Source organism: Cloeon dipterum, chromosome 1 (assembly GCF_949628265.1).
Source record: "Cloeon dipterum chromosome 1, ieCloDipt1.1, whole genome shotgun sequence".
Classification (NCBI taxonomy): Eukaryota; Metazoa; Arthropoda; class Insecta; order Ephemeroptera; family Baetidae; genus Cloeon; species Cloeon dipterum.
The window spans coordinates 15,856,880-16,125,854 of NC_088786.1; the positions used below are offsets into that span (position 1 = coordinate 15,856,880).

General features: G+C 41.2%; 40 protein-coding genes and 2 long non-coding RNA genes across 55 annotated transcripts; 20 read left to right on the forward strand and 22 right to left on the reverse strand.

Annotated features, from left to right (window-relative positions):
* Positions 1-8,356: 8,356 nt before the first annotated feature.
* LOC135934574 (uncharacterized) lies at positions 8,357-10,257 on the reverse strand. Its single transcript, XM_065476443.1, has one exon. The coding sequence runs from the start codon at positions 10,113-10,115 to the stop codon at positions 9,273-9,275; it is 843 nt and encodes a 280-aa protein (XP_065332515.1). The 5' UTR covers positions 10,116-10,257; the 3' UTR covers positions 8,357-9,272.
* Positions 10,258-10,714: 457 nt separating this feature from the next.
* Positions 10,715-12,343, reverse strand: TfIIA-S (Transcription-factor-IIA-S). The gene is made up of 3 exons (XM_065476444.1): positions 12,139-12,343; positions 11,973-12,077; positions 10,715-11,273 (listed from the first exon to the last, which is right to left on the reverse strand). Exons 1-3 carry the CDS (start codon positions 12,208-12,210, stop codon positions 11,133-11,135), a joined length of 318 nt encoding a protein of 105 aa, XP_065332516.1. The 5' UTR covers positions 12,211-12,343; the 3' UTR covers positions 10,715-11,132.
* Positions 12,344-12,608: 265 nt separating this feature from the next.
* Positions 12,609-16,120, reverse strand: Raf (Raf oncogene). The gene is made up of 3 exons (XM_065476441.1): positions 15,596-16,120; positions 14,774-15,111; positions 12,609-14,394 (listed from the first exon to the last, which is right to left on the reverse strand). The coding sequence occupies exons 1-3, from the start codon at positions 16,118-16,120 to the stop codon at positions 13,134-13,136; spliced, it is 2,124 nt and encodes a 707-aa protein (XP_065332513.1). The 3' UTR covers positions 12,609-13,133.
* A 56-nt stretch (positions 16,121-16,176) lies between these two features.
* On the reverse strand, positions 16,177-19,933 carry LOC135934573 (ATP-dependent DNA helicase Q1-like). Its single transcript, XM_065476442.1, has 6 exons — positions 19,709-19,933; positions 19,369-19,454; positions 18,725-19,304; positions 18,159-18,632; positions 16,515-17,164; positions 16,177-16,456 (listed from the first exon to the last, which is right to left on the reverse strand). The coding sequence occupies exons 3-6, from the start codon at positions 19,274-19,276 to the stop codon at positions 16,177-16,179; spliced, it is 1,956 nt and encodes a 651-aa protein (XP_065332514.1). The 5' UTR covers positions 19,277-19,304; positions 19,369-19,454; positions 19,709-19,933.
* A 1,184-nt stretch (positions 19,934-21,117) lies between these two features.
* LOC135943297 (uncharacterized) lies at positions 21,118-23,375 on the forward strand. Its single transcript, XM_065490158.1, has 5 exons — positions 21,118-21,315; positions 21,427-21,705; positions 21,828-22,008; positions 22,068-22,169; positions 22,335-23,375. The coding sequence occupies exons 1-5, from the start codon at positions 21,118-21,120 to the stop codon at positions 22,625-22,627; spliced, it is 1,053 nt and encodes a 350-aa protein (XP_065346230.1). The 3' UTR covers positions 22,628-23,375.
* Positions 23,376-26,376: 3,001 nt separating this feature from the next.
* NELF-B (negative elongation factor B) lies at positions 26,377-30,198 on the reverse strand. Its single transcript, XM_065497136.1, has 11 exons — positions 29,936-30,198; positions 29,767-29,865; positions 29,520-29,708; positions 29,253-29,435; positions 29,022-29,195; positions 28,722-28,967; positions 28,592-28,666; positions 28,390-28,540; positions 27,613-27,794; positions 26,884-27,081; positions 26,377-26,824 (listed from the first exon to the last, which is right to left on the reverse strand). The coding sequence occupies exons 1-11, from the start codon at positions 30,044-30,046 to the stop codon at positions 26,675-26,677; spliced, it is 1,758 nt and encodes a 585-aa protein (XP_065353208.1). The 5' UTR covers positions 30,047-30,198; the 3' UTR covers positions 26,377-26,674.
* A 1,075-nt stretch (positions 30,199-31,273) lies between these two features.
* Positions 31,274-49,163, forward strand: LOC135938408 (uncharacterized). Of its 2 annotated transcripts, none has more exons than XM_065482028.1 (5): positions 31,274-31,431; positions 40,979-41,117; positions 47,381-47,470; positions 47,673-47,877; positions 48,103-49,163. In XM_065482028.1, the coding sequence occupies exons 2-5, from the start codon at positions 41,010-41,012 to the stop codon at positions 48,942-48,944; spliced, it is 1,245 nt and encodes a 414-aa protein (XP_065338100.1). In that variant the 5' UTR covers positions 31,274-31,431; positions 40,979-41,009; the 3' UTR covers positions 48,945-49,163. The 2 variants fall into 2 exon arrangements, with proteins under 2 accessions (XP_065338100.1, XP_065338107.1); XM_065482035.1 differs by having other exon boundaries at positions 47,384-47,470.
* A 138-nt stretch (positions 49,164-49,301) lies between these two features.
* Positions 49,302-50,852, forward strand: LOC135938397 (uncharacterized). The gene is made up of 2 exons (XM_065482020.1): positions 49,302-49,421; positions 49,470-50,852. The coding sequence occupies exon 2, from the start codon at positions 49,470-49,472 to the stop codon at positions 50,850-50,852; it is 1,383 nt and encodes a 460-aa protein (XP_065338092.1). The 5' UTR covers positions 49,302-49,421.
* Positions 50,832-54,517, reverse strand: gwl (serine/threonine-protein kinase greatwall). The gene is made up of 14 exons (XM_065482008.1): positions 54,245-54,517; positions 54,127-54,182; positions 53,941-54,041; positions 53,642-53,855; positions 53,470-53,579; positions 53,326-53,417; positions 53,173-53,269; positions 52,877-53,025; positions 52,662-52,821; positions 52,005-52,118; positions 51,763-51,950; positions 51,438-51,708; positions 51,171-51,383; positions 50,832-51,104 (listed from the first exon to the last, which is right to left on the reverse strand). The coding sequence occupies exons 1-14, from the start codon at positions 54,341-54,343 to the stop codon at positions 51,043-51,045; spliced, it is 1,926 nt and encodes a 641-aa protein (XP_065338080.1). The 5' UTR covers positions 54,344-54,517; the 3' UTR covers positions 50,832-51,042.
* Positions 54,518-55,221: 704 nt separating this feature from the next.
* On the reverse strand, positions 55,222-60,089 carry LOC135934169 (long-chain fatty acid transport protein 4-like). The gene is made up of 11 exons (XM_065475719.1): positions 59,838-60,089; positions 58,048-58,198; positions 57,748-57,985; positions 57,237-57,471; positions 56,974-57,175; positions 56,719-56,911; positions 56,509-56,655; positions 56,315-56,455; positions 56,105-56,262; positions 55,892-56,045; positions 55,222-55,823 (listed from the first exon to the last, which is right to left on the reverse strand). Exons 1-11 carry the CDS (start codon positions 60,008-60,010, stop codon positions 55,663-55,665), a joined length of 1,953 nt encoding a protein of 650 aa, XP_065331791.1. The 5' UTR covers positions 60,011-60,089; the 3' UTR covers positions 55,222-55,662.
* A 171-nt stretch (positions 60,090-60,260) lies between these two features.
* On the forward strand, positions 60,261-61,694 carry EMC4 (ER membrane protein complex subunit 4). The gene is made up of 4 exons (XM_065475723.1): positions 60,261-60,457; positions 61,003-61,159; positions 61,229-61,346; positions 61,411-61,694. The coding sequence occupies exons 1-4, from the start codon at positions 60,381-60,383 to the stop codon at positions 61,605-61,607; spliced, it is 549 nt and encodes a 182-aa protein (XP_065331795.1). The 5' UTR covers positions 60,261-60,380; the 3' UTR covers positions 61,608-61,694.
* A 75-nt stretch (positions 61,695-61,769) lies between these two features.
* LOC135934174 (uncharacterized) lies at positions 61,770-62,979 on the reverse strand. The gene is made up of 4 exons (XR_010574079.1): positions 62,841-62,979; positions 62,151-62,204; positions 61,994-62,089; positions 61,770-61,940 (listed from the first exon to the last, which is right to left on the reverse strand). It is a non-coding gene; the product is annotated as an uncharacterized LOC135934174 (long non-coding RNA).
* Positions 62,980-63,050: 71 nt separating this feature from the next.
* On the forward strand, positions 63,051-63,680 carry LOC135934173 (uncharacterized). The gene is made up of 2 exons (XM_065475724.1): positions 63,051-63,218; positions 63,278-63,680. The coding sequence occupies exons 1-2, from the start codon at positions 63,088-63,090 to the stop codon at positions 63,612-63,614; spliced, it is 468 nt and encodes a 155-aa protein (XP_065331796.1). The 5' UTR covers positions 63,051-63,087; the 3' UTR covers positions 63,615-63,680.
* A 786-nt stretch (positions 63,681-64,466) lies between these two features.
* On the forward strand, positions 64,467-66,767 carry p47. Its single transcript, XM_065475722.1, has 7 exons — positions 64,467-64,721; positions 64,853-65,013; positions 65,208-65,366; positions 65,426-65,538; positions 65,601-65,742; positions 65,800-66,141; positions 66,356-66,767. Exons 1-7 carry the CDS (start codon positions 64,620-64,622, stop codon positions 66,486-66,488), a joined length of 1,152 nt encoding a protein of 383 aa, XP_065331794.1. The 5' UTR covers positions 64,467-64,619; the 3' UTR covers positions 66,489-66,767.
* A 167-nt stretch (positions 66,768-66,934) lies between these two features.
* On the reverse strand, positions 66,935-69,931 carry LOC135934170 (uncharacterized). Its single transcript, XM_065475720.1, has 5 exons — positions 69,793-69,931; positions 69,117-69,588; positions 68,644-69,059; positions 68,344-68,587; positions 66,935-68,072 (listed from the first exon to the last, which is right to left on the reverse strand). Exons 2-5 carry the CDS (start codon positions 69,522-69,524, stop codon positions 67,842-67,844), a joined length of 1,299 nt encoding a protein of 432 aa, XP_065331792.1. The 5' UTR covers positions 69,525-69,588; positions 69,793-69,931; the 3' UTR covers positions 66,935-67,841.
* Positions 69,932-70,154: 223 nt separating this feature from the next.
* nito (RNA-binding protein spenito) lies at positions 70,155-74,950 on the reverse strand. Its single transcript, XM_065475718.1, has 3 exons — positions 74,821-74,950; positions 73,507-74,505; positions 70,155-72,760 (listed from the first exon to the last, which is right to left on the reverse strand). The coding sequence occupies exons 2-3, from the start codon at positions 74,501-74,503 to the stop codon at positions 71,508-71,510; spliced, it is 2,250 nt and encodes a 749-aa protein (XP_065331790.1). The 5' UTR covers positions 74,504-74,505; positions 74,821-74,950; the 3' UTR covers positions 70,155-71,507.
* A 199-nt stretch (positions 74,951-75,149) lies between these two features.
* Positions 75,150-81,268, reverse strand: LOC135948448 (uncharacterized). Of its 3 annotated transcripts, none has more exons than XM_065497742.1 (21): positions 81,163-81,268; positions 80,963-81,085; positions 80,454-80,527; positions 80,326-80,389; positions 80,137-80,261; positions 79,719-79,883; positions 79,481-79,668; positions 79,339-79,420; positions 79,219-79,274; positions 78,997-79,171; positions 78,860-78,938; positions 78,745-78,776; positions 77,510-77,689; positions 77,381-77,450; positions 77,027-77,318; positions 76,777-76,967; positions 76,469-76,715; positions 76,177-76,410; positions 75,954-76,121; positions 75,341-75,898; positions 75,150-75,277 (listed from the first exon to the last, which is right to left on the reverse strand). In XM_065497742.1, exons 3-21 carry the CDS (start codon positions 80,504-80,506, stop codon positions 75,222-75,224), a joined length of 3,015 nt encoding a protein of 1,004 aa, XP_065353814.1. In that variant the 5' UTR covers positions 80,507-80,527; positions 80,963-81,085; positions 81,163-81,268; the 3' UTR covers positions 75,150-75,221. The 3 variants fall into 3 exon arrangements, with proteins under 3 accessions (XP_065353814.1, XP_065353811.1, XP_065353812.1); XM_065497739.1 differs by having other exon boundaries at positions 79,333-79,420; XM_065497740.1 differs by having other exon boundaries at positions 79,333-79,420; positions 81,167-81,183.
* A 117-nt stretch (positions 81,269-81,385) lies between these two features.
* LOC135948449 (zinc finger protein 433-like) lies at positions 81,386-86,361 on the forward strand. Its single transcript, XM_065497743.1, has 8 exons — positions 81,386-81,408; positions 81,898-82,020; positions 82,087-82,415; positions 82,477-82,685; positions 82,739-82,888; positions 83,015-83,218; positions 83,277-84,650; positions 85,585-86,361. The coding sequence occupies exons 2-8, from the start codon at positions 81,974-81,976 to the stop codon at positions 86,020-86,022; spliced, it is 2,751 nt and encodes a 916-aa protein (XP_065353815.1). The 5' UTR covers positions 81,386-81,408; positions 81,898-81,973; the 3' UTR covers positions 86,023-86,361.
* On the reverse strand, positions 86,260-90,656 carry Med (Smad/Smad4 homolog Medea). The gene is made up of 12 exons (XM_065497744.1): positions 90,256-90,656; positions 90,031-90,177; positions 89,646-89,925; positions 89,203-89,592; positions 88,910-89,085; positions 87,830-88,073; positions 87,661-87,776; positions 87,463-87,599; positions 87,231-87,399; positions 87,037-87,178; positions 86,843-86,979; positions 86,260-86,779 (listed from the first exon to the last, which is right to left on the reverse strand). Exons 2-12 carry the CDS (start codon positions 90,169-90,171, stop codon positions 86,699-86,701), a joined length of 2,013 nt encoding a protein of 670 aa, XP_065353816.1. The 5' UTR covers positions 90,172-90,177; positions 90,256-90,656; the 3' UTR covers positions 86,260-86,698.
* A 74-nt stretch (positions 90,657-90,730) lies between these two features.
* On the forward strand, positions 90,731-102,786 carry l(3)72Ab (U5 small nuclear ribonucleoprotein l(3)72Ab). Its single transcript, XM_065497738.1, has 26 exons — positions 90,731-90,847; positions 90,924-91,024; positions 91,086-91,421; positions 91,482-91,674; positions 91,727-91,881; positions 91,932-92,190; positions 92,244-92,403; positions 92,455-92,624; positions 92,681-92,874; positions 92,936-93,091; positions 93,148-93,318; positions 93,373-93,543; positions 93,601-93,781; positions 93,836-94,194; positions 97,767-98,260; positions 98,316-98,563; positions 98,621-98,909; positions 98,992-99,236; positions 99,292-99,668; positions 99,721-99,879; positions 99,971-100,183; positions 100,242-100,478; positions 100,585-100,779; positions 100,836-101,723; positions 102,074-102,343; positions 102,455-102,786. The coding sequence occupies exons 2-26, from the start codon at positions 90,980-90,982 to the stop codon at positions 102,698-102,700; spliced, it is 6,411 nt and encodes a 2,136-aa protein (XP_065353810.1). The 5' UTR covers positions 90,731-90,847; positions 90,924-90,979; the 3' UTR covers positions 102,701-102,786.
* Positions 102,787-106,698: 3,912 nt separating this feature from the next.
* On the forward strand, positions 106,699-119,194 carry Gbs-70E (Glycogen binding subunit 70E). Of its 3 annotated transcripts, none has more exons than XM_065478384.1 (4): positions 106,699-106,995; positions 113,175-113,601; positions 116,420-117,073; positions 117,631-119,194. In XM_065478384.1, the coding sequence occupies exons 2-4, from the start codon at positions 113,233-113,235 to the stop codon at positions 117,670-117,672; spliced, it is 1,065 nt and encodes a 354-aa protein (XP_065334456.1). In that variant the 5' UTR covers positions 106,699-106,995; positions 113,175-113,232; the 3' UTR covers positions 117,673-119,194. The 3 variants fall into 3 exon arrangements, with proteins under 3 accessions (XP_065334456.1, XP_065334471.1, XP_065334463.1); XM_065478399.1 differs by having other exon boundaries at positions 106,701-106,995; positions 116,420-117,154; XM_065478391.1 differs by lacking the exon at positions 106,699-106,995 and adding an exon at positions 111,444-111,547.
* An 804-nt stretch (positions 119,195-119,998) lies between these two features.
* Positions 119,999-125,828, forward strand: SecS (Sec synthetase). Its single transcript, XM_065497589.1, has 10 exons — positions 119,999-120,154; positions 120,923-121,112; positions 121,168-121,441; positions 121,576-121,734; positions 121,795-122,059; positions 122,781-122,902; positions 122,956-123,141; positions 123,195-123,335; positions 123,398-123,523; positions 124,137-125,828. The coding sequence occupies exons 2-10, from the start codon at positions 120,999-121,001 to the stop codon at positions 124,307-124,309; spliced, it is 1,560 nt and encodes a 519-aa protein (XP_065353661.1). The 5' UTR covers positions 119,999-120,154; positions 120,923-120,998; the 3' UTR covers positions 124,310-125,828.
* Positions 125,829-125,913: 85 nt separating this feature from the next.
* On the reverse strand, positions 125,914-155,728 carry rols (rolling pebbles). Of its 3 annotated transcripts, none has more exons than XM_065497586.1 (24): positions 155,560-155,728; positions 134,408-134,510; positions 133,769-133,859; positions 133,379-133,483; positions 132,672-132,785; positions 132,045-132,268; positions 131,851-131,977; positions 131,617-131,792; positions 131,263-131,452; positions 131,007-131,203; positions 130,714-130,871; positions 130,507-130,641; positions 129,952-130,447; positions 129,768-129,889; positions 129,396-129,630; positions 128,744-128,975; positions 128,446-128,687; positions 128,217-128,387; positions 127,991-128,159; positions 127,414-127,595; positions 127,270-127,359; positions 127,136-127,215; positions 126,884-127,079; positions 125,914-126,614 (listed from the first exon to the last, which is right to left on the reverse strand). In XM_065497586.1, exons 2-24 carry the CDS (start codon positions 134,492-134,494, stop codon positions 126,381-126,383), a joined length of 4,053 nt encoding a protein of 1,350 aa, XP_065353658.1. In that variant the 5' UTR covers positions 134,495-134,510; positions 155,560-155,728; the 3' UTR covers positions 125,914-126,380. The 3 variants fall into 3 exon arrangements, with proteins under 3 accessions (XP_065353658.1, XP_065353657.1, XP_065353659.1); XM_065497585.1 differs by lacking the exon at positions 155,560-155,728 and adding an exon at positions 140,579-140,662; XM_065497587.1 differs by lacking the exons at positions 132,672-132,785; positions 155,560-155,728 and adding an exon at positions 140,579-140,662.
* On the forward strand, positions 146,110-148,540 carry LOC135948389 (uncharacterized). Its single transcript, XM_065497621.1, has 2 exons — positions 146,110-146,542; positions 148,382-148,540. Exons 1-2 carry the CDS (start codon positions 146,263-146,265, stop codon positions 148,492-148,494), a joined length of 393 nt encoding a protein of 130 aa, XP_065353693.1. The 5' UTR covers positions 146,110-146,262; the 3' UTR covers positions 148,495-148,540.
* A 136-nt stretch (positions 155,729-155,864) lies between the features above and the next one.
* LOC135948360 (uncharacterized) lies at positions 155,865-164,455 on the forward strand. Its single transcript, XM_065497588.1, has 9 exons — positions 155,865-156,034; positions 159,946-160,249; positions 160,405-160,596; positions 160,665-160,861; positions 160,910-161,106; positions 161,166-161,315; positions 161,373-161,638; positions 161,691-161,961; positions 162,033-164,455. The coding sequence occupies exons 2-9, from the start codon at positions 160,035-160,037 to the stop codon at positions 164,115-164,117; spliced, it is 3,573 nt and encodes a 1,190-aa protein (XP_065353660.1). The 5' UTR covers positions 155,865-156,034; positions 159,946-160,034; the 3' UTR covers positions 164,118-164,455.
* Positions 164,438-168,173, reverse strand: LOC135948362 (uncharacterized). Its single transcript, XM_065497591.1, has 3 exons — positions 168,016-168,173; positions 166,013-166,267; positions 164,438-165,432 (listed from the first exon to the last, which is right to left on the reverse strand). Exons 2-3 carry the CDS (start codon positions 166,237-166,239, stop codon positions 165,267-165,269), a joined length of 393 nt encoding a protein of 130 aa, XP_065353663.1. The 5' UTR covers positions 166,240-166,267; positions 168,016-168,173; the 3' UTR covers positions 164,438-165,266.
* A 2,855-nt stretch (positions 168,174-171,028) lies between these two features.
* LOC135948479 (quinone oxidoreductase-like protein 1) lies at positions 171,029-173,639 on the forward strand. 2 transcript variants are annotated; one of them, XM_065497780.1, is made up of 9 exons: positions 171,029-171,168; positions 171,758-171,865; positions 171,928-172,138; positions 172,193-172,372; positions 172,434-172,571; positions 172,638-172,729; positions 172,787-172,879; positions 173,250-173,401; positions 173,458-173,639. In XM_065497780.1, the coding sequence occupies exons 2-9, from the start codon at positions 171,800-171,802 to the stop codon at positions 173,561-173,563; spliced, it is 1,038 nt and encodes a 345-aa protein (XP_065353852.1). In that variant the 5' UTR covers positions 171,029-171,168; positions 171,758-171,799; the 3' UTR covers positions 173,564-173,639. The 2 variants fall into 2 exon arrangements, with proteins under 2 accessions (XP_065353852.1, XP_065353853.1); XM_065497781.1 differs by lacking the exon at positions 171,029-171,168 and adding an exon at positions 171,245-171,263.
* On the reverse strand, positions 173,625-186,983 carry LOC135948476 (transcription factor Sox-19a-like). 4 transcript variants are annotated; one of them, XM_065497775.1, is made up of 9 exons: positions 186,825-186,983; positions 185,916-186,357; positions 185,762-185,859; positions 183,943-184,142; positions 180,671-180,892; positions 177,337-177,561; positions 177,111-177,239; positions 176,990-177,004; positions 173,625-173,852 (listed from the first exon to the last, which is right to left on the reverse strand). In XM_065497775.1, exons 1-9 carry the CDS (start codon positions 186,868-186,870, stop codon positions 173,709-173,711), a joined length of 1,521 nt encoding a protein of 506 aa, XP_065353847.1. In that variant the 5' UTR covers positions 186,871-186,983; the 3' UTR covers positions 173,625-173,708. The 4 variants fall into 4 exon arrangements, with proteins under 4 accessions (XP_065353847.1, XP_065353848.1, XP_065353849.1 ...); XM_065497776.1 differs by lacking the exon at positions 176,990-177,004; XM_065497777.1 differs by lacking the exons at positions 173,625-173,852; positions 176,990-177,004 and adding an exon at positions 173,928-176,989.
* Positions 186,984-187,236: 253 nt separating this feature from the next.
* On the forward strand, positions 187,237-193,109 carry LOC135948475 (Golgi-associated PDZ and coiled-coil motif-containing protein-like). Of its 2 annotated transcripts, XM_065497774.1 has the most exons (9): positions 187,237-187,481; positions 188,001-188,128; positions 191,283-191,650; positions 191,711-191,969; positions 192,025-192,150; positions 192,206-192,333; positions 192,389-192,456; positions 192,511-192,547; positions 192,605-193,109. In XM_065497774.1, exons 1-9 carry the CDS (start codon positions 187,394-187,396, stop codon positions 192,933-192,935), a joined length of 1,533 nt encoding a protein of 510 aa, XP_065353846.1. In that variant the 5' UTR covers positions 187,237-187,393; the 3' UTR covers positions 192,936-193,109. The 2 variants fall into 2 exon arrangements, with proteins under 2 accessions (XP_065353846.1, XP_065353845.1); XM_065497773.1 differs by having other exon boundaries at positions 192,389-192,547.
* On the reverse strand, positions 188,239-191,161 carry LOC135948477 (uncharacterized). The gene is made up of 8 exons (XM_065497779.1): positions 190,667-191,161; positions 190,275-190,475; positions 190,047-190,217; positions 189,337-189,516; positions 189,112-189,283; positions 188,862-189,063; positions 188,406-188,806; positions 188,239-188,351 (listed from the first exon to the last, which is right to left on the reverse strand). Exons 1-8 carry the CDS (start codon positions 190,778-190,780, stop codon positions 188,296-188,298), a joined length of 1,497 nt encoding a protein of 498 aa, XP_065353851.1. The 5' UTR covers positions 190,781-191,161; the 3' UTR covers positions 188,239-188,295.
* A 138-nt stretch (positions 193,110-193,247) lies between the features above and the next one.
* Positions 193,248-197,835, reverse strand: GC (gamma-glutamyl carboxylase). 2 transcript variants are annotated; one of them, XM_065497772.1, is made up of 14 exons: positions 197,730-197,835; positions 196,918-197,089; positions 196,725-196,862; positions 195,922-196,113; positions 195,711-195,866; positions 195,439-195,604; positions 195,198-195,380; positions 194,861-195,024; positions 194,697-194,813; positions 194,509-194,642; positions 194,326-194,457; positions 193,937-194,270; positions 193,549-193,792; positions 193,248-193,495 (listed from the first exon to the last, which is right to left on the reverse strand). In XM_065497772.1, the coding sequence occupies exons 3-14, from the start codon at positions 196,771-196,773 to the stop codon at positions 193,327-193,329; spliced, it is 2,040 nt and encodes a 679-aa protein (XP_065353844.1). In that variant the 5' UTR covers positions 196,774-196,862; positions 196,918-197,089; positions 197,730-197,835; the 3' UTR covers positions 193,248-193,326. The 2 variants fall into 2 exon arrangements, with proteins under 2 accessions (XP_065353844.1, XP_065353843.1); XM_065497771.1 differs by having other exon boundaries at positions 197,451-197,734.
* Positions 197,836-197,854: 19 nt separating this feature from the next.
* Bet3 (blocked early in transport 3) lies at positions 197,855-199,083 on the forward strand. Its single transcript, XM_065497782.1, has 4 exons — positions 197,855-198,031; positions 198,368-198,562; positions 198,626-198,808; positions 198,861-199,083. Exons 1-4 carry the CDS (start codon positions 197,993-197,995, stop codon positions 198,978-198,980), a joined length of 537 nt encoding a protein of 178 aa, XP_065353854.1. The 5' UTR covers positions 197,855-197,992; the 3' UTR covers positions 198,981-199,083.
* On the reverse strand, positions 199,072-203,969 carry PGAP1 (GPI inositol-deacylase). Its single transcript, XM_065497769.1, has 15 exons — positions 203,744-203,969; positions 203,529-203,682; positions 203,239-203,462; positions 202,928-203,182; positions 202,616-202,789; positions 202,298-202,557; positions 202,093-202,237; positions 201,683-201,948; positions 201,509-201,628; positions 201,239-201,457; positions 200,956-201,141; positions 200,727-200,889; positions 200,472-200,671; positions 200,312-200,413; positions 199,072-199,947 (listed from the first exon to the last, which is right to left on the reverse strand). Exons 1-15 carry the CDS (start codon positions 203,879-203,881, stop codon positions 199,698-199,700), a joined length of 2,856 nt encoding a protein of 951 aa, XP_065353841.1. The 5' UTR covers positions 203,882-203,969; the 3' UTR covers positions 199,072-199,697.
* Positions 203,970-204,244: 275 nt separating this feature from the next.
* Positions 204,245-206,644, forward strand: LOC135947539 (protein saal1). Its single transcript, XM_065496494.1, has 7 exons — positions 204,245-204,535; positions 204,794-204,849; positions 204,921-205,103; positions 205,165-205,441; positions 205,501-205,599; positions 205,656-205,814; positions 205,868-206,644. Exons 1-7 carry the CDS (start codon positions 204,355-204,357, stop codon positions 206,308-206,310), a joined length of 1,398 nt encoding a protein of 465 aa, XP_065352566.1. The 5' UTR covers positions 204,245-204,354; the 3' UTR covers positions 206,311-206,644.
* A 2,001-nt stretch (positions 206,645-208,645) lies between these two features.
* Positions 208,646-209,609, reverse strand: LOC135947543 (uncharacterized). Its single transcript, XM_065496505.1, has 2 exons — positions 209,449-209,609; positions 208,646-209,258 (listed from the first exon to the last, which is right to left on the reverse strand). The coding sequence occupies exons 1-2, from the start codon at positions 209,455-209,457 to the stop codon at positions 208,821-208,823; spliced, it is 447 nt and encodes a 148-aa protein (XP_065352577.1). The 5' UTR covers positions 209,458-209,609; the 3' UTR covers positions 208,646-208,820.
* A 7,161-nt stretch (positions 209,610-216,770) lies between these two features.
* Positions 216,771-222,834, forward strand: LOC135934210 (uncharacterized). The gene is made up of 3 exons (XM_065475795.1): positions 216,771-216,995; positions 219,612-219,697; positions 220,336-222,834. The coding sequence occupies exons 1-3, from the start codon at positions 216,975-216,977 to the stop codon at positions 221,708-221,710; spliced, it is 1,482 nt and encodes a 493-aa protein (XP_065331867.1). The 5' UTR covers positions 216,771-216,974; the 3' UTR covers positions 221,711-222,834.
* Positions 222,835-229,671: 6,837 nt separating this feature from the next.
* Positions 229,672-239,946, forward strand: LOC135944524 (uncharacterized). The gene is made up of 5 exons (XM_065491541.1): positions 229,672-229,800; positions 233,658-233,902; positions 237,853-238,297; positions 238,585-238,843; positions 239,323-239,946. The coding sequence occupies exons 1-5, from the start codon at positions 229,780-229,782 to the stop codon at positions 239,541-239,543; spliced, it is 1,191 nt and encodes a 396-aa protein (XP_065347613.1). The 5' UTR covers positions 229,672-229,779; the 3' UTR covers positions 239,544-239,946.
* A 1,204-nt stretch (positions 239,947-241,150) lies between these two features.
* LOC135935800 (uncharacterized) lies at positions 241,151-242,688 on the forward strand. The gene is made up of 3 exons (XM_065478362.1): positions 241,151-241,312; positions 241,453-241,613; positions 241,741-242,688. The coding sequence occupies exons 1-3, from the start codon at positions 241,166-241,168 to the stop codon at positions 242,537-242,539; spliced, it is 1,107 nt and encodes a 368-aa protein (XP_065334434.1). The 5' UTR covers positions 241,151-241,165; the 3' UTR covers positions 242,540-242,688.
* Positions 242,689-244,644: 1,956 nt separating this feature from the next.
* LOC135935810 (uncharacterized) lies at positions 244,645-250,261 on the forward strand. Its single transcript, XM_065478373.1, has 4 exons — positions 244,645-244,796; positions 246,174-246,241; positions 249,498-249,614; positions 249,664-250,261. The coding sequence occupies exons 1-4, from the start codon at positions 244,785-244,787 to the stop codon at positions 249,992-249,994; spliced, it is 528 nt and encodes a 175-aa protein (XP_065334445.1). The 5' UTR covers positions 244,645-244,784; the 3' UTR covers positions 249,995-250,261.
* A 1,051-nt stretch (positions 250,262-251,312) lies between these two features.
* LOC135935790 (uncharacterized) lies at positions 251,313-254,239 on the reverse strand. Its single transcript, XM_065478350.1, has 2 exons — positions 253,963-254,239; positions 251,313-253,535 (listed from the first exon to the last, which is right to left on the reverse strand). Exons 1-2 carry the CDS (start codon positions 253,984-253,986, stop codon positions 252,018-252,020), a joined length of 1,542 nt encoding a protein of 513 aa, XP_065334422.1. The 5' UTR covers positions 253,987-254,239; the 3' UTR covers positions 251,313-252,017.
* A 10,864-nt stretch (positions 254,240-265,103) lies between these two features.
* Positions 265,104-266,154, reverse strand: LOC135948198 (uncharacterized). Its single transcript, XM_065497341.1, has 3 exons — positions 266,004-266,154; positions 265,703-265,936; positions 265,104-265,610 (listed from the first exon to the last, which is right to left on the reverse strand). The coding sequence occupies exons 1-3, from the start codon at positions 266,013-266,015 to the stop codon at positions 265,230-265,232; spliced, it is 627 nt and encodes a 208-aa protein (XP_065353413.1). The 5' UTR covers positions 266,016-266,154; the 3' UTR covers positions 265,104-265,229.
* A 1,229-nt stretch (positions 266,155-267,383) lies between these two features.
* On the reverse strand, positions 267,384-268,190 carry LOC135948213 (uncharacterized). Its single transcript, XR_010575786.1, has 2 exons — positions 267,881-268,190; positions 267,384-267,789 (listed from the first exon to the last, which is right to left on the reverse strand). It is a non-coding gene; the product is annotated as an uncharacterized LOC135948213 (long non-coding RNA).
* Positions 268,191-268,975: the final 785 nt, after the last annotated feature.

The following is a 268,975-nucleotide window of genomic DNA, read 5'->3' on the forward strand; positions in this document are numbered from 1 at the left end:
GATTGACATTGGACAAGTTTTTCAAGATTAGGCCAGCAGTTGCGGAAGAAACTTAACATCGGACTATTTTTCACCAGCGGTTATTATAACCAAATTTCGCTGGGCCTCCTTCCCCTTTCAAACACTCTGGATATATTCAATGCTGACTCTGACAGTTTGCTACATACCACAACTCACCCTACCCTCGTAGAAAAATTTAGTTCAGGATTGTTCTAGGAATAATAATAATTTAATAAAAATAATAATTTGTTTATTTGTCTTTTGGCATGTACATAATTTAACACAGTAAATGGACCAAACCACATACATCTAATTGCATATCCAACACACAGTTAATTCAATCTGGTGCATTTTTTCCTAAACATATGAATATTTCCTGAATAACAAATACTCTAACGATGCTGGATAACCAAAAATATAAATTTTAAAAAATCAGTAAAAAAGCCATTATAGGAATTCTTTTGTAAAAGGATAAAAAAAACACACACATACATATATATATATATATATAGCTAGATCTTTTATGGTTCTGCAGGCTGCAGGGCTATTTTGCCCCATACATTTTGCAATATCCAGACAACTAACTTTAATAGGAACCAAATTGTTAAAAAGAAGTGAGACAGGAGTTCAGTATTTCCAGCGGAGACCAGATTCGTGCGACGCGCAGATATGGCGTCCGGTGGAGTAAGGCGCGAAAAAACGGTCACGTAGAAATGCGCGGAAAGAACCAAGTCTTCGTCAAATATTCTGTCATAATTTGCACTACTTTTGTATTAATTGTGTCTTTTGGATCGTAAAAACAAACTCTTGACACTCGTACGGGGATCCAAAGAGAGCTTTTTGTTTCCCACATTCACACGGTCTACGCAGTGCTAACCAATTTCATCACACATCTGGCACCCGCTGAGTATTTCTTAAAAAACTGTTCTTTAAAGTTAAGAGTTCTTTGAATGCACTTAGGCCGAATCTCAAGCAGCACGCTGATGGTCGGCTGTCCGGTCTCGCGGACGCATGAGGAAGTCCAGGTAGGTGGTGTGCAGGCTGTTTTCCTTTTCCGAGCTCGAGTTCTCGGCCTCTTGCAGGGAGATGAGGTCGACGGACGGCAACGCCGGCGCTGCCAGAGCGTCCAGGTTGGCAAGGCTTCTGCTGGTGTGGCAGTCGATTTCCATCGTGGTCGACGGGTCGTTTGGGTCAGCCAGCTCAGTTTCAATCTCAGGGAAGAGGTCCGCGACGCCCGAGTCGTCCAGCTGGGACTTGCTCTTCTTGGGCAGGATGGAACGGACGGCCTCCTCGGTCTCCCACTCGCTCACCGTCTTGCGATGCTTCAGGCTGTTCTGCGTCATACCGCTGTTGGTCGGCCGGATCTCGCGCAGCACGCTAATGGTCGGCTGTCCGGTCTCGCGGGACAGCTTCAATCTCTCGTAGTTCGAGTAGGCCCAGTACTGTTGTATGTCCTCGATCTCCACGATCCGGGTGCTCGTCTTATGCAGCACGGAGTTCACAAGCACCTTCTTGTGCAGGCTTTTGCTGCGGCGGATGGTGCGAGAGTGGGCGATCTTATTCCACAAAATGTTGTAGAGATGGTGCGCCTCGGATAGCATGGCCGCCAACGAAGGGCTGCTTTTCTGGCTCTGCATGCTGGACAGAGGTCGCGGGGAAGGGTTCTATGGAGACCACTGGAACAGGTGAGCAAGGTACACTGCAGAGCTCTGCACGGGTGTAGATGTGCGGGTAGAAACCCGCGGTTAACCTCACCGCGTGGCTAGGGATGGGCGGTACTTTTCATTTGAACTCGGTGGGTGCGGTTTCACTTGCTTAGAAACACCAATGGGGCCTAGGGTAGACCAAGGAAGGTCAAAATCGACCTTCAGGGTCTGTCCCTGACGTGACCCTGAGATCCGAAATATCGAAAATTTCCAATTTCATCAAACTTGGTGTCCTTTAATAGGTTTTCACCACCGTAGAGCTCAAATATACAGCCAAAACTGCCGAATGACAATCCTGAAACCGGTTCTTGAAATAATTGTGGTATTAGACATAATTCCAGATTATGTTAAAAATGGTCAAATTTTGAAATCTTAAATTTATGAAAAGATTCTTCTGTTTTGTACACACGAAATTTATATTGAGTTTTAAAAAAACCGATCGTTTTTTTTACAAAGTTAACAAATTTATTTAGAGCAATAACAAATAAATTACATGTTTAAAATTTTTACTTTAAAAGTAAGGAAACAAATTTTTTTAGTTTTTAAAAGTAGATTATTTGTTATTGCATTTAATAACATTTTTTCATAGCATTAAGCATAAGATCCTTTATTATCAGTACATATTATACTTCATATGTGCAAAATAGAAGTATCTTTTCATAAATTAAAAATTTCAAAATTTTGACCATTTCACACCGTCTGGATTAATGGCTACCACAATTATTTCAAGAACCGGTTTCAGGATTGTCATTCGGCAGTTTTGGCTGTATATTTGAGCTCTACGGTGGTGAAAACCTATTAAAGGCAGGGTTCGCCAATTTTGCAATGCGCAAAAATGCACCACTGTTTTTTTGCGCAAAAAACCCAAAAAACCGGCTGGAAAAACCCACCAGTTTTAGGTTTTTATGCATTTTTCCGAATTTAATCCGAAAATAGTCAATTTTCGCTTGAAAAGAGTCTGAAATTTCAGAAAACTATGCAGAGAGTTAAAATTTTCAGTCTCTTGGTGGAACCAGTGGCTCTAATACTGATTTTGGGGATTTTGAAAAATCCCTTTTTTTGTTCATCCATCATGAGATTTTTGTATTTTCCATAAGAATGCATGTGTTTCGGAAAAATGCGCAAAATTGCAGAAAAACCTGCAAAAAAACAGTTTTTTGCAATGCAGTGGGTTTTTCCGGAAAAATGCGGGTTTTTGCGAACCCTGAAAGGACACCAAGTTTGATGAAATTGGAAATTTTCGATATTTCGGATCTCAGGGTCACGTCAGGGTCACGTCAGGGATGGACCCTGAAGGTTGATTTTGACCTTCCTTGGTCTACCCTAGGCCACATTGGTGTTTCTAAGCAAGTGAAATGCGAAAAAAATCAACTTGAAGAACAAAAGGTGAACTCGCTGAGTCGCTGCTCAAAGTCCACGCGCGGTAAAGCGGCCTCGAGCAGGTTTTCAAACTTCAAATTCGAATTGCAGCAAAAGTATCGCGATTGCACCTATGAAACTTGGTGTGCTTGTGCAGAATTTCACGGGCTACATTTCAGACCTGAACCCCAAAAAATCGTAGGGGGCTATCATCCCTTAATTTTGAATTTTCAAAAAAAGGTCGCAAAAGGTGACCTTGACCTTCGACCTGCGAATTTTTTGTAAATGCAAAAGTTGTTCAGGATCAAAAACTAGGTTGGGCAGTGAAAATTTCAAGGTGATACCTCAATGCAGTCATGAATTGCAGTTTAGAATTCATTAACACATTTCGTTTATCGGGTATTTTTAGATACCGAAAAAATAGGGAACGCCCCCATTCCCGAGTTTCAAATTTGGAATTTCACCATCTATTATTAACAAGTACTTTAAGTAAATATAACTGCCACCTAAAAATTTCTTCGCTGAAAAATCGCGTCCAATTGACCTCCAATCTCGCGAATAAATGCAATAAATGATCGAATTTTTTATTTGACACTGACGAAAAGATAGGAATATAATATTCGACCAGGTTTTGGCATCAAAAATACTTGATATTTTGGCCGACTTTATGATGTGCGTGAAACCGAAATGTTCGGCGTCGAAACAGCCGAAATCGGCTGCCGAAGAGGGAGGCGTAACCGAGGGAATGCAATATGGCAGCGCACCACGCCCCCTATGAGCGGGGAGCAGTGCTGTGTCCGCGCCGCCATATTGTATTCCCCTTGTTACGCTCCCCTTTTCGGCAGCTTGATTTTGGATGTATCGACGCCGAACGCTGAACATTTTGGTTTCACGCCGCAAAGCGCAAAGGACGATTTTCGCGATAGGATTAAGGGTAATTGTCAATTTTTACCGACTTTATTTGCCCATCCTGAAATTTACATATGTTGTTAGGGGTGTTTCATAGTGTGTAACCTGAAATTTTGAGCAAAAAATTCGGGGGCTCTTTTTGGGAAATCGCGATTTTCGAAAATTGAAAACTTCAGATAGTAAATCCGAAATATCAAGGTATCTTCGGTCCAGATTGGAATTTCGATGTGGTTTTTTCACCTCCAGGCGTAACTTTTTGAGTAGAACATGTTTGCCATTGGTAAAAAATTTGTAGGTCAAAGGTCAAGGTCACAAATTCGCATGCCAAATGTTCAATTAAAAATATCGCAAAATACACCCCCTCGGATTTTTTTCATGAAAACGTAAAAAATGTAGCCCTGAATGCGTAAGAGCGAATGGTCAAGAGAAATCGATGGGCACTCTCATAGATCGCGAGATATTTTGAATTTAAGGATTCGTGTTGGGCGTCCGGCACGACTACAACATCATCCGGCGATTTTGTTTTCGTCATTTACGTCGGAATTTGATCTGTAACCCCACATGTTATGCATATGATTACCTAAAAAAATAAACGAGCTTTCCAGTGGTGTGCTTAAAATTTGTTTTGATCTCAAAATTTTCAAGTAATAGCGGCGCGCGAAAAGAAAATATAAAATTTTCAAATATTGACATTTTTGCAAATCTCAAATCTCGGGTTCTAACCATCAGAATTGCAAAAACTACCCACCGTTGGACTCGTCTCGACCTGCCCTGACCAGCTGAAAGGTTTAGGGGTGCTTTTTACCCCCTACCCCTAAGTTTATATACTTCAACCCCTCGAAAAAGGTAAAAAAATGTAGCGTCTTAGGGGTAGGGGGTAAAAAGCACCCCTAAACCTTTCAGCTGGTCAGGGCAGGTCGAGACGAGTCCAACGGTGGGTAGTTTTTGCAATTCTGATGGTTAGAACCCGAGATTTGAGATTTGCAAAAATGTCAATATTTGAAAATTTTATATTTTCTTTTCGCGCGCCGCTATTACTTGAAAATTTTGAGATCAAAACAAATTTTAAGCACACCACTGGAAAGCTCGTTTATTTTTCTAGGTAATCATATGCATAACATGTGGGGTTACAGATCAAATTCCGACGTAAATGACGAAAACAAAATCGCCGGATGATGTTGTAGTCGTGCCGGACGCCCAACACGAATCCTTAAATTCAAAATATCTCGCGATCTATGAGAGTGCCCATCGATTTCTCTTGACCATTCGCTCTTACGCATTCAGGGCTACATTTTTTACGTTTTCATGAAAAAAATCCGAGGGGGCGTATTTTGCGATATTTTTAATTGAACATTTGGCATGCGAATTTGTGACCTTGACCTTTGACCTACAAATTTTTTACCAATGGCAAACATGTTCTACTCAAAAAGTTACGCCTGGAGGTGAAAAAACCACATCGAAATTCCAATCTGGACCGAAGATACCTTGATATTTCGGATTTACTATCTGAAGTTTTCAATTTTCGAAAATCGCGATTTCCCAAAAAGAGCCCCCGAATTTTTTGCTCAAAATTTCAGGTTACACACTATGAAACACCCCTAACAACATATGTAAATTTCAGGATGGGCAAATAAAGTCGGTAATAATTGACAATTACCCTTAATCCTATCGCGAAAATCGTCAAAGGCGAAAAATTTTAAGTATGAATTTCAAGGTGCGGGTTTTATGGAACGAACCTTCCCGCGGGTGCGGGTTGGGTGCGGCTTCAAATTTAGAATTCCGTGGTTTGGTGCGTGTCAAAAAATCCACCCATGCAGGGCTTTAGCACACTGAGGCGCTATAGCAGCGATCCAAGCACGATTAACACACAACCGCTCGTCAGCGTGGCCAGTAACAGAATGCGAGTCCGTGAGTCGTTCGCTGCACTTCGGCAAATAAGGGTGAGTTATGGTATGTAGCAACAGCAACCTGTCATGGTCAGCATTGAAAATATTCAGAGCATTCTAAAGGGGAGAGAGGCTAAAAAATGTTTGTGTGAGAACAACAATTCTCCTACACTGAATATATCCTGGATTTTTTTTTTACAATAGCACTGGACAGAGGGGGAGGGAAAAAAGTGCTCAAAATATTATTTATTGTAAGGTCAATAGTTTTTCTCCTGCTACATTTTACGTTCCTGGATATTTGTTAAAATAGCTCTATAAAGCTTATAGCGATTTCTTTTATCATAATTGTGTGACTCAGTGGGGAAATCTAATGAGAGCACAAACCTATTTTATTTTCCTTCTTGGCCTCACGCGTTGCATCATTCATTCTAGCATGACGTATTAACAGTTTATTTTTTTTTAGTCGGCAAAATTCTGCTCCTTAAAATCTGAGACAGACACGCTGGAAAAATATAATAAACACGTGTTAAATGAACGAAGCTTTTCTGTCAACAAGTTGTGATTCATATAATAACAGAGATTAAATCATCGGAAGGCGTGGTATTTCCCTGTGTCGAAAACATTTCGCCCATTCATCGGAATGAAATTCGATGTCGCGTGTGAGGAAGAATAAAAGAGCGAAAGTGAACTTAACACCTGCGAATAACGAAATCTGAGCGACAATCAAAACGGTTTTCACCTGTTTGCGCGCTAATGCTAGAAAAAGTCATCAATTGTGTTTTATTATATTATTTGGCTCATGTTAGCATAATGTGTGCATTCTACAAGTGCGTCCAGCTGGCAAGCTGGCGTGGCGAGTCAAACAAGAACCCCTACCCCTCCAGCTCAGCACAATAAAGCACACACTGGCTTGCTCAGCGAGGAGGGATGATGGCTACCGACAACGTGCATGACTAATCGCGCAGCTCTAGTGAGCGAGCGAGTTAGCCGGCACTCTACAGCGTTGTAAGATTGTCACGGCTGCGTGAAGTGACTCACACAGGAGGAGGTCAGGGTTGCTTTTCTCCTGCCTCCCTCGCTTGAATTGACGACTACTTGCTTGTGTTTGTTATTGAGTGGGTTGTTGCTGGCCGCTTCCTCCTCTATAATTTTCAAGCGTTGTCCAGATGCAGCCACGTTGTTAGGGTAGAGCGGAGTGTTGTTACACAGAGATTTGTAACAACAACTGCGCTTTCAGCTGGTAAAAATGATGAATTTAGTGCGGTTCGCATCGCCAGGGGTTTAATGGTCTGGGATATGTATTTTCCACAGGGTTTGACAAAGGATGAATAGAAGATACGACAACATAGTATTTAGTATTTTTTCTTTTTTTACAAAAAAATAGTTCATCGGTATTAGTTAAATATGAAAGTTTAGTTCTTTAATTAAGACTACTTTGAGCAAATTATAATTATTCAGAATCTCTTGCGTTTATTTTGAATTGCAGGAATACCAAGAAAATATATATTACGGTTAAGGATATGAGCAATTTGATTTTGAATCTCGTGGTCCTGAACAAACGTCAAAAACTAATTTAACATTTTAATTTAATTTATTTTCAAAGCATTTCTGTTTGAGTTATCAGATTCTGAAAAAGTGTTACAATAATTGTTTAATTAATCAACTTAATTCTCATTTTAAGTCCAGATCATGGTTTTCGACTTTAAAAACATCGCCACAGCAAAAGGATCGATCAGTTATTAAATATATCTTGGGCAAGGTGAAGGCAATTTTAACGACTTGATTTAGTCGATTTAGTGCATTATAGCAGAAGCAGCGATGACAGTTCGATTGCTCATGCAAGAGAAACACTTTTGATAACAATGCTAGTTGCGACTGAGGCTGAAATAAACAACCGATTTTACGCCAATTAAAATCCAAATTGAATGCATAGAAATTATACGGAAGTATTCTTTTAACTTTTTTAAAAATCCACATAATTTGATTATTTGTGCTGGTTGAGTGCTCAAATTTTAGCATTATTCAATAACTGGGAAAAATTAAGGTGGTATTCTAAACACCAACACGGGCTACTTCCAAAAGCGGTTCATATTACATTTTACGCACAAATTTTGTGCGTAAATTAGATATAGGAGGCTTTGTTTTTGTTTTCTTTCTGCGACAGGTTGTTGGACGCACTTTTGCGCCTGATGAAATTTTCAAACATTGTTGAGCTGGAAGAGGAGGAGGAGGTGGCTTTCTAAAGCACACTGCAGCTCTACTTCACTTTGCAAGAGTACCGCTCTCCGTGTGACGTCACAGGTCATCGACTCGTTATGTAGAACAAGAAAGTAAATTTTGATGCAGATTCTGATAGCTTTGTTTGTGGCTTATGGCAAATTAATTTCATATTTGTATTTGCGTCAGGTGATTAAATTAGGACGCTTAGAAATTGTCATTTTCTTCTCGTTATTTTATTTTTCAGGGGTTGTTTATGAGGAAATCAAATGCAGGAGCTTATTTTTATTTTGTTCATTTTATTGATAAAAAAATAATAAATTTATAATAAGATGCACAGAGAGAGTAAATTGCTAACCAACTACAGCGCAGTGGCCCCTAAAACGGAGCCGAAGTTTAAAATCAAGTTGAGAAAAACCGCACACACCGGCAGCGTCATGCTTCGGGCGCAGTGTGTGTATACATTTTCCACTTTTTGTGTTGAGCGAGTGTATGTGTGTGTGTGTGTGTATTGTGTATTCTGCGTCCTCGCTCGCTCGCCCAGTTAGCAGCGTAAGCGCGCGCGAGCTGTGGCAACTGTGCTCTGCACCTGGATCTCTTTTAAATAACAGGGGAGGTTGCACATTGGGGGAAATCAAAGGTAGCAAAGCAGCCAGCAATTGTCGTTGGAAGGAAATAGCAACAGCGCGCGCGCGCTCCGCTTCTCTGATGCAGCGTGCATACCTATGCACGGGATATTTTACTTAACTGCTAATTTTCAGTTATATACAATTCGTCGTAGTTATCAGCGTCCGCCACGAACCCTATAAAGAGCGCGTAACTGACCTAAACTAACCTTAATTACAAAATTGCCTTGCGGTGTGATAAGTACACATTTTGGAAAATGGGAATCGGCGGAGGCGGTAGGCTCATTGAAAACGAAACGAAATGCACTGAGTGAAAACAAGAGAGTTGGAACGAAATCCAATTAGAAAAACAATCAACTGTTGCCGGGAGTAAAGTGTCCAAAGGCTGAAATATCACAAGTGGTTCGTTCGTTAAATAGAAAATCTCCGCTCCTTCCGCCCGTGATTAAATAAGACATAATTGTTCAAATACTGGCAACTAATCGTCGAAAATATCAGTCAGTCCATCGGAGGCGCCGGACAGGCCGCGTGCAGACGGGACACGCAGCGCGCGTAGTAAGTTAAGTCTCTCAGACGGTCATGGCGATGAAGCCGGATCTGTCTCTTAACGAATCACTCAGCTGCTCCTTTGCCTGCGCCGAGCACAGATCGGGCGTGGACACCGTCCGGGTCAGCTTGCCCGTCGACGCCGGCGCGTTGCCGGACGACGCAGCAGCCGCCGCAGCGTCCAGGTTGGCAAGGCTGCCGAAGCTGAAGATGGACACAAGGCTGGTGATGCGGTCGATTTCCATCGTGGTCGACGGGTCGTTTGGGTCGGCCAGCTCAGTTTCGATCTCGGAGAAGAGGTCCGCGACGCCCGAGTCGTCCAGCTGGGACTTGCTCTTCTTGGGCAGGATGGACAGGACGGCCTCCTCAGTCTCCCACTCGCTCACCGTCTTGCGACGCTTCAGGCTGTTCTGCGTCTCACCGCTGTTGGTCGGCCGAATCTCACGCAGCACGCTGATGGTCGGCTGTCCGGTCTCGCGGACGCGTGAGTCCAAGTCCAGGTAGGTGGTGGGCAGGCTGTTTTCCTTGTCAGAGCTTGAGTCCTCGGCCTCTTGCAGGGAGATGAGATCGGCGGACGGCGACGCCGGTTGCAGGAAATCCTCACCGGGCAACAGGTCGTCCTCCTTCAGGTCATCGAGGGACAGCTTCAAGCTCTCGCAGTTCGAGTAGGCCCAGCACTGTTGCGTGTCCTCCACGATCTGGTTGCGCGTCTTGTGCAGCACGGAGGCCACAAGCAGGTTCTTGTGCAGGCTGATGCCGCCGCGGATGGTGCGAGAGCGGGCGATCTTATTCAGCGAAATGTTGTAGAGGCGGTGCGCCTCGGTTAGCATGGCCGCCACCGAAGGGCTGCTCTTCTGGCTCTGCATGCTGGACAGAGGTCGCGGGCAAGGGTTCTATGGACACCACTGGAACGGGTAGGCAAGGTACACTGAGGCGCTATAGCAGCGATCGAAGCACGACTGACACACAACCGCTCTTCAGCGTGGCCAGTAACAGAATGCGAGTCGCGAGTCGTTCGCTGCACTTCGGCTTGCCTGCCTCGCGCTGACGTACGTGCGGACTCATCGTCCAATCAGAATGACTCATCGGCCATGAGGTGCTTTGTTTGATAAACATTCGCTCTTCTTGGGGAAAAACGCGCCGACAGCGCCATCCGTGGAACTGTGTAGAAACAAGAGAAAGATCCAATCTGGTTCAAATCGCAATATCAAAATTCTTTTTAAATTTTATCAGCTCGGAATACGCTTACTATCTTTCTCAAACGGTGTAATTATCTATATAATTCCACTGGTAAAGCTCCAGTCGCTAAAAATTCCCAACGTGTAAAAGCTTTTGAATGTTATACAATTAAGTTGAATTATTATCTCTGTGACTGTCTTACTTTCAAAAATAAAAATATTTTTCCCCGTCATGACCACATCCAAGTGTAGGTATTTAGCCTGTAATCATAACAAAAAATCTGAAATATCAGTTCATATTCAATTTATTGACTCCAATTGACGTTGCGCAGTAAAATCAACACTGTTATAGTTCAAATTTAAATAGATCGCAATAACAAAATTAAGTATGCTTGCTGACTCTTCTTCAATGAAAAGCTAGCGCCATCCTCTTGGAGATTTTTCCTTAAAAAGGATTATTATATTGAAAAAAACACAGAAGGGTGCGCATTACGTTATAAATTTGAAGCTGTTAAAACTGTACTAAGGTGGGGAATTCAGTTTTAACCCAATTGTATTATTCAACATGAAGAATCTCTCAGTATGAAAATATTTTACTGTACAAATTGGTGAGCTAAACCTATTATAAGAAACGAATTAACTCTCAAACCACAGAATATGAGTAGCCTTAAATTTATTGAATATAACTGGTCAGTTCAACAAAGTTCAGTGGTCACTTTTTCCATCGCAAGCAACAATTTTCACTTTGTCCACTTTGGCGACTTCTTGAATTTCACGGAATTCGACATCAGACAGCATGAAGGTCCACACATTGTCACAGAAGCGGTAAGTATTCAGCTTACTTGCCTAGAACAAAAATTTGGCTTAGAATATTAATAGACCCACCACGACCGGACCTTGATATTACGGATATTACATTAAAATTTTGAAATGCCAAGCTTTCTGAGCTATCATTTTTTTCATTCGAGAGCGCTGCCTTCATTTACATCTAATAAAAGAGTGGCACTATTCACACCTAAATTGGGTGAAATAGGTGCGAATCGTTATGACCCTGTTATGGGTAGCTGGTAGAGTAAATAAGGACATTTTAATATTTCATTTAAGGTTAATGATTTTTCTTCATAAAATGATCAGTCATTTTTGTAGTTTTTCTTATCAAATTATTGAATTTAAAAGGGATAAACCAAATAAAACCATTTTACGCATATTCTCAAGTTTTAATAACATGCTTCGTGTTATTAAGAATCTGAGAAAACAACGCATCCGATACAGTATAAATATTATTCCTCCCTATATGTATGGAAAAGTTACAGTTCTCGCCGAGTTACAGTTTTCACCTTTGAATGTTATTAGTATAGGGACAACAGATTTGATGCGTGTAAACGGTTAAGTCGGCGAGAACTGCAGCTTTTCCATACATACTCGTGGAATACAATATAAAATATATTAAAATAGTATGAAGGCACTAATAAGCGATGATAAAATATGACTGTTGCACAAAATCATACGATACACACATGTACATAATCGCTTGAATCGACTTACTTTGAATTGGAGTTTTGACTTGACCCTTGACGCGAGGGCAGTGTTAATGGATTTGTCAAATTGTAGCATCACCTGAGCTGATAACTGGGTAGATAAATGGCCGTACTGAAATGTTAAATTTATCAATTCGTGAATATCATACTAAATCTGAGGTATTATTTCTCACCTCAACAAGCTCATCCAAGCATTCTTGAAGAGTGTGCCCCAAAGTGGTATTTCGGTAGAGTTGGTAAGACATTATGGAAATAATCAGTTAGGACAAAGGGATGCAGGATTTACCACTACTGAAAACTGAAGGAAACAGCAAAACACCTGACTACTAAACTTAGTAAGCTGTAGTGTTTGTGCTTTACTCCGCCATTACTCTACTTCATAGTTCAGACAACTCGTGGGCGTGGCTCTTTCGTTATCGTTACTTTGCGGGAAACAAAAGGTGAACTGAAAATGGAAAAATGTTTTGAGCTATTTTTTTATACACGATTGACATTATGATGCGTTATTTCAATATTATAAATTATACTATAACTATCTAATGTTTTACAAAAATTCATGGAAATGGGTGTAAATAGCTAGTTATCTGGGATATGCAGAAAAAACTAAAGAGTTGGATATTTTGTAATAAAAAGGCAGTACAAGTATTTGTGTAATATCTGTTAATATTTACAGTTTGTAGTCACATAAGAGTAGCCTAATGCTTAAGTAATTAAGTACAACAGCGGCAAAAAAATATAATTAACTTAAGAATAGGACAATAAATAGAAGTTGACTTCTCAACAAGCTGTACTAAGAGTAACTGAAATGCATGGAATTAACAAAATAAAAAACAGGATACGCAGTAACATTTAGAAGGGTGCAGCAATTCTCAGGAATTCAATCTTTTCGTATGAACCCACTCCCACTAGAAGTCTGCAGATGTTACATGTGGTGTGCAGTTGATAAAATCGCTGCAAAATTGTGAGTCCACGTGGAAACTTGGGTTTGATGTATTACGTTACATTTCAAGCCGGAAAGAGAAAGAGAGAAAACAAATGAAACAAATAAAGTATTAGTGCAGTGAGGATTTCTATTCTGCGCCGAGCTTCAAGGCAGAACAGAGAGTAGAGTAACAAGCTTCTTGAGAATTTTTGCACCCCTGACGCACCTGATATGAGGCTAAAAGTTTTAAAAGGGGAAAGCTCCATACGGAGGGAAATTCACAGGCGTTTTAGGTGACGCACACTCATACAGCAACTCGTCAGATTGCAACTGGGCACTGTTCAGTGTGGGCTCCGATACAGAATGCTGAATTTTCGGCAGCGAGTAAAGTATGCTATCTAATGAGGCGAGAATTTGCTTAAACAACGGACGCTGGTCGCGCTGGAATTTGATACAGTTCTTGGCAAGCCTACGCATGCCCTTGGGAGTGTCCGGCCGGAGCTTGCTGAAGTCTGGCTTCAGCTTGCCCTGGCCCACCATGAACAAAATCTGGTCCTTGTTTTTTATGTTGCCGTAGGGCAGCAGCCCGGTCAACACCTCGTACAACACAATGCCGAAGGCGTACACGTCCGACTGGAAGCTGTAGGGCGACTCATCCTGCATGCGAATCACTTCGGGGGCCATCCACAGGATCGAGCCAGCCGGCTGATGGAACTGCTGCGAGCCAGCCCAGTTTGCTTTCACCGTGGCCAGGCCGAAGTCGCCAATCTTCACGGTCAGATCGTCCCGCAGGAAGATGTTGTTGCTCTTGAGGTCGCGGTGGATGATATTCTTAGCGTGCAAGTAGTCCATGCCCTGCGCGATCTGGTGAGCCACCTTGATCAGGTGCAGCAGCTCGAACTTGATCTCCATCACGTGCAAGTGTTTGTAGAGACTCGAGCCTTCGCACCACTGCGTCACAATGCTCAGCTCCGGCTCGCTGACGCAGCCCATGAAGAGCAGAATGTTGACGTGGCGTGTCTTCTTCAGCACAGCCACCTCGTTCTTGAACGCCTGCAGCTGCGCTGGCGTCGGGTTCTTAACGTTCAGGGTCTTGATGGCGACCGGCCCGTGCCAGTGACCTTTGTACACGGTCCCAAACGACCCTGAGCCTATGCGCTGACCCTTCAGCAGCTCCTCGTTGGAGATCTCCCAGTCATCAATAGACTCGCGGGCCGTTCTGATGATGTCCGTCAGCTTTTTGCTGCTCTCATCCGCGCTCCTCGCTCTCGGCCGCGAACGGATCGTCTTTGTGGGCGACACCTGAGTGCTGTGGATGGTTTTTGGGTCACCAATGCTAGGAATGAGAATGGAAGCTCCTGGAGAGTTATGGGACAGATCCCGGCTCTGACTGCCCTGATCCACCAGGTTGAAGTAGACGTTAGGAACTGAGGTGGAGCACTGCTGGGCCAAACTTGGGTGGCTACTGCGGCCCAACAACGGGTCTGGAGATGGAGAGTTAAAGTACCTGGAGCACAGGAAAAATATTTTTGTTAGGAAAAATTGCAAAGAATCAGCTTAGTTGAAAATTAATAACAAATGGTAATATTTTTGTGGCCAGAGTTCTCTACAGATTTTTTGGTATGTTTGCCCTGTGGTTATTTATACCATTTAACGCCTCATTTTCATGACATTTAGTGCATGTGTTGGTGTCTCATATCTTGCAGTCTTTCTTTTGTCTAATTAACTTTATCTTATCTTTTTTTACTGTACAACCTGAGGTTTGATATTTATAAAAGCAAAAGAAATTAGGTAAGAAACAGGAAATATTTAAAACCACAGGAATTTTTTCAACTCAAAAAGAACAAGAAGTCTAAAGGTAAAACTATCAATTTTTAGTTCTTTACCTTTGGCCGTCTCCTGGATTGAGAATGCCAGCTATCTCTGGCCCCTGTGCCAAAAGGTACTGCAGATATTTTGTCTGCTCCCCTATTTGTTGGCACAGTTTGGGCACCTGATCAGCACACCTCTGATGGAACTTGTATCCACAGGTTCTACAGTAGAAGCCTTGGAAGAGAAGTTTCCTGCAGCACTCACAGTATGTCAAGGAGAAGAAAGTTTTCCTGGCGTAATTGTGGGAAATACTGGTTGTTATGGGGTAGTTAGTGTTGATCTCCACAGTTATCTCTTCTCCCTCCAGCGATGAGATGTCTGCATCCCAAGCAATTTGAATCTTTGTATCTCCCTGTAAATATTAAAAATGTATTTTATAACTTAATTTTATAACCAACTGAAGAAAAAGTTAAAAATGGAAATTTTGAATGAAAAAATGGTATTTCACTGCAGAGCCAAAGGTGTTATAAAATTGAATGTTTGTTTTGGATTGAGCGATTTTCTAATTTAAGAAAAAACTATGATAATAGATTTAAACTTTTACATAATACGTAACTTTTATCTTACTAGGTTATGCCACAACAGCAGTTTTAAATTATACCTTAAAAAGCTTTGGTGAATTTTTTCGACCGTCAGCATAGCTGATTGGTTGCAAAATCGTTCTTCAAGTAAAAATTGAGAAAATTATGTTATGTGACAAGATGTGATTTTACTAACTTTCACAGACATAAGTTTATTTCCTTGTTCTATGAAGGTCTTTTTTAATACTTTTTTTATAGAATGTTAGTTTAAGTTTTTATAATTCTGTAACACATTAATATTAGGACTGCATGTACCTTGTAGACAATGCACATGTCTGGGGACAACTTGCGAAGACTCATAGCTTTGGCCAACGCCTCCCTGACACTGAGGCCTGGACGAACTTGCACAGAAGTACGCTGTTGGTTAGGCAGGTGTGCTCGTATCACAGATTTGAACGGAGAGCATGGCACTACAGTAGGGTAGCTGATCTCCTCCTCCTGTGGATTGGGCTGCTGCACCAACGGTTCTATAGCAGTGTCAGCCTGAGAATTGTTCTCCTTTTCTAAACGGATCTTGCGCTCAAGTTCCTCCTCACACGCAAGGAAACCGTGCAACTTTGAGGTCAGTTCATTGTATTCACTCACATACATTGGGGGTTGGAAGTCCGCAAACTTTAAATTCAGCGCTTCAATGTTCTTACGCGTAATGCTAATCAAACTTTGCATGTTCTGCAGCGTTTCCTGCAGCGTCTGCAAGTCCTCACTGTCCATGGAGCGAGTAGGGCTATTTAACGAGGGGTTTGACACCTCGTCATCATTGAAATCTTGACTGCTCGCCATTTTACTTGCAGCAAATTCACTTATGCGGCACAGAAAAGGTTTTTAGAGTTCAAGAATTAAGCCTTCATTTTCTTTCCGTTCATTTCACAAGCAGGAGAAGAAGGTCGCTTGGCTTTGACGGCAACTATAGTCTTGATCTGGTACCCAGCATCCAGTTTTTGCTGGCCAGCACTGTTGATCTTGAGATAGCTAGTTGTAGAGTAAGCAGTGAAGTTAAAGTCCTCTTTGACGAACCCTTCAGAAATAAAATGGGCAACAATATTTTCCATGTATTCTCTGGAGTGTGTTGGTGCAGGAATGTCTTTCAATCGGAGTGCAGGTTTTCCTTTTCCATACCTACAAGGAAATAATTGTTATGAACTTAAAAACAAAAAAATTCAAACTCCAACCTTACCACAAATCAAAAAGCATGTTAGCAGTAAGTTTTGTCTCATTTTCAAGAGCGTTTCTGATCAAACGGTAGACACTGATGCAGTGCTTGGTCACGTCCACCTGCTCTGACGACCTGGGCCGGCGGCAGTGGTCGCACATAGACTTGCAATCGTCTCCCTGTCCCCAGGTGTCGCTGAAGTGTTCGGCAACTAACTCTCGTCGGCACTTGATTGGCTCAGTGCAGTAAGCCAGCATGTGCGACAGCTTCTGCAGCCCTGTCTGCTGGGCGAACACCAAGGTGCTCAGGCGGAAGTAGTCTGCGAAGCGGTAGTACAAGATGCACTTGGCCTTACGGCCGTCTCGTCCAGCGCGTCCGCTCTCTTGATAGTAGTTTTCAATTGATTTTGAGATGCTGTGGTGGATTACAAATCGCACGTCTGGCTTGTCGATGCCTAGCCCGAACGCTGTGGTAGCGACGATCACTTGCAGTTTGCCTTCGAGCCACTTAGTGTGAGCTTTTGAGCGCAGCTCTGGACTCATGCTCGCGTGGTACCATCCTGCTTTGATGTTGCGCTCTCTGAGACCGGTGGCCAATTCCTCAGTGTCCTTGATGGACAGGGCGTAGATAATACCAGACTGACCTTTGAATTCGGCACTCAATAAATTGGCAACCTAGAACATTTTAACAAGAAACAAATTTTTTTAAAAATATAGGTAGAAAACTTTTCAATGAGAAAAATTCAGTGACTGTAACGTTCCTAATTTAAAAATTGTATTAGAGTTCCTTATCACTTTTTAACCTTCAAGAATCTGTATCAATCAAATGAGGCAAATGAATGCATTAAATTCTAAATATTCCTCTTCTTGAAATGGATATAAAAACTGGAAGTGGATCTTGGTTATTTTTCAAAATGAAAAGGTTTAAATTGCGTTCAAATAAATGTTGTAGAAGAAATTTAATTTCTCCTTGTCCTCTATCTCAGATTAGACCTATTTTCATTAATAGAGAATTAATCAAATTTATATTGCAAAATATACTTTTTGTAAATTATAAAAAATGAAACCGTTTCTAAATTTAAAGCTAAGCAATATTTAAAAATAATAACATCTGTGAAGATCTTAAATTCATGAGCGTCAAGCAAAATTTCGATTGCGTTCTTCACAAAAATTGTCACAATTTTTCAGGTTTGGATTGACATATCTTTTGTAAATGTCTTGGTCTGGAATTCTGTGGCTTGTGGAATGAGAAAGCTGAACTTGGAGAGCAGAGATATTCAAAGAATTTAAACAATTTTTGTCACCAGCCCTGTCTAATCAATCATTAGAATGCAGTTAGCAGTTATGAGAGATATAATAAATTTGATCGGGAGCTGCTGCAGTGGACATCACAATTTGACGGTAAGGTTCACTTTGATTATCTTTTCCATCTGGTAGGTTTGTACTTTCAATGCCCGTTTAATTAATATTTTATTTAGTATTAATACTGAACTCATAGCAAAAAAGGTCCAGGAATGCGAATGCTATTAATGCTCAACTGCTAGGTATTTGAACTCAAACGTTAAAAGCGAACAAGAACATTCTGCTTAAGTTATAAGTTAATTCAAACTAAGCTATCAGGTAAAAATCTAATTGAAAATTTAGTGCTGATTCGTGAAGTTTAAATTACCTCGTCAAGCCAGTCCTTCTGCACAGCTGTCTTGGGTCGCACTTCGTAGTAGAGGTTGGGTCGGTTAAAAGGGGCTTTGAGAACCAAACACCCTTGCAAGTTCAAAATTTTTTGCACGTCAGCAATGACTTTGTTGCTGGCAGTTGCCGTGAGACCAATAATGGGCACGTCACTGAATAAGTCTCTCAGCACGCCTAGAAAAGTGTAGTCTGGTCTGAAGTCGTGGCCCCAGTCGGAGCAGCAGTGGACTTCGTCGATGGCGATTCTTGCGATTCCGTTAGCTCTGTGCAGGTTTTGCAGAAATGACATAAAACTCTTATTCTTAGCGAGTTTCTCTGGCGCCACAAAAAGCAGCTTTGGTTTTTCACTGGCGGGTTCTTTGGAAATAAGATTCTTGATTCTCGTATTTTCCTCTCTTTTGGTAGAACCTGTTAGCATTTCAGCACCGACACCAAGTTTGCGCAATTGCATAACCTGCAACAGATAACACAAAAAACTTAAGCAAAACACTAACTCCACAATTCAGCAGCTTTAAAACAAAACAAAAAATGCAAATGATTTCACACCTGGTCTTCCATCAACGAGATGAGAGGACTGATGACCAGAGTAATCCCTTGGGACACAAGGGCAGGCAGTTGATAGCATAAGCTCTTGCCTCCCCCAGTGGGCATAACAAGAATCAAGTCCTGTTTTGACAAAGTGGCGTTTATCGCTGACAGTTGCAGGTGTCTGAATTCGGAAATCTTGAAGACATCCTGCAGCACTTCCCGCACACGGCCAGACCATTCGAAATAAGTTCCCGTCCAATCCTTCTGCGCAAGTGATTTGGACTGGTTCAGCAGAAGCTCTTGGCTGATCTGCTCCTGTCTGCTTGCAAGACTCGACTGCTTCTGTTTGAGGCGCAGAATCTGTTTGGTCACTGTCTTCAGCTCGTCCTCCACCTGAGCTAATTCACGCACTAGGTCCTGCTCACTCTGACTCGCTGACCTGTCGTTTGAGTCGCTGTCCACGTCAACGACGTCATGACCGTTTGGCTTAGCAGTACTGGCTGTTGGAGCAGAACTTCTCGTTGGCTGCTGCTCGACTTCTAAGACATCAGAGTCGCTATCGCTCGACATGTTCTTTTGTCGAAGGGAATGAAAAAACCTGAAAAATCATACGCTGCCGTACTAACTTGCGAAAAATGATATAATCAAAGCGCGTATCATACCTTTTGCACTGGAGATTGTATCAAACATGCTGACAGGTGTAAATGTCTCTTCACCAGCGCGTTATTAAGTAAACCGTGAGGCACACCTAGAAACACAAAATCGCATTTAAAAGAAAAGAAAGAACTTGTTTATTTATATTTCTCTTTAACGAACAGTTGGCATGAGGGGAGGCCTAATTTGCAGATGTCAATAAGTGCATACGTAAAACTGTGAAAACTCGCAGATCACCAACGATAATGTACAAAATGATCGAAACAAAAAATTGATCTCTGTTCCAAGAATTGAAAACAACTGGCGGATAAAATTTATTGATATAAGCAGTGTGCACTTTTGCCTTACCAATGTTCTGTGAACTCGATTTATGGCCGAATTTGGCAAAATAATGCCGGCCTCCTTAGCAAGTGGGCGACAGTCGCCTTTTAATTCACTTCCATATTCAGCTTGCGCAGTGAGCTGTCATTTGTTACTACTCGGCAACAGCGCGCGCAAATGCTCCAAATTTTGATTGTTTTTCAGCTCAACTCCCTTCTTCCCCTTATCCCCCCCAGGCTAACTAGCCTGAAGCCGTAGCCTGAACATAGTGAACAGTCAAGTCACAAGTCACCCCCTGTCATTGTTTACGTACTGTCTCTTTCTCTGTACGTTTGCTTGCAGCGCAGTCTGCATTTTTCATCCTCGTGAACAGATGATTTAAGTACGGTAGATACATACACCAGTTACACCGCTGACCCCGATCACAGCCACTCTTTACACACATTCGTACACTGGCCAGCTTGTGCACTTATGTATCTAGTTGTAAGAAAAGGGTAAGAAGTTTTGCTCTTTCAATCACAATTGCACTGTCTTGTGTCTTGTTTTTTTGTCTTACGCAACATATTATCTGTGTTAATACGCAATTATATAAATTAATGCAGATTTACCAAAAATTTCGAACGATTTGTAATATAAAATTTACGAAATCAAAAAGATAAATATGTATTGTACATATATATGTAATATCTATCATAAGTTCATCATCAATAAAATGTTAGATAACACATACTATCGGATTTAATAATGATACACACGTATGAAAATTTCGTGCATAGATAATTACATCATAATAGGACCAAAAAAACAAAAGCAGTAAAGTCTGTTGCGACAGTAACGAAAAGTGCGTAACGTATGTATATGCGTAATATGCATGTACACATTCATATACATACATACGGTACATACATTCATGTGTTTTATATAGGAAGATGAATGTAAAGAATGTCATATCGCAATTTTGACATTACATAACATACGCACACACATTTCTCCTTTTGTTGGATCTTGTTATAAAATGAATTTATTCACACAAAATAATTTGAGATTGGATATCATAAATATGTATGATAACGGTTCAGGACCGCCGTTTTGTTGTGAGCCAATAATAATTGTCTGCGGATTGAATTACTGTAATTTTGCATTAGTGTTTAGTAGCCTAAAGAAGGCTTGTATTTCAGACGTGTTGTGGCGGAATTTTTTGATATGATATAATTATATTATATGATTAACTTTTCAAACAAATGGCTGATACTCATTTTTTATTAGGCTTTAATACAATCATATTCCTTAATTTTACGTAAGTTTAAATCAAGAAGTTGTTTGATTTTTATGTAATTACAATGAATATACATATTTTTCATCCCCTAATCATGCATCACACCTTATTTTCTTTTTCCCAGAATGAGTGAAGGACAAAGGAAAAGACTTGCATCATAATGTCAGAAAGGAAAGAAGTGAAGATGAGCCACCACCTGGTTGTCGTGCCCACCCTGCGGATACGTGAATCAAAGACCACATTGCTGGATGCACTGGAAAAATTCAGGAACAAGGAAATGAACAGGAAAAGTTTATTCACGCTCATTGAGCGTAGAATGGTCAAAGATGACATCACCAGAATCCTGAAGGCCAATGCAGTTCCATATAAAAATTATGATTGCAAGTATTTTATTGGAAATTTGAATTTTCTATTATATAAAGCACTATTTTATACACATAAAATTCTTTCATGCAAATATTAAATATAGATTCCAAATGTTACAGTAAAAGGCACTCTATGTCAAAAACTGACTCAACTCATTGAAAATGGACCAGTTGCAAAAGAAACCCAAAATTCTAGCTCTGCAACTGCAAGTGCTGCTGGTGATCTTGATGTTACACAACACAAAAAATACCCCTCGAATCTGGCTGTATGTGACAGTACCCTTACCCCTCTTCCAGACAAAGTGCGCCTGCTTGAAAGTGACCTGAAAGATTGGAAGACAGACTGTAAATGTGAAGCAAACAAAGACGCCCTGCTGAGCACAGTAAGATAATATACACAATTTTAAATGAGTTAGTCATTTATCGATTATACATAAATAAACTTTTCCTTTTTTATTAATCTCTTCTGGTTGCTGAAATATATAGAAATGGATTTTGTTATCAGATTGACCAGACCCTCCCTGGTTGGCTCCTAGGATTGCTAGCATGTGCCTGTGACTCGCGTCTACCTGTCCTTGTCATCTTGCTGTTTGATTTTGGAGAAAGGAATTTGCAGAGTGGCTGCAGAAATAGGCTCCTCTTGCAGCTAAGCAACCGCTTCCATGAGTTCAATGCGCAGCACAAAGGCAAAGTGACACTTTCAGGGTTAAAAATAAAATAATTCAATATTTTAAAATATTTGCAGCGTGTTCAATTTCTTCCAAGATCTCACTGTCTGTTGCCACACGCCCAAGGAGGTCACAAAATGAGAACATGGTCAACATTGTCCACATGCCAAGCCAAAGTGGTAATAAACTTTTGATTTTCACAATATATGACTGTTTTATGATAAGTAAAATCATTGCAGTGCATTAGTTTGTCAATCCATAAATTCTAGTACAATTTACAAGCCCATGATCATTGGAAATATATTGCGCCTATTCAAGTCTAATATCATGGTACTAATTCCTAGGTGCTCTAGATGCTATCAACCAGATGTCTGCAGAATTCAGCCAAAACCTGCTCAACTTCTTCAGCAGGGGCAACAAAGTTGGTGATGGAAGAAGGATTGAAGATTTGGTGTCGGAAACTCCAGGAAAGTGTCAAGTCTTACAGGAATGTTGCATTTGCTTTGAGGAAGCTCGTGATGTCGCTTTCAATCCCTGCGGCCACGCTGTCTGCTGCAAAAAGTGTGCTCAAAAGTTGTCCAAGTGCCCCATATGCCTTAAAAAGATTGTGAACAAAATTGAGCTGTATTTCTCTTAAATGATGTCGTCTGAGACGAAGTGTCATATCTGTATTATGATATTGTTATCTAATAGCTAAATAATTATATGATTCTACCAAAGGCTGAAAGGTGATATGATTTAAAAATGAATTTGCTAGATGCTGCTAATCTCGTCACTGTAGCTTGTGTTTCTAAAATTTTAATTTGTCTACCCAAACCGGACTTGCTTAAGTTTCCAAATTTCTGATGTAGCCCTTACTGTAAATTTAAATTAAAAATCTCACGGTTTCTTAATCATAGCATTTCAGATTTTGATATCCTTACCAAATTTGAGATGGGTGTAACTTGATTTTGCATTTCAGCCTGGTAGCGGTAAAATTGCGCAACTTTAAACAACCAAACGCGAATTTCCTTGATGCAAGAAAAGGGCAACAATCAATTCTACACTGAAAATTTGGGTGTTGAGCTATGCGCAATTTTTCCACGACCAGGACGATTTAAAGCTTTTTAGTTGGTATCTTGAAATAATATGTCATCTAGAGTATAACTCATCATTTTTATTCCTTGTCATTAAATGGGATCAATCTATGGCGGTAACCCTAATTTATCTGCGTGAAAATTTGTGCAAAATAATCATAAATCATTCTTCTTGTGTATAACGTTATAATACATTGTCCGATCACGCACGTTTTCTTGAAATAAGAATGTTTGTTTTGCCTTGTTTTCCCGCCTTTGGTTGTGCAAAGTTTACTAACTGCTAGAGATTAAAAATGCATAATAATAAAATACCGCATTCTTATTTTACTGTTCTTGGGATTGAATTCCCTCTGAAAATTTGATATATCATAGGTACGGTAAAGTTTGGTCTCGCATTCACCTTCAGCGCGTGCAACAAAGCAATTTGACTTCTGCTCTATAAAACTCATAAAATGATTATTGTTCATGTAAAACCATGGCTAAAACGCAATCATTGGGGTTTCTTCTGTGGAGGAAAATAGGTCGGTCTATTTATATAGTCCTTTTTCTATACAGAAAAAATAAACGACCAATGACAATACAGGGGGAGTTACAGATGAAGATTGAAAATATGAGTTAGCTAGAGGTTATCCCCAATAATTCAGTTTTGACAAGTTGCCAAATTTTAACCATATCATAGACAATTGAAGTGTGTTAATGGTCTTAGGCTAAAACATGTGATTGCAATTTAATTAGGAACTTTTAAAAAAAATTCTATAGTCCTTATCTAGCAGTCTACTAAAATCATGTAAAAAAACAACGAACTCTTTCATCTATATGTCGCGGCAAAAAGCTTTTAAGTTTTAATTTTTCTGTGTGCCGTACAGCCTAATATTTGGACTATCCAATTTGAATTAGTTATATTTCATGCGTTAAAAATAATTTGTCTCCGTTCTTTGACAGTTAATTTCTAGGATCTAGGTCATATTATTTATAATAAACATTTTGATCTGATTCACTTTGTTTTAACACTGCAATTTCAAAAAAATTCTCAAATTCCTTTAGGATATAACTGTTTGTATCCCATTAACTTATAAAGCGCTTACTTTTGGGCAGCAACAATAAAGCGTTTGCGGCATTTGTGAAATGAAAGCAATTTCAGAAATTTAACTGCCGAAAGCGCAACAGCTTCCATAATTCACCTGTGGGGCATTCAGTATTAATGTCTCATTACAGAACAATAGCTGCGCATAATATATGTGATTTTAAAGGTGAGCAATATTTATATACATATACAAGAATCTTTTTAGGGAATAAAACTTTTTTTGATGTGTAACCATAGGAATGACTGACAGGACAAAAGTGGAGCTCTATAATCCCGGCGAGATTGTTATTCCTGATCGCGTGCATAATCGGGCCGTATTTCTTGGATTGCTTGAAAATGTCAGGAAAGGAGAAATGATCCAGGAAACATTTTCCTTGATCATTCACAGCATTCTTCTAAAAACTGACATTTCTATTATTCTACAGGAAAATGCTATTGCTTTTGAAAGCCGAGAAAGTAAGTTCTACATATTAATTCAAACCTAAAAAACCGAATATTAATATTCAACATGTTTTATCATAACACATATCACACACGTTAATTGATAAAATATATCTAATATAGATGATTTAAAAATTATTTTTCAGTGAAGGCCGCTCTATGCGACAAATTATTAGCACTACTTTTTAAAAAAGAACCAGTTGCAATTGAAACCCCTAGTTCCCCTGAAAGTCCTGCTGGTATTCCTGATGTTCAACTCAAATGCCCTCCAAATCTGTCAATTTGTGACAGTCCACTTGCACCTCTGCCAAACAAAGCGCACCTGCTGATGAGTGACCTGGAAGACTGGAAGACCAACTGCACATGCGAAACAAACAAAGACGCCCTACTGAGCACGGTATGATTATATATACACACCATTTTTGCTCTAATTTAAATTAACTTAATTATATAAGAAATCTGTCGCAGTGTTCATAAACATCAGATATAATAAATATTTTATGGTTGATTATACATACTGTTTTCAGATTGACCAGACTCTCCCTGGTACCTTGCTAGGATTGCTAGTTAACGCTTGCTACTCGCACGTGTCCATCATCCTTGTTATGCTGTTTGATTTTGGGGAGAGGAATTTGAAGAGTGGCTGCAGGAACCTTCTCCTCTTACAGATTATCAAGCGTTTCCACGAGTTCAATGCGCAGCTCAATGGTATATAAAAATCGGAATAGTTTTATCATAATATGGAATTAAAAAAATAATATATTATACTACATGTGATATGTTAATTAAATTTAATGTTTCCTGCAGTTGCCAAGAATCAACCAAATTCTGCATGTGTTGGGATTTCACAACTTGAGACAAACACTGGTGCTGCCCGGCCATGCCAGGATGGTACAAAACAATTAAATTATTTAAAAAAAATCCCAATGAAAATAAATTTGTGTAATACTGCAATGCCATATTTTCTGTTGTGGGAAATAGATCCCAGATAGTGTAACAGATTTGAGAATATTATATTGGAGTGATAAAATTTGTAATTCTCAAAAAGCATGCAGATATTTAATCGTCTTTAATCATCAACTATCGACAAAGCAATTTTTGAATATTTGACCTTTTCTCAGGTCTTTAAATATCAGAAATTCTGATAATTTACTTTTGAAACATAAATTATGCTCTGCATCTGATGATTGAAACCAATTTTTTTCTCCCAAGAAACACCCAATGCTGTCTGCCAGATGTCCTTAACACTGGGCCAAAACTTCCTCAAATTCTTCAGGCGCACGCAGGAGGGTCAAGTTTTCCCAGAGTGTTGCATTTGCTTTGATGGATCCTGTGAAGTTGCCTTCAGTCCCTGTGGCCATGCTACCTGCTGCAAAAAGTGTGCTAACAAGCTGTCCAAGTGCCCCATCTGCGTTCAAGTGATTGCGAACAAGCTTGAGCTCTTCTTTCCTTAAAAACCTAAGTTACTGGAATGAGAGGCAGAAAATTGTTAATTATACAATGTGTTTATAAATTACAATGAATCCTATATTTTTCATGCTGAAACTATGAAAAATTTTAAAAAAGCTCCTTCACAGATGCGTTCTGGACACTTTATTCGTAATATTTTTGTCCCAGCGATTTTCCATCAAATTTCCTAAACGTGTGATATTATTGTGAGAATTCATTCTTAGAAACAAATTTAACGTGATTAGATTTTGATTAAAAATGTTAGTTCCTAATATTCTTTGTATTCTCATCAAATAATTAAACCTGTATTTTTTTATATTTCTATCGAATAAAAACTTTTGTATTGTTAATTTTCTACCTAGTAATATTTTATTTCAAACCTATCTTAATTGCCCTTAGAAAATACACCCATTTCTTGATCCCTTTAGTAAATCAGCTTAGCGTTAAAAAATAATTTTAAATAATGACATTATCACAACAAATATTGATATTTTGCAGGACATGCAAAGAATCCAGAAGGAAATACAAAATTGTAAATTTAAAATCAAAAATTAAAAGATGACCTAATCATAACTTTTACATGAAATAGTTGGAAGTAACATAGTTTTATACAGCAGTGCAAGTAACAACACACTCAAGCCAACGGCGCAGGGGTCGGCACACTCATTAGCGGCGATTCAAAGTCTTCTGGTTTTGCGAAACCATCATCCTGTGAATTGTCGTTTAGCAATGCTTCCAGCTTGTTCTGGAGGTCACCATAGAGTTTATGGACATCAGTGTTTTGCTGAAGAAATAAATGAGTTGAAAAATGTCCATTTGCGAAAGCATAAATTAATTTACTACCTGCATAGTGGGTTGGACAGCTTTCACGAGTGTCTCCAACCTGTTGGTTGGAAGTTTTGCGTGCACGTACCACAACAGTTTCAAGATGTGACGAGAGACGTTATCTCTGGTAATTCCAGCAAAGAAAAATTCATCAAACAGAACTGTGCAGAAATCCTCAGCAGCAAATTCATCAGGATTGTTGATAAGTAGGGAAATCTGCAATAAAAGCGCAGTAAAATTTTTACTCGGAAACAAGCAGCAAAATCAGGCAATTTTCTTCTTGAACCTACGCTCCTGAAATATTTTAAAAATAATTCATAAAACAGAGTATAATTAATATTTTTGTAATCTTCTATTTAATAACAAAAGGTTATAATAAATAACCGCATCAAGAACTAACAATACAATATTGCAAATCATATTTAATTTTAAAATAGCTTGCTTTAAAATTTATGCTCTTGGATAAACTAATTCTTTGATAAAACGATTTATAAATTATGATGGTAATTTATTGCATCAAAAGCAAAAAAATTAAACATAGAAGACCCCACGATTTATAGAGTTCCATAATTATATTGTCTTAGGAGTATACTTAACAAATATAACTCAAACCGAACGCGTTGTGCAATTTTTTATAATAATATCTTACGTTAGATTATTCTTTTTTTAAAATTTATTTAAGCCAGGATTCCAGTAAAGTGAGTTACAAATCATGCGAAACTAAAATTGTTGTGAAAAAGATTTTACCAAGGAATGGAGGAATGGATCTTCAAACGCACGGTCGTTCTCGCAGTTGGCCAGAGTGCCGAGAACCCTCATCAATCCTACGCGGTCTTTTGTCCTGGCACAATGTAGTGTGTAATACATCGCTAGAATGCTGGCCACACTGCTCTCCTGGACATACGCTTGGCAGGCATCGGGTGGTGGTCCTGAAATAGGGTTAGCAATCATTTTCTGACTATCACTCTCCCTCTATTCTAAGTCAATCATCAGCAATTTGTATGTTTCTTCAATGGAAATAAAAAAGTACATGCCTTTCAAGAAAATCAAGTTGAGGCAACTGGATAAGTATTTTTACCAGCAACAAATGCAAGATTTTAAGATAGGATCGAGATCTGCTTGAAAGTTTACCATGGAGAAATGAACAAAAAATAATGGCCACTTAAAAATAAAATCTAACCATTTGTAAAGCATTTACTGATTTCGCTGATGGGTCGTCGAGACCCGAAATTCAGAAGCCTGAATGTCTGAAATTTCACAAGATTAACACGTTTAGAAGACAAAAGTAGAAGCCCGAAAAGTCTTGCACAAGACCGAAACCTTGTGCATTTAACGCAAAAATTGCATATTATAAGACCAAAAATGAACAATTGGAGAATTATTAAATTACGAAATTGTTAACTTCCTTAGAGGGCGTTTTACATTTTTGGACTTATGAACTAACAATAAAATATTATGTGTATCATATTTCGGGGCTCCGGAACTTTCCCGTAAAAGTCACCATCCAGAGATAAAGAAAATTACCTGAGTGCTCAATGATAGTTATGGCCGATTCTCTTTCATCAGGTGGAAGTTTTGAGTTCAGGGAGCGAACCAGGTCATCAACCATTAGCGACATTAGCGCGGGAAGGAATTTCGTAACCACCTGACTGTCCAGTTTTGGTTCTTTGAATTCCTAAAGTTTCAATTTCAGTTAAAACACGGCAAATTCAGAGGCCTTTTTTACCTGTGTGCTGATCATTTGCCACGCACTGAGCCCAAGAGCCAACATTCTCAATAACAAGATTAAGACCGTGTTTTCCTGCAGACGACAATGTCAAGCATAAAATTTTTACACAAAGAGCTACTTCACATACCCGGGGCATGCCATCTACGTTGATGAGGTGCACCAAAATCTTCATTGCCGACGTTGCGAGGAAGTTGACTGCGTAGGGGTCACACAAGATCATGGACAGATCACCAAGGACTTGCTCCTGGCCCTTTTTGATGCTGTCCAAAAACCCCTGCAGTTCTCGAGATCTCTTGATGTCAACATTTTTTTCCCTAATACATGCATCCAAGCACCACGTAAATTTGTGACACGGGTCCACAGAAATGATTTCCTGCAATTTGCTTTTAGTTTAAATAGTTCTCTTTTGCTCACAGGTTATAATTACTTGAACTTCCAAGTCATGTAGAGCCATTAAAAGCTCAGCTCTAAGGGTGCAGTAGTGGACATTTTTTGATCGCAGGAACAGCGTGCGCGAAAACTGCAAGACCAAATCATAGAGTCGGACTGAGTTGCCAACCATGTTGGCCAACTTTTGCACTACTTTCCCCTGGCGCCGAGCCTGAAATCATTGCGAGAGCTTGTAAGGAGGCACAGTTCAAAAAAGCAATATTATTACTTTAGGGGATGAAGAGAAGAACAACGAGTTTAGATTCTCGTGATCAAAGAGAATTTTTTCTTTCTCCAGAATGTACTCGCCGAGGAGTGGCGTGACTGCGTCTCCAAAAAGGGACTGATTGTCTTTCCATATTTGTCGCTTGACCTCTGTGTCTGTGTCGTTGTACAATTCTTGGTCTCTTTCCTGAAATAAGTATAGATCAATTTTTAAAAAGTAACAAATAATAATAATAAGTTGTAGCAAAATTGATAAAGCGTGATAACTTACTAGGACTTTCAAGTATTTTTCATCAATATGAGGAGTGTTGCGAAGTATGCACATGACTACGGGTCTCAGCGTTTTTACTTTGATGACAGGGAAACTCTTCGCAAGAAGTTCCTTCAATTTTTTGTCCCTTTCTTTGCCTTCTTTTTTACCGATCTCATTGATTTGAGAAATTAGCTTTTCTCTGAGCTCCTGAAATAAAAGACGTTTATCAAGTGACTTCTTAAAAATCAAATTGAGATTAACTCGCCTCTAAAACCGAATTGTGAAAATCAAGTCGTTGCACCTCGTGCAGGTCTAACAGGGGAAGCATCGGGCGAAGAGAATTGAGCAAAATTCCATTTTCTTTCTGCAATCAAATTAGATAATTAAATAAATTAGACATCTAAGCCATGTTGTTGAATGATTTTATGCTTGACCTGGAAAGTTTCTATAGCTTTAAGAGGGTCGCTGCAGCTTGTTAGAGATTCCCTTAGAAATGCCGGTCCAGGAATCCCAATTTCTTCCAAACCACCAGTGGAGCTAGACATCTTTGTTGGCGAATTTCTTAGTGTGTTTGTATTTTTGAAAACGTCTTGAAACGTTGAAAAAGGAAACTTTAACTTTAATTAATTATAAGCACGCGACACACGCTTCTGATTTCTAAAACTTGTTTTCTTGTTTACAAGTTCAAAGGATTCTAATGAGGAGTACGGAGAGTAAAGCTTTACTCTCCATAATGAAGGGGCGTAACCAACTCAATGGGGGCAACCAATGCAGATTGGTGGAAGCGTTCGCTCGGTGCTTTGCGCGCGTAAGGAGAGAGGGGAAAAGAGAGAAGCAAAAAATTACTTGCGAAGTTGTGAGGCGATTTTTTTTTGCTAAAGTCGCCAAAATGTTAAATAAAAAATCTCACTATGCAATGGTTTATCCCTGGCACTTACTAAAAATTGAAACATATATATATTGTGGTTCACATCTTTTTTTTAAGAAAACTTTGTTGATTCTTCAAATCTATTTTATGTGCCAAAACATAAAGGTTCAAAATTAGTTGTGTATTAAGTTTTTGAATAAAAATGCTGCTAATGCTTACTTTATTTCAGCGGGGTCCAGATTCGTGCGACGCGCAGATATGGCTCGAAAAAACGGTCACGTGAAAATGCGGAATATGCGCGAAAAGAAGCAAATTTTCGTCAATATTGTGACATTACTTGTACTAATTGTGTCTTTTGGATCGTAAAAACAAACTCTTGACACTCGTACGGCAATCCGAAGAGAGCTTTTTGTTTCCCACATTCAGACACCATCTTGGATCTACGCAGTGGGAACCAATTTTATCGCACATCTGGCCCCCGCTGCTTTATTTTAAAATTTCTTTTGCGCAAAATTACAACGAAGAATGATACCTTACGTGTTGAGATTAAATTTTCACAAGTCCCACCAAAGGTTGTTAAATCTTAACTTTATCACAGAAGAGTTTACACACCATTTCAACTTAACCATCATAGTTTTTAACATAATACAATTAATTTTATAATATAATTTTAATTTCATTGAAGCTTTTTCAAAAATTCACCAAATAATATTCAAGTAGAATTCAACAAATAATTGATGGTATTAAATCTAACGAGTCAGAAATTAAATAAATTCAGCAGAGTCTCGCTTTAAGATTTTACGTGGAAAAATACACACATAAGATGCCATAAGCATCACGTAACGCTGTAGTGCGAGGATGTAACAACAACATCACTGTTGGATTTGCTGAGATGTGCGGGGAGCGTGTGGTAGCGCGGCGTGCAAGATGCAAGTTTAAGTGAGGACGCGGAGGACTTGAAGAGCCAGTGTTCAGGCGGCAGGCGATCAGATCAGTGAAAGCGCACGTCCGTCCGTCCGCCAGCAGCGTGCACGCTACTCCAGCGTCAACCTCCACTGGCAAGTAAGTACAATTTTTCAGCATAATATATCTACTTGAGCTAAAACTATATTATTCACTTGCTTAAATGTTACTTGACTTAAGAACCGGCCTGTTCTCATCATCAGTGTGAATTTCAAGGATGGTATCTCGCGGCAGTTTTATTTAATTGGCCAGGCATATTTGCGTGTAGGCGTAAAAATCGCAACTTTGAGCAAACTTTCAGATTTTTATTGCTTTTATGTACTAATAGAAACGTGCAGGTTCTTTTGTTGAGTTATTGCAATCATAGTTACTTGTTGTATGTATTTGAAAAATTCACTTTTATCAACATTGACGGAGCCGTAATTTTTAAGGCTATAAAATTTTTGATTGTCAAGCAGAACTATCAGTTTTTACTGTTTAGAAGTTGGCCAAAATTGAAAAAAAATCTCAAACTGTTCTTGGAAAGGAAATATTCTCTTTCTTCCTTTCCTGTAAGTTGCTTTGCTTTTGGGAAAAATTATTTCAGCAAAGACCCAAAAAAGACATGAGTTAGTTTATCCTTTAGTGGATATTATTCCTGAATCGAAATCCCTTGGAAACAGTGAGATGATTAGGGAAATTTCCTGGTTAGCTAGATGATTGCAGCCCTTTTTCAGCATCTTTATTTCACATCTATGAGTTTAGGATAGCACGTGGAATTCATTTTACCTTTATAATATATAGAAACATCAATTGACAACCCGTATTCAGTAATTAACACTGTGCTGACTCTAAAAAATATTACAAACTTAATTATCCAAGATCTCCTTCAAATGTGTCACTTGCAACACTCAATAATGAGGACAAAGAAATGTTTTATGCTTTTTAATTAAAAAATGTTAATGACTCAAAAATGAACTCTGAAAGAATTTGACTGTTTCATCTGTAGTAGAAAACCCGCTTTACTTAGGAAAGCCCTAATGAATAGCAAATGTTGAATGATCAAATTTTAATTTGAAAAAAATAATTCTAATGCCACTGACTTCTCAAAATACTGGCTGCTTACAAAATCAAGTCAATAGAATTTTCCATAATCTCTGTTTTGTTGATTGCAAAATAAAACCTTGATGGTGGTGAAAACAAAATGAGGAAATACCCAAAAAATGTTAGGTTTTTCCAGCCGGCGTTTTAAGCAAAAACCAGTGGTGTTTTACAAAACAGTGAAATTTCGATGCATCACAATTATAGCTCGTGTACCTCCCTTGGTTTCATTGACTGCATTGTCGCATTTCACCAGGAATGATATTTTGTGTTTTTGGGATGTCAATTGCAGCATACTTAGTTCTTCCATTTTTCTCTATATCTATGAAGATACTAAAATTCATAATCGGGAAAGAGCAAGGAATGACCAATCAGAGTAAAAATCATCGGATTTGGAAGTCACAGATTTGATTAAAACGTTTTACTAATACTGCGAGATGATGTAGGAAAAATTTTCATTCTGATAAAAAATATTAAAAAATTTGTCAAATTGATGAAATAGGGCGCTCAAAAAGTGTGAACCTATCCCTGTGCGATGCAACCGATAGAATTACAGACTTTTAAATTTATTTTCAATATGTAAAAAACCCAACTTTACTCCCAAATGAATTTATGGAAAATTTTCCTTCTTAACATCTTAAAAATCATTTCGAGCTCGTTTTAAAATGCCCTCCATTTCGTATTTCTTTCTAATGAAATGTCAGTTTTCTAAATGCTGAGACATTATTTGATTAGTCTTAAAAAATACAGGCAAAAATACATTACCGAATTGAGTTCAAATCATCTTAAGGAGAAAAAATTGCATTAGACGATACTAGATTACAACCTTACATTTTGTAAGTGGAAAAGAAAGTAAAAGGCAAAAGAATGCTAAATCAATTTTATCAAAGAACGGCGGATTACGCACGCCGAGCTAGAGAGTGGCAATAAATCACGGATCGCGGCGTTAAATTTCCGCGCTCTGGCGCCGAGAAAATTCGTATATGCGTATCTCATCCAAGCGGCTAATTCTCATATGTTTAGCGTCGTGTAGCAGGGACCTTTCACGGCGGCGTTTGTCTAGATAAAAACACGGCTCCCTTATATTAGATAAGCGCGGCCAACAATGAAATTTCTGCAGGCAGCCGAGTGTTACGAGCAGATATAACATAATGCTGTAACGTTGGCTTTCTTATTTATTTATATTGGATACGAGAATTTCTGCGCATGAACCAGCCAGCTTCCTTTACGGCCGCAAAACAATGGACTGAGCGCAGTCCTGGCCAATTATTAATCGTGAAGTGCACGCGGAGCAAAATTACGCATTGCTAAAATTGTTTTACGTCACTTACGAGCAACCAGAAGTGGAATGCTAATCTTCCAGCAAAAACACAAGGCATTTGCAAGGAGGAATACAAGTGTTATTGCACTTTCTCATCATGGCACCGCGATAATCACGCTTGGCTACGGTCGATTTTAAAATATATGGAGTCTTGTTTTAGTTGGGTTGGTGGAATGAAGATCATCTTAATTTTTGTTTGAAATGTTTTTGAATTTTTATTGCTCTTGCAGCCGGTAACCTCTTTCATGTCAATGCGCGTTCGTGTTTTTGTTCGAGCTTCTTTACCAGACATGGGTTTAAAAAGCTTCGATTTGAAATCAAATTAGGAAAAAACGTTTGAATGAAATTTTAACAAAATAATCTTGGATGCTCTAGAAAAACTAACAGTTTTGTAGAAAAAATATCTCTTTATGCAGAAATGTTTTGACCATATATTAAAACTAAATATTCAAATTTTTATATCTTTTTCAACGTTGGGTGTAAAATTTGCGAGAAACTTGGAACAAAGAGATGGTGATTTGGATCGCAAAGCAATTTTCCACCTTGAAATTATTCATAAGCTGATGTATCAGTTTGAGAAATCTATCAATTCAATAGAGCCTGCGAAGCTAGTTTATAACTAATTGCGTGTTGCGTCCTCTTCTCTCAGAATAGCGTGATATTATTCCACGTTCACTTCCTGGTCAGCGGAACAATTGGAGGCTAGGATTTTGAATTTATAATCAGCAGAGGGTGGGATGGCACACACACACACACCATATTCGATGTAAAGAGTCACACACCTTGAGATGACCAAAATAAATTTGGAAACCTCGCAAAGGTGCTCGAAAAAATAAACGTTTTCCAAACGTAGAAGGGATACGTCGTTAAAGGATGCTGCGAGAATAATGATCCTGGTGTCATCATTTATCCGCCAAGGTCGAGGCACGCGCTGAGGAGAAGGTGCGCCACTCGGACGCCTCGTCTCGCGCAAATTTATCGTTGCACTCCGCGAATTCCTGCGATGACAAGTAAATAAGCCCGTCATAATAATTATTGCGCTTCCAGAAAATGACTTGCAGGGCCCGTCAAAAATAATGTGCGTCTGACAAGTTTATCGAAAGTGTCCATAACCCAATCTTCTTGCGTAAAAGTTTCATTCCCATCTCTCTCTCTCTCTCTTCCTGCTGAAACATTTCAAGAAACTCAATTTGCAACGCACGAGCAGGGAGAACGCCCGCATTAATAATTTCAGACCAGAATGCAACCAGAATGAGGCGTCTCGCTGCAAATCGAAAATCACGCTTTAAATGCCGAGCAACTCCTTTCATCCACGTACGGAGCAAGATAATTATTTCACTGAATCTCCGCTCATACCTGGTAACGCAGATTTAGGACACGCAAATGATCAAGTGACGGGAGACCCTCGCAAAACTCCGAATTCCATTAATGTACAGCAATGTGATACCCCTCAACAGTGGCACTAAAGAGAGTATGACGTGTGCTTAATTGAATGATGTGCTTGCCGACCTTCAGATTTTACACGAAAAAAATTTATGCGGTGCGTGAAAACATATCTGCCGTTTATAGTCGCGTCTGCAATATCTTCATAGTTGGCGAGAAAAACGCATCAACGTCCAAACAAAAAATAATAGTGGGAATTAAGGCTACCTTTTGTACACAAATTTTAAATCGGCCACACAAAATTAAAATAATTGATCATGCCCAAAAGTTTGCGATGAAATTTTTTCAAGACTGCTCTCGCTCGGGATTTTCCATCAAGCCAAACTGTGACTAAGTGAGATTTCCCCTGAGAGTTGAGATGAGAGATGTTTAAATTCTTCGAAGACGAGTTTTTATCATGATGCCGGCAGTAGAGCTCAAGGAAAAGTCCTAATCGTATTATTATATATATTTTTCGACGTCTAGAGAAGATGGGTGGCGTTGCTAGTTGCCTCATCTTCTGACCTTTGCCAAGTCAAATTCATTCCGCATAGCTAGTGCTCCTCCGCCGAGATGCTGAGAGCGAGCAGCTTATTACCTTGCCTCAGGGCCGCAGACTCCTGCTCATTATGCTTCTTTCCAGACTAGTCTTCTTCTTCTTCTTGTGCGCAGCTTTAGTTTTATCATATGAATAATATTGCGTTCTATTGCACTTCAACCTTCCCAAATTGAGTAAAGTCGCCCTTCTATAACCACATAATTTAGAGTAAAAGAAAACTGCATGAATGCTCTCTGATGAGAAAATAGGATTTGGAAATTGGAAATTGGCGCTAATAGTCTTTTTAATTAACTTATTCGGCAGTTTGAAATAATTTAACTGTCACCTCGGAATCGCGATTATGCGACATTTAAAATTACTCTGCTGCATAGTTGGCTCACATTTACCATGTGCAATATAATTAAGCAATTCGAAGCACGAACCATATGGGGATTTTTCGCATGTACTTAATTTTATGGACTTTTTATGCTTCTATTTCACGGTTGGCTGTATATATGCACAGTGTGTAATTGCACGAATAATGATGATGCCGCTTCAGTTGTAGAAACCGCGAGGATGATACCAGCAATTAATCAGAAAGTCAAGGTTGTCTGCAGAGGTTTTTATGCTAATAGACTATTTGAATCCGTGCGTGGTCAGTGAAAACAGCTTCTGAAAGGCTATTTAAAGCTAGAAGCTGTCAGTTTTCCACTTTTAATTACACACCTCTGTTCTGTTCAAGGAGGTGATGAACTCGCTAATCGAAAGAAATTCAAACGCGTATTAATAACAAAACAAAACACACAGTCAGCCACAGCAATGCTATATGGCCGTGAATTTTATGTTTTGTAATGTTCCCTCTGCTGCGCCGCTTGCACAATGCCTAACATTATTTAGTTTTGGAGTTGCTTTAGGATTAAATCATAGGCTGCTGCATTGAACAAACAGTATTTTTGCTCATCATAACATAATAATAATGTTCTCATTTCAAATGGCGTGACTCCCTGTAGTGAAAATTGTTTAAGTTGAATATATGTATAATGAGTTTGAGAAAATAACGAGTTCTGGGAACTAGATGGTATAAAATGGGACGAGTGACGTGAGAGGTTAAATCTTCTACATTTCAATAGTGTATTCAAATAAAGACTCGCAGCGGCGTTAAAAGTGGATAGTGCGCTCATTTTAATCAGTATGGCAATAAAAAACACGCAACGCGTGGGAATAGATTTTTCCTCATAGTGCAATAGATGCCATTCACAACGTTAGCTGCACATTTTCCCTTTAGAGCAACACTCATAAAATGATAGCAAGATTTATCTGCGACTCATCTCTCTCTAACAAGCACAAAAAGTGAAAACAACCGCTTTTTATAGATGTTATTAGGGATCTCTTTGTTGGACATACTGTACAAAAAGATTGCTTCCCTCGCGTGATGTCAACAGAATGCTTTAAAAGATGATACCATAGGAACAAAGGAAATCAGCTTTTTATAGTTTTGAATTTATTGAGATGTAGAATACAATTACACGCAACAAGCAATTTAATTAAAATAAGATAAATATAGCCATTGTAGTATAGCAAAAATGTTCAATTGGAAAATGGAGATTCGGCTTTGCATTCTTTATTAAGTCAGTTTCCCACACGGTGATCTGGCCAGCTGACAAAAATGAGAAAACGGTCTCGTCCAATAACACTGGTTTGGCATAGCTTAATATCAGTGTGTCTAAAAATTGCTGGAGTAATATTGTTCTGTAGCGTGTTTGGAACGTTTGAAACACCAAATCAATCAAATGATTACAATTTAACTCGTCGATTTTCGATCTTATATGATGCATTTGGGCTAGTGCAAAATGGCACCAAAAATTCGGCCTTCTGCAAAGGTGAACCATTTTTGCCGTTCGGCATTTTCCAGATCTTCTAAAATAAAAATACGTTTGGCCTAAAGATTTCGGGTCCCTATGAAAAAGTGTTTCTAACAAATAGTTATTTTACTTTCCATAATCAAACGATCCAGTAAGCTAAAGAAGTTTATTCAATTAGCTCTAAAATCCATGGTGGACTAAAAGAAAATATTCTGACATGCATCGTTATAAAGCTCATGATTGTGCCTAATCCTGTGTGTTTCAAGCCTTGTAATTTATACATTCTTTGCAAGTGCACGAGAATTGTGGCACAAAAACCCAGCCAGATGCATTCACTTTCTACACAAGAGTAATTTATGCAGGGCGAACAATAGGGACTCGTCCATTTGTGCTGCAACGGCCACCATACGATAAATCATATCATCTAGGATCCTGTGCGCTATATTATCTCCGCTTCTCTTCTTTGCAGTGTGGGAGAGAAAATTGAAATCATGCCGCTTGGGCAACCACTTAATTAGAATAATTATATTCAGCACACGATTTAAATGATTTCTCCTGCTCATGATACGCTGGCTGGGCCGCTGATCTATGCACAATATAATGTGCCAAATTAATTAAGCCAGGTTCAACAAGAGTGCCAGCAGCGTAGGGAGTTAATTAGCAGAAAGGCCAGCCTTGGTGAATCAAGCAAGAGTCAAAGCTTTTGTTGCAAAGCACAATGTCATTGTTAATCGATTACCTACGATTTGCACTCTGGCCGCAGAGTACAAAACGCGCCGTCAATCACTGGCGAAATGATAATAGTTGTTGTAAATCAATATTGTTTATGGCCTTGCGTAAAAGAATGCGTGCGTTAGGCAATCGACTTTTGGGAGGACGGCACAATTTTTTTGCTGGGCGGCAACGCGAGTAAGTCGTCTCAAGAAATGCTAATTTGCGTAACAGAGCCATTAATGCACACATACATCATGGGAGCTTGTGACCGAAACAATGCAACTTCGTGTGTCTATTATAGTTTTACAGCGGCTCTAAAAATTTAGCCAGGCACGCAGATTATTGAGACAATAAAACTATTGCCTGAGAGTGAGAGCACATTCCTCTGCCCCACTGACCAGGCCATAAACAAACAGAATTATGTGATTCTAGAGTTGCCTGGACTGTTGGTGCGTTATCCGCGGCCGAAACCTGATTTCCCAACTCCAAACCAGAGATGAGTGTTCGACTTTGGTTAATCCGGCGTCGAATCGACAGCCCGCATGCAGTCTATTATTTGCTGGGATTAACTTGTAATAATGAGGCGTAAGCAACTGCGTACGGATTTTTATCAAAGCAATAAAACTGGCGAAGAAGTTGCCGCACGATGCGCGAAAACTTTCTCTGCGCGTGTGTTCGGCTTCCGCCCTGCACGCCGCGCGCGGATCATCTCGCCGGAGACCTCTAAGGTCAAATCAAACTTGACACCTCTTACAAAATTCGAGCCGCCTCCTCCCGCATGACTTTTGACGTAATTCTCCCTTCGAAAATATAGGTGATCTAGCTATGTAGTTCGTCACGAGAGCCAATAAATTCCAATCACTTCGCGCTGACGCGTGATTTATCGCGTGCACTGCAACAATTTTGGTGTTAGTTCTTTCTGTCGGAATTCATGCAATTCACTGCTCCATCTCGAGAAAGCAATAAATTTCTCATCGCGTGCTAAATGCAGATCGTCAGACTGAAATGTAATACTTTTATTGCTATAAATTTTTTCAAACGAGGAGCCCGTTCGTTGTCAAATTTATAAACTAATTTATTTCAGGAGTTAACGATGAATATATCTAGGACTAATGAACTCATAAAAATTAAAAATGGCTGCTGCCAATTTATAAAAAAATAATGAAAAACTTGGACTAAGAACTTTTTTGATAAATTTTTATTGGGAAAACTTCTCATTATTTTGACTGAATTTTGAAGGATGACAGCTTTAAGACGATATTTAGGCCGTTGCGAACGCATTAGTATCTGTTTACTCTATCCTCATACGTCAACAATACAAAAAAGAATCTTTTTTGGAATGAAATCTCGACAATGTATTTTAATTCAGCGTCAATTAATCCCAAATAGTTTCAGCCTGCCATCTGAAGGACTATATTTCACGAATCAAACTATAACTTAATTAGAATTTTAAAACTCTTACAGAAAAAGAGAAAATATGAATAATATAATCACTGAAGAATGTATTTTGTCTCTAATTTCGCTTTTGTTGGCGTAGTTTGTGTTTAGTGAATTTATATCAATTCGTAGAATTTCAAGGCACGTGAAGTTTTTCACTGCATTTCTAATTTCCTCTCAGGAATGGAAACATCTCCCGTGAAATATATAAAGCAATTTATGTTTTCTTTCCCTTCAGTTTTAACGTGTGTAATAGTTGTTAAAATTCTAGTTCATTTATATTTTTGCACATGACAGGAATAAATTGACGATCTTAGCAGCGAGTAAATACAAAGGTCCGGATTTTATTTAAAAAAAGATAATTCATATAGCAGGAAAGGTCATGCAGACCTACTTATTGTTAACAAAAACTGCAACTATTACAATCGCTGATCAATCCATATTTGCTACAGTGCTTTTTGCACAGGTAGCACGGCAGTTCAGCCAATCATTGAGCACGATTCATGCAAATAGATCCATATAGCAGATCAAATCTCAGAAAAAGTGAAAATTGGTCTAAATTTGACATAACTGTAATGCATTTTAATTTATATGGACTTTATGGCCCATGTGTTACATCATAAGAATTGAACAAAAAATGAGTTTTTATATTATAAAATGATGTTATTTAATAATCCTAGGATTTCCAGCTGCACACCTTCAACAATTTTATTCTGAAGTGAATTCTGACTCACAGTGAATTTTTTTATTCCGGAGAAACTAAGAGGGGTGAAAATCAAGAGGAACATTTGGTGTATCTCTGCAAGTAAAAATCTGATGTGTCATGTAAAACGGGAACTTTCGTTTTGCATGCTACTTTTTATGACTCAAAGCCCGATATTTATAGTCGACAAGTCACATGCATCATGGGAAAATAGCATATGCCGCGAATAAGAATTTTCGCCATATGGAGGGACATAAATTTGAACCGAGCGAACCAAGGACAGCAAAATCCGCATAGCTAAACTGTATCTCTATTTCACAATGTGCGCATGCAAAGCTTCGAGGCCGCTACCCTTTCTTTCTTTCTTTATTCCTCCTCTTGAATACACACATACTGAAAATAATTACTGCCGATGTAATGGCGATCGCTGCTCTTTTTCACGAAGGGTGACGCAACGCTGCGGAGAATGTAACGTAAACACACACACACACACACACACACGCTCTGTGTATATCTTTTCTTCAGCACCGTCGGCGTAATGCAAACCTGATTTTTCGCTTGTGTTGCAGATGTGAACGGAGCAACCTGGGCGAGAGCAGGATGGCACTCGGCAGGCGTATCCACCCAGTGTGCTGCTTGATGACCGTTTTATTTGTCGTGCACGCGGCTGAGGCGCAAAACGATCAGCCAGCGTTGACGACGCCAAAGGTGAAAGCATCCTCAACAAACGTGTTGATTTTTAATTTTACCTAACACAAAACTCGATTTTCCCCCGATTTTTTGCACGCGATGGCCCCGACAATAACTCTTGACAGGTTGATGGACCTGACGCGTCGATTTCTGAAGGGAAAAGTGACACACTCGTATCTTTCACATAAATTAAGCAAAACACGGCTGTTCATCCATCGCGGGTTGCTTCCACAGGCGTTAGTTAATTGAAAAAGGAACGCCGTTACAAACCTGTTGGCTGACATTAAAATTAAAATGTGAACGCCCATTATTTCGGTTGCAAAATGCGCGAATCGTTAATGGAGAGGAAAATCTTTATGATTATTTTGCGTGTCAGCAGAGGGGAACAACAGCCGGCCGGCGCTTTTGCAATAATTGTTATTATCCTCTGCTCAAGTGCTATTGTGAATCATACTAAAGTAATCTATTCTTGTTCAAAACATTTAAACATACATTAACCGTGGCCCCGACAGAGATTTTTTCTTGGCAATTACTGCAAAAAGAGAAAACCTCGTTTTTTGCAATATTGGTAAATAGCTCTATATTTGTTTCCTACTCTTGAAGCTGGCACTGAAATTTACCGTAAAAAGAGTTGATTTTTTTCGGGCAAATTAATTAATGATTCGAATTGATGAAATTTATTTAGGTGAAGAAAATACGCCAGGTTTCATCGAAGCTATCATCCAGATAAGAGTTAAGGTCGCAGGCGCACCAGCCGTAAAAAGCAAAGATTATATTGGAAAGTGTAGTGTTGACAAGGCATCTTACGACTATATAGCTCCTTGAAATGAAATTAGCAGGGAGCCATTGTAACATCATCCTCCGCAACATTTAAAAGCGTGTTTAAAGTAGATGATTCATAGATAAAAATTCTCAGAATTCCGAATGGTATACACAGTTTTATGAGTTTGAATAGACTCATAAAAGTTAGCTGAAAATGATGGCATCGCGCTTTCGCAAATATTTCATTGTTGTGAAAATAATTTGGCACTTTCCACGCAAAATATACAGAGGCTTAAATATCGTGAAACTAATTCGCACTGTCAAAACGCATGAGCAGTGCGAAAAAGGCGACAAATCCCTAGAGACTCTCGGCAGAAATGATCTGTAAATCAACCGAAAATTAAGGCCGCCAGAGTGTCACCAGCACAGACGAGGTATTGCATATAAATAATGCACACGCTGAAATTCGCGTAGGGGATGACAGAGCGTGGTGCTTTCACTCGAGGCCGGTGTCACACGAGCTGCCCGGATAATTAATGGTGTTTTTCGCTGAACAAAAAGGTTTGCATTACATCACGGGGCCATAAGTCATATTATCCGCTCAACTCTTCTCATTTGCGCTGGCGGTTCATGACGAGGCGCGTGCTGCGCGTGTTCCTTGCCGGGAGAATGCATTGTGTTCTTTGCCTTTTTTTAACGGCGGCCGCGTGTTCGCTGCGCGATTCGCCCATAAATTATATCCCTGCCCGGCCGCTCGCCACCGCGGAGGAGCGAGCAACGTCAAATCTGCGAGCTAGGCAGCCGTCTGTGTGCTCATCAAGTTCGTTCTGCTCGGCCGCTTTAAAGTGGCTCGTAAACCAGGCACAAATCACTTTTTGCAGAAAATTAAAGCACGCGTAGAGCAGAAAATATGATTTAGTTAATCGTGCAGACTGTAAATCATGCCGGATGAAAAAGTGCACCTGAGTGTGTGCCTGGCAGCATCGAATTGCTCTGTATGCCTTTTGAAAGGTTTTATTTCTATATCATTGGCTTATTACGCGGCGCCATATTTAGTAAGAGTGCGACCTTTTTATGTTTTCTGACACTTGCATCGCTTATTTATAGCCCCTTTTGTCGAGTGCGTGACAATTTATTTGACATCAACGCAATAGTATTTTTGTTTTCAATTAAAATCTGTCATAAAACATAAAATTTTAAGAAATGCAAGCAGAGAAAATACTAATTGATAATAGTAATGGCTCTACTGTGCGTGGATTGAATAATTGAATTTTTAAAAAATAAACCTAAATCACTCGTTCTCGCACTGCACAGCTCGTTTTTTTGGCGACGGAGGCCTCCTCAGCGGTTCTATGCCTTCAAAACAAAATCCATATCGCAGATAAATCTGAATAAACGGTCATTGAAAACGTTCGAATGCACTCATTTTAGAGCACAAACAAAACAAACTGACAGATTCCTGTGAATTCCTTACAGATTAGAAGCCAATTCGTCGTTATAAACTAGTTTTCATAAAAATATGTTTATCGGTCCAGCCAAAATGCAATTATCGGCTGCACAGGGCTAAATAATATTAAAAAAAATTTGAACTGCATGAAACCTATCACCAATTCAATATTCTCATCTAAATAGTTTTCCTTTAATCTTTTATTATAGATTGTCAGCTCAAATTTGCCCCGAACTTATTTATATCCAGGACTAAAAATTCATTAAAATAATGATGATAAAACAGAGAAAAACAAATCATCATCAACACGCAAAAAGATCATTCAAACAACGCAATAAAATAGTTAAAACGTTGCCACAACCTAAGTCAGTTATGATTTCAGGCAATTTAATGCTTTAGTCAGCCATTAAGGGCTATTCAAATTATATACACACATCGTGAAAATAGTTAGTTTCTTCCTCGCTTTTATACTCTAACGATCCCGTAACCTTTATTGTGAATGTGGAACAAGGTAGATATGTGATTAATTTACACATAAAGGTTACAAATAATGGCAGAGGGTGGGAAAAGTTGTATTGGAGCTGATTTGTAAATAAGCGTGTTCGAAGAAATCTTTTCCATTCTGAAGCTTTTTCAATTTACCGAATGGTCTCATTGTTTCTGGATCCCTTTCCTTGCAAGTGCACGGTGGGTAATTAATTTCTTCCAAGTTGTTTCAATTTCAAAAAAGAATTTCTCTGCGAGAGAAATTAAGAGTTTCAATTAAGTATTGCGATGGTTTTAGAAATCTTTCACAACTTGTCAGAACCTCATTTGCACAACGCTTTAATTGATAGCCATATTCTAGGAAAAGTAATTCTGTATTTGCGCATCTTAAGTTCTTAAAATTGATTTCTAATGCCACGCCATAAAAACCATATAAACATAATTTAAAGCTGTAATGATTTTATAATTTTCCTCATGATCACCGACATTTTCTTTTAACACATACAAGGAATGCTCTTTCGCCGCAGGTGGCTTTCTCATTTCTTCAAATTTCACAAATAATTGCGTCGCAGGCAGTATAAACACATATATATAAACTCACACACACTCAAACAGCGTGTTTCTTGGCGCGCATACACTCGCGGTCGTGATTTGCGATTGTGCACTTGCAAGCAGCGATAAGATCAGGGCGAGATGCCGAATCGTCCGTCGGCAGGTTGCAGCAACACCCATATCGTGCGGCTCTCGCGCTCACCACGCGCCTGCTGTCTAATTGGACCCTCCTCGTTTTCTCTCACCTCGGAGCTGCGGAGATTCCCGAAATCGGACTGCTCTTTGCGAAACCACGGCAATTTGGCAAAATAAACAACGACTCCCACGAGAACGAGGCGAGAAATTTGTCCAGGCGCGATACGATCGATGTCGCACGTCGCGACCTGCTGACCCCTGGCGCCGCCGAACTGCAGGCAAGGCCGCGAACCGCCGCAGCCGCGCGCCCGCAGGTGAGAGTTATTTCCCATTAGCATAACAATCGGCGTTGAAATTGAATACGCGCCAATGTGCATATGGACCGCATTCCTTGAGCGCCGTTTACCCGTGATTAGCGATGTTGCGTGAACGAGGCTGCGCTGCATAATTTTCAGATTTGTCAGCACAGCGCGCGGTATGGCTGCGGTCTGGCGCCTCTCTCATTGTTAAGCACCGCAGGAGAGTTCAACGCCTGAAGTTCCGCCGCAAAGCCTGTTTATTTTGTGCATCTCTGCAGGGGAATGGAATGCAAGGGTCAGCATTTTGAGGCCTTTCCAGATATTGATCAGGGTTTCTTTCCACTCGCAGCTTTTACTTTCAAATTGTGGTGCCGTTTTCATTGCACATATCGCAACGAGTAAAAATGAACTTGTGCCAAAATTTATCGCTTTAGATGGAACGGAAAAGAAATTAAGTTGATCTAATTTTAGCTTTTAGCATACACTGAATCTAACTTAACATTTGAATGAAACTGTAGATAAATAAGGTTGAAAATCATCTGCATGCACTTGCAAGTCAAACAAAAAAGAAGTCGGCGGGTGCCTAAGATAGGATAAACATTATTTAGTGTTATGTAAATATAGTAAATTAAATATATTTTTAATAAAGCCAGCTGATGAATTAATTTGTAGGGAAAGCAAATAAATGGCTTTGCAAAATGAAAAATTGTTGCCTCGTTTTTTTTAATTTTGTATGGTGGAAATATAATATTTTTGCTGCTGTAATATAGGAACAGGTTGACGAGATTTTGTCTAGATGTGTTCCTAGAAACCATTTGGGCATGAAAAATAATTTCAATAGCCTACCTGAAAATTTTCTGATCGTAAATTTTATTTTTGCCTTGTAAAATCTACATAATTTGTTGAGTTACAAATTAAATAAGTCGATCAGTTGTCATTTTTATAAAAACGAAGGGATTTTAAGTTCTGAAGTCACCGTCAACCAAAACTATAGTAGTCGTGAGTTTCTCGAGTTAAACCCAAAACACGCTTCAAGGAACGCAGAAATCCGAGACGAGATGCTCACTTCTCTCAAAGTAAACCACAAGATTAGTCGTTCTCCACAGGTGAAATTTTTTAGAGGAAGCGAACAACAATGCGATTAAGTATTTGGAAACCTCCTTAGCTCGCGCTCATTAATCGGTCTAGCTGGGCTAATTATGCAAAAGCGTGAGGTCTAATGAATGCTAATGTGGTTCGCGTGTGTGCACAGATGTGTGTGCGCAGCACCCACCGCCTGCAACGATTTTCAAACAGTTCCCACAATCGACGGCTTTTCTCGCTCAATCATTCGGCCGGCGTCACGACTTGGAAGGCACGTTAATGCACCCAACTCGGGCTGATATTCCACGTCAGGTCGCTTGACATGCCGTGTCCCGCTTGCGTAACAGCAGGCCGCCTTTTATTGATCTTGCTATAGTATATGCTGCGATGCTTATCGTGCGATTTACAGATTATTCGCCGTTTTTACGGAGTCTCAAAACTTTGCAAGAACGTGATTCAGACCTCCGCATTTGTACAAATTGCATGCTTTTAACGTTATCAACACTCGAGTGCAATTAACTTTAATTATGTTGTTGAGGAAGCGCATTCGGTTCATCCTGCAAATTAGGCTAGGTGAAAACTTTTTTCCGACTAGTATAGAATACGGCTCCATTGCGACTAATTGCTGACGTCAAGGCACTAGTGTTTTTCATTTTAAATTATATACTTTTTCCTTCGACAGATCAAATTGTTGGCCGCACAAAATTTTCAGTCAGCTCACTTTTAATAAACTCATTGAAATGCTTCGTTTTATGGGCCTCGCGTGAATTGCGTGTACATTATATTACTCTTAATTTATGCATAAGGTTATGTCTCAACGCTTTCTGACCCGCGTAATCAATCTTTAAAATTAAAATCATTCGCACATGATCTCTGGTTCAAACAAGGATTAGGACATAATCGAATGCCGATCGAAGACCTTGCAGTAAATAATAATTCAAAATTTAAATGATATACAAGAGAGCTCTGTCCGTGACCCTATCAAAATTTATGCGCCTTTCGATCTAATCGAGAGTGCATTCTTTCGCCCAGCTCTTTTATGGCAGCACTTATTCAACCGTTAATTACTCCACTTAAAGCGTGAAATCAGACTGATGAGAGTACAATTATAATTGAAATAATTTCGCTCGCAAATTTAATAAATAACCCTGGCCGATGAGAGTCAAAGGCTATATATATCAAGTGCAGTTATACAATCCGAGTTGACGCAATGGGAACGGTGCGAAAATACTATTGTTAGCAGCATCTGGAGCGGATAAAAAGCTTAGCGTTTTAATTACGCACAGAAGGAGAGTTCTTTTCCTGACTTGCAACGCAACGCCGCTTGCTGGCAAAGAGGAAAAGGAAGAGAGTGAAATCGCACAGGCGGAATGACAAATTAGTCTTTAATTGAAGGGAAAGAGATGTGTGATTTTGATATGTCTCTCCACTAACACCATAAAAAACTGTTCCACAATTTACAAATTTGTCTCCTCATTTTGTAGAAAAAATTTAACTCTTGTTGTGTTTTGTTTCAGCAGAAGCAAAGTGAGGAGATCCCGGTTACACCATTTTCGTGTAAAGGTCGAGTGCCAGGTTACTATGCAGATCTCGACACTGGTTGCCAGGTACGAACGAAAAATAGGTGACAGGTTTATCGATCGCTCTCTATCTCCATCTCCTGTGCAGCTTTTGTAGCACGCATCAAAGCAATTTTGCAACTGCACCACACGATTTACCCATCACATATAATATCCACTTTGAGAGCGCGGAGATTTTTTTTTCATTTAATCAGACTCAGTAAAAACGACATGTTTTATCACCGCACAGGTTTACCACATGTGCGCCGCTGGGGGTCAAAAATTCAGCTACCGATGCCCGGAGCACACACTCTTCCAGCAACGGATGATGGTGTGTGATCACTGGTTCATGGTGGACTGCAAGAACTCTCACCTTTACTACGCGGCCAACGAAAGGATCGGTGACAAAAACCAGCCATTTATTTCATCAAGCGAATCTATACCCCACGAATTCAGTAAGCTTCTTTATTTTCTATATAACTTAAATAGACGAATATATTTTCTTTGCAATTATTTTTTTTTTTTTGGGAAATTTTGCAGTTGAAACAGGTAATTGTTATTTGTAATAATAATTTTATTTGGAAAATCGAAACAAATACAAAACTTGCCGGCATGCGTGTTTTTTCTACTCTCCATACAATTTAAAAATTTATGATCCAACGATTTAATTTTTCTTGCAGTTGGAGATACGTTCCACCCTGTCAAGCTGGAGTCAAAGGTGCATGGGAAAGCAATCGAATTTAATCCCAGGTTCAACAGTTTCACCACCAGCAAAACGCACGAGCCAGCAAAGGACCTCCTTCCGCCACCGTTTGAAAATTCTGTCCAACTGACCGAGAGGGCTGATTTTGGCTCATCCGAGGATAGCTCAACCTTGCCGAGTACGATTAACAGAGAGTTGACCCCAGTGACGATAGTTCCCACATTCCCAGTGCCTTCAACAAAATTCACTTTTTCCCCTCTGAAACAGCAGACCAGCAGTGCCAGCACGGCCTCTAGCTTCCAGACCAGAACAACCCCTCCTATACCTTTGTCCGCGTTTTTGACTCAAAATTTTACAAAGAGTCCCATTCGGCCCATGGGTCTGTCACAAACCACCCTGTCGGTTATAAAATCATCATTTTTCGGCAACTTCCCCCAACCTGTGAGCCGAACCACCCAAAGTTTCATTCCTTCCACAACTCCGAGTCCAAGAACGACTGTTTTCAATGACGTTCTGAGTCCATCTACCATCAATTCGCTCCTCAGAAGCCCTGAAAAAAAGAGAAAGGAACCCAAACAGTTGAGGGTCATGCTGGACACCAGGAGGATGTTTTTCATTCCAGAAAATGAGGAGAGCGTTCCACCAGAACAGCAACAGCAGGATCTGGAGTTTGTCTTTCCTGATTTACAGTTTTATCCCAAGCCAATGCGTTTCAAGGAACATTTGCAAGAAGAATCTGAGCGCGGCAATTGCCCGCCGCAATGTTTCCCAGCATTTTTCAAGCCAGGCACTTGCGAGCCTTGCGTAATTTTGAGATAAGCAGCGTCACCTTAGTTAGTGAATCTAGGACTGAAACGTGTCATTTAATAAAAATATAATTTGTAACACATTTTGCCATTTGGGAGATTTTAAATTTGATTCAGGTAGAGGTGACGTTGCCAATAGAAAATAGTGCCTTAGTTTGTAGGTAATTCTAACTGTAAGTACAAAAATGTTCATGGATTCCAATAAAAGTGAAGTACTTTTTTTAATTAAAAACCTGTCTTTAATTGTATGGAGCCAACATTAACAAAATTTATTATAATAATATTGAATTAGAGTTAAGTTAATCATTCTCCTCCTTACGCTCGGTCATAAAAAAACAAAGGTAGGAGTTTTTATCACGTGTGTAGTTAGAAAGACAGATAGGACGTTATCAGCAAATTAACAAATACCGAGAGATAAGCACTTATATTCCTTTCGCTTCCATCCAGCGCTGTAGTCGGCGATTAAAATATAACTTGGAATTATTTTAAGGTAAGGGCTTAAAATTTATTTTCAGTATCATGATTTGATTATGTATAGATGGAGAAGTCTGACGGTCCACCTGAGAATGAGCAAGAGATATACAGAAAAATCTCAACCATGGTAATGGAGCACAATGAGTTGTTGGACCAGATGAAATTCAAGCAGGAAATGATATACACGTTAGAAACCGAGCTGTCGGGCATGCAAAGATTGCGTTCCTTAGATATTCTGTCCAATGACGAATACTTATGCGGCAATTGCAAGGAAATTAAGGATCCGGAAAAGCGGCAACTGTGGTCGCTGAACAAAATTTTCAGCAGGGTCCTTTACAGGAAGCCAAAAGACATGGTCTATTTGTCGAGAATTTTCCACTACCTCGAAACTTTGGTTATGAAAGGTGATTTGACACCGATCATGAGGGAGAACGGCGATGAAAAGTGCCAGTACTGCGAGCAGATCTTGCGCGGCGAAGCTTTCAACAAGCTTTTTGAGTTGTGCATCTTGGCCGAACTGAAGGATTGGCAAGAGAGCGCTCCATTTCAGGAGTGCGTGGCCTACGTGATGGACGTGATTGAAGGGACAGAGCAAGCAGCAGCAGCAGCGCCAGTAAGAGCAACAAGAGACAAGGTGGACAACATCGGGGTTGAGCCTCTCGTGGAGAAAAAACGGGTCAGCCTGGTAGGGGACGAGATGACTATTTTGGAGAAGGAAAACTCAGAGAAGAAACTGGAAGTGAAGAAGCTGCAGGAGGAGGTGAACAAGCTCAAGAGTAAGCTGGAAAGAAAGGATTCGGGGAGAGGCAAAAAGCAGGCGGGGACCACGGTTGCGTACGGCCATTTGGCGGCGAGCCCTGACCAGCAGAAGGACGCCAAGGTCACCTACACCGTCAACGAGCACTTAAGACTGACCATGTTCGCAGCCGCGCCGCACGAAGACCCAAACATCGTCATCAGAAAGTGGGAGTACGAATTGAAGAAATGCAGCGTGCCCAGGTGCGACTGGGTGCTCTTTGTCACCAAAAGTTTGAAGGAGACGGCGATGCAATGGTGGGAGTTGCAGGGTTTCAGCGAAGACATTGCCTGGGAGGAGTTTGTAGAGCGTCTCCAGAGAGCCTTTGGCAGAAAGGAGCTGCGGCGCTGGCTGTCTTACGCGGGCAACCTATGTTTCAGCCAGGCCAACGAAGCGGTCGGACCCTACGTCATGCGCAGGTACCAAATCGTGCTGCGAGCCGTCAACCAAAACCAGTCGTTGGCTTTGAAACTTCTTGAGAAGCATATCAACATGAAGATCGGACGGTACCTCAACTTCCATTCTTATGAGGATTTCTTTTTTTCACTGGTTGCTGATCAAGTGATGGAGTTTGATTCTGTTAAGCTAATGTTTTCGCAAGTTTTGACAGAAATCAGAAACGATGGCAGGTACTGGCATGAGTATTTGTAATTACAAAAATACATTTTGCATCCAAAGTTTTATATTAATACTAATTTATCTATCCTAAAGCAAGTTTAAAATCTTGTTGAAATCGGTTTAAATTAAGATTAAAAGTCACCTTATTGTAATCTGCATGATTACATCACAGTATCGGTAAATTTTGTTGGATATTGATTGATTGCTTGCTGGCAGTCACAAATCATGGCACTAATTTGCTTAACTCACAGTTTGAGATAGTCCAGTGCTGCAGTGTGTTCCGAGCTAGTTAAGTTCAAAATAAAAGTTGAATTAGCACAATCTAATAAACTGATTATTTATGAAACCAACCTTCAAAGTAAGCGGTATCAGTGCTGCTGGTGGGCTCGGGCACAAATGGCGCTTCAACATCGAGCAGCCCGTCCCATGGGATGCTCGAAAAGAGTTTCATCTCCTTGACCTCATTGATTCCTGGACGCTTCTCAGGATCGACAGTCAAGAGTTGGTCGATGGCGTTGTGCATCTCTTGCGAAACTGCCTCATCGCCTTCTGGCCATTCAAGATCTGATGAAAGCAGAATTAAAGCAAACTATTCCTATAGCCGAGTTGGTGATTTACTTCTATGGAGGATATTGTTGAAAACAGCCTCAGGAGTTTCATCGGTAAACGGAGGGATTCCTGTGACAAACTCGTACAAACACACGCCCAAAGCCCACCAATCGACGGCTGGGCCATGCTTATGGCGGCACAGTAGCTCAGGTGCTAAATAGTCAGGAGTACCAAGGATCCTCTGATCACTGATCCAGCTTTGATTTTTGGCGCGGCGAACCGTTTTGGGCGTTCTGAACGGGGTGGTGACCGCCTTTAATGGGGTGGTAGTGGAGGCGTCCTACAGAAAACACTGCGATGCACAAAATGCTTAGATTACTTTCACAACTGCTACCTTGCTCATTTTTCGTTCAGGCGGGCTTGCTAATATTGGAGAAGGCTCCGGGAGTTCGAATCGGGTCAGTTTTTTAAAGTTAAAGCTTGTAGGGCTTGTTTCAATTTTGCTGACAGTGCTCCTTCTTCGCGAGGTTCGCCGTTGAGTCGTTTTCGGAGTGCAGCATAGATCTTGCGTTGGTGTGCTTGCTATGTATAAATATTTCAATTAAAAACGCATACGTTTTATTTTCTTTTGCGTACTGTTTTCAGGGCTCATATTTTTTCTCAGCATCTTGTTCCGAGCATGGGAAATATCCAAGCCATTGAATTCTTGGGTCATTCCAGTATGTTGGTTGAATTTCCGCTTGAGGCTAACTGTAAAAAATAGCAATAAAGAAAATGTTTTGAGTTTTTACAAATTCATCAGATATTTTACTAGAAAATTAATGGGAGGTAAAAGTTGCAAAGAGATGTAATATTACACGTTCTTGTACTGTAAATTAAGCTGTTATAGACCCTCAAGCCTAATTAGCAGGATCTTCTTGGCATTGAAACGTTTGTTCAACAGAATTAAATGCAGAGGATTCTGGATCTTTGGCAAGATCAGCTGCATTCATTAGAATGCATAATAAAAAAGCATGTGGCAAATCTTGTGAGACCTTAACACTTGTCATCATATTGTTGTCCTTGTTTGGAAGAATTTGTTATCCTCCATAAATAAGGGAAAATTAATTTTTGAGTTCCTCCAATGAGGGCGATAGTCTAATGGAAAAGGATTTTATGGCCTTGGTACTAATTTTTTAATTGAAGAATGAAGAATTGACTGGATGAACAGAAAAATCTCTTTCCGGATAAATTTCCAGCTCATTGACTAGTAAATGTTTTAGTAAGAAAAATAAAAATGAAATATAAAATTACCTCTGGCAGAATCTCCAGAGATCTCCATCGAACTGGGGGTGAACGCCTGCAGAGTTACGTGAGAGCAGTCGCTGAGGGTAGAGTCACTCTTCCCGCTATTCAAACTGCTCTCGCAAGAATAGTACGAGTTAGATGAAGCGTTGCTGTTCTTGCTTGAATCCTAATGCCCATTGAGAGTTGAGTGAAGTTGTTTCAAGATGATCACTAAAGCTTGCCTGTTTCGGTGGAGAGGTTACTAAAATCATGTCTCTCTCCGGAGTAAGAAAATGTGCCACTCCTGACAGAGAAGACTTGTCGCCCTCAGAATCTCTGGATGTGTTCAGGTCTGGTGAAGTTCTATTCAGATTTTCATTACCAGCATTGACTGAAAACGGGAACCATTTTGTTGATATCCAAAAACAATTTCAAATCAAAATTAATTATTCTGGTTTGTTAAATTTAGAACATTTCCTTTATGATTAAACTATCAAAATTAAAAGGCAATGGCAGCCATATAATTATTTTGTTCTACCACAGCGTTCCAAAGCATCTTCCAAGGTGTAGGGCTTTATACCACCGACATCCTTATCGCTAGAAGGAGAGCCGACTTCAGAGTTAGGTCCAGATCCCTACAGTTTGCACAAAGTTAAGTAAATATTGAAGCATCTAAACCAAATTTTCTTACAAATGATAGGTGAGTCGTGAGAGACTGCAATTGACCAGGTGTTCTTCCGAATTCATTTGCAGGAGTGTTAAGCAGATCAGATAATTGGAGCTCTAAATCAGAGAAGCAACTGAATGAGTTTAACCAATTCTTAAGATTCCGCACCTTTGTGGTCCAGGCTTATCTGGCTCAGTCCAAAGTCAGTGAGTTTGATGTGTCCCTTGTCGGAAAGCAAAATGTTGTCAGGCTTCAAGTCGCGGTGAATGATTCCGTGACTGAATTATAAGTAAATAAAATGGTTAATTAATTACAAAACAAATAGGAAAATAAAAACCACCTGTGGAGATACTGCAGGGCTAAAGCGATCTCAGCGCAGTAGAACACGGCCATGGCTTCGTCAAAATAGCCATAAACACTCAGCAGGGATTTCAAATCTCCGCCAACCATGTATTCCATTACCAAATAAATTGAGCTCTTCGTTTGAAGCGAGTAAAAGAGGCGGACACACATAGGACTTTGAGACAGGGCCAAAGCATTTCGTTCGGTTATCACTGCAAAGTTGGTTTTATTTTTGTAAAGGTTCAACTTAACTACATATTTTTAAGTTATTTGTTAAACAATTATTATTGCTCTCACCTTGACTGACCATATTCTTATGAATCATTTCAGATTTTTTCATCACTTTTATGGCAAAGTACTTGTCAGGGTTAGTTTTCTTGTAGCCAAGGAAAACTTTCCTAAAAATTAAGATTGATACTGCAGATTATTTGCATGTTTTTCAATGAACTAGCAATAAACAAATGGATTAGCAAAATTACAAACCCAAAGGCTCCTCTGCTGATTGGTTTCAAGACGATAAAATCATCAATTTCTGTTGGCTGTAAAATATGGGCAGCGCATTAAAAAATCAAGTAAAAAATCGATTGAACAAGAGTGTCACCTTATTGTTAGAGCAATCTTGCTCGTGAAGAAGTTCTTTATGAAGTTTGATTCCTTTGGGAATACCATTCTCATTTTCTTGATCTTCGTCGTTTTCCATCACACCTGATTACCCTAGATTTCTTTGCAACAACGTTTAGGAAAAACTCAATATTTTTCATTCATGAAATTAAATTTTTGGGGAGTCCTCTTTCCTCTTAACGACAGCGTGCCGGTCGTCGACGAGGAAACAAGACTCAGAATCAGGTGGTGGTGGTGGTGAGGTGGCGGTAACGTTAAACGTAAACACTAATCAGACGGTCGGTCGGCTGCTGAGCGGCTCCCACCATCTGAGTGAGTTAAAACAGCTATGTGTATGTTAATACTCCCTTGACAGATGGCGCTCCATTCATTGATAAGTTTTTTGTTAGTTGCTTCACGCTCACGCTTCATCGCTTGTGGTGTATATGTATATGGTAGGTCATGGAACACTATACATATATACATAATATTACACTCCAAACTCCATCCAAAAGTTATTAATTTGATGCATTAATAAGATTAATACAAGATTAGGTATGTATGTATATATGTATCAAACATTTTGAGGAGAATGGGGACAGGGGAGTTAAACACGAAAAAAATGATGCAGTTGGAGGATATATGTACCTAAAAATATTTATTTTACCTCAACTGATAAAATAGGCTGCTTGATTAGTGAAGTTTATCAGTAAATTTGTGTAAGGAAACGAGAGAGTTAAACAAATTTCTAAACCACAATTATGTATTGCGGATTTTTGCAGCACAAATGTTTACCATCTTAACACATTATATATAGTTGACAGCCTGGCTCAGTATCTGTATGATCTACATATTTTTGGGTTCAAGTGGTCGCCCATGATAAATATCATAAGTATATATTTTGAAAAGTGGGAATAACGCCATGCTTCTACGTATGTTTAGTTAAAAATAACTTAATATATATATATATACACACAATAGTTTCAAAATAAATTTATTCACATAAAATTAAAAAAGGTTACAAACTTAGATAAAACGTATACTAAATAAATTGCATCAACAAAATTAAGAAGTCTCTAATTTTTATTGTGTTCACAAGTTTTATTACTATGGTATAATTATCAAAACCCCCGGGGCTACATTGAAATTCAATAGAGATACATGTGAATGCAGCACATAAATTTAATTATGCTTTTCTATAATTACATTATGTTGTTATATCTTATGTTAAATTATTTTAAACCATCAATAATTGAGGGTTCGCGATGTCAAACGAATTATTGTAAATTTAATTCTCGTATTAACAGACAGAGGGATAAGGTGATTAAGGCAGAGGGGATTTTTTTTTGTCAAAAAATGCTGAACTATTATCAATTTGCTTTGTCTTCTCTGAAAATGCATATTAAAATGCTTTCTATTTTAAAATCTTATTTTTCCACTCAGAATTTCACCGTAGAGTTCCTGAGTGAGCTCTTCAAAGTGAAGGGACCTGGCCCTACGGAAGTAAAGGGTGTCGTTTCCAACTTTTGCAGGGTCAAAGCCTTCATTTTGCAAGTTGAACTTCTTCAGCTTGAAAGTTGCTGAAAATAAAATGACACACGTCATTAGTACAAGCGTCGCTGGATGCTTATCGCTAATTGTGTTTTACACGTCATGTCAATTTTCTGAGCAATGCGCAGGAAAATAGGTTGGGCATAGGAAGGCAGCGACGAAGAAAGCGCCTTAGCCAATTCGTCTAAATTCAAACTTGAATCGGCATCAACAATGGTAGCCATGCCAGCGCGTCCGTCACTTTGAGGGATCTAATGAATGAATTTATTAAATGGTACTAAAATTTTGCTTCATTAAAGTCAATAATTACTTCCACGCCGTACACGCAAATATCTCTCAATCCAACCGCATCAGCAAGAGCATTCTCTACTTCCACGTTTGAAACGTTCTCTCCCTTCCATCGAAATGTGTCGCCAGTTCGGTCCTTAAAATAAAGATAGCCTAACTCGTCCTTCACCAAAATGTCTCCTAAATCAATTAAATTAACGCAGGTACTTGAAAATATTAAACAATTGAATACCTGACATGAAATATTTGTCTCCCTCGGTGAAAACGTCATAAGCAACTTTTTTGTCGGACGCCGATTCATTATTCAGATAGCCATGGAACTGTCGAGAAGCGTCACTATTCATAATTTTTCCGATGATCATGCCAGGTTCACCTGTCTCAAAGTATTAAAAATTTCCAGACAGAGGTTGAGCCTATATAATGTACCCGGTTTGCACCTTATGCAAAAATTATCCTTGTCCCTCGTGAGCTCCCCAGTTTGTTCGTTGGCCCTCACAAGAGCTAAAGGATTAGCAAAGTCTGGTAAAATGATGGGTAAGAATCCAACCGCTCCTATTTTTCCTTCGCTGTTTACTGCGATCAATTGCAAATGTTTTTAACTTCAAGGGTCCATAAAAAGCGAGAAAACTTTCATACCTATATTGCAATTGCCTTCAGTGGCGCCGTAAAATTCCACAACCTTTTGAATGGCGAAACGGTCTAAAAACCGCTTCCAGATACCTTCTTTGAGCCCATTTCCTAGCATTTTTACCACTTTATGGTCCTTGTCAAAGGGCGTTTCAGGGGCAATAAGCAAGTAGCGGCACATCTCTCCGATGTATTGCGCAACCTAAAAGATTATTTTAAAATTCAGATTTAATTGAATGACATGAAAATCCGGCTTTTTAATACCGTGCACTTGTTTTGTGAACAATCTTCCCAGTATTTGGATGCTGAGAATTTCTCTCGAAGGACGCACGAGAGACCACGGGTAAAGGCAGAACCAAACCCGACAACCGTTCCTGCTGAGTGGTACAATGGAAGCGGAATATAAAGTCGATCTTTTGAATCAAGCTTCGCTAAGTTTATAGCCGACAAAGCCACGCAAAGATACCTTTAAAATTCACATTTTCAAATATGAGAAAAATGAGTGAAAATCTTTTGGAAGGTTTTACCTTGACGTTTTCATAATTGCAGCTTTTGGAAGTCCAGTGGTTCCTGAAGTGAAAATGTACAAAAGGGCATTGTCGTAGTTGGGAAATCTGAGGCTCTCAATAGGGTGTCCTTGTTCGGCATTTAAAAGCGGATTCAGAAAATCAAAGCTTTCATAATGCTGGGCTTTTTGATCGGCACCGTTGAAGCTGAACAGCTTGCACGCATTAGGAATGGCATCTTTGATCTCGCTAATCGCTGGAAATATTTCAAAAGTAAAAATTCAGTTAATAGCACTGTATTTTTGATTGACACCCAATAAATGAATCTATTAACTTTTGAACAAGACTGCTATCGGTTAAAATTTGCTTAGTAAATTTATTGGAAAATTTAAATATAGCAAAAATTTCAAGCAATTATACAATATTATTTTATACTTGCTGAAATAGCATTACACTAATGGTCTTCCGGGCCGGATGCACAATTTTAAAATGAGTGTAAATGACGAGTCTACGAAAAGAAAAAAAATCTTACCGTCCACAAGATCATTACTGACGATTACTGCTTTTGAACGGACAATATTGAGCGAGTGCTGCAGGGCCTTTTTCCTTAGCGACGTATTGACCAAAGCCGTGACGACGCCTAGTCGTGATAAGCCCACCCAGATGGCCACATATTCTGGTCTGTTGGTGCTCACAAGGGCAACCACATCTCCTTGCTTAAATCCTCTTTTGTGAAAACAGTTCGTTACTTTCCAACTCAGCTCATCCAGCTACAACAGTAAAATAAAAATTAATCTCTGCGCAGAGGGCAATAAGCAACCAGGTGCTCCACCTGCTTGTACGTCCAGATTTGGTCTTTAAATAGAATAAAGACATCATCAGGTCGGTCATTTGCTAGGTCAGAGAGCATAGATGCGGGTGACATGTTATATTTCTTGAATCTTCTGTTTTCTGCCTTCACTTTGATCATCACTTTGACTAAGCTGAAATGTTATCACGAATGAGTCATGCGATTTTGATTGAAAATGATTTAATTTCTCAAAGATGAAAATAAATATGCCATCCTATTTATTTTAGCACCATTAAATTGTTAATAATTTCGCAATTATCACTAATTTCCGATGACCGCAAGTATTTGTTAACAGCAATTTGATGAAAAACAACAAAAAAGTTCAAACAGAGTAAACAGACTCTATCCTCGTTGCTTTAAAACTTCCTATCCTTCAAAAAAGCTGCCAGGCTTTTTCCAAAACGAAGAAGAAACCAGATAGCTATTATTTTAAATCTAAAATTTTAATTTAATACAGATCAAACATTTTTGCATTTTAATCTCTTATTGACTTATTGTTATTGTGACATTATCTCTGATAAAAATTACAACATATATACTGTGTACATTTCTTGCACCTTTTGATTGCTATTTTTCACGTGACATGATCTGAACGCATAAGTCATAACATCTGACTCCACTACGTATGCATAATATTAAATTACACTTTGATCATAAGTGAATGACGCCGCCAATATTACGTAAAATGATGTTATGTTCTCTTCTCTATCTTGATCGATGCACACTCAACCTATTAACGCGTAGTATAACGCTTAATATCCGCCCGCGATCTCTACCAAATAGAACAAACAAGGGTCACATTTTTAAATAAGTAAATGGTTTATTATTGTATTTTTACGTGCACATTGTACCCTAGATCTGTTTGAGCATGATATCGAAAGTTAAATAATTTTGTTTATCAACACTGTGAGTAGAATCTTGTTTGTAAGATCAATCTAGAAATACGTCCAAAGAAAGTTCAACGATCAGCTCAACTGAATAACGTGCACACATAATAATATATTATGAATCATTTTAAAATAAAAAAAATAATTATTGTGTGGCAGCAATTAAATTAACAGTCAATATAATATCGTTCTCTTTGTCATGGGATTTTCATGCAACAATAAGGTGTTTGTGGTATGTTTGATGTTTAAGCCACTAAGAGTGACGGTCAGTTAAAACCACACACATGAAATTTTGCATGTAGATATATTGTGCCACAAAATACGTAATAAAATTTCCGTTATTTTTTTTTCCTTTCCTGACCACATCGGCAAAAAATAGTTTACACACGGTGGTTAAACATTCGTCACCACCGGTCCCTTACGGATTTAGCGATTTGGTCAGGTTTTAATAAGGGACATAATATAAAGGACATATATTTATAATTGCAAAGTGTTAATAAGAATTACAAGGTGTTAATTACTGCATGAGCCGAAACATTAACATGGTCATTTAATGATTTAATTTAATATTAAGTAGGATGGTGGGAACTACAAAAAATACAGATTTTTAAAATTTAATTCAATGCAAAATGTCCAATTAAAAATAAATGAAAAAATTGGGATTTTATTCTATACTTATTGTAATTTATAAGGATGCCTGGCATAGAACAAAAATCTTGAGTACGTGTGTTACTTTAAAATTCACGTAAATTAAATTTAAAAGAACTAATTTTGACGACTTTTTTATTATAGCATATTTATGAATGTATTGACTTAGTGTGAGAAGAAACAACAATGATAAAAAATTAATTAGATTGATTTCTAGAAATATTTAAAGGAACTCACCCAAGATCTCTTGGCAATGTTTTGATGATGGTCCATACTCTCGGTAGCTTCCAAACAAATAATGAAAAGACCGTCACATAAGCAAATTGCAGTATCAGGGCAAGAGGTTGGAAAATTAAAATCAAAACCGAGGCTACAAAACTCGCAAGCTTTGAGATTTTATCCTCCTTCATCTTTCTGGCGAATACAGCTGAAATGTTAAACGGAGAGCGACTATCGAAGTCTCATCTGCTTAATGGCTAATGGCATAACATTTAAACCCTTTTAATTTTTATACAATTCTGACATTGCTAGCTCCAGATTCTGTGTCGCGCTCTTTGTCTTTCCCCCTCTCCCTCTCCTTTTCGATGAGGATGTTGTTTTCATTTGCCTTTTGTCCACCAGATGCTACTTCGATCAACTTATTTACGAAGGGGGCGAGGCAGTGTATGTATTTTGGTTTTGCGTTGACTCGACGTCCAAATTAAACTATCTAAATTAATTGATCCGCACATTCCTTATAATTTTGTTACTTGCGGGCTAATTAAAGCTACTGTTTGAAATATGAGGGAAACAGCAACCAGCGGCGCATCCAAATCACAGAAAAAGCCCAGATGGGCTTTGGATTTTGGCTCAACAAGGTTTGTCTAAAAGTCACACGGTTTTGATTAATATTATTCATATTATTATTGCCCCATCAAGCTACAAACAGTTTTGATAATTCTAAAAAAAGATATCATGGAGCTTGCCTTAATTTTTCTCTTAATAATCCTATTTATGTGTAAAGTTTACTAAAGCTGTTAATGTTGAGTATAATATAGACGGGTAAAATGTACACTTCAGTTAGTTACCTTTTCACACACAAAATGTGTGCGAGAAACATGGGTGTATCAGGACCTCATACATCTATGGGGAAGTGTACACACCGTGTGTAAAAGTCACAAACTAAGTGGAATAGGAATTTTCGTGTGTGAATTGTACTTAATTTCCTTAGTACTATACATTCACACACAAAATGTGAGCTAGGAAAACAGCGTGTATACCATTCATTCATCTTACCGCACCTAAAATGTTGGTAGTGTAAAAAGGAATGAAATATTTTGCTATCAACTTTTGATGGGAGCGCAGAGTATGATGATTATGCCTCATGGTTCTTAAAGAAAAATTTATATTTTGCATTCTGTAGGTTCAAGAGCGATAATGCGTGCAGTGTCAGTCTTCCTTCGCCACCAGGATATAACCCCTCTGCAGTCCAGGTGCATGCCGAGTCATCCAAGGAAAATGATTCGAGTCACCTAATAATAAAGAAGTCGTGGGATCTGGCTCTGGGACCAATTAAACAGGTATTGTTTGATTGATCTGTACAAGCATTGAGTCAAGAATGACAATTTTACTTATATTTAAATTTGCAGGTTCCCATGAATCTGTTTTTGATGTATATGGCTGGAAACTCGATCTCGATTTTCCCTATTATGATGGTTGGCATGTTGATAATCAGACCTTTCAAATCACTCTTCACAATGCAGCAAGGCAAGTAGTGTTTAATGCGATAAAAATAAATCTCAATTGTGATTTAATTGCGAAAAAATTTCAGCATTTAAGGTGATTGAAGGAAATCAAGTGATTGGTCAAAAGTTTGTTTATCTTATCGGCAACATTCTCAACATTGCTCTGGCTCTCTATAAATGCCACAGTATGGGTCTTCTTCCTACACATTCCTCAGACTGGCTTGCATTTGTGGAACCACAACAGAGAATTGAATACCTTGGAGGAGGCATATCTTTCACATAAAAACCTGTTACAAACAGACTTCTAAATATTTATGTTTGTCATGTGTTTGATGTTCAAATAAACAAAAAAAATTTGCTCACTCCAGCATCCATCCATCTTAAATTAGTATTTCTGCCCTTAAATTCGACCGGAGTAAGGTGAAATTTTAATAAGAGGCTTGCATTACAACTTTGTTAGCAAGTACGTTTTTTAATTATCATAATTATTGCGACGGTTGCATACAAGTGCTTTAAAGTTAACAAAATTTAATGGCATTTTAATATTTAAAATAATTTATCTTCAGTTCGCTTCTTTGTTTCCTAACAAGTGCAATGTGCAATCTTCTTCTGGCATCTGCAGACAAAGTATTAAGTCATAAGAATCATCAATGACAATCTCTTTGTCACCTTGAATTGCTTGCTTATCTATTTATCCTTTTTATGCTGATCTGCCCAACCTTTAACTTTTTCCCACAACTTTGATGGTTCGTCAACTCTTGGAATCTATGGATTCAAACCATCATGTCACTGGTTAAATATTTTTGAGAAATTGAAAAAATAATACCTCGTAGTTTTGACTAATATATACTCCAGCGTAGACTCCTGCCCCGAACGTTAGCTGCAACATAAGTCCATATCATCATTTTGTTTTGGTACCGCTAAGCTTTTAACATAGTACAAGGATGGGATCAGAATAAGATATTTCAATATTTAGAACGTGCTGTGCTGCTGGCAAATTTCCACTAACTGACGTCTTGAACTAATAATGAATGCAAATAAAATAAGCAATAGAAGCCAGAGAAAGCAATGAGGAAAGGGATTCCGCTTACAATTCCACCTACTAATAAATGCACCACGATGAACGTGAATAGAAGTGCATTGTAAAGGAATGTTACGATCGTCATTATTGCACTACTTGGACAATTTAAAAACTATCAATCGGGCGTGCAGCCTTCATCTAAAGCCGCCATGGGGCAAGTGCTATTTTTAGATGGGAGCAGATTTTAAAGTAAAAATAGGAATGCTGAGCTGGGCGCAAATCAGACACGCGCTCTAATGACGACATGCACGACTAATTCTAGTTGTTGCTTTTCAAAATCTTCTAGATCAACTTATTATAGGAGACTCAATTGTCAACACAACTCGGTTACAGTTTGAATTCTTTCAGGGTACAAAAAATGTTGATGCAACATCAGAATAATTGTGATGAATTTTGGTTCGGGCTGAATAATATTTTTTCAAGAAAAGGGCTTACCAGAAATCTAAACATTTTCCAAGGCTCGGATAGAAAAATTAGCAAGATGTTTGCGGCTTGCAGTGATTTGCTATTCCAGCGCGTCAACAATGAATTCAGCTGATCAGCTGCAAAGAAAGGGGGCGGTGCTCAATAACAAACCAAATGAATGGCTTCACATCACTATAAATCTTGCCGTCTGTGTCTGGATCCGTGACTGACTGCAAAGTTTATGTATCCTAAAAGCTGAAACGAGTATTTCTTTAAAATGCATTCAATCTACGAAGACGAAAGGATTTTCAAATTCTACAATCACGTTGGAAAGGTTGTGAAGGTGACTTTAAGTAATAAAAAGTCGACAACAGGAACAGTGTGCTCAATAGATCCTGTATCAGGAAGGTAAAATGTTTTGCACAAATATATACATATTTGCAGAGTATTCATGCTTTCAATTTCAGCATTGTTCTGTTGGAGATTGTTTCCAAGAAGCTACAGATTCTGATGGGACACTCAGTGGTCTCGATTGAAGATTGCTCTGACCTGGACGCTGATGATGTCTCAAGGGTTTTACCTGACCACAATTCTCAGAGAGCTTCAAATAATGTTGGCATCGACTCGGTGAAAAACTGGTTACTGAAGAACAGGATGGTTTGTGAGGAGTCTGGAAATGGGATATTGATTGTTGGTGGAGCAGTGTCAATTTGTGCACCTTACACAGAAGATATGTGCACTGGAGACAATGAACTGGTGGTGGACAGAATTCGTGAACTTCTAAGTAAAATGCCAATAAATTAAGGTGAAAATTTGCATTTCTCTGCAAATTTCGCAATTAATTATTAAAGTTCTTCAACCCCACAAAAATGCTATTTTTCTTTTAGCAAAATGAATACCTTGAATAAACATCTCTATTTAAATAATCTAAAATGAAATCTGGAAGAAGTGATCTTCTGAGATTAAGTAAAAAATAACACCATTATTTTTACTCAATTTTTGTGTAAAATGTGCGGTAAAATATACAATTTTAAGAAAAAGAGGTGAAGTTGCCATGAATTAAATATCGCTGGTGTCATTAACAACATCTTATATACTGAAAACAAAATTAAATTTTAAAACCTTTCGCCTATTTGTAAATTCCGTTTATTCAAATATTTTAATTTATCAAAATACCGTCTCAATCTTAAATCGTAATCAATAGATTTCATTTGAAAATTTTGATATTTTTTATTCATGATTGAATGAGCTATGTATTTTAGCCTTTATTAAAAACAGGAAGGTCAAAAATTTATACTTGCGTGTTACATTATGTGTATATTATTGTGTGAAGATTATATTATTATTTATTTCCATTTTCCCACTCCAAGAGTTAAACACCTAAGGGAATATGTATTCCAACCAATGGGATTACAAAATTAAATAGCAGTCGTCAACTTAGCAAACTTAATAAGCTTCACCATAAAAGAAATAAGTGGGAAATTGATGTATTTTTCTCAGGGTTAATAAATTTGTATACATTGAGAAAATAGTCATGAAAATATTTGGTTTTTTATCTTTTTAGAATAATCATTATAGAAGTTGCAATTTTCTTGTTAGTCTGAAATCTAAAATAAAGCTTCTTTAATTTTTATGTTTGCTAGCCTGCTTGTCGTATGCAGGCAGCAGACAGCAGACACCAGTCAAAGCATCGTGACAGAGCAGAAGCAGAGTTATTTCTGTCGGCTTTTTAGACGATTTGTTATTTAAATTTATCTCCTCAAATCCCGAATTTGTCCTTCAAGAGTAGGACCGCTTTGATCTTGTGCGATGGCAGACCAAGAACGTATGACAGCCGAGTTCATGGAACTCACCAACGTAGGTGCAGACCAAGCGAAATTCTTCCTCGAGTCCAGTGGCTGGAGTGTTCAGGTTCCGTATTATTTAATTTAATTGTATCATAGCCTAATCGAAATTCGTAATAATATGACTATATATGCTTAATATGCGCCTCATTGAACTGTTAAATTGTTCTTGTTTCAACAACTTTCTTCTGCCAACAGTTGGCCATTGCCAGCTATTATGAGAATGGTGGAGGATCTGACATGGGTGACGAACCTGAAATCGTGCAGGAAGTCCCAGCACCTCCACGTCCTCCAGCACAAGTTAAGACTGAGCCTGAAGAAACAACCAAGAAGTCTGAGAAGAAAACTTCATCTTCTGGGTATGATGTCATGCGCTGAAATATATTGATGTTTACATAATACCTCCTCCTCTATCTTGATTCTTTAACATTTTGTGCAATAATCATAATCACACTTCTCAGGCGACAAATGTTTCCTTTATCGCAATGAACCGTTTTCATGTTCATATTTATTTAAATTGAAATGACACAGTGCTACAATTTCTTTAATCCAGGATCCAGACCTTGAGGACCCTAGATAACTCTGATGGCAGCTCTGACGAAGAAGGCCAAGCCTTTTATGCAGGTGGTTCTGAACACAGTGGTCAACAAATCCTGGGCCCATCCAAGAAAAAGGGAGATATTGTGAAGGACATTTTCAAGTCTGTTCGAGAGTAAGTCCACAATATCATAATTTAACCTTTGATGTCTGATTAACTTGTCCCCTTCTCAGACGCGGTGCTGAAGAAGTTGATGTTGATCCGCGCCAGGCATCCTCCAGCAAGAGATCCAAAGCTTTTGGTGGGACAGGTTACAGGCTTGGCCAGGCGCCTAGTGAATCGCAAGGTAAGCTAAAATAACACAGACTAATTGCAACAGAGCCAGTTAATCAAAATTAAATCTTCTAGTCATTCCTTCAACTTCAAATGAAGGTAGAACTGTTCCTCTGCAGATGACAATCAAGATGTGGAAGACTGGATTCAGCATTGATGATGGTCCACTGAAGGATTATGAGCAAAACAAGGCGTTCCTTGATTCCATCAAAAATGGGTAAGCGGTTACTCTCAAAATGTGCTGTCGTGATTCTTACACAAAACTCTCCAACAGAGAAGTTCCTCAAGAACTGTTGAACCAGGCTAGGGGCAGAGAAGTGAACGTGAACCTGGAGGACCACCACATGGAGGAATTCTCAGCGCCAAAGAGAAAGGTCCAGGTGTTTGCCGGCAAAGGACACATTCTTGGCAGTCCCACACCTGTCACTGTTGGAGTCACTCAACCAATGACAGAGAAAGACAAGGAGTCAAACGAAGATTCTGCCAAGACCGCAGTCCCAGTTGACCCCTCACAACCCTCCACCACAGTTCAAGTGCGACTCATGGACGGATCTCGCCTTCTGGCCAACCTGAACCACACTCACACAGTTGGGGACCTACGGAGATTCATCTCAACGTAAGTATTATAATTGCTGCTGTTTATTCTTCCATCAAGAGTCAAAGGAAAAGTTTAAATTTGTAAACGAGTTCTGCAATGAATATCATGTTATGCTGTTATCGATTTATTATCATTCTCATAATCTTGTCACAATTTTGGGAAATGCAGTGCAAGAAAATTAGCATATATCATTGATCATAACATTTATCGTTGTTAATTTATCATGTTACAGTGCGAGACCTCACCTGCAGAATCAGACGTTTTACTTGCGAACCACCTTCCCTAGTGCGGAATTGACAGACGATTCCAAAACCCTGAAGGAAGCAGGTCTTCTGAATGCTGCTGTTCTCCTGCGACTCAATTAAGTTTGCTGCAGATAACATGCTGCACACAACACGAAGCGAAAAATTCAAGAAGAGTTGTTTTGAGCCAAAGTCTTTAATTTCCATTCCGTTTCTCTAAGCGAGAATGACACAGGGGTTTAGGAAGAGTAATGCCAATTGAATAATTTGGCAAACATACAATAATTGTGTATTGGTTTACTCAAAAGTTTCTGCTGCCTCACAAGTGATGGCATTTAATTTGTTGTATATTTATTGCGAACTACATGGTCATTAAAGTATGATTTACACTTGAATACAAAATGCAATATATTTAGGCTTGAGGATATGAGTTAAAACTTTTGACATTGTGTGCACATAGAATTCAGAATGTCAAAATTTGGTCACTGCTATTGATAGATAGTAACCATAGCGGATTTGAACTATATTCCATGAGCCTGATGGTTTTAATGAACAATTAAACCCTCTGCTAAGTTATAAAAGTTTATTATAATTACAACAAATGACTTGGATTTTTTTTAACAATTTTATTGAAGTGCAAGCGCAATCTTCTTTATTTAATTATTTACAAGAATTTCATGCAACGTCTGTGTTATTTAGAATTCTAGAATAATGAATGCTGATTGAATGCAATTAAACAATCTTTACATTGATGATCAATAAAAATAATAACAATCAATATTTTTCAGTCTTTCAACATAACATACAGCAAAAACATGAAACATCTATCGGCACTTATGAAAAAGATTTAACATTTCCATAAATCTATCATTTAACATTTGACATCCAAATGTTGGAAAGAAATACGCAGGAAAACTAATATTGCACACTGAAATCACAAATCCATTGCAGGTAATCACTGTGAGCTATATTTTATGGCCATGAGAGCAGGCATGCCTGCTTGCAAACAATTACTTGATAAGGCTCTTCTCAATATTGCATTATAATTTGCGAAATTCTTTAATCCAGACTTATTGTCTACTGCTTTAAGTTGCGACAACTTCAATAAATTCACTGGATACTAAGTGTTTAACCCTCTTTAAAGCTATTTAGTAAACATATTTGAGTAGCTTAGTAAAAGTGTAGTTCCAAAATTCTAGGAATCACTAGTGCTGTAGTCTACAGATAATGATAAAGGCATCAAGCTGTGGAAGAATCAATTGATGTGGTGCATTAAATTGGTATAGCTCAAATTTCCCTTCCCTCTATTTCAAGTGTCAAAATTCTTCCCTACTTTCGACAGACAGTTTAAGTCCCGTTTTACGTGAGCTGCGGTGGTATTTCTGGTGAGTTATACCGACAAAATGTACAAGCGTTTTCGCGACAAGGAAAATCGGAGTGGATTTGTAATAGGTGGCATTCCTGCAAGATCGCAACCTAGCCCTGGTGCCTGCTCCACAACTTCAAAAGTCTAGAATCCTGTAATTCGTTCTTGAACTTTGAAATGGAGTTGTCATACTTCCGAGGCGGTGTTGCTTGGTTGTCTGCCTCATTGCAGTGCATGTACGTGTGGATGGCGATTATTCCAGGAGAGATTCTCTGTTGCGTCTTCAATCCTTGCACAACTAGACTCGGCCTCTGCAGTACTAACTGCGGTTCCTCCTTAACCTGAACAATTGAGTGAATGTATTTTAGTATGGAAATATTATTTTTTTCCTCATAAGATTGACCTAATAATGATAGAGTTATGTTTTATATATGATTTAAAGAACTACTCATATTCATAATGGTACCACCTGTAAATTAATATTTCCCCATAATTGAACAAAATTATTTTGAATTTAAAATTTAATCAGCTGCACCAGCTGCTGGTAAAAATACTATAATTAAAAAAGTATAGAAATATAGAAGCTTTATGTCAAATATTGATGTTAGATACCTGCTTAAGATCAGCATGGTAGAACCTCCTGAGGGCCTTGAATGGCACTGCAGACTTCTCCTCAGGATACTCAAAGCAAAAGTGCAGGGCCGTCAGCACAAACTGAGCAGTCGAGATGCGAGCGTCAAAATCCCTGACCATCGCAGATAGGGTGTGGTGATACCTAGGAACAGCCAACTGATTCCATTGCAGCTGAATGACACCGACAGGGCGCACGCTCAGAGATCGCAGCAGGCAGTCCCATCTAAAAATATTAAAAAATAAACCTCTGCAAAACCGCAACTAATGATGAGGGCTCACTTCAAAGCTGTGGAGGCGGCTTCTGGCGCAGCGAAAGGAAAGTTCCAAGGAAGGAGGGAGGCTTTGTAACCAAGGCTTTTATCTTTCAGAATGTCAAGGGCTGTTGGGGTGAGCAGACCGTCGTCGTAAATGATGTATTGGCCCACGCCTAGAATCTGGTGAAATGAAACAAATTCCGCCACTTCTGCAGGAGTGATTCTGCGGTTGCTGGGTACGACGCAAACAACAGTTGTGTTGTTGGAGGGCTCCGGGCTAGGGTCCAAGAACAAGACAGGGAGGATGATTGGACTTCGGCGAGGTTGTTGTTCTTCCGAGTAAAGTTCAACAGCGTACGGCGGCGCATCCAAAGTTACCTCAGGACTGCACAGGATGAAGTACGGGTTGACCTTGTCAGGGTCGTCCAGGGCATGGCTCACCTTTAAAATTTTCACATTATAGACCCACTCAAACCTTTCTGATAAATCAAAGTTAACCTTCATGTTGATAACTGAGTGGCTGATACGGCCTTCCGAAGAATATTCGTGCCCTTCGTACCAGAGCCTGCAACCGAGCTTGAGGCTGGCCGCATACCGAGCCACACCTATAACCTTGACGTGCTCCTTCTTGCCGACTACTTCCCAAAAAGCAGAGAAAACAAAAAGATCGTTGCCCAGGCGGTGCCACACTGGAGTGATACTGTCAGGGATGGTCACATTCTCGGTGGAAAATAATGAGGTGTTGAGCAGACAATCCGACGTAACGGACACCTCAGGTGGCTGGCCAAAGAAGTTGAGCACCTCCAGCACGTATCGCAGTCGGTTGTACTCATGCCAGTAAAAAAGTAAAGCAATCGTGCTGATGAAGAGGAAGATGAACAGGATCAGCCGATAGTACTTCCTCATGATGCTCACTTCTACGGTCAGGTCCCCGGCACCATGCCGCTCCCGCTTTTGCGGCTCCAATTTTCTAATAAACAATCTTTGTTAACAAAGCACGCCGTAGTGATTTTAATCTTTAGAGGGCTTCTATTTACACAGCAACTCAAATCTTAACGTATGATGCCAAGGTGATCGATTTCATAGAAACTCAATATAATTTTTGGGCGAATGATACATAATAAACTAAGATGCCCGTGTGGTATGAAATTTGATACATATAAGTGTAACTTACATTACTTCAGTTGAAATTTTGGAAAATGCCTCTGTTGAGACAAACGTAACCGAGAATCAAACAAAAATTAGGCATGAGACCAACCCCTCACGTCCAAGTTGAAGTACCTGCATATCAGAGTTACCAATCGAACAGAGTTCGGCGCATGAAAGGAGCGAGTAGAGCATCCATGTAACTCAATGGAAAACCTAAATAATTCTCTCTCTGGTATTTTACAAAAAAAATATCTTGAAACCTTTCCTTGGGAAAAATAACATATTATATATATCTTGACACATCTCACACGTTGCACAACGCTGGAAATACCTCATACAAGGATAGCCAAGAATTAAGTTACCGCAACTCATAGAATAAAATGCATCTTTTCTGCTTTTCATACTTTGGGTAATATTTATTTCGGAGGTTAAGGATGATGGTGAAATATAAAAAGAATGAATAAAAATCGATGGCAAAAACTTCCCACCACTGAAAAAATTAAAGGTTATGCGAAACCCCGTGTAGTAATTTATGAACAAACCACTAAGTATCTTTGTCGATAGTGCTCAACACTGAACTTGAGAACACTTGAGTGCCATTCTCTTACTAAAAACCTAACTGCACTTTTCCGTAGATTTCCTCTCACTAAAGACCACTGCAATGATGCACTTTAAATCAATTATTTCACAGCAAATTAAAATCAAACTGAGCGAAATTGACACTTTAAATGCATGGCAAACCCACTTTAGAGCACCACAATTTTCTTCGAGAACCAATAATGCTTAGAACCTCGGCCACTCTCACATCACAAAAACCCAAAATTAAGCACACATTCAGTAGTTGCTGCACCACTGAAGCTCTCAAGCACTGAACTTTGCATTAAGAGAACCACCCTTGAACTCAAGCTCACTAACAAGAAAAAGAAGCACTTTTGGGGAACCTATTTAGGGATGCTTGAGAAGGCCATCTCATGCGTCGGAAGTGCAGATGAGGATTTGATACTTTTGAGAAGTGGCATGTTTCACATTTTCTAAACGCACCATCACAGCAAATTCACCAAATGAAACCAAAGAAATCACTGCAAATAAAAATAGAACGAATCATAACTGCCACATTCACTTTAAATTTATTGTGACTGGCACTCTTGTTGATGGTAGATTTTTTTAATGAAAAAATCAACAGGCACTCCACTGACCAGAGACACCGCCGGGCTCACACGAAACTTAAGGTTAGGTGGGTGGCACAATGACACATTTGCAATTATTTCTTAGCACTGGTATTGATAGGCTTTTAATATAGATGATACACTGCTCTAGAAAACACTTAACCATTACGTGTTGGGGCCGATGCTGCTGTTGATTGACGCGACAACTAGATTAAGCACAGATTAGAGTACACCTCACAGTGAAACATCATTTTAGAACAATAAGGTCTGAATATTTGTCAGCAGAATACAACTTTGCTGTTACGTGATAAAAGAAAAAAAAAAATCTAAATTATCTACAAGATACTACTAAAAAGTAAACTAAATTTGTTCAAAATCATAGGAGTTGTAAAACCAATTAGTTAGCAGCTAATTCAAATTACCAACAACCTACGCTCGTTAGCTTTAGGTATCTCGCAGAGCGACTCTTTTAAGTCACCCGAGAACATATCTGCGCAAGCGATTCAAACGAAAGGATATTAAAATAAAATAAATGATGACCGTCAACCTCTGAAAATGGATAGATATCATGCGATTAGTTGGATGCCCCACGTACTACCACAATGACCAGGTGGTCTTCCTTGAGTCCTTCCTCGGAGAGAGCGGGAGCTGTCCGTTTCAGCAGCTCGGCCGAAAACTTGCAAGGGGGGAAAACGTACAGCACACCAGTCGTTTCATTGTCCTTGTTCGTCAGAGAAATCACACCAGCGGCCTCCTTCTGCTTAAGATAGGCCACCAAGTTGCGCATGGGACGTGACTGGACATTCGCGTCCTCCGGAGTGATACTCGAGGTTGAGGCCGGCAGTCCGAGAAACACGGCGTGAGCGCCAGCTGTGGCCATCCGCTTCGACACGTCCTCCAGCTTGGGTGGGTCCAGACGTAGCCGTTGCGTTATGCGCAGTTGGTTTCGGCCCGACTGCTCCTTAATGAGGATGTCCACAATGTCCGTCTCACCATCCGTCAGGTGGAACTTGGCGGGGAACAGCGAGTTCTTGAGCACTAAGCCCCCACTCCAGTTGACCTCGCCCTTGCGCGCCAGCTCGGCCAGCGTCCTGGCAGAGCCGAGCGGGCCACTTCCGTTCCTCGCATCCGGGGAAAGCGACCGGGACGAGCGCCTGTTGCGCGAGGTCGGCCGCGGGGAGCGCTCCTCGCCGGGCTCAGGGGTGTGCGAGCGCCTGCCCTCTTCAGGCGGACCACCCTTGGCCCACTCCTCTTCGAACCCGGGCTGGCCATAGCCGCGGTAACTCCCGCGGCCGCGATAGCCGCGTCCACCACTGCGATCGCCACCGGTTCCGCCCGAGCCGGTGCCTCCTCGGTAGCCGCGGGACGATCCTCCGCTGTAGTTGAATCCGTTTCCTTCGTCCCAGGCGCCCTCGTATCCTGCTTCATAGTTGAACTCCCTGCTCTTGTTGAAGGGGAAGGCCGGAGCGGCGCCCTGCACGTCGGCAAAGTCGATGCGGAGCCGTCTGTCTGGTCCTCCGAGCGGAAAGCCGCGCATCTCTTTTACTGCGGCTTGAGCGGCGTCCATCGAATCATACTGGATGTACGCACAGCTATCGCCCTTTACGTAGTCAATCTTCTTGATGGCGCCGAAACGGTCAAACTCACGCTCTAGCTGCGGCAGGGAGGTCCAGGGACCCAGCCCGCCAACCCAGATCCTTGTTGTCGGGGTTACCTTACCGTACCCAATTTTACATTGGAACTTGCCTATGTACTGTCCTGACAGCTCGACCTTGGAGCGATGAGCCATGTCCAAATTCTGGAACCTGACGAACGCGTAGGCATTGCCTGGAAAAGATGAAGAAGGTTAAGTTGGATAGCTATATACTTGCGGCAGGTTTACTAGTAAATCACGAACACTGATGATAATTACTTGTTACTGAGAAAAAATATTCAACAATTTTGATCTATTTACTACCAGTGAATTTTAAACTGTTATTTTGCTGCCACTTATCCTGATTTCAAATAACCGTAATTTGCTATGTCTCACGTTGTCTAGAAACAGTGAAATTTTCTGAATGCAGATATATTTAAACTGCTGTCTATGAAAAGTGTGAAAAACTTTGCCAAATAGAAATAAAATAGTACTCTTGTCTTAGAAAATTATAAATAAAAAATATTCATAAAATCTAACTGTCAATTTCATAATCTATTATTTTGTTCTGTATTTAACTGGTTCTACATCTCATCAGTAACAACAGTTGTTATAATGCTTAAATGATGTTAACGACGTTCCTTATTTTCAGGACACACATCCTACTTTGAGTCAAAATTTTCTTTTTAGGTTTTAAATGGGAAATCCTAAGATGGAGCGATTATTTACTTTTCCAAGATATAAGGAGATCAAATTAATATATGAAAAGCCTACAAAGAAACAAGCGAGACTAACGACCAAATTGATCCAGCAAATTTTGACATTCAAAATTGTGTTTTATATTATTATAATCAAGTAATCAGTCCAAAAATGTTAAGCATTTCAAAGTGCAATTGGTCTCAGATATTAAAATATCAAAGTTAAAAAAATTAAATTTAACCTGTTCCTGGAGGCGGTCTTTTAATGTCAATATCTTCCACAATTCCGTAGCGACCAAATATGCGGCGAAGTTCTTCATCTGAAATGCTCACTTCCAGGTTGCCTGCGAACAAAGTCCTAGTGGCCAAAGGATCGTCCTCAGGGAGCTGGTGGTGCAGGTAGTTGGGGAACTTGTCCTTTTTGTTCTCATGCTTGTCGTAGCCTTTGCTGTACATTCCAGGACCGCCTCTGTGGGTGCCGCCGTAGTGATGAGCAGGTCCAGGTTGAGGTGCGTGTCTGGGATGTGACATGTAGTCGTGCGACGCAGGGTCACGCCGAAAGTCACTCCTCATAGGTGGAGGCCCGAGGTCATAGTTAGCGCGGCTCCTGTCCATTACAAAGCCAGGCGACCTTTGGCGGTAATATCTGTCGTAATCAGGGGTTAAACTCCTGGGCCGGCGGTATTCCGAGCCTCCGCCTCCACCAGCGCTTCCACTGCCGCCTCCAGTACCACCGCCGCCACCACCACCGCCACTCCTATCGTAAACCGGCTCCACTATCGCAGCTTTGTCGAAAATGATGATGCGGGGCTTAGCGTGTTTGGCGTCGCGGGCGTCTTCGTAGCTCCTGAAGCACACGTAGCCAACTCGTTCGTCAGGGTCGTGCGATATCCGGACACTGATGTCTCCATATTTTTTATACTCGCGGTACAGAGTATCTTTTATGACCTCATCACTGGCTTTGTTGTGCAAGTTACTCACACACAACACTTTGTAATTCGAGTACGTCCGTGAGCGATACTCGTCCCTGTCAGGGTAGCGGCTTCGCGGGGGACTTTCGTGAGGTGTCCTTCCTCTGCGTCTATCGCGATCGGGACTCACACGCTCATCACTGCTGTCGTCGTATCGTCCTATGGACCTTGGTCTCTTGTTGCTAAGAGGCGGCGTGTCGCGGTCAGAACTGCGCTTCATGCTCCGAGAGCTTTTGTAACTTGCTGAAGAGCGCTCGTTTCCCAGCATAGCTGCATATTTAAAAATATATTAAAATGCAAGTATTTGTGTTGTTCTAGATTTACATTACAAATTATACAAATATGTAGTTACCGGAATAACAAAAAAAAACTTGGATTTCAGGATTTAACTTAAACAAACGCGTTCAATCTGCTTATAAGCAACAGTGTGAAGCGGCATTCGTCACTTAAAAGATGAACTTGAGTGCCCATGCCCATACGCATGCCGCAAATTTGAAAGGATTTCTATTGCAATTCAATTTGCACTGAGTGTTCTTTTCACATCTAGTTCGATTTTTAAAAATAATAAATATCAGCAATGTGTACCTGCAGAAATTTTGTCCAAGTATGTCCAGGAAAATACTCCTCAGCCCTTTATCAACAGATACGCGTACACTGTCCGCTCGATTTCCATTCAATATGGCCGACGACCGAGGGGCTAGGCGCTGACAGATACGCCACGCCCAGTCATTGAAGCTCAAATTTATGCGGGAATAGCATGTTTGATAGCAGCTCTCTACTTCCTATAGAATCAATACCATCACTACAATATATAATGTTGTGTCCTTCGTCCTCCATTGACTATTTCAGCAGTCTTAAAACTACATTAGCCTATAGCAATGGATATAATTTATTAAGAATTTAACAGTTTGTAATGTTTTTGTCATGAATTTTTAATCACAATTTCATAGCGTTGAATAATTGAAATATTTGCACGGTTTTTCACATCAGCAATCAATTGAACCAAAAATGTTGTCCAGAAGAGAAATTGGTTTAGGTTGATCTAGAATAATGAGAAATTACATAGAATTTGATTTCCGTAAAATACTTTTAAAATTTCTTATACCTGTTTCAGGAACATTTTTTGTTGCTATCTGGTCAGTGTTATCAAGAGCTGTGTTGAACATTTGCTCATTTTCAACACACCACTCTTCAAGGCACCAATAGTAATCCATTCTAAAGCAGCGCAACAACTGATGGCTGGCAGCTTTTCTTGCAGTTTGTAGCTCAGTTCCAGCAACATTCATCACCTCCTCTTGAACTAACTCAAATAAAACCATCCTCATTAAATGACCAGTCATCTTGATGTCGACAGGGGAAGCATTGTGATTGATGTCACTTAAATTGTCACACGCCTCTGCAACATTGACGAGTTCATCCAGGGACTTAGCAATTTCCTTGCAGAGTTTGAAGGGAGCAGTCCTCAGGAGCTTTCTGACACTTCCCAGACTTGCAGATGAAATGTGTCCTTCATCAGTCAAAGTCCACAAAATCTGGGGCACGATGAAGACGGTGTCATCTTTACCACTCAGTACTACACCTTTGACAATTGCGCCGGGTTGCAGAAGTTGTTTTGCTCTGCACGCAAGACTCAAGTCTTGGGGTTGATCATCATCAAAAATTCCTGAAATATTCCTGAAGTTAGCATTTGCAATAATAGGAGAAAATAGAGGCATTACCAGCTAATCTCAGAGGTATGCCCAAGGTTGGGAATAGGCCAAATTCTGCAGGGAGTTGACGAATTTTAGTGTAAGGCACGCTAAGTTTATGGATGGAGTAATCAAAGAAGAGCAAGTCAGCAGATTTATCCCTTCTGCTGATGATATAGGCTCTGTACCATAGATTGTCTAAGGAAAAAATCTTTAGTATCTCACATTTTAAAAGACAATTTCAAAACAGTACCTTCTCGTTGAGCCAAGCAAATTCTATCTTTGGTGTGCTTAGGAACATAGCAGTACTTTGATACAGAATCCACATATGTTTGCGACAGTTCGACAAGTGAATGCGTGATGGCGTTGTATAAGGGACTTTCTGTGTTGCAGCAGGTGACATATGGTTCATTAACGCTGAGCACAGTAAGACGGATCATCTTTCCATGTGGGACAGACTCAAAATCAGGAATGGTGTCGCCTTCAACTGTAACAATTATTGTCTATTAAGACTCCTATACTATAATATATATTCACAATATTACAAAAATCATTAGCAGAATAATCTAGAGGTGAGGGTGTGTTCCAAGAGCGCTCCAAGTAACTTTTCAGGTGGTCATTCACTTGAACGCCGGTCTTGGCATCTTCCAAAATGACATTGCCAGAAGAAGTTTCGGCAAGGGCAAGTTTGGTACGCTTGTCAACCATATCTTGAAGGAACATGATGGCTTTGGAAGTCAGTGGTTGCTCATCAACATTTTGCAATTTTACCAGCCAGCAAAAAGTAGGTGTCTAGAAATGATTTATCATAATTGCATACGTTTTTCATAAGGGATAATTTGGATCTCATTACTGTGAAGAATTCTTCACCAAGAGGGAAAATTTTGTCAACTGTGGCAACTTCTTTCACACCCTTATCAATAAGATGAACTAATACTTCATTCAGAGAAAGTTTCTTTGTAATGCGGGCCCTATAGAATCTGTTGTCATTCATGCTTCTGGCGAGGACGCACACCCCAACAGGTGGAATCTCGTCACATGGAACTGGACACGCACATTTTTTAAATATTTTTTTCAATGCACGTGGAATTAAGTCTCTTTACCTGCACAACTACCAGTGAAGTTCAATTCCAGTTCAAACTTAGCAGACTGAAGCATATTTTCTGTCCCCTTAACATAGAGCATATTGGAGCAGCAAATTGCAGCTATTGTCACTTCTGCATTTTTGACTGTGGGTGGAGCAGGGAGGACGCTCGTCAAAACCGAGTTGTCAAACGGGCACCACTTTTCGAGTTTCAATTTGCACACCGCTCTCAATTCAAATGTGAGTGTTGCAATTGCTGACTGCGCTCCATCATCAAACTCCATTGATTCAAGACAAATATCACTTCCAACCTATAAGAACACACAAACATGATTAGTATAATTTGTTTCTAACTCGAACATGATTTTCGTGCCTTAATGATTTTGAACCACACTTGGAACTCAGGAATATTGGATGTGAAGACTGATCCTACAAACTTCAAGCTGTAATTAAAAAATAATAAGTATTCAAGAAATTTTTAAAAATAGTCTATTAGAAATACTCTTTGTCATTGCTTGAAAAGTTTGTGTTTGACAATGAATCTCGAGGAAAATTTGGCGTGAAGAGGAAAGCTATTGGTTCACCAAACTCAAAAATAATTTCCTCAATTGTACACTTCAGAGTTTTGTCTTCAGTAATCCTTGAGAGCCATTCACCTGACAGTGCTGGAGACTGGCAAATCCTGAAGATAAAATTAAATACAATCATGCTCATCGTAAGGGAGAAATCTACTTTTGAATAATTTACAAACGAATTTATTAAATTCTGAAACAGATTAAATTGAAAATTAACTCATAGGAGTGTGAACGCTTCTAAGAACCACATGTATATCTCATTATGTATATGTAAGCTAAATCAACAGTTATAGGAAGAGCATACAAAATTCTAAAACTTTAATTTAGGTCATTTTACCGTTTTTCTCTCTTTGTATTTCCAGAAAATCTGAACAATTATGAGATTAATAGGTATTGTTAATCTCAATTAAAAATCTGTATTAAACCGACAGGTATCTTATGATAAATAAAAATCAAATTTTTTGGATATCCATGAAAAAACTTTATATCAATAATTATAACGAATGAACACAACTTCTACTCAAAGTGCACATGCTTGTTGTGGTGCGGTTTAGATGCGCACCGGAGAATTGACACAGGCGTAAATACACCTGATGTTTCTACGGGATCACTGGCACCCTTTATTTCATCATTAAATGATACTGCAGTCTTTTTCTGAGTGTGATGTGATATCTGTTCCGAGGTGTTACGTAAATCAAAATCATTTCTGCAAGCATTTATGTGGGGTGTAATATCTGAGCTTTCAGTTGAGCAACCTTCTTGCGTGCTTGTAGACGGGTCGATTGAAATTAAATTTTTGTAATCTGGCATATTCCTGCTGCTATTTACGTGTAAAGGTCCTTGTCGAAACGATGTTACTACAGTTTCTATTGAATTACTGTTTGACATTCTGGATTCAAAATTTGACCCTTTGGATTTCTCAAAATTGCACTTTTTGATTGGTACCAAGTAACGTCTCACTGGTTTAAAAATCTCAGTGCTTGCACGCGAACAAGATCGGGAAAGGGGAACAAGATTGTTGTTGTGTTTCTTTAAAATTTTCACTGACTGTCTTTGAACCATGCTTTCACAGCCGGCCGAGTGTTGTATTTGAAAACTTGGTTTTGGCATGCACAGATTATCATACATTGAGCATGCAACAGAAACATTAGCACATACTGACCAGGAAGGACAGTGTGGGTCACCAGCTGCATCCTAAGAACAAAATTAAATTCAGTGCAGTTGCCACATTGATTTCAAGCAGTTATTTACGTTTAATTAGTCATAATATTATATACCTTTCTTGCTTCTATATGTGAAGTGGCATTGAAGAGATTCACACCGTTTCTGGCCCACAAGCTCTCCATCGCGTCTTTCCTAGTTTCAGAAATACTTGCACATGTTTTATGTCTCTATAGGAATATTAAATAAAAACCTTTCATTGCAACAGTCAGAGGAATGAGAAGAGTACTTTGAGAAGCAGCTGGAGCTACAAAAGTACTTTCCGCAGTAAGAACAGCACACTGCTGTTACTCGTTTGCAGGCCCAACACATGCCTAGCTCTCCGAATTTGTTGGTGGCTCTGTAGTTATGCTCAGTGACAAGAGGAACTGAACAATACAAATAAATAGTGCAAATGATTTTTAACAGATCTTACATTTAGGTTTGATAACCATAACTTGGGAAGTGATGTGCATTTCCTCTAGGCTGAATCTGCAGGCATATAGAAGATTCAATTTAATATAAAACTAAATTTTAGTCTAATGATTACAGAGACTTATTGGATATAGTTGTAGCTGACTTCTTTGTATTCCTGAAGAGGCCAAACAAGATATCATTAAAGTCGTCATAGTATCCTCCTGAGCAAATATAAATTTTATTGCGACATGAGCAATAATTTGTATAGCTGTAGAACTGACGAAAATATTGTTGAAATCCATCCAGTGGACTATTTCTGTGCAAACCACCAGCACTTTGATTGAAGCCTATAATTCCATTGACAAATGGCCCAGGAATATATTTTTCTGCTCCTCTTGTAGTAACCATCACTCCACTCGCATTGTACTTGTAGAACTGTAAAGGGAACTTTCCCTCCTGCTCGATTTTCCTGAAAGTTTTATTATTGCAAAATATACTAGCCTAATGACGGTGATATACTGTTCAGATTTGTGCTGATGATTGAATGAAATGATATCCTCCAATGCCAGACTCTCCAGGGGGACATCTTCATCTTTTAGGATGGTTAGATCATTTTTCTTGACTCCAGTTTCAGCATCAATGCCTAGATACTGCTTTGTCCTCAGGGCAAACTCTTCTGCCTCCCTGATTATGTTAAAAATGAGATAAAATTCGTTTAACTCAAAAGGAGCAAAAAATAATTTGTGTCAACAAAAAAATGTATAATTATATAGAGTATATTATACTAACAATTCTTTGTTATTTGAGTAAAAAATATACTTCAATCATTATATATTACTAGAAAAAAATCTGGTTCTATGTCTTAAGAGTCGCTCACAGTAGATGTGGTTTATCTATTTAGGATTAGTAGCTTAGTCTTTGGGATTATGTATTATACCTTTTCGAGCGATATTCCATGACAGCCCACGTTTCACAGTCATTACTAGCCTGTTCATCTTGATGTTTATAGGAATGAAGTGGAACTGCGCCAATAAGTTTCTCAGAGATGTTAATCAAGCCTTGCTGAAAATATAAAGTTCATATTATATTGCGTAAAAATGCATACACATTTACTTGAAAAACTGACCTCATTGACATCAGGTGGAACTTTGGCAATGTACACTCTGTGTGTTTCATCATAGTTTTTTAATCTACTTATAAATGAGAATTATGCATAATATATTATTTCATCCATAGTAAAATGTGCAACACAACCTCTCATTTTTCTGCAGTGCGGCCAATGGGGAAATTTTGTCTTTCTCTGCCATTGTGAATCAAGAGTTACTGCCCTAAAAATTTAACGAAAATTAAAATATCACAATAAGTTATGCATGCATTATGATTTTGTATTACATACATATGTATGTATAATGTAACATATTGTACATGTAGCATAGTCAGTCACGACAGTCACTAAGTCAAATTTTCTATTTATCTACAACATTATTATACATACATAATGTAAATACCCCAACAATACATAATTATGTACGATAAATACATAATATATCATACACCTAAATCACCGTCAGTTCATTAGAAACTTTTAAACTGTCTGGCAATAAAATAGGACTACATTCATAGATCATGAATACATACATAATATGTTACCATTTTCATCATGGAAAAACAGTTGATACATATATATGTACGTACATACACATGCATAATATGTACATATTATATACTACATTAATAAAATAAAAACAATTGTATCGACATACTTTTCATGGATTTTATTCCTTTGACAGGAGACAGAAACAATATGCCCAGTCAACCGTGAAATCAAGAATAATCATCAAGCATCAAGAGAATGATATGTATGTACATATCGTGAGTGAGCTGGGCTGCGTAAGAGGAATAAAAGAAAAATTAGAGTTAATCAGAGATATATTTGGGATATTTTCGTGTCAGCATTCCTTACCTACCCCATCTACATTTCTTCTCGATTCCGTTTATATACATACATGTACATACAGTGCGGCTTTAGGCTTACTCGGATTTCCCCCTTCTCCATCCCGCCTCTCGCTTCCATCCCGCCGCAGACCAAAACTCTCCAAGCGCAAGATTGGAGCGACTGGAACTTGTAGTGGCCACTTGGTGAGTTAGCTCAACTCAACACAAAATTAATAGCAGCTGATCTAGCGAGAAACTGGCTAGAGGGAGAGTGGTAAGCAAACCGAAAAAATTAACTGAGAGCAGAGCGCAAAAATCTTTTTTGTTTTTATAAATTTGCGACTTATTTGAGTTCTTTAGATGGTGGCCTCTCATTAATAGGAAAGACGACGTACGTTTCCTGCCTTTTAACCCCTGAAATTTTCGCCACAAACTTGGGAGCTTGTAAAAAGCGTCATGTCTCTATTATTCAAATTTGAACCTGGTCTTCTCTGTAGCCTCCTACTTAAGATTGAGTTTTGTAATTTCCGACATTCAGTTGAATGGCTCCTGGAGCTCAGAAAATGTAAACATAACTGTTAAATTTGTCTGGTTTTAATTTGTGTATGTATGTTGCTCATTTTACATATGCGGAGTATACATATGTACACAATTTCGAGCAAAATAAAGTGACAATGAACAGCACTAACTATAACCATGCACACATGGGTTCGGTTTTTGGAGGAAATATCGTTCAAGGTTGATTTGTCCTTTTAATCTGCAGGAGATCATATGTTTGAGACTCCTAGCTCCAAAATTCCGGCTATCATGAACAATGGCAAAACACCAATTATTCTAAGATGGCAAAATTAAACGAAGAGCTTTTTTGTTCTGTGCAGACATGCAGGTAGTATTTTCAAACAATTCACTATTAATTAAAATAACTGTCATGACATTCTATGTAAATATATAGGTTCCACCTACCAGTAGATCCAAACGATCTGTCGCTGCAACACCTGCTATTTTACTACTTCCCAGAAGATGAATACATGCGTGGTCTCTGGGGAGAAAAATGCGGCATAAATCCCACTCCAGGGAGCAGGATATGTTCCATGCACTTTGCAGACCATGATTTTGAAACCAATCATTCCGAGTTCCTAAATTATGCACCGAAAAAGGTGTTAAAAAAAGATGCTGTACCTTCTGTAAATTTACCGAGCAGCTTGCTTTGTGGAACTGTTGTCATATTAAATCAGCAAATTGCTGGAACTGTCCCTACTGTTTCTGTGGTTTCACACAGAGGTAAATTTAAAAGTTGTGGAGAATAAATGTGTTGATAAACAGATGCTATTATTTTTTGCAGATTGGAGTCTAGATAAAAATTTGGCGGAGGGAAGCACTTTGAAATTGCACGTGAACAATACCCTGATCTCAAACAGCAAGCCAGCTGAAATCTGGGAACTTTGCCGGATGTGTGCTGGAACTTGCGAAACTATGATACCGATTTTCAACGATGATGGGACTGATAAAGATAACATTGCATTGAAGTTGAAACATTCCTTCTCCATAAACGTGATTGATCAATTTATTGTTTGATTTTTTCCATTGATTGTTTTTTAATACAGGCAAGTCCCACTGATACCCTCCCGCTTCGCATCTGCGCTCAGTGCTTGGTAGACCTCAATTTCTGCTATCAGACTGCTCTGAGGTGTGCTGAGGCCGATGCGACTTTTAGGTGTTGGTTGGTAGAAGCTGAATCTGTTGACGCTACTCCGGTAAATGAAATTTTGTAAATATTAATGTAAAATATAGTCATTTTGTAAAGTTGGATAGTTTATAATTCTTGTTAAATATTATAAAATGGTTTAATTTTAAGTAACATAGATTATTTTATTCGCAAGGACGATGGGAACGACTGGCAGCTTCACGATGAGGTTTCAACTGAAATTTCTGAAACAGCCAGGCAAGGTTGGCAGAGACATGATTTAGGTGAATCTTGGAACAGAGTTGAAGAAGTCCAGCAACTACACGAAGTAAACAGCACACATCTCTCGATATCAGAAACGGAATTACTCAAAGAAAAAGGCAATGAGACTGTTTTGGAGGTAAATATATATTTTTTAAGAGTGTCCATGCTGAGATTTAAATTCTAAATTGTCTTAGGAACCTGAGATGCCTCAGACACAACTAGATTGTGAAGAAAAGAACTTGGTGTCAAGCAAAGATGATGTTGTAAAGAAGACAATTGAAGTTGTAGAAAATTTGGAGAATGTTCCTCTACGGGATAGGCTTAGGAATAAGGGTCGGAAGAAATTAGCCTCACACGTCAAAATCATTGACAGTGAAAGTATACAGCCTACGCAGGAAAGATTATCTTCAAACAAGCCTCAAGAGGAATTCCAAAAGCAGGAAGTCGTGAACAACATTCCATGTTCGGAGTGCAAGGAGCAATTTCTCTCAATGAATGCTCTAAAATCTCATAATGAATCGGCTCACAGCAACCTCAAGTCTCCCTTTGTCTGCTTGGATTGTGGCCAAAAGTTCATCTCTAAAGCTACGTTACGTGTTCACATGAAAAATCACACAGGTAAAAAGATCACCGTCTGCGAAATTTGCGGGAAAACGTTTCGCACTTGCGATGCCCTTCGGCAACATAAGTTTGTACACATGACTGACGAAGAGAAGAAAAGTGTTGGCTTTCCTTGCACAATGTGCGACAAGAAGTTTTCCAGACGCACCAAACTTGAGTACCACATGCGCCGACACACAGGAGAACGGCGCTTCATCTGCACGATCTGCTCCAAGTCATTCCACGACTCAGTTCGCCTGAAAGCACACACCGAGAGACACAGCACAGAAAAGAAGTTCAAATGTGACGAGTGCGGATCAGGCTTTGTCTGCAAGAGGTACTTAACGAATCACAAATCACGCTACCACCGAAGAAGGGAAGTGTTTCGCTGCTGTGTGTGCGCGGTAGTGCTTTCCACGGCCGAGGAGGCCATGGTCCATCATCGAAGTCACACTTCGGAGGAAGTTGCTAAGAGTGGTACGACCAATCCATACACCCAGTCCTTTGATCACCACTGCAGACAGTGCTGCGAGTACTTCCCAAGCAAGGAGCTGCTGAGCGCGCACAAGGCTAAAGCGCACGTTAGGGGCCGCTCTGCTAAAGTGCAGTCAACAGTGGACATTGCAGAACTCATCAAACAGGTCGATTGCACGGTCTGTGGCAAAAAGCTTTGGGGCGTGGGAAGTTTGAAACGGCACATGAGTAGTGCACACGCCAGTTCCAGACCTGAGCGAATTTTCCAGTGTGAGTTTTGCGCCAAGATGTTTGCCCAGAAAGCGCAGCTTGTGGTTCACATTAGAACGCACACTGGAGAGCGTCCTCACCGGTGCTCGTTTTGTGGCAAAGGTTTCATCACGGGCCAAAGTTTGATCAAGCACGAAAGGATACACACGGGCGAAACTCCGTTCCACTGTACTCAATGCCCTAAGGCCTTCCGGAGTAAAGAGAATCTCATATTGCATCAAAAGGTACAACTTAACTTCTGCGGCACGTTTTTCCATTATTGTAATACCGTATCTGACTGTAAAAACGCTTTGATTAATCATTCAGTTTGAATAGGGCTATGAAATTTAGAAGGTTTATTTTTTTCTGAGCTTCCAATAGTTGTGGGTATGAGCAAAAACCATGCAATTTGAAGCCATTCGAACTTTACTACTTATAGTCAGTAATTGCCAAAACCGTCTATACTGGGTACGGGTTCGCGGATAAGTTCATATTTTTGTTTCGCGCGTAAGGACATATTTCGCACGATTTCTTGTGAAACTTTGTGAACACTTAGCCCTTAAATTATTATTGATCAGTTTTTCACTCAAAACATTTTTTCCACATGCAAAAGTGGAATTTATTCAATTTTTAGATCTGTTGATTAATTGTCATCGTTTTGGTCTTAAAATATTTGGTCAGTTTTAATTTCCATTCAAGCTATTTGTTATTTAATTTTGTCTTATCATTTCACAAATTGTTTGTTTTGGTGGAATGCAGGCGAGTATTTAAAAAGCCATATTAAAGATATTGTGTGATTAAATAAGGTTACATTTTTTGCAAAAGAAAGAAAATTGTTTTCTCGATTACTATTTTTCAGTTCAGTTGGAACAATATAAACAACTAAAAATTTTGATCATATAGTTTCTACCGTATTTTCATTTTTTTTTTTGCATTTGCCAGTTCTTAAAAATGATGATTATCTTAACATTAGGACAACAATGTGAGATTTGTCAGCGAAATTGCTAAATTTTGGCAGCAAACACATGTTAGTTGGGCTTCCCACCCACCCAAACAAACAATGTGTGAATGATTAGAAAAATTAAATTAAAAAAGCTTGAAAATGGAAACGTAAAGAATATAGACAAATTCTCATTTGACGATTTGACGTGACTATTGACTAATTTATTTACTTTTCAGACGCACTTGGGTTTGAAACCATTTGAATGCCACTACTGCCAAAAGAGTTTTGGCCGCCAAATTCACTTGCAGCTGCACCTGCGCACACACACTGGAGAGCGGCCCTATGCCTGCGATGTCTGCGGAAGGGCTTTTGCTCAGGGTGGAGACATGAGGCGCCACAAACTCACACACACTGGCGAAAGGGCCTACAAATGCAGCGTCTGTAGCTTTTCAAGCAACAAAAGAAAGACTTTGAGGGACCATGAAGCATCAGCACACGGTAAACAGCAGGAGGTGGCGGCCCCGCTAGCTACATTTCCCATGCCGCCAGTAAATAATAATGGATCTTCCACAATGGCCCCATATGATTCTCAGCAACTGACTGCAACTGAACAGCAAAATCCAGTCTTGTTCTTGAACCCCTCTGATTTGCCGAAAAATTGGGGCGATAATTAAATGTTGTAGAGACAACCAAAAATTTTTATTTTTAGGTAAATCTGTCTTCATGTAGACGTTCTGCTTTTATATATTTAGCAAATATGTAGTATTAAGATAGAAAAGCAGTCTTATTCGTTAAAGTGACAATATGAAGCTGAATTGACCATGTTATTGTGCTTAATATTAGCATTAAAGAGATTGTTTTGCCTGAATCATCAAGCAACCTGAGGATTTTATTCAGTGAAACACCTGATGTTCTTTTTTCACATGAGTGTATTCGTATTCAATGGCTTAAACTAAGTTTGTTGCTTACAAGAATAAAAGTTAAAAAATAAATGGGCCACTCACAAAAATCAACGTCTGTGTACTTTTGTTTCGAGACTTGTTCACATGTTTATTGCACATTTTCCATGTGTATCTTTAGCATCACTACCCTAGTCAATGTTTTCTAAACTTCTAGATCAAAGGCTACTGTCAGTGTCTAATTGTCAGTTAAAATTAATACAAAATTGCATAACAAAGTTTTCAGAATTTCACAATGACAAGACCACATGAAAATATGTCCAAAAATCTCTAGCTACTATGAGTTTATACTTCTTGCAAAGAGATGAATAAGACAATGTGTATAATTATCCTTGTGTAAAGGCTTGATGCTGGAGCAGAGCAGCTGAAAATCCGTGTTGTCATGTTATCCTTAATCTATTCCTCTGGCACCGTCAATTGGCATAGTGTGAAGTACCTCATCGAGCAGTTGTAGAGCTCTATGCAAGTGTACCTAGAGTAGCGTAAAATTTCGCACGTCAAAAAAAACGAATGATTGCAAATTTGAACTGCATACTTCAATCCAACAAGGTGTCTCTTTGATCGAGGCTCGAGGGTAGTCTGGGCCCCATCCCTTTACGAAACTGAGCCTCAAAATGCACAATCGTCGCAGATCATCAACCCCTATGCCCACAGCAGCACTCAAACCGGCATCTATTATCATGAAGATTGATTTAGAACCTTAGCAGAGAAATTAGTTTCAGAAGTTACTGAGCCGTGCAGGAGCGATGCCTCCAGCTGCCATGTGGCCTGGGATTTGTCCAGCAACAGCCGCAGCTGTCACAGCAGCCGCTGTCTGCGCATTTGCAGCTTGCTGCTGCATTTCTTGGTGACACTGTCGCAAGTCGAATACCTGTGCAATTTGACATTTTTAACTGCAAATGGGGAAGCGGTGAAATAACCACCTTAATGTAAGCCGTGGGGTAAATTTTATGCACCGCATCTCCTGGTGTTCTGCCAGCTTCTCTGTCTAAATAGTAGCTTTGAACAAACACAGAGTGATCGCTCTGACAACGGAGCCAGACGTCTCCCTCTCCAATCAAGTCCAGCTGGACACCTTTCCCAATGTGCAGCCTGAAGAAAATAGCGGCATATGTTACCAATAAATAACTATCTAGTTTTTGTGAGTGTGTTTACCTGGCTTTTTCGCTTTGTTCTGTTCTGTGGACATTGCTCAAGGCTCCTAGGCAAAATCTATGTCCACCAGAAGGGTCTACATATCCATCTACAGTTACATTTGGACACCCAGATGGCACTTTAAAAGTTTCGCCAACCTAGAGAATCAAGTTCAGTTGTTTCACAATGCAATGATATGAATTGCAGGATAATAATTACCTGTGTGTCAAGCTCAAAGTAGGCAATGGAGCACCAGTACTCTGGGGGTGGCTGCGAAGAGAGCATTCTGACCGCCCCAGGAGAGGCCACAGCAGGTGATGAGCTATCAGGACTCCCTAAAAACAATCATGTGAAGGATTTTAATTTGTAAAACCTCAAATTAAATTACAGTATCCAGGCAAAGGTGAGCGGATTTCTGAAGTCTGCGGTGGCTGCATGCTCTGTGTGTAAGTCAGTGTGTTGTTGCCTGTCCAAGTGGCCTGGCTTCCAGGGAAAGCTGCAGTCTGTGAAGCTCCCTGAATGCCTGGAGTGGCTCGTTGTTGCTGAGCAGATTGTTGTGCAGCTGGCTGTTGAAGGGTGGTGCTAGTGGCTTTCTGGGCAGTCGATGCCATTGACTGGGTCACAGACGCAACCTAGGAATGTTTCATTTGTATTGTGTTATATCCCAAGAATTCATTGAGGTATTTAATGAATGCACACAGAGAGTGAAATAAAATAGTCTATTTCTAGCAGTCGAACAGAGCAGTTCTTTCCTTCCTCCTTCCCGGCCACCCCGCAACGCATACATTTAATTGATTCTTTACTTTTAATTATGCCAAGTCCACCCTACCATTGAGGCATTTTGAATGAATTATTAGAATTTTAAAACTAGATTGAATTGAAGGCTTCTGAACAATTTTGTTAATGAATCACAGGGAGATAGCGTGGAGGGGTTTCACAAGATTTAGTCACTACTATATATATATATTCCTTGTTGTTAAAAGAAATTCGTCATTTTTATTCCTCGAACAGTTTCGACGTCATCACAAACGTCCTATTCATGAGGCACTACTTGAGGCAAGCTCCAAAGACCAAATGTCATGAATAGGACGTTTGTGATGACGTCAAAACTGGCCGAGGAATAAAAAAGACGAATTTCTTTTATTTAATTGTATTGAACATCAAAACAATCTCGATTGATCGCATTTTTCATATATATATATATATATATATATATATATATTATAAATATATTATAATTTAAAACATGGTCAGTAACGAATACAGAATCAATCTTTCTTTAGTTACAGAGTAAAAAAAGGCTATGTAGTGTAAGTAGTGTCAAACTTGTTATTATATTTATTTTTTACGAAATGTGATCTTTAAGGAGTGTAAACAAAGATAGAAGTATTAGAGCTTTTTTATCAACCATAAGTTTGAATTGAGTAAGCCTGATGTATGGGGCTGGAATTTCACAATTTTTCCATACCTGCGTAGGGTGACTTTGTAGAGTTTGCTGAAGTGGCTGAGTAATGTTCGTAACTGGGACTGGCTGTGCTGGCTGCGTCACTACAGGAGCTGTACTCGAAGTGCTGGGGAACCCATTTTGATGCAGAAGCGGCTGCTGTACTGAACTTATTGAGCTACTACTTTGGCTGCCAGAATCTGCAATATTATCGGGGCAAGTTAGACCCCCAACAGCTAGCTACATTTTTGTGATAATAATAATAAATATTAATTTTAAGTATTGACATGCAAGAAGAAACAGGTATATAATATTACACGGTACAATGCCTGCCGGCTGCCGCTGCTGCGGCTCCACGGCGATGGCTGAAGGCGAGGCCACCCCTTCTGTTCCGGAGTAGTACCCACTAGTGGTGTTACTTGGCGGTTGCTGTGGAGACACAACCGATTCAACCGAGGCAGGCCCGACGACAGGGCTCTGCAGCATAGGCGGCTGCCCCCGAGGTGTCGTTGGATGGCTGATTGCCTGCGTTGGTGGCAATATTTGATACTGGGTTTGCGGTGGGTGATGCTGCACAGTCTGCGCCACCAAAGCCTGGTTGACAGATTCAGCATCAACGTCCATTCCACTCGGGCCGCCTGCCGAATATTCATCCTTAAGCAGACGGCTTGGCCCTCCAGAAGATTGTAAAGTAAGGCCCGAAAGGTCTAGAAACATGCATGTTAAATATTTAGTTCAAGAGGGGAGATTGTTTATTTACCTATTCCCGGGGAAACTACCCTTTCATAATGATAGGGGTTTACACAGACTGAGTCGCACTTCAAGTCAAATGCGAATTGGCAAAACTTGACGTGCTTCAGTTCATTTTTGTGCAAATCTGGCCAGCGCCAGATGCGAGCGTAGATGACGTGAGGAAAGCCTTTTCTGCCCGCCACCTGAAGGCGACCATCAAGTGTACGAGGAATAGTCACACACTTGCTTGGATGTGCTCCATTTGTGGTGATGGCTGTGATCAGACTGTCTAGCTCATCTCTTTTTTCCTAAATATAAGCAAAAAATCGCAATTAAACAGATGAAAAATTTAACTTTAAAAATCAAATAATTTTAATTCAAATATTGAATTGATTGATGGCTGAGAAATATACTTTTAGTTTCTTCACGAGACTCTCGATCGCCCTTTTGGAGAACCCCTCCGACTCTCCACCCTGACGATGGCACATCAACGAATGAACGATGCTAAGGCAAGCGTCTGCGGATGTGGGTGCTGAAGGAGCAATGGTGGACATCGCGACCTATGGGGTTGAAACGTCGCACAAACAATTTTTCAATAAACCAGACATTTTCAACTTATAATTATGTATTATATCTACCTTAAATTGTCACAGCAGGAGTAACAGGCAACCACAAAAATAAAAAGCTCTTCTGTTCACAAGCAATTCATCTGAATTTCAAAAGGAACAGTCTTTTAGAGGCACTCGGTTGTGCGTTCACAGTTCATAATTTTTGATTTTACGCCATTCAAAGGGAATTTCCGCCACCATCAATCACATAAACAGTGGATCTTTGAAATTCGGAAGAGCGTCCGCCAATTTCATTCTAGAAGGTAAAGCAAAAGTTATCTTCGGCGGGCTGGGGTTGCCTCCAATCTTCATTCGTCTGACGAAAAGCAGCTACTCAAATATTGTTTTTTTGCACGAATCCTCAAGACACAAACAACCCTCATACACAAAATGGCAAACAATAACAAATGGGCATTTTCGTGCTGAAAAACCGGAGACTCGGATTGCTTGTGCTCACCCTCCTAGCTGGTTTCGAGGAGGTTTTTACTGTTTTCTGCTTTTCAGCAAGAAGCGGGCAAAATTCCACCTGACGTCACGAACACTGTCATCTTGTGGCAGCACCATCGATTAATGGTTGATGTTTGTTTACGCACGCGAGATAAAGCATAATTTCTTTCATCAGGTAATTTTGCATCGATTCTCGTGCTAACCTCATTGAAGACAGATTTAATTACGAAAAGTTTTTCTGATTGCCGCAGAGGATCGAAAGTAAGAAGGAAACGTTCGGAACGTCAGTTACTGAACTGATTTCGCCATGGCGGATGCCGCGGCCCGTCAACAGCAGTATGAATACAAAGCGGTAAAGAAAATTCTCCTGAATTAATATCAATGTATAGGATTACATAACCAAAACTTTTTAGAACTCGAATCTTGTCCTGCAAGCGGACACTCGTTTGATCGAGCGTCGAAGCAGAGATGAAGCCACAGGAGAAGTTGTCTCGCTTGTTGGCAAACTTGATGGTACCCGAATGGGAGACCGGTATCAAAGAAGTAGACCAGAAAGGACAGAGGAAAGAAAGGCGAAGAGGCAAAAACGAGACGAAGCGCAGTATGATTTTACACGGATGAGAGGATCAAACATTCTAGACGACAATGTCGATTATGTTCCTGAAATTTTGTATCGTCCTAAGACCCAGGAAACCAGGCAAACCTATGAAGTTTTGCTCAGCTTCATTCAGGAGGCATTGGGAGATCAAGTGTGTATCTCAATAACTAACTATATATTTGCTTGATTATATTGAAATATTTTTATAAAGCCCCGAGACATCCTGTGCGGTGCAGCAGATGAAGTACTTGTTGTCCTGAAAAATGACAAATACAAAGATAAAGAAAAAAAGAGGGAGACCGAAGCTCTGCTTGGGCCCATTGCAGAGGAGAGATTTGCGCTCCTAACAAATTTAGGAAAGAAGATCAATGACTTCAACACAGACTCCAATGCTGCTAATGCTGGTAAGTATTCAAAGGTCAATTCAAAATAGGAGTTAAAATATCCAATCCTCAGATGAAAACATTGACGAGACATATGGTATTAACTGCCAGTTTGAAGAGAGCTCCGATGAAGATGATGAGGACAAACACGGTGAAGTGTGCGAAGACATTGAGGATATGGATGAAGGAGAGGAGGCTAGACTTGACACTTCAATCCATGCAGAAAATGTAAATTTTAATTTTGTTCTGTTCTTGTTGGCTTATTTTATCTGCACCAGTTGGCAGCAGCTGAACGCGAAAAGATGGAGAAGAAGAAAAAGATAACCCTTCATGCATTGGACATAGATGCCTATTGGCTGCAACGTCGTCTATCAAAGTTCTACGATGACGCCATTAAATCTCAAGAAAAAGCTGCAGAGGTGTTGTCTGTGTTGAAGAGTGCAGCAGATGACCGCGAGGCAGAGACTCAGTTGGTTCTCCTCCTAGGATATGAATGTTTCGACTTCATCAAGCTGTTGAAAAAACACCGACAAATGAGTAAGCTGAAGTCTTGTAAATGAGTGCACTTAAAGCATGAAATAAATTTCCAGTTGTGTATTGCACATTGTTGGCTTCGTCTCAAAGCGAATCTGAAAAGGAAGCATTGAAGTCCAAGATGAAGGAGGACTCAGCACTTGCTAAGATCCTGCTTCAGCTTGAAACTGGAAATGAAGAAGATGGAGACGGGGAAGGCACTGAGGCCAGGTCTAGGTAAATATTTAGAGATTTTCGCTAGACATAGGTTAATTTTGAAATAAGCAGCCACCAAAAAAATGCTGACGAAGGAGTCGGACCGGAGGGTATTGCAGGACAGGTGGCGGGCACTAGGACAGTTCTTGACTTTGCTGATATTACATTCACACAAGGATGCCATTTCATGGCTAACAAGAAATGTCAGCTCCCTGAGGGATCTTTCAGAAAGCAACGCAAAGGTAGAGTAGCGCGTAATTAGCTTCAGTCAGGACATACATTTTAAACCACTCAATAGGCTATGAAGAGGTCCACGTGCCTGCTTTGAAGCCAAAGCCATTCCAGAACAATGAGACTCTGTTCTCAGTTGACAAACTCCCAAAATATGCACAGGCAGCATTTGACGGGTTCAAGACACTAAACAGAATTCAGAGCCGATTGCAAAAGGCTGCCATGGAATCTGACGAAAACTTACTCCTTTGCGCTCCAACTGTGAGTTTTGTTTTGTTTTCTTAGTCAAGCGACTGAAACTGACCTGCCACTCTTATTTCAGGGTGCTGGTAAAACCAACGTTGCAATGCTTTGCATGATGCGAGAGATCGGAAAGTACATCAACCCTGACGGAACTATCAATGCCGACGAGTTCAAAATCATTTACGTTGCCCCCATGAGATCACTTGTGCAGGAAATGGTTGGAAACTTTGGAAAGGTAAGTGAGATCTTATTATTCGCTTTAGAAACATTTTCCCTAATCTATTTACTCAGCGTCTTGCCTCCTACAACATCATCGTTTCTGAGTTGACTGGTGACCATCAGTTGACCAGAGAGCAGATTGGCGCGACTCAAGTCATTGTCTGCACCCCTGAAAAGTGGGACATCATTACCAGGAAAGGCGGAGAAAAGAGTTTTACACAGCTTGTTCGACTGGTTATTATTGTAAGTATGGCTGTGTTGATTTGACATCTTTTTCACCAGCTTTATTTCAATCAGGATGAAATTCACCTGCTTCACGATGAGCGTGGCCCAGTTCTTGAATCTTTGGTCGCAAGAACCATCCGAACCATTGAATCAACGCAAGAGGACGTGCGAATTGTCGGCCTCAGTGCTACTCTGCCTAACTACCAGGACGTGGCTACATTTTTGCGTGTGAAGCCTGAAACCGTATGCGTTGGAAATAGCTAATATTTTAGCTGAATATATCACAATAACTTCTTTCAGGGCCTCTTTTACTTTGATAATAGCTTCAGGCCCGTTCCACTGGAGCAGCAGTACATTGGAATCACTGAGAAGAAAGCACTCAAACGTTTCCAAGCAATGAACGATGTTGTTTACGAAAAGGTCATGGACCAAGCTGGCAAAAATCAAGTGTTGATTTTTGTACATTCCAGAAAGGAGACAGGTACAGATTTATTCTTCCTTTAAACGACATGTTGTGTTAATGAAAAATTAACAGGCAAAACTGCCCGAGCTCTCCGAGATGCCTGTCTTGAAAAGGACACCCTTGGTCTCTTTTTGAGAGAAGGTTCGGCATCAACTGAGGTGTTGAGAAGTGAAGCAGACCAAGTGAAAAATCCAGAATTGAAAGACCTCCTGCCATACGGATTCGCCATCCATCACGCTGGAATGACCAGAGTTGACAGGACCCTTGTTGAAGACTTGTTTGCAGACAGGCATATTCAGGTCTTGGTTTCTACTGCCACCTTAGCTTGGGGTGTCAATTTACCCGCCCACACTGTAATCATCAAAGGCACTCAGGTTTACAACCCCGAGAAGGGACGCTGGACAGAGTTAGGCGCGCTTGATGTTTTGCAGGTAAACTTTGATTTGTAGGAGTAGGTGTCAGATGATTGAAACACGACAAGTTATTCAACTTCTTTTTAACTTTATATATCACAAAATTAAAAAGAGGTCTTGAAATCTGGTTGCTCGTAAGATTTAGCAAGTTATCATTTTTTTCATCAAAGTGACAAAATGAAACAGGGAAGGTATGAGAAATTATTTCAGTTTACAAGCGCTGTAGCGCTTCGCGTCGATTGTAGGGGCAACTACCAACCCCCCAAACACCGAGCGGGGGCGCTCCGGGGCCCCCCCGAGCACCGGAGGGGGCCGACGGCGCCTTCGGCGCCGGAAACGCCGAGAACGCCGGCAGATTGAGAGATTTCAGGTCGGCCACCCTGAGAAAGGTCGCAGGGGAGGTAGAGGGGGTGCGCGCCCCGGCGGGACGCCTCCGGGGAGGGGTTGCGCGCGAAAATCGGTCCGCCGGTCGGTTGGTCGCGCGGCGGAGACCGTGGCGCTCAATTCGAGGGTTTCAGGTCGGGGGACCCTGAGAAAGGTCGGCGGGGGTTGTTGGGGGGTGCGCGCGAAGGCGAGACGCCTCCGGAGAGGGTTCGCGCGCGAAAATCGCTCCGCCGGTCCGTTGGGTGGGCGGCGGAGAGCGTGGCGGTCATTTCGAGAGTTTCAGGTCGGGGGACCCTGAGAAAAGGTCGGCCGGTCGCGGCGGGTTGAAGATCTCGGCGGGCACTTTCGAATGTGGGGTCGTGGTCGTCGCTGCGATGGATACACGATTTACGGCTAAAAAATGATTTTGAATGTGTCTTGTGCGGCGGGCGAATGCGATTCGCACTTTTTCGAACTCTAAATGCGCCAAACGAAGCGAAATGAGTGGTTGCGGCCGGCCAAATCGCGCAGTGAAAGAGCTCAGGGTGGGCGACCTGGGGAAGGTTGGTGGACCGAAGTGCGGCTGGTGGACGCAAAGCTGCGGCCAACTTGGCGGAAAACGCCGAAAACGCCGTTAAATTCGGCCTGCGGGAGGGTCTCAGGTCGGGGGACCCTGGGGAAGGGCGGCCGGTTGCCTCAGGTTAAAGCGGTCGGCGGGCCCTTTCGAATGATGGGTCGCGGTCGATTCTGCGGCGAATACTCGAATTTTGGCAAAAATAAATCCGTGCGGCGGGCGGAATGCATCTGCAGTGCACGCTGCGCCGCCTGCGCGAATGCGATTCGCACTTTTTCGAACTCTAAATGCGCCAAACGAAGCGAAATGAGTGGTTGCGGGCGGCCGAATCGCGCACTGAAGGTGCTCAGGGTGGGCGACCTGGGGAAGGTTGGTGGTTTGAAGTGCGGCTGGTGGACGCAAAGCAGCGGCAAACTTGGCGGAAAACGCCGAAAACGCTGCTAAATTCTGCCTGCGGAAGAATCTCAGGTCGGGGGACCCTGGGGAAGGGCGGCCGGTTGCTTCAGGTTAAAGCGCTCGGCGGGCGCTTTCGAATGAGGGGTCGCGGTCGACCGTGCGGCGAATACTCGAATTTTGGCAAAAATAAATCCGTGCGGCAGTGTGCCGCGCCGCAGAATGTGTGTTTGCGGCGGGCGAAATGCGTCTGCTGAGCACGCTGCGCCGCTTCCGCGAACGCGATTCGCACTTTTTCGCACTCTAAATGCGCCAAAAGAAGCGAAATGAGTGGTTGCGGCCGGCCGAATCGCGCACTGAAGGTGCTCAGGGTGGGCGACCTGGGGAAGGTTGGTGGTTTGAAGTGCGGCTGGTGGACGCAAAGCAGCGGCAAACTTGGCGGAAAACGCCGAAAACGCGGTTAAATTCTGCCTGCGGAAGAATCTCAGGTCGGGGGACCCTGGGGAAGGTCGTTTGACCGCGCCAGGTTGAAGCGCTCGGCGGGCCCTTTCGAATGAGGGGTCGCGGTCGATCCTGCGGCGGAAACTCGAATTTTGGCAAAAATAAATGTGTGCGGCACGTCGCCGCGCCGCAGCACGCTGCCGCCGTGCACACGTTTTGCACACCCAAAACCGAAATTCGCCTCTAAATCGAATTTTGGAAGAGCTACGATGGTAAAAATTTGGATTCAGACCCCCGCGCACCCAGCCGTGGGTTTGCGATTGTCAAATTCGAGATTCAGCGGCGGGCGGCTCCGCGGCGCCGATGCGCGTTTTTTTAGCCTGTTCATTTTCGTGCTGGGCGAATCGCGGACTTTCGATGCGCCGCCGTGATTCGCCTATGGGCCGGATTTCCGCCAAATTCGGTTTGCGGGGACTCTTCGCCGGGCGGAAGAGCGTGGCACAGCAATCGCGGCCGAAAAGAATTTTTTTCGGCCCGAAATCCGAATTCCTATTTCCCATGTTAAGCTTATGGGAGCTAAAAAACCCTTCCGCGCCGCGCGCCAAAGCCTACTCGTCCCTGGGTTTTCATCCGATCAGGTCGAATTCGGTCTTAAAATGTTCGGGGATAAATTCCGCATCGACTCTAGAGCCATTTTTTTGAATTTTTTTCTCAGGTCCGAAGTTATGCCTGCCCAAATGGCGCGGAAGGGAAAATGGGCAAAATTTGCCCGGTTAATAACTTTTTCGCTATGGGGCGGAAAAATCTTTTCCGCACACCGTCGGCCTCCCACAGTCGTCGCCTGCACGAATCTCGAGTTTGGGGGCCCTGGGGCCCATAGCCAAATTGCGGGGGCGCCTCAAATATCGAAAAATGACGTTTTTCAACTTTGGGGGGTCACCGCTGACCCTGGCGAGGTCACCCGGATTTCATACTCTCAGGGCCTTAGTTTTTAGCCCAACCCTGAAGATTGGCTATCTTGGAATTTTCCTCAGGTCATTCGAAAAACGTGGGTTATTCTTATGGGAGCTTCGACTTTTGCCTGTTTTTTACCCTTTCTGGGCTTCCACCTTCCGGGCGGTTCGAGCAGGATGCCAAACCCGCACATGAAAATGAAGCTAATCGCGGCCCCCGTCGAATGAGGGGTCGCGGCGGGCCGTACGTGGTCGCGGGGCTCCGCGGGGGCCCCTCGAAAAAAATAATTATTGTCCAAACCACGTTTTTGCGGCTTCTGAATTTTATATCTCGGCTCCTATGGGACGTGCGGGCAAAAACCGGTGTGGGCCCACCTCGGGGTTAAATTCCGCTTCCGATGGCGCCGGTTTCAATCCCCCATCCCCCTCGCACCCCCCGCCGCCCCCGGGGAACCCTCAAAAAAGGCCTTTTTCGTTTTATTTTTTTTTAAATTCGCCTATGGCAAAAATCTCGGGTTTCACGCTTGTTTCCTGACTTTACGGCCGCCGCGCGTCGACTTTTCGGGTTTCGGCGGCGATCGCGGCCGAATTGCCGATTTTTTTACACAGAAGCATAGGGAAGCGGTTTACAAAGAGGGGGGCCCCCGGGGCCCTACGGGCCCCGGGGGAAAAACCTCCAGCACACCTTCCCCCCTCGCCCCCCCCACCCCGCCCCCCCCGCCCCCGCCCCTTGCGGGCCCAAAACTGTGATGCGATCGGGTATTGTATAGTAGGGAGATTTCTTTGCATACCAAAAATTAATTATTTGGTTGTGATAATTTTTATATCTGTAATAATAATTATAACTTAATTTTTTTAATTTATAGATGCTTGGTCGCGCTGGCAGACCTCAGTATGACACAAAGGGTGAAGGCATTTTGATCACCAACCACAGCGAGCTGCAGTATTATCTATCTCTGCTGAACCAACAGCTTCCAATTGAGTCACAGATGATCTCCAAGCTGCCAGATATGTTGAATGCAGAAATCGTGCTGGGCTCCATCCAGAACGTTCAAGATGCAGTCACTTGGCTTGGCTACACTTACTTATACATCCGAATGCTCCGAAACCCCACTCTGTATGGAGTCAGCTATGACATGCTCAAAGAGGACCCTCTTCTTGAGCAGCGTAGGGCCGACCTCGTCCACACTGCTGCAGTTCTCTTGGACAGATGTGGTCTTGCCAAGTATGACAGGAAAACTGGAGCACTGCAGGTGACTGAGCTGGGCCGCATTGCCAGCCACTTCTACTGCACTCATGATTCCATGTCAACATACAATCAGCTGCTGAAGCCAACCTTGAGTGAGATTGAAATTTTCAGGTATGATTGATATTAATACCATGTATAAGAGATATCTAACTATTTTGAACTTCAGGGTTTTCTCACTCTCAAGCGAATTCAGAAACATCACTGTCCGTGACGAGGAGAAGTTAGAATTGCAAAAACTGATTGAAAGAGTTCCAATTCCTATCAAAGAAGGCATTGAAGAGCCTAGCGCAAAGGTGAACGTACTGCTGCAGGCATACATTTCTCAACTCAAGCTGGAAGGCTTTGCACTCATGTCTGACATGGTGTACATCACACAGTCAGCTTCTCGATTAATGAGGGCGATTTTCGAAATCGGTACACTAAATTTATATTTACAATTTTCACCATTTTACTATGGCATTTTATCCACAGTCATGTTCAGAGGCTGGGCCCAGTTGGCCGACAAGACGCTCTCTCTTTGCAAAATGATTGACCGCAGAATGTGGCAGTCCATGTCTCCATTAAGACAATTCAGAAAAATGCCCGAGGAAATCGTGAAAAAAATCGAGAAGAAGAACTTCCCTTGGGAGCGGCTGTATGATTTGGGACCAAATGAAATTGGAGAACTGATTCGTGTGCCTCGACTTGGAAAGACCATTTATAGATATGTGCACCAGTTCCCTAAACTGGAGTTGTCCACACACATTCAACCCGTTACAAGGTTAAAATCCACATTTAGAAATCATTGTTTTGGCACACATATTTTTAGTTCCTTAAACTTACTTGATCCATTACGTTTACAGATCAACTCTTCGCGTGGAGCTCACCCTAACGCCTGACTTTGAATGGGATGAAAAAATTCATGGCGCCTCGGAAGCTTTTTGGATCTTGGTGGAAGATGTTGACTCTGAGGTTGTTCTCCACAGCGAATATTTCCTGCTGAAGGCCAAGTTTGCCCGTGATGTGCATCACGTCAAGTTCTTTGTGCCGGTGTTTGAGCCCCTGCCTCCTCAATATTTCCTTAGGATTGTGTCAGACCGCTGGATAGGTAAACATCAAAAACTCAATTCTTGTCTAGATTCGATACCATTAATTTTTCTTAGGCTCTGAGACACAGTTGCCAGTGACCTTCAGGCACTTGATCCTCCCTGAGAAGAACCCGCCTCCAACAGAGCTGCTTGACTTACAACCTTTGCCAATCACTGCCCTGCGAAACTCTGAATACGAGTCGCTTTACTCATTCAAGCAATTCAATCCTATCCAGACGCAGGTCTTCAATGCCTTGTACAACAGTGACGACAACGTGTTTATTGGTGCGCCCACTGGCTCTGGCAAGACGACTATTGCCGAGTTTGCTGTTCTGCGGCTCTTCTCGCAAAATCCAGAGGGGCGCTGCGTTTACCTGGTTGCAAAGGAAGCTCTGGCTCAGAATGTGTACTACGACTGGTCCAAGCGATTTGGAAATGTGTGGGGCAAAAAAGTAAGCGTTTGAAAAATATTATGAGACAGTATTGATAATCATTTCTTACTAGGTTGTCCTCCTGACTGGTGAAACAGGCACCGACTTGAAGTTGCTTGCCAAGGGTCAAATTATCGTTACAACCGCTGAAAAGTGGGATGTGCTCTCCAGGAGATGGAAGCAGCGCAAAAATGTGCAGTCTGTTCAGCTTTTCATTGTAGACGAACTGCAGGTGAGGCATTCTAATATAATTCAAGGAGTTGAATTCTATAATTAATCAATGTCTGTTGCGATCAAGAGCCATAACTTAAAATAAATTTCAGCTTCTTGGTGGAGATGATGGGCCAGTTCTGGAAGTAGTTTGCTCTCGCATGCGGTTCATTTCATCACAGCTTGAGAAGCAAATCAGGATTATTGGTTTGGGTTCTTCCATTGGGGACGCAAAGGACATGGCCGGGTGGCTTGGATGCATGGCTAATTCCACCTTCAACTTCCATCCCAGCGTGAGGCCTGTTCCTCTGGAGCTGCACATTCAGGTTTGTTTTACACTTTAGTTTTTATGGAGCTGAATTTAATTTTTAACTGTCACTATAGGGCTTTAACATCACGCACAACCAGACAAGAATCAATTCCATGGCCAAGCCAGTGTACAATAGCATCATGAGACACAGCCGCAACAAGCCTGTCATCGTCTTTGTCCCAACAAGGAAGCAGGCGCGTTTGACAGCCATTGACATTCTCACCTACTCTGCGTCGGAAGGCAGTGCAAGTCAGTTCTTGCGTGCCCATGTTGACGACCTGAAGCCGTTTTTGGACAAATTGTCAGACAAGGTAAACAAACAAATTTAATAACTCCATGCTATCATTGATGAGCGGTTCATGATTAAAATTTCATATATTTTTCTTTGATAACAAATGATTTTTTAAACATTCGCAGACTTTGAAAGAGACTCTATCTCAAGGCGTCGCTTACATCCACAAGGGCCTAAGCTACACAGACACCAAGATCGTTGAGCAGCTGTTTGAATCTGGAGCTGTTCAGGTTGCAGTGCTGACCCGAAGTCTGTGCTGGGCCACTAATATTTTCGCCCATTTGGTCGTCATCATGGACACTCAGTGCTACAATGGCAAAGTAAGCAAAGCAAAATTTTGTATTTACTTACACAATAAATTTTTTACTTTTGGTAGGTTCATGCCTACGAGGACTACCCAATCACAGACGTTCTGCAGATGGTTGGCAGGGCGAATAGACCTAAATATGATGATGACGCCAAGTGCGTGTTGATGTGTCAGACCTCCAAGAAAGATTTCTACAAGAAGTTCCTGAGCGAGCCGCTGCCAGTTGAGAGTCACTTGGACCATCGTTTGCATGACCACTTCAACGCGGAGATTGTCACAAAGACGATTGAAAACAAACAGGACGCTGTCGATTACCTGACCTGGTCCTTCATCTACCGCAGATTGACTCAGAATCCCAATTACTATGGTCTTCAAGGCGTAACCCACCGCCACCTTTCTGACCAGCTCTCTGAGATGATTGAAAACACACTGAACGACCTGCAGCAGTCCAAGTGCATCAGCATTGAGGACGAAGTGGACTGTCAGCCGCTTAACTTGGGAATGATCGCAGCCTACTATTACATCAACTACACCACTATCGAGCTGTTCAGCTTGTCACTCAACAACAAGACCAAAATCCGCGGTCTGATTGAGATAATCTCTGCCGCCAATGAGTACGAGGACGTGCCGGTGCGGCACAGAGAGGACGTCATCCTGAAGGCGTTGGCGTCTAAGCTGCCAAACAAAGTGCCTGCCGCTAAATATAACGACCCGCACACTAAGACCAATCTGCTGCTGCAAGCGCACCTCTCAAGACTGCAGCTGGGCGCAGAGCTTCAGCAGGATACAGAAATGATCCTCAACAAGGCCATCAGACTGATTCAGGCGTGCGTTGACGTACTCAGTTCAAATGGTTGGCTCTCACCTGCCGTGGCAGCCATGGAACTGGCGCAGATGGTGACTCAAGCCATGTGGAGCAAGGACTCGTACTTGAAGCAACTGCCTCATTTCACACCGGTTTGTATTTATTTTTATGCTTTTAAATTTTTTTTAATCGACGTCATGGAAATTTGATTCAAAAATAGAGTGGGTTTCAAACTAAACAGCTGCTAGAGGACGTGACCATCATTATCACTGTTGATCACGCGTTTAGCTAGAAAAGACACCCTTGTTTATAATTTTTGCTGCTGTTTATAAAATAAGACTTTGTCAGCCACATTTTACTCGGAACGCTAAATTGCTAAGTCGCTCCTTTCAGATATAGCAATAGATAGCAAATTTGTTCATCACTTAATTTGGCATGATTTCACCTTCATAGCTAAGCATGCCAATACTTGTTATTAACTTTCTTATTAATTTCTCTCTAGGAAATCATTGAGCGGTGCTTGTCCAAAGAGGTGGAAACCGTTTTCGACATTATGGAGCTGGAAGATGATGCCCGCAGCAAACTGCTTCAGCTTTCTGATGCACAGATGGTGGATGTTGCTCGATTCTGCAACCGCTACCCCAATATCGAGATGAATTACGAAGTGCTGGATAAGGATGACATCCACATCGGAGACTCAGTGAATGTTGTAGTAAATCTCGAGCGTGAAGACGAAGTAACAGGCCCAGTTATAGCACCATTCTTCCCACAGGTAGTTAAACGCTGTCAATTATCGTGTCCCCAGGACCATTATCTTGTCATTGGCTCAGCGATTTGCGATTTGCTGAACTGTGATTTGTAATTTCTCTCCAATGTGTTGCAGAAACGAGAGGAAGGCTGGTGGGTCGTAATTGGTGACCCAAAAACCAACGCCCTGCTGTCCATTAAACGGCTCACCCTTCAGCAAAAGGCCAAGGTTAAGCTTGACTTTGTCGCTCCAAAACCGTGCGGCGACTATGAATACACTCTGTACTTCATGTCTGATGCCTACTTGGGCTGCGATCAAGAGTACAAGTTCAAAATCAGAGTGGAAGAGCCTGAATCAGATTCGGATTCTGGAAGCGACTAGCCGTGAGTCAAGAGCATTTTAGGAGCTGCTTTTGTTTTAGTATAATTTTTGTCATAATAAATCACAATTTATGGTGTAATTTCAAATGCCGTTCTTTCTCTTCAATCATAAAAAATCATCGTGGAGAAACTGAAAAAATGTAATGGCCAAGCAAGGACTTATTGCAGCTCCATAATGACTGCAATAATGGTTTTTAATGCTATAATTATGCTTGGCAGTGCATTGTCAGCTATTCTCAATGTTCATATTCCAAGAGTATGAACACATAATTTCATGATGCGTTTGATCTGATTGCCACGTAAGCAGGCGAATGAACTTATCAGCAATTGTTCTTTGAAAATCCATCGTGTCTCCTTAACTATATTTCAGAGGTTTTATTGCCTCTAGGTTGCTCTCAAGAGCATCGCTTTTTGTTTGCGTAAAGAGCTGTGACAAGAATGTTGACTCCATCTCTCAGGGCAACAGTCAATTTCCTTCCGCGATCTTGACAAGAGAGCCAGAAACGTTAATTTAGGTGATTCTAGGTCGCTTAAAAATAATTGCAAGTTAATTTCTCTACAAAAATTATATATGCTGTGCTCCAACACATCAGTAAAGAACCTAGTCAAAAAATCTGTTGAATATGATGCATTAAGTGCTGTTGATCAAGCTCAATCTGGCTGCTCGTTTTATCTGCTGACGAAACATTAAGCAATTATGCCAAATTTAAAAATACTTGATGATCGAGAATCATCATATTAAAATAAATGAATTAACAATAGGTTAAAAAACACGATGTATAAAGGAAATGTTTGATATTTCATGAAATAATCGCTCTTTGAACTGCCTATCTTAATCACTCTATGTTCACAACTCGTGCATGGAGATTATTTCTAATTAATATATATTTTCATACATACAAGAATTAAGCTGATTGCACTGTTGTTCCCTGATAATAAGTAAAAAAATAAAACGATTGTCGTTTAAAAGGCGTTGAACTGGTAAAGAAAGTGGCGCCTGATGGAGTTTCGTTGCCAGGCGCTCCAATTTATAAGCAACTTTTGCATTTGCACAGGCTCATTAATTTTCGCACGAGACACACGGCGACGATGATTATCAACCTGTGAAAACCTGTAATTCCGCCGGAGCATCGGCTGAGTGAGTGAATGTGCACGTTCATTGGCTCGCTCGCATCACGAGAAAGAGTGTTGTGCGAGGAAAAGAGGGTAAAAGATTACAAGCACTGTATATATATATATACACACACACTCTGCGTTGGACAGGAACCAAGCGAGCGAGACAGGTCGCGCGATTTGGCCATGTGTTTGTTGGCAACATCAGGTTTTAAAACGCCGGCCGGCTCGAGCGGCCTGACCGACGACGGTCAGCCTACGCGAGAGTGCTGGTGCTGCTCATCCTGCAGGCGCTCGTAATCCGAGCCGCTTTTTGCCGTCATAAATCAACAAACAAGCTTCGCACTTTTGATTAGAGTGCATAAATAGATGCTGCAGCAGAGAGCGTCGGCCACTTACGCACACATAGAAGAGGTCTTTGCTGGACCTTTTTGACCCTTTCAATCAAGCCATCAGCCAGCGAAAAGAGAAAATCTTTTCTTCAATTCGGTGCCTATGGATGTAGGCGCTCCGTTATTTTCGCTCTCGGTTTAGCCTTTTTGGCGCTGTCGCACCGTCGCCTGACTGACGCTCGCTTGACTTAGGCTCCGAAAAAATATGGATACTAACAACTGGCTGGCGAAAAAGCCTGTTTGATTGCACCAGCATTCAAGCTGGCTAGAATAACGATATTTTTAATTCTTTATTGCCCGCTGCCGGGCTCCGGAATGGAAATTTTCGCTCGCGAAAAACATCAAATTAAGGCAATGCGCACTTAAAACAGTAGATCAGACGCCGCGCACACTGCTTTTATATTTTGTTCACGCAAGTGGTTGGCAAGCAAACGAACGTCGTGAGTCGGCGGATTTTCCCCTTGTGTGCAGTTTTCGTTATGCAAAATTGTGATTACTGCGCTTGGCCAATGTTCCTAAACAATCGATGCTGATTATTTAAAAACCCATGCCACCAACGCTTCTTCGCTCTTGCGGCAAGTTTTTTCATTGGAAGGGTAAATAGTGGCTCAGCAGAATCACGCCACGAAAATTAATGCCATGATAGCAGGCACTGCGAAGAACTAAAGAACAAGAAATTTATCTTTGCCACATTGCGATTTGGCTTCCTGCTGTGTGGCACTTCACTCGTTTCGCCAGTCTAAAAGCTGCTTGTTAAACGGGTCAAATCTGCATGATAGCATTAAATGACAAACATTAGAGTGGAGAGCGGTTCTTGCCAGCAAAATCAATTTAATCAGATTAACGCTGCACCAAATATATTCAATACTTTAAATAGTATTGCAAGGCAAAAAATAATAATGTAATATAACTGGTTCTACCAGATACGTGTTTTTCATGTGAATGTCACGTGTTCCTCAGTAACTCCAAAACCTTGCTATTTATAAATAAATGTAAAACTCTGATCAACATCAATGTAGCTAAAGGGAACTTAAAACCTGTGAAAAACACAAATTACTTCTATTTTTCAGGTTTTTTTAGCTGCTACCTTTCACGTGTTTAACTAAAATTTAGTTTGTGAATTCATTTCCAATTGGCCTATACTAAATTTTTAATATGGTTATCACCCACATTTTTCTCCTATTTTTCCCTTTTTAGAACAGAAAAACGTAGAATACTAGAATTAAGAAAAAAATATAAGCATTTATATCTCTCTGATATGCTATAAACTGACCGACATGAGGTCTTAGTTAGACCAAATAAAAAAAATCCATTAATAAGGTGAGACGCATTAACTTATTATTTGAAATATTGACTCAAAAATTACTTGTCACTGGACCACTAAATCAATTATGACAGCGAGAGGCTGGTTTCTTGCTGCTAAAAAGTGAAAAACAACAACTAATACATACAGCTTCTTCTAGTTAACACTTAATCTCTAACTATACAGCACTCTTCTGTCTTGCTTTTAGCCAGCTGTCGTTTCATGACTTTGCACAAATTGCACATCAATAGTTTTTTTTAATCAAAATTTAAAAATAAAATCTTTTAATTCCAGCGGAATTTTAAAAAATTGTTTGGAAAGTGACTTTGTAGTAAAATACGTACTTCCTAAAAAAAAAACACCAGTTATTTATATTATTTCGATTATCTTATTTCAATTATTTATTGGTATTTTCGTATAGAACTTCCTGTTTTCCGCTGGTTTATTTTTTCTGCAAAGCATATATATGAAACGCCTGATTTCGAAAATTTAAGAAATTGGATATTAGGTAAAAGTTAAGCCATCCAGTCAGTACCTGTCAATAAAAAAGTGTGATTATACTTATTAAAATGTGGAGGGCTGAATCATCATAATTACCTGTAATATATTGACATTGAGACGACTGAAGAGAGAGAGAGAGAGAGAGAGAGAGAGAGAGAGAGAGAGAGAGAGAGAGAGAGAGAGAGAGAGAGAGAGAGAGATCATTCAACATTTTCGCACCGATTAGAGTGGATGAATTAATTGCTGTAAACAAAAGATAAGTCGGCGCGGACGGCAACAACACTCAATTAAAATAGATCCTCTCATTGAGGAGACTAGGGCTGCGTGCAATCGCGCCACCACCGCACCGCAATCGCAGCAGCCGGCGCGGACAAATAATTATTATATTATAATTAGAAGTGTGTGCAGGAGAGAAAGTGCGGGTCGAGTGTCAGTCAGAAAAGTGGTGTGCCGCAATTATCTGCCATAAACAGGGGTGGCTGCGCTGATCGGTCTCGCGCAAACGGCACCACGATTTACATAATAAAGTCGCCTTACATATTAGCAGGAGATGTAAATCTTGTCACGGCTGGGGGATCACGTGTGGAGCGGCGGGCGGCGATTGGCCGAGCCGGCGTGTGCACGTGAACAACCTCCAAGTGACGGTCTGACCCTTTCCCCTGATCGTGGCGCCACCGACCGCCAGCCACCAGCTAGCAGCCAGCGAATCTGCGGCCGTAGCCCGTTCTCTCTCCGCACTCGCTCACTCGCGCAGCAGTCCTTCTCTAAAATTAAGTCTCGTCGGGTTCGCCGTAGCTACCGTCGATGAGAGGCAACGTCGGCCGACTCGCGACAAGCCCCTCAAACGCCAGCCACAGCCGAATCGGCCTGTCAATCCTTACATTCGCCGTTTTGAATGAACGAAGACGCGTCCCTCAGGAGCCGCCGCGCCGCAAGGTCACAAAAGGAGATATCCATTAGCTGCAGTCTGCTTGATCTTTCTCTTAGGTGAGTCTCCCTGGCCCCTGGCCCGCTCCGGATCGATAATATTCTCCGCGTCTGCCGCACAGAGTGTACACACATATGTATTGCACAGTGACACTGCGGGTGCAATCGAATCGATTCGACCATGTACATACTTTATAAAATAGATCTAATGGGGGTGTAATATTTTTGGCGCGGCTCGCGGAAGTTTTATTTTCTAAGCTGACAGCTGCTCTGATATTGCCAGAGGGCATTCTAACTAGCGTAAATAAAAGTGAGAAATTTTCTTGCGGCCTGAATTGAAAATAGTACGCGCCCTCACTGGATTAAAAGGCGCACGCAGCGGGGGGTGATGCGATTTTTAGCGCAGTTTCGGCGCCCGACAGGAGCCAATTTTTAGTGCTCGCCGTTTTTCCTATTGGCAGCCAACCAAAACTGCGAGGATGTTGCAAGCATTCTTTCCGTTTTGAACTTTTCCGATTGCTTTGCACTGCACGACCGAGACGCAAATAAATGCAAATCCTTCGGGCACCGCACTGTTTGCACCGCGCGCAAGGCCACAAAATTCTATAATCAATTAGTGACGTGCCTGCTGTAAACAGAGGTCAAAATAGTTGTGGAGAAACTTCCTTGCCATTCTTCAATGGGAAACTCAATCTGCTCACAAAGTATCACTGTTGAAGCGACGTATATCATTTTCTCTGGTGGAAAAATCAAAACACAACCGGCGCTGATCACTTTCATTCGAACGGCCTTTGAGTGTATATTGACCCACATACATATTACGGATTCGCACAGTCCATAACAAAAAACTGACTAACTGATTGACGCATCAAGCGCGGGCGATTGAATTTCGCTTGGCTTGATTGATGAATGAACGAACGAACAGTGCCGATCAAAGGTCGTTCGCGCTCCCGGCTCTTTGTTGTTGTTCGCTTATATAACTGGCTTGTTCACGCTGGGGCAGGTGCGTTCGCCTTGCAAACCTTGCATTCAAGTATGACCTCTGGGAGCAATTCTAAAGTCACAGACAAGTCATTCGGCCCGGCGTTAGATCTCGCCTCACGCTTCTCACCTTGGCTCCTTTACGGGATGCTGTGTGCGATAGCGGAAAAGTCCACTCGCTGAGAGCCAAGGTGCGCATTTGCAAATTTCGGCCTACGCTAAACGCTTAGCGCGCGGTGTAATTTTGGAGGCTCACTGGGACCTTGTTCGCCCTTCCCTCTCTCTCTCTCTCTCTCTCTCTCGCCGAGTGTTCAAAGAAAGCAACCTCCGTTGGATTCACGTTTGAGGTTCAAGTTCACCCTCTTGAGCAACACTACTTGTTTTTTGTTTTTTTATTCACTATATTCCGGGAAATTATGTGGTGTTTGTGCATAGCAACCGCACCAAATGTCTCATGTTGCCCTAGGCTTGATTTCATTTTGAAAGAGGAGCTTAAACGTTGCTGGTTAGGCAGTTTTGTGCGGTTTTCCATCTCATTCTCAACGTTCAGCTACTTTGGGTAAAATCACTTTCATTTTTATCCCTTTTTAAATTTTCAATACGTTTATGTTTTTATTTTGCGGCTGTTGTTTGGAGTCGGCCTAACTTCTTTTTTGTTGTCGTGTTTATCATTTTGGCTGTTGCCAATTTTCCGCTAGGGAAGTCAAGTTCGAGATTAACTTTATAGTCTGACGCCACACCTAAAGACTCTTTTCAGTTTGGTTTATATTTCGTTTATCTTCAAGCAGCATCTGAGGAAGGTTTGTATGTGTATGTTTAGCATGGCTTTTTTTGAAGGCCTTGAGCGACTTTTATCACTCTTTATATTGTACGACGTATTTCTTCGCACTTTTGTCAATTAACTCGCGCGCTTCTAAATGCGATGTCCGTGTTGATTTTTTTCTTTTAGTAATTTTGAACTGATCGAATTATTTTACACCACATTTGTATTGTTTTCACGAGACGAAATCTTCTAAAGGATTTTCGATTTATATCATCGTTGTTTTACAATAATCTGTAAAACTTCTCCTAAATTCACATCGAATTATGAAAGAAGGTATTGCAAAACAATTATGTGTGCGACATTTTTTAGATTATGAAATTCCAACTTACTCATATGAACAGCACTCTTTAGCAATCCTCAAACGCAATGTTTGAAATTTATTTTTAAGTGTGTGAGTCAAAATTCTACAATAATTAGAGTAGGGACAAATGTAGATGATAACAATATCCAAGCTAAAATTAGTTTCTTTTTGCAAATATGCTAACATTATTTAAAGAACACAATAACAAGATAAGAAGCTTTATTTCTACTTCTTTTTATAAAGGAATGAAACTTGCGAGACCAACACGAAATATAGTAGTTTTCACGTCTCGTTGCGCTTTTTGCAAATTTCTTTCATTGTTGTAAAGTGGCTTGGATAAACCAGTTTTCACGTTTCTAAACAGTCTGCGAGCGGCTCCTTTCTTTTATCTGATATGGAAATTGTGTTGGAAAAGGCAGCAATAACTGAAATCCGCCGAGGGGCTGCTTTTTACATTCCTCGTCGCAGAGCCAGTTTAACTCGCCTTCGATCAAAACTTGCATCAGCCAATAATGGATTTCAGCCATTTAAACTCGAAAACTTCCTTATAAAGCGCCGTCTCGGGCTAGCAATTTGATTAAAGTATACGTCTCGCGGAGGACGAACTCAATGGACATGTACAACATGCACTTAACGTCAATTACGCGTGCACAGATTCACCGGTCAATTGAATTATCTTTGCGCTTTGTCCAGCCTTAACAAGCTGTCGCAATTTTTCTTGTGTTTTCAAATTCGCGCACGCCTCGTTGAAATGTTGTTTTGACGTTTATTCTCGCTATAAAACGGCACACAAGTGGCCGTAAAAACTTCAAGCCGCGCCAGGAGAGAAAGAAACCCGTCTACCCCAAATAAGAAGTGTGCTATGTCGAGGGTCGACGAGTTTGAATTTTCGCCGATGCATTAATTTCTGATCTCACCGATACAGGAATAAGAAAAATCGCAGAGCCACTTTCTTCATTACGTTTGACCTTTTTATTCCTTTGAGGAGTTGAGTGTCTGCCAACCAACCACTCAGGTGCTTCAGATTAGCAAACACCGCGCTCACATCCAACTCTGGGCGAACGGGAATTTCAAAGCTGGGTGCCACCTGCTTAGGGTTGAATTCCTGTCATCCGCCCGAGGGGAAGGAGTAAACTGCGGTGCGTAAATGAATTCCTCGCTCGCGTCCAAAGAGCTTAAACAGCCTCTTGACTCAGCGTTGTTCTTGGCCGGGCGCGCGATCGGAGTATATCCCCAATGCTTATGCTTGCTATTTTGTATTTAATTTATTTAAAATAGAAGAGGAAATAATTTCGAAAAGGTAATGCAAAACTTGGATTTAAATTACTTTTTATTACAATCAATTCTCGGCTTAGAAGGCATTAAATATAAGGTCACACCACGCCCAGTTCGTTTAATTAATAGCTTATAAAAAAATGAAAGAAGCACAACATTAAACATGATGCTGATTACAACCGGTATATAAGCAGGTTCAGTTATTAATTGAAGGCACTTTCCCAACGAGATAATAAATTCTGCTGCTATCACTATCTTTGTTAGTCAAGCTCAGGAAGAATTTGTTGTATGAACCCGATACCTTTTGTTCAAGGGAATGTATTTCCAAGGGGAATTGCGGGAAGACAAATTTAAGAATTAACTTTTTCAAAAACCAAATTAAAACAATGAAAGCATTTTAGGACACAGGTGTCATCTAGCGCCTTTTTAATCAGAAGTGTTGTGGACTTTCGAGTTGTGGCCTACGTGCGACTTTAAAAACGTCTAGTTCGTTCGGCGCGTTGGCATGTTTTGGCACGCTCCTATACACACGTGAGTGGGTCTCACGTGGAAGTCGTCTTCGCATGCTCTGGTCCACAAACAGTTGCCAATATTTGTTGTTCATATCATAGCGTGCGGGATTTTATTTTGAGAGAATGGCTAACCATGCGTTATTTAAAACCCCTGCGTGGATTTGAATAGGAGGCTGCGAGATTTTCGGTGTGGGCGCCTCAACAGAGAGAGAGAGAGAGAGAGAGAGAGAGAGAGAGAGAGAGAGAGTTTTAAAAGGCCGGTTCGTTAGTCTGTCGAACGTGTCCTTCGGGAAAAAATCGAATCCGGCCCACCTGTGTGTACACGAACACATGAAAATGCATTAACTTATTGGCTTCACCTGCATAATAAATAAGCTAGAAAGAAAATCCGTGCACGCTCTTTCTCTCACAATTCAGATTCACGCCTTGATTTATTTGCATTTAAGCAGCTCTAGCGCAGAATTAAAAGCTAAGTGCAAACCAGTTTGCAAGGGTCGTTGCAAGTAAGCGGCAGCAAAATATGACCTGCTTCTTCTTTATGCTGGAATCGGCGGCGGCGGCGGCAATTATAAACATGTTCGTATGTATACACACGCAGAGCAGTGTACTGTGTGCAAAGTATGTGCTGTGTGTATAGAAAGATCCACGCCTTTCCGATTGTGGAACTGCAAGAAAGAAGAAACGCACTGACTCGAAAAGTGCTGGCCGGCCGCTGCTCAGGTTGCATGCATTATCTCTCGCCGCATTGTCACAAGATTTAAATTTAATTTCCAGAGAGTCGCCGACTTTTCTCAGGCGTGACCGGCACTTGTATGAAAAAGCCTTCTCTCTGCCTCCGCATTTGAATACTGAGAAGAAGAGTTGGCTGCTCTGAAAGGGCTACTTTATTAGATTATTGTGTCCGGCCGGCCGGCCTGCCTGTTTTCTGGCCGAACATGATCGTTAATCTCACTCTTCAGCAGTGAATAAATCGTATTCTTAATCAGCACACGACCGCCACTTGGAATGAGAGAGAGAAAAAAAATTGAGCTCTCTCATTTGCCTTTACTTGGAATGCAACTGCCGCCTTTCCTAAAACGGAGGCAAACTGGCTCGAATCTCGAGTACGTTTATTACAAACATCGTCCGCTCGAGATAGTCGCTGGCTGCTTGGCATTCGCATTTGTTAATAATTGTGAGTGCGTCTGCCGCAATTAGCATTACAAAACCGACCATATACTCTCTCACATCCGCGCGCGCAATTTGCTTCGAATTTGCATTTTTGCCCTAACCGCAGGTGAAACGATAAAACGCCAACGAAGCCCGCCGTCGGCGCTTGCACAATTTGTCACTTGCTTATGTTTGTCACTCGTAACCGAACTGATTCGTGGCCCTGGCACAACGTATTTCAAGCAATTCAAGGCCTGGCCTCTTTTATTGTCTCAATTTGTGATGTATATGAATCCGGCGATGATTATCCACAAGTGGCTTACGCTGCACTTTGCACTCACGCTGCATCTAATATATAGAGCATTACGATTTGTTACTTAACGCTTCCTATTTCAAGTGACATCTTCAATAAGCAACAAGTGAATATATTCCCGAACAATTAGACACATTGTGGGGGTTTCGCTGAGTCATAATTTTTTATTTACACTCTCGTCATAGCGTTTGGCAGATCAATGTCATCGGGATATTTTTCTCTCCCGCAGGCAAATCTTGACATTATCTAAGGTCCTGACCTTGAGCAAGGTGAAAATTTAACCCATTACTCGCAACCGCCGGCCGGTTGTTGCTGAGGGAGAACAAGAGGCGCTTTCGTGCTGAGTAAGTGAGAGCCGGCGCCTGTGTGGCGAAAAACAAGGCGTGTACGCGACGGTGAGCGAAGACCCGTTGGCTCGTGACTAGAAATCTGCATTTCCCCGTGAAATCAAAATGAGAAAACAAATTTACGAGTTGGGTCTCACTAAAAATATTAAGTAAATCCGTGCACCAGATATTTTCTGCCTAACTAAGAGTGAGAACGTGAAAGCGGGCACCAATTCTGGTAAACAACGTTGTGAGACTTTACCCAGGAGGGCGAAGCCGCTATGTTGTTGTTACCAAATTTGTTTTCAATTTAGGAGATAAATTTTAATTGAAAATTATGTTATTTTTATAATTAGGATGAAATTTTAAATAGATTGAACCCGAAAAGATATCAGCACCTTTGACACGGTTAGCAAACCATGTCCTAGCTTAGCGAGAAGTATACTACTTATTACTCACACGGCCTTGTTAAGCGCTAAAACGCGAGACATTATCGAGCATGTTGAGAAAAAGTGATACGGTTCCAAAGTGTTTGACCCGTGAACCCTTGTTGTTGCAGGCAGAAGCTTCCGCGAAGAATCACGCGCTGAACTGGAGAGCGAGAAAGTTTTTGGATAATGCCTGCCGACTACGAAATGATGATCGCCTCTAGTCCGCCAGTATTTAGCCATAGCCCACCAGTCTCGAGCTGCCTCGCCACAAACTACAACTACCTCTACAACGGCCTGGCCTACACCAATGACAACAGGTCGCCGCTGAGGCGGCGCGAGGCGCACCACCAGTTGAACCCCAAGCTCAGGGTCGGAGCAATGGCCGCCGTGGCCGCCACCGCCGAGCCCATGCTGGCCAAGAGTGCCGTTCTGAAGGCGCTGGCGCCTCGTCTCCGGCCCTGCCTCGTGGTAAAACCCGAGGAGGACGCGGCCGACGCCTCTAAACTGAAGAAGAGGGTCGTCTTCGCCGACGACAAAGGACTATCCCTGACACACGTAAGTTTTCAAACCTTTTTCGACCCCCACCCCTCCCCACCCATACCGGCGTTTATTTTTATGAACAAGCCGACGATTGTGCGTGAACTTTTGCATTTTGCCGAGCTCGTCCAATACACAAGCTATGATTATTCGACAAAATTTGTTTACAAACAGCTTCTGCAGATTTCAATTTGGGGCCTTCTAAATTGTTTATATTGATTTATATATGCGCAGTTATCGTTACCAATCAATCTTGAGTGCGACAAAATTCGAAAGAAGCGAATGAGAATTTGAGTTTTTTCCTTTACGCGTGACTCGGAAATTCCATTCAAGCTGCCGCCAAATTATCTCTTAAAGAACTTACAGTTTGCGGTTCTAATTCCCCCAAGCCTAAAGAGATAAAGAAAGTCACGTTTGTGGCTTTTCTCGCGCGTTTTGAGACGCGCATAGAAGTGACAGAACGCGCCTTGTATTGTAATTGTCTGCTAAGTTTGTTTGTTCAATTAGCGTGAGGCGCGTCTCGTGCCAGGAGTGCCACTGCGTTTGATATTGGCCTATCAGTGCTCAAGTCTGACCTACATTAAACGCTTTTTTGTCACATTAATCAGCTTCGAATTGCCACAATTCAGATGCTGGCTCCATAACTCAAACTCACTCGCGTCAGGCACTCCTTAAGATTATTATATTATTCACCCCGACCTACAATTGCTCGTCTTTATCAACATTGGTAACGCTCTGTAGATTTTCAATCAAACTTCACACAACTTGAATCTCTAGCCTGTGGATTCTGGAAATATTAATTATAATCCTCACGCGTCAAATATGAGCAGGGCGTTATCTCGTGTGCGCAATGAATTTTATCGCAATGCAGGTGCGAACGGGAAATTATGGCATTTTTATTCCTTAATAGAAACATCACTTGAACATAAACACGCAAACAAGCCCCGACGGCTTATCTGCAAAGCTGCTATTTCGGTTTGATGAGATAGTGTTTATTATAGCGCTCAGCCTTGTTTTCGCAAGAATCGAATTAGGTCCGTGCCGTTTTAGAATCCTTGCGTCTCTATGCAAAGAATGTCATAAATTTTACTGTTCTCTTGCAATGTGGCATCATCAACATTCCGTCTTCTAAGCACACAAATGTGCGTACATTTTGATAAGCATCAAGTTTAAAACTGCACAAACGCAAAAACACAGCACAAACGTGCACCTTATCGTGGCGAGACAATGCCACTTTAGTTCGCGCTCGCACGTTTTTCCACCTCCTCCGCGACAGCACTCGGATACATATCGCGTGTCGTGATAAGAGCATCGGCACATGGAGTAGAAAATCGCCAGCATGGTTAATGACCTGTGAGTGAGCCACGTCGAGGCAAAACAGTCGGTGAATACGCTCGAATGTGTGCCCGGCATGAATTATGCAACAGGGCTGGAGCAGAGGCCAATTGAAACACGCCATTAAATTTAATTAATTATAATACTGCTATTTACACGCTAATTCCGCTTAATGTCGCCGCTTATCCGCGTGGACGCGTGTGTTCGTCCAAAACGTTCAGCTGAATGCTTAATCTCTCCGGGGGCGTGTGTGTGAGACTTCGTGGGCTCGCTTGCGCACTCACACACTTAATTAATTTGTCGTGAATGGTTCATCGGTCATGAGATGCTCTTTGCACATTTTGACCTTCACCTTTGCCGCCATGTCCAGTGTAAACAAGCCTGAATCAAGCAGCTCCCGGCCTGTCACGTTTCGATCAAGTGATGAGTGGCGAAAAGTGCCGTGACTACAAATTAACAAGCTAATTAGCATGCTTCGGATAAATACGGAACCGAACGTAGTAATTATATCCAATCGATGCTGCTGCGTTGCATCGCATCCTCCTCGGTTGCGCAAAATCCACTCTCTCGGCGGCTAATTTCGTACGCGACGGCAAGGTGACTAAATCCACACGCTTGATTGGTCGAAACCCGGGCCATCCAATATAGGGCCAAGTTGGTCGCAAACACGAATCAAGGACGAAACGTGGCCGAGAATTGCGCACACCAGAAAAATAAATATATGCATAATCTCTTTGAAGTCTTTGATCACGTTGGTTCACAGCGCACAAAGGCGAAACTCAAGGTCCGAGATCAAAACAATTCATGGCGGAATGTTGTGGGGAAATGAAGAATATAGTAAATCTAGTTATTTTCCGTCCGTTTCATTCATAGTCGCAGTCGAGAGTGCATAAATGAACAACACGCAGGCGGCTCTTGGCAGGATCACAATAGTAGCATTATCGCACTCCGGGTGTAATCCTCATTAATATTGAGGCGCGGCGGCAACAGCAGCAGCGGCGCACGGTATGCAACCGGCTGGGCGCGGATGCATAACGGCGCAGCCGTGCCGCCTCAATGCAGGCGATACCGATCGCGCCGCACCATTCAATGAACTAGAGCATAACACTCTCTGCCAGCTTTCCCCTCGTTCACGAATATTTCTTTTTCTTTATCTGGCACGACTCTCGTATAATTGGATTCTCTCGGCATTCTCATTTGCATATGGTTTTGCGCTGAAAGGCATAAAATTAATTTCAGTTCAAAGCTCGATTTGCGGCGTATGTGAGGAACGATGCGGAAATGAGCATTTGTGCAAATTTGCCGACCGACTGCAGCCATAAATCAAGCGGGCCGAGTCGAGCCAAAAATAAAATTTGCTACTTCCACCTCGTTAGAGAGCGACTGCCGAAATTCGCGGAGAGGCTGCCAAGTCGAGTTGTTCCATCCCGAAATACGTTGACACTCGTACTAAAAGTAAACCACACGACTAACCAGCGTATTTTTTACTTGTGTGTTGCAGATTCGAATCATGAGCGAGCCGTCGCACTGCCCACCGCTGTGGACGGTCGACTTTATCGCGCAGGTGACCAAGGGTGCGAGCGCCGTGGTGGCGCCCGACCCGTGGGAAGTGACTTTCCCGCAGCCAGCCTCAGACTACCTCAAGTTCCGGCAGTGCCTGGACCTGAACAACGTCTCCCTGGAGAACGTGATCGTGAAGGAGGCGGAGGAGCTGATCGTTGGTACGGTCAAGGTCAAGAACATCTCGTTTCACAAGCAGGTGTTTGTGCGGGTCACCTTCGACGACTGGAAAACGCACGAGGACGCGCACTGCACGTTCGTGCAGAACAGCCCTACGTCAATGAGCCCGTCGGCAGGCACGGCGCCCGGCTGCATCGTCCTCTACGACACGTTCTCGTTCCAGCTGCGCCTGCAGCCGCGGGCCACGCGCGTTGAATTCTGCGTGTGCTTCGCCAGCGACGGCAAAGAGCACTGGGACAACAACACTAACAAGAACTACGTGCTGCTCAAGTCAATCTCGCCGGTCGACAGAACGGGCAACAACAACAACAATGGCATCCGCGTCATGACAGCGTCGGCCGGTCAGCAGCGCTACAACGACGCCCTACACGCCAAATTGGACTCGTGGTCCGAGTTCGCCAGCTGGAACCACTTGGTAAACGACTCGCCCTACTGGTGACTTACCAAATCCCGCCCGCCCGGCTGCTACTTCAGTTTCGGCTTTGTTGCTACACAAGTGAGTGTGACCCGGCGGCGCCCAAAAGCCACTAAACTTAATTGTCTCTCTTCGCGCCCGTCTGCCTATTTTCTTTCTCTCATTTTTCTCGCTCGCGCGCGGGGGCAGAATGTAATTGCGCGCCGGTCTGTGCTCTCATTATTTTGTTGTCGGTGCACATACTTAGTTGTCTCATTGTTGTGCGCCAGGTTCATTCAAGGCTCGATTGCTGAGCATGAAGTTGGGTCGCGAAATATCTTGTTACGAGAGCATTAGCGGAGTGCTCCCTCGTTTGCAACCTTAGAAGGCGGCGCTTTTCTCGACTTGAACTTGAAAATGAATGAATTCCGTTCAGCGGGCGCTATTTCTGACATGAAAGCATTCCTGACTGCTTGCGCATGCAAAAAAGTAAATTCGCTTTGGCCCCCTGTCAAGTTATTATTTGGAATAGCCCCTGCTTGAGTTTTAATTAATCCAATCGTCATTCTGTGTTGCAGGCCAGTCAAACTGCCATGAAATCACGTGAACTCTGTGCGTGAAGTGCGCAGTCGAGAACCAACAACCTACGACATCGACCAAAACCAACTAAGCACCGACATCACTGTCGTCGTTTGGTACTTTTTCTCTCTTCGTAGCGGTATTGGAGGCAGCTCTGCTCTCATAATGTTCAACTGATGTGATCGATTCGTGCCTTTTCAGTTTAAGTAGATTATTTACGGCGATCGTCTAGAGTGAGATCACACACCAACTTTTGGTTTATTAATGAAATAAAATGATGTTGTGCATAATATGTAAATATTAAAGATGCTTAGTCGAGTGAATCAAACGCCTACAAAGTTCTGCGGCGAACCATTTCGTCTTCACAAATTTTTATTTTCTACGGTACCACGCAAAAGTGACGATAATTAACGCAATGTACAGAATAATTATAGCCGATCACTGCGAAGAATTTAGCTAAACAATAATACGCATTATATACAGGGTTGAGAGCAACTTTTCTTAGTTACATAATCGTGTACGTCACCACTTTTGCAGTGCCAAAGTGTTGAACCTTCTTTCTTGGTTGGTATCATGGAGAGTGTGCCAAACAAACTGTGTATATTTTAACGAACTATTTTAAAAAACAAGTTGTTGTCGAGCGATTCGATTATGTTCCCCTGCCGTGAGAGCAAGTCCTCACGGTTCTTTCTTTAAGACGTAAGTACGTTCACATGAAGGAGCGAGGGAGTGGACGAATATCTATCGATTAAAATAGATGCTGGCTTTTGCTGTCTGGTTATTCTCTGTGAGAAACGTATTCAGACTGATGTGTGACGTGTGTGTAAATACATAATTTTGCTCGGCGCCGTCTATATTGTATATTACATTGAATCAAAGTGAATTTTGTGCCTTATTATCATCGCGCGCACCCGGGTCCTTTTGTGCAGGCAGCACACGCGCGCGTGTACAACTTTTTTGTGTGCACCAATCTCAAAATAGTCAAGAACGGCCACCTTTGTATCATATATAATGTATAAAAATGCATCTCGTGCGTGTAGTGAAACTGCGAGCGTTCGTCCAGAGCAGGCGGCGGTGTTGCAAAATCCATGCGTATGGAATTCGCAGCTTCAGGACTTTGCTCCCTGCGTGTGCAACTCGAGAGCCCAAGTGCGCGCGGTTTAAAAATAGAGTTCTCACCGCAGCCGTAATGTCAGAGAACCCAGATAGAGTGGAACACACACACTCACATTTCTTTAATTCTTGTATTATTTATCCGGTGGAGTTTCAGCGATACTTTAAAATCAGTGTGTGAAAAACGTATCGGGGGATTTGTTTACCGTGATCGTGACGGAAACCGAACAATTGTGTTGCATTCTTATTTTGATGCAATATGTTATGTGGCGAAATCGAAATACACGTTATCTTTTGTTGATATTGATTAAGACTGATGCGAATATGATCATGGTTATATAAAGGCATGAGATAATTTTAAATCGATTTTATATGATGCGCTATTTTAATACAAAAAATGTTGTTGTCAATACTTGAACATAAAATAAAATGCTTGACAAAAAATGAAAATGAAGTTGGATTTTATTTCCATTAATTAAAACAAATGATCAAATCTTTAAATTCATATGAGAGACCCTGATTTATTTTATTTTTTATATAAAAGAATGTTTTTTCCAGAGATGCAGCGGCTTTCATTGAGGCTTAAATAACTTTTTAAATTATGAAAATCCTCAAAATAAACGAAGAAATTATTTGAAATATTAAGCAAAACTAGGAAACCCTCATTTATTGATTTTTATTTATTTGCTCATATCTTTGACCCGTTTAAATTTTTGGGTAAACACGTGTTTTTTATATCGTAATTATTCTTTACATTATAGCTCCAATGAATTCTTAAATATAAAAATTGTTTTATTTTTTACACCCACACTCTATAATAATACGACGCAGTAAATTAAATATCTTGAATGTTAAGAAATTGCTCCTATTCCTCTATTAAATATATCCTTTGTCAAAATAAAAAAACATCTATTGAACATCGCATTTATTCTCCAATTAAAAAAAAAAAACATTTCAAATAAGCGCAGTAAAACACACAAAATAAGAGGCGCAGTAAATATTTAATCTTGTACTAGTAGAGAAAAAAAATCAGTGGAAAAATACCTCTGCACTGCTATCAACAACAAATTCAAAGTGGCTCGTCATCAAGACGGAAAACCAGAAAAACGTCCCTGGAGGTCTATCTAGATATACCCACATTAAATGAGGCTATAAGAAATTACAGGGCGCGCGAGAAAAATCGAAGAAGATACTGCATGGGCCGAGCGTGCGAGCGAGTCGAGCGAGAGCGCGGGCAGCGCGGCTGCTTTTGCTTGCTACTACACTGCTGCCTCTCTCGTGCAAAATCATCATCATCAATCATCGCTGGTGCTCTCAAGGACATGGTGTCGATTGGTTTGCTCTCAGGGGTGGTTCTCCGCTGATTCTTACCCTCGTTTGCGGACTGTGTTTTGATTTCGCTTGTCCGAGGTGCGTATTGACCCCCAGACTCTCCGAGCCCCCCGATTCGGGCCCCTGTCCGTGGGGATGCGCCCTCACGCTCAGGTGCAACGAAACGGCGCGGATCGCCCTCGCTGTAAGGGGTGAAAGTGAATAAGTGACCCCCCTTTTGTAAACACACCATTTGGCCAGCCCGCGTCCCAACTCTTTGGGCTCGTGGTTTGCAGCGGCGGACCCTCGTGGGCCGTGTCTGGGTCCGTGCCGGCCGACTGGCGCCAAATTCGAATCTGTTTTTGCCCATGACGAGCCATGTTTTTCGCTTTGTGTCTCCGATTAAAGCACAAAAAAGAAGTTAGTGTGTGCATTGCGGATACATACGTGTTTGCTGATGAAACATGATCATTAAAATTAGAGCTTTAGTTTCCGTGTATGATATCACAAATTGCGCTTGAGTCCTGTTCCATTCTGGTTGTTCTTATCAAGAATGGAAAAATCGTGTGGGTCAAACAAATTTGTGCGCATTTCATGTTCATCGTATCTTCAAAAATTCAAATTACAGAAAATCAACATTTTATATAATATTTGACGTAAGAATGAAATGTTCGTAGCTGTTTAAACACTATCCCAGCTCGCCAAATTCGTTTTAAATTACGGAAATCATTGTCTGATTGCGCCTCCCGATAGAAAATTATTTCCTGTTGATAAAAAGTCACGATATTCACATGTACGTGTCCAATTGCTTTCCTTTCCACATGCACCAAAAACTGTAAAACCTTATCTTCGTTTTTTGGCTTCCAGAATGCTTTGACTGCGTTCTGGCTACTCCTGTTCTAGTCAAGAAACTGCAAAGTAACACAATTCCGTCGGCGCCACCATGAATAGCTATAGCTTTTCACTGGCAGAAAGACTGATTCCTGCCACTTACCTCCAGCAAGCTGCTTCTGCCAAAAAGTCCAGAGAAAATCTCATCAGGCAGCTAATTGAACAGGTAAAATATATCCTCTTTTCTGTTTCTTAACAAATAAATCATGATCTTTTGCTAGCGAAAATGGCCCGAGGATGGTTGGGACGATGCGACCATCGAGTACTTCCTCTCCGAACTGGCCCAGATGGACAGCAACAACTTCCCCGGACACTGCGGCATTGGCGAGCGGGAAGCACGGATCGCGTCTTCCCTGGTTGCCCGCAGGCATTACAGACTGGCCCACGGAATTGGCCGCTCCGGTGACCTAGGCGAGGTCCAGCCCAAGGCGGCAGGCTCAAGTCTCATGAACAAGCTCACCAACGCCTTGGTTTTGGATGTAATTAGGTTTACAGGTAGACAATTAGATTTTATAAATAATTTTTCCTACTACTTTATGGCTTTTATCAAGCTCATTATTTTTTCCCTATCTTTCAAAGCTCCACGCCCCTTTTTAACAAGTATTTCACCAAGTTTTTTCATTTTCCAGGTGTCAAAACGTCTGCCGGTTGTTTTGTCGTACCAATGGCCACGGGAATGAGCCTCGTGTTGTGTATGTTAGCTTTAAAACAGGAGAGAGAACAAGCCAAATACGTTTTGTGGTCTCGAATCGACCAGAAAGCGTGCTTTAAGTGCATCATCACAGCTGGTAGGCATCTCTTGTGTGCTTCCGCTTCGCAGATCAATCATAGTTTGATTCTCCTTCCAGGGCTGACACCTGTTGTAATTGAACCAACGCTAGTGGGAGACGAACTGAGAACAGATGTAGCAGCTTTAGAAACGCAAATGCAGCAACTCGGACCAGCCAACATTGTCTGCGTGTTGTCCACGACCAGTTGCTTCGCACCGCGGGCGCCCGACTCGCTAGAGCAGGTGGCAGTTCTGTGCTCCCGCAACAACATTCCCCACATTGTGAATAATGCCTACGGGCTCCAGAGTGCCAGATGCATGCATCTCATTCAAGAAGCATCAAGGTTTGCAACTAGATTATTTATTAGTTTCTAACATATATTATTCTTAAACCATAAATTTCTGTAGGGGTTTTGTTTAGCCGAATACTGATAGTTCTCTATATATTCTCCAATAATCTAAATACCTTTTGGTTGTGGCTTATTGAAATATTAAATATACACAAGATAATAGCGAGTCAAATAGTATAACAAATATAAGTTTAAGTTATAACAAGAGAAGCTTACCCCAGGTGCTTGGATTTCAAGGCATTTATTTATTTATTTATTTATTTATTTATTTTTTTTTTTGAAAGAAAATCAAGAAATTTAAAACCCAATTTTCCCTCTTTGAACCTGCTAATTTTCTAAAATTAATTAAATTATTGTATTTTTCAAGCGAGAAATGTACACTTGAAATTCAATTCCAAATTCTTAACACTTACAAAATCATTAATGTAACTGTGTGATTTCTATCATTACAAATTTGGAAATGGCATACTCCGACTTGAGAAAGTATTCCAAGCAACACAAATTTGTTATGCTTACAATTAAAATCTCATAAAATTTCTGACCATTTTGTGTCAAAGCAGTACCAGTTTTTATGTTTCCTCAATGGTTTGTGTTGCCATCCCAAATGAGTGTGTGCAATTTTCATAATTATTTTAAGAAAAATTTGGGTGATAAATTTTGAACCATTTTTTGCTGTTTTCATCAAAAGGTAATTATTTCAACATTGCCCTCACAGGAAAGGTCGAGTGGATGCGTTTGTACAAAGCACAGACAAGAACCTGTTAGTGCCCGTTGGCGGGGCTATAATCGCTGGCTTTGACAAAGGATTTGTCGAAAGGATTTCCAAAATGTATCCAGGTACTCAACAGCTGGCTTTGTGTGAATCAATTCTTTAATGAGAGGTGTGACAGGCCGGGCTTCATCCAGTCCAGCGCTGGACGTTTTTATTACCTTGTTATCCCTGGGAGTAAAAGGATTCAAAGACTTGGTCACACAACGCAAAGAAATGTACACTTTGCTGAAAGAGGAGCTGGGAAAAGTAGCTCAGAAACACGGAGAACGGCTTCTAGAAACCAAGAGCAATCCTATCTCAATTGGTGAGTCTGTGTGTGAATTTGCTATTTTTAAACTAACTTTCTCCACCACTCAGCTATGACTCTGAGTTGTCTTTCGGGCGGTGATCCGAAGAGCATTTCCATGCTGGGCTCCATGCTGTTTTTACGATGCGTGTCTGGTTCTAGAGTGATTACGGGTGTAGATGTGAAAGACGTTTCCGGACACAAATTTGAAGGTATGTTCTACTCTCTACTAAGATATTGCTAGCTCCTTAAACTTCTCAAACTCTATTTGCAGGCTGGGGCTCGCACCACTCTTCTTACCCTGTCCCATACTTGACAGCTGCTGCAGCTATTGGTATGAGGAGACAAGATGTCGAACTATTCGTCCACAGACTTGACAAAGCACTAGGAAAATTGAAAGGTAATTTCTTCAATCTGTTATTGATATTTTTTTTTCAAGTTAAAATATCCAGCGTTTTGATGAAAGCAGCTACAATTATAATGAATGTAGATTGATGTCTTATCTAAATCAAAAATTTAAGAATTATAAATATTGGATATTTTTACATTCCAACACGTTGACAATGCATCCTCTTGAATTAATCAGACCTAAGGAATAGGTATATTATATTTCACTTTTTATGTCTGGTGTAACAAACACTCTTATCGTCAGTGCCGCAGATGATCTAATATTTTTCTGGTCATTTTTTTCAACCTGTTATGTTAAATTTTTTTAATAAAGCTCGCTAGGGATCCATGTGGTCATTCCGTTTTGACATGCAATTTTTGTTTTCAATTTTGTGATGTTCACATGGAGCATCTGTTCAAAGTTTTCACAACTGCATTGTTTTCAAGTTATGTACTTAGAAAACCTTGAAAGCCAGTGAAATATTTTGGAATTTATAGTTCTTGCTGCAAAGCTACAATAAAGTTTTTTTAACTGTCTACTGGAAATATGCCTGGTGTTAAATTGAGTGATTTTTCTTGATTCCGCTTAATTTAAGACACCAACACAAATTGTTTTTAATGCACAGGTCGAACATCTGCATCTACTCCAACGTCAGTGGAAGAGTTGCTGTCCTCTTCCGGCAGACGGGGCGCCACCAGTCGGTCGACAAATTCATCGGTTGTGAATGGCGATGCTGAGGCGAGTGGCTCCAGTGCTGGCACCTCACTTGCCTCCAGCAAAGACAGTTTGAGGAAGTAGATGCGCGAAATCAGGCAAAACACAATCTTAATCTTACTCTCCATAACCATTACATGTTGCCATGCCCTAGTTGCCCTCCACCGAAATCATATCCTTTACACACACGCTCCCATTGTTTTGGCTTTGGTCGTCATTCATTATTGCTTTGGGACGTTTCACGCATTTCTTCCCTCCCCCGCCCATTTGAATTGGAGAATCCACACAACCAAGGGCGCCAGGCATGTTAATGCATTTTTAGGTGGACTTTATACCTAGCCGAGGTCATAATTTTAGATTTGAAATACAGAACAATGGTGACGTTTGAACTTATTCCGGCCTGTGTAGATTAAAAGATGTAAATCGAACGCCGCCGTTCCAGTTTATGCAATGCATAAATACTACATAAGTTGCTTCACTAAACAAATCCAGAGAAAACTCAATTTGAAAAATCAGTACATTCCAAATGGTGAAAACAAAACGAAATCATGTTGCAGTGAATGGTTTTGATCTATTAAAAGAATTTAAAAGGTTATGCAATAAATTTAAGATTTAAGGAGGAACACCCTACATAAGATATTTTCTCTAGGCCGTAAGAGAATTGGAAATAACGAATTTTTACATTAAAATTTGTTTGTACAGGTTGAGTAGGCATAGGAAAGGGACTTGTGCGCCTGACTTGTTTCTTGAATTATTACCATTCTTGGTTTTCCCCTGAAGTAAGTCCCCATTTTGCTCTTGATAAAGAAAGAGGCTTCAACTTGTGTTTTACCCTTTTAGGAAACATCTTGGCAAGTCTCGGTCTTGCATGTTACATAGCTTTAAATATATTTCTATAGATCAGATCCTCACCAGGCAAAATAATGATTTTTAAACCAACGCAAACAGGGGTAATAGTAACTACTTAAAAGTCACACGCCAATAATATTTGTAATTTAATGTGCGCGGTTTTTCATTTGTCATTTTTTTTCGGATATCGTCGAACAAGTACGTTGAAAAACTTTCTTTGAACGATATGGTGCATGCAGACTACGCAGAATCACAACTAGCGCCGATCTCAGTTTGAGGAAAAATTCGAGTACTTAATGGAATAATTATTAAAGTAATTATTGTGAATCTGCGTTTTCAGTAAGACGAAAAATTCTAGTCAGCTGAATGTAGTGCATGACAAAATTGTGGTTTCACAATTTGAAAATGGCTTGATTGATTCACGAATAACAACACTCACACACACTCACATGTTACTACTACTACTTGTAGGTACCGATTTTCAACAAGATATTCTTCAAAACGAGTAGCGCAAGTTGAAAGATAAAAAATGATTAACGATGTGGAACACACCCTAGTTTGTGGCTGTTGATTTTCTTGTTACATTGTTCTTGTTTCAGCCAGTTCCTATTCATGTTTGCTTACTTTCATTTTATTGTAATTTAAACATCACTAGAAATTGATCAGTGAATGCTACTATGGCGACGAATAATAATTTATTGTTAGAGAAGGATGAGAGAATAAATGAACAATTAAACACTCAAAAGCAAATGTGTTCATTCTTTGTCGGCACTACCTTGCTATCTACAAATTACGACTGGATTGCGTGCGACCGGGTCATGGTTGATGAAAATTGCGACTTTTAGTAACATTTCGGTCATCACTTGCTGAATTTTATTGTCAAGTTCACAACATCTTTCACTTTTCATGTTAAAACTGAAAAAGTGGACTGCATTACTCTAGATCACATATATAAAATTCCAAACATTATAAATTAATGTGGCAAAAAGTTATATAAAAAGTGAGTGAAAATGCGTCTATGAAAATCACTCTTTAATAGTGTTTGAGATTTTTGTTTATGGAAGACAATCTGCTCGGACGGATAAACTTATTTAAAACAAAAATCTGCTAAGAGTGGACAAAAACTAAAGACCTCAAACAAAAATGGGAATAGCTAAAAATCAATCATTTCAATTTTATGGCACTTAAAAAAATCGAAAAATGATTTAGATTCAGTTTGGCAACATTTAGTTCGGCTATAAATAGTTAATTTTTTAAGTATATATTTAAGCTGCCAAGTTCGTTTCCTTCGTTCCTGTTTTGACGATCAGTCCAGTGAGTTCTGCATCTGAAACTCGATATCTTCTCTGAGTTTTACGATCACTCTTCGAGCAGTTCGGTTTTGTTGCGGCACCAGGTTCAGGGATTGATTCGCGTCGTCTAGAGCGGCCTTCAAGTCGCCCAAGACTAGCAGACCCCTCGACCGCGCAAAAAAGGCCTCAAAAGAGTCGGGACGAATTCGAAGCGCCATTTCTGCTAATTCTACTGCCTCCTCGCAGTTCTGCACATTTCAGAATAAAATTAGTTCTGGAGACGACTGTAGAAGTAATATTGATCAAGACAGTTAAAGATGAAAATTGTATCAAATAAATTAAAATGGCAAAGATTTGCTCATTATAATAATATTTGGTGGAGATTTTACTGTGTGATTAATATGGCAGATCTACACATTTAAATGATGGTTGACTTTTCATATGCCTGATAACTTTTTTCAGGGAGGGGAGTGTTTTTTCTTTTCTTTCCCTTACTAACTTCAAGTTTTATACTTACATTTAGTTTAAGATTGCATCTCGAGAGGTTAAGCAGAAGCTGTAGATGCATGAGTAAAAACGGCTCACAAGAGTTTTGTGCCGAGGTTGGAGGCAGTTTTTTTATTGCGTAGTAGTACCGACTGGACGCTTCCTGATATCGTCCTCTCTTGTAAAGTAGATTGCCGTCTTCCAGTAGCCGCTGTAGCAACATTAAGCTACAAATAATTATTAACACTTCCTGCCTGTTTGGAGCTAAATTTTCAACACTCACAGCATTTCGGGCTTTCCTTGCGCGGCCTGCCACGTTGCCGAATTTAGACTAGGCCTCTTTTTCAAAAAGCATTGGACAATCTACGAAACGGGCTCATTGAAGTCTTTGACAAGAAGAAACGTTTACAACATTACCGGAACATTGCTGCTTAGAATAGCTTTTTCAAGAGGTCGCAGGCCGTTCACGTCATTTCTATCCACTGCCGCGTTGCTTTCCAAAAGAAGCTGAAAAATCATGAATTAAAATTGATAAAATTATATTTTTTTGCTCTCATATACCTCTAAAATTTCTGGATTACATTGGCTACTTGCAGCGTCAAGTGGTGTTCTGCCGTTTTTATCGCACTGATTTACATCCGCGCCACTGTCGATTAGGAACTTTGCAACTTGAGCTCTTCCCTTGTGACACGCATGACACAAAGCGGAAATGCCTTCTTTGTCAACTCGATGGATGCTTGCACCTGAAAATTGTTGTTTTTGACCTTGAGAGGCATTGCAAAGTGAAATATTTCTGCATGATGTTTAAGCCAAAAAATTGTTGCTCTATATTTGATTCTACGGATGGTATAGCGTGATTTTAAAAATCGTGCAAAAAGATTTAGAACAGAATTTGACAAGTACTTTATTTAGTTTATGGTCTCTTCGCACAGGTTATTGGATTCGTTTTAACAAAAAATTCGATTCCACCTGATTTTTGTTTGAATGTCCTGACAACTTTTGGTCAGAAATTCATTCCACAAAGTTTCCTCGTTTTTTGGACCTTAAAAACAGCTCTACGATTTAAACCAAATAAATTTGGCTGGAGGTCCACTTTTAAGTAGCTGACAAAAATGAAATCAAAGGAAAATAAACTTACAATTCTGCACAAGAAGCTGGACAATGGTCAGATGTCCTTCGGAGGCTGCGTACATGAGCGCCGTCCGGCCGTGGTAGTCCGCTTGGTCCACGGGCACACCCTTTTGCAAAAATATTTCAGCGGTTGGCCAGTGACCTTCCTTAACCGACACGCACAAAGGCATCAGACCCTGAAAATAATTGCACGTTTATAGAGAGCCAGCAATCAGCGCGATCTTTCCACGTACTTTAGCGTTGGGAACCATCACCGATGCTGACTTCTGCAGAAGGGCCTGGCAGGTGGTCACGTGTCCTCCGGAGGCCGCCGCAGTCAGCGCGGTCTCGCCGGTCAGCGAGTTGGGGATGTCGATAGGAACTTTTCTGTCTTCCAACAGGCACAAAACAACTTCCGTTTGACCCTGGGCGAAGCAATCAGGCCGTCAATTAAGGCAAATTAAAACAAACATTCCTTCGCACCTTTGCTGCCGCCGCCACCAGCGCCTGGTGTTTCGCCTGCGTCTTGTCCAGACCAGTCTTCTCGATAATGACGGGCTCGTCCCTGCTCGAGGGAGTTCCGATTTGAAATGTGCTCTCGACCTTTGGCTGCGCCCAAGGAAACTCGAGCAGCTTCCGAACAATCTCCAGGTGACCTCCGCTGGCGGCATGCACTAGAGGGCAGCGACCTGAGTCATCAGCCACTCCGACCAGAGTGTCGGCTCCTAGTTTTTGCGCAATTTTATTAATATTCAGTATGAATTGGTTTGTGTTAAATCACCTTGAGCAGCCAGCAAGGTGGAGACGACGGTCTGGTGTCCGGCGGCGGCTGCCAGGATAAGAGGGGTGGCACCCTTGGCGTCGGTCAGTCGGGGTTGGGCGCCAAACTCGAGCAACGTAGACACGAACTCTGCGTAGCCCAAGTGGGCCGCCGCACAAAGTATAGGAACTCCACGGAGGGCTTCTGTTTGAGCGTTTGCATTCGCACCAGAAAGTAGCAGCAGTCGTGAAACCTGGTCAATTGTCGGATTTAATTTAAGTTTCAGTTTGAAAAGCACACCGTTTTTGCACAGAATTCAAGTTAAAATACTGTGGAGTAGAGTGAGTGAGTGTATATATCGGAATTTCCGGAAATTGAATTTATAAATTTACTGCTTGTAATTTTTGGAATTTTTATCGTGAAAATTATTTATACACACCATATTTGATTAAATATTCTTGAAGCTCAGATATTTAGGATTTTAAATGGTCTCCCTAATTGATTTAGCAGACTTTTTAGTGCGGTCTACTGCTAATTATACACATTATTAAAACGTTTAATACTGTTGGTCCTAAAAGACAGAAAAATAATGGAGTTTGGATGGCTTCAATTGGAAACTAAAAATTTAATTCGTTCTTTTTGATCTCGAACGGTAAGATATAGCGGCACTCACCTTACGATTAGGGCTGAACACATTTCTTGCGCAACAAAGTGCGCTGGTCACTGCTTCCGAGGCGCTGAGAAGCCACTGTGCTTGCATATCTCGGGAGGTGAGACACTTGGGCATGTTGGGCGCGTTTTTGAAGATGTGAGCTTTCAAAATATGATGACTTAATTCGAGGGTGTGTTCGGCGTTCAAAGGTTGCTGCACCCTGCAGAAGCGGAGGGCAATTCCGGCGTGGCCTTTTCTACAAAAAGAAAACAAGAATTGCTGTCAGCCCCTGCAGAGGCTTAAATTATGCAATCGGCGCAATAGGAGCGTCATGCGGAGTTGCATACTTTCATTTCTGCTCTGACGAGAGTTAAAAATAACTTCTCTACTCACTTAACATCACAAATATATTTATTTTCTTCGCTTCCGTTGCCTTTCAAGAGCCAGTCTCTAAATGACGAATGGAAGAACATGTATGTGTCATCCGTTCTTTTTACAAGCATTCCTTCCAACATCTGAAGAGTTGAAGTGAAAAAAATCAATTGAGTACAGATTTACGCCTTTTCATAGCTCTCACCGAAAATTTTTCTGCGAAAGTATCCCAGTTGTCTGGTTCGTTTTGCAGACTAGTGGCCGAATGGTAGATCTCGATGAGGTTCAAAGGGTGCATGGAGGCGAGACAGACAGCCAGCAAGGGCTCGATTTTGCTGTAGGAACTCTCGGAAGTGAAGCGCAGGTTGCACCTCAGCAGGTAGAGCTGGTGTAGCGACGTCGGCAGCACCCTGTAGCCGGCTGCCTTCGCCACCAGGTGGCCTGCGTCCATCAGATCCAGGGTCAGTTTCGCGAAGAGAAACGAGCCCTGCGCCAGGGTGCTCAGGTGCTGCGCGAACTTTGAGTGGACGTGGTCGAACGGAGAGCTCACCGAGCCCGTCATTGAGCCGGTGAACGAGCTGGTCATCGAGCTGGACGGCGAAGAAATGTTGTTTTGGATTTTCGGGCTCGAACGTATGCGGAACTTGATGTACTCTAACATGTCACGTTGGAGGTTTTCGTTTGCGTGCGTGCGGTCCAGACTGAAAAGAAGACACATTTTTTTATTTTAGTTCTGCTGCGTCAATTTATTCTTTTTTACCTTATTCTCTGAAAGGGAAGCTGTGCCGCTAATTTCTGCAGAGGCGTCTGCACAGTGGCGATTATTTTTAGCCACGGAGGAAAACTACTCATGTGCTTCACTAGGAACGCAATGATAGCTGGCGTATATTCCGGCCTGAAACAACAAATTTTCACATCCGGACGTTAAATGCCCATTTCACGACAGATTAATTTCCATTCGTCGCACCTATGATACTCGGCTTCACCCATGGCGTCAATTAATATAATGTAAGGCATGGAGGACGAAATCCTGTCGTGCTGTGCCAAGAACGTGAGCGGCTCCAAAACGCCTCTGGTTAGAGCTCGGTCGGGGTCCGCGATGCACTCATCTATTGAAACCATGCTCTGAAAACAGAAATTAGACGCGTGATTTTTACAATTCGACAAAAGCGAGATCGTGCACTTGCTCCTGCATGCATGCAATTATATGCTAATTATTTATAGAAACATGCAGTGGAAAAATAACATAATTATCATCACCTGCAGGTGACTTTCACTGATCAATTGTTGCCTGTAAGCCTCCATCTGCGGGGCCTGGTACAGCTGGGCTGCCAACGAGTGGACAAACTCCGGCACGAGGCAGGTAATGCTGTTGTCCGCCTGGCAAAAGTGGTAGCCGACCACCATCTGCGCCAGGGTGAACATCTCGTCGCAACGCATGTTATTTAATTGGTCGTCTAAACCGAAAATAATATTTTCTGACCAAAATTCAAAGCTGGAGAAAAACTGAAATTACCTGGATGCATGACTTGGCCTCTTCCAAAACACGATTGTTCGACTAATTGTAACAGAATTGCCGTTTTCCCTGTGCCTTGGTTGCCGATAATTAAAAATCCTTGTCCTTTTTCTGTCATCACGCCGTTTAAAAGCTGCTTATAAAGCCAATGTCTCCCTATGAATGGCGGATCGGGCTCCAGTTGCGGGATCTGAAATTTTTAACAAGGTTCGATTTCCTGTTGGATTTATTTCTCATACTGTATTTTAAATTGCAACTTTTGAACAGACTTTCGTGTGAACCTGCCGAGTGTGTGCGCGGACTCAACAAAGTGAACGAAGTGTGTAATAACAATAATCGAGCGTTTGCATCTACCTCGAAGAAGAGAGGCCTCAGCAAGGGAGCCGACGAGTGCATTAAACTTGACGTGAGCGCTGAAGAACTTTTGACGGACATTTTTTGCGACGCTTTTTCCTTTCTTATCGACCTCCTGATGGAACCGTAATGACGGTCCATTGTGTTCGAGTCGTCAGAAGAAGAAGGGTAAAAACCTAAGGATGTAAAAATTATCACTCTCGGTTGTCTACATTCAATTGATTAAAAACTCGCCTGCATACGAAAGTCTGTGTTGCGAGAGACCTCCAGAATACATCGATTCACTCGAAGATTGATCAAGGTGACAACTGTCGGTCGACTTTTTCATTGTCGAGTAAGGACTGTTTGTCGATTTTGTGTCCTAAATTAGGGCATTAATTAATTAAACATAACAAATAAACAAAGATTTAAAACTTATATTTTCTCACCATTGCTTCGATGGACGCAAGAGACATGCAGTCGTCTTGCTGGTGACGGCTCTTTGACAGATTCGGAAATTTTCGTTGCAAAGAGCCGCCCCAATTATTATTATTTGAGCCCTCTCTGAGCGGGAGGTGCGGATTATAGTCGTGATGTTCGCATTCGAAGTTGCCGGGAGTCGAAGAAGTCATTATTGGAAGGGGTCGTTTCGGGTCCAACAGATCTTCTTTGTCTACGGAGTGACAATATTCTTTTTACCAAATATTAATTTCATTAAAAAATATTGCACTAATTGTATTAAATTCACGCAAACAAAACCAAAATTTCATTCATGAGTGATATAAATATATATTAATATTTCACGCGGAAATCTTTCTGCATAAAATAAATAAACGAAAATGTATAAGGATATAAAAAGTGAGCAAAATTACACGACTATAATTTTGGTTAACCGTCTCAATAATGCATGGTTCCACGACGAAAGAAAATTATAGACGCAAAACGACGCATGCAATTAAATCTTTTAACCGCAACTGCTATTATAAATCATAACCTGAAGCGTGGGCAGATTAAATTTTTGCACTCTTAAAACATGCAACAACACGCGCATTAGCACAAATTCGAATTAGAGTTGCCTATTTGATTAACGTTGAGGCTGCTGTTGGAGCCGCCCGACCAAAAGGAGCGAATTTTTCGAAAGACCGAGGATCCCCAAGACTCGGAGGAATCTTGCTTGGCCGCTGTAGAAGCTATAAAAGCATGACGCTTCAGTAAATACACAAACAGGACAAGATCATACTCTTGTCTAATGTAAAGAATCATGTAAGTAAACAAACGCACGCACGCGGCGTGTAGACAAATTATTATTTATTGCGCCGCTCATGCTTTCACTCGAATAGAAATGAGAGATTATCAGTATATTAAGAAAAATGTACTGCATATTCATCTCTAAGAATTTTCTCTGTGGAATCAGATCGAATGAGGCGTAAATTTTATGCTCGTTCGATCACTGCTTAATTCCTGTTTAGAAAGGGGTTTGTGATATGAATTACGCGCGATACTCACTTTGTCAATTACCGATCAGAACTTGCTGCACGAGTGAAAACGAGAGTGGAGTCAAGCCGAGATAGCGAATGCTGAGATAATTTGAGAATTGGGCGTGTGAGAAAAACGTCAGAGGAGCAAGACGGCTTTCGGCCGGCGTATGTAACATACGCGCACGGGAGGCCAAAGAAAGTGAAATGCTCGTTTTCCTTGAATGAAAATCGAAGCAGCGCGCGGGCAACGAATTAATTACTCTTGGGGCGCGCTATGAGGGCAAGAGAAAAAATGACTGACTGACCTGCGAGCGGCGGGTTCTGAATCAATCTGGAACCAGACCTGGCGTTGCGACTCGACATGCCGTAGTACAGTTTGGTGCGCACCGAGGGCTCAGCGCCAGAAAAGCCTAAAACGGGACGCGAAAAATGCCAGTTAAACTTAATTAATTCCATAATTGGCGGGACGAAAAGCGCCGGCGGCCGGACGCACAATGATGATGATGAGTAATCTGCGGGAAGAGCGAGGCAAATCGCCGGCGTTCTCGAAACTCACCGCTCTTTTTATGGTCCAAACTAATGTTACCAGGAGATGAATTTTTATTCCAAGGAGACAGCGTGTGCGGCTCGCATCCAAATGAAGCCGATTTTCAGGAAATCGTGGTGAATTTGGAATTCCGCATTACTCTACTTACTTTTGGACATTACAGTGCTGGTCGAGAGCCGCGAAGACTTGGACGGCCGGGAGGGCCACAGTGACGAAGAACTCTCGCTGCTCGGCCGAGTCTGAAATTTCAAGAGGCTTAGTTGGCGAAATTCTAGCGTGTTTTCTAACGAACAGGCCGGTGTTTTTGAACAGCTCGCAAGCCGTGACTCACGCATAACTTAAAGAACAATGTCACCTTGCTTTACTTGGATTAAATCTGAGATAAAGATTCAATGTCGAGATGGATAATTTCAATTGGCTGTAGCTTACATGTAATTCTGTTTTCTAGCTGATAAAACTTGCTCGATAAGGCATATTTTAAAATACATGGACACATATTTAAATTTGACGCAAGGCTGACGCAATGAAAACATCCATTCAAGTGGATTGGAATTTGGGCCAATTCGAGTTCAATAAATCGGTGATGATGAAATCAGAGGCCCTACCTAAACATGCTGCAAATTTTGTGGCCAGGAGCTTTTTCAGCTCAAGGCTGCCGCGGGCAATTAATGTATTGAACGCGTTAAATAGGTAATTTTTACTCGTAGAAGTTGCCAATAAAACCAATCGGATCCGAGAATAGCAAGGGGATCAAACGCGCGGCCGGCGTTCCTTCGCTCTTACTCACCTGCGACGAGGTGAACGAGGCGCTGTTCCTGTGCGCGCTCTTGGAGCCCTTGGTGCTGCCCGTCGAGCTGGTCATCTCGAAGTTCATCTTTTCCTCCGAGTCCCTGGAAGCAGCAAAAAGCAGAGGCGAATGAGCAAAAAGCAGCTCTCTCGCGCAATCGGCGCCCGGAGTGACTACTACATAGGTTCCGAGCCGAGCCAAATCTCAGCCTCAGCAGCGGAGCAGACGGGGCGGCAAAAAAGCGCGTGGTCTGCGGCCGCGAGCCAGCAGCGGCGCGACTCGACTTTATTTTGGCTACACACTTTTTTTCTGTTTGCGTGCACTCGTGGTGCGTTATTTTCACGCGGAATGAATTACCCCGTCTGCCAATATCGAGGCGATGCCAAAACCCTAATTGGCCGTTATGCCACCGTGGCCCATCGAATTATCATAAAACGCCGCTTAATGGGTCGACGCGGCGCGAAATTCCGATTGTCGTCTGGCGACCAACGCGACTAAAAGCACCGAGTTGCCCTTTGTGGTGCAAGCCGCGACGGAAATTTCGATTTCGGGACTAATTTGTCGGCCCCGTCTCGGGCTATTTTTTACTGATGGCGAGAGCAGGCGAGCGAACGAGACGCGACGGCCTTAGCACATAACAAGCAATCCAAATTGCCCGTGGCGTGGGCGGCGCAGCGAGCACCCACAGGACATACCACAGCACCCAACCGGCCCATTCAAATGTGCTAGTTGGAAATAGACGCGCGCACGCCGACTAATGCGCGAGTATGCACGTATATGCGGGCCTCGATCCGACACAAATTACCCGACGTCAAAAGGAGGCTCCGTCAGGCACTCACTCAGGTTTCGAGTTTCGTGACCCGCTCGACACCTGGAGAGAATAAAATTCAAACGCGGAAGCTCGTACCGGACTCCTTACTTTCAATTCTGATTAATTGCGGATTGAAAGAAAATAATATAAAAATTTAAGAATGATTTATTATTATTATTTATTATATTAGACACCAACGGTGTACAACACAGAGTACATTATATAACGATATTATTTAACTGCAATTTCTTATATTTAGCAGCTTGAAATAAGGTAGTTGTATTATTTTTACAATTGAGGAAATGATACATGTCTATACCGCTTTCATCGCAGAATTGGCAAACACAATTAGCAGAAACATCTAGATGGAAACGTTTGTCTTTACATAACAGAAAATGATAACCATGGAAAGAGTATCTCGTAAAAACACTTCGATCTTTACAATAGGGTAGCCACCAGTTCTTGTTTGTCATAGCTGGGGTACTGTAAAAATTAGGGTGAATATTTTGTTTTTTATGCATCATATTATCCAAGAATTTAATATAAACAGGTGTGTCCGGCAGGGAGAATTTTGTCTTTAAGTCATTTACAAAATAATCAGTCTCAACTAGATCATATACAAATCTTGATTTCATTCTCTTATCGACACATAAGGCTTTCTTAAAAAATCTAGACTTAGCACACTCAAGATTATTTAAGTCTTTTAAAGTCAAGTATTTCCAGACAGCTTCAATACCATATGAGGCAACAGGAGAAATAGCTAAATCAAATAATTTTTTGGCTGTAACAATATAACTTTTTGACAAATTTTTAATTTTGCCTGTAGCAAATATTGAGGCTTTAACTCTCTTATCAATATGTTTACTAAAACATACACCTGCAGTTTGGAAAGTGACTCCTAGATAATTAATTGAAGAGCAGAAGGTAATTTTATTCTGTTTTTCCCAGTTCAAATCTACTTTGCTATAACGACCATGACCACCGGCTCTGAATTTCATGACTTGGCATTTCTTTTCGTTTAATTTTAAACATCTTATAGCTAGGTAGTCTGTAATTCTGGGCAGTAAAATGGAAAAATCATTTAAATTTTCACTTAAAAGTACAATATCATCTGCATACAAAATGCATTTAACGCCAGGGAAATCTTTCATAATATCGTTAATATCACTGATAGCAAAAATGAACAGGAAGGGTGACATGCACCCTCCTTGTTTAACCCCGTTTGACTGTAAAATTTCTTCAGAAACGGAAATACCATCATTAATTAATAGAAAATTTACGTCAAGAATTTCTGCAAGCAAGTTTAGCTCTTCAAAAGAAAAGATTTTTGTATCTACGACTTTCTTAAAGATAAATGTTCTACTAATAGAATCGAATGCTTTTTTTAAATCTAAAAATAAAGCGTACAGGGGTCTCTTATTTACAATTACTGTTGAGTGAATATGTTGAATAAGTAAATTTACAGCTTGTACAGTAGATTTCCCTTTAATAAAGCCGAATTGATTTAATGGAATATAGCTGATTAGAGAGGAATACAAACGTTTGTTAAGCATTTTGTCCAAAAGATTAAACATAGAGGAGGATAAATTGATCCCTCTATAATTGTTTACATCCTCCGGACTACCTTTGTTTTTAAATAAAAGCTTCAAATTAGAGAGTTTCCAGGAATCGGGAAAAATACCATTCTGAAGGCATATATTATAAAATTTCGTTAGTTCACTATTTAAAACTACGTTTAACTCTTTCAAACATTTATTTGTTACCAAGTCAAGCCCTGGTGCTTTCTTAATTTTTAGTTCCTTAATAGATAAATTTACTTCCTCTTCTAGGAACCATTTAACAGTAGGATTTTTAGTGTAATTTATTAATGATTTAAAATACATTTTTCAATAGTAAAAATGGGTTTAGTGAATAAACATTGTTCACCAATACCAACCAACATGGTAGACCCATTTGCAGTTCTATTTAAAGAAATTAATTTCGTTCTTTATTTTCCAACAACAAAATATTGAATTTTGTTACAAAAATTTGTCAAACATTAAAGCTACTTCTGTTGTCTCAATAGAAGTTAAAAATCAGCAGCATGATGAATGATGATCTTAATAAAATTTTCGCGGATTTTAATATTGTTTAATAGTTTTAAGAAATTCAAAAATATTAAATTTATTAATTCCATAAAATTATAAGTTTGTTACTGCTAACATTTTAATCATTTGCCAAAATATTTGTGATTTCAATAAAAACTATGAGCCTAATTATGATTGTAGATGTAAGTTCTGTGGCGAGACTTGTGAAAAATATCATATCCAAAAGTGTACAGCAAGAAAACTTACTTTGAGAGAAGCAGCGAAAATGTGTAAAAATTGATTAGCCTTTAGATGTAGAGTGTTGCACGCATATTTTGCGTTTAATAAACCATTAATTAAATAAAAACTGATTCATAAAAGCATCTTACAAAGCTGCGTAATACGTAGAATTTTAATTGAAAATCAGTTTAAAAAAATATATATTATGGAACAAATTACAGTCTAATTTCTTTAAAATTTAATTAATTTAAACCTTAAATAGAATCATATTTTAAAATCTCCTGTCATAAAATTATCCAAGGTTAAGCTGCAGCCTTCAGTATTCATACAAGATACACGGAAATGAATTCTTCTTCTAGAAATTTCGTAATAGTTTGACTTTCAGATTTTCACTTTTATAAAAAGCTCCAAATAATTCATTATCATTCTAGTTGACCCTTTACACACATATCAATCTATCTTAACCTTTCTTTTAAAAAAATGGCAAAAGGTATTAAAAATTGAATTGTTGAAAAGTGAAAATAGCGACAAACGAACAAACATTCTAAAAGTCCGTAAAACGAAGAAATCAAAACAGGCGTCGTATAACAAAAGAGTGAACAAGTTGGATCTGATCAATTACTGACTTATTTTTGTTTCGAAAATAAACAACGACAGGCGGCATTTCCTGTCAAAATGCGTGCTGACTGGTGTTCGCAACCCGAATGCAAATAATCGGGCAACCCGTCTCACGAGAATAGCCTTTGTTTGACTATCATAGCTAGTGCGAAAATAAACTCGGGTGTGCAAAAAGTCCCCTTCCGCAAATTGCTCACATCACGATTCACGACCATTCACTTTGCGCGGCACGTCTTCAGCATTTGTATCGCGCGAGCAAAATGAATAATCCGGTTGCCATGCCACCACTCGATAATGCATGCAGCAATCATACGCGGAAAATAACTCCTGCTCCGTTAATACATGTGCGATTACTAATAAGGACGGAGCATGCTCTTATGCCATTGTGTGTATTTGTGGAGGGATTATTAGGCAACCCTTACAGCCCACACGCGCTAATCAGTGTGCGTATCACATAAATTTCAGCCTAAGACAGCCGCTTTTCTTACGGCTGTGCGGTGGCGAGGACGATCGAAATACGTTCCGCGAAGGGATCAGCACACGGAGCGAGGAAGGAAACTGTTTGATCTGCGGTTTCCTTCGACAATAGCATGTTGTGCCGACCGAATCGTGCCCCTTCGCGTCTAATTCTCGTTTACGCTGCATTTAGGTTGTTAATTATCATGGAGTTGTTGAGAAACAATAACAAAGGCAGGGTCTGGTTTGCGGCGGTCTTCGCTATTGAAGGCGTGGACGAGAGGAAAAGTTCAACTCCAGCAGAGCTCCATTCACGGCAAGGAAAATAAAACTAAAATGTCTAAACTTTTGTAAAAATTGTTTCCTTACACCTGAAAAGAATTTGCGATATCTAATTGTCAAAACTCGTAACAAAAAATTATATACAATATTTCTGGGCAAGACATTCCAAAAGAACAGCATTGTTTTAAACAGACTGGTCCTGAAGCTGCTAGCAGATTTAAATATTTCTTAATTTTTCTTTTCATTTTAGCGCTATAAGTTAGTTCGAATTTTCCAAAACACTCTGATTTTGTTGAACACTTGTTGAACACTTTATCTTGTGAAATGCGTAATTATGTTAAATTAAGAGATTCGTAACAATATAACAACTTTAAATAGCTTTTATAAATAGAGATATTCGTTAAATTTAAAATTGAAATAAAATTCAATGTTATTTTAACAAATGAGGTTTTTCCACTTCAGCAAAAGACGTTGCTGTCATTTAATTCAAGAAAATTCTTACAAATACAATCAATAATATTATTACCAAGCTGTGTCAAAGATGCCCTGCTGACCCATAACAATAAACAAAAGTTGAACATAAAAATAAAGAATATATGAATTCAGATACTGTGATACTTAAAAAAAATTGTCGTTGCTTAACTCGTGTATCTCAAATTTTAACAAAATATGTAAAACGCAATATTATATTACGATCCCAAGAGTACGTAGACTAACTTGATAAACAAACTGGGGCATATTTACACATTTTTTTGGTTCTGTTGATAGCAATATGAAACACTGATTGATGCTAATCTAAAAAATTATCATAATTAATTTATCACTGAGTTTTCTTCATTAATACAAAAAATGACTTTAACATTTTAATGTGATCAGAAAAATAGCTTTCGGAAATCAACTTTTTAATTCATCACAGCTCTGCTGAGAAACCCAACTTAAGTATCAAAGTAAACCGCTAAAGCATATCTATTTTAAATGTTTATTAATTTACATGTATGTATTTTTTACTTTTTATCCCTGGGTATGCACTGTACTAGCACGAATGCTTAAACCTGGGTCACAATAACACCGCGAACGGATAACATGGGCACACCAGGCCGCACAGGAAGAGCCACTTGCCTCCGCACCGACGACTTTTTGAAACGCATTCGTCCCGCGATGCCAAAGAAAGGAAAGGTGCAAAACAAGCAAAGAATAACGCAAAAGTTTAAAGTGTAAGAAACTTATCACTGCAGAGATTTAGTTCAATTCAAGGGAAAAGAAACGAAGATGTCTAGAAGCTTTTGATGTTGCGAGGGAAGTAGCTCAAATTAATAATATTTTGTGATTGGTGGAAAGACATCTTTTGTTTTTAACTAAATAAAAAATAAAAAATTCGGTATGGAGATTTATTCTACACTGAATTTACAACTAGCAAAAAAGTCCTAAAATTCAGGATCAGATCTTTGATAAAAATATATGGAATGCATATATCGGAACAGCAGAGCAGAGAGGTAAACAAGAGAAAATTTGTCGCGCTCTCGATTGATTTTCGCCGCTCGCGTGGGCGCACACAGATTCCGCGGATTCCCCCACGCGCGCAACGAAGTTTGCCGCAAATGGAAACGCATGCAAATAAAAACGCACTCGGTTGGCGCACACAAACACGGATGGGCGCGCGCGTCGATAAAATATTGCAAGCACGGCGTGTCACTTTACCTTCTCAGGATGTGCGGGGTGGCCGAGAAGAGAGCAGATAGAAAAGTCTGTCAGATCCGCCCGCCAGTCGGCTCGGCCGGCATACTGAGAAAAGCAAAGCACTCTTCTTCACATAGTCCTCGACGACGAGTCTCAATCTAATTTTAGCGTCTTTGCCTCGTGCGTTGTATGTCAAGATACATGGCATAAAAAACAAGAGTAGACGCGCCGCACAAAAAAGAGAGAGCAGCGCGCGCAATTGCTTTTCTAAAAGTGATGCATGGTTCCTGTTTCCGGAATGGAAATATACTTGCTTTAATCAGTTCCTTGCCCCGGCCCGGCCCGGCCGCCACCGGGGGTTGATTTCTGATCGCGACCCCGAAGGGAGAAAGCGCCTCGCTCGCTCCACGTGTGCGCCACACGTCATTTCGAGACAGCATCAGCTAATGAGCGATTCATTTCCCTGATGGATTGTTAAATTTGAGCACGCTTGTCATAATGTTGTGTTGAGGGGTTAAACGAGTTGAAAATGATTTGTATTCATCGTAGTTCAAAGCACGTGATGATTTTTTCAATTTGTCCTTAAATGCATTTAAAAATGTTTTTGCATCACGATAAATTTTAACAATGATTTAATGCTGTGAAATTTGGTCATTTTGACCGATAATTTATCAATTTCTTTTTAGGTTGCTTTTAATAGTTGGTTTTACAGATTTTTCTTAGTCCGAAAGGTTGACAATTTTTAATTATGTTTAACTCTCCATTTTTAGCCTAAATCAGGACTATTTTAATTGCTTTTGAATCAAACGAGAAAACTCAAAATTAAGATCCGATTCAGAGTGACCTCAGATAAGAACTCCATAGACAAACTGTTTAATTTCTCGGGAATATTTGGCAAAACTGTTACTTGGTCCTAATTTGATTATTGCACATTGTTGAGATCATTATTCAAACCAACAATTTGATCAACTGCATATTATAGTAAGCAATTTAAATTAATTTCAACTTTTTTCCTGTGCCAACCCACTTTGAAAGAATATAAATTTCTGAAGAATATAATAAAGAAATTCACTCAACACATCAAAATCATCTAGACGCGAGAAACAAGAACCTATTATGATAAAAATGTATTGGAACAGGGGAGCACAAAAAGATAACAATTCAAAAAATATTTGTTCGGGCTCCACTGCCTGACTAGGTCTCTATTGTAGGTCTATCGGGTTATGTGTGTACAATTATTTTAAGAGAATTAGAGATTGATTATAAAAAGGATATTAAAATATCTAATATTGGGAGAAACTCAAAAATTGCAATGTAATTAGTACCATATTAGTTCCTTTCCTTCAAGATGCAGGCATGGAAGATTAATAAAGAAATAACGAATTATATATAAAAATAACATCCTCAAAATAGAATTACGACGAAATTCTTTGAAAATTTCTCCTTGCATATATTTCACTTTTTTGCTTCTTTTATTTTTAGCCAAGAAGTGTCGTTACTCAACACAGACGGCCTTTTGTTAACAATCAGGCCAAAGGTATAATGAGCAAAGCGATTAATATGTATTTCCCAACAAACAACAGAATAAATCCGAGCTTTGGGTGCCGCCGCAAAGGCTATAAATAAGATCTGTGCGGGGAATTTGGACAAATGACTGGAATTTCTAAACAGAAATGTCAACTGTAGTAACGCGGCGGCGGCGGCGGCGTCGGACGGGCTGAAAAAGGAGCCAATGCTCATTGTCTCACGTGTGCAGCGCGTTTCTTTTCAAACGACGGCAGACAGACGTGAAACCGAGCGAGAGACAAATTAATAAAAAGCGCCGATTGCGCTGTGCGCCGCGTGTATAATATCATTCCTCGAACGACTCGTCTTTCTGGCTTTAGAGAATAGAAGCGCCGCACACTGCAAACTGCGCACTTATTCGCAATAAAAAATACGCGCAGTATAAAACCATTGGTAATAATTCCTGGTGCATTCCTCTCGCACAAGTAGTTGCGATTGCCAAGTCCTGTTGGTTTGATAAGCAAAAGTTGGCAGAAAAGTGGCAGGAATAGTGAGTGACGTTGTCCCGTCACCGTCTCTCCCACGGTTGTGTTTCGATCATTTTGGCCCATTGCTCCCAAGCAACTTGGTCACGCAATTAGGTTGCATTATATTTGCGAGAAACTCAAGTACGACATAAAATACGCAGTGTGGGAAAATGCGGAATCATCCTGAAACTCATACAAAATGCAGCATTTACCTTGAGCTATTTCAAAAATTTCCACCTCCAATTATCTTTGTGAAATTTGAAAGTCAAGCAATAATTTAAATGTCGATGAAAAACGGAACAAAAATATTTTAAGTTGACGTGTGAATTAAAATAATTTTTCCAGCATAAAATATTTTTAAACCCTATCAGTTGGTTTATTTGTCGGGAATTCCGACTAAAATACTCGTTTACGGAATTCAATTCTGTAAATAAGAAAGGTGTGGTTTTTTTATCTGTTGCTAGCATTCTTTGTAGCAGTGGAGAAATCCAACCAGGACATGCATTTTAAGCCAAATCTTAAATCTAAAATCAACAATCTGAATGTAAAGTGAACTTTATCAAAACTCAATATATTTTTACAAACTCAAAAAGATTAAGTTAATTTAGTGAAAGTTACATGCATGTGAAAAAATATTCCCATCAATTCTCACGAGAATATTTGCACTATAATTACAGCTGGAATAAATTATTCGACTGCCGGAAAACTTCTCATGTTTGCATTAAGTATTTTGCAACATTTTTTTCTGCTGGTTTTATTTTTGTACAAAACGCAGTTCAAGGTTCGTGCGAGCAAGCATTTATACATGTTTTTCTCTACGCACATAACCCACATTCGGCACGCAAATTGACTTAAAAGTGCAAACTGTTGTGTATCGCACACATGCAGAGCGACGCCAGCTCACTCGCGGGTTAATGAAGACGAGGCAAGGCCAGCCACCTACCAGCATAGTAATAAGCTCAGGGAGCATCTTTTTATCGCGCTCGCTCGGTGGAAAGGTCACTTGTCTTGCTATCCGCGCAGACCACCAATACCCAGCATCAGCAGTAGCCGATTCCAATTTTTAAGCTGCAGAATGCGGAAAAACAAGCCCTCTAAACATGGTGCTTCCGCGTGACAAATTTATTTGCTTTTGGACCTTATGGAAGTGAAGAATTAATTCCTATTAAATAGTTTCTGCGAATCTTTGAGGCGAGATGTTTGCACACTAGATAAGAGTTGTTGTGTTTGGGAATAATTTCCTAGAAGGAGTGCGTCTGTTTGTTAAAGGATTACACTGCGACCTCTGAATAAATTGCGTTCTTTAAATTTACGAAAGGGTTTTCTTTCATATTTAATTTGATATCCTGATGTATTTCCAAATTTGTAGCACAGCTGACTCGAATGCTCCTCAAATCTGCTTTTTTTCTCAATACTTTATTGACATAATCCTTGTAATAAAGTGTTTTTAACTTTCCCTTCATTCACATTTTAATACAAATTTTTTTAAAATGCTAGTCTGAGCCTTTTCTGTCAAAGTTCTTTAAACGTTCCCTTTGAATATCAAATTATATTGATGGATTATCTTGAAATTTTTTTTGCAACTTCAAGCAGAATTTAATTACTGTTTTTTGCAATCTGCAAAGAGAAAAACAAGAAAGTCGTCTCGCCATTACCATCTTCAAGCATAAACAAACCTTTCCTAATCAGCTGACTCTGTGTGCAATTGCTGAATTCGACTCAAGCTTGACATCAACCGGCAGCATTCATCATTGTGTGCTCGCGCCGCTCAATGGTTCTGCCATATATATGCTTTATATGGGTTACACCACCATAACTTACATTGTCACTAATCTCGTCGACAGTGTGCGTTGCGAGCAAAAAGCGCGGCCTTATTTGAGAGCAATCCTCGTGTGTGCAACAACATGCAGTGCCGACTTATGTAACTCGAGCATAAACACATGACCGCGTCTACTGCGGTGTATATTGTGTCTAAAAATGTGCAACGAGAAAATGTGTGTCTCTCTCGCGTTGCACACGTGAGAGCACCGTACGACCGACGGATTTTAGTGTTTGTGTCTCTTTATCAAGTTCAATGCCCCTGCTCTTACTGCGTGTGTTGTATTGCGATGCCGCTTTTCTAGTTGTTCTTTTTTGAACCTAACGCAGCATGCCACGTCCTTATTTTCTTTCCTCTTGATCGCGCGAGCTTTCTGGACCAGATTCCAGAACGTCAATTAGGTGCGTCCACACGAATTGGGACACAATGGGACAGGCGATGTTCTTCATCCAGACACGCTGCTTCTCACTCAGCGGCTCCAACTCATTTGGGCTGATTGCATTTTCGAGAGTTTATTCATTCGATTCAATGGGTTAAGGGGGTGAATTGCTAGCGGACTAAACGAACCCTCCAGTCATTTCGAGAATGTGATTCAGATTTGACTCGGGATTAGGACCAAAATAAATCTTGTTGTTGGGGAATTCGGTTTAGAGAATGTACACTTATTTTTCATCTAAAAAAGCAGTCTTGACCTTCGCTGTCTCATTTGTGATTCATACAGGTATCCCATCCTCTATACCATTAAATCGTGCAGCAAAAAATAAAATGAAAGTCCTAAAGCTCCAGTGTTTTACAATTTCATTTCAAAGAGATTTGCCAATCCAACTAAATGTTAGGAAACGTATGTATATGATAGATTAGAGTCAAAGAAAAGAGGTTAATGCACATTTAATAAAAACCAATCGATTAATAAATGGCTAATTTTCTCGGCACTATTTTGAATTACTATTAGGGCTATGGATGAAATTTTCGCGAAAAATTCGAGTTCCACGTTTTCCGTGCTGTTTACTGTTTTGGCCCTGTTAGTTATATTTTTAAAAAGAGCACTCAGCTTGTCCAAATATATGAAATGAAGACTCGCCTATAAACTGGCTGACACTAGCTTCTTTATTGATGATTTGGCTGCTAGATTCTCTCTGCCTCACACTGAAAATTACAGTAAATTTATCCAAAACCAGTGTTCAAGATCTTGAACACTAGTCTTGAAAAAAGCGAAAAAGTAGTCTGCTCTAAGTGTGCACGTTTTTTGTTGAAAGGAATTCATGTGAATATTTGCTGCAGTAAAATGTACAAATTTTGCCCTCTTGAAAGTAGAAAGGCACATTCATGCGCACATACATATTATTTGAAATAATGAGCGAAGCTTCACATAAGTCCTTCTTCTTCGTCAGTATAATAAAACTACTATAAAAAGAACGGAGACCTAAATCTCGTCTCTCGGCAAAAGTGCAGCTGAAAATGGCTCATGAAAGCGCTTGAGATCTGCGAACGTGAAAAGCCAAGGCCAGGCAGAAGCATTCACTTTCAATTTCTAACTTTGTATGAGCCGGCCGCGCCTCGCAAAAGCAACGAACAAAAAAGAAATAACTAAGTTCACGTTGTGGTTTTATTTCTCGACCGTCATAAAATTCGTAAAGAGAAAAAGCAAGTCAGGTAGTGACAGGAACGATTTTTCCTCGAGCAACCGAACGCGGTGTAATTATTCCCGCGAGTAATTTGATAATTCGCTGATGCTGCGATAAGGCAGCGAGCGACTACTGATTTTCTTATCTTTAAGTCCACGTTGCGGCTTTCGACACATCTGCTGAGCCAGCAATAGGCAAAAAGAACACACGAGTTTGTCGCCCAAAAATATGGACGCTGCTGACCTTCTGGCCGGTCTGGACGACGGAGGGCTCGACGAACCCCTGTCGCCCGAGAAGAGTGGTGAGCTGAACGAGATCCTGAAGAGAATCAAGGATCAAATGGCCGGCATGTCCGAGGACGAACGCGAACAGCTGCGAGGCGGCTTTATGGAAAATCTGGCCAATAAGGTGCGGATGGCGGCGGAGTCGGAGGCGCAAAGGGGCATTGCCAGCCAGAACCAAGGACTGCTTCTCCTCGGCGCGCTCCTTGTGCTCTTTTCACTTTTTGGTGAGACCAATTTTCGTTTGAGGGCAATAATTGCGATTTTTTTCTAAATTATTAAACTCTGCCTGTGATCACACTTTGCATCTCTCGTAAGGAAATCGATCTGTTCTCTATAGCAATCGTCCTAATCTAGATTTAAGGTAGAACTAATTTATTCAAAAGTGAAAAATCTGTATTTTTAATCAATACAAAGGGCTTAAATTATATTTCAATATACTGGCCGAGCAATCTTAGGAAAACATTCTCATTCCATTTTGAATTTTATTTTTCTAATTAAATAATCTTATCAATTATACCACCGGTCTGGCTATTATACCATAAATTCCTTAGCAGGCTAAATTGCAGTTTAAACTTCATTGTAACATTTATACAACACGTGCTAAGTAAGTTCTGTAAACTTTCAAATTAAATGAAAAGTTGACGGATATTTAAAAGCTTTAAATAAAATTGGCTTATCAGTATTTTTAAAATTCCAAACTAAGACAATGGCTTTAATCCACGTGAATTTGTTACCAGGAAGGGTGGATTTTAGTTCTAAAAGTGATCAATTGAAGAGAAATATAATCTCGCGCGTTCTCGTACTGTACAGCAGCTGTTTCGCCCTCAGGCCTCAGATCATCAGTAATTTACCTACGAAGCAAAATCTACCCCACAGAATTAACTGTAGAGAATTCTGAACCATTGATAATTTAAAACAGTTGACGGTATTATTTACTCTATGCTGATTGTGAGCACAAAGGACAAAGTGAGCAAGTGATGAAACTCAGTGAGCGTCGGCTATCTCCATCCCTGCATCACAACGCTTTTTTTTCAAAAATTTCAATCCCAAAAAACAATACAATCCTTTTAAACAAGACTAGGCAGCCTATTTGAAATTTCTTTATGTACATACAACAAACACAATTTAATTATTGAGTAATTGGAAGATCTCATTAAGTATATTATCTATTGTTTCACACGGTTGAGTGGTTTTCCTGCGCAGGGAGGTCAAATAAGGCACGTCATAAGTACATTCTCGATCGCTTCATGACGAATGTGAATTCAGCAAATAACAATCAGAAGAGACAGCCGATCGTGAGAGAAACTCAAAATAGAATAAACTCCGAGTGAAGGAATCGAAAGCAGCACGCTTTTCACAAGTTTGCATTCAAATATAATAGCTTATTTTTCTGGACGAGAGACTTTCTTGCAATAAGAGCAATCTGAACCGTGATTTGTTTTATTCCCCAACGACGGCAAATCGTAAAAATGTGAAATTAATGCGATTCGGATGGGAAACCTGACTTCTTATTTTTGACTTTATGTGCCTCAGCATTTGAATTATACGTCAGTTGCACCGGAGAAGTAAATATCGAGGGGAAATTTCTCCGCAGTTCAGATTTCACCCACACTTGGAGACAATGGAGCGCATTTCAATGCTAATTTGCGGTAGTTTTAGCATAAAGAGCGGCCTCTTGGCACAGAAACTAGGAAAAGTTGATGTTTTTTTTTACATAAAGAGATAAAGTGGCGACTCATTTATTACGAAAGGCGATACATTATACGAATCAGCTGTTTGATTTGAAAGTACTTTGTTTTCTTTTGTTCTACACTTCTGCACTGTTCAAATCAGTTATGAAAGAGCAAATTTTTTGTTGATTTTGCGTTTTGACATACGAGGACGAATTATGAAAACGCCTCTGTTTCGAGGGCCGTGTGTTGCAAAGTTTGCCAGGTCGCGCAAATTTTTCACGCAGACCAGTTTGTCCCAATGAATACTTGTTTTCTCTATGCAAATAAGTTTGCAAAAAGTGACTCACACACTCTGTTGCCGCGGGAGATTACATTGTGATTTTTTTGCAGGGCTGGTCGGCTACACGATCTACCAATACGTGAACAAGCAGGAAAACAAAAAGTCCACCAGAGTCAAAAGCAAGAAGCAACTAAAGCAGCAGAAGCAGCGCAAAGAGAAGTGAGAGACTGTGCGCAACAGGCGAATATAATAAAAGGCACTAAAGTTCATCTGACGCCTCTCTTTCTAATCCACCCAGTCAAATACAGAGTCAGTTTTCATCAATCAAGTCTGGCGTGAGGCAGAAATGAGGCTCATTAACACGGCGAAGAGAGCCAGATGGCGTGTGCGCGCGCGGAGGAAGGCTTCTCCCACAGGGGCAAGGCTATTCGTCAAATCTAATTGCATAGGCACCTGTTGTCACTTAATTTATTGCTCGCTGGCCACGCTAGTCGATGCTGAAAGTAACAGCCTTGGACGATCGAGATTTGAGATCGTGCTCGCGCCGGACGTTAAGAAGGATCTCTCAGCCCTGCATATCGATCGTCAAGTTCAGTCGAGTAATTACTCGAGATCCGCAATGAAAATCACGACAACCAACAGTTGCCATGCAACTCAGGAACAGTTGTTGCATTATTTTTTGCCACCGACTGCACTACTGTTGGATTTTTTCACGGATGCCGAGGTCTTTCCGGTGCGCGCATTGGTCAGCACACACGATTCTTTTTGTCATTTTGACCTTTATATTTATCCGCGCTGTTCGGGCCGTCGGGAAGCCTGCACGCTATACATTTTACTCGGCGCGTTTCCGGAAGAGACTCATCATCATCATCTGGTCTTTTTTATTTCCGTGGGAGCTGACGCAGCCTCTCTCTCAAATTGAGCTGCACTGTCGATGTAACAGTACTGGCAATTATTCGCGTGAACGCAAGTGCGTCTTGCCTTTTTGTCGACCGGTGAAATTTTTAGCACCTCGATTAAAAGTGTGTGTTGAGCAATTTCCAGGAAAATCAATTCCAAGCAGCATTTGCGAAATTTCATACTTGAAATAAATCGACGGGATTTTAAGCTTTTTGTTGGGAAATCATGTGTTTATGAAGTTAACACTTACTTAATAGCTTTTTTGTAATGAGAAAATTTGCACGATTTGAAATCTAGTTATGTATTGAACTTTAATTTGATGAATTACTCTATTCATCAAGATTGGTAGCAAGTGAAAATTTGAATTAAAAAGTGTTTTCATTTTTTGTCTTTTAAATTACTTAGATGGGGGTGAGATGGTGATCTGGTGCCAATAATAGAGTGTATCCAGACTCGCAGGGTTTGAAGGAGGTTCAGAGTGCAACTCCACGGTAACAATGTTAAATTTGTTAATTTCTCAAATTTTCTATCACCTAAACTTGCAAAAATAAATCACTCTATCAATTAAGCAGCTGGTTGAACATTCGAGAAAAGCTTTGAAGAATTGATGCCAACAATTTTACTGCATTCTTTCAACTTGACAATTGAATGAGGTTGATATTGACTTTGGCCAGAAACAAAGGACAGGCACGCCAACTGCTGTCAGCGAAAGTGATCGGAGCTTCCTCTCCGAATAATTATAAGCGCTGCACTTCCATTGTCAGCGGCCGAGCGAAATTTCTCCGAATGCGCACCACCATACCAGGTTCTCTATTTCAAGCGCAGCGATGTGCGCGTTTTGATTCTATTTTCAAAGGTTACATGAAATCCTTGGACTCTGGCATAAGCGTGTCAATAGGGTGCCGTTCATCACTAGCTCACAATGCGCGCTTTTATATAACGTTGCGCGTGTCTAATAAACCATCCATTATGCTCTCTTTGAGAGTCTATAAGTAAATGAATTCAAAAGCAAGGTTTTTGTGCAATTGCGGTATCCCATTGGAGTGGCGTCATCATAGTTTAAAAAAACCTGGGATTGTTAAAGAAAAAAACACTGCAGGCAAATTGTTGAACAGGTTGGTTTGTTTATGTTTTTATAGATTTCTCCTGAAGGCAATAATGAAAATGAAGCAAATATTGTGAAAATTGAAGCATTGAAGGAGACGCATAGCTGTTTTTAATTAGATAAAATAAATATAAAAATAATAAATAAAAAATAAAATTTTTATCAGAATATTAAAAAAATCAAAGTCGATAATGTGGCCTTTAATATCCAAATAAAAACCTGAGGCGATCCTTGGACGTTAGTCGTCACATCTTTCAAAATGCTTAGAAAACGCTGAAAGTGGCACCTACGGTTTGCAGCTTAGAGATGCAGTCTTTTGTCAATTCATCGAAGGCAGGCTGCGTGAAAAGAGAAATCTGCTGGTTAGATGGTCATTATCGCCAATGTGTTAGTGCCGATTTTGTGTCAGCAAGACAATTGCAGCGCTCGAGAAAACGCGCCAAAACCGTTTTCCTATATTTATTTTATGCAGCTCTCGCGGTGTGGCTCGCTTTTTATCTATCCTATATTTGCTTTTTCAGTTAGTCACGCGGCGTGCAGTGCACGTATGTATTTTTCCATTTATCCGTGGGTGCAGCCCGAAGAGTTAACCCAGCACATTGAGAGAGAGAGAGAGAGAGAGAGAGAGAGAGAGAGAGAGAGAGAGAGAGACGCACAAGGCGTGAGTGTTGTTATAGCTATTTGCATCAGCACTCTTGGGTGAATTCCGCCTGCTCCATATGGCAAACACGGCAATCGTCATAATCTTGGCAGCGCGTCGTCACGATTAGGCGGCACTTACACGTGTAACGCCTGACTCTACAAAATGTTTATTACGTGAGTGTTTCTCGCAACTAATGCTCAACGATCTTTCGAAGGATTACTCGTATCCTTCACAACTCGCGGCGAAGCGATTAAAGCGAAATTGCTCGGTCTCTGAACCTGCCAAGAAATACCGCGTAATAATCTGCTGGGAATTGTCAAACTGAGTGATGCAGATTACAAAAATATCAAAGTTGCAAGAAAAGTACGTGCGAGCAATGCTTAAAAGTTTTGGCTTATTTCGACAGGCGTTCGATTTGTTGATCTAACTCGATGTTTTTCTCTTTATATCGGGGTCAGTGTCAAAGCATTATTTGTGGTTTTGTTTTGATGATTTTTTAATATCAACAGTTTTTATTAGATCAAACAAATAACAGTTAATTTCATCAAGTGAAGAAATAAATAGGATTAAAGTTTATACAGAGAACACTAAAATTACGTAGTTTATTAATTCTAAATTTTGCTACTCATGCCAACAGCAAAATCTATTTTTGTTAAATCACGTCCACCTATACATTTTTTTTATGAATCCAAGCTTATCTTTGATGACCTGATTGCTTATGTGCATATTTGAGTAGAGATAAAGCTTAATGCGTTGGAAATGAATGTTCACTGATCGCAAAAGTCGTGTATTCCGATTTACGACGATGTTTTTGGTCATCAGACCTTGTTTAACAGGTCGAAAAAGGACATGCAGGATTAGCAGTTAATTAAAAATTGACCCTCCACCACCATCAATTCGCCCACATTCGCCTCGATTGGAATGAGGCTCCGGCACAACACAACAATTATTATAAAATTCAATGAAAGTAGTTAGAATCGAGCGGCGCTTTTTGTTCTGCTCGAGGGGCTTTGAATAAAGGTACACGCCGTCGATTATTATAATGGATCGAAGTCAACCTTGTTTGTTTATGTGTGTGTGTACGCGAGCCGATTTTAGCAAACGTAGTCCATAATAGCGAGTGGCGTTTTGTTGCCGAGAGTGTGTGAAGGAGGCGAGCGCAGACAATAAAATAAATACCCACCCGCCCAAACTGCTCTCGGCGCGCGGGGCACAGCAATAAATTCATGTTCTCATCAGCAATTCGTGCTGTGACGTTTGTGAGTTTCCATTTCGCACGTGTCCAAATAAAAGGGCCATTTGTTAATTCCCTCGTGACCAAGTCGATGCACCCACGCGTCCGCCGCCGCCGCCGAAAAAGGCGATTCAAAACCCGGAGAAGTGCGCCCCATTTCGGGGTTTTCACTCTCTGCATTTCCGTTGGCACTACTTTCTCTTTCTTCCAACCACCTTTCGCGGAGACAGGTGACCCTGAACCTTTCGACCCTGACTTAATACGAAATTGGACCGGCTCGTTGATGAAGCGATTAGCATTCATTAAGGAGCTTTTTTCGTTCCTTCAATGGAGGTGAGTCAGTCTTCGCGCGTCTGTTTCTGCGTTGACACAAATTTCGACGCTCGCGTTGTTGACCTTTACCGACAAGTGCGTGTATGCTGCTCGCACTCAGTCAGATTGCGTTTTTTTATCAAGTTCAGCGGGCTGCGCTGACTCATCATTGATGTTAAGTAATATTTTTTGCATATTTGATTGTAATAAAAAATACAGTTCTTTAAGTGGAAATTTTAAAGGTATTAAATTAAGTTTTATGCGAATTTTTGTCAATAAAAATTCAGTACGAGAACATGGTATTTTATAGCTCCTTTCAAAATTTCACTCATTGCCATTCAACCTGAGTAAATTCTCGCAGAGCTGAGAAATTACGTAAATTTTGATTTAGTAAAAAAGTCAGTCGATTGAATCGGAATATAATGTTTGTCGAATCAAGCAAAACCACACTCTAAATTTTGCATTATAATAGAGAGCTAATTAATGATTAATCCTAAAAATAGAATATAGTATTTACGTAGTTTCTCGAAAATAGGCTCGTCGCGATCACTCCAATGGTTTATGACTTGCATGCGAGGGAATTTCCACATTTTGCGTAACAAATTCCGATTTAAGTAAGCACTCGCTGCTTGAAAAACACTCAACCGTTGGAGCAATTTAGGCATTTTTTTAGCCTAAAACAAATTTTAAAAAAATGACTAATGCAATAAAGCCAAATGTCACAGAATCAAACTCACAAGAAACAATTGAGTTGACTATTCTGAGAGATAAAAATTTTTGTTTTTATTTCATCGGAAAAATCATTTATATTTAAAGTTAAGACACTCCAATTGATTATTTTCCATCAACTTTGATTTAAAGCACTCTGTGTCTTTCAATATTGAATGATTAGCGTCTTCTTAAAAATTTATTGCTTTCAACATGTCAGTCAAGGCATTGAAATCGAATTTTTAATTGCTATCAATTTATAGAGCTGACGCAGCTTTTGTGGTGACTTAGCTCTTAGGAAAAACAACGTATATCACAAGTCCAAAAGTGAAAAATCTCTCCTCAGAATTATCACAGTTGGACAGTTAGAAATGGCTTTGATGCGCACGCCACACACCAGCAGTGAGTTTAATTGGCGCATTTAAGCGTGCCAGTGTTTATTTTTTCCTGAGCGAGTAACGGCCGCCGTGCAGCCAAGATGCTGGTCTCAAGTTCCAGAAAAGTCTTTTGCAGCGTTTTGTTATGCAATTGCGCAGCAAACTTTTGTGTGAATACCTGGAGGACTGCAACCAGTTTCGATTTTTTATGCGCTATAGTCTGCTTTTGTTGTGCGTGAGCCGATGGCCGAACACGAAACGAGAGTAGACGCTCGGGGAAATGGACCACTTTTCGATTCACGCCTCACATGCGTGATACATGCACGGCCAGTGTACTTTACCGGCGATTATTATTTCACTCCATTCGCGGAAGAGTAATTTGCCGGGTTGCAACGCCTGCGTGCAGGAAAATTAAGTTTTAAATATGTTGAAATTTATTTATATCTGTTGCAGAGGTGGAGTTGTCTTGCGCTTGATCATAATTAACAATCTTCAGATAATCTGTGCTCATTCGAGTATAAAAGGAAAGGTATTATACATTCTCCTCGGGTATGTATGCAGCCGCTGTCCATCTTTCTAGCAAATGCGGGCTGGTTTAATATATATTATATAGACGGGAAATCTCGCTTGTTTCCAGTGCAGCCGGAAATGAAGCTATTGAAAAGCGCAATAATTTAGGCTGCAGTCGACGCGTTGCGTGTTCGGACTTTCTATACAAGTCAGCGCATCCCGCTCGTAAATTTGAAAACTAGCCCCAAACCCTAGAAATCACCACCGGCGTAGCATTATAATTGGTGACGATAATTTGCATGAGGGAGAAAATCGACGCGAGAGCGTGATCCGATTTAATTGGCCGCAAAACGAGTGGAGAATCCCGATGTCCTCTTATGGTAATCGGCTCGGTGCTGCGAGCAGGCGAGAGAAGCACTCAACCCCGCGCGCTGCCTAATGACGTAACGATAATTTTCTTGTTTTCTCCATTACCGAGAGCGTTGTAACCGTTTTTATCCACCCATGCAGATTAACCTGTTGCCGCCAATATTGACTCGGACCGCAGCTGCTGCGCCGTGTACATACATTCATTTTCTGCACCGTTGTTGCGGAATTATGGCTGATCTTGACTGAATGGTTTCCAATAATACTCAGCGCAAGGCTGCTAATTAGCAACCAGTCTGGCACTTTTAAAAAAATTAGCATTAAAAAGTAATTAATTTTTCATGTTTTGACATGTTTGCTATTAAAAAATTAATTCTGACATTTATTCATTTGATTTAATTTAAAATGACGATCCCTTTTTTGCTCGCTTTGTTAACCCTGGTAAATAATCAGAATTCTAAATGTATCGATTAATAGCTTTCACTTCATCGTAAATGATTCATGAAAGGTGGAAAAATATCCAGACGTTAATAATTTCAAGAATAACGAGTACTTTTCATGCAGCTGAAACGAAACTGGAGAGAAACAAAGTGCTCAGTGCTCGCAACACTAAAAAGTCAGTTGACATCCCACCGATGCCGCCTACTGAATTCGTAATAGGCAGCACGTGCAACGCAGAGGTACATGGGGTTGTCGGTAACGACATTTTGACCGATACATATTCGAAAATCCAACGTCGAAACCTCGCGTAGAAGCGCTGAATCTCACGCTAGAATGAGCACTTTTTGCGTTCTGTCACACTTTCACGGCGTCATCACTGAGAAATCCCAAAGTGACAGTTTCAGACTCTGGGAATTCTGCACTGTCACTTTGATATCGACTGTTCAAACAAGTTAAAGCAGCATATAATTAAAACTGTTAAGAAACAATATTAATTAGACAGTGTCAGCAGGCGATGCTCACTCAGGGGGTTAGGTGTATTATAAGCTTTATTAGTTCTATTGCGGACGTTTTAGCCCGAAGCTGGACGCGACTCGTCGGTCCAGTCGGTGAGTCAGTCAGTCTGTTTGCCGCCAGAAAGAAAAGCAGCGCGTTATTAGGCACAAGCGTGGCGTCAGAAAGAGCCTAAATACCTAGGGCGTCTGGTCGAGGGTCGAGGGCTGCGCGTCGGGGGTGCGACCGTTCGTGTTCAGGGCCAGCCGGCGACTCGGAAAAGCGAAATTGGCGAGACGGGATCGGCCGGTGCCGGTGCCGCCGCACTGCTGCAGCTGGCTGCCGAGATTTTCCTTGAATCAACGTGACGTGGTTTGCGTGTCGATGATGACACAACGCGCGGCGCGAACGGCGTGGTGGGAGCCGGTCCGCGGGAGGAGAAGGGAAAGGAGTAACCTGTCGGCCCACCGCGGCGGCTGCAGCCAGGCCCCGTCAATGTAAAAACACACACACTCGCGGCGCGCTGAATAATATTATGGTGGTACATACCTGGCTGTGAGGTGGAGCGAGCGAGCGAGTCCAGCCGCTGGTGCACCGCAGGTCTCACTCACTCAGTCAGTGCAAAACTAGCAGTGCGTGAGCGTGTGTGCAGTCTCACTCTCGGGCGCATTTCAGGTAGGCCTTCCTTCCTACCTCACCTTTGGACACTGCTGGGCCACTTCCCCATTTGATTCAGCGCGCGTGACCCACTAATTTGCCGATTGTCCGCTCGTACGCCGGTCCATTCTCTCTTTTTTCGGCGCATCCTGCTCTCGACGTGATTTGCATTAAATTTGTCGTTTCGCAACTTAAAAACCCTAATTCGCCCGACGACGGGCTGACAAACGCCGAAAAGCCTTGGAACGACGCTGATTCTGCAGAATTGCAACCGGTGCTCGCATAGTGATTAGCGCGATCGGCGTCCAGCAATTATCGCCGCACTTTGTCGCCAGATTGCTCGTTTCGCAACCGACCTTCCAGCATTTGGTTTGGCGCGAGAATCATCTTACCTGACAGACATATCGGCTGCATGCAAAGTGGAACTTACTCTATTTTACTTCCTTCAAACGCGAGCATGCGCTCGCGCGCTTTCTTCTTTTACAAAATACCAAGGCCGATTCTGCAACAAGAAAGTGCATTTATGCAGTGCTCTGCTCTGCTCCGCCATCGATCTCATTGCCAATCCCACCTTGTTTATCTGCGATTAAAATTTTGCCCCTTGCGCGAGAAGTGTGTCAGCCGCAGCAGCCGAGAAAAGTGATAAAAATCGCGACAGGTAAAAGTAGATTCATAGAGAAACATGCCCCGTGGAATAAGGCTGGCCGAAAAGAGAGAAACGAAAAATCGGAATGAGCGGGCGATGTGATAAACGCGTTTGAATGTAATTGCAGTTTTCTACGACGCGCGCGGCACAAAAAGCCTGTGCGCCTGCAGGCGTTCAAGTCTCTGGCGTATGCAATTACGATATGAAAGTTCGCCAGAAAGAGTTTTAAGCCGCGCGCAAACGGCTGCTCGGAGACAGAGTGGGCCCGTTTCATAATTATTATTCAATGAGAAAATGAGAATAAAAAGGCCACGCCAATCACCACGCACTCGCAGCTTTTATTCAAATTACCGAGCTCCGTGTTACCTAACACCTGCAGATCGAAGGACTCCGCTCGGTGGACACTCGATATTTATATGTTTCGCTTTTTTTCCAACTCGCGACAACTTTCCCTCCAATTCAAGTGCAATTATCGGCAATTTTGGAGAGCCGCTGCGCTGTTCTTCCTATTTGAGGAAGAAAGCAGTTGAATGACTGACGAGATCTGCTGCGAGCCGGATAATTTATGAACTTGGTCGGCTCCGGCAGCCAGCGTGTCTCTCACCGTCTGCGTGAGACCAAATCGACACTTGAGAGTCGAGAACCGCTCGCCACCATATCTATTTGACCATAATATTTCTCTTGCCCCAAACTCGCGCATGCCGCTCGTGCGCGCTACTCGCAAAACGGAAGCATGGCACATATTTTATTTTGAATCGCACAACGTTGTCAACGCTTAAATTCACAGTTTGCTGAGCGAAAATTCTGGTCTACTATATATCTTTGTAAGTAGGACGGTGCTCCAGAATATTTGATAACACACAGTATTTTTCTCTCGCGCTCGCAATTTGGTTTTATCCAGTTTTTTTCACAACAAAAAAACACTCAGATTCAAGTGTTATTTTGCTGATCCGATAACGGATTTCACTTTCCTTATCTATTCAAAAGGCGAGGAATTTCTTGGCTAGGCATCTTGCGCAACACATAACAAAGCATAGTAGGCGTTTCAAAATAATTTTGCTTAGCCTCAAGTGACACGGAGTAGCTCTTCAGGTGCCTGGTTTTTCCGTCAACTTGAACCCGGAATTTGTTTGGGAATCCCAAGCTCCAAGCTTCAACGCATAAAAATTACAATAACTATCTCGTTTTTCACCACTCCACTCACTCTCGTGCCCTTCAAAACGTCTTTTTTTCTGCCAATATGGATGAAGGTGTGCGGTCGGACTCTTATGCACGCAGATTTCTACTTAAAAAAAAAACTAATTTCTGCTCCTGTTCAAAGCGACCTTCACAATCCGAACGAAAATGTGAAAATAAGATACCGTCATAAAACTTACGTTCAAATACCAGTATTGCGAATGCATCATATAGCCGAGCGTGAACTAATTTCGTTTGACGCGAAATTTTGTAATGCGGGACAGCGGCGGTATATAGTTATAAAGTGTGACGGAATTGCCTGGCGCTTCTCTCGATTATTAAGTAAGGTTCCTCCTGGCTTGACAATTGAACCACTGCTTTCGTTCGTGAGGGAATTATAATATCGTTTCACCTGCTGAACTGCATGACCAAGAATATTAGATTTTCATCACCATAATAAGCTAATTTTTACCCACCGGCCCTCTGCTTGGCCAACAACTTATTGAGTAACAATTAGAGACCGTTAATCTTTCAAACAGCCGGTCTAAATTGACAATCAAGATCGCTAGATTTGATTAATTGACGACATAAGTTGCGTATGTTGCTATGCGTGTTTGATAGCGACCAGAGGATCCTTGTTTCTAGTCACACGCTATATACAAGGCAAAACAGTTTTTACCAGGACAAGGACGACGCTGTCAACTTTTTTTGGTCACCGTGGGCGGCCGCTCTCAGCATTTTGCAACTCACTCGGTCATCTTGAAACGTAATTATTATCGTCTGATTTTAAAGTGTAATCGTTTTATTACGCTCAGTCAAGTATACATGCAGGGTACTCAACAGCCTATCAAACAGTTATATATACCTAGTTTACTCAGAGATAATACTCTTGTGACATTGAACTAATCAGACGGTCATGAATTACACATGAAATAGAAAAACAACAACTTAAGCTACCAAAAATTGGACGAATAAATTAAAAAAGATATTGAAGTGATTTTTTTAGCAAAAAATATTAAAACCTGAAAGGATAGTAATTACTTTGATGACGTATCACAAATCTTTGACTGCGCGGTGGTCGGGCTGTCATAAAAACCGCAAACCAATCGAAGCAGCCGTCAGCTTAAGTTTCAGCCGATTGAAAGGAGCACCAGGAAACAAAAAGGCTGGCGCTTAATTATCTTTTTTTTCGTCTCGAACTGGTCTGTGCGAGCGTCTAAATGTGATGCAACAGCTGCCATCACTGAGAAAGAAAGTTCGTGGGTTGGAAAAAACCAAATGACTCAACAGTGGAAACATAATTTCGGTTCAAAGCCCCGCTCGGCCGGAGGCGGACCTGTGCCAATAAGGGAGCGAAAAGCCGCTTGGACTGAATGTCAATTGGCAGCAAGTATGCGCTGAAAAAATCAGTGGCAGAAGAGTAACGGAAGCGACGGACAAAGAGTGCGGGTGTCTTTGCCGCCGCCGCCGCCGGTGACAGAACCGATAAAATACTACGTACGAATGACATGACACCGTCGCGTGCGCAGAGAAAGTTGTCGCCTTTTAAGACCTTTCACCTACTGCCCCGGCGGTTTGAGCTTTACCGCGAGAATGATTAATGCAGAGTGAACTTGCACGCCTTTTATTTTTATTATTCCCCGTCGGCTGGGTGCAACAACGCAACCGCGACACTCGGCACAGACCGCGCGCGTTTCACACTCAATTATTTTCCGCGCACAAACAAAGCAATTGTGCGATTATCTCGCGTGGCAATGACGAACTGTAGTTACGGCGTGTGGCTAATTACACGGCCTCTCCTCTCATTAAATGTCCGGAATCCGCGTTATGTAACCTCTAGCGACGTAGCGACTCTATTTTTTAAGATATCAACAGGTCTCTCTGCAGACTAACTGTCTCTATACTTACAAATAATGAGGCAGGCAATATAAACACGTTACGCAAGTGATAACATTGACCATCGATTGAGTAGCAGACCTTTTACCAATATGAACGTGTTTTTCCTTTTTTACATTTAATTGTGTAGGCGCTGCACATGATGCTAATAATTGCTAAATGCCAATCGACTCGCTTTGAATTAACCAAAGCTGCCTTTCAAATGTTCCAGATTAATGTTTTCTGAAGAAAATGCTGACTGCGCTGAGACGTCGTAAAATCTCCTGATATTGTGTTTCGCGCATCAAGCCACAGAGAGAAATGCACACCCTGAGGGAGAAATTTAGCACCCATACAGAGGATAAAAAGAAGAAAAACTGCTTCCACTGGCGGGTTTTTCGATTTGGCGTTCTCTTCTTGATCTCAGTGCTGCTGATCCTCTTGGCGTATGCGTTCAAGTCAGAAGCTGATGAGGAAAATGAAGCAAGCGGCCACGGGAAAGCCAAGTTTATTGCCAACTCTACGCTGCTTGACGGGTATTTAAATTTTGTTGTCCCCAATTTCAAAGAATAAAGAAAAACTTTAATTTTTTTAATTATACGAAAATGTTCTTGCCCTATAAGTTGCAATTATGTGAATATCACAAAAGAACAATAGGAAGCTAAAAGCCAGTATGGTTTTTCCTGCACAGAAACAACTCCCGGAAGGCAGTATTTGACATAAACGACATCATCACGCACGACAAATGGCTCGTTCTGCAACCTGGCGAAGGTAACAGCCTAAGTGAGGAGGCGCGCAAGTCCCTTACGTGCGCCGTCATCGAAGCGAGTTTCGACCAAGGATGGCGACCTCTGATTCTGGCCGAACAGAGTGCTTGTTGTAGGTCAGTGCCTGAAGCTAGCAAATAGTCTTCCTCTCAAAACTGCGTCTTGATTAAAATTACAATTGCAGCAAACCACGATGCGTTCTGCTACATTCGGAGAAAAGGGCGCGCTTGCCCTACGACACGAGGAGATTCCTCGAGAATTTTGGTGCCATGAACGAGGAAAATGTCCATTTGCAAAGAAACCTTGCGTACTTATTCGCCATTCAACACGGGGCACGATTTGTCATGGACTGGTACTTGGACGATCACGATATGGCTATAAGTACGATCTTAAAAAAAATTAGTAGCCAGTCTAATTATTTTTTTTCAGTCGAAGATTATCCAAACAGGTCACTGCAGCTTTTGCAATCGACCACACTGGATATTTCATTGGGGTTGGTCATGGAAAGCTTATCTGAAACTCCATTATTTGCCGTATCTCCTCGACCCACAAGACGCCTGTACAATCCACACTCGCATTTCGGCCGCCCAAATTTGTGGCCTGCAGGTTATCAACCTCCTATTCAGGTACTGTTAATAAAGTAATAAAAAATATATGTTTTACTAAGCTTCCTTCATCAAAACAGAGGAACCTGTTGCACAATTTAAGAAAGGGGTCGCACCTTCCATGGGTTTCGGATACGCAGTATTCTCGTATCAGAAACTATTCAAAAATTGAAACCTTCTCCAAGCAGAGGTACAGAGTGTGCGAAATAAGGCCACCCTCTATTGAACAGGTAATAAATAAAACCTCTTTGGCAATTATTGTGGAAATAACTGTGATATTTATATAGTTTTTAAATCAACCTGAAGAGCGGTCATTGGACGAAGCAGCTCCTCCTGTCACTCTGCCAAGCGACACGCTCTCGCTGGCCTCGTCCAAAATCACAATTTACTCTGGAGACGCACTTTGGGCGTTGGCTCTGTTGCCGAATACAGCGGAAAAAATTCCATACCAAATGACACGCACCCTTTGGAACTACCCATTAGTCGCGAATATTGCCGCTGGAATAAAGGTTTCCCTTAGTCCCCTTTCGTCAACAGGCGTTCTTTACCCACCGTGAGTCTCACAATTTTTAATACTTTCTTGCTATATTTAGGCAAACTCTCAGTTCTAGCGAAGCGACCAAGATTGCCAGTGCGGAGCTGACGAATGCGGTGATGCGCTGGAGGTGCAACAGTCGCAGCATTTTATCCTGCATCGTGCTGCTGAGCCACGAGTTGGGTCCTAAATTCAGCACTAATTCGAGTGGTTTGCTGTCCAACTGGGCGAGCGACCTGAAGCGCCTGAGATATTTAGAGCCACCTGTTGTGCCTCTTAGGAGAGGCGGCATGCAAACACCTTGCTTGGGGCACCACGGACTCGGAGGAGTGACTTTTCAGGTGATTAGTTTTACCCTGTCAGCTGCGACGTCTAACACGCGAGGAAAAAATAAAATAATTATTTCTTCCAGCCCACCACTCACGAGCTGGCAAACACGTCACCCGCCAAGAGGAGAGAACGTCAGCGTCAAATGGACCAGCATTACGAGCCGCATTTTAAGTTGCTCGAATGGATGAGTAGGCTGAATTCAACTCATCACAGTAACAAGTCCGGTTCGACTGAAGAAATCGCTGCCGAAGAGAAGCCAGTCGTTGTCGAGCATATCGAACTTGTGCCCTTAACCGACGCAAAGCCGGATACTGTTAACGTCCTACAGAAGGAAATCGTCGAAGAAATGTGCCGTGGATTTTCTAGCATGCTTCCGATCGTCCCAAAAAATCATTTCGACAAAACCCTGCTCGTCGTCGCTTTCGACAACGACGAAGTGTACGAGCAGCTCCCCATGATTGACGTCATATACAGAACTCACTTCAGAAACATACTGTACTGCGGCTATCCCCACGCTTCTCTGAACACGTACGTCCATAAACTTCAGCTGGAGAACCGAACGATTTCGTATCTGCCGGCTTCGACGCCTGGGTACGAGTGTCTCGTGGGAGCGATGGAAATGGAGTACCACGTAGAAGGCTACTTGCTGGCGAGTGCCCACAGTCTCCTCTTGCCCGAATCTCTGAAAGATCTTGACAGGAATGAGTTCTGGTATGGCAGCGATGAAAACGACGTGCTAATTTCCAAAAGCACCTGGCGCCAGGTTGACCCTGGTGGCAAGAAAATCCCCAGGATCATGACTTCCGTGGTGCAGGCTCTACGATTCGTCGCTCATCTGGTTGGTGTCCACGAAGACGAGCAACACCACTCGCACGAAGGCGAAACGGGCGAGGACGAACACATGCATTCGTCTGAAGAGACGCCGCAGAGCCAGAGCAACAAGACGGTGGCGGAAGTCGCGCCTGCCGAGGAGACCGAAAATTTCGAGCTGCACCTGCACGCTGAGCGAGTTTCGCCTTTGACCAACCTGACCGACGTATACTCGACCTTTGAAGCCGGTGTTACGGAGGAGGCTGTGTTCGTGCCCACGGAGGAGCCGTCTAAAGTGAGCACGACGACCGCGGAGTTGCACGTGCAAGAGGACCACAATAAGACTGTGATCGACTTCGTTTCGATCGACCACGAGGAGAGGTTGCCCACAGAGAACAGCACATACACATCCAAGGTCGAGGAGCCGAAACTCGAGGATAAAGAAGGAGACTCGATTTTTGCGGAATACGACGCAACAAGTCCTGTCGTCTTCGAGCCGATCAGTGAAACCCCGCAGAGTGAGCTGGAGTTGAACGTGTCTGAGCCCCACGAAGCCCACCCGGAATACCTGGACGTCAAAACTCATCAAGTTTACAACCTGAGCCTTCCTGATGAGGGCCCTGGGCACACGTTGATCAACCCCGTGGAGGACGATAAGGACCTGGAGTCGTCCAACAACTACGCCAAGCGAACTGCCGAAGCCGCGGTGAACCGCACGCGTAGGAAAGCGACTCTCGACCCTCAAATCCTTCTGCAAGAGAACCACGTCGTGGAGAGCGCCTTCGAACACATCGCCGAACTGATCGGTTTGGTGCTGTCCAAGCTGCAGAGCGAGCCAGACGCGTCGCCGAGTCTTCCCTTCCAGCTGTACCAGCATAACTCTATGCGTCTCGACCCCCGCGAGTTCAAGCACCTGCGGTGCGGCGGCGATCACGTGCCGTCTTTCTACGCAAACAAGGAGCTGTGCACGTCGCTGCGGCTCTTCTTCACCAACATCGACCGCCTTTACCGCACGCAGGGCGGCTTCCTGCCCTCGTACAACCACTACCCTGTGTATTATGTGCCTGTGGGCCAGCAGAAGGCCTTCTACTTGCTGGCCAACGTCTTCCTGCAATTCGGCGTACCTGAACAGGTCGCGGTGCCTCTGGTGCTGCACGGCCTGGCGAACGAGCGGGTGCACCGACTCAAGCGAACTTACTTCGGCAGCGACACGCCCGCCGTGGTCGAGCCCAGCTACCCTCTCTTCGACGAGAGCGCCAACTATTTATTCCCCGTTTATCTGCAGAGGGACCTGCACGGCGACAAGAAGCTGCAGGTCATCTTCTGCCTCAAATATTTGTACAGCATTCTGTCGTGATCGTGAGAGACGCAGTTTTTTACGAGAGCAAATTCAATGTGATATAACTTTTTTGTTGCATGGTGAAATGAAAATCTATTCTTTGTTGGTTTAATGAGATGTGCAATAATTGATGCGCAGCTTTGCAATTGTTGCTTGTTCATGTTAAATTATTTCCGCGTTTGGCATGTCCATTTTACACAAAGAACTTTCTCTCTCTGATACGTTTATTTAAATTTTATGTACTACTTTCGTCGAAACACTCTGCAGAAAAAAAATGTTCCTGATTTATATACCTGGCTCATTGTAAAAATCATAATCAGATGAATAAACAATTAAAATTGTTAAGAAGGAATAAACTAGACATTTATTGACACCATCACTCAAACAATACAAAGTTGGAGGGCCTGCTGAAATCGCGACCTCGAACACAAAATGCAAAGTGCGTTTTATATTGTACGGTAAATAAATGCCAACCAGAAAACTCGAACACAACAGGTATGAGTGTCCTCCAGCCTCAAAAACACTTCATAATGACAGGATGCGCGGTTTCTCTTGTTACAAAAGCACAAAAGAGAGCCGCTCGTTTAGCATTGCTATGCAAATCTGTGACTGACTTCATTAAAAAAATAGCGTGCGTCGCAGCCAGCTGGCTGAATTTATAAATTAGGCATGACAATAGGTGATAAAAATCTTGATTGCACGCAAGCAACACAATAATTGCGTAAAAGGATGGGCTTCCACGAGCACTAGTATTTTGTAAATTAAAGCATTATTTTGCTGGTGCGCGATAACAAAATTCCAGTACAATTGTGGCTCTTTGCATTTTTGCCGAGTCCTTGGACAATATTTAGAGATAAAATATTTACTAGAAATAATTCATACAACATCCGCGTTTATCTGAAATTACCGCGACTGAGACTTTTATTTGCTCTTATAAATTCACACTCGCACTTTCTTATGATTTTATTTTGCATCTTGCATATTAGAAGAAGAAAAGTATTTCAGCTTTTGAACGAAAGATGACATCTCAATTGTTTTTTCTTTTAAATTTTTTATGTTGAATTTGCTTGTCAGGAAAAACATGACAAAATTTAGCGACACGCCAGAAACCGTGCGAGATCAGTGAGCAGAAGGAAGAAGCGAATTCTAGCCAGGGTCAAGCAGTGCTTAAGCCTCATCATTGCCATCAGCAAAGTCGGTCCTGTAAAAGGGCTGCCCCACGGAATCTCCATAGTCATCTTCTGGTAGAGTTACGTGGTGCAATTCTCTGGACTTCCCAGCCGACAGAGTGTGATGCTGTTGCACCGCCAATATTGGATCTCTCTTGCCGAATCTTAAACAAAATGAAAGGAAAATCGAGCTTTATATTAAAATGTCAATAGAAAAAATTGCGAAGAATAATTTCACTTCCAGCTGCAACACCCTTTCAACCTCCCACTTGATGTTTAAGTAATTTTAAAATCAGTTCAAATAAGTGCAAAACTAGCTTTATAAAAAGATTTCTTAAACGTATTGATCACATATAAAAATTCTATGAGATTTCGTACCTAGAATCTTATATTTGAGACAGGCATTTAAGCAGTAAATGTTGTCAACATGACTACAAAATAAAATTTTAAAAATAACTCAGAATGATAAAGTAAAAAGTAAGTTAGTGCGCAAAAAATAAAATTAAAAAATCCTTCATAAACTGCATCAGAGCGAGTTTCACTTCATGACCTTAATACATATTTTTCTACTGAATTTATTATAGTAAAATTTCTGATGAGTTCCGTGATAGATTTTAATCGATTTCGTCGATAATTTGTAATACTAAATAATGCGAAAAGAGTTGTTTGGTTATGCAACCGCTTAAGCTTCCCTGTACGCCCGGTTGCATAATGCATAAAATTACAGGCACGTGATTATCTCACCTCGGTCTCCCTGCCATGGCGTAATAGGTGCGTAATTGGTCGAGGTACAATTTCAGCTCGTCTGCGGTGACAAAGTGCCTCGGTCTGTCCGGTCTGTCGATGGAAACGGCTGCATACTTGCCGTCAATGTCTTTGAAAGAGGAGGGCAGGTCGCTTTCGTGTTTGCACGAAAACGGCGCAATCATGCCCATCATCAGGAACAAGAGCAACGTCGCCGCCGTATGCATGTGCCCCTGCAGTTGCTGTTTGGAAGGGCTGCAAAGTGAAACAAACAACACATCTCAACAACTTTTGACGCAAAAATCTTGCTGGCTTTGTGCCGCAGCGATCAAACTAGTCACAACTCATGCGGGAAAATAACGTTTGAAAGCCCACGTGCAATGTTTCCATGGTGGTGATCATTTATGCCACCTCATTTTGCACGAGCGAGAGGCAGAGTGCGCTCCGCTCAGAAGTTGCAAAACCTTTCCACGCATACACACCAACAACTTAATTTTGCAGCCAATAACTTTCGCGGCGCCCCGTGTTTGTAGGCCACGGCGGAAAAGTTGGAACGAGTAAATCAATTTGATCGGAATGGCCAGCACGGCGTTTTTATGCGCGGCCAGCAGCATTCGAGGCCTGTTTACTGCTGCTCGCGGCTCAAAATTTCATATCGCCAAGCATTATTCACGGTTTCCGCAAAAATAGCAACGGCGCAGCGGAATGTCTTGTGGTCCAGGGCGTATTTTATTTTTATATTGCGACGCATCAATCACGCCGAATCGCCTCAACATGTCTTTTCCTATATTTATTATCAAGAGTCTCCCGCGGATAATATATCAAGCTACAGGTGGTTACGCCCTGTCGATTATTGCACACAACGCGCCTATTGGGGGCCGCTGCTATTTTTAACTTATGAATGACCAGTGCAGCCAGCTCAATGGAGCATCACAGCAGGAGGCATTCATTAATGAATCTGCAAAAGTGGCGAACTCTTACGAATAATAGTTAGAATCGCATGACTCGGTGGAGCCATACGCAGAGGCTGGAATTTGCGTCATAACAAGAAGTTTATCAATGACAAACTCGGAAATAAAATATGGAATGCTGTGCGGCACAATGGATGTCGTAATGAGGAGAAGAAATAATAACGGCAATTAAGACGGCTCATCAGCGCCCCTCCGCATAAAACGGCAGAGAAGGGTGCTTTCACGAGAGAGGCATGATAAATAAATTTAAAATAAAAGCTCTTTTGGAATTTTCTGACTACCACCCACTCCTCCCTGTCCGGACGTTAACTCGATTTCCATTCATTCTGGGAAAGACCTACGCTCGCAAAACAATATTTTAGTGTAGGACTTCAAAAGCTGAATTGGAAAGTTTTCAACAACAAGACAAAACGTGTCACGTTTATGGCGGCAAAACGTTTACCTTTGAAGGTCAATTTCCGAGCTGCTAAACAGTTTACAGGAATAAGTCAACTGTGAGCGAAACCTTTTGAGCCAAAGGTAATCTGTCTTAAATTTCCAATTTTTGCAGATTCTTGTAAGAAGATAATATCTTCTTGGGAAATCAAACCGCTGTGATTTGTACTTGAATATGCAACAAAATTACTCACGCTGAACGTGATTTTACATATTTTTTTAAGTATTAGTATTTAAAACTTCTCACTCAATTTTGTACGATATGATCACAACATAATCGAATCAATTGAAAAGATCGAGACATGAATTTTAAAATAAGAAAATTAAAATATTCAAGAAAATCCTTGCTGGAAAAAAGATTGTGTTTAAGAAGACCTTTGCAAATTTCCTGCAAATATCACCCCTCTGAAACTTGTTCAAACGACGAAAAATAACTCTCCGAGTGTACATTCATTCGGCATGGAAATTGGGGGAAAACTTAACAACGATCACACGGTCATTTTGCAGATAGACGTGATATTTAACACTGCCGAAAAATATGATAAACTATTTAAAAAACAAAATAAATTGACTGATTGTTGTAAATCAGACACTTACAGCGGTGGAGGCGGCGAGAGGGCTCGAGAGGCGCTTGCAGGTCAGACAGAGGAGCAGCTTGGATTGATCTGGCGTTTATACCCTCGTCGGAGCATACCCTCTTTCCCTTCTACCTGTTCAAGTCACCTCCTTGCCGAGAGTTTGGTGCGCGAGCCGCCCCCAGCGTACTGCCCACCCCTGCCTCCTGCGCGTGCATCTCTCACTAATCCCTTCCTCGTGTGTCCGCATAAAGTGAGTAGCAAATTTCAAATAATAGCAAACACAGTTATTAAGCAACTCAAGCGTATTAAGATAGTTAAAACTGCGAAGGATTGTATGGTAAAATTAACCATTCATTTCCATTCAAACGATTTGCGTATAAATTCAAGTACACATAATAATTATTGTATGCTGTTTTTTCATGAAAAAGCGCTTCTCTCTAAGACGCCAAAACTTGTCGGAAAAGGACAAATATGAAGTTTTTAAGCAATGGAGATTAATTTACTACGTCAATACAAGTAAGCACTATTATTACTAATCATTTATTGGACACCATCGGTGTAAGACTTAAATAAAAATTTGTTTCTTATAAATTGCAGTTTAATTGGGATAATGTTAAAGGTTTTTTGAGACAGTTACCAAAATGATGCAGTCATGCTGGTGAGCGCTATTAATGCATGAAAAACTATCGTTAAATTACACATATTTTATAATGTACGGTTTCAGTGAGGAAGAAATAAACCTCTAATCCTTTTGATTAATCGAAACCAGACTATTTTATTTCACACTCTACGCATTCTCTGCGTGCACAACACACGCCATGCAACAATACCTAAAAATCCCGAGATTCGGCATATTTATACAGTGTAATTTAATTGTTGGTAGATGCTAATGAAGTCAGATGCATTTAAGATTGTCATTAATGTTGTTTCAGTTTAAATTTAGTGCAGCTTCATTGATCGACAGAGAGCTGTTTATTTTTTATTTATTTTTTTTATTTTTTGGAAAAAAATCGACACAGCAATGAGAAATAGTTTCCGAGCACTTCTAGGATCAATTACTGGCTGCCTAATGTCAGAGATGGCAAAAGGTGGTTAGTTGTGTGACTCGAAATGCTCATAATAGTTCAACGGGCTGGGAGGCGCACCTGCGCCGACTCGCCACTTGCTGGTTTTCGCACCTTTCCAGCGACTCTAGGGACAAATGTATGGCGTTTCAATCAAAGACCTTGGTGCGAGGAGGTGAAAAGATGGCCACATTGGGCCCAAGCTCCTCTGCGGCCACTCGGGCCCCATATTATCCGTTCGGTGGTGTAGTTGGAACCCAGTGAGCTCATAGCTCACGGGATGTGCTGAGCAGAGGTTACAAAAATAAATTATCTTTTCCTAGTTTGTTTTTTCTTAGACAATTAAATTCTCTTAATGGACGATCAATGGACTAAAATTATACATGATCCACATTTCTAGTTATTTCTTTTTCCAGAAAGAGCCCAATGATGCATTTTTCTTTATCTGTCTGTGCGGATGATATCTCACGAAAACATTGATCACCAAACGCGTGTATGGCAAAGGGGATTTGTTTCACTGGATTCGCCGTGATTAGATTAAAGGTCAATAGAGAGAACACATTAGGCGCCAGGGTATTTTTTTTTGAAGTGGCCGCATTAAGGAGCCTGCCATTACCATTAGCCATAATTCCAAAGCAAATAGGCCGCGTGTGTGCGTGAATGAATCATTCGATCGGATAACCTGGGATGACACGCGCGCACGGCTGAAAAGACGCCCGACGACAGGAAAATCCATTTCGTGCGCCCACGAAGCGTCCGCGGATATGATTGTGGGCATCAAAGCCAATAAGGGCGCGCATGCAGCTGATTGCAAAGGAAAGTTGCGAGATATTTGAGGTGCAACAGATCGTAAATTCGCAGAGTGCTTTCCCTTTGTCTTTGCGCTCACTCTGCGGGAGAAAAGTGACATGCGCGCATTTCTTATAAAAGGAACTTACGGCCCATATTATTTATTGACTAAAACAAGCTCAGTATGATATACCTGTCTCCTTGCCATTTCCCAAAACTTCAAAAAGCTTCATCTAGCGTAAAATTCTTATTTACTTTATTTTACTGACAAACACACATCAGGCCCTGCAAATCACAATCAAGTTGTATGTTATTTTTTGCGAAACAAAAAAAGTATTGAGCTCCAGGACACTTTATAACAAGCTCAGTTTAAAATGGAAGCAAATATAAATTTTTGTGCATTTTTCTATGAAATTTTATTATGACTTCCTTTTGGACTAAAGTGAATACATTAAATTGAAAGTCACGTCACAAATCATTCCTAGCTTTGAGTTATATTCGAAACTTAAATTAACTATTAATTCAAATGTGTAGATAGAAATTATATATGGCATAATATCAAACTAATCATCTTAATTTCTGGCTGGTAACTGCTAAGAAATTTAATCGCTATAGTAAATAAAAAATTAAGCAAAATACTTTAATTATTAATCTCATCAATACAAAGTGGCAATGTAATACTTTTCGTTTTATTCTCTTGGTTACCCAAAGGAACTTATTATCCTGCTTGAGTAAATACAAAATAGCTTTTCCAAAATATAAAGGCCCCCCCCCCCCTGAATTGAACTATTGTTTTTTTTGTGTTTTTAACAAAATGGATTGAAGATTGAATGACTATATATATATGCAACAATTTTTCAAACAAGCGTTAATTATTTTCTGACAATTGAGCAAAAAATATTTCTAATTAAATAAAAATAGCTTCAATAGTTCACTTCAGGAAGCCTTATCTCACATAAATCTGACAAAAATCAATATTTTATAAAGTTTTACCAATCAAACCCCATTAATAATATTTTTAATTTTTATATTAATAATTTTTCCTAGTTTTTCTTTTTTCCGAGTGCCCGTACATCTAAATTCCTTCAATCTACACATAAAGCTAAAAATAATAATTTAATAATGAAGAATGGAACGTGCGTAGTGGCGCTAGATGGCAGTGCAGCTCATTTTCCTGTTCCGTGAAAGTAGTAGGAGGTATAGCACAGCAGGCAGCAGCCAGTGGCAGCAGATGAGCAGAGAGATACTATGTTAAATAACAGCAACACACAGTGGGCTATTATGGAAGAGGGAGGATCTGCAGAAGCAGCGTAAACAACGTATGATAAACGGATTATTGAATTGACATTATATTATAGACTATACCAGTGAAGTCTTCCTTGCTAATAGTCCACTCCACATCTTCCATTTTACAGTTAGTCTGATATCTGTACAAAATTACTTCATATCTATCCACCTGAAAAAGTGCAGTGATCTAATTTTTACAAGTTAATCCGCGGACTCCCGCGGTCAAAAGGAGCTATGGAGCAAGCACTTTATCCACAGTTATATTTAGATGTGGTAAAATTTTGTTAACATGTTTGACATTTTTATTTTATTATTTTCTTCTGCTTCATGTTCTCTCTAAATTGAACAACACATTGAATATAATTGTGAAGCGCGAAAGTGAAACAATAACTATGATATTAAGTCCCCACTGACAAAAATGGATGTTTATTGCTTGTCGAATTACATAATTATACTACAATACGAGCACAATCGTGAAATTGTTTTTATTAGGAGGATAAATTTGTTTCACTTCTATGGATACACTGCTTCAAAGGTCTGCTTATAGCTTGAGTTAAATAATTTACAATTTTAGACTAATATATTTTCTGAAGATAACTTTAATATTTTTTCTCGTTTCAGCTTGACCACCACCGCACAGAAAATACTGAAATCCATTAAAATATGACAGTAACAAAATCGGTAGTCGCAGAGTTCAATGATGACGACGTTGAATTGAAAGTAATTGAGGTAAATCCAAGGAAGGAAACAACAACGCTCAGGCTTTGTTAAAATTTTTTTAAAATTTTCAGGTGGAGCTGCCAAAAGATGGTTCCAGCTGGGTGCTGATTCAAGTACATGCGTGCGCGTTGGTTGCTGCAGAAGATGAAAAGACGCAAAGAAGTCTCTTGAGTAACTCTTCCAAAGAAAACAACGCTCTGCACATTGGTCAGGAAATTGCTGGAGTAGTGAAGGCCGTTGGCAGCGATGTTTTCAGTGTCCTTCCAGGAGACAGGGTTGCTGGTGAGATTTTTTAGTTTGATTGAAAATCATACCCCCAATCCTAAAAAATCGCAGGCATCGTCCCACTTGACTACAAACAATCTGGATGTTCACACTACGTGCTTCTGCAAGAGTTTGACATCGTTCCCATTCGAGATTCAGTTTCTTTCATTGAAGCGGCGGCCACCATCGGTGAAGCAGTCAAAGTGTACACATCGCTGCATTACCTGGGCAGGCTGAACACAAGCGACACAGGTGAGCGGTGTTCGATTGCCAAATTAATGCGACCTCATGTAGATCAATTCTTGTGATCCAGTTCTTTTGATCGGAGGATCCGTCTCAATCATCAATATGTTCGTCCAACTGACGCATCACTGGAATGCTAGGATAATCATCGCCACTGCCAATTCGTCTGAGGCGAAACAGCAAATCGGCAATGAATTCCTTCGTCTAGGTACATATTTTTTGTACTGATTTAGGGAATTCGTAGGTGCTTATCATGGAAACCTTACCTTTTTAGCAAGTTTTATTGACGTTGGGTGGAAAGAACTAAAGTCAAAAGTAATGTTTGAGACGGGAGACCTAGGAGCTGATATTATTGTAAATTTAATGGTAATTTTCATCTAGTTCTGTGTTTTTCATGCATTAACGTTAAGATCTTAATTTCAGTCTTCAAGTAAAATAAATGTTCCTAGTCTACATGAAGTTATATCTTGCTTGTCAGTTGGAGGTAGACTAATTTCAGCAAATCCACAGCTTCAGGTATATTTTAAGTTTTCATCTACAAGGATTTCAAATTAAGAAATTTACGTTTCATGTCAAACAAGCTTTTCTTAAAAAAATAGTTTATTTATGGCAGTCAAAAGAGACAAATATTTACAAACAGATTTAATAATATGACATCCTTGCACAATGAACTATGTTCCATAGACTTTTTTAAACCATCAAGTGCAACTCACAAGTTTATTCATCCCTACTCACAAGGAAATCCAGAAAATTGTAATTAAAAATTCTGGAATCAAGAGACTCACAAAAAACTTAATATAAATTATAAGTTTCTGGCAAAAAGAAAAGCAATCTATAATTGAGCTGAACTTGAACAAATTTTTTTTTTTTTTTGTCAAATTTCCAGCTAGATCCTCCACAGTCAAGGCAATTGATGCTACGATGTGCCAGCGTTGGCTTCCTATTTGATCAAGCGTGGAATTTGTCATCCGCCCAACAGGGTAGATATCAGCACATACTGATGGACATTATGGAAAAAGTCGCGACTGGCACTGTCAAGTACGCCAACTGCTATTGCAAACTGGATTTTAACTGGAAATTGGTTCACTTTTCAGGCCACTGATACACAAGACAGTTTTGAAACTGGACGCAGCTTGTGAAGCTCTGAGCGAACTTAAGCCAAATTCAGTGCAAGGTAGAGTAGTTTTAAGTTTGCCTTAAAAGGATCAAGATCTACGAATTTATTTTCTAATCGTGTTAATGGTAAAATTGTCTAAAAATATATGGTAAAACGTAATAGCAGGGTTTTAATCAATCGTAACAAGAACAACTACATGACAGTTCAGGAATTTAAACCATTGGTGGTTCAGGCGGACTCCTCCGCGGTTTTCACACTTTCTTGGTTGACGCTGATCTCATTAGGCTGTGAGCATTCAATTATGAAGTCCTCTCCTTCATAGGACACTTCTCCGTCCATTTCCACGATCTCGAGCTGGATCTGCACGGCTTCCTAAATTTTGAACAAAAAAGGGTATAAAAACGAACACAAGAAGGTTAGTTAGTTAGTAAGCAATGAGACGCGCTGTTTTCGTTAAACAATATAATGCTTGCAAATTTTATTGTTCCTCAACCATAGTTAACATGATATGGTGATAGTAAACGAAAACGGAGTTGGTTGTTGTACGAGGACTGCTCTCGAGATCGGTGTGGTCGACCACAGAAGTGAGGGCAGAGTAATTGGAGCTTGGCAGCAGCATTTTATTTCGGGAAGAAGGAAGTGGGCAGTTAATTTATGATTTTCTCAGGAAGATTCAAATGGTGGTTGCGGAGGAACATTCAGTGGTAATGGGAATCTTTGCAAAACTCCCGCATCGGGATGCTCCCTTAATGAATGACCATTAAATTTGTACAAGAAATACAGCTTGACACTGGAATAATAAATATATTTGTGGAAACAACTACACAAAAAGGAAGCAATGCATTATGGTGTTGACCTCAAGACTTTTATCTTTTGCATTTTTTTTCTTTGCACAATCGAGTGCTTTTTACGTAATATTTTTAATTTGACCATCCCACACGACGTCACGCACAGGTTGAAAAAAAATCACTTACAATTACTCTGGCCAGCAAAACAAATCGCCAGTTTCAGATTTAGGCCAAAGGAAGAAAAGGGCAATTTAAATGCATTTGACACACATTGTGGAAATCCGCCAATTAAATTACCTGATATTATATACCGACAACGCATACGACACAATTATATGAATATTCAAATTTGACCAACAATCGGTGTCATGTCCAACGAGCCAACGAGATCGCGGTGCGGCATTCCCAAAAAATGCAAATGCTACCCGGGGTTGGGGTTTTTCTTAAGGGTCACAAACAGACAACATGACACAAATTTAAATTTCGTAACCTTGCAATATTATCGTAACACTGTCAACAGTCTTATTATTAATATAAATTTAATATATTTAATTTAATGTTATGCATGTTTTAGTTTTTATACTTACATAGTAAATATAAAAGTGCTAAAATCTAAGTTTTCAATTAAAGAGTTGCTGTCGTTTTAATTACCAGAGCGGTTTTGTTTTACGATTTGCGTTAAATTTGTCTTTGCTCCAGCTGCGATCCTTTCCAATCCTCTCTGTGATTTATTATTTTTCATGATTTTTTTTCTTAGTGCTCAGCATTTCTCTTGTTTAAAGGATGGATTCACTTAACGTGTTTAAATTTCGTAGTAGTAATAATGGCTTTCTTACATATCGAAGGAAAATGTTTCTGGTTGACACATTCTTACATCAAGATGCTCGTCCTCGGCTTTTTGTTCAGGAAAAATTCCAATCTTTTTCGCGTTCAACAAATTTAAGGCACTGTGCTAGGACTTATGTAGCAAACAAACTATGGTGATTTTCATCAGAGTCGAAACCGGAACATATCGTATGAAAATTTTGATGATGTGTCTCCCACGGGAACGTTTCGACGACACAATAAATCTGGCTCCTGCTACAGGATTAGCCAAAAGGCTGCAGAGGTAAATGAAATAATGCAAAACGAACCCAAAGACAATCATTGGCTATGGAGTGGATCAATCTTTTTTTAACTCCTAGTCTTCAAAAATCTGTATATTTTATGCAATGTATCACATTAATAGCCCTTTGTGTCAAACTGTTTGACTTTTAATTCAATCCGTAGTTTCAGAGTTTGAGTTGGAGACCCTAAAAGTGGTCTATGAGAAATTCACCACTCAAATTTTTACAACCATTATTAGCACAATTTTGACAATAATTTTATGGAGAACATCGCGCATGTACTCGTGTCAAATTCAAAGCGCTAAGAATGGACAATGATAATATATGCCATGGTTGTTGGTCCCCCAGCACGTTGTTTTCAAAGTTGGAAAGAGTTCTTGAGTAACAGGTGCTCAATGTTAACATTTGATTTGATTTATGGTTGGTAACTGGTTTCGTATAATATATAATTATAACTATCGCATGTCCAGTTTTCAATTGCAGAAGGCACGTTTTTGACAGCATAAAATAAAAATGTTTCCCTCTTTTATGAATAAACCGACCAGATGTCCTTTCTTTCTATTTGATGATTTTTTGATCTTTTTCTATGAAAAATACGCTTTATACAAGTATCATCCATTGCACTGCTATAGCTTGCAATCACTTGAATTATTTACACAATTCACGATATAATATATATTTAACAACTCAGCCCAAGCACTTTTAACAAATGTGAAGCTAGCTTATATTGAGTAGTCATGCACTCAGAATCAGGCTCGTTATAGCCAAATTTACTATGTACCGCTATTATGCTTTAATATGTGTGCAATTTCCCAACAAATAGAACACCACGCATGCCTTCATTAATTAGTTCAATGAAACACAAAAATTCGATTGGGGAACACATCGTCCTAATATTTTGCTGTATAATTTTGCTGGAAAATATGTTTGTTTTCGCTCGGATGGTTCCACAAACACTGTTGAAGTGCATGCTGCTGTTCTGCGTGACTATTTTCGTTCTCTTCTCCATTCAATCAAAAATTTTGCTCGCTGTATTGAAACAATTGAAAACGTCATGTAATTTTAGAGATCATCATCACAGGAGATGTGGCCTATCACTTATCTTCTTTTTTTTATAAAACAGATTGTACTCTCACCAGGGTAAGGATTGTTTCAGTTGGAACGTTTTGCCATATAAATTTTGAGTGGCGTTTTCGTCACTTTTCAAGAAACCGTTTTACAAATTCTTAATTGTTCTTTAAACTTTAAAAACGTTTGACCCAAACTATCATGAGAGTAGATCGATATAATTAGAGATGAAGATAATTCTAAAGAGTGCAAGTTTCCTAACAAAGTTGCTATATAATGAATATTTTCGTATTATTCACAATTTGTATATAATTATATATAAGTACGGTTGGAAGTAATTATATGTTTGATCTGCAGAGAGTTAAAAGAAAACGTTTTACTGCCTCTGGGGCTGAAAAGGGAAGGAAGACAGGGTTGGCCATAGGTTAAGGAATTAGTAAGTCAAAGGAAACTGCTGCTGCATGGGCCCTCTTTGCAGCCACTGAGCTGGTTGCTCTGTTGGTAGTGACGGAGGCGGTGATGGCTCACAAGGTGGCCCTGACCGCACCTGCACAAGCGTCAGCTAATTTCAAATTAAAACTGCGTGTGCCCAAATAGTGCAAATTCAAAATGCTATACAATCTTACGCTTGCGACCACGACGAGTGAAATGAAAGAAAAAAAACTTACCTGGGCTGAGAAACCTTCATGGGCGAATCTTCCAATTTCAGTTGAGCCAAACGCATGCTGGAATGGTGGAAGTGGCTGGGAATCAGGGTTTTCTGTGTCAACTGAGCTTGCTTTCTTTTCCTCAATGTCCTGTGAAAATTACCAATTTTTGAAATAGCGGATGTGATTATAAGGGTGGCAATTCTTGTACATTAACCAATCGATAATATTAATTCAACTATGTTACCTTTTTTCCCTCGGTAGAGGGAGTGGAAGATGAAGGCGTGGGAGGAAGAGTGCCTTCCACTTCGTATGGACTAGTAAGTAAATGCTGAGACATGGGGGTGACATCTTCTGGTTCGTTGTTGGGACCCAAGAGCTGGTGCTGCTGGGGTGTTTGATGATGAGGCAGGTAGTGCGAGTTCATGTATGGCAATTCTCGTCCAAGACTGCGGTTGCCGAACCCTCCCGGCTGAAATTATTTTATTTTTCAGATTCATCTGCGCAAAAACAGTCTCGCGATAAAGATACCCGGGTTTAAAACTAACAAAAAAGAATATCAATTTTTCTTTTAGATACTGGAAATGATAAAACTATATAAAATAAAATCATGTTTTGGTTGTCGAGGGACCGGATCAACGCTTGCCCGCAGCAGGTCGCTGGCCTGCACCTAGCACAATTTTTCTCTAAGCGCTGCCTAGAATGCATTCAACAGGAAGCAAAAGATTTTTTAAGTTGCGCGGCATAAAATCGCTCCTTTCTGGGGGCGGATTACGGCACCGTTTTGCACCGTTTTCTAGCTTGACAGAAAATGGCAACGCTGGGCATAAGGCTAGCATTGTACAGTGTTTTAAGGTCGAGCTAAAATTCCGTGCGGTAATCCGCCCCAATATGCTCTCCCAACTCCCAACCCAGAGCGATATTCCCTTCAATATAAACATTGATAAAATTCAACTATCGGAAAACGTTTTGCAAAGTTGTCTGATTTCGAGTTCAAATTAAATTATTTGTTAAAACGTACTATCAAACGAAACTTTTTAAAGCGTATTAAATTGTTTTTGCTCTCAAAAATAAATTAAAAAAGTGTTATAACAAACATTTAGATTAACCATGACAGTTATAGCCATTAATATAATTTTTATGTTCTTTTTTAAAACGAGCGAAAACCCTGGGTCGTATGTCGTATATCGGTTAAAAGTTCTTGCCATCTATTAAAGAAGTGTGTTGTGGGTTGTGACAGGCAAGACTCTCAACAAAGTAACAAATAGTGTGTTTCCATCCCCTAACAATAAAGAAGTTTTGTTTGCTGGGCATTTGCTACGCATGTGAAAAGCTTTAGAAAGTCGAGGAGGGACAGCAAACTGCGCTCGCACGACGCGCTTGTGCAGCAGCGCAGTGTTGTAGCCTTGCATTACTCCAATAATTTGACAGTATTTTGTTTTACTCTATCGTGCGTCTGGCAATTGCGTCATAAATGTGTTTGAGTTGCACATTAATATTAAAATTTTGTGGCCAGTAGAACCAAGTACATAGGGCTTTGTGTTAAAAATTATGGCTATATAGTGTCAGAGACTTACAAAATTGGTAAAATTAAATATTTGCCACTCCGGCGAGGTTTAAAAAAAAATTCTCCACAGATCATAAGCAAGGAGCAATAGAGTAAATAATGAATCAACGGGAGATTGTAGTCTTTTGTGATGTTTCGAAAAATACTTAATTTTAAAGAATTTCTTAAGTATTTTGTTGCAGTCATGGATAGATCCAAAATGTGGGAAAAGTTTGAACTTAAAATGATTTTTTTATAGATCCATCCAAAATATGTGAGTGTACTAAGTTTACTTAAATTTTATACATGTATTTTTAAATAGTCAAATCAAGCACATAGCAAAATGCTACAGTAAATTAACAGGGAAAAAGGCAATATTTCCTAGAACACTCACGATTTTAGCAGCAGATAAAAACCAGAGTGGTAGCGGAGAAAACATTGAAGCAGGCCTTTTGAACTCAAAACCCTGAATGTGTTCTGCATCGAACATCTAGTTTGGGTCTGAAGAGGAGTTTTTAAGAAACGGCCACAGGATAGCAGGCAACAAGCATGACGCTTTGTTTTCTTTGGAGGGAGAATCTATTGGTGCGAGCAGAGTGTTACAACTTAGCTCCTGACAAAGATTAGCTACGCTGCCCCTTAAGAACGCACTGTCTCACAGAAGGTTGCGGGAGAGCGCTTTTGTGTGAATATATATCCGCCTAAAGCGAGCGCGTTTAGTTGGACCAGATTGCTGAATAAGACGCGTGTTTTCACAATAAAAGTTGTATTGTGGCTAATATTATTTACTAAATACTAATTATTATTGACTAACCAAAAATACAAGTTGTACTGGGACTCCGTTTTCACTACCTGAACGCGCGAGAATAGTTGCACAAGGTAGGATTTTGTCAGTTTACAGCATCGCGTGCACCTCACACTGGTATGCGCCCCTTCACAGGTATCAGGTACATCATTCATTGACCGAGTTTTACCTCTATGGGGGTGGACGCACAAAATAACCTTGGATTTTATGTCCCTACGCTGCCTCCGTTTTCCCCACAATAGTTTGAGAGTGGGAACGACAAATATGCGCATCGAGAGGGGTGATGTTTGTGCACTTGTTGCACCAGAAAATTTAATCTAATATTCAACGCGCCAAGGCTAAGTCGTCGTTACTTCGACTGCAATCACGGCCAAGGAACAGTGCCGCGAATGCTATTTGCATGACTCCCAACAAGTTTGCTGTGCAAGTTGTTCATAAATAGACTATTATTTAATTTTTCAAGCATGTCAACCAGTGAAATCAGGCATAAATGAGAGACATCAAATGAAATGTCGAAATGAATTTCCTAATCATATATAATGCTTTGCCCCATCAAACTGTTTCATAACAAAAATATAATCACTAATTTTTATTTATATTTCGTTGTTGTGTCAGAGGTTTAAGGCTTCACTTATGATAAGAAAAATAAAATGGTTTTCTAGGACCAACCTAGGACCCGTATTAATAAAATTAAAATACATCACCAATATGAAAGTAATTTTTTTTGCTCTTTTTATCCCTGTCCGAGGACCGGGAAGGGCGCGCACTGCACTAGCACGAATGCTGAAACCCGGGTCCCAATAACACCGCGAACTCGTGCGAACATGGGCGCACCAGGCCGCACAGGGACCCAGCCCACTCAAGGGCCACTTGCCTCCGCACCGAGGACTGTATTGAAACGCTAGACATTTGTCCCGTGAAGCCAAATCACGCATGCTGGAAAGGTGCAAACCAGCAAGTAGCGAGTCGGCGCCGGTGCGCCTCCCAGCCCGTTGAGCAATTTGAGCAATAATAATAATAATAACAACAATAATATCTTTAGAAGTTTGAAAAATTGGAAAATTTAAATTTTTTTAAAAATAAAAATTTAAGAATCTATCTTAACTCCTATTTTTCTGGAGTTTCGTTACAAAAAATACATCGCCTCAGCTAAATTGCGCTTTAATGATTGCGCAAATCCTTTCCTCATATAAATGTTCTGTAATAGATAAGAAAGAAGCAGTTTCTCACCTGGTGGTGGTGTTGGGGGTGGTATTGAGGCTGCTGGCTGAACCAGCCGGCAGGCAACTGGTGGTGGCTGGAGTACTGCATGCTGTATGCGTTGTGGTCCATGTAGGGCGCAGGGTAGAACCTCTGGGGTGGCGGCGAGGCGCCGTAGGCGTGCACGGCGGGCCCTCCGTGGCCCCTCATCTCGTTGGCAGACACAGCCGCGGCTGCCGATCCGTGGAACACCTGCGGCACAATGAGTCGCGCTTATAAGCGAGAGTAAGTTTGGCGTTTATGCGGGCGGCTGTTTGAATGGTGCGAGAGAGCGAGGAGCAGGAGAGCAGCCACTCGGTCAAATCGATAGCGGCACGAAACTGTGAGCTCAAGCTCTGCCGCCGCCACATAAATCGCGGTATTTCAGTAGTGAGTTATAATGTGTGACACTCTGGTGACGGCATAAAGAAGCAGTCAAAGTGTAATTAGTTTTCTATTCGGTACGTGAGGCACGGCGCGCCGTAAAGTGGGGACCTGTTGCTACTCCAAAATGTCAGGGCCGATTTCGAATTCAGCGTAATTATCCTGCTGGCACACATTGCGCGCCACCTCTATCACGAATTATCCGCCTTTTTTCAATTAGCCTAACAGCGCGGCGGCGGTGGCATCGGCGTCGGCGGCAGCGGCGCTCCGCCTGGCTTCTTAATTAAGCGGCGCGAAATGAGAGTCAGTCGCAGAGTCCGCTCTGCCCGCCCGCTCCTCTCACACTTGCCCGCTTGCTCGCCCGCCCGCCCGCCCGCGTAATATCGTGGTTGTGCACTGCACTATATTAATGTCAAAATCGATAAAGGGCACAAGTCAACAATTTAGGGCCACGCCGCGCGCGCGATCTAACCCGCCAAGCCGCTCCTGGCGTGCACCTCGCGACCGACGAGTCGAGTGCACTCGGTGCCGGTTATTTCTATTTTTTTTTCTTGTCTCGTTATTTACTTGCTCGCGCCCTGAACATGCTGCATGCTAAAGTGGCTGCCGCTGCTGAGCATGGACCGCAAGTTAGCAGTTCGACCACGCACGGTGCTATATCAGCGCGCGGCGCGAGACCCCATGCTCTACAGAGCGGCCTCGGCTCTCACAAATCGATATAGAAACTCACTCGCACCCCACATCCAGCCACATAGCAAGTGGGCACACGCCGTATTGATGATGGTGAGCATGATACGGGCGGCTCTTTCGAAGACGTCATTTGCCGCCGATACAATGCACACCAGGTGTGTGTGCCAATATCAAGTGGAATCTCACCGCTGTGCCGGATTATTATTATTAGTATTGCGACCCCCGAATTTTTATTGCCCTGCTGCATTGATAGCGATCGCGCCTGCCCTGCGCGCTTTATGCGATACACGTTTCGCGCCGCTTCCACATACACACACGACGTACACACACTCACACAGTGCGCGGAGAGCAAATTCGGATGTCTATTGATTTTTCATTCAAATTCTCTGCGTGCAATAAAACGGTTAGCAACGCGGCCCGGAAGGGTTGATTAGCCGAAACAGTGTGAACTCGCGTCGAGTGATATTCCACCGATTAATTTTAATTGATTGCTTTGTTAGTTCGATATTTGTTGTGGCGCGCGTGTATTCATCAAGCCCAAAAACAACGCAGCAGGGAACGTGGCTGGCTTTGCTGCCGAAGCCCATTGAATTACGCGAAGAGGAGCAGTTTCAAGAGAGTTCAATCGATTTCCTTGACTGCAGAGAGCCGCTGCAAGCCAAAAAAGTTTCCCCCCAAATTGAAAGCACACACACACACAATTATGAATCAGCCATATAAATGTATGGAAATATTAAGACATTTTCAGCTAGGGTGCTGAAATGTATACTGTATTGGACAAGGGTAAAGCTTGCATTTCGAATTTCTAGATCGTCGAAGGGTGGATTTAGTGCAGCACTTTTTCCTACAATTATCATCGATCCAAAATTACAGGGAGAAAAAGCGTCGTCAATTTTTTATTAACCCCTTCCCGCGTAATGTCTTCCGAGGCTGCAATTCATGAGCGGATGCAAAGACGAGCAGCTGCAAATTTGATCTGGTGCGTCGTAATGCAGCAGTTTGGGGCGGCTGGAATACGTGCTCGGCACTTCCCGCATTCCTGCAACAAGTGGCTCAAAGTATACGTAATCATTGAGCTAGATTTGTGCCAGCAGTCTGCAACGTCGCCCCCATGCTTTCGATCACTTGGCATCCCGATAGGCTGGGTGCATACTCGCGACTGCGTTGCCATGGCGACTGCCCGTTACCATGGCTACCTTCATCAAGGCAATAGTCGAGGATGGGTTGTGCACGCAGTACCGCCAGCTCCTCGCCGGAGCGTACGCAGGCAACCTGGACAGCCAAGCTGCGCAACCAGTTGCATAGACGAGCGCTCTGCAGGCGCAGCAATATGAGAACTCTGAATTTTGCGCCTCTACTGCAGCGTCGATACTCCAGGGGCTTTTGAATATTCACACTCGCTCGATTAAACTGAACGGATTCGACACGGCCTAAAAGCTAACGGTGTTTTCCGGGAAAGATGCGGGAATAGCTATGATAATAAAGCAGTAAATATTTAACGCCATATGACTTCCTGGAAAAGAAGGCGAGTCTGACTTTTCCTGGAAATGAGGCTGGACCTCACAAAATCGCGGAATTTGTTGATCTTTTTCCGGGAAATTTTTCCGCGTCCTCGTTACACTATATCGATAAAATCATTCAGCGTTTCCGAGAATAATAAAAAGTTTGCAAGGGTTGTCGTGATGTGGATGTGAGGCGCTGCATCACGCCTATGACGGGCTTGCTACCCTCTAACATTTATGCCAGGCAGGAGCTAATCGATGGAAGGGCGCCACCAGTGTATTTTGTGTACGCTGGATGTATGGGGTTCGCGCGCAAGCGGAGGATGTTACGTTCCTTCGATTCTCTCGTCCTCATCTGCCGCCACCGTCCTGCTAGGGTTTCACCGCCCTTAGAGAAGCAGGCGTGTATATGTGTAGGATCGATTGCAGCAAATAAGAGGGTGGGTTTTTTGCCGCTCGCTCTCTCTCTCTCTCTCTCTCCAGCTCCTTACTGCCGCCTCGTGTTCTCGAGACGTCCTCGCAGACGGCTGCGCGACTTTCCGCTTCGACCCGCGCGAATTTTAATTTTCCCCATTGATTTTGTACAGCGTCGTTTGCGTCTAAAATCGATAGCCCGTGACGCACTTAATTGAATCAAGTGCAATTACACGCATCAGCCGGCGAGGGAAAAAAACAAGCTCTACGCACCTTGTGTGGGTGTGCTCCGAAGGGCGGCATCATTCCTGGTCCGTTGCGGGGAAGGCAGGGATGGCGCATCATGAGAGGCGGCGAGCCCTCGCGCTCCACATGACCTGAGTTCTTGCGTTGGCGGGCGGCACGTAGCGCCAGCTTGGTCTGATCCCTCTGCGCCTTGCGAATGCGAGCCTCTTGAGGGTTGTAAACGTACCCTGCGAAAAAGAACACAAACGACCGGGTTGAAATCAAACGTGCAATAGCAGTGAGAATATATATTTTTTCGGTGGAAAAATAGTATGGTCAGTGTGCGAAAAAGCCTCCGAGAGGCTCGTGTTACGTCACACGTAATGGCAATCAATAAGAGAGTGAATTTAGCAATGTTGCATAAGGGGCTGAATAATTGCGTGACATGAAAATTTTTCGGATTCTGCCACCGGACGTATCGATTCCGGCTTTCTCTATATTTATAACACTTTCATTCACGTTGGCGACAATTTGCACTGCAGGCGGTTCGCGGGAGCTTTTTTTATAATATTGATCGGCGATGTGTCTATGTGCATGCCGAGCATAATACGATACTCGTCAAATGCGACAGGCAGGCACGGCAAAATACTAGACGCATGCTGTCGCTCCACGAGCAATTGAAAAGCGATTCAAAGTGCGGTCCAGCTCGAGTGTGCCTTTCTCCGGCCAATGGAAACTGGCGTAGAGCGGCAGACTTTGAATACCCAAACATACTCCCCCGCCAGTACACATACAGAAACACACGAATATCCACATGCTATTAGGCGTCATTGTTCTGCGCTGTGAATACGTGCGACAATTTACAAGCTGGTCTCGTGCAAAAGCATTTAGATATTTTTTGTTCAAATCTGGACTTTACCTCCGGAGCTGTTGTACGAATTTGAGCTGTACTGGTGCACGTTATTATAATGCGATCCATAAAAGTCCTGATGCTGCTGCTGCGGCGGATGCTGTTGTTGATAGCCATTGTAATGTTGCGAGTAGTAATAATTATTACTCTGATAATTGACTTGCGTCTGCAAGCCCAGGGACGCACTCATGTTGCTCTTGGGCGGTGTTGGCTGCTGCTGTTGGTGGTAGTAGTAGGACGAGGACTGTTGGTACTCATACGAAGGGTAGTTGTTACAGTGTGGCTGGTAGGTCTGCTGCGACGGCGGCGAGGCGGGATTATTGTAGTACGATGCGGCTGCTGACGATGACTCGATGTAATCACAACAGTTCATAACCACTTTCATGCTATTGCATGCTGCCGTAACAAAAATCTGCTCGTCCCTCGACCTGGCGTCGCACAAAAGTACCTTGCTTGCGAGCCCGCGCTTCTGATAATCTTTCTCGGTGCCACTATGGATCGAGTGTATGTGTGTATACTGGCGGAGTGTGAGCACCGAGCAGGCAAGGCGGGCTTGCCTATGTTGCACGGCGTCGTCGCCGGCTCTGGCGGGGTCAGCCCGAATCAATACCTGAGGCAGAGGATCGAGTCGGCGGCGGCGGCGGCATGAGTTTGCTAGCGTACGACATCCTCCAAACGCTCTGGCGAGCGAACCAGCTCGCTGTGTGTGCCTTTCTCGTTACGATAAATGCACACAGATTGCGGCTTATTAAACTGTAGTCGGCTTACAGAATAGCAGTGAGCCAAATTAAAATTAATAAAATTGCTAAATCAAGGCTGAATAATGCAGCTCCTCTGTTTCTGTGAAAAATAGCAACGAGACGCAATTTTACTCTTGAAAATGAGAATATAAAAGCCACACTGATTTTATAACTGAAATTAACCTACAACGCGTAGCAAATAAAATTTGAAACTCACATGGATTTTTCCTCTTGTGCTCAGCTGCAATCTCGCGGGCCTTTGCTTCATATGCGTTTCTTTCCAAATCGGGAAGGCTGTGCCACATATTGCCCAGCCTAAAATAAAAATTCGTTTAAAATTTTAATAAAATAAACTCGATAATAATATTTACATCACACTGATGTCCTTGTTCTTGTAATCAGGGTGTTCCTGGGACAGCTTGGGCCTGAAATCTTGTGCGAATATCATGAATGAATTCGGAGGCCTAGATATTTTGTCCATTTTCTCCAAGGAGGGCATCCTTCTCTTCCTGAGCTTGGGTTTGGCTTCAGGAGTTCTTGGCAGTGATTCAGGAGAAGTCAAGTGGTCTGCAAGCTGCTGCAGAAGACAGGTCGGCACCTTTCCTCCGAATATTTCCTTCAGGTGCTCGTTGTCCGCACCAATTGCTTGAGCGATTTCCTCAATGCACAAATTCTTCACAGACGGCACTTCCCAATCTTCAGAAGAAATGTCGTGCTGAGCCAATGAAGAGCCCGAATCTTCAAATTCTCCAACCTCCACCGTGAATGTACCACTGTACATTTCCTCAAGCGTTTTCGCCGCAGCTGCTGATTCTGAATAAGCAAAAAATTCCGTTCCGTTAATTCAAAAATTCGCTTGTTTGTTGGTGATTTTATTGCAAACTGAAAAAATCAAGGCTTAAAGAATTTTCAGAATCCAAATTCTGGATATGCTATAAAGAAATCAGGCCAAAGCATCTTGTAAAATATTTAGATTAAACTGTATAAATTCGTGTAATCATTTAACGTGAAAAGAAATTTGTGAAGTTCGCGAAGGTACATTATATTTAATAAATGCAGTGAATTTCCTTGAAGTAGCCAAATAAAGTTGCAGAAACAGCAGAATCAGCAAAATGACAATCATGAACCTCAAGAATTTTTGGAGGTTTTGCCCAATTTAAACTGAAAACCGAAAAGAATTTTCAAAAACTAGTTTAAGATAAATTTTTTTAAGAGAAGAAAATGAATTTGTATTTAAGAAAGTTATTACATGTTTCACTATCTCAATTATTAATTCTTACCATCTTCAGCATTTGAATCTTTTGATCTTGTCCAGTAACGATTCATTTTCGTCGTTGTTCTAACAGAACGTTCGCACTGATCAAAGAACACCGTTAAACTGTTGAATTGTAATGTGAACTGTTGAAGTGACCAAATTCTTTGTTGGTAAAAGTCCTAAGGACTATAGGAACTACTTTCCTACTTTGTTGGGTGGATCAAATAAAAACCAAACGCGACGCTAAATAAAATCAAGACCTCACAAAAACGTATTAAGAAATTCGTTTTATTTTTATAACAAAATGTAAGAGGCAATTTTAAAATTTATTTTATTACGCCAACTTATTCGTAGTGAGACAGAAGTAGTTCCGTTTCAAATTCAGCTTTGACGACTTTCGCGCCAAACAGCGGCAAACCAGGAAACAACTGCGCATCGCTCCTTGTCATCTGTGCATCTCGGTTTTCCTGTCAGTTTGTTAATAATATTTTGGTGGACTAATTTTTGCCGCTTGCGAGTGATCTTCGGCATGTAAAGTAGTTTTAAATATATTTGGTTCGTGCTCGAATCTTGGAAAAGAAACGCAATTCCGAAATGGCTGCTGCGTGCATCAGTTTTCGATGGCTGGAACTGCTGGAAAAAGAGTTCGACAAGGCCTACGTTGACCTGGACGTCACCCTTGGTACGAGATTATGTTTTCCATCCCTTCGAATTTGCTTGAAATGCGGCCTGACTGTTAATTATTTATTTATAATTCGGCCCTCTATGATCGCTTAAATCCTTGAGATGCCAACTCAGTATCACTCCAGCTTGCTTGCAAACTAAGTTAAAATCAGAATTAATTCTATGTATCATAAAGTTATGTAATTTTGCCGAATGAAGTTGAGCTTATTTCCCATCAATTAGGATTCTGGATGTGTTTTTTTAAAGAAAATAAATTATTGGTCTCTAAAGTATATCATAATAATATTTTTATCATCTTGTTCCCCCCATAGGAACACTGAAACCACAAACTAAATAAAAACGGTGTTCCTGATCGTCTCATCATATTAAAATTTAATCGATCGATGGAAATATGTGTATCTATGTAGTGGTGTACTAAGATTTTTTCACGTGGAAGTCATTTTTGCACACTTAACTTTTTAATTTCAAAACAAACTTAATTATTTACTCCTTATATGTACTCATTCTATTTTTACAGCTGTAATGGAGACGGAAGACTCCGAGTGCTTGTACAACGCCAGGCAAAGGATGTCAACATTGAGCTCCTGCTTTGCCCAGTTGACACACAAAGCTCAGACAATTTTTCAAAACAGTGCTAAAGTAGAGGTCAGTGTCTTTCAATATTATTGGTTTTATCAATTATTTCAGGCCTTTAAGTGATGTCTAGTTAAGTTTCTTATCAAATATTGTTAGAGGTTGCAATCAATAATGGTCCATTTGTTATATTATATAATGTACCTCATTCGACTTCTGATTTTAATGTAGTTAATCCATTAATATACATAATCAAAGTCGTGGTCTTTCTGGGATTCGGTGGAATTAGAGAGTCCTGTGCAAATATTTCATTACTTGTCAATTCTCTAGTTTCAATTATTAATCTTACCGTTAGCCGTGCTCTTCTCACTTAGAGAGGTGGTGAGCGCTGAAATGTTCTTGTTTTGCGAGATGATATTTTCCAATTCTTGGAAAATGGCCGAATCCTTTGAAGGTGACCTAGTTTCCAAGACCGACTCGTCGACAAACTTCAGCAATATTGGCTTTAGATCTTCAGCTACTTTGGAAGCTACGCTTTCAGTGTTGAATTCCCTGAAATATTTCAACATTTCGTCTTTTAATACATTCAGGGCTTTGAACATGTTCTTCGCATCCCCAATGATCACATCTTCATTTTTCTTCAAAGAACTTTGCATGGTTTGCTGCTTTTCCAAGAGTTTGTATAAGATGTCTGAGTTCTGCGAGTTGTTTTCATTGTAGGCATTTACCATTCTCTTCGTTTCATTTGTCCTTGAAATAACAGGTATTGTTCAAGCCATTAGTTGAATGTGCAAATTATTCTTACTCATTGTAAAACTTTTCATAGATCAGGATTAAATAGTTTTCAATAGACTTCTCGGTTTGCTCCTCTCGATCCTGGATTCGGCGACAACTTGTTTTGAATTGGTTTTGCACGTCGTGCAGGCTGCTCAGTCTGAAATCGATCTCCCTTCCTATCTGATTAAGTTTTTGAAGAACTCTAGTATCACTGCCGAACGATGGACTTTCTGAAATTTTAGCTAAATTACGCGTGACAAGGTTGCTCAAATCCTCACCTGAAATTTGTGGCGCGTAATGGGGGTGTCGATGGCTGGAGCCATGATGTCCAGTCCTTCTGTTCAATTCCAGGATGCTATTGTGAGTGAGGTTGGTGACCACAGACAACTGCTGAACTTGCTTTTCAATCGACAAAGATTTTCCCCATAGGTCGTAGCCGATCTGTCTCTCCTGTTAAAAAAAATACTATTTTTCCCAATGACAGTGTGCATCACAGTGCATACGTTTGCATCTAGCATTTTCATTTCACTTTTTATCAACTCCTTAATTGTCCTGTGGCCTTCTGCAACATAGCTGAAAAGTCTGCTCTCAAAACTTTTGATTTTCTCCAGGATTTCATTGGCTTTTTTCTCAACTGTCGCCATATCCTTGTTTAGATGTTTTTCATTTGATGCAATCGTACCCTGCAACAATTTGACTCTTATTTAATAAAATTGACCTTATGACATTTCGTTGTGGCAGCGCCTTTTCCCAGGATATCGCAGTGGAAACTAGCACCCACTCCCTGGCAATGCCATTCGCAGGATAATGTTTCCCAGCATATATGCGCCAAATTTTAATACCATTTTTAAATCAATTGATTACGGATTTTAGCTGGCGTTATTTCAAATGCTAATTTTACTAACAAAATTTTGGCTAATACGTGCAGTGAAAATCTACAGTCGTTGATAGTGCTAGTGAGAGTAACGGGCAAGTAGCCGCTAACAGATAATAATAAAATCCTGTGGCTCTACCGCAGGTTTTGCTCTTTGCACTGCACTAAACGTAACGCAAACTGAGCTGCTAAGGAATTCCTTTTTTAGTGTTCCCTTTGAAAATTGCTGCGTAAATTTCGAGCAGCATGCGTGGGAGGGTTTTAATTGGATCATCTCCTTATGTTAAAGAATGACGCATGCACTTAATTTCCCGCACTTGCGTCTCTCAATTAACTTGCCTGCACTTCAGTTGGATATTTCTCAATTTTGCTGGCTAACAAGTTGAACTTCTCGTCCAGCTTGGCCTCCAAGTAGCCCATCTTGCTGAAGATCGTGTCAGAAATGGTCTGCAGCTTTTGGTTTGTCGTTTCTGCATTCATTTCGTCTTTGCCTTGTCGTCTCCCTAAGTTCTTCGGTTGAGAAATAAGGGATTAATCGGCAAGCTATATAACACAGGGACGGCTCACTTCCGACAAAGTATTCAGTCTTGTGTCCAGTGAGGCCTCGATCCTCGACAGGCGCGTTTCGACCGCCTCCAGTCTCCGCGCCAGACCTTCAAGGTCCACCTCCTTGTCCACAGGCTGCTTCTTCAGCTGCGTCCGCCCCCTGAAGGCCTCATCCAATGCTTTCAATCTCTCTTCGATGGATATTAAAATTTGTGGCACCGACTATAATCAAAGAGAATAATTAGCCGGCGGCTGCTTTGATGTGCGGCAAATTTATTAAAAAACACGCAGAAAAAATCTTATCTTTCAAACTCTGAGGGCAAGTTGGACGATTGAACTATGGCCCCTATTTTTCAACGAATTTGACTCGTTTTAAAAATTAAACAGGCGGAAAATCAGTCAATGCGACTCACCTGGTGCGTTACTCCGGGCTCGGGGACGAGGGTGGTCGAAAGGGCGCCGGAGGAGCAGCCTCTGATGGAAAGCAGCAGGGCGACGGGCAGCAGAGCCGCCAGCGTGCGATGCATGGTGCGTGTGGAATTTCACGCCAGTTCCCCGATGAGTGAGAGCTCTCCCTGAGAGATGCGAAGCCGACATTCAGTGGTCCATGAGATAAAGCAGATAACAGCATCCCCACTCTGTGCTTGCCATTCAACAACCGCGGCCCATTCAGCCCGTCGCTTCGGTCGGACGCAGTCTGCCCCCAGATCCAGGCATTTCGCTCTCGATTACGTTGTCAGTGGTTAGGGCTGCCTTCGTTTCTGTTCTGACAGATAAAATCTTTTTTACCGGATTTGCTCCTTTATATAATTAAGTGGCGCGGCTTTTTACCCAGTAGGCTTAGGCAGCTTGGCCTTGGTCGTCCCCCAGCTTGTTGGTTTGATCTCGATTTTGACGCTAAAAGCAAAACTTGTTTTCCGACCTCTTGTTTTATTTATTTGCCTCTCAGCTACACTTTATTTCCATTAAAGCAATTTGCTAAAGTGCACTAGTTGAAGAAGTTTTAAATCGAATAAACGAATGTTGCAGGCAGAACTGGTCCATCTAAGAACAGAACTCGCGCAAGCAAGAGTGAAAAATTCGACTCTCGAGGGCGAATTGCACCGGACCTTGCTGCAGCTACACGCGAAGCAGCTTCACAGGCACAGCGACGTTTTAGAATTAAGTCCAGAAGACACGGCGGCCACGGAAGAGGCCCTGCGAAGAGTGCAGGCCGAGCTGCAGCTGGAAGAACAGGGCAGTGCCAAAAATCACCCAGTGGCGGCGTTGGTCAACGAGACAAATAAACTGCTGGTTGATGAAAACTCTGCTCTTCGCAACTCTTTACTCGCTCTACATTCCGAGGTTTACGGCGCTAGACTAGCTGCAAAGTATTTGGACAAAGAACTAGCCGGCAGGTAATCAAAATGATTGTTATTTCAGTCAAAAGGGGTAGCTCATCCATTTTACCCTTGCAGAATACAGCAGCTGCAGTTACTAGGTCGCGACATGAAGGGAGAAGTCCGCGACAAGTTGTGGCGGCAGCTAGAGGCAGAAATACTTCTGCACAGACACAAAACTGTCATCAGAGCTTGCAGAAGAGGCAGGAATGGCCCCGCGGCCGCACCAGTCGCAAAAGACAAGTCCGCCGCCTGGCACAGCCACTCTGGGGTTGGTGAGCCTCGAAGAGTGTCCATCTCTAGAGAAGCCGACGAAGGCTTGGGAATTTCCATCACGGTAAGTCCAGATTTGCTTTTATTATAAACAATTTTAAACATGAATTTCTCTACAGGGAGGCAGAGAGCATGGTGTGCCTATTTTGATATCGGAATTAGAACCCGAGGGTCCTGCTGCACGGACAGGTGCTCTATACGTTGGTGATGCAATTTTGAGCGTGAACAGCATTAGTTTAAGAGATGTGAGTGATGCTCAGAGTTAAATTCCAGCGACAAACCTTAACGAATTTTATCCAGGTTAGTCATTATGAGGCTGTTGAGATTTTATCTGCGCAAGCTGGAACTGTGAGTCTAGAAGTGCAATATATTGCTTCGGAGGACAGTGATGATGAAAACTCCCTCACTGACTTTGTTGATGGATTTAAGTAAGAAAAGAGTGGTTTTGAGCATTATCCCCTGTAACTCGAATTTTTAAAACAGATTCAGGTTTTTTGACCAAGAAGTTATGATGCCTGGTGAAAAGGTCAATTTCCATTCCCCTAGCAATGGTATTAAAGAAATCGATGAATTTGAAGCAAAAGCCATGATCAATACTCCCACAGCACCTCGAACTCCTGAGAACGTGCTTGGTCGAGACAGGTAAAATCCATTTACACCAATTTCGCATTATTGTATTTTAATCATCGCATACTCTAGTGTGGCTGACAACCTTGAATATTCAGAAGGTGGTTTTGATAGTCCAGCTCAGGAACGATCTAGTCATGAGAGACCTTTGAGTCCCGCTCCCCCCTCAACTTTACCATCACCCCTGCCCAACACGTCCTCACCGCCACTGTCCGGCGCAAGATCTATTTCCCGTCTGTCTTCAGAATCGTCAGCGTCTTTGCTAGTGATGGGCTCACCGGGTCGCGCTGTGCCAGTCAAACCGTCTGAGCCGCCCACACCCACCCATAAGAAGAAAACTAAACACGATAGTGTGGTCGAGGTTACTCCTCATTTGGAGTACGAGTATGGCACTCCTGTGTGATAACTTTGTAATGCCTTTTCTGATCATTTCCCTTGATACCATCAATGCATTTTATCTATGTCTGCTTGTGATTTTAATTTTTCTTGTATAAAGAAAGTTTATTTTTTATTGTGCATCACATTTATTGATAGACATTGAGCAAACTCAATAAAGATTAGTCTTTTAATTGAAGAATTGTTGTGTTCTTTAGTTCGAATTGGTATCTAACATTGTATTTTGACAACCCATGAAGCTCATACTACTTCTAACCTACTCATACACTTGAGCAGGTTGTAAAAATTGGCGCATGCAAAGTGATGCTACAACCTAGTACCATCAGTAAATAATTTCGCAAAATACATAAGTTGGCACATCCTTGTGAACACATAATAGATTTCTACAGTACGATTATTCAAGCCCTTTTCACCCTACGTGGTACTGGAACCCCAAATATTGTATGCAACAATGCGTTCCAAACTAGCTTCAGTGATAATTTCAGGTTTCTGTATCGCAGAGCCATGCTATCATGCAGTCCCAGTACATTCAGGCCTGAATTCGGTACATAGTCTTCATAATTTTCCCTGAAAATTGATCATGAGTAAATCAGGAGTATTAATTTGATAAAAAGTATTACTTAAGATTCTGAGCAGTTTTGTTGATAAACGTATACATGTAGCAGGATGGAGTGTGTGATACAGTTTTCACGTGATGAAAAGCCGAGTCTTTAACATTAGTGTGTTCTCCAGCTTTTAAGTTTGAACGTCTAATGACTTTGCTTTCAGAATTGTGCGTGTTTTGGATAAATTCCACTTCTCCTTCTAATACAGTTAGACTGACGTTTCCAAGTCCATGAGCAATAAAGTTTTCCATTGAAAGCCCTAAAAATTGATTTATTGGTGTAAGAAGAGGATTATCTGGTATTCCCATAGCTTAACAAATTTTGCATCTAAACAAAATCTACAGGACAAATTTTGGTGTGGCATATTTAGAATAAAAAGAATATTAACAGCACTAAATAATACCTGGGAAATCAGCAACAAATAAGACGTCGGTGTGATTCGACCAACTAAAAATGTCTTCTTCTATCTCTGGCAGCTTAATTCTCCAGTATGATAGCTCTGTCAGCAAAGGCATGATCCAGGAGGGCGTTTCAAACGGGGACCATTGAGCTTTTGTCAGATCCACCCTCGGATCATACATCCTTTGCTGAAATCTGCCATTCAACGAGCTCCAAACGTCGAGATGTACTGAAATGTCGGTGATTCCTTGAGTCTGGTAAACATTTCTCTGAACACATTTGGCCCACTGGTGCACCATGTCAACGTGCTTGCTCCAGCGGTCATTTTGAACCCATGCCTGGAGAAAGTTAATGAATTGTTAGGTGAATAACACTGAGCATTTCAATAAGTACCTCTGGATCCAAAAACATCTCCTTCCCAGAAGCGTTATCTACAACCCTGGGAAGGATGAGGATTGTATTCCACGAATGTACCATCATGTCCCAGGAATAGCCGTAAAGACCACTGGTCCAGTTGTTGAATCCCTGGAAACTCAAAAAATAAAGACAAAAAAATTTCAATTTACACACAAGTACCTTGGTAACTGAATGGGAATATGGAAGGACGGCTTGTACAGTGACATGCGTTGCAAGACACGAAAAAACCAAATAGTGCTTCCAAGTCAAAGCTTTTTTGTCACGACTGTAGATTGGCTCCAAAGAACTCGGTGCTAAAATGGGAATACCATTGAATTTAATTGATTCACAGTTCATCTGGCAATTACAATCTTCTGTGCAACTGTCACAGTCATTTCCCACAGTTGTCATGGAGAGCAATTTTCGTGGCCAGCTTGGATTGCAGAAAAGAGGCAGTGTCACCAAGCAGACATACGGGAACATTCCTACAAGTTTTAATTGTTAACTGGAACTAACCCACGAACTTAATCACCTATAGAAAATATCTGAGAATTCATTAAATGAAAAGAAGCGCAGAACAAGAGCGCAGGGGGTCGAGTCTTGTCGAAGAACAACCAAAATGCAATTGTGAGATCAAGAAGGAATCCTCCAACGTGTATTATCCACAGATCAACTTGTGCCGGTGTCATGAACACCCTGAAAACAGCAATTAATATATTTGAGAATTTTTCAATGACATTAGAAAATTTTAAGTACATTACTCAATGTGAAAAGCAGAAAAAGGTCATCAGCACAAGCAAAAAAGGAGCTAAAAACAGCTAAAAAATATATAAAAGTATAAATAGAGTTTACAAAAAACCAAAACTCACCTGAAGGGCTCAAAAACCCAGTGGTTTGCCAGATAAGTCATGGAGTAACCGTTTAACCAATCATAGTCAAACTTCTTCAGTCCGGCCAAAAAGTAGAGCAAGAAAAATTGGTAGCGCAGGATGGCGTAGTTCCAGAGTGGTGCCATTTTCTGTTTCTTAGGCCACAGCCAAGAATCAAGTGAGCTGTGAAAAAATTTCGTAAGTCTTTAAGTTCACCGATGACACGTGATCTAACTCTTACCAGTACAGATTGGCTTGTGAAGGAAGCAACAAAATAGCAAGCAAGCCATAAAGGTAGGAGTGGTTATTCCAAGAGGACTTGTCCAACAGGAAAATGTACCAATAGGTGCTAGCGAAAGCTACACAACTTGTGCGAAAGAAAAATCCCAATGTGATACCAAGTGCTCCTGAAAATCCAGACGTCCGACACACACCAAGTGAGAAGGTAAGATCCACACACCGATAGAGAAGATTGCGACAAAACTACGAAATGAAACACAAAGTTTTACGTACCGAGCCACATCACCATGTATAGCATGATCATGCACTGAAGAGAAGGCTGTGGGAGGAAATTGAAGAGAGGGAAACGGCACTCGAGGGGATCACCCCAGCGAAAGTCTGCAATTGCCAAACCCCGCTCCTCGGGGATGTCAAATACCATTAGCAGTCCTGGAAACGATTGAATAAATGATGACACGCTTTGAGACGTTTCAAATTTAATCACCAAAGAGGCAACGAACAACTCCTAAAGAGGCTGGATCTGTGGGGCGGTAAAGAAGGACGAGGAGACATTTAAAGGAAGCGAGATCACTCGTGTTAAACCCGAATAATTTGGCAAAAGTGCCCTCGTCGCATCTAGTGCTCGATCTCTCCTGGCTGTCGGTCTTGCACCTCTGCTTCTTCTCCTTCATCGCCGCTACAAAATGTAATTTGACAGAGCTGTTGAGCAATATAATCACGTCGCTCTCTCGGCGTCGCCTGTGTTATACTGAATCAATATGTCTTAAGATGAGAGGAGGAACACATGATGCTTATATGTATGCATGAATGTAGCACCCAAGAAACAGTTACCATGGCAACAAACTGAACATCATCCCCTTTTGTGTTTGTGATTTCTCATTTAACACTTCAATAGTTTTATTAATCTGCATTAAATTCAGATGACTGGTTTTTTAGGTCTGACTAGCGTTTAAAATTAATATTAATGAACTTTCGACAGCGTTCAATAATTATTTAAAATTTATTATTAGAACAAAAATATCAATATATATATAATCATTCATTTAATTTTTTAAATTAAAATTGATGCGTGAAATACTTTAATCTGATCTGATTTTATCTGATGACACAAACTGAAAGTTACTAACTTAAATTTCCACGCTTATGCCATCGCTAATGACAAAAAAGATAATAAAAAAAATCAAATGAAAGTACCTACAGCTTTTTATTTAAAGCATACAAAAATCAAAAGGCTTAACTCATGATAATATCAGATTCTCTTAAAGTCACGTAAAAATAAAGACTTACGTCTCTTCAATTTTGACTTGTCTAAGTCACTGACGATGTGCCGGGCCATGGGATATCTTTTGCACCCAAGATTATGAAGGTGAGTAATAAATTCTAAAACGCGGCTTTGTTGTGTACACTCTGATGGGAGTAAATTATCTAAAACAAAATATTAAATTCCAAAATGTCGAGTTGAGTTCATAAGGTGGTATACCCTATCCAACAAATATGCAGGCGCCCATTGCATAATGTCATGAATGACTGTGTCACAGAGGTTATGCACAAGAGATCAGTCGAGACGAGTAAAGGGCACCTTGTTGTGATCTCTGCCATGCATCCTGCACGCTTGACTGACAGTCCGGCCTGACGTCCAAAATTATTGATTCCTGGTGTAACGGAGAAAATAAACTTATGTATATCAGGACTCTAGGGACCAGGTAATTCTAAAATTTCAACAGATCATATGTCAATTTGATGAAAATTAGATATTATTTTGGCTGTGTCAGTCATTTTTTTCATTTGTAGTGAGTGGATTTAATAAAATGTGCTTTTACTTAATTTAAGGGTGATAAAATCTGAATTTAAAAAGCTTATATATGCATTAATGAGGTGTCTATATATATGTATACATATAGGTATATAAACACCATTGATTTACAATCTAATATATAAATGATTTTGCTGTCCCGTGCATGTTTTGTATTTTTTGTGCTCCACATAATTAATATTATATTATTATGTATGTACTTTGCGTCAGCTGACAAGTCGTCGTCTCGTCAGTCTGCGGTCTTTCGTCCCGGATTCCACTGCAGGTGGGCTATATTAGCTTGGTTTTTGTTATGTATGTTTGCCTAACTAGTTATCAGGCGTAGAGGCCGCAGTGTCTGGTCGGCTTTAGAATTTTTGTCAGCTTCTAGGACACAGGGCTGGGACACACTAAAATATAGCTACTCAAGCTTTTGTATAGTCTCAAGCAAAAACCAGAGCAGTAAATAAAGCCACCTTTATCAATACATAAATATATACCCGAGCGAGGAGCCAGCAGTGACACCGACTGTGGACTCAGTACTGTACACCTGACACTGACAAAAGTGACAAGTTGACAACACAAGAAGCAGCCGCACCAGCTGGCAAGCTGTTTTGTATCTGACACGCCCATTACCGTGCCTACCGTGGAGAGTTTAGATTGATGAACGAGCTGCTGAAGTTAATTTGCTAACATTCCAATTTTCCTTCTAGAAGGAAGGGTTTCAGCTTTCCCGATTGTGAAGAGGACCGTGTAAACTAATATGTCCCGTCAAACGAGTCGTTTGGATGCCAAGAAAGTGGTAAATATCTACATTACATACATATCATACGCACTGTTTTGCTCTGTAAATTTTCATTGCTTTAAAATGTCACTTTAGACTTAGCCACATCTTCATTCAAAGCATATTCAATTCCCAATCTTTGGAAAACTTCAAAACCATTTTGATTTCAAATACACATGCCCATAATATTATGATATACATACAGCACTGATCAATCATAATAATCTTCTATGTATCATATTAATACAAAATAAACATAGAACTTGAACGAGTTTTGAGTTTAATGATATTTTGCAAATCTGTACTAATCATTTACGTATAAAACGTATGAAATAAAAATAATCTCTTTTCCAGAATTCGGAGCTATTTACTTTGACCTACGGTGCTCTGGTTACGCAGCTAATCAAAGATGTAGACAATGTTGATGATGTCAATAAGCAGTTGGAGCGGATGGGATACAACATTGGTGTCAGATTAATTGAAGACTTTCTTGCTCGGTCAGGCTCAGGCAAATGCTATGATTTTCGGGACACATCAGAAAAAATACAGGTATAATATTATTTGTAGTTAAGTTGACACTTAATAAATTCACCATGAAAAATTATTTTCTAGTTGGCCACTCGCATGTACTTGGGCGTCAGCCCTACAATCAGCAACTGGAGTCCTAGTGGAGACGAGTTTTCGCTAGTGATGGACAGTAATCCAATCACAGACTTTGTGGAGCTGCCTGATTCACACATGGGATTGAAGTACTCGAACATGCTTCTCGGCGTAATCCGAGGTTCTTGCGAGATGGTTAGTCTTAGCTACTTTTATTGGTGCTAATTCTACTCCACATTTTGTACAGGTCCAACTTGAAGTTTCATGCTGGTTCGCCCAGGACCAACTAAAAGGGGACAACACCACTGAAATCAGAGTCAAGCTGTTGAGGAAGCTGGAAGACTCTGTGCCTGCAGGAGAAGACTAAATAACCCTTCAAATTTCCATTTGTTATCTTAATTTTGCTCTAGGGATATCACTGAATGTATGTTAAACTTAAATATAATGAAACATAAACATTTTGTAAATAATTTATTTACGTTTATTTAAGTATCCAATACAAAGCCGTCATTACTGTATGCAGCAGTTACTTAGCTGTACTATTTAATTATATAAATAACACGCTATAACTTTAATTATGACCAGAGGTAACCTGCTTTAGGAATGAACACTTTCTATCAAAATTCCTCAGCTTAAAATTTGACAAGGACTGGTTCAAAAACGATTACATACAACAAAACCGCTTAACACACCTTAAAAGTGGGAATCTGAGTCAATGGTTTGACAGCCATTGACTTAATGTTTTTGGCTTTATTAAGTTCAAGAGGCTCATAACTTGTATGGTAGAATATGTGAGGGACTTAAATATTAAAGTTAAAAAGGGCTACAACAAAGAGCGTTTCAAAAGTTCAAGGTCAACAGCCACACTATATAGATAAGAGTGTGTATGGAGGTTAATTTTTGATTCAAATATGTATCTTAGGCAGTTACTGTGTCAAAAGATGGTTTTGTTCCAGCCTATATATTGGTACTAGGAAAAGCAGACTGTCTTGTAGATAAATTTGTAATTGCGTAATATATTGGTTGTTAACAATCCGTTCAGTTCAGTCGCAGTTTTAAAAGAAATTTAACCATTCTCACACATTTAGCTCTGCTTTTCTTTGTCAGCAGGCGGCTCCTCTTCTGTCTCAGCCTTTTCCATGATAGCTGCAGTGGCGGCTGGTGCACTAGGTTCAGGTATTGGCAAAATTTGTTTGGCCATCAACTGCTGCAGGCAGACCATCATGAACGCAGCGACTAGAAATGGGCTCAATCGATAGAGGGAGACAGGAGCAAAGATGAGCCCCAAGGCAGCAACTCCAAAGAGGATTCCACTCATTTCTTGGCCGTGTTTCCTGATCAAACAAAAATTTAGTAACCAAAGTGTTGCGAGATATTTTTTAAAGTGGGAATATAATCTTGGTTGATTGATAGGATATTATATTCTATAAATAAATAAGCGACCAGCATCAGGAGAAACACAAAGGCAAATGTATAGTGTAACCAGCTTGTCTCTGGCTAATTATTGCTGAAAATATAATAAATGGTGACAAGGACAAGTTGCACAGATCTATTTTCAACATGTAGAAAGGAACTGATTTTGAAAGATTGGTTGCGGTATTTCATCTATCAGAAAATCTGGTTGAAACATAAAAAAGATTTTCCACTTTTAAAATGCTCAGAATGATAATGGTTCATCAATTCAATCACAATACTTACAAATATTGACGGGGCATCTGTCGCTGCCACAAGACAGGGGCGCATACACATAGAGCTAAGGCGGCAGCCAATGATGGGTCTGGGCTGAGACGAGTTTCAAATCTGGAAAATAATCCATTTAAATTTAGTGAGCCAGAGAAAAAACATTAAGGCATCTTACGGAAAAGCTCGCGCCCATGCTAGCGCACAAGGTGCGTGCAGACCAGTCGTGACCGCCCACAGCAGCAGCCCAGTGCAGTGGAAGTGAAGTTCAGAGAGGAAAGTTTCAGAACGGCCCCAAATCTCAGTTCGCTGGCCTTTGATTAACCGCAGAGGCACTTTAAGCAGCTCTTCCAAGTATTCTTCATACATTTTGACAACCTGACCAAAACAAAGAGATTAAATTTAATAATTGGAATGATCTGAAAATAGATACCAAGAGAAAGTAGAAACATAACCCAGCAGCGAGGGCAAGGGCCCCGCATGTTGCATACGCCAGCGCAACAAGTAAGAAAGCCACAGCCCATGGCAACTTTGCAAACGTCCCAAGAACCCATTCAGACCAACGGAAGCCGCCAAAGATGGACCTCGAAATGAACCTAGTAGTTTTGATTAGTGTTATAAATGATATCTGATTTTTAATTAAATCAATTTTTCAAAATTACCTGACCAAAATTTTGTTGGCAGTTGTGCCCCAAACAACAACTGCGATCCAAATTGCAAGTCCAAAGACGTACGCAGCAAAAGATGCTACACAGTACAAGATAAGAGGTAGAAAGAACATGTCCAGTCCTTGAGAGTACAGCAAGATCCAATCTGACGAGGGAAAGATTTTGGCAACTGGTCCCAACCTGGAAACGCCGTTTTAAATTTTAATAATTCTAATCATCACACAAAGTTGCCAAAAAATAGTGAAAAGCTGTTAAAAATCAATCAACTTAAAATTACCTTAAAATATGCACAGCGATTTTCAAGATTGGCATGAGAAAGTAGGGTTTTGACCCAGAGGCAATTGCGGAGTGAAATGCTATGCATGTTTGTCCTTCAGCAACACCATTCAGTTGAGCCCTAAGAGCTAAAAGCAAGACTGCAACAAGATAGGCCGGCAACTGAGGTGCGTAGAATCTGACTAACTGGCCCAGGATCATCGCTGGCGATGGCTCAATTCTGAAAAATCCCAAATTATTCGTAAACTTCAATCATAAACATAACTATTACTTGATATTGTAAGTACAAGCAGGGTCGAGCTGCAGCGTTACATGAGCAATTTCAGTTTTTTCGATTCCATTGGGACGGAGTAGGTGCAGTTTGAGCGGGAGACTCTGAGAAACTGATGAGCTGCAAAAATCTCCATTTTTCTCTTATGTCTTTTTAATATGTATTTAAGTTTACGTCACAAAGGCGTGAGAATCTTCTGTACTCCAATCTGTAGCTAGAGTGGCCACTGCGTGATGATTTTGAGCGGCGCAGTTCGCTTCAAATACCAGATTCGCGGCGTGCCAAGCTTTTTCCAAGGTTGGCAATTGCAGCTGATAGTACAGAGCGCCAACCGATGTCACTTCCACGACATCCACAGGGCTTCTTGAATATATCGAGGGAAGTGAGTTCACTTGCAAAATCCTTTCTTGCCTTGAAAACACGTCGATATTGAGTACCACCTGTAAATATGTTAAACCATTGTTATCAGAAATCAAGTGGATTTATTATTCAACTGTTCTTTTTGAACGTTTGGCTTTCTTTTTTGACCTCTGCAAGTCAGGATAATTCATTAGGCATCTTCAAATGTACATAAGATAGTTTACCTCATTGCTGGAGGGAGGAACTCTGACAACCACATGACTAAAACCTTGTTTCTTCAGTGAATGAAGGTTGAATGTGACACTTTTGCGTCGCTTCATGAGGGAAGGTACAAATTTTGTAAAGTTCGACAAATTCATTCCAGTCTCGCTAAAAAAGGGAACAAAAATTGTACTGTCTGTCTCACTATAAGGCTACTGCTTCACTAACCACATGCGGACGTGCTTGTAAACCAAGTCAGCATTACAACCGTAAACCCAATCGCGCCTTTCAATTCCGATAGCTTCAATAGATACAAATTCGTGTTTGAGATCATTTGGCACTATCCTAACCATGATGTACACAGGTTTCTTCAAATGGGTTTCCTTCACTGTGAATTGCCGACGCAAGTATTCTCGCCACTCGCCTTCTTTGTCAAAATCGGCGTTTGACGGGTAGAATGCTGATACTACCCGTTTGCCAAAATTACGCTGAAAATAATTAACAATAATTGTTACTTAGGACACAAAAGAGTTTCCCTTGCATTACATTTAATAGGTGGTAGCTGAAGGCCTCATACATAATCTGTGGGTCATTTGAGAGAAGTTTTGTCTTTGAGTCAACCGAGTCAAACAAAGCTCTAGCAAGTGAGAGCACAAGTTGTTTGCACCACAGAATGCACAGGTGGTCAGCAGACACCCAAACGGCTGGCACAGCTGTACTCTGAAATTATGCAAAATATTAAAAGATTAAAAGCTACTAAATTAATGGCACACTGTGCCTTATTATCATCAGTTAGTATAAACATTAAAATTAAATTTTTTATTCTTGCTATCATATTTAAAAATGAGTTAAAACTACCAATGTCGAAATATTTCCTTGAAGTGTGAGTCCTGATCTAACAAGTAGATCCCTGTGGCCACCGCCGACAGAAACCAACAATCTGTTGGAATCCCCTACTTCCCAGAAAGTGTTGACCTTCTGATAGTAGGAGGCAACATAGGGGTCCAGCATCATCACTGGACTCGCGTGAGGGGTAGCCAAAGTGAGGACAGTGTTGACTGAACCAGGCACAAAAGTGGGCTCCAAGAACACGCCTTTTGCTACCATACCACCCTGCACAGAGAGGGATTATGATATCAATGCTCTTTCAAAATTTGAAGCCCTCTTACCATTGAATGTCCAAAGAGAAGCACTGACTGAGGAACATTTCTGTTTTTCGCGTAGAGCGATAATATTCGGTTGATGCAGATTGATATAAAACGAGTTTGTTCTGATAAAACTCCGCCGAATAGTGCTGAATGCTCTTCATTGAGGTCTGCTGTAAAGAAGTTGAAGTGGAAGGGACTTCGACTGTCCCTGGCCTTGCGAAGAGCGACAGATGCCAAAGAGCGCACTGAAATTAGGATTATATGTATGTTAGATAAATGCGCGAAATCAGCGCAAGAGATTTTTAATTTACCTTGTTTGTACGAGCCACTATTGCCCGGCACGAATAAGACAGGAATGCCATTGAATTGCATGTTCCTGAGTTTTTCGGTGTACTGTCCCTCTCCGTAAGCATAAAGGCCATACTTTGGATACTCTTTAGTGTCGTTCTCAGACAATGCGATTTTCTGCAACATTCAGAAATCAAATGGTTTCAACACGAAATATCACCGGCTCAACGCAACTCACCACATATTGAGGATATTCAAACATGTACGTCATTTCGCATGAGTTTTCCTCATGAGCGGTTAAATAATTGTGAATACCCAGAACAAAAAATGCAAATATTACGCCAGAAAAAGCGACAAATAAGTTAAATGCTGCCATCGCTTGAGCTGTGTTTACTACATCATATGGCTACTAGCATGGCCATAGCCCATGATCGAGCATGAGGAGTGAGGAGTAGACGAGTGCTCATTGTCAGCTCGATCCTTTTACCTCTTACCTCGCACTCGCAGTACCAAGCTTTTGCCAACATGACAAACGCATTCAAATATAAAAATTCTGCTTATAATTCAAGTTGCCTTGACTTTATCAACGATTCTGTTATGTAAATTTTATTGTCTTTTATTTTTTATTTTTTTATTTCAGAAATATACTGATCCGATAATTTTTTCTTGTTATCATTTTACTAATAAGGTTGGCATAGGTGCTTGTCAAGTAATACGAAAATAAACATCATAAACGCTAACAAAATTTGGCGTGCAGCCGTGTTTGCTTTTAGACGCTTTAGACAGAAAAAGATTCATTGGCCGATTTTATTTTATTGATCAGCGAAAATTCTATCTATTCTAAATAACATGGACGAAGAACAGTCGTGGGTTAAGGAGTATACTGAAGCTTCAGATTCAGAAGGAGACGCAGGAGAAACAAAAAATGGAATTGAAGCCGGCGACAACAATTCACCGGCATTGGCATGCAATCCTTCAGTACCTGAAGAAATGGAAGCTGACTTGGAGAAGATTAAAGGGGATATGATCGGTTTGTTACAAACTGAAATTTAGCTTTCATCTCTATCCAAATGATAATGCTATTATTTATTTATGTATTATTTATAATACATAATGCTATTATTTATTTTTTTTCAACTGCGCATCCTTGCGTGGTTCAAAATCTAGCAATTTTTATTGACCATTAATTTGCAAATATAATGAATTGAAATAAAATATTAATGTGTAGCAGAATAAATAATTTGGAAATTTTGCATTAATTGTAAAAATAATAATTGTAACACTTTAGGTGACACCGTTTACACTGAGCGGTGGGTTTTGAAGTGTTTGATGAATATAACGAAGGTGTGTAATACAATATTTTAATTTTTAACGCGCAATTAAATATGTATAGAGAAATTATTGTTGAACTTTAGAAATTCCCGGAGTACTGCAAAGAAGACGAGGAGGTGAAAGAGCTTGATTCTGCATTTGAAGAAGATGTTTGCACGATTTGGGACATGGCTATAGACAAAGACGTGACCAAGTTTTTAATGAAGCACAACATCCTGAATCTCATAGAAGCCATAATTAGCGAATGCAAAAATCCTCGATTGATGGTATACGCTGTGTATGAAAAATACATAAAGCTATCTCTAAAGGTATCTAATTGTTATGCAGGAAATGATGTTGGGGATCATTGGAAATTTGGGCTGCCAATCAGAAGCTCGAAGAGAAATCGCAGCACAAAAGTCGCTCATCGCCATATTAGCAGCAACTTTGGAGTATACTGACGCCCGTTCATTAATTCAACTTGTAAGACTGATCAAAACCTGCTTGTGGGATTTACGAAACTTGGAAGCGGGCGAAATTCCCAAAGATAATTTTTGGGTCGAATCACTAGCTCATCAGAGTTGCAGCGATAGCTTGATGTTCATAATTAAAAGCTCATGTGATGGTAATTATTTTACCTTTTTTTTTCGAACAGTTAAAAATATACGCTTTGGATATTTCCAGAGGACTTGGTGTTTGATGCAATCAAATTATTGGAGACGTTAGTATTTATCAGGCTACCAAAGGAAGGGGAATTTTTAGGAAAATACTTTGCAAATGCTGGTAATTGTCATAAATAATTTGTTTTTGAATGTGAAGATTTAATCTAATACAAGCAGAAGCTGTTGCGTCGCTTTTGGAAGGACTGCGAGAAGTCTCCTCAAGTTCGGAAAAATCTGATTTTGGCGTAATCAACAGGAATGTTGAGGATGTGCTGATAAAGTGGGTCTCGATCCTGTATGGCCTCACACTTTGCGCTAATGGTGAAGCAGCAATAAGTAAGGAAATCAACGTCGCTTTAGATCATCTAACAAAAATTTAACATCTATAGGGGCGCATGCTGAAAGCAATCTAGTTTTCGTCCATCTAATAACTACACATGTCCTGGAAAAGGAGAACTTGAAAGAATGCATCGATGAATACTCTGACTTCATCATGTGCGTCACGACAGTCATGAATCTCCTTCTGCCTACTGATTTCCACGAAGGATGCCTCGCCAGTGCTGTAACCCTGCTGGATAAGGTCCAAGGCGTCGATCACCTGCGCGAAGGCTTGGAGAAGCTGATGGTTTCTGTCGCAGCTGCCGAGGGTGTGCAGGCCAGCATGCTATCCACTTTGTCCCAGTGCCACGCGCCTGAGGTTGAGTTATGTTTCCTAGCGATCTCAAAGCAAGACAGAGCCCTGCTTACCCAGCTGCTGGCAGAGCTCAAGTGCATCAACAAGACTGACAGACTATGCGAGATCGCAAAAAACATTCTCAAAGGTTCGCATTGAACAAACTTGCTGCTGAGAAATTCCCAAATGTGCCATTGGTAAATGAAACGTTTAGTTCTATAACGTGTATTATATAATTTTTATTCTTGTTTTATTTATCACAAATTTTTGAGATTTTCTCTACCTAGTACATTCTTGTTCACCACAATCATAAACTCTCTAAGCTACTCTAATCTACAATAAATACTTAATGCTAGAATTTAAGAGTATTAGCAGGTACTGCAGGATAGTTCAAGTTCGACTTAAACCTACGGGAATGCGTTGTGGGAATAATAGTATGGATAGTGAGGAGCATACTGGTCAGGATAGGGAATGTTGCTGTAGAGTCTGTGCTGCTGATGCTGCGGGAAGTAGAGATGAAACTGGGGCAGGGCGTAGGGCGCCCTCGGGGCCACAGCAGGGTGTTGCGGTGCGCTGATCACAGATGATGCCATGAAGGTTGCTATCACAAGCAGAATGAATGCCAGGGTACGCTGGAACAAGAGGTACGAGTTAAACAAGGAATTAAAACCAACGGAATAAATGAAACTATTAAATTTGACCTGCAATAATCGTTTGAAAAATATTTTTAAAAGGTGTTTTTTCAATTTTTTTATGGAATGTTACCAGTTTGAATGCAGAGTTTAAATGCTTGTAACATCAGGTGAGGATTTTCGATATTTGACTTTAAAAGTAATATTCATCCTTGAAATCAAGAAATGTAGAGTAATTTTACTCACCATTTTCACCTAGCGTCTGTGTTTTCTTGGGCAAATTAACACGTTTCTCTCGTGAAAGGCGCAGCTATCGTGTGTTGTGCGTCGATGTGCAGACTGAACGGGTACACAACTACCGCTTGTGTTGCACTGGGCTTTATATGCGCTCTCGGACGACAGATATAACTGTGCTCCAATAAAAATGATTCCTTCCATGAATAGCCTGCAGGCGAACGCGTCCGTTAATATGACCGGGCGATAACACCACACAATTTGACGAGCAAAAAAGGAATCGCCCCTCTTTAGTTTTGTTCCTGGTCCAGCAAATAGTGGGAGGTAAATTGCCGACCTACAGTGTAATCACCTGTTCGGACCGAGCGCATCTCACGTCATTTTTTTACACACTCTGCTCTCTCGTTCATTAAAGAGGCCAAATATTACGTTATTTGAAAATTTTCAACTTGGCAAAATTGATAATTTATTTTTAATTTATCATTGATTTTTTCTGTAAAAGGTCCTTCCCGCTACTTACTAAATTACGTTTTATAATAAGCTAAATACTGTTGATTTCTGCCAAGTTGTAAACCATCAACCCAACTTTTGGAAATTACCTTGCATTTTCTGAGATGACCCTTTCTCCAAGAGCAGAACTAAAATCAACGTATTTTTTCGCTTATGGAAAATTTAACATTTTTTCAAACAGCTGAGAAATAAAAGAAGCATTTCAATTTTTGCAATCGAACTTTTCAATCAAATTCTCAATGTGAGTTAGTCGCGGAAATTTTCTTCTACCACAATTTTACGGAGCAATCAAATCACTGCAAATGCCGGTTTGATCAAGGGATAAGAAAATGTTACTGTCTTTTGGCCGTTTAAACTCGCACGCGAAAAATTACGAGCCAAGTTGCCTCATACTTGTTAGTTGGAAAACCGCAGAGTAGAATGAGAAACCTTGTTAGCGTGAGCTACAACAGTAAATTTTGCACTATCGATCTCCCTCGTCGTTATTGTGCTTCTGAAGGTATATCGCATAACTGCATTTTATCTATACACGCTCTCGCACTAAGCGTCAGTTATCTATAAAATCGATAAAATCTATTGCATTTGGGCACACATAGTTAGAACGCCATCGCCTTATAATGATAACATGCTGTTACGTGAGATCAACAAATTTATTTTTCATTTTGAATTCATTTCTCCTCTCATGCATTTTATAAGGTAAACGCTACGTACTCCTAATTATAAAAACAGTTAAAAAAATTGGCCTTTTAAAGGATTTTTAGCTTAAAAATTTAATGCTGGAGCTATATTATAGCAGCGTAGAAAGTACGCTTGTTTAACACCCAAAAATGGTTAGTTATTTTTTTACTACTTTTTATGGAAAAATATTTTTGATTTATTGAAAATAAAAAATAATTTAAGTAAACACTTTTAAGACTACATAGCCCACGGTTTTAGGGTTTGGGGCGATATTTTGTGAATAATTTATTTTAAAAATTGATTAAATATTTTAGTATGATAAGTGCGAAATTTTATATAGCGATAACGCAAAAAGGCTACACTTTTTAATTTGCTAAGATTCTAAGTTTGAATTAAATCTGAACCAAAATGCTGGGCAGCGCAGTAATAGAAACACAAAATTTGCGTGAAGGTGTTGTACTTTATTGAATTATGGGCAAATTTCTGTCGTTATCGTGACTCAAGCAAAAATTTGATTTATGAACACATTTTGCAAAACGTCAACGGTGTAACAATCAACAAAACAAAGTGAGCATTACGTGAAATCAGTCGTCAGCAGTCAGTTGCGTTACTTTCTTACTTCTTGTAGAAAGCGGTGTAGGGGTAGGCGGAGTAGGGGTAAGCGGCGTAAGGGTAGGCAGCTCCGTAAGCATAGGTGTTGTAAGGATAAGCAGCGGCAGCAGCGGAAGGGTAGGCGGCGTAGGGGTAGGCACCGTAGTAGCCGACGACGGGGGCTTCCTTCTTCATATCGGCGGCCTTAGCCTCAACCTTGACTTCGACGGGCTTGGCCTCCTCAGCCTTCACCTCAGCGGGGGCGAAGACGCCGTAGTTGTAGGCATAGGGGTAGGTGGTGTAGGCAGAGTAGGCGAGGGGAGCGACAGCAGGCACAACCTTGTTCTCAGCAACGGTGTAGGCGAAGGCACCTCCGACCTGGCCGGATGTGACGTAGGCGGTGTTGACCGCGGGGACAAAGGTAGCGTTGGCGGCAGCAACGGCCAAGAGGAGGACAGCGAACTGGAAATATTGCAAGTGAACATTTAATATTAAAACTTTACCAAAATATTGTTTTGGAGCCGAATTTTCAATGTTAGAGTCAAGAAATAAGACAAAATTTTAGAAAAACTGCTTTTAAAGTGTTCAAAATCATGCAGAGTTTTTTTTTTAGAAAAAAATTGGGGCTATACGAAAATTTGGGTCTACTCACCACCTTCATGATGCTAGAGAGTTGAGGTCGGACTTGCTGTGTGAGCTAGTTTCGAAGTGACAATACGCTCCAGGGACGGGGGTTTTATACCATCCGCGGGGCGGTGGCCCTCACAGCCTCCACTACAGTTTTCACTGCCAAGGTCGACCACATCTCTGGCAGGGTCCAAAATGATGCGAAGAGGCTTTCGCACGCATCTTTTCTCATTGGTCACCGCGAATTTAATAGGCGAGCCCACATTTCGCATGGAAGTGTATCGAGAATCTTCTTTTCCTCTTGAGTAGTTTTCAGCATATAAGGAGTCAAGTGAGATCAAGGCCGGTCTTTCTCAAGGTTTTGCTTAAAATGAAATTCGTCGATGTTCTCAAAGAAAAAACGATCAGACGCGTTCCACTGGCGTCTTTTAATTTGCATGCTGACTTAAGAGAATAAGGAGGAAAGTAGCCACTACCATATAAGGTTAACTTTTCCGAGTACTTCTCGTGTTGCTAATTATATTAATGCAGCGCTTGCTTCGATTCCAATTTATTCCAACCCCGTCTCGTGAAAAACGTGAACAGAACTGGATTTTGAAACTCGCCGGAGCGAGAGCTGAATACGTCCGCTATCAAAGAAGCAAGAAAGAGCTATTTTAAAAGCAGCAGGTTTCATAAATTACAAAAAAAAACCCTGCTAATGAAAGTAATGAAGCTTGACAAATTAAACTACAATTTTGACACAAAATAAAAATGACATTTTACAAGCATAAAGCCGCGCGTCTTTTAAAACTGCTAAATCTGCAACTCTTCGTTTTTCTGCATGTTTAGGAACACCGTCCAGATATATTTAGTTTGTTTTTCACTGTGGAACGAATTACATATTTGTATTTTTTTTTTTTGCAAAAATACGTTCTTGATTTCTTTTAAAATATATACTTAAAAGTCGAACTTTACAATGGTAATATTTTCCGTTGCAGAAATACACTAGCAGTAAAAATTAATTTCTCAAAATAATAATCAAGCCTATGATATTTTAGTAGCTCTCAAGTAGCGTGTGAATATCACGTTAATAATATTTATTTAATATCCTTTTAATCTAACTGCCATAGGCAGTTCACACACAACACGCGTCACGCATGCTGCTCCATCATTTCCCTTCAATTATTCAACATATTGAACGCATTATACGTTGTACAAAAGAAGTCATCGTGCATGCGTGATGAAGCCGCTCTGTATTGCGTGGGGCCGATTTTTTTTGCTCTGCATCCCGCCACAGCAAAGATAATTCGCTCAGATAGCTGCTGTTGCTACTTGAGGTCGAAGACTTTTCGACCGTTGGTGTAGCGTGGCATCACTCTCTCTTCAAGGTCTTCTACTTAGACCAATTTGATTGCCCATTCTGTAGTGGGCTGGGTCACCACACCCTGAGCATGTTTTTCTTGGCGTTGGTCTTTGTTACCAGGCGATGGCGAGTTTGCAAAAACTGCGTTGCCAGTCGAGAATGTGTACTCTAATTTTTACTCTTGCGGCCGTTAAAATTACCGAATAAAAACTTTGTGTTTTCCAAATAGAATCAAATTGAGTAAATTTACAATTTTTTAGTTCCACTACTAAATGAGGCATTCTGAGTTCTGAGAGAATAATGGTGTAAATGTTTTTATAAATGTGAGTACTACGGTATGGTCAAATTATTTTCAAATTCATTTATATAATTTGTTTTTTCTTTCTCAATAAAACACATGGTTGTAATCAAGGTAAATTGCCCAAATATATATAATCTATTTTTTCTGTTGTACAGGTTTTTTTTGGGAGACGTTATTTAATTTTCATCATTCCGATAAACCATGCAAATAAATAAGTACGTTAATAAAGTTTTTTCTTAGCTGACCGAGTGAAACCAAAAATAAAGCATATTAAAATTGTCGTTTATTTTGTCCATTTGAGAAGCACGGGTCTAAACATTAATACATATTTTTCGAACTGCCCACGGCACCGCTTGGGCCCGACACAAAGATTTACAACTACAATTCGCTCGCATTCCTTCTGCATAGCCCCACCCTTGAGAAAATCGACGCTGGGTTGACCTGACACCTGCAGGTATTGCGCAAAATCTCGACCTGAGCGAAACACTCCAAAGGAAAACAAGAGAGGGAGTCGTAGTAGCTGGATCGAAGAAGAAGGCTTTGAGATGCAAAAGGAGCAAGGCGCTGCGAGAGTAAGAGAGAGATTGATATAATGTTTTCCATCATTACGAAAAAGAATAAATCAAACCGAAGGGTAATTTATGCAAAAGGCTGTATTACTGAGTGGTGTTTAGATGTTATCCGGTTCACATGCGTGCTTTTTTGCGAAAATGCATTAATAATCGGCGAGTTTCAAAGAAAAGCAATGCCAATGCCCCGCAACAGGAATGGATCCGAGAGAACTAAGACGCACAACGACCCAAGAGCTGCAAACCCATTATTTTTAATTGAAAAATAAATTGACTTGAATTTTCACTGCCCTGTGAAATTGCTCAGCGCGATTCTGTTTCTGTATCTCAGATCATTCTCCTCTCGCCGCGCCGCATCATTCATCGCAACTAATTCTATAACATAACAAAATGCACATAAAAGCAGTCATGTGTATCCGAGGAGAATTATTTTGCTACCCTCTAATTGGATTTTTCTCTACGTCTAAATAAAATAAGGCAACATATTATGAACAAATCAGAAATATGATGTTATTATTAGGATTACGAAATAATACAATGGCAAATATAATAAAAGTTTTGTTTCTACTTTCTCCTTTTTTACTACTCAATTGATAAATGAGTACAGAAAAAGATCCTAAATCAGCATGAGTTTTTCTTTGAGTCAAGATCAATTCGTCCGACGATCATTCTGCAACGTGTGGTTTGTGGAAGGAAGCTAACGCTCTGCCTCAAGGTGGACAAGCTCTATTGTAGAATTTTACGACGAAGGCTGCAATATAAATATTTTTACCATGAAATGCACATCTTCTTTCTCGTCATTTTACGAGCAATTACTCTCGCAGTGCAGTAGCGTGTTACATTTTTGCGAGATCAGGTAATCGCCGCCTAGTTATCCATGAACAACTGCCTTAGAAAGCACAGAGGCGTGCGACGCAGTCATTAGCATTGAGCGCGCCTGATTGAGAGCTATAAGTGATATTGTTAGATATTGTTTTATTATTAAAATGGGTCCAATAAATCGCACAGCTCGATTTGAGTGCTCTCCAATGGACTCCAGCGAGTTTTATTGGTGCTGTCGATCGCATGATTTGTGGTCTGGTCTGCATTAAAGAGCGAGCGTGTCAAGGGTGAGTGTTTTAATTACAAGTGACATTCTTCTTTACGCCGTGTGCCCACAAATGGGAAATAATAATTTCGAGTGCAAGCCAGCGGTGGCATGTGCAATTAGTTTAGATGCTTTGCTTTAGACGTTTTGCTTTAATTAATTTTCTTTTTTTATATTTCCGATAAGCATTCGCGATAATATTTTAATGGGAACTGTGGAGAAAGAAATTAAATTTCATTCCCATCTTTATCTTTGTTGATCCAAACAAATCGAACAAATCATATATTAAAGTCTTCATATTTCTCGAGTTTAATCATAAAAAATGGAAGCAATGCAGGAGACCGCAGAGATCTCAAGTTTACATCAGCCGCATGCATCAAGATGTTTTTGTATGATTTGCGTCAGACCGAAATTCCACAAGATGCTGGAACTCAACCCTTTGATTTACAGTGGATCCGCTTGGTTTCCTTCCACTCACATTCCTTTAGTCATTCTGAGTCCTCTTGTCTCGTTTTAAATTCTGGTTTCTTGCAAGACCGCGTGCCATAATATCAGGTTGTTATTACGCTAATTTCGAATCAGCTGCATCCACAGTGCCACTGCCGTTTTCAATTTTACGGCAGTTGCAATCTCATTTTATTATAAAAGTTACTGACCAAACACCGACAATTTAATGGCCACTAATGACTAAATTTGAAGCAACATGGAAACTTGCATCGTAAAAGTATGCTCAGATATATCTCAGTGCACATCTCTGGTAATTGCACACAGCAAGTAAAAGAAAAAACCGATCGAGCGGCCGACAAATGCGTTGTCTCAGCGTGGTAAATCAATTTAATTTACAAACATCTTGTCGGCTGCGTCAATCCCTCTTGTATCGCGTCTGCAAAATGATGACGAATTGTTTCGACGCCTGTGTGCAGCGTCGATTATCGTGTTTTGTTCGGCGGCGGAAAATAATTGCCTTGCACAACACTGCTGCCTGTTGGAGCAGCTCATTAGCCGCGGCATTAAAGGGTTGGCAGAGAAGAGTGCCGGGTGGGCGAAATGTCGCATCCTCCCTGCTGCTCGGACGGCCACTCGCCGCGATCGAGTGTCGTAATCGACGCCGCTTTTGCCAACACGTAATAAATGTGGAGCGGCCGCGTGTGCTGTGGCGAGCGACTTAATTTCAGACGCAGCCAAACAACGACTTAATGTGATATTCATGTGAGCTAGCCACCGCCGCCGCCTCGCTCGCATTCGCTGCTGTTGGCCAACCGAGAGTGCACCACTTTTACATTTTATTGGTGAACGGTTTTCGGGTTATCGGGCGAAAAACGGCGCCGCACGGTCGCTCAGGGGAATTTTGGCATGCCGCAGAGACGCTTTTGTCACCTTTGCCGAGAGTTAATTGAGGCATTACCTCAGCCACGCGAAATGGGTTCAAGTGCGCGAATGAAGCATTGCCAAAACGGCAAAAGGTGAATGGAAAATGAGAACGGAATTGCATAATAAAAAGCTGCATTGGATGGGCTTTAAAGCGAGCAGGCATTTTCATTGAAAATCCATGCAAAGTAATTGCACAAGCGCAGCAGTCATCCGAGAGACGACATTTTTCCTTTCCAATTTGCATACTAAAAGGTTTAAATAATATACAAAAAAAAAAAAAACAATCCTGCTCAGCAGCACCGAACACAGCTTGTTTTCACATAACGTAGACAACGATCGTTTTCTTCCTTAAATTCTGCGCCGTAAAATGCTCACGCAAAAATGTTATTAGTAATAAGCGTGTTGTAATATGATAATTTTATCTGTCGCCTGTCCGCCGTATTACAGACGCGGCCGACATGCTATAATTAAAATGCAAATTTCCAATTATTTTTCGAATGAGCCGTGTAGAAGCGGCGTCTCGAATTTGCGATTGTATGCGTGCCGCGCATCCTGTATATTTAAAATTCCGTGATGCAGAATCCGGGAAAATGTTGTTTGCTTTTATGATCTCGGGCAGCAACAAGGAAAGGCAAAGGCAATTACTGTAATTGTCAAGATTAATGGCATTGACGCGGAGATGCTCATCCCGACGGCCAAAGTCGAACGAAAATCGTTCGTCCGCGGCAAAACTTTGGGACTTTCATTTTTAGCTCGTGCTCTTCATAAAAGATCGAAAATTTTGTCATATCTGATGGTTATCATCAGAGAAGTAGAAAATGACGGCGCGCGCCCAAGCGTCGGCGATTGCGACGAAAGTGAACGTGATTTCCTACGCCGCTTTGGAGGAAATGAGTTCGTGGGTGCGTGAGATGGCATTCGTGTTGGACACGTCTCTCGGACGGTCACTTTCCCTCTGACCCACGCTGCTCTCAGGAAGCTAATTGCTAGAGCACAATGTCGAATTGGCTCTAAAACGAACTCACAGACTCGCAATTAAAAATGCCGACCACTCGTCGTGAAACAAATAATCATGTCACTTCCTGGCTCGCAAAACAAAGTTAACCGAAGCATATTTCAAAATTTATGCGACACTTTTTGCATTTAGAACAAAACGAATGAATTTTCAGGAAGAGTCGGTGTTGCAATAGCAGCAAATAGACATTCTTTCTGGCGTCATTAACATAATCAAATAATGCATAATGAATTAACAATGGACACTATGGAATGAATACCGCACCAAAAGTGACACACTTCAGTGTTGTGATTGATCAGTCCGTGCTTGAATTTGAATCAAGAAGAATGTTATTCAGGCCTCATTCAGTTTTCATTCTTCTTGCATTTTCCAGTTCGCATTTCTGAGAACCACGATTGGACTTTCATTCTGATGCAAAATCCCGTTGCAAGCAACGCCGCGATAACAAATAAATTTCACGAGATGAATGTGAGAATGATTGCAGAGATGCGGCTGTGAGAATTTGCTTGGCTCCTCTTTTTGTTGGCAAATCAGCCTTCACCAAGCCCGACATGCCTGCGTCGTGCCGTAAAGGGGCGTTCAGAAAAAAGGCAATTTCAACCTGGACAACCGGCCGGTGTGTGCTGGCATAATGAAATGCACGAGAGGGAAAGAACAATCTTCTGCCCGAGGAGACACTTTGATAAAAAGCACTGACCCCGCAGCATCCACGACAAAGCGCGCTGGACTAAACAATCGTGCTGAGAACAACTCACGATGGCAATTTCGATTTTCTTTGGCGAGCACCTGCGCTGGAGAACATCCACTCTCAGTGTCAATGATCCGAAAATAACTACAAAGCTGGAGCTGAATAATAATATCTCAAAGTTGTAAAGCATAACACCCAATCTATTTTTTTGCTGTTGATTTACCATTTAATCTCAAAAATAAAATGTTCTCAGATTGTAGAGCTATACAAAAATAACGATGTATGATACAGTTATTGTTTTTGAAATGGTTTCATTAGTTTGCAAAACGAGTTTAAACGAAAATGCTCCATAGTCTTAAAACAGACTGTTCGATTTGAACAAGCACTCTGGTTTAACAATGATTAAAAGGTAATTTTAAAAACTTTGATGTTTTGTAATTGAAGTATACAAAATGAAAGTTCACAAAATTGGATTAAATAAATGTAAAAGAATGCATTAATAAAAAAATGTTATTGCATCTAGATCACATTAGATAAAGAATTGAAAAAATGTAACACATAGCGTCTTTTTTAAATGACAATGAAATTAAATTTTGAATGGGCAAATTGATAAATTTTTACAGTTGCAAAAAAAGATGAAAATACTCTACGACCAAATATAATTATTAAAATTTGAACAATTGTTTGAAAAGAACTTGCTATAAATTTATTTGATTTTCTTTTTTGGCATTGAAGTCTCCACGTGCTTTTTATTTAAAAAGATCTTATATCAATTTGGAAATATTAGAAATTAATATGTGTCAACTCGAAGCAATTATGCGCTGTTAACAAACAACACGGAGGGTTGTGCCAAAATTGCACACAGTCACCGCTGCGCCTATTAGAGGTGCTGGCGTCAAATAAAATGAAAGCAATTCCCCCTAATTACCCTTTTCACCTGCTGTTTGTTCTGTATCATCAGGTAGGGACCATCAAGGTGGAGGGAAGGCCACATAAGCTGACGCCCTCAGGGAATTGGCTCATTCTACCTCAACACTTCTTTGCGCTTCTTGGAGGACAGGTTTGAAGAGCTCACACTCGGCGGTGCTCGACTCGACTCGCACGCACAGGAGGCAACAACACACCACACACACACTCTCGACTCAGCGTTTACATTGCAGACCCTTGCTGCAGTCATGAGGACGACTTCTATTTTGGTGAGCACTTGTTTCTCATTGTTAATTATTTTGCTCCTTTATAAATTGAAATAATCTAATAACGACTGTCTTCTGCCTTTAAATTTTTATTTTTGTTTAAACCAACACCAACAACAAGAAGAGTACTTAATTTATTCTATATTTAAAGCGTCGGGGTTTCTCGTGGTTGTTTTGTTTTGTCTGCAGAGTTTACACAAACAATTATCTACAATTAGCTGCTTTTAAATTTACACTGCAGATCAATTTCGCTCTGTCTGCTAAGCGGCAAACAGGTTTCGCCGGCAAAGGTGTCTTTTTATTCGATCCTCGTTTTTACATTTGAATTCCGGCGTCTGCACGCTCGACCAGAACAAAGCCTTTCGGAGTTTTAATTGCAGATAACCATCTCCGATTTCGGTTGCAATTTACGAGCGCTTTGTTTCATTTCCCGGCTCCACAGAGCACACGTACGCAGACGCTTAATGCTTGAAAGCCGATGATTGATGGCGCTAGAGCGCACGGATTAAAAAGGTTCTACCCATAATTCTTTCACCTGCAGCAAAGTGCTCCACCCTGTTGCGCGTATAAAATCGAATTCAAGGCAGTCCACTCATCAAGGGGAAAAGAGAACTCTATTAAGAGTTCCTTGCACGTTTCAAAATGAGATTTTCGTATTTCCTTCTCGGCACATTTTGGCTCGGAATTTTAGGAGGAAGCCGTCATTCTCGTTCGGGCCAGAGCGAACAGAAAATTAATGTAGATTACGCGCGCGCCTCACAACAGCAAAAGTGATGCAGCAGCTTATTGTCTGTCAGCAGAGGTGTATACCGTTGTATTTAGCAGCAAATTAGCTCATTTCATGGCCACTCCAGGTCATTCAATGGAGACACGCGGCAATCCTCTGTTTCATTCTTCTCGCGGTGACACTGCCTTGGCGGTGGCGGAAATAAATCAGAGTCAATCTCCAGATCGAGATGTTTGTTTTTCAAGGGGAAAGAGTTATTTATTGTTTTCTAATCAATCACATACAAAAAAGGAAAGTAGATAATAATAAGGTATATATATTTAAAAAAAATATAATTTGGTCGGTTCATTAACTGAAATCTCCTCCTGGACAATATCTAATTTCAAATTTTGAAATTTATTTTGAGCATTCCTGTGGAAATCGACCAATTTTTGGCGAAGCGTTTTTTTTTAGAATGATATATTTCCTTTTGAAATATCGAGTTTACAAATGATACAAAATAATGGCATTTTAGCGATCAAATTAGAAAGATATTTGGTGACAGATAATTTTTCAATTCAGTCGGAAATTATTCAAACTTTGTTTAAAAATTGGAGGACATACAAAAAGTATATTATACATTGCAAAACTTCGATAAAAATATTTATCCTAAATCAACAAAATTAAAATTTCTCCTTTGAATGTAATAGTAATTTTAGGTTACGGTGATTTCTTTTTGCCTTCCAACCCTTCCAAGAACTTTTAATGCAGTTGCACATTTTACTAGTCGGTTGGTGTGTTGACGAGTTGTTCAAGCCAGTATTGCTTTCAATGTTTTTGGGTGGTAAAATGCGGTTTGCTGGGTAGTAACCGCAGTAGTAACGAGAGACACCCGGGTATGTGAAGGACGATGAAACAGGATTCAAAGTATTTGGTCAGCTGGGATGCTGTGGAAAACTTGAATGCTGTATAAATACACGGCACTCAAAGAGGCATTATATTTTACTCTCGCGGCGGTGGCGGCGCATTCTTTGGTTACTCCAGCGCAGAAAGAAGTAAAAACGTGCCTCATATTTTTTTCTCGTAAACTTCGTTGCGTGCTGCCAGATTGCGCAATTAATTTTGGCGAGTGTAAAATTGCAGACGTGTCGGGCTGGGCTCTTATCGCACCAAGCCGCTTAAATTCGAGCTGTCGCCAGCTTTTCCTGAAATATCACACGCGCGTTTCGATTCTGGGCAGGCGTTTGAATCGCGCACTCCAGTGGAACAGAAACCAAAACGCGCGTATTACATAAACGACACGGTTGGCACTTTAATGAGGCGCCGCCGGACCTCTGCCAAGTGAAGGTGTACTGGCTTTCTGATAAGGAAACAAATAGAACACGCAGTTGCATAAGTTTGGCCCAGTCTAGTGCGAAGCTGGACGCGAAAGTGTCACAAAACCAAGTGACTAATGCGACTTATTTGCCAAAATTTTAAATAGGCCGTTTTCGCGAAGCGATGCGTTTCGAGCACTTGGATAATAAATTCTCGAAGCATATGACGGATGATTATGCGACATGGCAATGCACCAAAAAATGCATAGACGCTCCTTTGACGGGGGGAATACCATATGGAAATGCGATTGAACCTGAGTTTTTTCACGCTCTAAATAAAGCCGTAACATTTTACAACTCTTTCCCACTCCCTCGGTCGTGGGTTATTGACAGAGGAGAAGGTTTATTCGAATTCACAGCTTGTATTCTGCACGTTGCTTAATTTTCCTTACAAAAGTTGTCAATTTCAACACGTTGTTTTACGTTGTTTGCCCGTTATTAGTGGCATTTTCCAAGCAGAATTTTGTATTAACATAATAAAACAATGCATCGCAGGTGACGTACGTACGCAGGACTCATTTTACAAAATGTTCGCAGGCATGTGCCATTGTCGCCGCGGTGCTCATTTCGGATGCAGCGCACGCCAGACCTTCTCCTGAGGCTGCCCTATCTGGCGGATACAGGTGAGATTTAAGTTCACCCATCACCGTGGGCTTGAACTCCATTAAACTCGAACATCAACACACCAGTTCAAACCAAAATCATTTATGCTATGTGCGCATGGTGAGAGAATGAATGCTGAGTAGGTCTGTGATGGTTCGAATGGGGCACGAGGTCGCTGCTCTTTTAATGACTATATCGACTCTTTCACGCAAACACAACTTATTTGGAATTTATTTCCACTTTTTATTTTTCATTTTGGACTTATTTCACACATTTGGTGGCATGGACACACAGTTTTAATAATTTTTTGCTTTTTATCAAATTATGGCTGGGAATTGGTTTGGAATTAATTTTTAAAAGTTTGGAATTTGAATTTAAACCAACATAACTATTAACTACCATAAATGAGTGACAAATAAAGCGGGGCAATTTGTATTGAAAATTATGTTGTTTCCACGACAATGACTATTTGCACCATACTTAAGAGAAAAATTAGTTCACGCACCGCACACCGACGCTCAGCACACGTTTCTATCTACGCCTACCCTCTTAGGTAAGACTCTCCAAAGATGGAAAAGCGACCTCGAGTGATGTGAGATATGCTTGGAGGTGACTTCTGCACCGACTCGCTGACGTTAAAACCTCCTATAAATTGCAGCTACAACCCTCCAAGTGGCCCGCGTCTCAACTACCTGCCCCAGAGGCGGGCCCCTGAATACCGAGCCAAGGCAGCCGAAGTCACCATCGAGCGTGTTCCCATGCGTCTGGTCCACCAGAGCATCGAGCAGCACCACCGCCCGCACTACCACATCCACCCCAGCGGCCCGGCGCGCCGAGGCCCCTTCAGCTTCCCCACGGGCCGCCACTATGAGCCAAACCAGCGCTTCCTCTTCCCCTCGGCCGCGGCGTCGCAGCAGATCCAGCGCAACAACGACGTGTTCCCCAGAAACAACCAGCACTTCGCTCAGCTGAGGATCGACTCCGAGATGAGGCCCCCTGCGCACTCCACCCCGTCCTACGGCTACAACTATGACCGGCCAGCCGTTACCCTGACCACGACCACCAGCACCACCACCGAGGCCGCCCCAGTGTCGACGACCACTGCCGAGGCGACGACAGAGGTACCCGAGCACGAGAAGCCGCGCATCACTATCGCCATCAGCAAGTCCACCGTCATCCACACCGGCAAGGGCAGCTATGAGATCGACGAGAAGACCGGCAAGCCGAAGCCGATCGTGGCCGAGGCGCACAGCTTCGCCATCGACGACCCCGCCGGCACCAACAAGTCGGAGCCGACCGACCACCTGGCCGGCGAGGGCACCGGAAACTTCCCCGTCATCACCAGAGGCACGCCGCCGCAGGACGAGGAGCCCATAACCGAGAGCGACGAGCCCATCAGCGAGGAGCCAGCGACGACCACCGAAAACGCCGAAGCCGACGCCACCACCCCCAGCCCCGCGGCGCCGCCGACCGACGCGTCTCCCTACTCGACCTCGTGGCCGCCCGTGGGGCAGCACTCCTACTCGGTGATCGCCCCCGGCCAGGCGCAATTCGTGTCCCTGGGACACGTCGACCCCGGGGTCGTCGCCCTGTCGCAGAACAATTTGGTTCCGGCCTACATCCAGCCCGAAATCGCGCACCCGACCTACAGCAGCGCCTACCACCCGTTCGCCCCTGCAGCTACCTTCTACTACCAGCCCCTGTTCGGGCCGTACACCAACCTGATTGAGTACGCGCCTCCCCAGGAACTATGCAAGGTCGCCGAGCCGGTGGGCAAAGCCGCTGTTGAGGCGCCCGCGCTGGTCAAGGCGAATAGACTAGTCATCACCAAGGGTGGCATCGCTATCGCGGGTCCCGGCGGCTTCGCTGACTCCGGAGAGGGTGGCACCTCCATCGTTGGCCCTGGCGGCACCGCTTACTCCAGTCCGAACGGCGTTTCTGTTGTCGGTCCCGGTGGCAAGGTGGTGCACCAGGCGGACGGCACGGAAAGAATCCTCGCTAAAGGCCCCATCGTGTACTACCACCACGCCTAAAGTTGTTAACCAACACATTAACAGACTTGTTGGTGATTCAACCTATTTTGTTTTTACTGCGGCATCTTGCTTATTGTTAGTTAATTAATTATATAGCTCTCTGCGAGAATGTTGAATTTGTTACCGTTTTTAAATAATTATGTAACAATAAATTGTTAATTTATATAATGGAAAATTGGCAAAACCCTTGTATTTCTTTTTTTATTTTCTTTTGTCTTAATGAGATGAAGTCCGTGCCCTTTCGCAGTGCCTTTTTTCTTTAGATGTTATTTAAGTCTAATTTGTTTTATTTTTAACATTTCTTCGATTTCTTCTTTAAAATAATATGCGTTTTAATAAATAACATGCTCTGCCAATTTGCCACAGTTAAAACTAACAATTCATCGTTGCAGTCACATTTTCAGAAATTGCATTTTTCACAAAAACCGTCAGGAATTCTCTCGCGGGTGTCAAATTTCTGTCACACAGCACAGGAGCAAGCTGCCTCATAAATTTTAAGTTTTATCTGCGTGAATACCCGTGCCTTTTCCAAGAAATACCGTCACATTTTATATCATAATCCCCAAGCAACAGCATTTGACTAAGTTATTTTACATCAACTCAACTCTTGTAAATCTGTACATTTTATCAGATCGCAATTTAAAAAGTTTTAACGCTCGAACGCCCCTTCATTATGAAACATTTTATTACTCAGTGCAACAAAGAGCCCTTCATTTCACATTTGCATGTCTTAGTCGCCTCGATTACCAGCAAAAACTTGCCGAGCATGTTAATGCAAACACAACATCTCCCCGTGATCTTGATACAGGATGGTTCACATTAATCTCTTGAGGCGATCCGAGCATTTGAGATCTTTTAATTTGAAGTGACGCCGCCAGTTTTGAGCTGGCTGCATCATTAATCAAGCGTTCTTCACTTTAGTAGCTTGACTCTTGCGCGTTTACAAACGAGAGTTGCAAATGAACAAAATATATTTTATGCGTATCTGTATACATACACTAATTAAAATAACTGTTCTCCAGAGTAGGAAATTGATGGATATAATTTTATCATGTGATCATTGTATATTTTATCATTAGCATGTAATGCAGTTGAGGAAACTCGCAATAAAAGAGTAAAATTTATGTAGTGATTTATTTGCCAATTCCATCGATTTGTCTCTCTGCGCTGCCAACGAATGTGAGACAATCGCGTCGTTGCGCAAAATAAATGCGTGTTTGAGCATTTGAATCGATCATTTACATACGAGAAGAGACTCTTCCTTTTTAATCAATGTAGCGAACGTAGCAAATATAACGCATTTTACATCGCATCAGCGCATATTATGTGTAATTTTCAGTAAAACAAAATCATCCTCCTTTGAACCATTAATTGATTTCCTTTAGCAGAGAATAACATGAGAAAATCAGGTGAATAATACTTCAATATTTTATATATAATTAACTGTCCAATTATTGTGTTGCATTTGCTTAGTTGTAAGCACAGCTTCATGTCTCAAAACATTTCATTTCATTTTACGAGTTGCCATGTTTGTAAATCATTATGATAATTTCAAACGACACTTGGCACCACTCGCAGGAAAATATCACTGATTCAATAGCACGTAATCACAAATAATAATATAAATGACGTATCTTAAATCGTTTGAAGTGTATAAATTGAAAGTTAAACACTGGACATATATTTTTTATTTTTCAGATTGAGTGCACGAGCTGCAAGATACCATTGCATAATTGTCTTGGAATGCAAAAAGTAGAAAATTTAAAGTAGAAGTAACATACATTGCTTGTCGCATGATGATCTAGTTTGTAGACCTTGGCATTCTTGGTGTTGAATGCGTTTAACCCGTCCACTGCCTGCCCATTATACCCTCCCTGACTGACCTCCACTGAACGCAGTTTTGATCCCCGTATAGATCCGACGCCGCGGTGCAAGCGCCCTCATCCAAACTCAGCAGGCCGCAGCACCGCGAAGCCGACCAGGAATTGGTCGAAAACGACGAAGATTCAAAGCCCTATGGCGCCCTCAAGAAGGCCCCCAAGCCGGAAAAGTTGGAAAACGAAGCGCCGGACGATGACGAGCTGGAAGTCGCGCAGGGCAGCCAGGAAAGCGAGGGTGACTTGGAGCCCTACGGGGCCCTGAAGCAGAAGAAAGAAATGGAAGCCTCTCTGCAGCCATACGGCGCACTGAAAATCGCAGTGGCGGAGGAGCCCTGGGGTGCCCTCAAGGTGTCCATCGCCATCGCCGAGAGGGAGAGGAAAGAGTCGGAGCGGCTGCTCGTCGACCGGCAGAGCATCGAAATCGCCGCCACCCCCGAACCGGACACGGACGTCGTCAACGTGGAGGCCCCCAAGGAAGACAGCTCGAAGGAGGCCGAAGCCAGGGCGCCGACCACCCTCGTGCTCAGGCCGTACGCCAAGGCAGTGGCCGGGGCGGGAGGAACGGCCATCGCGGCCCCCCAGTCGCTGGCGGTCACCTCCAACCCCGGCGACGTGGTTATATTCGAGCCGGAAACCATCGCCCTGGCTGGCCCCGGGGGCAGGGCGGTGGCGAAAGCAACCTTGATCATCGAGTCTGAGCCCAACTATAAGCTCAATTAAATTTCGGCACCCTGCGCATATTATGCTCGTCGCGACCAAATACGAATTACACTGCTGATGATGATTATGATAATGTTGAGTGAATGATGAATGTGATTATAATATTTTCCGCCCTGAGATGGAATGTCTATCCCTTGAGTAGTTGAACCGGTTTTCACACCTTGGTTGTCGTGAATAGCGCTCGTGTATTTTAAAAATAAAATATCTGCTACGCCTCACCTTTCAGAATTGTATCACGCGTGTCTGTTTTGTTTGCACTTCATCACACACACACACACTTGCTGCAGCTAATGTTTCGCTTTATTTTTTTCGCTTACTAACCTCTCCACGTAGCCAAAACAATTTTTTGGTTTTCCAGCTGATCACTTTGCCCAGTGCAGAGTTAGTCAAGGAGAGGACACTCGACTTTTTAATATTCTTTTCCTCCGTCATTGTTTGGCAATAAAAACTCGGAGCCTCGCTCCCCACAAGGTCACCTTGCATTAATATAAATCGCTGCTGTAATTTAAAAGACCGTAGGGAGGCTCACAACTCATCCACGTTTAGCACAAATAAAAGCATATAAAAACCCAGTAACAGCAATAAACTGAAAACTCGTGTCAAAATCTACAGAGGCGGCCGCCAGTACTTCTACTACCCACTCACCGTCTCGAGCGCGCCTGTGGGCCAACCAATCTTCTTGTACCCCGCAGAGCCACCTCAGGGAGGCCAGCAGCCGCCCGGCGAGGACCTTGAGTCGACCGAGATCCGCCCGCCGCCCCCGGGGGCCTCCGTGGCCGAGGCACAGCCCGTAGGGATCGCCATCGCGGGGCCCGGCGGCGTGGCCTCCGCCCAGCCCATCGGCCAAGCTATCGTGGGCCCCGGCGGGCTGGCCATCGCCCGTCCCATCGGCACCGCCGTGGCCGGCGTGCCTGGTGTCAGCGGCGTCCCCGGCTCCTCCGGCGGCCCGCCCACCATCGAGGCCGAGGAGCCGCCCAAGATCACCATCTACTACACGCCGGGACTGCACCCCTACTACGTGCTGGGCAGCCGCCACTGAGATGCACGCGACCTCTACAGGGTCCAACGGGGGTTGCTTCTTTTCTAATCAAAACTTGGTGACTGAGAATCAAATTATTTATCCTGCTGATACTCTCTATTTTCACGAGATTTTTAATTTATTTTACACGTTCGAATAAACCTTGACTTGCATTTTCATTCGTTTTTGCTTTAAATTTCTTGTTGCTCTTTAAAAGAGGCAGCTGCAACCCGTCTGATTGAGGTGATCTGTATTTCAGAAAGTAAAAAAAATAACAGTCGAGATAGAGAGCGTTTCTAAGAGATGTCATGAAAGTGGAGCTTCCCTTAATCTCTAAGGAATATTAAAATGTCATTCAATCCTGAGAAAACCAACTTATGATATGAACTTGGTGGATTTATCAAAATAAATATTCTAGAAGGTTATATTCCCAGAATCAAATTCAAATTCAAACCAAAATTAAAAATGGTTAGGGCAGATTTATTTATCTGTGAATAATTATAAAGAGACAAGCTCCTATTTTTATAAACTGACTTGGCTGTGTTTCTTTTACCTCTCTTTTCTTAGCTAGCGCATTAATAGATAAATTCCATTGCACAAAACGATAAATAAAACTTGACACAGCTTTTATCATCAAGACAGGACGAAAAATATTTTGCCCAGCATGCAGAATGTGTAAGCACAGGTTGATTTCGGCGTGAAGCGGACGCTCGTCACGAGATTGGCAGGTTGTCCCTTTGGCAATTACTCTTTTTAGGACAACAAGGTCACGTTACGAACCAGAAGATTCAGCGTGATGCAGTGGCGCAGAAGATGCTGTTATGTCATTTACATCCAATCGAACTCGTGCAACACTTGCTGCACAATGGGCTGGCAAAAGAGGAACAGCACGAACCTACATCATTTAATGTATTACACAATAGACATTTCCATACCGTATTACATTTCTTTATATGTTGATCTCATCTGCCTCGGTCCTGAAAAAAAATTTGAAAAGGTTGAAATTCCCCACGCCTTGCTCTCGTCTATAAGCACACACATTCTGAACTGAATGGTCGCAATCAGACCTGTTGCTTCCAACGGAGCCAGCATCACTATTATGTAATGACAATAATGGCTTTATCATCTCTTCTTCGGTGGTTATTTCTGGCGCACCGCCTTTTTGCTCACTCATCGCTAGGTGGTCCCTCGACGCACAAAGACTTATTCAATCAAGACTAACACTCGGGAATTATCTCTCCACGGCGGCAATGTGTGGCCCGTGAAATTATTTAATTTGCCTTGCAGCCTGCTATTGATAAACAACCGTGTTATTAAAACGCGTCATTCAGTCATTATACATACAGCTCCGTGTGTGATTGTACAGTCCAAAGCCAAGTGGATTAAACGAAATGAACCTCAGCGGTATCATTTTTGCGGATTTTAAGTTCAACCTAGGCCACCCAATGATGCAGAATTACGTTTCGTAGCAAGCACCTCGCCCTGACCTTACTAGCTAATTAATATCAGCAATATACGAAAACGAAGAAGACAGTCATTTACCATCAGAAGAGGATTATCATGATAACTTAGTTAAATTTAATGAAACCCGTGACGAAATTGGGAACAACGATTTAATTTCTTTACGATTACCAAACACAACATAGTAGAGGAGGAGGAATAAGGTTGATTCACTAATTTTCTTGTAGTTTGAAAAAGCAGAGTTAAAAATAAGTTAAATAAATTTTATAAATTATATTTTTTGGCAATATAAGGCAATTAATGATTGAAAATAAATACTTTTTAAATTTATTAAGTGTGTATTTGATTAAAAAATGTAAAAATAAAACACAAACTGCATTATGAAAAATAGCAATATGGAGTTAATTTTGGTCTTGCGTAGCAAAATATTATCGAAGAGGCTGCTGCTTGCATAAACGGAGACAATTAAAGGTAGGCGTTCTGGAAAGGGAAGCGAATCACAGAATTCCTTCTTTTGTTCCCACGAACGAGATTTGTAGCGACGTTTGTCAGGTAGACACGTTTTGTGTGCATCGCAAATGGAAAAAAGCAGCTTTTCTAGCAAAGGTCAAAGCAGAGATGTAAAAATTGAAACTCGATCCGAGTGGCGTGTAACTAACCGTCGCTCTTTGTTGGAATTGGCACTGGCGTTAATTCGATTGCGGTAAATCGGCGATGCAGCTGCTTGGCTGAAATTTAATTTTGGCACACACGCCGGCAAATTACACGCGTGGGAATCCAGGAGCAGACGACGGGATTCTCCTCGTCCTTTACAGAATGACCGAGAGTGCTGGGCTGTGTGTCACACGCAAATGGGCGAGATTGCACTCCCGGCTCATGCAACGGGACAGGATCTCGTAAATTGACCCCGGCATGCTGCACTTGCATTACTGCTCACCCACGACACAGAAAAATCATCCGCGGCGCTTTTGATACGCGACTAATGTTGGTTTTATTGTGTGCAGGCAAGGCTATTAATGTCGCCGCGTGCACAATGCGAGGAAATTTTAGACTCTTTTGTTGGGATTTGCCGTTGCCTTTCATTAGTATGCAGATGTTTGGACAGATTACCGTTCATTCGAGTCATTACGGAATTTCGACCAGTTTAATTCGTTTGCTTTGTCTGCCACTTTTCCCTGCCGATGAATGAAATGGAAATCCAGCAGTGACTCATCCTCTGTCAGCCCAAGTTTATAGATTCGTGCACATTTTGACGCGTAGTTCACATGGAATAAAAAAAAAAAAATACACCATAACATTTTATTGGCATTGCATGCAGCACGGTATATAAAACGATCTGAGTGAGCATCAGCTGCTCCTGTCATTTTCTCGAAACAAACCCCGCAGTGGATGCACGCTAAACAGCGAGAGAATAATTAGCAATTACTATTATCCGCGTGCACCTGGACGCGTAATTAATAAGATGCAAATGAGCTGGGCATTCCGAGACTGCGGAAACTGTCTTCGAGTGTGGCAAACCGTGTCGTTCCAAGTATGCACGAAACAAAAATTACTTGCTGGAGCGACGGAGGCGCGTTAATTGAAAAGAACAATAATTGTTGAAAAACGCCGCGCTTATGATGCTCCGTCGAGTGCGATTTCACGTTTTACAGCCGCATTTGCACGACTGCCAACCAGTGTAAGAACTCGGAGAGATAAATGGCCGTCACTCATGCTTAAATAAAGTGTGCATACAGTGCTCAGCTCAAAGATTAACACGTGTTTACAATTAAATGCTTCCACTGATAATGCTGAGAGCATTATTCTCAATTAACATGCCTTTTAACGAATTACACAATTTTGCCATTAAATTGATCTTAGGTCACCGAAGGGCTGAATCAATTCACATTGTGTTACAAATACGAATTAACGATTGAATTACAATGTGGTTAAGAGACGTTAGATATTTGGAAAAAAAATTCTATGAGGTAAGAAATAAATATTTTTTTGACATTCCTCATAAGAAAACAAAAATTTAAATAAGCCGATTTTTTCGCATATCTGCAAATAATGCAATCATCTGTGCTTAACACCAGGTTGGTGTAAATTTTCTAACATAAATTTAGTGCAATGCACCAAACAAATTCTCGTTTAAGTTAGTAATAAAAACACCGATCCCGCAGGGTTTTAACAGAAATATTCTGGGCACTGAAAGTTAAAAATAAAGATCGAACATGCTCAATTTATTGCTATAGCATTTATTCCGTCTAACTTCAAGGTTTGTTTTGCACATTAATGAAAACTTCCTCGTTTCAATTTCCTTTGCAGTTAACTTGAAGTTAACTGAATTTATTGTAAATTTAAACTTGTTCAAAACTTAATTTTGAAACCCCTGGCAGCTAGGCAATTTTTTTTTTAATTTAAACCGCATTATAGGAGCTATTTTTTGTAATTAATAAGCTGGGCCACTGTTAAAATAAACTCTTTACAGCTTAGTTATTATTATGTTTTAAGATGTATTTAAAATTGGTTATCAAATTTTGCAGAAGCTTATAAAAAAATTGTTTTCCAAAAGAAACGAAAGAAAAATTTAAAATGTAATCAATTTTTGCTATTTCACTATAAGATTGTCATTTGGCGCCAAAGAAAACAATACCTTTCCTTCTTGGAATTGACATAAATGCCCCAAAAGAGCAGATTTTCCTTTCAAAGTATTGTCCATTGTTGTTTCCGCGAGCGCCACCTCTTTGTGGCGTGGTATGGTGACAGTTGTTGACAAAATGCAAAAACCCAGTGTGCATGAAAAGTGCACGGTGCTGATCAATCATCGACGGCGAGCGAGGAGTCGTCATCGGGAGTGTGTGCATCATGACGGCAATAATATAATCAACTAATGTGCGTGGCTCTACATTATAAGGATACCTTACAGGGTGGGGAAAAAGGTATAAGGAGGACGCTCGGTAGGTGCTTCGAAACATTCTGCAAACGGCCCGAGTGTGACACCAGCAAACATGATCACCACCTCGTCAACCGTGAGTCGAATTTCATTTACCTTTTATATCAGAATCAATTAATTTTAAATATCTGCCGCTTGAGTGCTTTGTGAAGATATTTTCCACCGCACTAATAATTTATATTTTTCTCTCGTTCTTGACAGCATGATAAGCGTGTTTGTCAGGTGATATAATATTTCTTGCGTATTATATTCTATATATATTACTCGGTTTACCTTCAATTTGCATAATGGAGATTTTAGCGCCTTCAGATAAAAAATATTTATTTCTTCATTACCGGACTCCTCGTCTCTACACTAAAGGCATTCATTACAAATTATCATTTCGTGTCCTTCAATGACCGATTGATAAGTAAACTCACTTGCGGATGATTGCGCACAAGAGAGGAAGAGGAAACAATCCGCGAGGGTGACGAGAAGAAGCTGCTCGCGAACAATTACAAATCGAATTCCCACACTCGCGAGCGACGTTACATAATTAATCCGTCGATCCGATGTGCGGACAAGGCCCTTTTTCGCATGTTTTTGCCAAGATGCGACCGAAAAGAGGCTCGTTGAAATTCATAAAAATAAACACAGCCTTGCTTGGTTTGCGCGTTGATATCTCCATTCACATCATGTTTTCGTCATGGTCACTGTCACTGGTGCGGCGGGCGCATGACTCACAGCGGGCCCTCCGCAGCAGTCAGCACGCACAACGCACACAGACCAATCGAAGCGATCCGATCCGCCGGGTTTTGGATTTTGTTTGTGGGCGGAAAGACGATTTATTCACGCTGCCGTTTTTCATACTAAGCCGTCCTTGGATTCGTCCGGCGCGCAGAGGTGATCAAACCTTCGGCGCAATTGAATGTTTTGTGCGATTTGGAGAATCCACTTCATGGCTCGCAGGGTTCGTTTTTTTTCCTTTGAACCGCGTCTTTCGCGTGCCTAATTTTGACACCATATTCAATTATACTCGCGAGAAACATTTCACACGCGAAATAATCGACATTCTTCAATAATTCGTTTGTTTTTTCAATTATCCGTGTTTAGCAGCAATAAAGAGAAATTTCGCTGCCACTTTGAAAGATTTTTAATTGAGCAATTAGTAGAGTGCAGGTTTCACCCATCATCAATTTTACGCCCGCTTCTCACCAAATCATGGCACGACGTGAACAAGTACGCTCGCTAAAAAATGTTTTGTTACTCCGGTTGCCAGGCTTTTCGATTTTTTACTGCTGAAAACAAAGCAAAATTGATAACTTGTTTCATATATACAATTTAAGCACAGCCGACCATTACTACCGCATCGACGATCTTGACCGCGTTTGAAAGTAATATGAAGAGGATGAAGCGTCTTTAATTGAATGCCACAGGGGAACAATGAGATGACTTGAAAATTTTAGTTCATCAACTTTTTACTTGAAAGTCCTTTGGGCTACAGCTGGCAACATCAAAATTTTTATTTTCAATTAAAATCCAGTTTTTTTGTAAGGTACACAGACACAGCTTTCATTTAATTATTTGCAAGCAAAAAAATCATTGGATTTTTAGCTTTGATATTACTTATCAACAATGCTGATTTATTTAAATCAGAAATCTTGTTATTTTGCTTTTTAAATTTAAATAAATCATCAACGCGTATAAAAATGAATGTATTTTCGAAATTTAAACTGGTTGTTTTGCTTTACACCGATAAATTTAGAAAAGCTCTGAGCAGTTATTAATTTAAATACCTACCTGCAGAGGTTTGAAATTACAAAACATTTCAATTACCAATTTATGCGTAAAGAGGCCTGACAGCTATCGCATATAGCAGACAAAATACCGTACTTGAAGAGTGCCCTGAAGTCTTCTGCGAATTCCGACTAAAATTTAAAGCATGTGTGGATGCTCCGTTGGTCGTTTTTTATTTGATAGCGCAGCTGCGCGGCGAATTAAGCAGGTCTTTGGTGACGGGAGGGTGCGGCGGCGGCAGCGGCGGCCGATTTGTACCTCATCCCGTAGCACGTGCTCTGCTGGCTCAATCTATCACCGGAGGCGATTGCGAGTGTGTATAGCTCCGCTCGCGAGCGCGAGAGCAGTATGTGTGTAGCGGGTGAACAACCTGCAGCCCCGCCCTGCGAAATTCAGCATCTAGATGGACAGCGAGCGAATGAGTTCCGTAAAACACACACAAAACGCTCTTCCATTCCATGGGCATGAATTATCATCGTTGTTTGTGTCCCTGCTCAATAATTAAAATCTACTGGCCAACCTGCAATCAAGATTTTATAAACACTTCACGCGCCGCGGTTTTATTAGATCAGGCCGGTCTTTTTTAATTAAATATTAGCTTGCCCCGACAATGCGAGCAGAGAACGAGCGTCTAATTAAGTGCACCGTTAAGTGCATCTTGGGCTATTTTCTGCATGAAACGTGCGCAATATATATAAAATACCGAGGTGGCGCACGTTCATGCAGCTGTTTATTTCAAGTTTGAAGTCAAACACCTGTGAGTGTGTGTATGTGCATATCAACTTTTCGAACCCTTTCCGTGCGGGAAGATGATTTACGTCGCGCAACAAAGAGCGTATTTTTCTCGCGGCGGCCTATTCACTTGATTGCAATGGCAAATTATTGAACTGTTATATTCAAAACGCCCACAGCAACAGGAAAATGTGTATGAAAGAAAATTACACGCTGTTCTCTTATTAGATTAATCACGTGATTATAATAGAGGATAGCGCTACTATGTTCGCTATAAATATTAATGCCCTATTTGCTCACGTAGCCTTGTTTTATAAATTATTCAAAGACTTTATTGAATATTTAAATTTTAAGTAACCATGAGGAAAATGCAAGAATAATTAAGATTTTTTTATAAAATATTTGGAATTCCGTTTAATTCCGCGAATCAAAAGTGCTGCAGGGAAAGACGCAAAATTATCAAAATTATAGCCCACCTTGGCTCTACCACGAAACAAATTACAAGCCTATTAAGCCTGATCTAATTAGCATAATTCGAAGCGCTGTGCGTTGAAGAAATTGAGCTATTACAACTTGTTAAGAGCAATATTTACGCATTGTCTTTAACGCTTCGCCTGAGCTTCCATTTATAATTTGCAATTTCATGAGTCACTGCGACCGTATAGAGATGCGGTGAACTCTGCTGGCCAGGATGCTTTAACAGGAACAAAATTTTGGAGTCTATATTTGCAGAAGTGTTTCGTAACTCTTAGAATCTCTCGAGCAAGCTCAAACAAACTCGCATACCTCTCTCGTCTTTATTTGCATAAGTCGGCTCCAAAAAGTGGATTCCAACACGCGCGTGCGTTTTATTTCTATTTCTTTTGGTTAATTTCAAAGATCAACTGCTTTGCATACTTTTAAACTAAAAGCACTTTCGGTCTGACGGATAGATGCGAACAGTTGATCTTGGGCGGAGGTCACTGACTGGCAATCGAGGGCTTGGCCTGTTTTAGCTTGGCAGGATTTAAATCAATAACCATAAATTTCGCGAAGCCAAGTGCGGAGAAGATAGAAATTGGGCCTCAGCCTGTGTTGACATGGCGAAATCGAGTCCATATAAGGCTGAGCAGAGAACACCCCCGAGGTCAACGCCCCTATGATATATAACAAGAGGTTTATTGCTTTAAGAGCCATAAAATGGGTTTACAGATTAAACACAGTTGTAGTTTGCTCTGCACAAATCGCCAATGGGAATATGCTATAGGAAGACGCAAAATAATTACACATTGTAAATCACCGAGTTAAATCACTCGGCGCACACACACGATGTGATGAATTACCGTACAAGCATAACTTACGATTATAACTGTTATTTAACATGCAGCGTCTTGCAGGATCAAAAGTGAATAATTAGTCGTATGCTAATTGCTTCCCTCTTTGCAGATCTTGGTGGCTCTGGCGCTGTGCAGCGCCCTCGCGTCCAGCGCTCCCCAAAACTTCTACTACTTCCAACCACCCTTCAACAACCAACATCAGCAGCACCAGCAGCAGCAGTACCAATACCCCCAACCCTACCAGCAGTACCAACACCAACCCCAGTACAGTCAGCGACAGCAGCAGCAGTTCTTCGGCGGACAGGCGGCACCCTTCCCCTTCCCCTACCAGGGCGGATACCCTGCGCCTGCAAGGTAGGAAGCGCATTTTATCCTTTGAAAATATCAATAAATCGCAAATATTTTTATTTATTTTTCATCTCTAATTTAAACCAAATTACATTGTTAAGAAGATTAACAAATCAATTACTATATGAGGAGTGGAAGTTATTTATATTTGTCAAATAAAATTTGCTGTTCAAAATATGCATGAATTGCGCAGGTTTTCAAAACTTAATTGCAAATATGATATAAACTATCAAAGCATTAATTCAATTTGCGATATGGCAGTCGTCAAAACAATTTATAAGTGTTTTGAATTGTCAATAAAGTCAGTGCAATAGTATTTTTATAATATCAAACTTATTTTTTATCAAACAGTTTTTTAGACTTTATTTAACACTTTGCTTTTAAAATGTATTAGCTCTAAAGAACGAGAAAATAGTAAATTTAATTTTAACTCATTCTTTGTCGTGTTTGGTTTCCAGTGCGAAATTTAAAAGTTTTGCGTGAGCGAGTTGCATAGTTAAATTTGGTTGTTGGTTTTTAACCTTCCCCTTCACCTTTGCAGACCACAACTGTTACTCATAGAGCATTAAGAAATACTGTATTTGATAACTTTAAGATCCCAAATAGAAGCTATTTTCCCTAACTGTTGCAACAACTACCATATATTATATCACAACGAAACCAAATGAAAAAGGAACTGTCGTAATGGATCTCAAGCAGTTGTTTTTTCGTCTTAAAAATATATCAATTTCCTAATTATAGTTATAAAGGCTACTCATTAAAAAGTTTGCACAATTAAAGGGTACATTATTTCAACTGTTCGCATCGCAAGAATCCGCAAGTTCATTAAAGCAGACTCAAACAGCGCTGGATTAAGTTAAAAATTCCAGGCAGTTGCGCAGGAAATTTATGTAATATACTAATGAATTCAAAAAAGCCAATTATGAAATAATGCTATAAGATGTTTCAAGAATATGGGACTTGAATGATAATAACAATTCATTCCTGACAAAGTAACAGAGATATTACAAAAAATAGTTACACTTCAAGCACCGTTGGAATAGGACAATATTTCTCTAATGTCGAATATGCCATAATGAACGACAGATTCCCCGTATGAACACAATGGGGCAGCTTCTATCTCGACACATGCATCTGCGCTCTAATGACGATTGAGTTCAAACGTTTGAGTCGTCTCGACGCGCGCGCGGTGAACATTTATTTATTGCATAATAGAGCGCGAGCGCACACTAGAAATTCCGTTCGTGGCGCGATTTTTTCCCAAGTTTGGTAGCGTGAGATGCTGATGAGATTGAATCGCTGCCACGCCTATTGTCACGCCTATCGACTCATAAATTATTGAAATGAGATTGTGCAGCTGGACATGGGTGGCCAGCGCGGAGATCGAGCGTCTCGTGCTCATCAATTATTCAGCGGAATTCCGCGGCGCTGAGCAAAAAGAGGACTACAAAGGGACTTTCCGCGCATTTCACCTGCAGCCAAAACAGAGAGCTTGCATAGTTTATTTATGAGCGCGTTGTTCTAGTTGATTAGCGCGGGCCTGGCTCGACCATGTGAAGGAAAAAAATAATATTAAACCGCGTTTACAAGCCGCGCAGATTACACGCTTTGTTTCTCGGCCCTTTTGTTTGTTTGACGATCTCCGCCGCAAATGGCTTTTCTTTTACCACACAGGTTTTTGTTTTTCATTTTGTTCATGGGAGAGCAAGTTTTATATCTTCCTCACTTTCGCGAACAAAAAATATATAAAACTAATGAAAATTAACCATGGCTTTGTGTTTTTTTGGCTGCGAATAGTGAAAAATCGAAAATATTATTCTCTTACTGGAGCAGCAGTTGCAGCTCCTCTAGCAAATTATTTTTAAGGATATTAAATTATAAAATTATTGTTTTGGAATCATCAAAAATTGCAAGCTTATTTTGACCAACAAGAAAAACACTGGAATTTTCGTCAGCTTTGAAAAGATGTTCGACGATTTATCTCTTCAAAAACTGTCCCATCGATTGAACAAAAAATAATTTTTAAATCAATTTCGAACTATTCTTAAACCAAAATCGCTAAAATAGTAGAATCAAAAAAGTTTGACTATCGAAAAACCAAAAATAGTATTTTAGATTCATTTATACCTTGGTTAATACATATTACATTCCCGACCGTTGCGTACTCTTTTTTCTGGTTTATTCTGAAATTTTCTGTTTTAGAAAAAAATATAAAGGAATATTCATTCTGGGGTAGATTCAATTAGGCTTCGAGAGCAATCATGGTTACCGTTACACCTATCAAACGCACTTAATTAAATCAATTTGAGCGCGCTTTCAGGGGCAAAAATGCAGTTTGCAATTTCCGAGCAGTGATTGTCGTCTCGTCTGCGCGCAGCTGATGGGCAATAAATCGAGTGAGCTCGCGGCTCAATTACTCGTCCCGTCGGCATCGTATGCAATAACTGAAATTGCTCCGTGGCCAATCGCTCGGCGAGCCCAAACAATGCTGCTCGGGAAAAGCGCAAAGAAAACGCGCGCGCGTTTATACAAATTGAATTTGCCCATCATCGGCGTGGCAGTCACGCTGCATTACGTTCACCACACACATTCAAATGCAATATCTCGCTCCCGTTAGCCTTGCATTAATTACAAAAGAGTCGAATTCAGGTAGCAGACGTCACCGAAATGCAGCTGCATGGCGGAAGACGACAAATTAAGTGGAGGCTGGTCAGTGCGCAAGCAGCAGCTCTCTCGTCAGAAATTGAAAGCTGAAAAAGTGGTTACGCCGTTGCGTGTGACGCTGGAATATAATACACGGCTGCAAGGGCGACCGATTTATTTTGGACTCTGCAGCAGGCAGACTTGTTAGCCTTGCTTTGTATGCAGTGTCACCAATTGGAGAACATTCAATACTCGCTCGCTCACCAGCAAGAGAGCCTTGGTGAACGCGCGTTCCCTCTGCTCCAACTAAATGGGCGAACGTGATCTGAAAAAAATAATAGCTGATCTTTCTGTTCTCATCGATGGCCGGCGAAAACACAATCCTTCGAACGTCATCTAGCACGCGGCCAAGCAGAAAAAATTCGGATGGTGTATATTGCTAATGCACGATTGGGTTTCGGACGCCTGCTCGCCGAGCCGAGCGAGGAGGTTCTAGGGTCAATGTATTTTCCTATGGACAAGAGTTGGCGATGAGAATGGAATACCAATTTGCACTCGCGTCATGGTGAAACAAATCGTCAAATCTGCTCGCCACTCTCAGATATGGAGAACTGATATATGTTGCTTTTGTTTTTATATGCTGCTGCTCTCAATCAGCACAACTGCGTAACTGTCTGCTGCAATTCACTTTGATGTATCCGTTTAGTATTTGGCAGGAGCCATCTAGAACTATTACTAAAATCACTGTCAGAAATGAAGAGCGGCAGACTGACATGATTTATATATTCACTCCCGATGAAGTAGCGGGATTATCTGCCAATTTGAAATGCCTTGATGCTCGAGAGCCAATCTCCTCTGACCTCGAAAGAGTCCAGAAGACACATTCTCATGATTAATAATTATTAGTGAAAAGCAGTTTCTAAATTAGATTTTAGATAGTAAAAATAGAAGTTCAAATCTGAAGTTAACAAACTTTTTCACTTGGTCCAGATATTAACTTACTAACGAGATGTGTCGAAGTTTCGAGATCATGGGAGTGGGGAGAATTTTAAATATTTGGCTGTTACAGCTCCAAAGGCAGTGCACTTGCAAACATTAAAACTGCAACAACCTCCAGATAATTTGGCCTTGAACAACCTGTTGAAAAAATTGTCTTGCTGGGAGCACAAAATAAAAAAATAAAATTATTCACTCTTGCTTGCGTTTACTAAATTATTCTAAGAACCGACAAATTTTATTAAGCGATTTAAATTTTAAAAGAGATAAATCTTGTTTCCAGAATCACAAATTCATTTGAATTTTAAAATTTGCAGCTACAACCCGGCGTACAACTTCAACCCAGGATATAGCACCTCCTCAGTACAAAGCTACGGTCCTGTTCCGCCACACCAGTACTACTCGCCACCCCAGCAGCAACCGCAGTACGTCTTTGTGTACCCTGGCAACCCCTACCAGCCCTACCCTGGCACCCCTGCTGCACGACCCCCGCCCGTGGACGACACCGGTGACGCCGAGGTGTTCAACACGCTAGGCAGCATGGAGCACACCGACCAAGACGTGTCCAACGAGCGCAGGGAGCCCCTGGCACCGGAAGTTGCTGTTTCCGGACCTGAGGTTGGACGGCGAGGAATGCCCGAAAAGAGCGTGGCGGCCAAGAAGCCCCAGAGAGTGCAGAAGTTGGTTGACCAGCCCAAAGCCGAGGTGGAGCAATCGGCCGAGGAGAAGGTGGACGATGATGTCGACACGATTGTTGTTGACGTAAGCTAATTTAATTGTTTTTACCAAAAGATGCTAGGTGGAAATATGAAAATCCAAATTGGGAAAATTCTGCTTTTTTAAATTTCATTACATATTTTTACCTTGGACTGAGTTTAAACTTTTGATCAATGAATAAGAAAAATGATTAATTCACCTGCCTGACTATGATTCCACTGACAATTTTAAGTCTGCTTTTATTTAGGAAATTTTTCTTCAAAAAAAAAAAAAAAAAAAAAAAAATCTTTAAAACTGTCCTGTCCTAAATATAATGACGATTTTCATTTCAGGTGGATGACACTGAATTCGACGGTGGATCCGACAAGAATGACGACAAGAGCTGGCACCGGCGTCTGGCTCCGAGTCTACAGTCCGTATACGTGGAGGCCGATGACAACGGTCGCGCCGGGATCAAGGCGCCTACGGCTGGCAGCGGCGGGAGCGTGGTCGTCGGAGACGACGCCCATAGCGGCCCTTCGGTGGCCTCTGTGAAACCAGCGGCCATAGCCTTGGCCGGCCCTGGAGGAGTCGCCTCCGCAGCGCCAGTTGGTAAGTTGCTGAAACTGAATATCCGCTCGCACACTCGTCAAACGCCTGCTACTTGCAAAGCGGCAACCAGCTACGCTTTGAGGTTGCTCGGGTTGCATAGCTGAACCAGAACGTTAACGTTGAAATTCAAGGCAAAATGCAATGCAGCTACTTTCCAGTTATTTTACAGACAATTTGCAAGTTGCAAAAAAATTTAAAAAAATAAACAATAATTTTGAATGGCAGTTTCATAGAGCTTATAAAAATGATACTGTTATCTTGTTAGAACTATTGATGAAGGGTTTTTAAATATAATTAATATAGATCTGAATGCTATAAATTTATAAAATTGATTTTACTTAACAGAAAATTGAAATATAAATGTTCAGTAAATATTAATTTTTCGAATATCCAAAATAGCAAATATTTAATTGTTTAATAGTCACAAAAGCTGTTAAGTTCTCAAGTCACAATTCATTGAAATTTAATCTTGTTTGCAGGTACAGCAGTGGTTGGACCCGGAGGTCTGGCTGTGGCGGCCCCCTCTGCCACCGCAGTGGCCGGCCCTACCAGCGGAGTTCCACCCGGTGTGCTCGGAGGCGCTGCTTCTGCCCGGTCCAACTTCCGTCTGCACCAGATGCTGGATAAAATGTACGCGGCCCCTGCACGGAGAGCAGCCTTTAGGTCGGCGGCCGCCTACAACCTGCAGGACTTCTACTGAATCAGACTCCTTAGTGTACATACTGTGAAATCAAACCTTCGAGGGAAGACGACCGCGACTTGATACATGCCAACTGAACTTTTGTTAGTTATAAGTAAGAGCGTTATCATCACAATGACCAAGAGTTACAAAGTATTTCGGAATAATCTCTAAACTGCATGATTAGTAGAGAGCAGACTAAATAATTTGTATCTTGTTGTGAATAGCAAACTTACTGTTTAATAGTTTGATATGAAAGCTTCACTAGCGAGCTTCAATACTCCTTTTCATCGTGTCACCATTTTTGTAGAACCGAGGTAATTGATTCGCAGTAATAACCTCGCACTCATCAGAGTGTGGAATTCATAACAAAAATTTCATAGATCTCATGTCAATATTAATAAAGCATCATTGTGTCATCAAATATATTCTGTTTAGTCCCTACTCAAATAGTTTACCTGCTGTTTAAATTTTTATTCTTCGAAAGATTAGTTTTTGTAAGAAGAAATTGATTATGAGGCCTTGTCTGAAAAAGATAAAAATTAGAATGAAAGAATTGATAATTAGAATAGATAAGAACTAAGTCTTTTTTAATTTATCTTAATTAGTACATGCTGCATCTAATTTTTTCATAATAATTGACAAAATGTGGATATTGAGGACAGTATGTGTCCCGTACACGTTAAGATATTAAAAATATGGGAAATATTGAATCATATAAAACATACACACTTACTATGAAATCACGTTACAACTGAACTGCACTTTTTTAGGGATGTATTTGCTGTTCTGAGGGTAAACAACAGAGCTTACAGTTTATAGATTTTCCTTTTTTTATATTATGTATTCTCAGAAGGATAGGATGGCCATTACGGCTGTTTAATTTTTTTATACATAAAAGTAAAAATGTATTGAAAAAAATGCTTGAACAATAGAAGTGAATGGCAAGCAGGAACTGCATGAACGCGCAAAAAATATTGACGTTGACATGGCCTTTGCGAAATAAAATATATGTAACAAAATCGCAATTGATAGAGAGGGCATAGAAGATAAAATATTTGTTCACTTTGATAAATTTAGAGAGTACCAGTAAGTTTCAGTTGGAAATAGACTTTTCAGAGATTCAAGCACCCCATACAAGAGTGCATTCCCGTCAAAAATGCTGCTGAATTGAATTTCCTGAAACGGCTGTCCTTGTCAGAGTGATTTTTAAGATCAGAGTTTTATTTTTCAATCAGTTATTTTTATTTGATGACAGATTTTTTGGCTTGATTTTCTAAATTTCCTCGTATGCTTATAGTTTTAGTTTGTCCTTGAACGACCTCTCAAGTATGAGAGTTTGAAATTTTTTATTTTATATCTCGAGGAAGTAAAAAATGTCTATTAATATGTTAATTTTTAATTTAGTTAATTGTGCGTGAATCCTAAAAGAAAATGAGCTATCGCAAAATCAAACTTTTGATTTCTCCAATAGAAGCAATGTTCTTTTTGAATATTTAACAAGTGTGTGTCGAGTTACATGCCATTCGAGGCAACTAGCGCATCAACGCATGTGCGACCGTTAACAAAATAGACTGAACGCGTGCAGAAGGTGTTTATTAGCTCCATAATAACCTTTCGCAGAGGCGGGCGCATGGTGATTCATGAGGAAGGAGCACGACTCGACCGGCGTCACCAGCAAGGCCCAGCTAACTTGCCACCACAGACCTGCGAGATTTTACCTTAGCCAGTCGCATTCTGCAAGTTCAACGGTGAAGCGCTCTCCGACGGCTTTAATTATGAACTCACAGGTAAGAAGATCGCTTTTCTAATGAAAATATTTAACTCTAGATTATTTAGTATGAAAATTTTAAATAGCAAATTTTTTATTTTGATTTTCTTTTTATAGCATGTTGGTTTATGAGTGAGCTCATGGAGTTTTTATTTACAGAACTTAATTGTGGTGCTAATAAGCACATTGGTCGCTGTATCATCCTCACCGATAGTCACTCCAAATCGTGACTCCAGGTTCCTATTCCGCAACTCGCTGATTCCTCATTTTCATCACTGGCAACAACAGCAACAGCAGCAACAACAATTCCACTATAGAACGTAAGAAAAAAATGCCACCAAAGTGCAGAAAAGGAAAACTAGAAACTAGTTTTGAGCAGAATAGTCGCTTTTGTTGCGCAACTAAAGGTGTGCCGGCTAATTGACTAAACGTAACTCTGTATTGCAGGCCTTCGTTCCCTGATCCCGAGCCGGTTGGGCCTGCACCGTTCGACGACTACCCCGTCGAGTCGTGGCACCAGGCCGATCCGGAGCCGGAACCCGAGCCGGCGTTCACCCGCTACGCGGCGCCTCTGCCGCATCATGAGCCCCCCCGGCCGTTCGTCACCACCTACTCGGCGTTCAGCAGCAACGTGCTGACCCCCAGCGACCAGCTGCAGCCACCGAGGGCGCAGCAGCAGCAGCCCCTGCGCATTTTCTTCCTGTTCAGCCGCTTCCCGTGGCCGTTGGAGTCGGTGGTGCAGCGGGTGCAGAACTACTACTCCACCTACACAGTGCCCCAAGTGGAGCCCCTTCTGGACGAGGAAGTCGACCTGGGGCCCGACCCGGTGGTCGTCGAGGAGGTCGACGAGCACGAGAGCATATTGTCCCTGGGCAACGCAACCACGACATTGGCACCCGCTAAAGATGACACCACCAACACGACGACCGCCACGCGGATTTCGGTGACGGAAAAACCGGAGGAAGGCGCCGGCGATTTGAAAAATGAGCAGACGCCGGACTCGACCGAGAGTGAGCAAGAGCAGGTCACAGAAGCCGGCGCAACCACTCAGAGTCCAAACGTAACGGACGATTCGACGATCAGCGACGAGGAGCCGACGACACTTACATCTACCGAGCAAGTCAAGGACGAGGCTACTACAATGCCGGTGCCGGTTGATGGCGGTAAAAATGAGAAAAACGTTTCCGCAACAACCACGAGCGAATTGCCACCTCTTGACTACGATGGAGAGATTATTCTAGCTTAATTGGCGCGCTCTTCCGAGTTACCGATGCATGCGCGCTGCATAATGACTGCACACGTCTACGATGAGGACGAGTTGCTGTATAATGTTCCACGACATGAAAGTGTAAATAAAAAAACAAACACTGCAGGAATAAATGCTAACACTTTTCACCTTGGCTGTTTTGTTGCTTGTTTGCACTCCAGATTAGCAAATAATGCGCACAGTTTCTTCCAAATACGTGCATTTTGAAAGGGAACGGATTATGCAATTACTTGTTAAAGCATGTTCGAGTCTTGTTTTTCTTGCTGAAATTCGAGAAAGGCTCATACGAATAGCCTTGCTCTTGAAAACGATACGTGCGATTATTTGTCCCATTGTTTGTCGTGGCCGTGAACCTGAAAGGAAACGCAGTCTGCTAAAAGAGATACACGCAGTGCCAAATTACTCGTCGACAGGCAACACGTGTAATAAGCCTGCTGAGAGCGTGTGAAAATATGCCTGGCGCAATTTTGAGTGAGCAAAATCACAGTAGGTGACTGTGATTACCGAGCCTAAAAAGTAACAATATTTGATTACTGTGAATTGGCGGGAAATAATCTGTGTTTGTGAGCACAGAAATCAACACGTAATTTAGTTTGAATTGTGGGTCACGAGCGCACAATTTTTATGCTTCGTAGAAGACACAATGCATATTATTCATTCTACGCCTGATTTGAAATAATTTTCTTAGCAACGGAATGTTGATGCGTTTTATCTTAAGTGCAAAAACATCACACGCTCATCTAAAGCGCCACCACATCAATATTGATTTTGATTTACGGTTGTCGATCTGACGATAAGCAGCAAAGTAGAAGGAAAATATGTTCTATGAGTCACCTTTCGACGTACCCAGAAGCAGTAAACCTTTATGTATATGACTCTACTTTATTTTATTTATTTTGTACCGGTTGTTTAACAATAAAATTATCTCCGACATTTATCGTCTCTATAAAAAAATTTAAAGCACAAACACGCGTACTTTGTAAACAATTGAAACAAAACAATTCATCTGTAGCTCATCTAGTTATGAACTAATAGTAATTTAAGTTTAATGCTAAGTCTCTGCAGTTAATCTAAGAGAGATCTTGATTGTCTTGCCCGTGGTTCATCGGGCGCCATGTTGTGAAAATTATTGCAATTAATTTTCGCCCTCGGCGCAATTACGTATAAAGGGCGGACCGACCAGCATGCACCTGACTTTTGATTATCATCTGCTCTCAGTCCGGCTAAATTAATAGAGCAGTCTTCACGATCTTTGCGGTGAGGTTAATAATTCTCGCTGCCGAGTTTTCCTTTCCGAGAACTCACACGAAACTAAAATTAAATTGATTTTCAGATCACTTGTAATTAAATTAGTGCGAGAGGCATATTTTGTTACAAATTTATTCATCCTGCGATTAAATATATTTAGGATGCAGAGATTTATCTCGGAAATTTGTTTTTCAAACAGTTTTTTTTTTGTAAGCGGTAATTTGCATGTCATGCGACATTTATGTCAAGAAATTGATTTGAGCCTTGATAAAATTCAGCACGAGATTTATCTTCGGGCCTGTTTTGCCCACCGCGGTGAATATTAATGAAACAGCTTATATTGGCACCTGCACATGATGTATTAGCGTCAAGTCATGACAACAGTGATATGCAAATGACAAGTTTACGCAAGCCATTGTACGCGCTCGCTGACAGCATCAGCTCGCCCTTCTGAGAATAGTTTCAGCGGCCAAAACTGCACATCGCAGCACAAATGAGACATTTTGCCAGTGTCACTCGAGAAATCAGATCTACAGAAGCAGTAAAACCATTTGAAGAACAATGGAGTGCCGCGGAGCACAGTTACCTGTGTGTCTCTGGCCAAGCCGAGAGAGGCTTGTTTGCTCGCTAAAAAGCTCCATCAGTGGAGACAGGCAAACAAGTGTGCGCCAGGAGCAATTAGCTGAATAATGAAAAGCCTCTCTCGAAATTACCTCAGGATGAGTATGTGTTCCTAGCGTGGTGTTAATCATTACGCAGAATCAGGTTCCAGTTATGTGAAAATTAAGCGTATTTTGTGCGGCGTCGGCGGCGGCGCGAGTATGAAAATTAGAATGCCCACACATTTCCCTGCAATGTGTGTGCGTGGTGCATCCGAGACGGAACAGTTATAATATTCCTGAGAGCGGTTTGCCGGCAATTTTTCAGCCGCGCACTAGCTCTCGTCGCGAACGCGTCGCCGAATTGAGCAAAGGAGATGCTGAGGCCGGTGAGCATTTTGATTTTTTTTTAAATATATATCTGCGTATCGGGTCTTGTTGCGACACTCACCACATATTAGGATCAATAACCTTTTAAGAACATATTCAGCGGCTCAACTTCTTTTTTCTTTTGTGCTGATTAGCGCGCGCCTGTTGCTGCTGCTGCTCCTGTTTCTCATTCTCTCGATCGCTTTTTATCAAACGCGCGACAGAACGCGACTTATTTTACCTCCACCAAGGGTATAATGACCAGCCTTGATTAGTTTCTCATTTATGTAGATTGTTCTCAATTGACGTGAAAAAATGGGAAGTGTCTTATTTTTTATTAAAAGTAACGTCTTGATTTATTGAAGTGTAAACGAGTTCTCCTTAATTGATATAATAATTGTAAGCACTTTTAGAATTTATAATACAATTTTCAAAACACTCAATTCCAATCCTCCGCGCGATGCTGCAATCTGTTTTGCATAAAATCGAAATGCAAGTGAGGCTGCACTGGATTTGCAACTGAAGCCAATGCAAAGCAGTTTGTGAATTAACAACTGGTTAGCAAGAAAACCTGAGCTTCAGAGTCTGCTGTCATAAGTTTAATTTCAGAAGTTGCTCCATTGTTGTTTACAGGAGTGAGCAATCGTTACTTTCATTGTTAGTCAAGTACTTCGTACACCTTTTTCTTTTGATTTTTGAACACCACTTCTTTACTATTTCATCATTCACAGAAAGAAAAAATTTTCAAAATACCAATTGAAAACTGCAGGGCTTTTTTATCAGAGATATATTCTTAAGTAATGAAGCAAAAATATATATGATTTAAAATTTTCCATATATTTTGTAAATAATGCGTATTTTGTTCGAGTTTTCTTTATAAAGTAAATAACGTTTTGATGTATTGAGCTCTGGTTTTCTTATGTTTGGGTATCACTTTTTTAATCTTCCACTGCAGTGTTCAATTTCATCTTGTTTAATTTTCATCTTATGCATGCTGGAACATTACACACATGGTAAATTCATTAATTACCAAATCAGATATTTTGCGTTTTTAAACTGTTGTGAATATAAGTGGAAATAAATTCAAAGGTTATCAAGCGTGGGTGTAATTTTATTGAGTAGCATTCCATGCATGTATAGCCGTCTGAAGCGCAAACAAACCAAATCTGCGCCTATAGGCCTAGTGAGGAATTAATTAAAGTAAAATGTCCCCTGCGTTGGGCTAGTTCCTGTAGAGGACCACGTACACAAGGTCAATTCTCGTCTTGGACCGAAACCAAGTAGAAATAAAATATCTGAATGCGAAATGCGGGGGAAATTCCGCGTCATTGGCCGTGGTGCGGTCTGAATTTCGCTAAACAAAAAGGGTTCTGACGTCGTCTGATATAAATTTGCAGGTGGTGCTGTTGGTGCTGGTTGGAGTGCTGCGTCAGGTGGTTCACGCTGCTCCACCCAACTCGAAAAGGTCAGTGGCTCGGCGTGGCGATCTTTTTCTTTCCACCGCTCCACGCCAGCTCTATTTCGCATTACGTTAGCTCTGAATGTACATATGTATGTGTAAAAGACAACGCGCACGCAGCAGTGTGTGTCGGATCGAGATGGATGGACGGACGAACGCGGACGGTTTCTAAGGCAACGAGCAACCCGTTCTCCCTGACCTTCCAATATCGGCTAGCAGTTTTCCTCTTGGTGCATGTTCGCTCTTTTTACGATTGTTTACGCTCATTAACCATACTTTGGGTAAATTAAACGCAGGCGCCGCTCGCTCATCAGGCGCTCTGCTCCTATTCCGTAAAAATGCTAATTGGGTTGCGAAAGTGGCGCTGCTATCCTGACCGCTCTGCTCTTATTGGCAAAAGTAGCGGTATTCTGGTCGAGATGTGACGAGAAGATAAAAAAGCACATCTTTGTCACCTCCGACAGCATCTGACTAGCGGGTCTGCGGATTTGCCACTTTGCAACGCGGCTGGGAACCAAATTTTGGCCAACAAAGGAGACTGAAGTTGTGGGAAACGCGCGCGCAGAGTTATTACTGGCTGTTGCACTGCGTGCGTTTCGTAATGAATACCCTATAAATAGCTGCTTATGCGCGAATGCTTAATTGGCTCGCCTGAAACGAGATTTCTGCATTTGTTGTGCTGTCGACGAGTCTTGCCTCGGAGATACATCTCTAATCTGCGTGTCTTTCGTAGAAAACGAGGCTGTTTGTTTGCTGTGGTGATTATATGAATTTGTGCACACCTATTGAAACAAAGGCGTGTCTCCACAGATTCTTTTGGAAAACAAAATTCTTCAACAGAATAGGCAGCGCACCTTTTACGCGAATTTCCGTTAAAATTTTAATTCATTTTGAGAACAAAAATATATCAAAAGAAGCAGAATGTCACTCTTTGAAAAAAAAATAAGCTCAATCAATAAATGATGGAATTTTGGGCTTATAGTTAAATTTGTTGTATCGCAGAGAAGGCAAGTAGCAGAGTTGCGCAAGTTTCCTCAGTCACTTTTCTTTTTGATCATGCTCAGCAATTAGTGAATAAATGTTTTTCAACGACGAGTGTTTCAAAATTCTCTACAGCTTACACTACTACGTGAATTTTGTTTAGCTAATTTAATCTGAAGGGCCGAAATAGTGGCTGTCCGGTATGAGAAACTTGTAATGTAATTTTATTTTTGAAATTTCAGTTGTATCCACCCATCCTCAGAGTTCCACATCATAGAGTCGTTTTATAAAAGCAATATCAACAATTTAAATGTTTTTTTACAATTTTAATGTTAATCGTATGTTTTATAGTTTGAACAATAAATTTTATGAGGTGTATTAGCCCAGTGCTCCAAAAATATATCTGCTGTAAATACAAAACGATTATTAACTAAGAAACTATAGACTGTTTTATATTACATAAAAATATTTTGCTGATAAGCGATAGTATTGAAAGAACTTGACTTTAAACCTCTAAAAATGGCATGAGCATTTTACCTTCATGATAAAATATCCCTCTTATAGAAAGAAAAATGAAATGTCTTGAACGTAATAGATTTTTAATTAAAAAAAAAGGAAAACTTATTTATCCTTGCATAACAGCAGCAGCGAAAAATAAACTTAATTTGTCAAACTGTTTAAATTTGATTTGGAAGAAAAAATTTACAGCTACGCCACAACAGTATCATTTTAATTAAAAGTTGGCGTGCGAAGTCTCTTGGTCAATGTCAACACGCACCTTGCTCATTTTTAGGACGGTTGAAGTAAAAAAATTCCCTCCTCGTAGGAAACGGTTCTCACCGCAAAACGACTAGAGCGGCACAAATCAATTTTGACTGAGAGTTGGAACGACAGAAACACTCTTGAATCTGGTGTTTACAATACACGGTTGCACTAGTCATCGACACGCCGCCTGACTCCAGACTTGAGGAAAGTGCAAAACAAAAAGAGAAGCGTGTGCGTTCGTCGCGCCCACCGAAGGTGACCTCTACAAAGGTCCAGGTGGGTTTTGGCCGCGCGCGCAGGTCGACGACCTGCTGCTTTCTTGCGCGTCTGCTGCCCGTGATCTACGCCCGTGGCAGGCAGACGCAGCTGAATGAACCGCCTGCCATTCAACAGCGCATACACACCGCCAATTATCGCACTCGTGGTCACCACAAAGCGTTGGCCGCTCTGCCACCGTGAAATGTGCACGGTCGTAAAGGCCGATTTTATCTCGGATTTACTCATCTGCTGCAATTAGACACGTACACTCGTATTTACGAGGTGTCGGCAAAGAGAGGTTCAACAGCCGTGCAAGTTAACTTTTATTTGCCTCTTTTACGATCGCGGCAGAAAGCAAAATGCGCGTTAAGGCGATCACCGAGCCAATCCGCGTGCCGGACCATGCCAAATTGAATGCAAAGTACCGATATTTTCTTCGAATCTAGATGGAAAATCCATTAGTTTCACTCGCGATAGGAGAAATGGCAACACCCATGCTATTAATCAATACTGACTGCGCGAAGTGGTTTGTTTGATTAAAAAATTAACTTTACACGGTTGACTGCTTAATACAATTATGAAGCATAATTCAAACGCATTGCTCTCTTCTCTGTTAATTTATTAGATTACACCAAGAAGTGTCCTTTTGCCTCTTCGACAAATGATATTGTTTTAATGTCGAGGCATAAATAAGGAATGATTTTCTCGACTTTGTTCTTGCGGCTGAAGCTGAAATATTAAATCCTTGCATAAGTTACATTACTTTAAATAGCAAGAAGAAGTTTTACTTTTACAATAACTTATTTTCGACACTTTATTTATTTTTTTTATGCGTTAATACTACGATATTTAAAATCAGATAATTTAATATCTCTCAATCTTCACGGTTCGGTTTAACTTGGCAAGATAGTGGAGTGCAAGTGATTGTATCTCAACATTTTATTATGTCGAGCGCGATATAAATCACTTAGTTTTCTGGTAAAAGCTGTTTCTATGCATGAGCACGTAAACATGCTGGTCCGGTGCAATATATCACTAAAAGTCTTCTTTTACGCTTGTAATAAAATTACGGTATTAATATCAGTTCACGCCTCAATTTATTTTTACGTCTTTTTACAACACTCCAGGGGCAGAATCATAATGCACACTTGTAAACCCATAAAGACAAAGTGCTGGATAATACGAACTAAAAATAAATTATATCAAACCAACGGTTAATCGTTCCTCGCTATATCGAGTTTATATTGCTTGATTGCAGTCGTTCCATCCTGCTGATCTCACCTCAGTGGCCGATGTTCATGCCGGTGCAGCAGCCGCCCCCAACCGAGTACGGCCCCCAGTCGAGGTCGCCGGAGGCCCAGCCAGGCCCCATGAGGTAAAAAAGGAATTTAGCTCCAATCTTTCCTCATTCCCAGCAATTACAGACGCCGTCAGCAGCAGATGCAGGCCTTCTACCCGGTTTCCATAACGTTGTTCGATCCCAGCAGCCGACAGGTGGCAGGGACGATCCAGGGCTACGTGACCCAAGCGGTCGGCTTTTTGACCAACAGGGTGACGTCCGCCGTGACTGGCGCCCTCCCAACGTTGCCGATCACCGTCAACGTGCCCGACTTGTTCACGGGGGTGGCTAACAGGGTGACGGCGGCCTCGGAGGTCGTGCAGACAGCCTGGCAGAACCGACCTGGCAACAACCCTACGGCCATTGATCCGCTGCCCGACCGACTACCCAACCCTGACGATGAATTCATTCTCTGAAATTGCAAATCCTTCATGCAGTTTTCGTTTGATGCCTTTTTTGTTGCACCTGTTTTGAGAAAAAATGCCAAAAACTAAAATCTAATCGACCGGTTAGCGACTTGATATTTTAAGGCGTCTAAGCATCTTCATTGGACAGGTGGTGTTATTTCTTTTGTCAACCAAAACTAGTTATGTAATAATTTATTATAAAATTAATAATGTGCCACGTCAAAGCTAACATTTATAAACATATTTCTAAATTATAAAAGGTTCTCAATCCCATAACTGTGTTTGACTCTGAATGATAATACACACAAGATCATCTTTCGCTTTTAACGGGATGATATTATTTAACATCATATTCGGATGATGATTTACATACTGAAAGGGTTATCTTTTAACTCCAACTCCAACTGGTTCTCGTTGTGAATAAATTGAATCGGCATTTCGGTGCAAAGTAAAAGAAGGCACAGGCCTCTCAGCTTTTATTAACTCCATTCGCGACGCTCATCATTCTGTATTCCTTTCATTTCCATGAATTTGGCTGAATACACATCTGACTTGCGTTTTTAAAAAGCAATCTTGGCAAGCTAAAAGCATGTATTGAGGGTACTTCAAAGGATTGTATTTTAAGCAGTGAGCGCATGAAAAAGAGAGCCCGCCTTGAAGCTTTGTCTCCTTTTGCAGACAATTTGTCAAAAAATGAACAGGAGCTGTGGATTTATTGCCTTATTCTGATGGGAGAATTCACTCGGTCGGCGAAATTTTGTATGCAATCAAAGTCATACTTAAGGAAAATAAAGACAGGTGAGCCATTATTTATTGCCTTTTTTGCTCGACTTGGAATGAAACAAAAGCACAAGTTTACGCGAATTAGCCTTTTTGGTGCGCGTGATTGAAAGGCGTCTGCGTGTTTACGCTGAATACTAAACTGAAACGCAACCATAGCCAGAAACGTTATTTTCCGAGTACTTTCAAAACTGCAATATTTCCTTATTTCGAACCGAGTTGGTGGCTACGCCTAAATTTTTACCCACATGCTGTGGTTATCCGAGACGCAGTAATTTCATCCATAATTTGGGTTCCCGAGACGTAATTTGTAACTGCCAGAAAAAAACAGTGTTGCACAATTCATGAGCCGCGCAGAAGCTGCGGTGAAACCATTTCACGTGAATCGCAGTATTTATTGCTACGAATTCACTGATCGGATTTATTGCTCGAACCAAAGCTAGATTTATCAGTGTCTTTGATTGTAGCAATAAAAAGACTAGCGGTAATTAATTTTGTGCTTTAAAAAGGATGAGATATTTTCTTGATTAAAAATAAAAATGCTTGATTCTTATCACAACTAATTTATTATCGTAGATTCCAAAAGCAGAAAAATAAACAGCTAGACAATATTATTTTCTAGTCCTGCTTCATCTTTTCAAATGTTATGTAATTCAATGTATCGCTCTCGTGTTTTGTCATTTTCAGGATCTTGCAAAAATCGCGTTGTCAACCAAACCAAACCGTTTTGATATCAAAGCTATATCGCGTGAATGGAGTTGAGTATCGTGCTGAAGAAATCTCACAATTCGCCGCGCTCTCGGAATCTCTCACTGCCGTCTCGTGCGACTCGCCAACCACAAAAACGTTTAAAGATATGCATAAAATAACACCGCTCGGTTTAATTTAAAAAAAGTCCATTACAAAATCCCGTGCACAGCAATACTGAGGCCCGCCCTTACGCTAAAAACATTTAAAACTAAATATAATATCGTGCTGCCATCATTTTCCACTTTTTTATAGTCTTTTTTGTAATCACTTGTATGGCAAGAAGGAATCCGCGTGCGCTTTTTGTACTCAATAAAAGTCGTCGTCCAATTAGAGTCCGCGGTGCGTTGAAAAAGTGGCAGATCAAAATCGAGCAAGTGCATATTTACGACTTTTACATGCACCGCCGAGACACAAAAAACCCTCTGCCGCGGACGCCGACACACACACACAAGAGCTCCGATTTCGATCAGCCACCCTTTCGCGCACATTCTGCTGAGCATGTTCAGTTGGATTCGATGTAGACGGGCTTGGTCTGGTGGTCCTGCACCCTCTGGTTGGGCGACACCTGCGTGTCGTGCACGGCGGCCACCGGCACGGCCCCGAAGAAGGTGGCTTTTTGCGAGATAGAGGCCGGCGGGATCGCCTGCTGCTCTTTCTGCTCCTTCTGCTCAGGCTGTTTGGGCTGCTCGGGCTGGTCGGGCAACGACAGAGCCGCCGACCTGGTGTTTGCGATCTCCTCGGATTCCGGCGGCGGAGCCACACCCACAAACACTGGCACCGTTTGTCCGCCGAACGACGCGAATTTGCCTTCGGGAGCTGGATTCCTCAGGCCGAGGCTCTTGCCGGTGCGGTGCAGGTGCTGCTGCTCACGCAGACTGGGCGCCGAGTAGGCAGACAGTTGGGGCGGCGCGGCGGCGGCCACTGCGGCCCTCCGCAGGTGCTGCTGCTCGCCCTGGGGTGCGCCGTACGGGTGGAAGTGGGAAGCGTAGGTCATGGGCTTGGTTCCCTTGGCCGCGCCGTAGTACTCGAGGTCCTCCTCCACGCCCTTGAGCCCCTCGCTCACGGTGTAGATGCTGTCTGGCGGGTGAATTTTCTCGTCGTTGTCGTACTGCTCGTTCTCTTCAGCCTTCACCGGCACGACGGGCTCCTCGGGTTTTTGGGGCTGCTCCGCAACCTCAACAGGCGTGGCAGCGGGCAGGTCGGACTGCTCGGCGAGCAGCTTGGCCTGCAGGAAGAGCCGGGCGAACAGCGACTTGGCGGCCACCACCTCGGGGGTGTCTTGCACCTGTTTGGGTAGCACGCTGGACGCTTCGTCCTCGTCGAACACCTGGAAGCCGTCCCTGCCTGCCGAGTACCTGACCTTCACGGTCTTGCCCTCAGGGTCGACGTAGCTGTAGGAGCCGCGGACGGAGCCGTCCAGCGACCTGGCTTCGAGGCGCGCCTGCTGGGGGCTGCTGTAGCCGAAGAGGATGTTTCCACTTCCGTCCTGCGATTGGAACAGAGTGCTCTCAGATTCTTCGTCCGACGAGACGGCCGTGTACGAGCCGGGGCTGGGTCCGTGCGTCATGACCGACGGGGGCGCGTCATTGGCGAATCCGTCCTGCGAGTAGCCCTCCTGGGATGGCTGCACGTTGCCGAGGTGCGCCCCCTGCGAGACGACCACGACGGGCGGCGCCGCGGCGCGGAAAATCAGGCCGGGGGCAATCTGTCCGGCGTCGATCACGTTCTTGGGGTTGACGACGGGAGTGGCGGGGCCGGGGGCTGCTTCGACTACGGTGGCGTCGTCGGACACGTCGTTCAGCGGGACTTCGTTGCCCCGCACGAAGGGCTTGGCGACCGCATCCGACACGGGGGTCGCGGCCACTCGGTGCGGCTGGTAGTACGCGGGGGTGGGCACGTAGGGGTGGTAAGGGGTGCGGAAGTAGGCCGCCGCCGGGCTCTGGTGGTAGTAGTAGACGGGCTGGTGATAAACGCTGCCATAGAAAACGGGTGTGGAGAGTACGCTGCCCAAAAGGTAAACCTGTAGGAAAAGGACACAAAGCGAATGCGTGAAAAATGATGTCAGAAGAGGCGAAGGAGATTAAAATAACAAACGGCTCTCCGAGCGGTCGCGACACGAATAAAAACAAGGGAATTCATTTTTACGTGTCCTCGACATACGTGCAAGTTGGCCACAAAAGTGGCCAAGATAGGCGTTTATAGTTTAATATAGTGCTCTAAATTACGCTCCGCAAATGATCTCGTTTAACTTGAAACACGCCCTGGCGAACCGAATAATGTCACGTATTTAGCCTTGAAACCGTGCCAAGTTCAAAGTCAAATTAAAAACCTCATCATAATTTGAGCGCGCGTGAAAAAAATAACAATAACTCATAAACCACAGCACAAAAAGCGCGACGGAAAAGCGTATAGGTGCGCTGATAAACGAACGATAATCCTTTACTTACGAGGAGCAGCGCGTGGCGAAACATGGTGTGGTCAAAGGAGTAGTGTCGCGAGGCGGGGAGTATCAGGGCATTTATAGCAGAGCGCCCCTGCAGCCATCGGCGCGCGAGGTGAGCCTGCTTCTCTTCTACTACCTCTGCTGTTGCTGCTGCTGCTGGAGCTTCGGCAGGCAGCCAGGCTATCAGGTCAAACGGCAAAACACGCGAGCTAATTGGTTCGATTGATAACACTGCGAGCTGCCAACCGCATCGATCGCTTCGTCCGCGGAGAATAGGCAGCTCTTTTTGCGACTCGATAGTTTTCTGCGGCCGTCGCTCGCTGCGCAGCACGCGTGACAAACCTGGAATTTTTCTCCAATTGTGTGTGCATTTATTGCTAAGTGAGCATCTTTGTTTGAGTTGCTCAACCAGTGTGGGTGCTGGTAAACAATCGGTGAACACATTTTTGCGCTACTGACTCACGTAAATTATGTTCAAACGCATTGCATATTAGCCCATTCTATTACGCGGCAGTTGCGTCAGTCGGACGAAAAGAATGGTTTCCTTGTGTGGCGCAGAATTTGAAAAACGTGAGTGAGCGGGCGGTGCGGACGGACGCGAATTCGCAAATGTATATTTAGAATGTGATTTACTACTGCCAGATAAAGGAATCGTCAGAAATTCGGTCCCATTTCAATTAGCATATTGCAGCATTAATCCCTGTCTCGTTTAAACGAACATTTTATTTTCCAGTTTTCCCCTATCAGATCCATAAGTGCAAATTTACTTTCCGAGAAACATGCATGCTGCACCAAGAGATGACTTTTTTTGCAGCTTGGAAGGTCGAAAGGCAGCCGTGATAATTTATTGCAATCGCTTAGGAGGGAGCTGTTAACAATTAAAACGTTGGCCTTTAATTAACACGAGGGGCTTTTAGTTAGCAGCAGCGAGCAGGGATTTTTGGAGCAAAGTGCATCAACGCATGCATGCATCATTAATTAATTCAATTAAAAATGTCCACGAGGTACAACGAGGTAGTTGTTGTTGTTGGTAATTGCATATATAAAACGCGCGATACACAGCCTCGGCGCGATGTTTGCTGCGCCGTCCGTCGCGGATAATGTCAACTCGCAAATCTTGTTGCGCTGCTATGCGGTCCACACCCTTTCGGAACAATTAAAAAAGACCGCATTGGCGCCGGAGAACTGCACGCTGGGTTTCTGCCTCCATTTTTCCTTTCGTGCTTTCGGATTTAGTTCAAGGCGGGCTGCGATATCACGTCAACCACCCACGACAATTAATACATAGGATCGGGCATATTTCACACTTTCCGCTGCCGCGCGACAGCCGATCTTTATATTCGGATTATTTATTCAAATTAATCTCCGCATCAGCCGCGGTAGCACCCATTTTAAAGAAAACGATCCGCTCAATAAATTTCCAGCTGCACTCCTCGCATGCATGCATGTAATCGAATACAGTTGTGCGAATGGACAGAGCCATTAATTTCGAGCCAGCCAAGTGTAGGTGCGGTACCTGCAGAAAAGACGCGAATGTCGGGCGCATTTGCATCTGCGTGGAGGAAGTAGCACGCGGAGAAAAGAAAACGGCGGCGGCGGCAGCAACTCCTGGCGAAATTAATCCAAATGCCTTCGCATCGCGCGCGAGATGATTATAAATTCAAGTCGTCTGCCCGCGTGCCGCTGCTGCTGTTATAGGTAAATGAATTGTTTGACGGCCGTTTGTTGTTATTGGTCCCATTCAAGGTTGAGACAATGCACAAAGAGCGGCTGACATTTTTATTGTCGCAACGCACGACAGGTCTTTAACGTTAAAAGTACAAAGATCAAACATGAAAATTTGCTTTTGCCATAAAAAGCGAGTGGAGCGGCATCCCGAGAAATCTCCAAAGTCGCCTTTTTGCACGTTCGATCGGCTGGTCGGTCGGTCGGCGGGCGCATTGTGTGCACGCAGCACTGCCATTATTTAAGAGGAAAATATTACATTCTAAGGGATTGTTCGTCGTGCTACGTGTACCAACAGTTTTATGGCGCGCCGAGTATGAGCAAATAATAATAACGAGCTCGTCATATCGTTGCCATTTTATGTGGTCGTCTCACAGCTTTTGACACGAGGACGAGCGATTAGTTTTTTATTAAGTGCAACATACTGCACCTTCGTGGGCCGAATATCAGCGCTATTTACTGTGGAAATTCAGTTGCGCAGTCACTACTAGTCGAGTAATGCGTTTCGAAAAAGACATAAAATTTCAAACTGGTTTCAGGAGCGTCTCGGTTTTTGCTGCTGTTTAAGCAGTTAAATTTGATTTCGTTTTTAAAAAGAGGAAAACAACACATCATTAAATTTGTTATTAGTGAAGATATAACATGATTTAATCTGTTTTTAAAACAACTGACAATGAGTAAAAGGTTATCTCAACAATTGCAAGGCATTCTTAATTTTAATTATATGATTCATTCCAAGCCGAATCTCTTAAGCTTTTAGTGTTTCATTGTTTCGTTAATTGCCAAATTCGTTTTTATTTTTTGCCTTGATTGGTTTGCGAATGCCTTTTGTTTTTCACGGCAAAAATAGTCGTTCCCAGAGACTGGTAAAAGATTCGGATTTAACGAAATTTCTTAATCAGTGTAGCTTATTGATTATCAGCAAAAATTACTCTCCAAGGAAAATTTATCAAAGAAAGGACTTTTAAAAATAATGCGGCTCTGTATTTTACACCGATTTGAATCCAGCTGTAATCTAGTTATTTCTTCGGCCCGATAATTCAACATACATGCATTTAATTCCAACTTTTCTGTTCTTAATATTGCCCTAATTTTTTAGTCTTCTTAGTGCAAAAATTGCTTAAAATAAGGCTAGAAAACACTAAAATCTATGAATAATATGAGAAAAAGCATTTCTCCTTTTGAGAATACTAATTATTTCACTGCAGTTTTTAACTTTGTCCATACGTTGGAGATAGTCGCTGCTTAACAAGAAAAAAGGTTTTTATAGAACAATATTTTAGAAATGAGTAATAATTCAAAGATTAAAAAATATATTTTATTATTAGTCGTATAAACAGAGCTCAGGATAAAATAGTCAACATAATAATTTTCTCACGTTAACTTATTCTTAGAATATTAAATAATCTTTATCTTTGAATAAGAGAATCGCTTTTGCAGACTCTTTAGTTTCAAAAGTAAGTTTGTTTATTTATTCTTTAGGCTTTTAAGATGAGTGAGGACTAAGCCTTGAACTTTAAAGCTTCAGAGAGAGTTCAATTAAAATATATTATGGTTTGATCATCATGTTCTCTCCAACATTATACACAATTTCCTCACCAAAACATTCAACGTTTGTAGCCAAGTTAGCCAATTACGGCGATTAATTATAAAGCAGCCAGTGTGGTCTTTCCTTTGAGAATTCCTGCATACAAAATCACTATGGCGCATCTAAACGTTTAAAACAACCGCAGACTGCTCGACTTTTAATGTGTAAGCTGATACCCGAGAGAGAGAGAGAGAGAGAGAGAGAGAGCCGTTAAGCAATTTTTCCATTTTATAATATGGTCTCGAGAGTGTGGCTTGCCTGTTTGGTTAAGTGAATGACTTCATCCCATAAAATTATTGCTTGTGCGCGCAATGAAAACATCTGAACGCGTCGCGGTGATAAACAAATGCGTCTCAAATCAAATAATAATCATCGCGAGGCCTCGACGTTTAAAAATAAAAAGGAAGCCAACGACGCGCTGCAAAAACTATTCCTGGACACACCCAGCATTCAATTTTAAAGATCCGCTACATTCTCCGCTGACGCTGCTCCATAAAAAAACGTGTTGTATAATACTCATTTGGTATTGCTGCCGAATATGCATACATATATAAAAGCAAGGGATTTGGATGAGGCGCTGCTTTGGGCCGACGTATATACGTGATAACCATCACGAAATAATTTTCCTCCTCATAGAGAAGAGATGCCATACTTTAATTTAATTAACTGGACTTAATTGCCACTCTGGCTGACAGATAAAGCGCCATCTTTTGTTATCGTACTCATTTGTGCAGAATGTGGGGCGGAAATATGTGTTTCAAAACACCGCTGCTTCGGCTTTCCCTTCGATTTTCACGTAGGCGTGGCTCAATTAGAGTGGTAGTGACGGATTTTGCGAAAATAAAAATGTGCGATGGTATATGCATGCAGTTGCAGTCATTAAGAGCTGTTGTTTCACGTGGGCTGGCAGCGGTACGCTCTCGCAGGTCACTTAATAATTCTGAAGTCCGTCCCTGAAGGTCGCGTTGGTCTCAATACGTGAGCAAAACTAATAATCTCCTGATAATTTATCGCGGTTCGATGCGGGGATGAATAAATCTCAATTAAAATGAAATATGAATGCGATTCATCGAGCGATCAAGATCAGCGGAGGAATAAATTGAAATGCAAATTCCGCGGTGACACTTGAATGCGTTTTGTGGGAGTTTTTTTACTGTTTGGACGGTGACCACCCACACGGAAGAGCATCGTAATTAATTTAAGGCAAGATGGATGAAGTTGCAAGTGCGAAAGAAAGGTGAAGCAGTGCTGCATATATACAAATCTCGTCCTCCTATTTGTTGGCTCGGAGCGATTTTCTATAATATTTGATGCATAATGCATCGCAAATACATTGGAAAAGATGCACCGCACGTAAATCTCACCATCGGCACCGAGCCGTGTTCACTTTTGTTTTATTGTTCCATCAACTCTGCATAAACGCCAGCATTATCTGTAACACAATCCGCTTTTTGCGAGTGGATAATGCATATTTCATTGGAAGCGAGGCAAAATTGTCTGCTCGCTCTCATTGCACGATGTTTCCAGCTGCACGGAATACGAAAAAAGCTGAAAATGCACCTGTGCTGCACAACAAAGGCGCTCGAGATCGACTTTTATTGCATCGAAACACTGCAACCGCGATGAAAAAGCAACCGCATCTCGGATCACACCCACGAGGGCTGCTGCAAACAAATTGCAGACGCACAATATGTTTGTTTTCTCGCGTTTTAACGATCTCGTAAATCGAAATCCAACACCCAATAAATCTAAATGACTCATCGCACATGGTGATTCACAAGAAAGAAGTCAAAGCGTGACACTACAAGCAAGTTGTTTCACTTTGCTATCAAGACATTCCACTTAAAAACGTCAAAGAAATTAAATTAAAAATATCCAACGTCGGAAGAAATCAGAGAACACTCGAGAAGACGCGAACCATTCTTGCAAAATAATTGCCTGCGTCTCTCGCCAATTAAATAGTAAATTACACGTCGACACAATCAACTCATTAATAGAGGCTGCATAATAGATCAGCATGGCTATAAATAACAATTAAGGCCCACACGGGGGCAGCCAACCTGCATCTGTGCAACATTGAATTGTCACAGCATATATGCAAAATGCGCTCGCTCCTGTCGCCGAGATAAATGCTCTCATCCGATGCCGATTGAAACAAGCCCGCGATCGATCGCAATTAATTCCAACCATCGGCGGCAGCAGAAATAAAAACATCTCACGCGTTCGAAATCTCACTGGTGACAAGGACACGGCACACGACAGGGCAAAGAAGCCGTTTCCGTCCCAAACGCTTAGCAATTATGTCAGATATTAACGACTCTGCTAGCGAACAAGCTCAGTCAATTAATGCAGCTGCTTCACGCCGGGCTCGTTTATTGCAGTTTATCTCTGCGCTTCTCAATTCGAGCAAAGCGACGGCCCTGAACTTGCTCTTGTGATAATATTCCGCTTTGTAAATCACGTCCCGGGCAGAGACAATCTCTTGCCTTTATTTCTCGAGCGCACTTTTTGCACGATAATTCTTCAAATTTGAAGAGAACATTCCTCGGCGGCGCATTTACGTACGGCCGCGATTGCTGCGTCGCGAGAGAGCCTGTGTATGTTTCGCATAAATCCGACTCTGTGATTATCCTTTTGAAACTGTTTGTTGTGAGATCATCCACGGCACGAATTACTCGATATTATCGAGGCCTGCGCCTTCTATTGCTTTTTTATTGATGTGAATCGTGTTATCCATCTTCCACACAAGCGCATTATTTATTTTTTTGTGCAATCGATCGTAGCTATTGTTCTAAACGCATTAAAATTTATAAGCACTTTATTTATCACTAATTGGTGCGAAGTATATTGCGTTCATTGTGAAATTCTTCCTGGCAGAATGTGCAAGAAAAAAGGAGGGAACGACCGGTGCCGTTTAATAAATTAATGATTTAATTTGTGAAAAAGCGGCGGCATCTGCGTTTGAATCATTAACGGTTCGGTGCCGCGTACGGAGCGAAAACAAGAGCCTTCGTCATATTATTCAAAAAGCAGTTGAAAGTACTATATTGTGTTGACCTAGACGCTTTCGAGGTGATAATTGTGCTCGCCTCCGAATTTGTTAGCTAAAGGTTAAAGAGTGCGTGTGCCGTTAAAAAATTCACTTGTGTGTGTTACCCTTAGGCATGGGAGGGGTCCACCGAAGACCCAGCCAAGCAGGTCCTTCGGCTGGTGCTCGATCCTCACTCATGTATGAAGAATTTTTTGCCGCGGTTCAAGGCTTTCGGCCAAGTCCAAGGCCAGAAAAGTGGCGAGCTTCAGATTAGCGGCAATTCCTCATCACCGCTCTAATTGCGTGACAGTGAGACGCCGAGTTTCTCAAATTTGCTCCACGCCGTGAGAATAATCAACAGTGTTTTTGGATTCTCAGACATTATCGCTAATCTCCTTTACAATAGCTAAACATCATATCATTTTTTTCTAGCCTGTGGACAAATTAACTAGTTTCACCTCTCTCCTTTTATGTAAAAATGATTGCTTTTTTAGCTGTTTATTATGGTTCATTAAATCCCGTGTTTTTGGTGAACATGCGTGTTGAAAGAAAATGTTAAAAATTCTAAAATTAAAATTCAAAAAATAATAGAGCTGTGTATCTTTAAATTAAAAAAGCAATATTTAAAAAACTAAATTTGATCATAATCAGTAGAATGGCAACTTGCGTGTTGTCACGTGCTAAATTTAATGTAATAATTTAAGTGATAGTTTTACTATTATTATTTGTTTTAACAGTTAATAATGCAGTTAAACACAGGTTTAATATTTTATTTTGCGTACAGTATCAATAAATGTTTTTATAAAATTTTAATTTTAATTATAAAATTTGATTATTTTTTATTGTTTTTAAAATTATTTAAACTGAATTATTGTTATTCTTAAAAACATTCTGGTAAATTATTTATTATAATTAAATGATATAATTTGTTTGCATTTGTATATAAATACTCTGTAGACTTAGATGTGTGGCATATACATTAATAAAAATGATACTAACGTGGCCAAGGTGATCTTGCAAGATTGCAAGAATGAAGATATTAATAATATAATAAAATTAAATTTAAGGATCATTACAGTCTGGCCTAATGTGTAGAGTAACATAGCAGACCAATCTGCACCAATTTCAGATACTGACGTTGCTTCTTCTAACTTTTAAGATCTTCATTTATTTGAAGATTTTCTTTTTTGCTCATCATTAATTCAAATCTAAGCTATGAGCTGTCAGACCTTCGATTATATATTTTTTAATTTCATGAACTGAAAAATGCCCAACACACAATTGAATGAAATCTGACTGCCAACCAACATTTGAGCAACAGTTGACTATAGGCTGGAGAAGTTTCAGAAAACCGCGATATAATGTCGTTGTTCATGATCAACAAGGTCAAATACCTTATAGTTAGTGCAGCCTAGAAACGACTGCAAAGACAATGAGAGCAACATTTAAATCGATTTTTCTACGAGTGGGTGGAATACGTAAGCAATGTCCTCTCGGTTATTTGCATCAGGGCTGTGGCGGGTTCTGCTTCCAAAAATTTATAGAATACTTGGCCTTGTCACCATCAAGTGCAGATGCAGACACAAACATTTAAATATTGGGCACTCGTGAAAGGTGTATTTGCCGACTCAAGTTTTATGCATCAGATAAATATAAAGTATACATTCTCCGCGCACAAATGGTGTTTGGGAAGGCTCTCTGTCATCGGACTCTATGTGCTGATCTGATTGTAAAACCTTTGATTGGCCTCTCCTTTTTGAAAATGCACACCACTTTGCCCTCATACGGAGACTATAGAGTGCTCTCTGAATCACTGCGAGGCACCTTCACCTTGCTCTAGCTTCGTTGTGATGCAGATTACTTTTTCAAATTCTTCAACTGCGCGTTTGGTGAGCGAGGGAGCGGAATGCCTTGACCACCGACTTACCGACAAAATTAATTGCTGGAAAATCGTTTCGGCGACAAGGAAGCAGCGAATCGTTGTGCAGTCGCACCAGCGAAATGCAGTTTGTTTGTTTTGGCGTGTCCGCCTGCTGTCAGGTATTCAATGACGAATGCAGTTGCGAATTGAAATAATAAATAATCGACTGACGCTTGATCGGACTGCTCGCAAAGGACACAAGTGACCTAAATGAGCAAATAAAATCGCTCTCGAAAATTGCATTTAGCCCGGCATGAGCGTAATTAATAACTGCAATAACTTTCGGCTTCTGACTGATAGCATCATTCAGCGTCAGTTCGTGATTTCTGCAACTTGATGGAAGATGGATTACGCTGCCGGGATCTCGAGGTTTGCCCTAGTCGTGGTTTCACGGATTGTTTTCACGCAAGGTATAATTAACGGTTACTCGATTAACTATATACAATAAATCAGTCGACGAAAACGTTAAAAACCGCTGTTCTCCAGAAAACAAGCAAAACATAACACGATTGCTTACATCACTGCGGAGATTATTATTCAAATTTCCTGTTCCTTCCGGCTAGAATTAATTTTACGGCCCAGGGTTTATTGGTTTATAACGCTGCTCGCAGGAAGATTGTTTTGCATTTTTTACTCCAACCCAGCGCTCACTATTAAAATGAATTCGTTAACTACTCAGCTGTCGAATGGTATCATGTATAGCATTTTTAAATCACAAGTGCGCGGGAATCGGAATATATAATCTCCGGCGATGATAAAAATAAATGATTCTGTTTCCACGGTCAGAAGAAGAGAAATGGTGCTTATTTGAAAGACATAAATAGCAGACTACCAGTGTTACTGTGGGCATTGTAATTGGTGGAATCACCTATTAATCATGCACAGCTACACATGAGCAAGTGCGAGTCCATGCCCATAATTATAATACAACAAGGTATTATATGCGCTCGACGCGAACAGTAATTCAGATTCGCGAGGATAGAGGTGCAGATTTACAATAGCGGTTCTCTTCATGGGTGGGCGCCTCGCACTTTTGTTCAGCGCTAGACCGATTGCAAGCACGGAGAGAAAATTAATCACACCTTGTGCTTTGTACCGAGAATTCATGCCTGACAACCACACAATAAAAATTAATACGGAATCGAAAGGAAGATTAGTCTTCATATCGTATACATATCAATTTTTATTTGAATGAATTAATTTATAACATAAATGCGTAGTTGCTTTTAAATCATTGAAATTTGCTTGATGGTTGATAAAGCCAAGAACTGCAATATCATAATTCCGAATGTGGATTTAATTGTCAATCTCATTGATCCATCTGGAGGGCTGAGAAACTCAGATGTCATTTATTATCAGAAAATATATGACCACGTGCAATGCAGAGACTTCGGTCAATAAAAACAGTTTTAAACCATATTTATAATCGAAATCAATTTTATGCCCTATAATATTTATATATTTCATCGACACTAATAGGGGCAACACGTGTCTCTTCTGGTTTCACCTCGAAAAAAATGAGCTTACAATTAGTAAAAGCTATATAATCAACAAGAGAAAAAAATTGTCAAAACAAATTACTGAAGATGGGAGCAGCATCAATTTTTATTGAAATGTATGGTTATTTATATACAGTTAAACAGCTCGCAATTGCATTATGTTTCGTGTTTATTTACTGTTCTTCTAGAAAGTGGACACTCTGAAAAATGTTAGTCGATCTTTAAAATTCCACAGCGCTATAGTTAGCTATACTTTGAAAGTTTGGTTTGGACTGAGATTGGTTTTGGTTCAGTGAAATTCTGCATCCAGTTTCACATTAAAATTTACCTGCATTTAAATATTTATCACAAAAAGTTCAGAAAATCTGGAAAATCCCTATTATTTAGTTATAAGACGATATACTATGGGATGAATTCCCTCTTCCAGGAGTTTTTTCTTTAATATTGTTTTAAATAAAGTAATATAAAATTAGCAAATTTCAATTTATTTTATTATATAACAAAAGGTAAACAAATTTCTCATAGCGGTTAAGAGAAGGAAAAATATTAAAAGCATCTGGGTCCAGATCCACGGTTAAAAAGTAAGAGGGGATATTGAGGTTGGTTAGTATCACATCCAGCAAAGAATCAACTCTCAAGCCATCTAGTGTGCGCTCGCGCTACGACTTATCATGTATTTCTTGCCTGATTTGCTCTTTTATTAGTTATGAAAACGATGAAAACATGAATATCAGATGATAAATTTTTATAATCTTTATGGCCAATTGTAACCTTTGGTTGTGGTAAAATAATAACATTTTTTTCACTTTGCTGCTCCTCTTTTAAGAATGCCATTTAATCCATTGATAATATTTTATGCAGCACGCTTAACTATGAAGCACGGCCGGTTGCATAACAAGTGATATGGTTTTGGTCCTCCACCGAAAATTCGTGTCTGTACCGTACGTACCATACTAAAACGGAGATTGAAAATGGTTATATAAGCATGGTTTATAGAGAAAAATTAGGTACTAAATAATATGACTGGCATACAATTTTTGTTGTGTTGTACATCTAGAATAGTTTCACAGAGTGGAGTTGTATTTTGTTGGAATCTATTTTCGAACAACTATAATAATTGTTATCGTTTATTCTCTTTGTGTTCGTCGACACAAAGTTATGATCTTTTTTAAACAGAGGATTTCTCTAATGATTATATAGGTTCAAGAGGAACTTGAAAGGAATTTGTCATCATAATTATGCTGTGCGAACTGTTTAGATGCTGTGATTTTTGTTATTGTGCCAACAAACGGCCACTAAAGAAAAACTAATTACCTTGCTCTTTTTTACTGAGCACAATTGTGTGTCTAAATATATGATATACCAATTAATAAAATTCAAGTTTTGGCTATATTTTGCTTTATTTAATCATTTGGAGGACTACAATTTCAACAAAGGCCTGGGAGCTGGGGATCTCATAGAGATAAGTCATACATTCGTATTCAGTCGGTCGTCATAGAGAGCTCGCTTAGTAGGCATAGGTCACGGGAGCGGCGGCACCAGCGTAGGGATAGCTGTAGGCGGCGGTGTTGTAGTAGGCTCCTCCGTAGACGTAGGGAGCGGCAGCGTAGGGGGCGGCGTAGGAGGCGGTGTAGGGGTAGGCGGCAGCGGTGTAGGGGGCAACAACAGCGGGAGCGGCACGAGCGTAGACCAGAGGGGTGGTGGAGGCAGGGGTCTGCACTTCACGCTTGTGACGGCGGCTCTCGACAGCGACCACAGGGGTGCCCACAACGGGGGAGCTCACGTAGGCGGCTCCGGCGTAGGGGTAGGTCACCACAGGGGAAGCGACAGCAGCACGGGCGGCGGTACGGTAGTACTCGGCGGCAAAGTTAGCCTTGGCAGCCTTGACCTGCGTGGGGAAAAATAGGGGATAGAGCGATTAGAAATGTAATTTTTGGGGTGAGGATTTTGAGTTTGACGGGGCTCGGTGGGCATATTTACCTCAGCGGTGTCTTCAACGGGCTGAGGAAGACCACGAGAGGTGTCCTGGGAGGGGACAGCGACGGTTGGGTAGTAGACGCTCTTAGCAACGAAGGGGCTGCTGCCAGCAACATAGCCACCCGCATAGGGGTAAGCTCCATACACACCCGGGTACACTCCAGCGGTGTAACCATACCCGAAGGGGGTAACCTGGGGGTCAGCCAGGGCGGCGACGACGAGGAGGGAGAAGGCGACCTGCGGAACAGAGAGCGACAAGGGTCAGTCAGGGGCCAGCCGGGCGTTGGGCGGCGGGGCAACTCACCAGGGACTGCATGGTTGTTGCTTGTCGAGTGTTGCTGAGGTACTCTGCGAATTGTCCCTCGACGCCCTGACTTTTTATACTCTGGACCAGGTGCTGAGATTCGGCAGGACGCCAGCCCCCACCTGATGGCCTTGGTGGGCTCCCTGACAGAGAAGCCGGTCGGCCGGCAGGTTGCTTCTCCGCTTGGGCGTGGTTTCTTTGTCATCCCCGGCCGCCGAGGTGCCCATCTCCGCAAAACCAGCTGCTGTTGCTAACCGACGCTAGCTCTGACCCGCGGGGTCGTCACTCAGGTCTAGTTCGCGTTTTTATATACCTGATTGCGAGAGGCACGCATCGGTTGTGGGTGTCCTAGCGCGCTGTGTGATTATAATTTTGATAGCTCTCTCGCTCAAGGTTACGGTCATTTCCTTCGATTCGCGTTTCTTCACCTCTCGTCGGCGCGGCTCCTAATTTATGGCTACACTTTTTTGCGTGATTTTATCTTTTCCAGCGGCACTCAACATTTTTCTCATGCATAATAAGCGTGGTTCTTAAGTACCGAATTTTAAAGCGTCAATTTTTGTAAATTTCTGGAAAAGGATTTTCAGAAGAAAAAAATAAGCAATTATGAAAAATAAATACAATAAACTTTATTGAGGCTGTTAAATTCTTGTTATAGTGGCTGAACGAAGGGTGAAATAAAAATCACAATTATGATTCATTATGCGGCAGACGCACATATATATGTCACACCAGGCTTGCACTTCGCTTCGCCTTTTTGTGTAGATCTTATTTTGTCTCACTCTCCTTTTGCGCCTGCCCTTTAAATTACTTTTGAATTCATAGTTGAAGTAAAAAATTCTTACGAGACCCCGTTGAAATTACGAGCCTGGCGTTGCTTCTTAGAAAGTAGAAAATTTCTAAATTTTACGATCTTTATTTTATTTGAAGAATTTAATTTTGCACATTCATACTAAAAGCTATGAGCCGTCAGACTTTCGATTATATATTTTTTTATTTCATGAGCTACAAAAATTCCCTACTTAAATTTGATTGAAATCTGACTGCCACCAACATTTGTGCAACAGTCGACTATAGGTTGAACAGTAATTGTTGTCATTTATTCTTATTGTGTTGGTCGACACAAAGTTATGATCTTTTTTAAACATATATAGATACATACTCGTTCAGAAGATTTCTTTAATGATTAGGTTCAAGAGGAAACTTGATAGGAATTTTTCATCATATTCAGGCTGTGAGAACTGTTTAGAAGCTGTGATTTATATTATTTTGCCAACAAACGGCCAGTATAGAAAAACTAATTACCCGCCTGCTCTTTCTTTATCGAGTGAGCACATTTTCGTGTCCAAATATATGATTTACCGATCAATAAAATTCAAGTTTTGGCTATATTTTGCTTTATTTAATCATTTGGAGGACTAAAATTTCATCAAATTCCTGAAGCTGGGAATCTCAAAGAGATAAGTCATACATTCGTATTCAGTCGGTCATCGTAGAGAGCACAAGCGAAGGCAAAGTTTGTACTAAGCTCCTCCGTAGACCTAGTAGGCGCGTAAGCGTAGGGGTGGGGGCGTAGGCGTAGGGGTTGGTGGCAGCAGGTTACGGGGCAACATTAGCAGGAGCGTAGACCAGACTTGATAGCGCTCAGGTCACGCTTGTGACGGCAAACGACAGCGACCCCGTAGGCAGCTCCGCCGTAGGGGTAGGTCACCACAGGGGAAGCGACAGCAGCACGGGCAGCGGTACGGTAGTACTCGCTGGCAAAGTTAGCCTTGGCAGCCTTGACCTGCGTGGGGATAAATAGGGGATAGAGTGATTAGAAATGCATTTTTGGGGTGAGGATTTTGAGTTTGACGGGGCTTGGTGGGCATATTTACCTCAGCGGTGTCTTCAACGGGCTGAGAAAGACCACGAGAGGTGTCCTGGGAGGGGACAGCGACGGTTGGGTGTTAGTAGACGCTCCCTATTTAAATTGAGCGGAAAAGCAAGCTGCCGGCCGGGTTCTCTGTAAGGGATCCCCCAGGCCCTCATGCGGGGGTTGGCGTCCTGCAGAATCTCAGCACCTGGTCCAGAGCATAAAAAGGCATTGCATCGAGGGATAATTCGCAGAGAACTGCAGCAACACTCGACAAGCAACAAACATGCAGTCCCTGGTGAGTTGCCCCGCCGCCAAACGCCCGGCTGGCCCCTGACTGACCCTTGTCGCTCTCTGTTTCGCAGGTCGCAGGTCGCCTACTCCCTCCTCGTCGTCGCCGCCCTGGCTGATCCCCAGGTTAACCACTTCGGGTATGGTTACACCGCTGGAATGTACCCGGGTGTGTATGGAGATTACCCCATTTAAATAATTTTCTAGAAAGGGAGTCTCAGTTGAAGAAATAAGGAATAAAGAAAAACAATTCAGTAAATTTTGTTGAGGCTTTTATGCCCTTGTTATGGTGGCTGAAAAGAGGGTTAAACAAAAACACTCAATTATATTGCATTATGCGGCAGACGCTCATTATCTTGCACCAGGCTTGCGCTTCGCTTTGCCTTTATTTTGCAAATAATCTTATTTTGTCTCACTCACCTTTTGCGCCTGCCCTTTAAATTATTTTGAAGGCGCATGTTGCTGTAGCAAAAAATAATTTCTTACGAGACCCTGTTGTATTTATGAGCGTGGAACGGAAAAAGAATGTGACAAATTCCCAATGTAAGCGATTCTGCGAGTTAAAATATATTTATCTTCACATCAAGTTATGCTTCAGAACCTTGAGACTCCCGAAAAATAAATCCCTTTCAGATTTTCAGAGGCCATTGAAATATCAGAATTGGAAAATTGGAGATTTAATAAATTTGTCTGTTGGTCGCAATTACAAATTAGCGAGCACGACGTGGAAGGTTAACAACAGAGAGTGGTTGGCTGCAAATATAAATTATCGAAAAGAGAGCATAACTGTATCATGCCGTTCCTGGACGTTTCCAAGCAATGAGTT

What these genes read in the sequence shown, in the direction of transcription:
- LOC135934574 (XM_065476443.1), bottom strand. Translation starts at nt 10,115, where the DNA reads ATGCAGAGCCAGAAGAGCAGCCCTTCGGTGGCGGCCATGCTAACCGAG.
- TfIIA-S (XM_065476444.1), bottom strand. Translation starts at nt 12,210, where the DNA reads ATGTCTTACCAACTCTACCGAAATACCACTTTGGGGCACACTCTTCAA. An exon ending in GCTTGGATGAGCTTGTTGAG is followed by an intron (nt 12,078 to 12,138) that starts GTGAGAAATAAT and finishes TTAACATTTCAG; the next exon opens with TACGGCCATTTATCTACCCA. An exon ending in AGTCAAAACTCCAATTCAAA is followed by an intron (nt 11,274 to 11,972) that starts GTAAGTCGATTC and finishes TTTTTGTTCTAG; the next exon opens with GCAAGTAAGCTGAATACTTA.
- Raf (XM_065476441.1), bottom strand. Translation starts at nt 16,120, where the DNA reads ATGGCGAGCAGTCAAGATTTCAATGATGACGAGGTGTCAAACCCCTCG. An exon ending in ACATGTGCATTGTCTACAAG is followed by an intron (nt 15,112 to 15,595) that starts GTACATGCAGTC and finishes TAATATTTACAG; the next exon opens with GGAGATACAAAGATTCAAAT. An exon ending in AATCCAGGAGACGGCCAAAG is followed by an intron (nt 14,395 to 14,773) that starts GTAAAGAACTAA and finishes CCTGTGCTCCAG; the next exon opens with GTACTTTAACTCTCCATCTC.
- LOC135934573 (XM_065476442.1), bottom strand. Translation starts at nt 19,276, where the DNA reads ATGTCGAGCGATAGCGACTCTGATGTCTTAGAAGTCGAGCAGCAGCCA. An exon ending in TCTCGTTGATGGAAGACCAG is followed by an intron (nt 18,633 to 18,724) that starts GTGTGAAATCAT and finishes TATCTGTTGCAG; the next exon opens with GTTATGCAATTGCGCAAACT. An exon ending in AACATGCTTTTTGATTTGTG is followed by an intron (nt 16,457 to 16,514) that starts GTAAGGTTGGAG and finishes ATTTCCTTGTAG; the next exon opens with GTATGGAAAAGGAAAACCTG.
- LOC135943297 (XM_065490158.1), top strand. Translation starts at nt 21,118, where the DNA reads ATGTCAGAAAGGAAAGAAGTGAAGATGAGCCACCACCTGGTTGTCGTG. An exon ending in AAGACGCCCTGCTGAGCACA is followed by an intron (nt 21,706 to 21,827) that starts GTAAGATAATAT and finishes TTTTGTTATCAG; the next exon opens with ATTGACCAGACCCTCCCTGG. An exon ending in CCACATGCCAAGCCAAAGTG is followed by an intron (nt 22,170 to 22,334) that starts GTAATAAACTTT and finishes ACTAATTCCTAG; the next exon opens with GTGCTCTAGATGCTATCAAC.
- NELF-B (XM_065497136.1), bottom strand. Translation starts at nt 30,046, where the DNA reads ATGTCTAGCTCCACTGGTGGTTTGGAAGAAATTGGGATTCCTGGACCG. An exon ending in TTCACAATTCGGTTTTAGAG is followed by an intron (nt 29,709 to 29,766) that starts GCGAGTTAATCT and finishes CTTTTATTTCAG; the next exon opens with GAGCTCAGAGAAAAGCTAAT. An exon ending in TCTTCTCTTCATCCCCTAAA is followed by an intron (nt 29,196 to 29,252) that starts GTAATAATATTG and finishes CAATGATTTCAG; the next exon opens with GCTCGGCGCCAGGGGAAAGT.
- LOC135938408 (XM_065482028.1), top strand. Translation starts at nt 41,010, where the DNA reads ATGGCACTCGGCAGGCGTATCCACCCAGTGTGCTGCTTGATGACCGTT. An exon ending in ATCTCGACACTGGTTGCCAG is followed by an intron (nt 47,471 to 47,672) that starts GTACGAACGAAA and finishes ATCACCGCACAG; the next exon opens with GTTTACCACATGTGCGCCGC. An exon ending in ATCTATACCCCACGAATTCA is followed by an intron (nt 47,878 to 48,102) that starts GTAAGCTTCTTT and finishes TTTTTCTTGCAG; the next exon opens with TTGGAGATACGTTCCACCCT.
- LOC135938397 (XM_065482020.1), top strand. Translation starts at nt 49,470, where the DNA reads ATGGAGAAGTCTGACGGTCCACCTGAGAATGAGCAAGAGATATACAGA.
- gwl (XM_065482008.1), bottom strand. Translation starts at nt 54,343, where the DNA reads ATGGAAAACGACGAAGATCAAGAAAATGAGAATGGTATTCCCAAAGGA. An exon ending in ATCAGCAGAGGAGCCTTTGG is followed by an intron (nt 54,042 to 54,126) that starts GTTTGTAATTTT and finishes CTTAATTTTTAG; the next exon opens with GAAAGTTTTCCTTGGCTACA. An exon ending in GATAAGCCTGGACCACAAAG is followed by an intron (nt 53,418 to 53,469) that starts GTGCGGAATCTT and finishes TCTCTGATTTAG; the next exon opens with AGCTCCAATTATCTGATCTG.
- LOC135934169 (XM_065475719.1), bottom strand. Translation starts at nt 60,010, where the DNA reads ATGAAGGAGGATAAAATCTCAAAGCTTGCGAGTTTTGTAGCCTCGGTT. An exon ending in CAGTAATGATCTTGTGGACG is followed by an intron (nt 57,472 to 57,747) that starts GTAAGATTTTTT and finishes AAATATTTCCAG; the next exon opens with CGATTAGCGAGATCAAAGAT. An exon ending in TCAGAAAATTGACATGACGT is followed by an intron (nt 55,824 to 55,891) that starts GTAAAACACAAT and finishes TTTTATTTTCAG; the next exon opens with CAACTTTCAAGCTGAAGAAG.
- EMC4 (XM_065475723.1), top strand. Translation starts at nt 60,381, where the DNA reads ATGAGGGAAACAGCAACCAGCGGCGCATCCAAATCACAGAAAAAGCCC. An exon ending in TTGGATTTTGGCTCAACAAG is followed by an intron (nt 60,458 to 61,002) that starts GTTTGTCTAAAA and finishes TGCATTCTGTAG; the next exon opens with GTTCAAGAGCGATAATGCGT. An exon ending in CTCTGGGACCAATTAAACAG is followed by an intron (nt 61,160 to 61,228) that starts GTATTGTTTGAT and finishes TTAAATTTGCAG; the next exon opens with GTTCCCATGAATCTGTTTTT.
- LOC135934173 (XM_065475724.1), top strand. Translation starts at nt 63,088, where the DNA reads ATGCATTCAATCTACGAAGACGAAAGGATTTTCAAATTCTACAATCAC. An exon ending in ATAGATCCTGTATCAGGAAG is followed by an intron (nt 63,219 to 63,277) that starts GTAAAATGTTTT and finishes TTTCAATTTCAG; the next exon opens with CATTGTTCTGTTGGAGATTG.
- p47 (XM_065475722.1), top strand. Translation starts at nt 64,620, where the DNA reads ATGGCAGACCAAGAACGTATGACAGCCGAGTTCATGGAACTCACCAAC. An exon ending in ATTTTCAAGTCTGTTCGAGA is followed by an intron (nt 65,367 to 65,425) that starts GTAAGTCCACAA and finishes TCCCCTTCTCAG; the next exon opens with ACGCGGTGCTGAAGAAGTTG. An exon ending in GGCGCCTAGTGAATCGCAAG is followed by an intron (nt 65,539 to 65,600) that starts GTAAGCTAAAAT and finishes TAAATCTTCTAG; the next exon opens with TCATTCCTTCAACTTCAAAT.
- LOC135934170 (XM_065475720.1), bottom strand. Translation starts at nt 69,524, where the DNA reads ATGAGGAAGTACTATCGGCTGATCCTGTTCATCTTCCTCTTCATCAGC. An exon ending in GCCGCCTCCACAGCTTTGAA is followed by an intron (nt 68,588 to 68,643) that starts GTGAGCCCTCAT and finishes TAATATTTTTAG; the next exon opens with ATGGGACTGCCTGCTGCGAT. An exon ending in ACCATGCTGATCTTAAGCAG is followed by an intron (nt 68,073 to 68,343) that starts GTATCTAACATC and finishes TCAATTGTTCAG; the next exon opens with GTTAAGGAGGAACCGCAGTT.
- nito (XM_065475718.1), bottom strand. Translation starts at nt 74,503, where the DNA reads ATGCTGGGAAACGAGCGCTCTTCAGCAAGTTACAAAAGCTCTCGGAGC. An exon ending in AAGACCGCCTCCAGGAACAG is followed by an intron (nt 72,761 to 73,506) that starts GTTAAATTTAAT and finishes CATCTTTTCCAG; the next exon opens with GCAATGCCTACGCGTTCGTC.
- LOC135948448 (XM_065497739.1), bottom strand. Translation starts at nt 80,506, where the DNA reads ATGGCAGAGAAAGACAAAATTTCCCCATTGGCCGCACTGCAGAAAAAT. An exon ending in ATGGAATATCGCTCGAAAAG is followed by an intron (nt 79,884 to 80,136) that starts GTATAATACATA and finishes TAACATAATCAG; the next exon opens with GGAGGCAGAAGAGTTTGCCC. An exon ending in TATGGTTATCAAACCTAAAT is followed by an intron (nt 79,172 to 79,218) that starts GTAAGATCTGTT and finishes TGTATTGTTCAG; the next exon opens with TTCCTCTTGTCACTGAGCAT.
- LOC135948449 (XM_065497743.1), top strand. Translation starts at nt 81,974, where the DNA reads ATGGCAAAATTAAACGAAGAGCTTTTTTGTTCTGTGCAGACATGCAG. An exon ending in AACATTCCTTCTCCATAAAC is followed by an intron (nt 82,686 to 82,738) that starts GTGATTGATCAA and finishes TTTTTAATACAG; the next exon opens with GCAAGTCCCACTGATACCCT. An exon ending in ATCTCATATTGCATCAAAAG is followed by an intron (nt 84,651 to 85,584) that starts GTACAACTTAAC and finishes TTTACTTTTCAG; the next exon opens with ACGCACTTGGGTTTGAAACC.
- Med (XM_065497744.1), bottom strand. Translation starts at nt 90,171, where the DNA reads ATGTCCACCATTGCTCCTTCAGCACCCACATCCGCAGACGCTTGCCTT. An exon ending in CTCACCTTTGCCTGGATACT is followed by an intron (nt 87,777 to 87,829) that starts GTAATTTAATTT and finishes GATTGTTTTTAG; the next exon opens with GGAGTCCTGATAGCTCATCA. An exon ending in ACTTTGAGCTTGACACACAG is followed by an intron (nt 87,600 to 87,660) that starts GTAATTATTATC and finishes TTGATTCTCTAG; the next exon opens with GTTGGCGAAACTTTTAAAGT.
- Gbs-70E (XM_065478384.1), top strand. Translation starts at nt 113,233, where the DNA reads ATGCCTGCCGACTACGAAATGATGATCGCCTCTAGTCCGCCAGTATTT. An exon ending in AAGGACTATCCCTGACACAC is followed by an intron (nt 113,602 to 116,419) that starts GTAAGTTTTCAA and finishes TGTGTGTTGCAG; the next exon opens with ATTCGAATCATGAGCGAGCC. An exon ending in TCGCCAGCTGGAACCACTTG is followed by an intron (nt 117,074 to 117,630) that starts GTAAACGACTCG and finishes TCTGTGTTGCAG; the next exon opens with GCCAGTCAAACTGCCATGAA.
- SecS (XM_065497589.1), top strand. Translation starts at nt 120,999, where the DNA reads ATGAATAGCTATAGCTTTTCACTGGCAGAAAGACTGATTCCTGCCACT. An exon ending in GATTTCCAAAATGTATCCAG is followed by an intron (nt 122,903 to 122,955) that starts GTACTCAACAGC and finishes GAGGTGTGACAG; the next exon opens with GCCGGGCTTCATCCAGTCCA. An exon ending in AGCACTAGGAAAATTGAAAG is followed by an intron (nt 123,524 to 124,136) that starts GTAATTTCTTCA and finishes TTTAATGCACAG; the next exon opens with GTCGAACATCTGCATCTACT.
- rols (XM_065497586.1), bottom strand. Translation starts at nt 134,494, where the DNA reads ATGAACTTCGAGATGACCAGCTCGACGGGCAGCACCAAGGGCTCCAAG. An exon ending in AAATATATTTGTGATGTTAA is followed by an intron (nt 129,631 to 129,767) that starts GTGAGTAGAGAA and finishes TTCTTTTTGTAG; the next exon opens with AAAAGGCCACGCCGGAATTG. An exon ending in CACCTTGCTGGCTGCTCAAG is followed by an intron (nt 128,688 to 128,743) that starts GTGATTTAACAC and finishes CGCAAAAACTAG; the next exon opens with GAGCCGACACTCTGGTCGGA.
- LOC135948389 (XM_065497621.1), top strand. Translation starts at nt 146,263, where the DNA reads ATGGACGCTGCTGACCTTCTGGCCGGTCTGGACGACGGAGGGCTCGAC. An exon ending in TGTGCTCTTTTCACTTTTTG is followed by an intron (nt 146,543 to 148,381) that starts GTGAGACCAATT and finishes ATTTTTTTGCAG; the next exon opens with GGCTGGTCGGCTACACGATC.
- LOC135948360 (XM_065497588.1), top strand. Translation starts at nt 160,035, where the DNA reads ATGCACACCCTGAGGGAGAAATTTAGCACCCATACAGAGGATAAAAAG. An exon ending in GTTATCAACCTCCTATTCAG is followed by an intron (nt 161,107 to 161,165) that starts GTACTGTTAATA and finishes TCATCAAAACAG; the next exon opens with AGGAACCTGTTGCACAATTT. An exon ending in ACAGGCGTTCTTTACCCACC is followed by an intron (nt 161,639 to 161,690) that starts GTGAGTCTCACA and finishes GCAAACTCTCAG; the next exon opens with TTCTAGCGAAGCGACCAAGA.
- LOC135948362 (XM_065497591.1), bottom strand. Translation starts at nt 166,239, where the DNA reads ATGCATACGGCGGCGACGTTGCTCTTGTTCCTGATGATGGGCATGATT. An exon ending in GCCATGGCAGGGAGACCGAG is followed by an intron (nt 165,433 to 166,012) that starts GTGAGATAATCA and finishes ATTTTGTTTAAG; the next exon opens with ATTCGGCAAGAGAGATCCAA.
- LOC135948479 (XM_065497780.1), top strand. Translation starts at nt 171,800, where the DNA reads ATGACAGTAACAAAATCGGTAGTCGCAGAGTTCAATGATGACGACGTT. An exon ending in TTGAATTGAAAGTAATTGAG is followed by an intron (nt 171,866 to 171,927) that starts GTAAATCCAAGG and finishes TAAAATTTTCAG; the next exon opens with GTGGAGCTGCCAAAAGATGG. An exon ending in CAATGAATTCCTTCGTCTAG is followed by an intron (nt 172,572 to 172,637) that starts GTACATATTTTT and finishes TTACCTTTTTAG; the next exon opens with CAAGTTTTATTGACGTTGGG.
- LOC135948476 (XM_065497775.1), bottom strand. Translation starts at nt 186,870, where the DNA reads ATGAATCGTTACTGGACAAGATCAAAAGATTCAAATGCTGAAGATG. An exon ending in AGATTCAAATGCTGAAGATG is followed by an intron (nt 186,358 to 186,824) that starts GTAAGAATTAAT and finishes TTGCTTATTCAG; the next exon opens with AATCAGCAGCTGCGGCGAAA. An exon ending in AACAAGGACATCAGTGTGAT is followed by an intron (nt 185,860 to 185,915) that starts GTAAATATTATT and finishes TTTTTATTTTAG; the next exon opens with GCTGGGCAATATGTGGCACA.
- LOC135948475 (XM_065497773.1), top strand. Translation starts at nt 187,394, where the DNA reads ATGGCTGCTGCGTGCATCAGTTTTCGATGGCTGGAACTGCTGGAAAAA. An exon ending in AAAACAGTGCTAAAGTAGAG is followed by an intron (nt 188,129 to 191,282) that starts GTCAGTGTCTTT and finishes CGAATGTTGCAG; the next exon opens with GCAGAACTGGTCCATCTAAG. An exon ending in GCTTGGGAATTTCCATCACG is followed by an intron (nt 191,970 to 192,024) that starts GTAAGTCCAGAT and finishes ATTTCTCTACAG; the next exon opens with GGAGGCAGAGAGCATGGTGT.
- LOC135948477 (XM_065497779.1), bottom strand. Translation starts at nt 190,780, where the DNA reads ATGCATCGCACGCTGGCGGCTCTGCTGCCCGTCGCCCTGCTGCTTTCC. An exon ending in AATATCCAACTGAAGTGCAG is followed by an intron (nt 189,517 to 190,046) that starts GCAAGTTAATTG and finishes AAATTGTTGCAG; the next exon opens with GGTACGATTGCATCAAATGA. An exon ending in TTACGCGCCACAAATTTCAG is followed by an intron (nt 189,064 to 189,111) that starts GTGAGGATTTGA and finishes CTAAAATTTCAG; the next exon opens with AAAGTCCATCGTTCGGCAGT.
- GC (XM_065497772.1), bottom strand. Translation starts at nt 196,773, where the DNA reads ATGGCCCGGCACATCGTCAGTGACTTAGACAAGTCAAAATTGAAGAGA. An exon ending in ATACATGGTGATGTGGCTCG is followed by an intron (nt 195,605 to 195,710) that starts GTACGTAAAACT and finishes CTGGATTTTCAG; the next exon opens with GAGCACTTGGTATCACATTG. An exon ending in ATTCCCATTCAGTTACCAAG is followed by an intron (nt 194,458 to 194,508) that starts GTACTTGTGTGT and finishes TTGAGTTTCCAG; the next exon opens with GGATTCAACAACTGGACCAG.
- Bet3 (XM_065497782.1), top strand. Translation starts at nt 197,993, where the DNA reads ATGTCCCGTCAAACGAGTCGTTTGGATGCCAAGAAAGTG. An exon ending in GTTTGGATGCCAAGAAAGTG is followed by an intron (nt 198,032 to 198,367) that starts GTAAATATCTAC and finishes TCTCTTTTCCAG; the next exon opens with AATTCGGAGCTATTTACTTT. An exon ending in ACACATCAGAAAAAATACAG is followed by an intron (nt 198,563 to 198,625) that starts GTATAATATTAT and finishes ATTATTTTCTAG; the next exon opens with TTGGCCACTCGCATGTACTT.
- PGAP1 (XM_065497769.1), bottom strand. Translation starts at nt 203,881, where the DNA reads ATGGCAGCATTTAACTTATTTGTCGCTTTTTCTGGCGTAATATTTGCA. An exon ending in TTCCTCCCTCCAGCAATGAG is followed by an intron (nt 201,949 to 202,092) that starts GTAAACTATCTT and finishes ACATATTTACAG; the next exon opens with GTGGTACTCAATATCGACGT. An exon ending in GCTTGTACTTACAATATCAA is followed by an intron (nt 201,458 to 201,508) that starts GTAATAGTTATG and finishes GGGATTTTTCAG; the next exon opens with AATTGAGCCATCGCCAGCGA.
- LOC135947539 (XM_065496494.1), top strand. Translation starts at nt 204,355, where the DNA reads ATGGACGAAGAACAGTCGTGGGTTAAGGAGTATACTGAAGCTTCAGAT. An exon ending in GCAAAAATCCTCGATTGATG is followed by an intron (nt 205,104 to 205,164) that starts GTATACGCTGTG and finishes ATTGTTATGCAG; the next exon opens with GAAATGATGTTGGGGATCAT. An exon ending in AAAATACTTTGCAAATGCTG is followed by an intron (nt 205,600 to 205,655) that starts GTAATTGTCATA and finishes TAATACAAGCAG; the next exon opens with AAGCTGTTGCGTCGCTTTTG.
- LOC135934210 (XM_065475795.1), top strand. Translation starts at nt 216,975, where the DNA reads ATGAGGACGACTTCTATTTTG. An exon ending in TGAGGACGACTTCTATTTTG is followed by an intron (nt 216,996 to 219,611) that starts GTGAGCACTTGT and finishes AAATGTTCGCAG; the next exon opens with GCATGTGCCATTGTCGCCGC. An exon ending in GCCCTATCTGGCGGATACAG is followed by an intron (nt 219,698 to 220,335) that starts GTGAGATTTAAG and finishes TATAAATTGCAG; the next exon opens with CTACAACCCTCCAAGTGGCC.
- LOC135944524 (XM_065491541.1), top strand. Translation starts at nt 229,780, where the DNA reads ATGATCACCACCTCGTCAACC. An exon ending in TGATCACCACCTCGTCAACC is followed by an intron (nt 229,801 to 233,657) that starts GTGAGTCGAATT and finishes CCCTCTTTGCAG; the next exon opens with ATCTTGGTGGCTCTGGCGCT. An exon ending in CGCCTCCGCAGCGCCAGTTG is followed by an intron (nt 238,844 to 239,322) that starts GTAAGTTGCTGA and finishes TCTTGTTTGCAG; the next exon opens with GTACAGCAGTGGTTGGACCC.
- LOC135935800 (XM_065478362.1), top strand. Translation starts at nt 241,166, where the DNA reads ATGAGGAAGGAGCACGACTCGACCGGCGTCACCAGCAAGGCCCAGCTA. An exon ending in CTTTAATTATGAACTCACAG is followed by an intron (nt 241,313 to 241,452) that starts GTAAGAAGATCG and finishes TTTTATTTACAG; the next exon opens with AACTTAATTGTGGTGCTAAT. An exon ending in CAACAATTCCACTATAGAAC is followed by an intron (nt 241,614 to 241,740) that starts GTAAGAAAAAAA and finishes TCTGTATTGCAG; the next exon opens with GCCTTCGTTCCCTGATCCCG.
- LOC135935810 (XM_065478373.1), top strand. An exon ending in GCTCCACCCAACTCGAAAAG is followed by an intron (nt 246,242 to 249,497) that starts GTCAGTGGCTCG and finishes GCTTGATTGCAG; the next exon opens with TCGTTCCATCCTGCTGATCT. An exon ending in GCCCAGCCAGGCCCCATGAG is followed by an intron (nt 249,615 to 249,663) that starts GTAAAAAAGGAA and finishes CAGCAATTACAG; the next exon opens with ACGCCGTCAGCAGCAGATGC.
- LOC135935790 (XM_065478350.1), bottom strand. Translation starts at nt 253,986, where the DNA reads ATGTTTCGCCACGCGCTGCTCCTC. An exon ending in TTCGCCACGCGCTGCTCCTC is followed by an intron (nt 253,536 to 253,962) that starts GTAAGTAAAGGA and finishes CTTTTCCTACAG; the next exon opens with GTTTACCTTTTGGGCAGCGT.
- LOC135948198 (XM_065497341.1), bottom strand. An exon ending in CCGTTGAAGACACCGCTGAG is followed by an intron (nt 265,611 to 265,702) that starts GTAAATATGCCC and finishes TTCCCCACGCAG; the next exon opens with GTCAAGGCTGCCAAGGCTAA.